Raw genomic sequence first — 255,350 nt, forward strand, 5'->3', positions numbered from 1 at the left:
TCCAGTTTGCAGAGCGAGGTGTTTAGTCCCAGGGTCATTAGGTGCATATTTTAAGGACTTCCATTTGTAAGGCCCAGTGCAGTCAAAAATGTGGTTTTGCCCTTTGCTAAGTACCATTTTTTTTTAAAAACAATCACAGAAAGTAGATAAAAATTGCTGCATTGGACTAGTAGCCCTGTACACTTGTACCCATATACAGGCTAAAAATAGCATATATGGTCACTGATAAGTGCCTACATTGGAAAGTGGTGGCTGTAAAGTAATACGCTGTAAATGACGTCAGAGCTCAGGCTCTGCGCTTCACAGCGCTGTATGGGTTTTGACTGACAGCCAACATAGAGATCATAAATGTGGACACTGTATATGACTGAGTTTTAAGATATGGAAATGTGAAGAGCAAGGGCAGTATTTATTGTAATTGTCAACGTCTCATCTTTCAAAATACATCATGTTCTTAACTTCCAGCATTTCCCTTTAACTCAGACAACACCGTGCGCGACAAGTTGTTGCCCACATCCCGCCCGCTAATTAGGCAACTTTTGCGTATTTGTTGTTGTTTGAGTTATAGGGAAATGCTGTAAATTAAGAAGACCTGATGTATTTTGAAAGATGAGACGTATACAGTATCTACATTTGTGATCGCTATGTTTGATGTACAGTTACAAGATGACATGGCGTCATATCCTGGATTGTTCTGAGCAGAATGAGCCTGTTTGTCTATTGTGAAGGCAGTTTTCCTCGGGAACACGCACCTGAATGCAGACATGATTCATTTTCTATGCTCACCAAAACGGATTTTCTGAATTGCCCTGTGAAAGCCTTACACTGTAATATTGTATTATATAACTTAGATAGTCATGTTGACAATATAACAACCTTTCAAATGATGAACACCTGACCCATATTGCGATGTATACCTTTTTGGGGGATTGCGTAAACAACAACAGTAATGGTGTGATGGCGGTGATGCAGTACTGTGTTCTGTAGCTACAGTAGGAGAGCAAAAAAAAAATCACCTTATAGTTGACGACTCTTCTTTGAGTCATAAAAGTGCATTGCAATTGCTTAGGAACTGTGCACACTTTGGAGAGGGGTGTGGCCACATGGAGACTCCAGTTAGTCCTCTCGCTCAAACCCTTTACATTTTTTCCCCCTCTTATGTCGCACCTAACCCACATTTTCCAGGAATATTCTTATCACCTTACTGAATGTATCCAGAGTATTTGGTCTAATAATTGTCCCATAATATCCAAACTGTTCCCTTTCAATTGCTACCATGGTTATGCATGTGCTTTTCATACTTCTTCTGTAAAAAGCATTTCAATTTAGCCCTATCCATGTAGGCCAATTCCCACAAGTGTAAAGGGTTAAAGTACTTGGGAAAAAATGCTTGAAAACCTTTGCGTTTAAATTTATCAGTCTCCTCATTAGTATATGGTACCAAACCACAGAACGTGGAATACACAAGGTTTGGCCTCCAGCTACAGTACATTCCTATGGAACTTCAAACCTATAGCTTTATCAGACTGCCTGGAGCTAAGAGCAGGACATCTTTCCCTTACATCTCCCTGACAGTCTCTAAATCAAAACTCCCAGCTCCTGGGCCCATTAAATAACCTCGCTGGAGTCGCTGACTAATTGATAACGTTACAATCTGAAACATTTTCAGAGGAGGGCCTTAATTGAAAACATTGGGGAGGAAGACAGGATTATGTCTGAGGAGACTGACGTGAGAGAGAGAGGGAAAGGAGGAGGGCGGAGGAGGTGGGGGGGAGGTAGCCTTCGTCTTTGGAGTCTTTGATCTCTGTACTTGTCTGCCATGCTGTTTTCCTTCAAGGCTTCCTGGTTTGTTTCAGTAGACACCGGGCCCAGGCCCCACTCTGGGGGAATCGGATCGCTAATGGATCACTTTAGGGAGGCCTATTCTTTACGGCCAGCCTAAGTGTTATCATCTGGGGTTAAAGACACTGACTGCAGAGCAGAGGAGAAAGCTGCTGGCTGGGCTGGAGTTTTTCTGACGGAGTGGAAAGCGGAGAGAGGAGATAACCTTCTCTTGGGGATTACAGTAGAAGGGCCTTTGGGGTGTGTTGTGTGTGAAGGGGTGTGTGTGTGTGTGCGCGCTGTGTTTGAAAATGGTCTTGATCTTTCTGCGTGGCGTCCTACATGGGGAAAAACACTCTGGAGTCTGACGTTCCCAACCAGAATCTGCCATTCCATTGGAAACCATTTATCAGTCAGTAGCACAAGAGAGAGTCAGGGAGTCAGGCGGCAATAGATTCCAGAGGTTAAGGGTGACCTTGGCCCTTTGCCTTAAAGAGTTAAAGGGGTTTATCTATCCACAGGACCTGTCATTGCCTGACTGGCTGAAATGAGTAGCAGTCCATCAGATAAGCTGCCGAGGAAGAAAGAAACATGTCTCTTAAAACGATCATTATCTGACTGTGTTTTTCTGTTTAACGAGTGCACAGAAGGCGTGATTGACAAGCAGGAGGCTCTTTAATTGGATGTGACATATTCCATCATTAAGTTAATTGCCAGCTGGTTTTGATTATTTAGAAGAGTCAATCTCACCTGAAAATCTAATTCAATCATTTCATTTGACAAATGTCTTCTTTTTCTCACATATGAGTGGCAGTTAAAATCATAACTGTTAAGAGGGCAATGAATGTATACACACTCCCACCACTTAGCCTATAACCAAAGAGACTCTACTACTGTTTCTATAGTTAAGCAATATGACATATTTAGATATTTGTTTCCTTGCCTTTAAACAAGTCCAACGTGTGGATACATCACTCAAACTGCTTTCAAGGTAAGCAAACAAATATATAAAAACATAATTTTACTGAAGTGTTTCTAACAAGTAATCAATCAGAAAGTGAGTCATTTGGTCAGAGACGACTCCAATGCCTGTGGTACATACAGGAATATATCACTTAAAGGGGGGAACCTGTCGTAAAATAGCCAATAACATGTGTTTCAAATTGCCCGTTGGTAAAAGATTGGTTTACTAGAGGTGGCTAGTTATCGGCCCGGTGGCATTTCACACACACACACACACACACACACACACACACACACACACACACACACACACACACACACACACACACACACACACACACACACACACACACACACACACACACACACAGCGATCCCCCCAACACACACACACACACACTTCCCTGTGTTGATAAAACACCAGGGAATTCTAAGTCAATTAGTTTGCCACACCAAAATTCCTGCAGACAGGCTGGCCAATTAAATCTCTGAATTCCCAGTCATGGTTTACGGCTCTTCCTGTTGACTTCCTGGTTAGGGTTAGCTGTAGTTATTTCCAGATCACAGCACCTCTACACTGTGTGATGGTAAAAGGATATTTTATATTTTGAGACTGGCATGATGATGATTGGTTGGATTGGATTAGAACAAATCTACACTGTTCATTGAGACGAATGTAGAAAATATGCAATGGGCAGGGAAACATTCATAAAATATATATATTGCAATAAATGTTTGTGTAAGCATAACATTTGATTTCAGGTTGGTATCATTTTTTTCATCACTGTTCAGTATGCTTAAGCCACTGACCTATTTATCATCCTGTTTGTTGGTTTCAACTCTATAACTACGACCACGAATTCCGCTTTGCCGAAACAAAGTTGCTTGGTTTCTTTATATTCATTTTCTTTGCTCTTGAGTGAAAATCCCTCTGGGGGAAGAAATGTGTTCATTGTTTTAAATCGCCAGCTTTTATTATGAGCTCTTTTGTTCTCGGTCGGAGTTGCAAATTGTTGTTTTGCTGTGAAGTTACGCAAACGGAGCATAACAATAACCACCACTCCACAATGGAGATTCAACTTGAGAGGGAGTGAGCTGAGAGCTCTGCAGATCAGTTGTTCAGAACAACACACCTAATGTGTGCGCGTGAATGTAATGTGTGTGTGTGTGTGTGTGTATCTTACAATTTGATGACTACACTCTTAGAAAAAAAAAGGTGCTATCTTCTTCGGTTGTCCCCATAGTAAAACCCTGTGAGAACCCGTTTTGGTTTTTGGTTCCATGGAACCCAAAAGAGTTCTACCTGGAACCAAAACGGTTTTACCTGGAACCAAAAAGGGTTCTCCTATGGGGACAGTCGAAAATCCCTTTTGGAACTCTTTTGTCTAAGAGTGTACAGGAATCTCTAAATCTGCAATCTTTTAGACATTCAGAAACAAATTCAGATTTAAAAGTGGATGATTATGATGATCAAAGACCATAAGATCTGTGTTTCTTCTTTTATATGCCTTTTTAGAATATTCAATATTCCACATTTCAAAGGTACAGTAGTACTATAGAAGGAAACTTTGTCCCATGACTAAACTGTTGCACGCAATACTTTTTAATGATATCTGACCTTCACCGAAATATGGTCTTGATCTAACATCACAAAGACGTTAAAAGGACATTACAGTATGTGGTTTATTTTGATGTTTAACCTCTTATCGTTATATATCCTCTTTTAAGTTTGTGTGATCCAGACATTGCTTGTGGTGCTTGTTAAACCGTTGTGGATAACAAACAAAACGTCCCCGCGATGATGAACACAGAGGGACTGGGGAGCACTACCACTCAGCCTACCACAGCACTCTCTTTGTCTCCTCGGGGGCGGGTTACTTTACAAAGCTGAATTTCCCCATGACTGAAGTTTAAGTTAACTAAACATTTTTTTGATCCCGCTGAATTTGTGGCTGTGTGCAATCCCTTTAACGAGCTCCATCTTTGACCTTGGTTGTATGTTACCCGAGATGTCATGTCTTGTAACTCACCGAAATACTTTAATGTCCAGATGATTTAACATTAAAGGGGAAGGATCGAGAAGAGGGCTCACTGCCAGGGAGCTAATAATACTGCCTCAAAAATGAATTGTAAACGCTAAATACATCCTACAGATCAGTAGAGAACATCCAGTGCAACTTCATTACATTACAGCAACTTAGACTGTCCATGGTTTTAGACCTAAAAAATTTGAGTCATACACCTGTCATTGGATGTGAAAAGAAATGTCATCATCAATAACTGGTCATTCTTTAAACATTTTGACACATACTCACATCCATACAAAACCCCTTTGACTTACAAAGGCCCATATTTCTAAGATGGTCTTTATAGTCTACCCATCAAGCATAACGGACAGGAGTTCCCTGTAAAAGCTGGAGTTACACTGTCTCTTGCTTTTCCTTGGTCTTTAGTAAAAAGGGATTCGATAAAACACATTGTTTACATTGGCCCAAACCACAGTTGTGTTAAGAGGGGGTTTCCTACTTTTAACTTTCCCTTTTCCCTCTGTCTTTCTGACTGTAAATTTGTACAGTATGTTTCCAGTAAAAACAACATGAATTATGCTCTTCTCCTTCACTTTAGATCTGAGAGGAAGAGAACAGAGCAGAGAGCAGGAGTTGGCCCGAGACATACAGTTCCGAGACAGGCTTGCCACGCCATTGTTTGTGGCTCTCACAGACCTGTAATCAGTTTTCTGGAGGTTTTGGAAAGCCATCGCCAGGATCATTCTTTAAAGACTTCACTTCACCAGCTCGTCCTCTAAGGCACAATGATGTCCAGCAAAACAATATCGAGACTCTTTCTCAAACTCATATCCTGCTGTGTGAGCTATATTCATATATTTTTTAAAGGAAATACATTCCATACAAATATTTGTATGCACTGTTAGAATTGTTTCCAATATTATTTTGAATACAGTTCTGTCCTTTGCTAAATCACTTTGTTTTCGTCAAATTGCTCGAGGCTGGTTGAAGGTTTTGTCCGGGTTTTAGAGTTGGGGCTCGGAAACCCTGTTTGAATTAGTGTGATGGAACACATGTGTCCAGGTCCTTATCGGAACCGACATCTTCTACTGATGGCCTTTGAAATAACTGGCTCCACTGGGTAATTGGACTTGAAAGAGCTGATTCTCCCATGGTGCCGTTTTGCATACTGTCGGGCCATCCGGAGCCAGGCCGCGTGGCTCTGCTGCTGACACCCGGCCGTGTCTGGAGACTTGTTATAAGAGAAAAACACACGCACGCATTCACAAACTCACACACAGACATATATAACACACACACACACACACACAGATAGTTGACACTCATCAGTGTCCAGAGACTTGTTCTAAGTGGTCAGGTATAGCCCGGCAACACCCCTAGGGAAGATTTGGATCTCTGGAGTGGGACCCTCTGTCTCATTCATTAGTGGCTACAGACCATACACACAAAGTCAACGACATAACACACCACAGAATGCCATGGATGTTCTCTACCACTCCGGACAAAACCCGTGTTAGACCCGCAAGTGAAAAACAAGTGTCCATGTCCTAATATGTCTACCACATCTACAACAGATGTCCCGAAGGACTTATTGTTGTATCATCACACCTTAAGAGTTAGTTAACAGGCCATTCTCAGCCAGACATAGCCCCAGTCTCATTACGTCTCATTACATACAGTTTGTTTCTCAATTAAACTTATTTAAAAAAAAAACAAGCCCACGTAATGATCTCTTTAGACGAGCAAATTACCATGGCAATATAACGTTCTTTAATTAGACTTTATTAGACACCTCTGGTCGGGTTAGAGTTGTTTTATTTTCAGTGTCTTTTTCCATAGACGTAGGACAGAACAGACAAGCCCACGTAGCACGGAGAGGACTAAATGTAGACTCTTAAGTGTCTCATAACTAGTCAATAAATCCATTTGCTTCATTTGAGAGAGTTGGTTTGCTCTGATGAAGGGTTAAATTGCTCCCAACATCATGATGCAATTTGGGTTGTTTTTTATCACCGTTTTAGCAGTTACAGTGCGGCTGTCCGATTTCCTGCAACAAAAGTGTGTAGTGCCATTAGTGCGAGTAATTTCACACAGCAGGCCTCCATTTGGGCATACATGTGATCTGGGAGAAATGCACTCGGACACACAATGCACAAATAGACACACACACCCAAGTGGAAAACCTTAGTTAATGTCCTCCTTGGTCATCTTACCTTGTCGGGGTTGTGTTTTACTCCACTAACATTCTTTGACCATTGTGGGAGAGAAACGCAACAGAAATACAACAGATGGCATACACTAGACTAGAGGGTGTGTGTGTGTGTGTGTGTGTGTGTGTGTGTGTGTGTGTGTGTGTGTGTGTGTGTGTGTGTGTGTACATCGTATACATACATGTGTCTGTGCATATCAACCATAATGTCATCTGACACAAACATTACACACCATACCCTTAGACATTTATATATGAAACATATTAACCGTGTCCCCTAAGGTTTCCTAAATGGGCAAACCTTTAGACGTGGACAGTTCCATTCTAGTTCAAGGTCACCAATGAGTCGGCAGAACTTCCGGTCAGACCACTAGGGAGGTACTGTGGCGTCACTGGGGTAAGTCTGCTACTGTGTCTTCTCTACACACACACACACACACGCTTAAGTGGTTCCACCATGATTCTCCCCATTCTCTCATGCAGCACAGACACGCATATGCTGAATCCCAAATGGCTCCCTATTCCCTATACAGGCCATGGTCAAAAGTAGTGCACTATGTAGGGAATGGGGTGCCATTTGGGACAGAACCTCTGTCTTTCTCTGTGGACAGAACCTCTGTCTTTCTCTGTGGACTACCACATACTTATAGTAATACGTATTTTTAAGTACCCCAAACCATATGTAGATACAATGTGGGAGCTAAACTCCACAGCTCAACCATCTTGGCTGCTTAGGCTTATTCGACTGAGTCCCAATATAGAAGTCAAACAAGTAACGTGAGCAAGCACCATGCCGACCGTCGATATTGAAAATAAAATAGTGCTCTCCTAAGACAACCTTATATAAACTGTGCAGGACCGGATTGAGTGATATCTGATCAACTAGATCAATATTATTGGCTTTTATAGCCCACTGAAAACATAGCCCAAAGGTATGTCGTTTGGCAGAGAGTAGCTCGTAATATGTCTAAGAATTGTTACCAGCTGGTGTGACTGCGGGGAACGCTTCTCTCTTAAAAACCTCAGTCAAAATGATACAAGTTCAAATGCAGCATTCATAACCAGGTTGGCTTTAACTGCCGGCCGTCCACATTGATTTGCCTCCCCTTCGCAGTGGCAACCTTAAAGGGGAACTACACTTTTTTAAAGTTGTATTTTCTCTACTTTTCCTCTGAAAGGAACTGCGCAATTTTCAATTTGGATTATTATTTTATTATGAACTTTTCAGCAGTCTTCATTGAATATATGGCATGTAGGCTAGTCGTTGTAGGCTATTCTGTTTGTATAAGAAAATGTCTGCTCCTGTCTCTGCCTGTTACTTTTAACCCTTTTTAGGGATTTTGTGAACTCCTCCCTGATAATAGTTTGCAGTACACAGTTTTACTCAGGTTATTACCTTATTATGAGATTACAACGTCTATGTAGTTAGTGCAGACAATTACTGTGAGAATGTTGTCGTTTTAAATGGCCTCTTTGTGTAGTTTCCCAGTTCTATATTATTTCGCCTACATCCTGTCTACACTATAGACAAAAAAAGGGCATTTTACCTCAAATCAAATGCATTATCCCCGCTCTGTCAATACACATTGGGAATCCCATAGGGCGGCGCACAATTGGCACAGCGTGGTCCGGGTTAGGGTTTGGCCCGGGTAGGCCGACAGTGTAAATAATCATTTGTTCCTAACTGGCTTACCTAGTTAAATAAAAGTTAAATAAAAAATTGTTACCGGTAGATAGAAACCACTAGTGGAAAAATTGCTGCTGCCTGATAATCGACCAATCCGGTCCAAGGAATCCCTTTCTCTCACTGTGTGCCCTGAGGTCTAGTTGGCCTGTCATAAGAAACATGAGCCCCCTCTGTAGCAGTGTGAACCGGGGGGGGGGGGCGATTGTGCTGTTTTCTCAATGCCTCCTTGACCTGTTGCTATTGATGGGGGGGGGGGGGGGGGGGGGGTGACTCTGCGCCGCACCACATACAAACATCTTCAGGGACACCTCCGGCCGACATCCTCTCACCCCTCCCTCTCCTCCTCCTCCCGGCGGCGCCGCAGTGTGAGAGAGGAGAGGAGAAAAGCTGTTGTTAATAAAAAAGTGTTTCAAAAGAATAAAAAGAGGATGAAAAGGAGAGGTGAAATTGAGCGGGCCCTGGCTGTGTTATTCCTTCACCGTATGGGAGCTGGCCTCTCGCGGTGTGTGTGTATGTGTGTGTGTGCCTGCGTGTGTATCTGACGCTCTCGGGCCGGCGGGGGCCCAATGGGGAGGCTGAGGGAGGGGTCCAAGGATCACTGACCATTTCTGGCCCCGGGGCACAGCAAATGATTTGCCTCTCTGAGGCTTCAAAGGGGGGCAATTACACTTAAGTAACTAAATGAATAGATAGCCCAGCTTGGAGGCAGTTTGGGGAAACAGTGAAGCCCATTGAGGGGACGAAGAAGAGAGGCACCACACCTCTGGAGTAATGTGCAACAGCTCCCAGCTTGCATCACAGGGAGAAAGGAGAAGAAGGAGAAGTACGGGAGGAAAGAAAATAAAGTAATGCCACTGACTGAGCGAAGAAAAGAAGAGAAGACACTGAAGAAGGGAAGACGGAACAGAGGAGGATGGTGCCAGAGTTTGGCGCCTGTCAAAAGGCAAAACAAAACAAATTCAGGCAAGGCACAACTCCACCTCCATGAGTTACATGTTTCTAGAGCGGCGGCACCGCCTTTATGAACTGAAGGCATTCCAAATGTCCCAATATACCATAGCAGCAAATACGAAGTCAACTCAGCCCCCCCCCCCCCCCAATGAAAAGTCCCATTGAGCCCCATTGAGCGGACTGGAGAGGCTGTGAGGCTGCTTCTTTGGCACGGTTAGCTCACCTGCAGAGAGGCCTCTATAGTTGTATAAAGAGGCTTAGCAGCTGCCAGGGCTGTAAGTCTATGGCACCTAGTGGGAGAGGAGAATAGGGAAATGTAGGCCCCCCCTTTCAATGGCCCTCGCCACTTAGTAACAGAAGGCATGTGCCAAACTTGCAGAATGAGAATGAGGAAAATGAAAACGTTCCCTTTGGGGTTCACTAAATATCGGCAGTGGCGGCGACTCTCTTTCTTTGTTGTCAAAGTGAAGTCACCCCCCTCTCTCTCTCTCACACACACACACTCTCTCTCTCTGTCTTTCTCTCTCTCATAATTTCTCTATGAATAAAAGGACAATGAATGAAGTCAATTCAGCCAAAGACCCCCAACCAAAACAGCAGAGATATAGCAACAACAGGATAGAGGGAGAGAGCGAGAGAGAGACAAAGAGAGAGAGGGGAGAGAGAAAGAGAGAAAGAGAGACTGAGGTCCTGGGTCCCGAAGTGTGGAAGCCATCAATTACATAGGTAAAGCTACCAACCCAGCAGGACAGGGGCATTAGAATGCAGATATAGGCATGCAGGGCCATAGGGGTCCCATAGGCAGCAGATGCCTAGCGTAGCAGTCAAAAGAGCACCCAGGGGCATATAGTATAATGGTATAGAGGAGGCATATGCACTGTGAGGAATTTTCTTTCTATAGAACTGAGGAAGAATAGGAAATTCAATGGAATGATGAGTGAAATAGTGAGTCAATAAAAGCTATAGGTTATATAAAAGGTTATAATAAGTTATCGGTTTGCTCTGCATTTGGGGGTTGATCCATTCCATTCTGATATGACGTATTATCGCAAAAACCGAATATAACACTTTTCCTGACATATTACCACATACAGTAACTAATGTCACTTTTCCTGACATATTAACACATACAGTATCTAATGTCGCTTTTCCTGACATATTACCACATACAGTAACTGTCACTTTTCCTGACATATTACCACACACAGTAACTAATGTCACTTTTCCTGACATATTACCACATACAGTAACTAATGTCACTTTTCCTGACATATTAACACATACAGTATCTAATGTCGCTTTTCCTGACATATTACCACATACAGTAACTGTCACTTTTCCTGACATATTACCACATACAGTAGCTAACGTCACTTTTCCTGACATATTACCACATACAGTAACTAATGTCACTTTTCCTGACATATTACCACAAACAGTAACTAATGTCACTTTTCCTGACATATTAACACATACAGTATCTAATGTCGCTTTTCCTGACATATTACCACATACAGTAACTAATGTCACTTTTCCTGACATATTATCACACACAGTAGCTAACGTCACTTTTCCTGACATATTACCACATACAGTAACTAATGTCACTTTTCCTGACATATTACCACACACAGTAACTAATGTCACTTTTCCTGACATATTACCACACACAGTAACTAATGTCACTTTTCCTGACATATTACCACACACAGTATCTAATGTCACTTTTCCTGACATATTACCACACACAGTATCTAATGTCGCTTTTCCTGACATATTACCACATACAGTAACTAATGTCACTTTTCCTGACATATTACCACACACAGTATCTAATGTCGCTTTTCCTGACATATTACCACATACAGTAGCTAACGTCACTTTTCCTGACATATTACCACATACAGTAACTAATGTCACTTTTCCTGACATATTACCACATACAGTAACTAATGTCACTTTTCCTGACATATTACCACATACAGTAGCTAACGTCACTTTTCCTGACATATTACCACATACAGTAACTAATGTCACTTTTTCTGACATATTACCACACACATTATCTAATGTCGCTTTTCCTGACATATTACCACATACAGTAACTGTCACTTTTCCTGACATATTATCACACACAGTAGCTAACGTCACTTTTCCTGACATATTACCACATACAGTAACTAATGTCACTTTTCCTGACATATTACCACACACAGTAACTAATGTCACTTTTCCTGACATATTACCACATACAGTAACTAATGTCACTTTTCCTGACATATTACCACACACAGTAACTAATGTCACTTTTCCTGACATATTACCACATACAGTAGCTAACGTCACTTTTCCTGACATATTACCACATACAGTAACTAATGTCACTTTTCCTGACATATTACCACACACAGTAACTAATGTCACTTTTCCTGACATATTACCACATACAGTAGCTAACGTCACTTTTCCTGACATATTACCACATACAGTAACTAATGTCACTTTTCCTGACATATTACCACATACAGTAGCTAACGTCACTTGTCCTGACATATTACCACATACAGTAGCTAATGTCACTTTTCCTGACATATTATTGAAGTGTAGTGCAGGTAGCACAAGCATTTCGCTACATCCGCAATAACATCTGCCAACCACGTTCAATAAGAAAATGACAATAAAATGGGATTTGGTTTGAGGTATTGCTATAACTGTACGAGTCTCCAAGAGCGCTTGACGCTGCAACAAGTCTGCTGTTCTATCAAGCTGATCCAGTAATCCAAAATATGCAACAGCGATTCCTCCACCCTCCAAAGCCCCCCCCCCCTCGGCATCTCCCTATTCGGGGCGCTCAGCAAGCCTCTATCCCCTCCAGGCACCTGGGCTCCAGGCTTCCTCCTCCTTCTTACCACAGCTAATTTAGAAGGGCCTCCAGGCGATCTTCTTCACAGTCAGAAAAGTGCAATTGTATTTTCCAGCTCATTAAGCAATAGTACAAAAAGAAGACCCCCCTCATCCTACTTTCCTGTCCACCCTCTGTTCAGAGAGAGGGAGAGAAGGATGGAGGGAGGGAGGGCTAAATAAGTGCTAAGTTTGAGGAGAAAATGAAGAAAGAGAAAGATGGAGAAAGAGAGAAAGGGGGGAGGGAGAATTACGACTAAGTGACCTTCTAAATTAAAAATGTGCACCTGTATCAGATTGTTTGTATTAGCTAGACACTCGGGAGGCATCTTCTTAAATTCTCGACTCCACTGTCACAACCCACAATTCCCCCCTCCCTCTCTTCATCGCTCCATCTTTTCAAAGCCAATCCCACTGCTCACTTGGTTCCAGTGAGTCCCATTGAAAAGCAACCCGTGATTGTTTACTAAAAGAGCCTTTTAACTCTGCCAGCCCATTCCATTGTTGTGGCTTTTCATGGGGAGGACTTTGAAATTGTAATCTCAAGTCGGCTCAAGAGCACACTATTTGTCCTGACCTTTACTGCTTGTAATAACATTATTAGTACTATAGTATCAAACAAGTGCACTACGGCAGGATCAAGGGCGATAGTGAAGAACCAATGGGGATCTCTTTAAAGTGGAGATAGAGTATGGTTTTTGTAAAGTCACAATGACACTGTGAAATATACACACGACCCTAAGTGAAATATACTCAGGACCCTATGTGAAATATACACATGACCCTATGTGAAATATACACACGACCCTAAGTGAAATATACTCAGGACCCTATGTGAAATATACTCAGGACCCTATGTGAAATATACACACGACCCTAAGTGAAATATACACAGGACCCTATGTGAAATATACACAGGACCCTATGTGAAATATACACACGACCCTATGTGAAATATACACAGGACCCTATGTGAAATATACACACAACCCTATGTGAAATATACACACGACCCTATGTGAAATATACACACGACCCTATGCGAAATATACACACGACCCTATGTGAAATATACACATGACCCTATGTGAAATATACACACGACCCTATGTGAAATATACACACGACCCTATGTGAAATATACACACGACCCTATGTGAAATATACACACCACCCTATGTGAAATATACACACCACCCTAGGGTAAAAACCAACATTGATCTGATCAAAATATCTCTACTATAGATATTCATTTCACAGTTAATGAAATGGATGAAAACAACCGACTATTATTGCAAAAGGTGATAAAAGGGATGGGTTTAGTAATATTGGTGACCTATCTGGCATGAAGTTTATCACGTATTGGTATAAAGTCTCATTCCCTTTGACTCTGGGTGAGCTTATCGCTATTTTCCTCTAAACATTACAAAAGGGGCATTTGTTTCAAGACACTGTAGCGTCATATTATAAATAGCATCATCGTCAGGATATGACCTATGGGAACATTACTCAACAGTGTCTACTATCTTTCTCGTGACAAGGGTTATCGCAAAACTCATTTGGTGTCAGGCCATGAGACGTTCAATAAGAAAATGACAATAAAATGCCCTTTTTGAACGTTTCTGATACAAATCACGCTATTTTTAAATTGTAATTATTCATTGATTTGATAAGAAGTTTGAATGGTGTGTGTATTTTTTTATTCATATAACACAAAAACGATTTAGAGAATATGTTGGTTTTCATTGATACAAATAATCTCCATGAGGCTGTAAACAGCCATGAATATCCATCTGATATTCAGTGGAACCAGATGGGCTGGATGTGCTGTCACAAGTTCTTTGGCCTGACAAAGTGTGACGGCACACACATAACAAGGCTTCAGGATCAGGATAAAACAAACGCTGCTTTGATAACCTACTTATATCACCCAAACACACACACACACACATTTGACCATAAACACACACTCGCGCAAACACACACCCAACACACACACCTTTTTTAATATATTTTGCCTACAAAACCCCCAGAAGGACGGTTGCAACACATCTTTTTTATTCTACCCTTTTCTCACTCACAGCCCACATTTCAGCCAATCTGTTTTTATTATGTGAAAAGAGCGTTTTTATATAATATACTGTATACTAAATTGCTGTAATTCATGCAATAGTTTCTGGTTTGGCCCCGGCTTGAAATGTCGGCCAAGAGTGAAGAGAAAATTGAGGCTGCTGCCTAGGGTTTTCTCAAATATAATGCATCACAACTTTGGCTGAGAAGATAGTAGGAGTTTGTGGTGACATTCTTTGGTTGCCTTTGTAACCTCAAAGTAGTCACGCTAAGTTCTTTGTCCCCTGTATTCCCAAACCTCGCTCGCCCACTTGCATTGTCTCCAGACTTTCCTCAAGAATGCTGATTTCTATGGCCGACGAACGCCGGAGGTCAAATGAAAATGGTTAATTGCATTGTCACCTCCTGCGGTGTACCACTACCTTAAACGCTTTCTGTTGGCAACTGTGTGTAATTCCCTCCCTCTCTCTCAAGGCCCGCTACCGAATCTGTTTTGTTTTGTGTAAAAGGCAGTTGGGATGGGAATGACAAATGATAACAAGAAAGTAATTCCTCACAATAAGACTTATCTTCATCATCATCGGCATTCATATTCATATGGGGGCAGCAGGTAGCCATAACTATGAGAAAACCGAAAGGTTGCAAGGTCGAATCCCTGAGCTGACAAGGTAAACATCTGAACAAGGCAGTTAGCCCACTGTTCCTAGGCCGTCATTGAAAATAAGAATAAGAACTTGTTATTAAATGACTTGTCTAGTTAAATAAAGGTAAAATAAAAAATAGATATTTCAGTTATTATAGTGTTGTTATTCATTATAGTTCATTTGTAGTTGGAGTGGCAGTAGTACTGTTATCCTTGTTATTGTACACTGCTAGATCAAATGGTGCTCTATAGAGCCTAAAAGGATTCAATGGCTCATTTTATTTATGGTGCTCAAAAATGTCATAGAAATAATGGTAGAAAAGTAGCCGGGGATTCATTTCCCTTTTGTGCATTCTGTGACAACATTTCTCTTATTATCCAGCATGCATTCAGCAACCAGTACCAGTTCTCACTGACTGATGCCACAAGGAGGGAAGTGGCTTTGGCATAAAAATGTTAACCAGCATTTAACTGCAAGCTTGAAGCCGGTCTGATGTGGATAGATTCGACTTGTTAAGTCAAATGAAAGGTCAATAGATTTTCCAAGGATATCCTGCAACCCAAGGCAATGCTATTTAAACCACTTTAATTTAAATGGGAGAGAGCTCTTGCCTGGTTTCCTGATGTTAGAGTTAAATGAAGATGGATGGAAATGAAGCAAGGCAAGGAACTTTTAAGATTAAACAAACTCAAAATATTTTCTCATAGATTTCATGTGAAATGTATGAGGATGCCTCTCAATTTTGCTCACGTACCGTTTAAGCCATGCAGTTCTCGGTCCCTATCTCTGACACGTAATAAGAATTGATAAAACTGAAGACTAAGTAACTGGCTTTGGCAGATTCACCCCCAAAAATCCCTCTCTAGTGTGTATTTAATTTTCATGATCAGAATCCACACCATTCTGGACGGCTGATTCTCCACTTCTCTCCTCATACAGACTCATGTGAGAGCAGAGCGGTGAGAGAGTGCCGTGATTGGATGGCGATGGCCAACGAATGTGTCCCCTCGCCCCATCCTCCTGTGTGGTGTCAGCAAGTGTGTCCGTCTCACTCTGTTTCATTACCCATCAGCCGTTGTGTTTCTGTCTGTCAAGCCCATCTCACATGTATTGGGTTCCAGTTGTCCCTCACTTTTAAAATGATTGGTTTGTTTGTCACTGTGCAGGGCCTCACCACGGCACAGACACCACTACAACAGGGAATTCACAGTTCACTGGGTGGACAGCTCAGCTCGGCACCTTTCACCCCGGGTTCCTTCTGACTGAGAATTCAGCTGTACAGTGCACAACACTTACGGCGAATGCGGTTGTAGTGACCAACTGCTTAGTGATCATATAGTCATCTAAGGATGTAATCACTGTCTGCAGAGTGCACTGTATTCAATTGGAATTCTCCAATTCTCCGTCTGGTTCCAAGCTATTCAGCTACAGTACCTTCCTTGTCTCACACACAAATCCAACTGCATATGAAATCGAATTTGATTTTGATTGTGTTTAAGTACTTTTACGGGTGTCCTTAGTCCTTATATAGGGTCAGGGGTCATTCCAACTGTCTAGCTAGGAGTTAGATTAGGGGTCATCTACTATATAGGTTTCCATACTACTCATTTTGAACCTTATAAAGATGATCTAACTTAGTTTTTCTCACATTGTCTAAATTTGCTGCCCAAACTTGGCCCCTGCTTTTACGAACTGGCTGAGTGGTTCCATCGAAGCATGAGAATATTGGAAATGGCCCCATATGAGAGTCCTAAATGGCACTCTATTCCCTATGTGGAAGTAGCGCACTGCATAGGGAATAGGGTGCCATTTGTGACACAAACAAAGTTTTCATTTCGGGTGCCGAAGGAAAGTGTTTCCCATCGAACGGGTCGACCTTGGGGGACAGATCTGCTTTCAAACTCGGTAATGACATCTGACACAGTTCACTCGCCTGCATGCTGTTACAGAAATGCATTTTGGGGATCTAGGAGAGAAGGTCTCTGAAAGTCTGAAACTGAAGACCCCGGCCGAACATCAGGGGGGAACGTTTTACTGTAACTTGGTGTAAATTCACGTGTAGATTTATTTATGGGTAGTACCTGTATCGGGTGAATCTCTGCATGAATTTGTGTTGCTCCATGATCCGCCTCTCATCCTCATCTAACACGACAGTTGGAAGATTAGATTGACTGAAGGGTACATGGTTGCTGGGATCTCAAACCTAAAACAGCTACGCTAGGAGATTGTGGAGAGTGCCTGCTGAGTCAGAGAGAGAGAGGAGACAGAGAGGCAGATTATTAGATATGAAAATGCATGGGTATACTCCCAAATTAGGGCTTGACATTTTTTTTTATGAGAAACTGTCACAGTGGTTCAGATATTGATAATGACAGACTCATTTGGGAGGAGTGTAAATGATTGTATCTATTCATTCAGGTATTTGGAAATGTAATTGAAATGACTCAAAAACTCTTAGGGTCGTTTTCCCGAACTCAGATTAAGCCCAGTCCTGGACTAAATAACATTCTCAAAGGAGAATTTCCATTGAAAGTGAATTATAGTCCAGGACTAGGCTTAATTTGAGTCTGGAAAAAGTGGTTCTATCTAGAACCCTCTATGTAGGGTTCTTCAAAGAACCCCCTGTATACGGTTCTACCTACAACCCTCTATGAAGGGTTCTATCGAGAACCCGTTTATCGTTGGACGGTTCTTTCTAGAACCCTCTATGAACGGTTCCACCGGCCGTAAAATGTTATTATTTATGACAATACATTACATATATCATAAGGCCTTTCTTTGAGGGCCTAGTTACACCCAAGCACATTGGTGTTAGGAATCTCCTGGTTTACAGGCCACATCAGGCCTTCAAGTCACATTATGCTGGCTTGCAAAGTGATGTGTAATTCCTATTGGAATCCAGCCAGAGTTATGATATCAAACAAGTGGAATTGTTAATCACCTGCAACCTGCATTCAGAATGACTGATAGGGTAGGGAAGATTCAATACTGAGACGACCTCAATCATCTAAACTGGAACAACCATCTCAGTAACGGGTGCAAATTGGATGTTTAGAAAACGATGTTATTTATTTTTGTGTAGCATAAAATTAATCAACCAATCAATGTACTTGCAAAAACACAGATATTACAGTAAAACAAACAATTCTGAAAATCTCCCTGCAATAGAGCATGCTGGGAAAATTATATATGGTTCTATGTAGAACCCTTCTTGCCTTCCAAAAAATCCTTCTTGCCTTCCAAAGAATCATCAAAGAATCCTTTCTTCCTTAGAATGTTAAAGGTTCTAGGTAGAACACTTATCCTTACAAAGAACCTTTGTGTGAAAGCGAAGTTGTGCATCTCGCTCATCGCAATATCTGCAGTGCTGCTCGAGACAACATCCTTTCGCTGAGTTAACCAATCAACTTTTCCTGTCCTTGTGTAGCTTTGAAGAAAAAGCTTGATTGCCCACAGAACTACGTCAGTTTGGTAAGTTGTCCAACCATAACAGTCATGTGGTTTGACATAATTCATATAAAGTCATAAACCAAATATGACTTGTTGTCAAATGACGTGAACCAATTACACTTAATGTGTGACACAAGTTCATTCATAGTGTGACTTAAAGATGCACTCCGGGATCTTAAGCACAATAAATTCAAATCTTATTGCACTAATTGGATTTGTAAACATATCACACAAATTGCAAAAATCGTATGATATATCATAAAAATTGCTACATTCGTAACATATCACACTATTGGATGATGTGACACACAAAAAAATGGGGACCACTTTTGGCTCGTGAGCACCACTTTCAAAACTAGTGGCTGAAATTAAAAAGTTTGAGAGTGCATCTTTAAGGAGTTAAGGACACATAAGGTCATAAACCAAATATGACTGACGGTCAAGTAATGTGAACCAATGACAAGTGCCTTCTCATGAGTGGCCAGATTCAAATAATGAATTAGTCACCCTTTAATCCAACTAAACTGTAAATGGAAGTGTGAAGAGTAACAAAAAGACAATCCAGAGAGGGCTGAGTGGGTCTCCAGTGTATTGGAGTGACCATGCACTCTCTCGGTCTCTCTAAGTGTCTTCCTTGCCAGAATATTAACCTAAGAGTGATTGGGCTAAGGCAATTCAATTAAGACAAACCCCCCACTTGTGGCCTACTAGGTGGCCATTTTGCACTTAACCAAGTCTTAATTGTGTATTTGATCCTGCTGATGACTGTTGGAAGTCAAACAGGCTTTCAGTGGGGTCCTGAGATAGGTGGGGTTGGCCATGCCAGGTAGGCCATCTTGGATTATATGGTGTTATTTACTGTGGTATCATGTTGGGAGTGCAGAAGGGTGATGCTTTGGGATGATACACGTCATGAAAGATAGTTGAAGTCAATGACACTGGGGCGAAGTGATGATTTTAGTGAAGGAGAATGTCTGAGAGAATCATTATGTTACAACGCCCCTGAAGGAAATGAGAGACTAAACTTTAAGAGCTTATTTTGCGTACTGGTGGCACTTCAATCAAAGGCATTAATGTTCAAATAATATGTGGTCACATAAGGCCTATGCTGCCACTTTAAAGTGCTACGAAATAATGTTTTGTGATAAGAAACAACTAGGTCTACAAATATGAAATCAGGCCAGGACTACACAGATATTCGAAACTGTCAAGTAAATGTTTTGTTTTTTCTAATATTTAAAGTATTTTTAAAAAGCTGTTAATTGTCCCTTTAAAATGTATGTTTTTTCTTTTACTTTGTGGAAGGTATTTGATGGCAAATGCCAAATATTCCAACGTTTGTATTTTTGTTTTTAAATCTATTTTAATTTCAATGTTGCTCGATGTGTATCCTTTCTGTGGGAATATGATCATTTTCAAAAACATTTTTGAAATACTGCCCCTCTTATCACCCGATCAAGTATGTTTGTTCTCTTCTTCCAAGAAATGAAACCGTCTTTAATGTCAGTGGTTGTGCCTCCTTCCTGCAGCTATGCACTGGACTATGAAAAATATTTTGAGGACAACTGGTTAAGTGGAGTTAACCGTTCCCTTTTCTCCCCGAGGTAGCTTCCTTTTTGATCCCGCCGAGGCTGGCGCCTTCCACAACACAACTTGTCTGGCTTATTAAATCGTTTGACCTGAAGAAAAAACGCCTGTTGCTTCTCAACCGAGCCTATTGTAAACTTTAAAAAAGTCCATGACAGCCTTTAAATTGGCGTAATGCTGTGTGACAAACAGTCATAGCAAATCGATGTATTTCTCCATTATGTCTGTTCATAAATGTTTATATGACTTTTAATATTTGAATGAGTTTCAATTTATTTGTATATTTGTGTATTTCCTTATTTTTTGTCATTTCTCCTATTTTATTTGAGCCTATTTAATTCTTTAGAAGGATTCCTTTATAACCTTGCATTCTTCTGTATCTTATCACAACGTTCTCGGGTGCGAAATTAATTAATTTAAAGGTTCCAATAAGTGCTCAACTAATGGATGTAAATACTCATGAGGCCTCCCCACTGGTTAATTGCGCTAAAATTGGTCTACTTTGTGTTCCGCGGAGACAAAAAAAAACCTTGAGCTATCAATGCACCAGCTCCGCACGGGGTCTGTATGATTAAAACTTCTTGTTGCTTTCAAAGGCCCTCTTGATGTCTCTTGGAAGGCAGAGGGCCAATGGGGACGGAGGAAAGGAGAGCTGGGAACGTCACGAGGCCGAGTTGAGACGATGATTGGACGGCGCGGAGAGGGGAACACGTACTGCCCTTTTATAGACGACCCCATCTAGTGAGTTGAGCTACTGGGCAATATTCTGACAGCGAGGACAGCACCAGACGCTATACTCTCGCAAGCGATTCGATTTTCCTGAGCTGGCCAGGCGGAGGTGTATGGCCCCGTACCCCTTTGAGATGAATCCCGTTGGCCTACCGGGGTCTCCGTCCCACGAGATTAAACTCCACCAGAAAGAACAGTCGGATACGGAGTGTGAGGAACTTCAACCCAAAGATATGACAACCGACAAAGGATACAAAAGTAAGACGAGCAGTCTTCCATTCAGCGTCGAATCATTGATTTCCAAGAAAACAACCTGCAGGACTTACTATTCTTCTCCCTCTTCGGATTCGGGTCTCGTTCAACCGAAGCCTGTGGCGGCGGCGGTGCAGATCACCGAACAGTTTTCTCCAAGGACTTTTTACGTAGAGAGGAAAGTTTCCCCAGAAAGCTCGCAGAGCGTTTCGGACTGTCAGAATGACGACAATCAAGATTTTTGTGAGAAAGACCAGAGCACTTGGTTCCAGACTTCATCTTTCTCGACTCCCCCCCGTAAGTCCCTGCTAATTAGGCCAACTATTCCCTATTGTTTGTCTATTATACTAATAATATATTGCAGTAGTTTCTCTATTATTAGTCTTATTATTGATGTATTAGATCGTTATTACCTCACATAGTAGATCACATATGTTGTCATCAGTGTGGTCGTGCCTGTCTATCCAAAAATCTCTAGAATTTGCCTCGAAATGTCCCTATATCAGTCTAATAATACAATGTAATTACGAGTAGCCTGATAGGTCTAAACTCTGCACCATTAGACAAAGTTTGTCATAGGCCTATTTTTAGAATTGGGAAATTGGTAGGCCTATCCATTAAAAGCCACGGTGCAGGAATAAACCTTATGGCAATGTCCTTAAAATGTATACGTTGTTTGGTGAGACTAATTGTGAAGAAAAAAATACGTTTTATTGTCACATAGGCGCTGTGAAATGTGTTGTTTTGAAGGGTCAGCAGTCCTTGAGTTTTTCATTTAATAACAATACTTTTTAATTTATTTGTCCCCCCAGGAAGCTTAAGTCCACCTCCATGTCCTTTAAGGAAACATAAAAACAACCGAAAACCTAGAACGCCTTTCACTACCTCCCAGCTGCTCGCTCTGGAAAGGAAGTTCCGACAAAAGCAGTACCTCTCCATTGCAGAGCGAGCCGAATTCTCCAACTCCCTCAATTTGACCGAGACCCAGGTCAAAATCTGGTTCCAAAACAGAAGGGCTAAAGCCAAGAGACTTCAGGAGGCCGAGTTGGAAAAGTACAAACTGGCGTCGAAACCCATGCTACCTGCCTTTGCTCTGCCATTCCCCCTGGGAGCGCACATGGGCTCTCCATCTCTCTATGGACATTCTAACGCCTACCCCAGGCCCACTTTACCTGTTCCGGGACTCTTCGGTGGACCTGTCACCTATGGAATGTATTATTTGTCTTGACCTAGATTGTGTATTTACATTTGAGAGAAAATTACATGTCATTTGTATGTCTTCAAACATGGTTGCAACACTTAACTTTACTCCCTGTCTGAAACATGGATATATATTTTTTCCAGAAAGGCAAAATTTCCCAGAAAGCCCATAGGCCTATATTTGTCTACGCGACAGAGATCATTTTTAGATATATGTTGTATACGCTCATTAAAGTCAAATAGGCCAATACTTGTGGGACAATCTAGGGTTCTCATGCCTAGATATGCTTAGCCAAATGTTGGCCACATTGTTGATTGAAGGATGGTGATTGCAAGATCATTTTATATCAAAGGCCTGTAGGCCTTATTTTGTATATTTCCGATAGCGATTTCTGATAGTTGAGCAATTATCAATGGCCAAGTTGTTGATGCACGTGAGGCCTTAAAACACAACCCGTTTGCCACTTGCAGCGTGTGTAATTGATCACTAGATCTATACATTGTTTTGTATCCATTTCGATTATACACAAAGGGGGGAATTAACATTAAGTTTATGTAATTTAACAGGACTAGACAACGGCAATATCCTCGTGCATAATATATAGCCCTGTGCGCCATGCAACGAAAAAGTACTTAAAACAGCCTTATTGAAAGTGCCTTCAAATACCAACTAGGCCTATTTTGAGCTCTCGAAAAGCTTACTTGAACTGTAAAATGTCTGTCATTTGTTCAACATTGACGATTTTTCACACTCAATTGTACGTGCATACAATTATGAAAAATCATGACCGACAGAATTATGCATGTGTACATTTGCCGCATTTTTTCCAGTTGCAAGCTCTGTAAATCCGGTTGATTTTCATGGTGTGAAATATTACTTTAGAAAACAAATGTGCATAAACGATTTGTACTTTTTCACTATGAGAGGCCTTAAGACCAATTACAAATGGGATATTTGTATGATATAAAATTGATTTTATTTTCAAGAAATATAAATAATATCATTGTAAATAGTGTTCACGTGTCCTGCAACTCTGATGGAAGAAGACGCAGGAATATTGATATTTATTAAATATCTCTGTATCTGTACTGTGTACATACATGCTCTTATTTTAATTATTCACTTATACCTGTAAAAACTGAGCTCAGTAAATAAACATTATAATTTAAACTTCTGTTGAAATGCTTTTGTCTCGGTCAATGAACACTGATTACACGTATTACACCACATGGTGAACATCAAGATTGAAAGGGAAAATTGACTTGACAGGAACCAATGTAGGTCTACATTTTCTCCTCATTTTCTCTTCATTTGAAATGTGAGAACAATTTCTAATTTCAAGGTTCAGTATTTAGCCTCCATCTATTTTGAATAAAATGTGTATAATTCGTTCATCTATGACGACTGAAATTGTAAATTGCTGCAACAAAAACGGCAAAAAGTTTTCTTGATACTTGCAATGTTTAAACGAACAATATCCTTAGGCTATATATATGTTTCTTAACAATTTAATTGTTGTGCGAATTAGGCCTACTTTGACAAGAAAAACGGAAATTATAGGCTACCTTCACAAGACTAGACTTGTGCGGCTGTTGTAATATGCCCATCACTACCACCATAATCATACGCTTTCATAAGATTTTTCCTTGATATATTGTTTTATTTGTGTCTTGTGGCCATTTGATAAGCTAAACGGTAGTTGAAACTACCAATGGCGTTTGGATGCTATGGTTGTTTTATTCATCTGTCATATTAAACACAATAACAGTAGATTTCAACCACTATTATTCAATCTATTTCTTAACCGTTGTATCATCAATGACCAAGCATTTCGTATAGGCCTACTCAACAAGTGATCATTGTGGTCTTCATTTCTCCCATGGTGGTTTAGGCTACACTTTTGAAATGATATGGCATTTTTCACCACCAAGTAGCCTAGGGAACTTTAGCGAAATTGGGAGGATGTTCAGTATTTCTGAAATATGACAATTTCCAAGAAACCCGTCGTGATTCTGGAGTAGTGCGTAAGGGTCCTCATGTTGGAACCACCTCACACTCCAACACGGTAGTAGGCGATATACACTCATTATTTGTTTCCCGACCAATGGATGCACCAAAGAAATATAAGCACTTCCACAGCTGCGCAGTGTGGGTAAACACATGGACGTGTTCGAGGTATTTTGTCAATTCAAGTATTGTAAATAAAACGTTTTTGTAGCCATGTCATTTCTGGAAATATTATACCATGCAACGTGTGCTTGTCCTGCACGGCATATAATTATAACATTTTCCACACGTAGGCGTTCGTCTGAAATCTCATGTGTTTGCATTCCGACCATGGCTGTAATATTGGTACTAACAACTTGCAAGGTTGTCGAACGTTTAGTTTGCAGAGTTAGCATTGAAAATGCAGTTACGTTTTACATTAGTGCTTGCAATGATTAAACAGCGTTTTGCTCACCTGCAGAAGAAATATACAATCGTTGGCATGCTTGTACAATTCAAGACATGTGGCTGTTTCGAGTGTCACCACATTGTTTCTTGACAGCAGTACAGCTTGGCAAACCCAATAGCAATACCCAACTGAATACATCACGTGTCTTGGCATTTCTCCTGGGTAAATCCATTTGAATTCGGTCACTTTGACAGCATCCCTTGATTTAACAAAACTTTCCATACATGTTTGTCCATGGAAGAATTGGTCAGAAAGGGACTTTTTGGACCTGAATGCCAAAACATTTAGGTGATAAAGGTACTCAAAGTTGACTAATTTTGCATACCTTACCACATACCATGAGACATCCATGTCGTCATCACTGGAAACGATAAACGGTTGAGTTTAATATAATTTAAAAGCTTGCAAACGGGGTTGTCAAAATGTTTTTTTTTTATACAAAATTGACATTTTAACCTTTAACGTCAATTATCTAAAAACTCATTAACTCTTGATATTTTTCATATTTCCATATGTTGTAGCTTAAACCCCACTTTACATCATCTGATGTTTTTGTGTTGTGCCGGCCATTGTTTGAGACACAGCATGCTCTTGAGTACACAGGGTGGGTGTCATTTCAATCATAGGTCCATTCTATTTCTATTCCTTTACACCAGGGTTTTCCCAAACTAGGTCAGGCTAGTCATATTTTTGGAGGACGCGTGACTCGGCCTTTTGTCGAGCCGGTTGGGGAGTTGCAGCTATGAGACAAGATAGTAATCACGAAATTGGGGAGAAAAAAAATGGGTAAAAATAAATAAATTGTACTCCCATTTTAGTACATTTCTCAGCCGAAGCATGACACCCACACTGTATTCAAGAGCATGTTTTGTCTCAATCGATGGCGGGCACAACACTAAAACCTCAGATGATGTAATAGGCTCTAAGCTACAACATATTAAAACATGAATGGGTCTAAACTACATCTATTTTTGGACTTATAAATTAATGATATGTACCCATTGATCCTTGAAGAACATAACTTATAAATGCCTCATTAGCTTAATTCAACTGTTGTACCCCTTCAGAACCCAAAATATTAGATAGTTTTACAAAGAAAATGTCAACAAACACTATATAGCCTCAAAACATGGTTAAAAGTATAATTTGGATATCATGGATGTTGCCTGTTCATGCCCTCTGTTCCGGTGTGCGGATGATTCTGCCATTAGAATAAGGAGAATGTTGAAAAGACCCTAAGCAGCCAACTATCTAAAGTCAGTAAGTGGTTATCTGACAACAGACTCTCTGCATTTAGGCAAGAGAGAATGTATCCTGTTTGGTTGCAAACACAAAGTGAGAAAATCTTCCAACTTCTCAGTCAAGTGTAATGATGTAGCGGTGAGGGAAAGATGCTATGTTACATACTTGGGATGTTAACTGGACCAACACATGACAGGTGAACTAATGGTTCTGAAGGTCATAAAAGGTTTACTCCAGGACAAAGTGTTTTGGCAAGAGTAGCCATGTTTCTGGATACGGAGACTATGAGGACCCTGACAACATCTCCGATCCAGTGCCACTATGACTATGCTTGTATCTTATGGTTCAAGCTTCAAACGTCCCAAAACAAACTAATGAAAAGTATCCTCAAGCTCAGCTGTAGGACGCACATTGGTCCTAATCGTTTCAGGAAACTGAACTGGCTTCCGGTTTATCTCTGGGTGGTGCAGATCGAACTGTTGATGGTTTTTAAAGTTATATGTTGGACTAGTAACCCAAAGGTCGCAAGATCGAATCCCCGAGCTGACAAGGTACAAATCTGTCCGTTCTGCCCCTGAACAAGGCAGGTAACTCACTGTTCCAAGGCCGTCATTGAAAATAAGAATTTGTTCTTAACTGACTTGCCTAGTTAAATAAGGGTAAAATAAAAACATTTAAAATACATGACCATGGCCTCGGTTACATGTCTGGTTATTTTAATTTCATTAGATGACCTCTATACCAGGCAGTGTGTTGGAGGAAAAGGAAGGCCCTAAAAATTGACAAATCATCCAGCCACCCTAGTCATAGACTTCTCTCTGCTACCGCACAGCAAGCGGTACCGGAGCGCCAAGTCTAGGTCCAAATAGCTTCTTATATAAGACTCCTGAACAGCTAATCAAATGGCTACCCGGACTATTTTCATTGCCCTCCCCCCTTTACGCTGCTGCTACTCTCTGTTTATTATCTATGCATAGTCACTTTAACTCTACCTACATGTACATATTACCTCAATTACCTCGACTAACATGTGCCCCCAGTACATACCGGTACCCCCTGTATATAGCCTCTCTACTGTTATTTTACAGCTGCTCTTTAATTATTTGTTATTTTGATTTTTACTTAACACATATGTTTCTTAAAACTGCATTGTTGGTTAAGGGGTGATGAGTAAGCATTTCACCTGTTGTATTCGGCGCATGTGACAAATACAATTTCAATTGATTTGACTCTCATAGCCATCACACCAAAGCCAACGTTGGCAATGTCAGACCGCTGCGCTATAGGAGTATGTCTGGAAAAAAAGCAATTTCCTTAACACTGGTGCAGAGGAATGGAATGGTGTACCATATAATATCAATTCCTACGTTAAAAGTCCCCAAGATACACCTTAAGAAATGGTTTATGGGCAAAATGCTTTAAAACTACAGGCTTAAAGAAAGTATAATTGTTTTCAATGAACGTTACATGGTCATCTATTTTATTCCTTTTACGGTTTCGTCCCTATTTATGAGATGTATTTTGTTTCCATGTTCTAATGTTGTGTATACCACAATGGAAATACGTTTAAACTTTTTGTGTCAATCCTCAGTGACTTTAATGGCATGGTACTGTATCTACACGTGTGGTTGTATTGTGTTTTAAAATGGTAAAATACATCAATGGGAAAATGTGTGTGGAAGGTCTCGTTCAAATCAAAAGGTGTGCGGGCAAAAAGTCATGGATTTACCCTCCTTTGCTGCTACTCTCTGTTATTATCTATGCATAGCCACTTTAATAACTCTACCTACATGTATATAATTACCTCAACACCGGTGCCCCCGCACATTGACACACTGACTCTGTACGGGTACCCCCTGTATATAGCCCCGCTATTGTTATTTACTGCGGCGCTTTAATTATTTGTTATTCTTATCTCTTACTTTTTGTTTGTATTTTCTTAAAACTGCATTGTTGGGTAAGGGCTTGTAAGTGAGCATTTCACTGTTGTATTCGGAGCATGACAAATAATATTTGATTTGATTTGAAGATGCGTAGCGATGCCATCTCTGCCAAGTCAGTGGCACTCATTTACCAAATACTTTCAAATACAATATTAGACAAAGAATATCAACTCCCGCAATTGTACACTTTATACATGATCTAATAGCAATATTTTATTTAATAGCAATATTGGACCAATGGGGCAATGGACTCGTGTATCTGTTCCATTATGGCTGTGAGCGCACAGTCAACGCCATTGAGGCCATCTCCATGATCTTCTACTACCACTATGAGTTGGTAAACAAACTGAATGGTTGCACACTGCCACCTGGATGTGTTGTTTGAACAGATATAAAGCCAAGGGGTTGGCGATGTATACTCATGTTTGCTAATGAGTATAATTCATTCATGGGCTGATTCCTCTTGATGACCCAGATGGAATTATATGAGCCTTCCTTAACCCATAGGATGTTCCACCCAGTTAACCACTTCAAAATGTTGAAAGTCCTCAATGGTGCTGCCCAGGCTAAAACAGGATTTTGAGCACTAAAGTCCTCTGTCTCGATGGGCAGTGCATGGTCAGGAAAAACGCATAGCCCTAAATGTTAGGCGTATTTGACTTTATTTCACTCTGTTCATCTCTGAAATGTGTGTCTGTCTGGGCATTTTGCTCTGAGGTAATGTTATCTTCCTATCCCTCAGAATACAAATTCAGTTGCCTACTTGGAGGCATCCAAGGCCCACATCTTCCATTATTCAACACAGGTGACCATCCAATACATGCATAGAGTAGAAGACTCACTCTCACTCTCTCTGACACACACACGCTGCAAACTGGAGTGAGAGTACATACTGTCCTCACTGTTCTCCCTCTCCCTGTCTTCTCAGCTGGAGAAGTGGGGGGGGGGGGGGGGGCAGGACCGAGTTTTAGAAACCCTCTCCTAACCTGCCACGTTAATTATCCTAACCTGCTGTGTAATACTACCTAACCTGTTACGAAATGTCACTTCTGCTTGTCAAAACCGGCAGCCTGCTTTCAGAACAGTGTGAGTTTCCACTAATGCGATACACATGTAAAAGATATGTTCCAGGTAGAATGTCCCAGATAATAAACGCTATTGTGTACTGACAAGTTTTTACCACTGGGTGGCAGTATATGTATGTATTTGGCTGCAGGTTGAATGTGGCACCTAGACTCACATACCTAAACTCAGCAAAAAAATAAATGTCCCTTTTTCAGGACACTGTCTTTCAAATATAGTTTGTAAAAAAATCAAAATAACTTCACAGATCTTCATTGTAAAGGGTTTTAAACACGGTTTCCCATGATTGTTCAATGAACCATAAATTTAACCATAAATTAATGAACATGCACTTGTGGAACGGTCGTTCAGACACTAACAGCTTACAGACGGTAGGCAATTAAGGTCACAGTTCTGAAAACTTAGGACACTAAAGAGACCTTTCTACTGACTCTGAAAAACACCAAAAGAAAGATGCCCAGGGTCCATGCTCATCTGCGTGAACATGCCTTAGGCATGCTGCAAGGAGGCATGTGGACTACAGATGTGACCAGGGCAATAAATTGCAATGTCCGTACTGTGAGAAGCCCAAGAAAGGGAGACAGGACGAACAGCTGATTGCCCTAGCAGTGGCAGACCACGTGTAACAACACCTGCACAGGATTGGTACATCCAAACATCACACTTGCGGGACAGGTACAAGATGGCAACAACTGCCTGAGATACACCAGGAACGCACAATCCCTCCATCAGTGCTCAGACTGTCCGTAATAGGCTGAGAGAGGCTGGACTGAGAGCTTGTAGGCCTGTTGTAAGGCACCAGACATCACCGGCAACAACGTCGCGTATGGACACAAACCCACTGTCGCTGGACCAGACAGGACTGGCAAAAAGTGCTCTCCTCTGACAAGTCGTGGTTTTGTCTCATGGTCGGATTCACGTTTATCATCGAAGGAATGAGCGTTACACCAAGGCCTGTACTCTGGAGCGGGATCGTTTTGGAGGTGCAGGGTCTGTCATGGTCTGCGGTGGTGTGTCACAGCATCATCGGACTGAGCTTGTTGTCATTGCAGGCAATCTCAACGCTGTGCGTTACAGGGAAGACATCCTCCTCCCTCATGTGGTACCCTTCCTGCAGGCTCATCCTGACATGACCCTCCAGCATGACAATGACACCAGCCATTCTGCTCGTTCTGTGCGGGATTTCCTGCAAGACAGGAATGTCAGTGTTCTACCATGGCCAGCCAAGAGCCCGGATCTCAATCCCATTGAGCACGTCTGGGACCTGTTGGATCGGAGGGTGAGGGCTAGGGCCATTCCCCTCAGAAATGTCCGGGAACTTGCAGGTGCCTTGGTGGAAGAGTGGGGTAACATCTCACAGCAAGAACTTTCAAATCTGGTGTAGTCCATGAGGAGGAGATGCACTGCAGTACTTAATGCAGCTGGTGGCCACACAAGATGCTGACTGTTACTTTTGACCCCCCCCCCCCCTTTGTTCAGGGACACATTATTCAATTTCTGTGGAACTTGTTCAGTTTATGTCTCAATTGTTTAATCTTGTTATGTTCACACAAATATTTACACATGTTAAGTTTTCTGAACATGAATGCAGTTGACAGCGAGAGGACATTTCTTTTTTTGCTGAGTTTAGTTACCTCGGCTCACGGCACACTTTTCATATTTGCACTAATGTATGAAATGAGTATTGTGAATGATTTAAGTGTTGTTTGTCGTTAGCTGAATTACTGTATGGATTACATTTTAGTCCTTTAGCAGACCCTCTTATCCAGAGTGACTTACAATTAGTGCATTAATTTTAAGATAGCTAGGTGAGACAACACATCAATTGTATAATGTTCATTTACCCTCAACAAAGTATTATTAGTATTTATATAGTATTTTGGGAGGGGGGGGGGGGGGTTTGTTTCAGACAGTTTCAAAAGATGGGCAGGGACTTTGCTGTCCTGACTTTAGAGGGAAGCTTGTTCCACCATTGGGGTGCCAGGACAGAAGAGCTTTGAATGGGCTGAGCGGGAGCTGCCCTCCTGTAGAGGTGGCAGGTTCAAGAGACCAGAGGTGGCAGAACGGAGTGCTCGGTTTAGGATGTAGGGTTTGAGCATAGCCTGAAGGAAAGGAGGTGCAGTTCCCCTTGCTGCTCCGTCGGCAAGCGTCAGGACCTTGAAGATTATATGAGCTTTGACTGGAAGCCAGTGGAGTATGTGGAGGAGCGGGGCGACATGGCAGAACTTAGGTTGAACACCAGACGGACTGCGCCATTCTGAATACGTTTCAGGGGTTTGATGGCACAAGCGGGGAGCTCAGCCAAGCAGAGTTGCAGCAGTCTAGATGGGAGATGACAAGTGCCTGGATTGGGACCTGCGCCGCTTCCTGTGTGAGGAAAGGTCGTACTCTATGGATGTTGTAGAGCATGAAACTACAGGAACGAGTCACTGCTTTGATGTTTGCAGAGAACAACAGGATGTTGTCCAGGGTCACGCCAAGGTTCTTTGCACTCCTGGAGGGGAACACTGTGGATTTGTCAACCGTGATGGAGACGTCTTGAAGCGGGCAAGCCTTTCCCGGGAGGAAGAGCAGCTCTGTTTTGACGAGGTTGAGCTTGAGGTGGTGGGCCGACATCCAAGCTGAGATGTCGGCCAGGCACACAGAGATGCATGTCGCCACCTGGGTATCAGAAGGGGGAAGGAGAAGAGTAGTTGAGTGTCATCCGCATAGCAATGATAGGAGAGACCATGTGAGGACCGAGTGACTTGGTTTACAGAGAAAAGAGGAGATGGCCTAGCATTTTGGATGTGGCATTACCCTAGTTATAGGGCCTTTAAACCATAACAATAGTGATTGAATCAATCATCCCCCATTCAATACTAAATACTGAGGAATATCATTATATTTGATAAATTGTTGCCTTATCTTTTCGATCTAATATACATCTTGGTAGATGTCTGAAAATTCTGATTTTTAAAAATGACACAAAACATTAATTTAATATTATAATGATGGCACCTGTAGAAGGTGGGCAATGTCATGGGCTACATACCCAGTTGATTGAGATGTATTGTCATTAGTTTGTAGTCAGGTTCAAGGATCCATCATAAATATTTTATTAGCAGCTAACGTGAGTGTTCAGTTATCAATATTAATTTACTAAAATCATGCATGATAATAAACATTGTACAGTACATTTTTGATTTGTTGTCTCTTGTTACTGGTTAGTGTAATCGTCAGTCATATACACCTCGCCAATCACAGGTCTATTTATAGCGTCCCCTTCTCAACCTTGCAGCTCGATTGGCTACTTCTCTCATCTAAAGGTAGGCGGGCTATGTTGCGACATTTCATCCCTGAATGCAGATTGGATTAGATATCCACAATATCAGATTGTTGATTGGCCTGCGGCTCGTGTAGAATAAAAATAGGAGGAGTTATGATACAGATAATTTCCGCTATTGGTGTTATTTGACAGTACTGTAAAGATTGACGAGAAACACGCAGTTCAGGTAAGGGCGGTTATTGTTTTCACTTAACAGGTCAATAAATATAATGTAATTGCTAGTGGGAGGTATGTCTAGCTGCATAAATTGACATATGTATGAGTCTTTGTGTTAGAGATTGTGTCACCAATGTCCAGATAGTGCGCGGGCTGTGCCGAGCATGTCAATCAATAAGCACTGTCCCTGCGGAGGTCAAAAGACAGCATCTTTGCATTAACCAGATTCTGGTGGCTTTTCTACACGGGCCGACTTGGTGGAATTCGAAAGCGACTGTATTTGTACATTAAATTAGATTTTTTTCTACGGCTGGTTGGTCTCATCGTAAACAACGATCTAACGTTAGCTGTTGTGTTGGCGTTATCCGTCATCATATGCCACTGCTAACTAGAGGGGACCATAGTTAACGGCTAGCTAGCGAGGTGTATGATGCTTGCCTGCTGTTTCAAAGCGTGTCAACTTAGCTAGCTATACTGTAACCAGGCTACTGAATTGTGGTGTAGAGGCACACATTGTAACTGTTAGCTATGTACCTAGCTAACTAGCTACAAAATAATGAGATTACTTAATTGAGTTCAAGTTTCTAATGGGCTTTCCAGAACATGTTTGGCCCTGTAGTACTGCTAAGGTAGATCAGTGCCTAGACACGAAATTAGCATAACTTCACCAGTTTCATTACCGTACTCTGCGCAAAAACACACCCACGGTTTGCGCAGGTCCGAACGAGAATGCGGCTACATTAGATTCAAATGAACGAGTTGAGGCACGATCGATTTGATGTGGAGAAAGACAACCCTCTCTGTCACCATCAATTCATCGGACAGGCCCTGTCCCGACTTCTCTGTTTACAAATGGCTCTTTATAGCTACTAAAAGGGCCGACCAGGTGATTAATGAGGACTAGTAATGCAACACCACACGCCAGGGTTGCGAATTATGCAACAACTATTTTGACAGACATCCGAGCTGACCTACTATTGCCACACTGTCCTGCTACGGTTCACGCGACTCATGAGCTACTAATTCATGTCACACGAGCTATAAAGTAGTTTTAACCTACACATTTGAAAACGGTAATATGGTTCATGCTAATTTATAGACTTTTTAGAGAGCAACGGTCAAGTCGGGCCCTATGCGTGTGCAGGTTTCTGTTCTCTATGACCCTAGTTATTGCTCATCACAGAAAGTTGGCTAAGTCACAGTTCATGTAGTTTCTGTCGTTGCTGCATTGCCCAACTGCCATGCCACAGTAACGATGCCATCCTTATCTGCAATAAAACATGTTCAAGCCAAATCAGTAAGCCGTGTATTGTTGTATAGTTATCTGAAACGAAGCACGCAAAAAGGGCAAGACCAATTCATTTGAGCAATCTAGTAGGCCTAGCCTATGTTCCAGTCCATTGTCCCCACAGTCGTTTTGTCTGTTCTCTAGGGTCTGACAGGCTGACCCAGTAGAAACAACATGCTATAGGCTGTTGTTGGTGGTGTTAATCCCTGTCCCAGAATGTGCAGTGTACGTAAATAAAACGGGCTTGGTTGTGCTATTCTTGCTCCTGGTGTGAGTGGAGGAGGAATGATGAGAGAGGGAAAGGGAGTTAGTCCATGCCTGGCCTTGGGACATCAACACTGGCAGCATTGTTTTTATGAGGACAATGGGAATAGCCACCCAGCTATATGGAGGAGTTACCGGAGAGTGTGAGAGAGACAGTTCTAGTGTCTGCTTCTGCTAGAGGAGATTTGTAACATTTACTCTTTTCACTGACAGTGATCTTATTACTCTGTAATAATTCTGCTAGCCTTGTAGTAGTAGAGCGCAATGAATGCAATAGAGTTAGCATGGGCCTACGTGTTACACAATAGTGTATATACACTGACAACCCTTAATGTTCACTGAGGTGGCGTGAAGGGACACGGACACTCGCTCTTGGGATCATTGGACACGCAGTACTTTATGTTTGCCTGATTGATTGTATTTCATCCTTCGAGAGCACGTTCTGTCCACGACCAAAGCCTAGCACTGGCAGCTGTGTGTGAGGGGCAGGGAAAATGTCATGATGAGCCAATGGAAACGTGTATGTTTTCCATTCTATATGATTAACCCTGGGCCTCCTTGTTGTCTATACAGCACAGACCAGCAGAGCATGTGATGTTTCCAGAGCCAGACAGTACCGCTTGGCTGGGTGGAATCACGGCTAGGCCTAGTTTACCATGGTATTTCATTAAAATGGGCATTCATAAACATAGGGATATTCAGTAGTTTGGGTACTTACAGTTTTGCTTCAGCAGTTGGTTAAGTGAGTCAAACACAAATGAATGGTGTAGGATGAGAGAGAATAGACCTTGATGCTACTCGTCCTGTTTCAGGTCTGTTTGTGACAGGCTATGCAATATGACAGTCTACTGTCAGCCACTCTCTCGGATTTGATTTCATCCAATGCAGCTCTCGGGGGCGGCAGATAGCCTAGTGGTTAGAGCATTTGACTAGTAACCGGAAGGTTGCTAGATCGAATCCCCGAGCTGACAAGGTAAAAATCTGTTGTTCTGCCCCTGAACAAGGCAGTTAACCCAGTGTTCCTAGGCCGTCATTGAAAATAAGAATTTGTTCTTAACTGCTTTGCCTAGTTAAATAAATAAAGGTAAAATAAATAAAAAAATTGGCCTCTGGTTCCTAGACCATGATGTCATAGATGATCCCTTTAGCTGGAGTTCAAAACGTATATACAGTGCATTCGGAAAGTATTCAGATCCCTTCACTTTTTCCACATTTTGTTGTGGAATTTTTTTTTATCCATCTACACACAATACCCCATAATGACAAAGCAAAACAGGTTTTTAAAAATGAGTATTCAGACCCTTTACTCTGTAATTTGTGGAAGCCGCTTTGGCACTGATTACAACCATGAGTCTTCTTGGGTATGAAGCTACAAGCTTGGCACACCTGTATTTGGGGAGTTTTTCCCATTTTTCTCTGCAGATCCTCTGAAGCCCTGTCAGGTTGGTTGGGGAGCGTTTCTGCACAGTTATTTCCAAGTCTCTCCAGAGATGTTACATCGGGTTCAAGTCTGGGTTCTGGCTGAGTAACTCACTGGGACATTGAGACTTGTCCCAAAGCCACCCCCGCATTGTCTTTGCTGTGTGCTTAAGGTTGTTGTCCTGTTTGAAGGTGAACCTTTACCCCAGTCTGAGGTCCTGAGCAGGTTTTCATCAAGGATCTCTCTGTACTTTGCTCTTTTCATCTTTTCCTCAATCCTGACTAGTCTCCCAGTCCCTGCAGTTGAAAAACATCCCAAAGCATGATGATGCTGCCACCACCATGCTTCACCATAGAAATGGTGCCAGGTTTCCTCCAGATGTGACGCTTGGCATTTAGGCCAAGAAGTTCAATCTTGGTTTCATCAGACCAGAGAATCTTGTTTCTCATGGTCTGAGAGTTCTTTAGTTACCTTTTGGTAAACTCCAAGCAGGCTTTCATGTGCCATTTACTGAGGAGTGACTTTCGTCTGGATACTTTACCATAAAAGCCTGATTGGTGGAGCTGCAGAGATCGTTGTCCTTCTGGAAGGTTCTCCCATCTCCATAGAGGAACTCTGGAGCTCTGTCAGTGACCATCAAGTTCTTGGTCACCTCCCTGACTAAGGCCCTTCTCCCCTGATTGCTCAGTTTGGCCTCATGGCTTGGTTTTTGCTCTGGCATGCACTGTCATCTGTGGGACCTTTTATATAGACAGGTCTGTGACTTTCCAAATCATGTCCAATCAATTGAATTTACCACAGGTGGATTCCAATCAAGTTGTGGAAACATCTCAAGGATGATCACTGGAAACAAGATGCACCTGAGCTCAATTTCATTGCAAAGGGTCTGAATAATTATGTAAATAAGGTATTTCTGTTTTTAATTTTTAATGTTTCTCTAAACAAATTGTGTGTAGATTGAGGATTTCTTAAAATTTGATCTATTTTAGAATAAAACTGTAACGTAACAAAATGTGTGGAAGGGAATGCACTGAACTTTCCCAATGCACTGTAGTAGGCCTTAACCAAATCACATTAGATTGTATGGCTAAATATCTTTCTGTTTGCCTAGCTAGGGTATGTTTGCTCAGTTTCAGTGGGAGTCAATGGAGGTTTGAATGCAAAGCTCGCTGCTTGTTTGTCTGTGCTCAGTGTGTAGCCTGTAAAGACTTTGTTTGGATTGTATACTTGCATTTGTTTGGGTCAACAAATGGGTTAAGAGAGCGAGAGGGAGGGATGGAGATAGGGGGAGAGGGTGGAGGGTCTGGAACGTCTGCTGTGATAACTGGATGGAGTGGGAGGAAGAAAAGTAAAGAGGCGAGATGAAGGGGGGTGGGGGTGGAGTTTCATTGGTCAGGGCTAGGCCTAAATCCCAGGAGTATTAACCCAAATAGGTCTGGGGGGGTAAACCCTCTTAGAGGACCAGCCCTCAGGGAGATGGTCGGGGGGGGGGGGATAGTCCAATGTCAACTGGGCACGGCAGGATTGTCTGTCTCTCTGGATCATGTGTCCCAAATGCCACCCTATTACCTATATGGTGCACTACTTTTGATTAGTGCTCAGTTCAAAAGTAGTTCACTGTGTAGGGAACAGGATGCCCTTTGGGATGTTGCCTGTGTGTCATTGGAGCACTGTTATTATCTCTAACTCCGTTTGGGACTGGGAGAGGATCATGTTGCCAGTTTCAGTGGGGGAGGGGAACGGATGGGGATTGGCTGAGAGGCTCTGCTGTTTATGCATAAACACATATACAGTACGTATCTATAAACATTGCAACCTCTGAGAAAGTTCCCAGGTTTTCCAGGAGTATTCTGGAATTCCTGCTTGTTGCCTCCTGATTCAGGGACTTTTCCAACCTGGGATTTCTGGAAAACCTGGACATTTTTAGGAAAGTAACCAGAATTTTGCAACCCTAAACCTGGACAACCTTTACAAAGAGCAATGAGTCATAATTGCATACTAGAAAGTATTTAGAATAATTTTGTTAGTCATTGCTCCAGGTTTCTCTTCCAAGCTACTAAAAAGCTATTTGCTTTACTGCTTGTGTGTGAGACGTAAACTGTAGCCTGCATGTCTAATGCCAACTTCCTGTTTTGTCTCCTTAAAGGCCATTGATGGACCAGCCTGGTGAAGAGGCGGGGTTAGAATGGGACAGAGCACCTCGGAACAAGAGGGCCAGGAACATGCAGATGCCCCTCTGGAAGTAAGAACACACACACACACACACACACAATCCTGTCCTCTACCACTTACTCGGGCCCCATTGACCTCACCAACTACTACAGTACCGCTTCCATAGAGAGAGAGAGTGTGTGAGGGGATACCTAGTCAGTTGCACAGCTGTATTAATTCAACCGAAATGTCTTCTGCAGTATGTACAGTATCCACCATCTCTCAGACCATATCCAACCTCTCATCAATAATTGCAGCTGAGTCCTTTTCTCTTTCGTCTCTTCTCCTGATCAATAAGCACTGACCGCCCTTCTCCTCCAGCTCAGTCACTGATTGGCTGAGAGCCAGAGTACTAAAAGCCCATTGGCCTTGCCCCATAGTTATACACGATCTGATTGGCCATGTGACCAGTGGTCAACTCAGCCATCCCCTTCTCTCTCTCTCACACACACACACTTTCTATTGCAGCAACACTGTATATAAGCTTATCTCCGAGCTAGGATCTCCACTCCTTCAATGAGTCATATATATAGGGCCTAGTCTTAATCAGTGAAGGAAATAGAACAGGGAAGGTCCGTTTGGCAGGACATCACTCAAGTTCTATGATATCCTTCTGGAAAAAAAGAGTCCTATTGATTTGATGTTAAAGTGACCTCAAAAGACAAGAGACTCTCACTGTAATTTCTCTGCTATGGTCCCCAACTGTGTGGTTGTGTGTGGCATAGGAGTTAGACATCTCTCTTGGCTCTCTCTCACTCGTTCCTTCGGTCTCTTGTATGCTCTCTCAAGTTTCCTCATTCCCTTTTTATCTTTCTAATTTGCTCTGTTTCTTGTTCGCATGCAGGCTACAGCCAGCTGATCACAGCCAAATTAGATTGCATCATGTCTCAATTTAGATCTGTGTTATTGTCTGGTGCAGCAGAGTGAAGAAGTAGCAGTCACTTTTCCTATTATTGGTCTCAGAGCCAGGCTGACATGGGCGCAAGGCAACTAAACCAATATTGACAGAAGGCAATTAGGCTTACTGTATAATAATAATGATCATCATCAAAGGTATTGTTTGGGAGTTATGTTGTCCCATATATTTATATGGAGCTATTTGAGTTAAGCTGGGTAAAGAAGGGAAGGAGGAATGAAGAAGTGGGTTCGGGTGCTGACAAAAGAGGATGTTGAGGATAAATAGTTAGGCCAAACTAAACACATTGGGTGACTGGATGTGTTTAAAAGCCCCTCTGGGAATCGTCAGACCTGATTCAACCCAGATGAAACATTTTTACTTCATCATTCCTCCTTCTCCTCTGCCATTCCTTTGCCTGGGCATGGCAAATCCCAAAGCCTGGATTCCTTTACATGTCAGTAATTTAACTCCGTAACAGAACTTTCCCAGCTCTGGAAAAAGTTCCCTGTCTACATAGTATATAGGCTATTTTACACGGTTGTTCACTTCTTTTTTTTGTCTACCAACAGGAAGGGTTTAATAACATCAAGGCGTTTGTGGAGGAAGAGCTACAGACGAGCATGGTTCGTTCGTATGTTGTGGTCTGGTGTGCAGTGTTTCATTCCATTAAGTCGTTCTAATTATGCTTTAATCAGCGGCTGCACACCTCTCTCTCTGTCCGCCTCTCTCTACATCTCTCTCCCTCTGTCCGCCTCTCTCTACATCTCTCTCCCTCTGTCCGTCTCTCTCTACATCTCTCTCCCTCTGTCCGTCTCTCTCTACATCTCTCTCCCTCTGTCCGTCTCTCTCTACATCTCTCTCCCTCTGTCCGTGTCTCTCTACATCTCTCTCCCTCTGTCCGTGTCTCTCTCTCTCTCCCTCTGTCCATGTCTCTCTCTGTCGATGTGCGTCTCTCTCTCTAGATGATGGGGATGGTGATTGGTGCGGGCATCGCCATAATCCTCATCGCCATCCTCATCTTCTTCATGCTGCGGAGGATCCAGCTCAGAAGTACGTGTCACATTCTCTCTCCAATGTGTTTTCTCCGTTAATTATTAAATTAAATAAATGCTAGCTTCAGGTACTCTAGCGATTGCCCTTCACTTACACCTAAGAACTTTGGGGTGCTGTCCCCGACCCCCGAAGAATTTGGTTGACCGAAAGTCGTCGATTGTGTCTTTGTCCATAAACACTATATGGCCAAAAGTATGTGGACACCCCATCAAATTAGTATATTCAGCTATTTCAGCCACACCCATTGCTGACAGGTGTATAAAATCGAGCACACAGCCATGTACTGTCCATAGACAAACATTGGTAGTAGATTGTCCTGTACGGAAGAGCTCCGTTACTTTCAATGTGGCACTATCATAGGATTCCACCTTTCCAACAAGTTAGTTCATCAAATTTGTACCCTGCTAGAGCTGCCGCGGTCAACTGTAAGTGCAGTTATTGTAAAGCGGAAACGTCTAGGAGCAACAACAGCTCAGCGGCAAAGTGGTAGGCTTCACAAGCTCATAGAACGGGACTGCCAAGTGTTGAGGAGCATAGCGCATAAAAATTGTCTGTCCTCGGTTGCAACACTCACTACTGAGTTCCAAACTGCCTCTGGAAGCAACGTCAGCACAAGAACTGTTCGTCGGGAGCTTCATGAAATGTGTTTCCATGGTCGAGAAACTGCAGAAAAGCCTAAGATCACCATGCACAATGCCAAGCCTCGGCCGGAGTTGTGTAAAGCTCACCTCCATTGGACTCTGGAGCAGTGGAAACGCCTTCTCTGGAGTGATGAATCACGCTTCACCATCTGGCAGTCTGACGGACTAATCTGTTTGGCGGATGCCAGGTGTGGAAGAACTTGAATGGGCTGCACAGAACCCTGACGTCAACCCCATCAAACACCTTTGGGATGAATTGGAACACCGACTGCGAGCCATGCCTAATCGCCCAACATCAGTGCCCGACCTCACTAATTCTCTTCTGGCTGAATGGAAGCAAGACCCGGCAGCAATGTTCCAACATCTAGTGGAAAACCTTCCCAGAAGAGTGGAGGCTGTTATAGCAGCAACGGGGGGACCAACTCCATATTAATGCCCATGATTTTGGAATGAGATGTTTGATGAGCAGGTGTCCACACATACACACCCTTCATGACTAAAAGTATCTATACACTAGGTTTGAATAAAATCAACTATATGTACTGAGCTTGTCTGATGCTTTAAGCACACTGTTTGGTTTAAATAATTAAGACACATGACCCTTGAGGAAGCCAGGGATCAAGATAGCCTAAATCATTTCCTGACCCTCCTGCTCACCTTCGCAGATTCTGCCGTTAAGCTCCCGAAGTTGCCGTTAATAAAGCAACACCAGGGGTCGGCAACCTTTAACATTTGGAGTACCAATCTTAACATTTCTACCGATCTGTGTGGCAGTTATGATTTTCGTATGCACATTTTCGTGAAACAGTTTAATTTAATTTATAATAATCTTTGTATCTCAAAGTCATTGTCATGTGGTTAATCTAAATTATATCGAAATCTAAATGAACATGATACAAATCTAAAAGCAACTATTGACATTTATGTACAAATTGCCTACATAAAGCCAGCAAATAAAAACATTGCAGCCTGCAGGTAGAAAATATCCTGATTTTAAATATAAGTATCCTATCAATTACTTTGGCAATGCATGGCCTGTCTGCAATGAACTTGAAACAATTTATCAACTGTGTCCTGCAGAAGCTCCTGCTAGCAAACTTGTAACATTGTATAAAATACTCTGGGCCCTCAGTTTCCTGCTCTAGTGATCTCGAGACAGACACAGCTGTAGGCTATTTGTGCAAGGGATAAGAATTAATCCAGGTATTTTATGACGTTTCCACTGGATCAGAGCATTAGATGTTTCCCTTTCATGCTGAGTGGTTATTGAAAGGGAGAGAGCTGGAAATATATTTCAAATGCATTGACAAACTATTGTCATTCTCACACTTTTGTTAACGTTCTCTTTGAGGTGAAGAAAGCATTTCTTTGAGAAGCAAAATGGCTTATGGTGAGTGAGTTAAGACCATCAGAAATACTATCAGACATCCCCAAATGGGCACATTTTATAGGCCACCATTAGCGCGCAGGCCAGGGAGCCTAGGCCTACTTCTATATGTGTAATCAGGTGCACGTCCTTACTCAACATTGACAGGTGTGTTCCAAACAAAAGACAATTAATAAATTGACAATTTGTAAATGGAATGAAATGAACCAACTTTTTTCTCACAAGTGTAGCATAGGCTGTGATTACTGCAAACAACGTGTCCACTCCCACAATGAGAACGGTAAACGACTGTAGACATAATAATATTTTAACAGAAATTACCATAAACAAACAGACATTGTAGATTGGGAATTAACGGTAAATGTTGGTTACTACTGGTGATGTCTGTAATGTGGAATTGATAGACACTTAAAATCAAAGGGCAAAGAATTCACACAATTAATTTATGAAACGATGAATGTATACGAAATGGTGGGAAAGAGCCCATTCTGGGGAGAGACATGTATTTTAGCAACACCCCCTTTCATCTTGGACCGTGGCATCCCCTCTGCCTCCTCATTGGATAAGTCCACTGAGACAGGCGCCAATCAGACCGGTTTCTCGTGTGCCATGGAATTTTTAAAAATCCATTTGCAACTGCTCGACTAAAAAAATCTTGGTCGACCAACAGCCTGTTGACCAAACAATTGTCCAGTCAACTAAATGGGGTCAGCCCAATAACTTTATAAAAATATTTTTTTGTGTTAATTTCAGTTTTGCTAGTGAATATATGGTTTTAGCTTACATTATAGCATTGTATAGCGTCTTAAAATGTTCATACGGGTACTTTATCTTACTCACATTGACTTACTGTTTGTGTCCGTGCTCTAGTATCTATATGTATGTTTTAACTTCTCACAGACCTGCAAGCCCAGGAGGCCCCCAAGTATCGATTCCGCAAGAGGGACAAGGTCATGTTCTATGGGCGAAAGATCATGCGCAAGGTTAGTGGCAGTGGTGGGATGCGTTTTGGGGGTTCTAGCAAAGTAAAATGGTACCCCTTTGTTCGACAATGCGTCTTTTTGCCATAGTTGCCCTTTGACCTCTTGCTCTCACAGGTGTCCCAGTCCACCTCTTCCCTGGTGGGCACAGCCTCCTCCTCGCGCCCACGACTCAAAAAGAAGCAGAAAATGCTCAACATTGCCAAAAAGTGTGTGAACACGGTTTACCCTGTCTACTCTACTGATATCCATGACGCTAACTTACTTGGTGACTACAGAGTAGAGAACAATAGTCTGTTATACATTTATCCTCCCGCTTTCTCATCCTTCTCTCCATCCATCCCCCTCTCCTTCCTCCAGGATTCTGCGTTTTAAGAAGGAGGTGCCCACCCTGGTAGCTAAGGAGCCTCCTCCCTCAGTGCTGGAGGCGGACCTTACAGAGTTTGACGTGGCCAACTCCCACCTGCCCTCCGAGGTGCTCTACATGCTCAAGAACGTCCGGTACGTAGGGACTTCTCCGAGTTTCTGCGTGTGTAGAGTGTACCCTGTGTGTGTTAAGATGTTGTGGAGTCCTTATCTATATGGAGGAGACGTGTGTTTGAAAGTATCTAAACTGCCATGTATCATGGGTAGATTGTGACTGACTGATCTACAAATAATATTGAGTAGTTATTTATGATGCAAGGTGATGTGTGTCTGTAGTAATCTCTCCATCTCTACCCCCCCTGCAGTGTGCTGGGCCACTTTGAGAAGCCTCTGTTCCTGGAGCTGTGTAAACACATGGTGTTCCTGCAGTTTCAACAGGGAGAGTACGTCTTCAGACCGGGCCAGCCTGACAGCAGCATCTACGTGGTGCAGGACGGAAAACTAGAACTGTGCCTTACTGGAATGGTGAGAGAGAGCGTCTCTCTCTCTCTCTCTCTCTCTCTGTGTGTGTGTGTGTGTGTGTGTGTGTGTGTGTGTGTGTGTGTGTGTGTGTGTGCAGACATTTACATTTTCTTGTTTGTTTTTTGCCTTCTGTGCAAATGAGCCTCCACCCATGCTAACAATTAAATAGGGACTTTATAAGGGGCTTACAGTTCTCTAACTATTAACTCTCTAGTAGGACATAAACTAATAGGTGCTAATCATTATTTATTGACTCAGATTATCCCAATGTGGAGGAAAAGGCTCAAATGGGATGTTCTCGGAATTTAGAAAGTTATGACCACGATAAACTTGCATTTGGGCAAAGATTGGAATGACTTAACACGAACATAATGTTTTCAAGATAACTGTCAATTGTACTGTTTGCCTGTGTTTTTCTGTGCTTTTTATTTTTTAACACAAAAATGTACGTGTCTTTTGTCTATGTTAATTTGTTATGACATACTCTGTTTTACCCCTGTGTGTTTTCAGGACGGCAAGGACGGTGTGGTGAAGGAGGTGTACCCCGGAGACAGTGTCCACAGCCTCCTCAGCATCCTGGACGTCATCACCGTAAGACACGCCCACTTCCTGTCCCGCATTCCACACTCCCTAAATCACCATACGTGTGTCGTTTCTTGTTCGAGTCACCCCTTTGTCTTTCCCTTTCACGTTTCAGTCAGACATTTGAACTTAGTCAAGGAACAAGTCAGGGCAATCTAGTGTTGAATCATAGCCTCAGCTCTGGAGGCTAAGTTGAATCCTATCAAAATCATGATGATTTCGCAATTTAATGTTGTATCATGAAGCACTATGTGTGGCTTAAGTCAGCTTTGACTTTTGGTGGGATTTTTTAAACTTCCAATAAGTATACAATGAGCTATTAAACACATGACCCTTTACAGTCAAGAGGAGTTGGTAGCTAGAATGTAACCCCTATATTTAGTCCTGGGAAAACTCACTGACACAAACATCCATGAGCCCTTGCTTTACGGCTGGGAAAAGGAAATGGAAAATGTCTCTAAAGCAATGGTTTCTGCTGGTGTGTTCTGCTAGTTCCCTCTTCTTGGTTTGAGACTATAAACATTTTGTTAAGTAGTTCAGTTCTTTGTTAGTGCGTGGGTCACAGGGACATTTTAAAAAGGCTTCACCCAAGTCACTGCAGCAAAACGGCTGCTTTCATTTTTCATTGACCGCTATATGGCCTCCCGAGTGGCACAGCGGTCTAAGAAATTGCATCGCAGTGCTCGAGGTGTTACTACAGCCCCGGGTTCGATTCCGGGTTGTATCACAACCGGCCGTGATCGGGAGTCCCATAGGGCAGTGCACAATTTGGCCCAGTGTCGTCCGGGTTAGGGGTGAGTTTGGCCCAAGTAGGCCGTCATTGTAAAATAAAAATGTGTTCTTAACTGACTTGCCTAGTTAAATAAATAAGAGAGTGATGAAAGAGCCTTGTCATTGTGTTTGTTTCAGGTACACCTAGCTAGCATGTGAAAACCACTCCCAACACAAACTTCCCCTCCCTTTACTGCTGAAAACAGGAACTTGTCAAATGTCTCAAGTCTCCAAAATGTCTGTAAAGTCACTAATATTGAGTTAGTACAGTATATTCTAAGAGTGTGTGTGTTTCAGGGACACCAGAAGCCGTACAGGACGGTGTCGGCGCGGGCGGCTGAGGTGTCCACCGTACTGCGTCTACCTGTCGAGGCCTTCCTCTCCATCTTCGAGAAGTACCCTGAGACCCTGGTGCGGGTTGTCCAGGTAAGCTGTAGTGTGTGTGTGTGTGTGTGTGTTTGTCACTAGGTGTGGATGTGCGTTTTCTCTTGGTGTTCACGTGACCTTTTCCTCCCTCGGTCTTCTCATGCAGATCATCATGGTTCGTCTCCAAAGAGTAACCGTTCTGGCGCTGCACAACTACCTAGGGCTCACCAACGAGCTCTTTAGCCACGTGAGTCAAGCTCCCTTTACACACACACACACACAGCGCCACGGTTCATCATACCACCCAGATCCTCAAACACACACCCACACATGGACATTCTGTTTGTTACTTCATCTACCAGGAATGCTACTTCGTTAGCTGAAGCTACATCAGACATGCTGTTTTCAATACGATTGAGTCATTCAACGCTGATGCTACCGCTAGTCACTTTTCAGTGCTGACCTGGTAATTATAATGATGCTAATTCAACGCTAGCCTGCCTTCATTGACCCTAACCTCTCTCTCTCGCTCTCTCCCCCCCCCCCCCCCATGCCCCTGTCCTCCCCTCCCTATAGGAGATGCAGCTCCTGCGCCTGCTGCCCCTGTCCCCCCACCCCGTGCCCCGCACCAGCCCCCAGCGCCACGGCAAGCGTTTCGGGAGCCTGACCGTGCCCGCGGAGGACCGCGAGGCCGCTGTGAAGGACGCATCAGATTCTGGGAAGGATGGAGCCACAGTCCCACCAACCCTCAGCAGGACCATCTCCATGCCTGTAGACATCGCCGGTGACTAACTCTGTCCTCTTCCGTTCTTTTCTCTCTGTCCTCTTCCGTTCTTTTCTCTCTGTCTGTATGGTAACATCGACATTCTTAGTATGTAACTTTAGCTCTGTGGCTTCAGTCCAGTTTTTACTGCATGTTAGGGACCTAACTTGACGTTAGTGCACTTTATGTTCCTAGTATGTAACTTAGCTCTGCTGCTTCTCAAGACTGTTGACTGTGGCATTTACACGTGTTTGTGTCAACATGATTTCTGTTGTGTGTGTGTGTGTGTGTGTGTGGTGTCTACACACAGGCATGCAGAAGAATCTGCGGTCGGATTTCGACATGGCCTACGAGAGAGGACGGATCTCAGTTTCCGCTGAGGACGGCAACACGCCACCCACCTATACACGGGTTAGCATACACGAATGCATGCGCTCACACACACACACACACACACACACACACAAAGTTGGATATTAGTCACATGTGTATAGAACATGTATTTACCTTTGAAATCAAATCGAAAATGCACATTTGCACTTCAACGTAGACCACTAACTCTTATCTTTGTACGACACAGATCTGCACTTCCAAGTAGGCCAGGCACAGGGTACAGTAATTGACATTCATGTCCCTCCATGTTTTCTGTTTCTTTCCCAGGACCAGCGGGAGAGGAGGGTGACCGTAGACGAGGTGCCATCGGGGGTGTACCTGTACCCCGAGGAGGAGGGGGGTCCGGACAACCAGTTCTCACCAGGACCAGGACCCGTCCCTGGTCGCCCCAGCCCTGCCCTGTTCGAGGAGGCCCTGAAGGAGCTCCTCAAACTCATGAGGATAGAGGTTAGTACTAACTACTACTTAGTAACCTTAGCACATGGTCAGTCGATGGTTGCTATCTATGCAACCATGACTCTAGTATCAATGTAATCATGTGGTATTTATCTGATTATTGCGTTAAACTGTCACCAAGTTACTTTGTCCTTTGGGATAATGTACCATGTCTAGACGAGGCATTTTGAAACGCAAAACCCAAAAGTGTTCTTATTGGACAAGTTCAAGTAGTACCTCCCCATTTGAAAACATGTCTCCTTACTGGACATCACCCAGCACTTTCTCCCTCTGACTCTTTATCTAAGCTTCTTACAGTTCCATTTCACAATCTACTGTTATGGTTGGCACCGAGCATCTGAAATGTACAATATTGAAAGTTCTGTCTCCTTCCGTATATTTGCCAACCCTCTTGATTTGCAGCCCAGGAGAGAAAAAAGGGAATCCAGATGTTGTTTCACCACCAAGAGTGTTTCCTCATTCCCTCCCTCAAATGCTGTGTCACTCTTTCTTTCTCTCGTTCTGTTCTTTTTCCTTCTTCTGCCAGGACCCCGCTCTGCTGAATGGGAGAGTGACTCTGCACCATGCCAAGGCAGGAACCGTGCTGGCTAGACAAGGAGACCAGGTATTTTACTTGCTTGGAGAGAGGGAAGATGTCTTCCCTCTCTCCTCTACTCTGTTTTAATGCAGGTTGACGTTTATTGTCATGAATCTTGCCATGGAGGCAGAACTGAGCTATTTCCGCTAGATGGGCCAGCTGCAAAGTCAAAATTGTTTATATCTCCACGACAATACATACCAACCTGACTGTTTAATCACCAATTCTGCAATATCAAAAACCTATCATCCCTTACTGTTTTCCTTGACATCTTTCCCCGTCCAAGTCCCTCTTTCTCATGCACTTTATTCTCTCCTCCCCAGCTCCTTCCCCCCTCTATTCTCCTCCCCTCTCTTCAACCCCTCTAAACACACCAAAACATGAGATGTGAAATCTGAACTCCCTCTTCTCCTCTCAGGATGTGAGTCTCCACTTTATCCTGTCCGGCTGTCTCCACGTGTACCAGCGGATGATCGACAAGCAGGATGCGGTGTGCCTGTTTGTCACCCAGCCGGGTGAGATGGTGGGCCAGCTGGCCGTGTTGACTGGAGAGCCCCTCATCTTCACCATCAAGGCCAACAGAGACTGCACCTTCCTCAAGATCTCCAAGTCTGACTTCTACGAGTGGGTGTCTAGTAGAGACCAGACTAGAAAGAGACTAAGGGGGGGGGCGCCGCGCCGCAGGCACTTCCTGTTTTTGATTTAACCGACCTGGAAGACCAGCTGTGTTGAATGTAGGCGATGAACTGCTCAATTAGCTCAGTTGGTCAGGTGTGGTGCCTAGTTGGAACAACATCCTGCTGTACCCGTGGCCCTCCAGGAACAGGGTTTCCTACCCCTGGGCTAAACCCTTCTGTGTGAAAGGGGTATTGTTCACAGTCTGGGCATTAAGCTGGACCATTTTAGTTTAAGCCTAACTTGGGTTTAGAATTAGAGGTATGCAGTTTGTTGAATGATTACATGAAATATACCAGCTGTCACTGACTGTTGAATATTAAACCATCTGTTATAAGTAGGTTGGCTTCAGTTCCAAACATGCATTTCTCGTTCTATGTCACAACTGTCTTACTGCTGATAAGATGCTGGTTATTACTATCTATCTGGTCGTGGTAGAAAGGAGGGAATTGGCTAACACTTCCCCTAACCCTAGCTTTATTTATCAGTTGCTGTGGTATTTAAGCGTAGTGACTGCCTCCCCTAAGATACTGCATGTGTGTTTTTCCTGATCTGGTGTGCTCTGTGCTGCCCCCTGTCTTTAGGATCATGAGGGAACAGCCCAGTGTGGTTCTGAGTGCAGCCCACACCGTAGCCATCCGCATGTCCCCCTTCGTCAGACAGATGGACTTCGCCATAGACTGGATGGCTGTGGAGGCCGGCAGAGCCCTCTATAGGTATTTTGAATTTTGACCAGAAAATCTGTATTAGTGAGTTTGTTCGTATTTACAAGCAGGCAAACTTTTTCTGACGGACAATATATTTTTCTTTGACACGTTCAAATGAACACTGTCCTGAAACCAAACTACTCTTTTTTTTGGGGGGGGGGGGGGGAGAATCTGATGAAAACTGAACTGACTGTCCTCCACCTCCTCTCGTCCTATCACCAGGCAGGAAGACCAGTCGGACTGCACCTACATAGTTCTGAATGGACGTCTGCGTTCTGTTATACGTAAAGCTAACGGGAAGAAGGAGCTGGTAGGAGAGTACGGTCGAGGAGACCTCATAGGAGTGGTGAGACTTTGGCCCATTTCTACAGCTCTCATCGTTCTGGTCTTTCATTTAAAGGCTATATATTGTTGCTATATTAGCTTATAAAGCTAATATTCAGAATAAAGTAAACCTAATTTATTTATATTAGACTTATGTGCTTATAGTGTATATTTGGGTTGTATTAGATCATTGGCGATTCTATACCTTTTTAAATCCCATGGTTTTGGAGCTCTTACGATCTCCTCCTGTTTTCCCCAGGTTGAGGCTCTGACCCGACAGCCCAGAGCCACCACGGTCCATGCGGTCAGAGACACAGAGCTGGTCAAGCTACCAGAGGGAACGCTCAACAACATCAAGAGGAGGTACCCACAGGTGGTCACCAGGTTGATCCACCTGCTGGGACAGAAGATCCTGGGGAACCTGCAACAGGCCCGAGGACCATTCTCAGGTGTGTGTGTACACAGGCATGTACTGTATGCATACACACACTTTCCCTCTTTGTCCTCTAGATAAAGCCATGTACTTCTCTCTCCGTTTCTACCCCCCCCCCCCCCCAGGTTCTGCCCTAGGCCGGTCCAGTGTAGCGTCCAGCCCTGACGTCACCAACCCGGCCAGTAACCTGTCCACTGTGGCCGTACTGCCCATCTGTGACGAGGTGCCAATCAACGCCTTCAACCTGGAGCTCAGCCACGCCCTCAGCGCCATAGGTACACACCTCTAGAGACTAGCATAGCAACTGTCGATCAAACCTGACTATGACTTGAACGTCTTGTAATCACTATTGGCTAATATGAAACATCTGCCTAATGTGACTAGATTCTGTGGATAATAAAGTTGTTCTGTCAACTAAATTGCCACATTGAGCGACCCATGATATCCAATTTTATATCCATCAATTGTTCTCTCTGAAATATTAAACCTATTTCTATTTGTCCTTGATGTGTGTAGGACCTGCCCTGCTGCTGACCAGTGACATCATCAGAGAGCGACTGGGGGCCTCCGCTCTGGATAGGTCCGTTTTTATCCTCTCTTCCTCTCTCCCTCTGCAGTATCCATACCAGGTGGTTGTTCTAAACTCTCGTTCTCCCCTCACAACAGTATCCACGAGTACCGTCTGTCTGGCTGGCTGGCCCAGCAGGAGGACATCAACAGGATAGTCCTGTACCAGACAGACAGCAGTATGACTCCCTGGACCCAGCGCTGCATCAGACAGGCTGACTGCATCCTCATCGTGGGCCTGGGAGAACAGGAACCTGCGCTGGGACAGGTAGGAGGGACGGGGTGAAGAGCTGGAGGTTGATTTGGGTGGGGCTCAATTGGAGGATGGGTTGCTAGTGTTTGGAGGATTGGTTGACTTTTGAAGCTACTCTACTTACAAGCTGCCTAGTTACATTTGTTTGTTCAATTTAAAACTTTAGTTGTGAAATTATACATTAACCTCATATTTAAGCTTATTTGTAGAGATTCTTTTTTAAAAAGCAGTCTAGTTTTGACTGCATCTCATCCTCCGTACTGTATCTAACCATGCCTCTCTCTCTCTCTCTCCTCTAGTTAGAGCAGATGTTGGAGAACACCGCGGTGAGGGCCCTGAAACAGCTGGTGCTGCTCCATAAAGAGGACGGCTCGGGGCCCTCCAGGACCGTAGAGTGGCTCAACATGAGGAGCTGGTGCTCCGGACACCTCCACCTCCGCTGCCCCCGCCGGGTCTTCTCACGACGCAGCCCCTCGAAACTGGTGCGACTCCCCGGGGAGATGCCATGATTTCTTTAGTTTCTTTTTTAAAAAACTTTCTCTCTTCCTAACTTTAGTTTGTTTTGTCTTTTCTTTCAATTCGTTTATTCATTCGTTACACACCGACCTTTGACCACATCTGATTGTTTATCCATTAAATGGAGGATGAGGACAGTTGTAAAGAGAGCTCTGACGATGTGGTAAGAGAGGAGGCTAGTCTGTTTGCAAGAAAATGTTTTATATATATATATACTTGAATAGCCTGTTGAGCATGTCCTCTTAATCCATTCTATATATATGTTTTTGTTTTATCCTGCACGGCGTGATCGCTCAAAAGGAAGCCCTTTGCTGTTCTACGAGTAACATGAGTTTTGGTTTTCAAGAGAAATAACATAGTGCTTTAGCTACAAAGGCTTTGGGAATCCCAGCCCATGTCTTTTTGGGGACATGATCCATTGACAAGCTTACCAACCAATTACAGCGCTTCGGTGGATAACAACTGTCGCTAACCAGGCCCAAGTCTGAATAGTTGAACAAGCTCTCGTTTCAAGTGCATGGAAGCCTATAAATTGCTCTGATTGTCATCTGAATTCGACTTTGTGTGTGTTTTGTGCAGAGGGAGGTGTATGAGAAGGTGTTTGAGAAGACAGCGGACAGACACAGTGATTTCTCTCGGCTGGCCCGGGTACTGACTGGGAACAGCATCGCTGTGGTGCTAGGAGGAGGAGGAGCCAGGTCAGTGGACTTGGTTTTTATAGGAACACCTCTCTTTTTGTAAATGATCAAGTTGTACATTCTTTACTCCACACGATCTACATCATCAAATGCATGTTTTCAATGACAGTCATGGGACCACAGCTCTTTGCGTGAGAAGTCCTGTCTTCTGTTGATTATTATCAAGATTTCTTGTAACCTTAATGTCCTTCGGTGTATCTGTAGTATCGAATTAGTCTTGTTCTGTCAGATCTTTTCAAATTAATGAAAGGAGTGGAAGAAATGCAAGCAAAGTTGGTCTCTTTAGTCCTCAAACAGACAGTGAATTTCCTCCTCTCTGATTGGTTGTTGTCTCTGTCACTCTCGCAGAGGCTGCTCCCACGTGGGAGTGATCAAGGCCATGGAGGAGGCAGGGATTCCCATCGACATCGTGGGCGGGACGTCCATCGGGTCGTTCATCGGGGCGCTGTACGCCGAGGAGAGGAGTGCGGTGCGCACCAAGCAAAGAGCCCGCGAGTGGTCCAAGGTCTGATCCTCCCACCACTATACCATCATGCACTTCTCTTGTTCCTGTATCTGATCGTTTGACACGTTCCTTTGTCAGGTGACATGTAGCGTATTAGAGGGGATCAGTTTGAGCATGGCGAGACACAGGATCACTCGTCTTGACCACATAATGAGTGGTCATGTGGGACACGGGGTGATTTGTGGATCAGTGATTCTGTGCGGTCCGACTGATCTCAGACACGCTCAATATTAACCTTTTTGTCTCTCCCTCCTTCCCTCCCTCCCTACAGGCGATGAACTCCGTATTCAAAACCATCCTTGACCTGACCTATCCCATCACCTCAATGTTCACCGGCGCCGCCTTCAACACCAGCATCTCCAAAGTGTTCCAGGACAAGCAGGCTGAGGTGAGAGGTCACACTGTCTGTCAGTGCTACTAGAGATGTCTGTCTGTGAAGGAAACTGGGCCCACGTTCAGTAGGCAAACCTTGTGAACAGTTGCAGATAGAAATGTCTTGAATAGAGCAGCCGTTGATACCTGCTCCACATTTTGGAGAGGCATATTTGTTCTACGTAATATATATCCGTCTGAACGTTCCTTATCCCAATTCATATGGAATGTGTGGTCTATGTAACCATCAGGACCTGTGGTTGCCCTACTTCAACGTGACTACTGACATCACGGCGTCCGCCATGCGTGTGCACCAAGACGGTGAGTGACAGGCAGCTAACCGCTGGCCCCTCCCCCCTCTGCTCTATCGCTGTTTATAAATGGACGACTAGATTTTTTTAAGTTGTCTTGACCACACTACAGAAGTAATTGTCCTAGTTCTGCGGGATTTTGAGTAGAAATTGGATATAGCTGTTAGGATAACTCTCATGCAGTCAGATAAACACACACAAGTTAGATATGTAGTTTATTTATATATATATATATACTCCATATGTAACGCTATTTAACTCAATCCACTCACGCTGGTACGCTCGAACTACCGTGGGATTGACATGATCATGCATTCCTAATGTCATTCGGCGTTTGCCGATAACAGCTGGCTAATTTGGAGTATGCGTTATGAGATTAAAATCCTACATTTGGGTCATTTAGCTCTCATCCAGAGCGATTTACAGTTAGTGCCTTCACCTTAAGATCGCTCGGTGTTGTTATAATTAGGAGTTTGAGATAAATTGGTTAGATTCTGCATGCCTTTCAGCTGTATAATATTAATAGGGGGGGTCATACAATTGGTACACTGAAAGTCCTCTTTTCCCTGCTTGTTTGTTATGTTCATCCGTTGACTCACACTTAATATATGGATTGTTTATGTATGGGATGACTGACTGAGTGAGAAATGCACTACCACTAACTGTAGCTAGAATAGTCTTAGAGGCTGGGAGTATGACCCCTGCTGACCTCTTGGAGTCAAAGGCCACAACCTTTGGCTTATGGAAGGAAGCCTACCCCCAAATCCAGTGTTGGTACATGTTGCGTGCCTTTTGTTATCACCGGTAATGTCCACTAGTTTGTAAGAGCAAAGGGATTTATAAAAAGTCATGTCTATTAGTTGACGTTATTTATGTACTGATTTCTGGCCACATGGGCAAATGAATCCTCCTGGATTTGGGGTGTCAAGGTTGTGGGGTCCTCCAGTTATATCTTCAATGCTTGTCTGCACTTGGCATGTTTACTAACGGCGAGAGCAAAGCTTTACGATGCTCTCTCTGTTTACCTATCTCCTGCCTCCTCCCTAGTGTGATGTCACTTCCTGTTGACACAGCCTAGTACACTCCCACTGCTCATCTCTATTGCTCTCTTTCTCAGGTTATTCCTCCTACCTTTCTGACATCTGTTTTTATGTTTAAAACATGTCTTTAAAACAACACCAAACAAACCATGCCACAGTGACTTCCCTAATGACTTCCCTCTGCTTATATGGGGACACTTTCACCATCTGCTGTTTTGGCTTACTATTAGCCTGGTCCCAGATCTGTTTTGCCATCTTGCCAACTCGTATGGTCATTGTTGGGTAGATGGCACAAACAGATCTGGGACCAGGCTAGTGTACTATAGGCATAGTGTAGTGTGCTAGTCGCTGATCCTTCCACCCCTGTCCATGTCAACAAGTAGGATCCAGAACACTCTTCCCTTGCTTTACCCCTCCGCACCCTAACGCCTCTCCCTCCATCCCTCCCTCGCTTCCCGTAGTTTCTCCCAATGTGCTTTTCTGCAGCTCTGAGAAAGTGGGCAGTTTTAACACCAACCTCAGGGTTTTTCAACAGGAAGTTGCACCGTTGGCGCATTTGTAACGCAAGGACTTTACGAGTTGGTGGTGACACTTTGGTTTATGCAACACCCCATGTTCCCATAAGCCAACCAATGAACGTTAGTCTCTTTGACGTTGTGTAAATTTGGCATCATTTAGTCTTATTTTTTTTATGTTACGCTTGACCTGTAGCTTAATTTCAAGATGGCGGCTTTTAGAGTACGGTCATAGCCATGAAGTTTCTAGATCCTGCGTCGTGTGCGCTAGCTAACTCTCCCCGGCTTGGAGATGGATCTTTCTCCATCTTACTTTTTGATCTTTTTCTAACTCATACTTCTCTCTTTCACTGGCCTCCTCCCTCTATCACTCTCTCTGAGAATGTTGGTGCATTTTGTAGTAATCTTGTTTGTTGCCGGCTGCTATCTGACCAAGCTAATAATAATTCTAACACTCTAAACTAAACGCCAAACAGGACGACCGTGGCTGTTGATAGCCTGGCAAAGAGTGGAAATACACTGTGTACAAAACATTAGGAATACCTCCTTAATGTTGCGTTATACCCCTTTTTTGCCTTTAGAACAGCCTCAATCCGTCGGGGCGTGGACTCTACAAGGTGTTAGAACCGTTTCACAGGGATGCTGGCCCATGTTGACTCCCAATGCTTCCCACAGTTGTGTCAAGTTGGCTGAATGTCCTTTTTGAGTGGCGGACAATTCTTGATTTCACACGGGAAACTGTTGAGGGTGAAACCCAGAAGTGTTGCAGTTCTTGACACGAACCGGTGCGCCTGGCACCTACTACCAGACCCCGTTCAAAGGCACTTACATTTTTGTTGTCTTGCCCGTTCACACTCTGAGTGGCACACGTATACGATCTGTGTCTCAAGGCTTGAAATTCCTTCTTTAACCTGTCTCCTCCCCTTCATCTACACTGATTTTGAAGTGGATTTAACAAGTGACATCAATAAGGGATCATGGCTGTCACCTGGTCAGTCTATGTCATGGAAAGAGCAGGTTTTCTTAATGTCTTGTGCACTCAGTGTATGCAGGTCTCCATTTTCCAATGAGGTTTCGGAACTAATACATGGTTCCTTTGAGGGGTTTAGGACAACGCCGTGTAGCTATTATTTTGAAATTCACTGTAATATTAATGCTGTGACGCTATTTGGTTATTTTCTATCTGTATTTTAAAAACGAACTACAGTCCTGTCTGTGCCATCTGTTTTAGTTCTAGAACTGGCCTCTGTTTTTTTTGTTAGTTCTAGAAATGTTGCGTTATGTTACCTGACCATGTTCACTGAGGGTTTTCTATTGTATATGTCAGATACAATTTCAGGTCGTTTACGTTTTTAGATTGTATACGTTGAGAGCTCTGGACATGTTCTGCCCCTTTTTTATCTCCTGCTCTTTTCTGTCCCTCTCTCTCTCTCTCGATATATACATCTGTCTGTCTCTAGCTCGGTCTTGCTCCTAGGTTTACAAAATTTACAGAGACTTTCCAAAGTTCCCAGGTTTTTCAAAAATCCCAGTTGGAGGATTCCCAGAATCAACAAATATGGGAACTTTGGGAACGTTTCTGACAATTTGGAACCCTAATCTCTCTCCTCTCTCTCTCTCTCTCTCTGGCTCTGCCTCTCTCTAGCTCTGCCTCTCTCTCTCTCTGGCTCTGCCTCTCTCCCTGTCCATGTTTGATGTCCCCTCTCCATCTTCCATTCTGACAGGCTCGCTGTGGCGCTATGTTAGAGCGAGTGCCTCCTACACCCCCTATTTACCTCCCCTCTGCGACCCCAAGGATGGCCACCTGCTTGTGGATGGTTGCTATGTTAACAATGTCCCAGGTCAGAGTTCATAGTTCAAACCCCGACCCCCGTCTCACCCCTTAACCCCAAAAGGAGTTGTAGAAGTTGCTCCTGACCACTGATACAGGGTCATATTATTTTCACCCACCTGATGGTTAATGTTAGGATTGGGGTTATGTCATCTGATCCCAGATCTGGGGTTAGGGGCAACTTCTACCTTAAGCTCTTTTGAAACGACCGACAATCGACCACTCCCTCCCCCTCCCTCTTTCCCACGTTCCGTCTCACCTTAACCCCACCTGACCAGTCGGACATTGGGAACCCATGGTTTGGAAGGAAAGTTAGGCTAATAATACAGTGTCTATTTCGGTGTGTGAGTGGAGGGGATGCAATGTTTCGCTCCCCTACACCCAGAACCACCCATTCTTAACACCAATACTTCTCTATTCAATTTGGCTTCAATAGTTCACACTCCTACACAAGTCAGTTCCGAATTGGCTTTGTCCCGCCCCCCATTGTCAGTAAGCCCCTCTCCATGCCTCCAGATTGGCAGTGAGGCTTTGCTCATGCAGGTACATATCCATGGGTCAGACAGAGAGGTGCATGATGATCCTGCTTTTGGTGCCCCGCCCCCTCCCTGTTTTTGGTTCTCCATGCTCCTCCACTTCATCTCCCAAGTTCTCCTGCACTTGGCTGGTATACTACACACCAAGTGTACACTTACTCGCCTGCTTTTTCCTGAGCATGTCACACAGGCTTTTCCCTGAGGCCTTTCCACACAGCTTGCTGCTTGTCGTTTCCCACGTTCTAAAGCTTGGGCCTCAGTCACTCGTTTGTCAGTGTAGGTCCATAGCTTGTAGCTTTTTTCCGTATTGACCTAGCTATAGGAGCACAACATGTAGCGTTCTCTTCAGGGTTTGAAGCTGATCCTATGGTGTGGGGAAATAAAGGTTTTGTGTTGAGGTCAGAGAAGGTCACCATATAGGCTATTTCATGTTTTGCTTTTTAATTGTGGGTCTGTAGTCGGGTTTTTTCTCTGTCCATTTGTCTGCCCGTTCGTCCATCGCTTGATCCCATGTCGTCATACCGAGCAGTGCTTATAAATGGCTTATGTCAACCATTTGTACCCCCCCCCCCCCTCCCCCAGCAGCTACACCTTCCCCTCCCCCTGTCCATGTATGTGCATGTGTCTGTGTACTGTACGCATTTATATATATTTACTCTTTACATATATATTGATGACAGTGTTGCTGATGCTACCCGTTTCCCTTTAGCTTTTTCTAGCGAGATGCCAAAAGTGTTCTGGATCCTACCAATGCCCATAGACGAGCATACAGTTCTATCACTCTTGTCAATGAAATGCTTGATTGAAGCCTCAAATTAAAAGTGGGCTGAAAATGGTGACTGTGCGTTTTGTTAGTACTTCTAAGTCCAGAACAGTTCAGTTCAATGATTCCACACTGAAATTCTTCAGTCTCCTATGTCCCCTTCAAACTCCACCCACACACACAGCAGCATCCTTCTCTTCCTCTGGTGCTCCTTCTCCTTCCAATCCATGCAGCGCCCAGCCTCCCCTGCCCTCTCCTGGTCCGGAGTGGTATTACAGGACCACATCTCTGGGCAGGGCTGGCTGGTTGCCCCTAACATGTTCACTAGTGTCTGAGAGATCTCCAAATGCTGTGACCAGACTACCAACCCCCTGTGCTCCTTGTGTCTAGTTGAGGAGTCAGGGAACTGAAGGCGAAGTTTAAAAGGTTCCTCATACCTCTATTTTTGGTGATTTTTTTGTTTTTGTATGTTTTCACCAAGTGCTGTAAAACAGATACTATTTTTTTGTAAATGGTTATAAAATAAAAAGCTTAACTTTGGCTCGATAACCTTTCACAGGGGTTAACTCACAGGGGTTAACTCACAGGGGTTAACTCACAGGGAGCATACGGTTGTGGTTGGGGACAGAGTCTGGAGATTGAACCAACCCTTGATACTCTGTGGCTGCACCCTTACCCCCTGTACCCTGTGCGTAGACCTGACACACACAGGTCTCTGTGCATGGTAAGGTGGTTCAGGGGATGCAGAAGCGATTTGAGAGGTTGGGCAGCACCACATTCACATCCCGTGGCTAACCCTTTGGCGGTTACCCACCTCTGGGTTAACCAATTGGGATGGCACCCTTTGGTTTGGGGCCGTGGTCTGCTGCCAAAACGCATGACCAACCTGAAGTTACGCCAACATTATTGAGATGTTATCCCCCCCCCCTCCCCCTCCCCCCCTGGGTGTGGCTCACAGGGTCACTGTGGCGCTATGTGAGGGCGAGCATGACCCTCTCAGGGTACCTGCCGCCCCTCTGCGACCCCAAAGATGGCAACTTGCTTATGGACGGGGGCTACATCAACAACCTGCCAGGCAAGTAGATGATGATGATGAGGAGGAGAATAGGAAAGAGGGAGGGGGTAGTAGGACATTTTCAGAGTTATTTTAGTTGGGGGGGGGGGGGGGGGGGGCGTCCATGGGTAAGTAGGGGCTGTCATTAACGATGGTGGAGAAGACAGTTTGACAGAATTCAGTTACATTTTCTACCATCTGAGCAGTGGGAATGAGCGTTCAAATAATTTCAATTGTCGAAATGTTCAATTTAATTTGCCAACAATTTGCTCAAAATATAGCCATAGAGGCAATTGACTGAGAGGGAAAACAAATATGTAAATGAACCCCGTAGTGTATTTGAAATTGGTGTGTAACATGCTTTCAGCGCAGGATCAATCTTTACCTATCAGATGGGAGAAAATACAACACAGAGCGTCAAGTGTGTTAGTGGTGGTGGACACTGGCGGTACAAAGTATCCTATTGTCCAGTATCCACAAGCTTTTTAAATCCGCACTAAATCAACAGAGTTTCAGAATGCTATGTGTCTGTCAGTCAGGCTTCCTGGGGTCTTACTGGCTGAGAACATCTAAAGGTATGGGACATACCGTGTTACTCAGATTATTTGGGTGTTGATAGAGTTGTGAGCTTTAAAACGATATACAGTTAGCTTTCTCAATTCCATAAAACTAATCAGTGACTTACTAGACACCAGTCGGCTCTGACAGTACATTCCCTTCCAGTATGAAGACGACACGCAGTATCAGGCCACTCAACAAACTGGTATTCATTAGGCTGTTACCAACCTGGGAGTAATTCCAAATGGATGTATGGATTGCCTGTTGCATTCCTACTGGAAAAAAAGACAACTTGAAACATTATTTTTTCTGCATATTACTCAAATGTCTATCTCTTCTACTATGCTACTCTTATCTCCTCTGGAAGTTGTCATTGTAGCGTGCAGGAAAAAAATGTGACTCACAAAACCATGTTTCACAAACCTGATGAAGTTAAACATCATCCTTCTCTATTTTGGGTGATTTAGGTTCATTTAGATGTGGAATCTCCTTGCGGTTTGTGCAACATGGTCGGGTGGCTTCGAGGTTTACGATACGTGTGATTATTTGATGTTTTGGGTGGACACACCCACAGAGTTGGACCCCAGTGTCTGTCGAGGTAAAGCAATGACTAGTCTCACATTCTAATAGGCAGAGGAGGCGCAATGCCATAGCCACCATATAGTGTTCACAGTGGGTTTAGATAGCTAGTACCCATAGAACTAACGCTAATGATATACATTTAGGCTTGGTTCATTTTTACATTTGTCATTTAATAATTAACAGACGCAACTTACAGGAGAAATTAGGTGCCTTGCTCAAGGGCACATCGACTGATTTTTTAAATTTTTTTTCCCCCCGGCTTCGGGGATTCGAACCAGCGACCTTTGTGTTACTGGACCAACACTCTAAACCGCTAGGCTAAACACATTGGGTCAACACTGTGGAGTGGACTGGTGAGACCTGCACCCTTCACAGGGTTACTTGGTCTCAAACCCTGTCTGGGACTCGCACCATAAACACACACCAAGGCTGCATTATCAACCATGCAGGAGCGAACAAAACGTGGAGATAAGAATTCACCCGAACATTGGGACCATCAAAACATGAGTAGATGCACTGTATACAACTGGAAATGAAATGAAGTTTTCATGTGATTATCCAGCCAATTGGGATGTCTGTTTCTGGTGGAGTGAGTTTGAATATGGTAATAAAGTATATGAAGGACAAGATTCCTATTAGGAATTAACCCCAGACTGGGTTTTCCTTATCGTCCCTGCTGCCGGCTCGTGTACGTCCGTGTTTGTGTGTGTGTGTGTGTGTGTGTGTGTGTGTCACAACGTGACGTCCCACAGCGGACATCGCGAGGAACATGGGCGCCAAGACTGTCATCGCCATCGACGTAGGTAGCCAGGACGAGACGGACCTCTGTAACTATGGCGACAGCCTGTCGGGCTGGTGGTTGCTGTGGAAACGAATCAACCCCTGGGCAGAGAAAGTGAAGGTATGATGATCAATGCAGATGGCCCCACACACCGACATGCGCGCACACACTCCTACACACTATTGTCTATACCCACCCAGGTTCCAGACATGGCAGAGATCCAGTCCAGGCTGGCCTATGTGTCGTGTGTACGTCAGCTGGAAGTGGTGAAGAAGAGTGCCTACTGTGAGTACATCAGACCACCCATCGACCGCTTCAAGACAATGGACTTTGGCAAGTTTGACGAGATCTACGTGAGTTCCACAATTCCTTCTCAACACCTCTCTCTCTCGGTCTCGTCTCCTTATGCAGGCTCTGGGATATGTTCAAAGTGTATTTACATTCATGATCACGTCTTTGTTACAGTTGAAGTCGGATGTTTATGTACACTTATGTTGGAGTCGTTAACTTGTTTTTCAACCACTCCACAAACTTCTTGTTAACAAACTATAGTTTTGGCAAGTCGGTTAGGACATCTACTTTCTGCATGACACAAGTCATTTTTCCAACAATTGTTTACAGACAGATTATTTCACTTATAATTCACTGTATCACAATTCCAGTGCACAGAAGTTTACATAAAGTTGACTGTGCCTTTTAAACAGCTTGGAAAATTCCAGAAAATGATGTCATGGCTTTAGAAGCTTCTGATAGGCTAATTGACATCATTTGAGTCTATTGGAGGTGTACCTGTGGATGAATTTCAAGGCCTTCCTTCAAACTCTGCCTCTTTGCTTGACATCGTGGGAAAATCAAAAGAAATCAGCCAAGACCTCAGAAAACAAATTGTAGACCTCCATAAGTCTGATTCATCCTTGGGATCAATTTCCAAATGCCTGAAGTTACCACTTTCACCTGTACAAACAATCACACGCAAGTATAAAAACCATGGGACCACACTGCCGTCAAACCACTCAGAAGGAGAAGCATTCTGTCTCCTAGAGATGAACGTACTTTGGTGCGAAAAGTGCAAATCAATCCCAGAACAACAGCAAAGGACCTTCTGAAGATTCTTTAGGAAACCGGTACAAAAGTATCTATATCCACAGTAAAACGAGTCCTTTATCGACATAACCTGAAAGGCCACTCAGCAAGGAAAAAGCCACTGCTCCAAAACCACCATTAAAAAAAGCCAGACTACGGTTTGCAGCTGCACATGGGGACAAAGATCTTACTTTTTGGAGAAATGTCCTCTGGTTTGATGAAACATAAATATATCTGTTTGGCCATAATGACCATCGTTATGTTTGGAGGGAAAAAGGGGAGGCTTACAAGCCAAAGAACACCATCCCAACCGTGGAGCACGGGGGTGGCAGCATCATGTTGTGGGGGTGCAGGGGGACTGGTGCACTTCACAAAATAGATGTTATCATGAGGGAGAAAAATTATGTGGATATATTGAAGCAACAGCTCAAGACATCAGTCAGGAAGTTAAAGCTTGGTCACAAATGTGTCTTCCAAATGGACAATGACCCCAAGCATACTTCCAAAGTTGTGGCAAAATGGCTTAAGGACAACAAAGTCAAGGTATTGGAGTGGCCATGACAAAGCTCTGACCTCAATCCTATAGAAAATGAATTTTGAATTTTGAAATTTGAAATTTGAATTTGAAATGTGTTGGCAGAACTGAAAAGGCATGTGTGGGCAAGGAGGCCAACAAACCTGACTCGAATACACCAGCTCTGTCAGGAGAAATGGGCCAAAATTCACCCAACTTATTGTGGGAAGCTTGTGGAAGGCTACCCGGGAACGTTTGACCCAAATAAACCATTTAAAGGCAATGCTACCAACTACTAATTGACTGTATGTAAACTTCTGACCCACTGGGAATGTGATTAAAGAAATAAATAATTATCTCTACTATTATTCTAACATTTCACATTCTTAAAATAAAGTGGTGACCCTAACTGACTTAAGACAGAATTTTTACTAGGATTAAATGTCAGGAAATGTGAGAAGTTTAGTTGAAATGTATTTGGCTAAGGTAAGCTTCCGCCTTCAACTGTATGTAATTTTAGATAACAACTGACATTAAGTTTTGGTCAAATACAGTCTCCTGTTCATAGCTAACAAATCACACGGTAAAAGACCATCTTCGAAGCTTGGCCTCCACCAGACTCTGTTGCTGCGGTAGCTTGTTTCTGTAAAACATGGTCTGTTACCCCAGGCTAACCTGTCCTCTCTGTCAGGATGTGGGCTACCAGCACGGCAAGCTGCTCTTCACCGGCTGGGCCCGTGGTGACATCATCGACAACATGCTCAAGGACCACCGCTCGGCAGACTACAACGACAGCAAGACCAAGACAGACGTGAGTCACACACACACACACACACACACACGCATCACAAATCTTACATTCACCATCTCACAGCTGCTCCACTTTACATTAGCACAGTTACATTTCTATAACGTTATTATAACCGTCTTTACATTATGACCTTCTCCTAACATAACATTTACCTAACGTTATTATAACATTCCCATGACATTCTCTTGTTTTTAAGCTGTGTTCGTTATTAAATTTTTACACAAATTCTAACATTCTCGTACCATAATGACATTGTCTTGTTTGTATTCCAGTCCTATACGTGTCCAGGGTCAGACTTCACTGACCTGGCTGAGATAGTGTCCAGGATTGAGCCGGTCCAGACCTACGTCGATCCTGATGCTGCTGAGGGTAAGAGGCTATTATAAAGTGGAACATGTACCGAAGTCTGGCAGCAGTAACCCTGCTGCCATGGCGATAAGGGTTTGAGCCTTTCCCCTTCCTCTCCGTTTCCCTCTGTTACCGTCTCCGTTTCCCTCTGTTACCGTCTCCGTTTCCCTCTGTTACCGTCTCCGTTTCCCTCTCCGTTTCCCTCTGTTACCGTCTCCGTTTCCCTCTGTTACCGTCTCCGTTTCCCTCTGTTACCGTCTCCGTTTCCCTCTGTTACCGTCTCCGTTTCCCTCTCCGTTTCCCTCTTTACCCTCTCCGTTTCCCTCTTCCAAGTGTCCTGCAATAAAATAATAATCAGAGCTCCAGAGCCAGTGTCCATGAAGCCTCTCAGAGCAGGATTGCTGATCTAGAATCAGGTTTGCCTTTTAGAATAAGATTTCTATGGAAAGATCCTAGGTCAGCACTCCTACTCTGAGACTGAATACGGGCTCTGGTCACCTTTAAAAAATATTGAATGTATCTTTACTTAAATTGTAGCTCCTTTACGATAGGAATATACCTGGAGAGAGAGACTATACATACCTAGGTGTGGACACCTCTTCAAATGAGAGGATTCGGCTATTTCAAACAGTCTAACATTGGCAGTAGAATGTCCTTACTGAAGAGCTCAGTGACTTTCAATGTGGCACCGTCATAGGATGCCACCTTTCCAACAAGTCACAACATCATATTAATACCCGTGATTTTTGAATGAGATGTTTGACAAACATACTTTCGGTCATGTAGTGCATCACATGGCAATCTTCAGTCTTGTTGCTAGAGCGACGGTATGGCTGGTCTCTTTCATATAGCGCATTACTGTGTCTGTGTGTCCCCCAGCGGGGGACGAGTCAGACTGCCTGACGGAATATGAGGAGGACGGGATGGACACGGTGAGAGAAGAGGAGGAGGAGGAAGAAGAGGAGGAGGAAGAGGGGGAACAGGAACTCGATGACCTCTCCCCGGGAGAGTGGGGTCAGAACGGAGTCTTCCAGGCGGTACGTGTAACACAGACCCCATATCAACATCATAGACTCACACACCCTGCTGTTAGTAGTGTAACTAACATATCAACATCATAGACTCACACACCCTGCTGTTAGTAGTGTAACACACAGACCCCATATCAACATCATAGACTCACACACCCTGCTGTTAGTAGTGTAACACACAGACCCCATATCAACATCATAGACTCACACACCCTGCTGTTAGTAGTGACTGTTTGTGTGTTGTTCCTCTAGGATGAGGAGAAGTCAGTCCGCCAGCGGAGGAAAACAGAAGGTGAAGCCAACACCTACTCCGAGCTCTCCGACTGCTGACAGGAGGAGAGGAAAAATGAGAAAGAGACCGACTTTGGGTCCAAGAACTATGAGGAAGGAAGGAAGGAAGGAGGGAAAGGCAGGGAGGAAAATAGATATGAGTCAGGCTGTGTGTCCAAAAACTAAGGAGGTGGAAGATGAAAGTTGGACGTCGGGCAATTTCTGCAGCTACTGTAGTTCAACAAATGCTTATTTATCCCAACTCTAATCTACCACACCTGATTCTAATAATTAGCTGGTTTATCAAATAAATCAGGTTAGTTACATCAAGGGTTGAAAACCTACATGAGCGCTCTCCAGGAACAGTGTTGGAGAGCCCCGCTCTAACCCCTGACCCTTAACCCGTAAGCCATTGGACCACTGGTGTCCAGTGTGACTTGGACCATGAATGGACTCTCCAATCTGAAGATGGACTCAACTGGGACCCCTCCACTCTCTCCCTCCTGCCAAAGCTGAAATACTTTTATTGGGGTGACTAAAGTGTGTCCCTCATACCACAGGGAACACATTAGTACTTGGTTGAAGTTAAAAACCTAGTTTCTTTAAAGCTTTCAGCTCCAATGCTTTGGCCCTATTCAGACTATCTGTCTGCATGTCCTGTCTGTCCATAATCAGGAGAGGTTCTTATTGATGGTTATCTGTTCTCTGTTAAGACACAGATGGGTATTACGTGGATGGAAGTTGGAAAGGTGTGTGTGTGTGTGTGTGTGTCATTGTGATTTATTTTCTAGTAGTAGTATTGATGTTGAATGGAGAGGGAGAGAGATATATAAAAGGCTGATAATGAAAGAGGTGCAAAACCGCTGACGCGCACGAACAGTAGAAAGACGGATGTATACTGAACAAAAATATAAACACAACATACAACAATTTAAAAAGTTTTACTGAGTTCATATAAGCAAATTTGTCAATTGCAATTCATTAGGCCCTAGTCTATGGATTTCACATGACTGGGCAGGGGAGCAGCCATAGGTCCACCCACTTGGGGGCCAGGACTAGCCAATCAGAATGTGTTTTTCCCCACAAAAGGGCTTCATTACTGACAGAAATACTCCTCAGTTTCACCAGCTGTCAGGGTGTCTGGTCTCAGACAGTCCTGCAGGTGAAGAAGCTGGATGTGCAGGTCCTTGACTGGTGTGGTCTGCGGTTGTGAGGCCGTTTGGACGTACTGCCAAATTCTCAAAAACAACGTTGGAGGTGGCTTATTGTAGAGAAATTAACATTTTTAAATTCTCTGGCAACAGCTCTGGAGGACATTCTTGCAGTCAGCATGCCAATTGCACACCCTCAAAACGTGAGACATTTGTGGCATTGTGTTATGTAATAAAACTACACATTTTAGTGGCCTTTTATTGTCCCCCGCACAAGGTGCACCTGTGTAATGATCATACTTTTTCATCAGCTTCTTGATATGTCACACCTGTCAGGTGGATGGATTATCTTGGCAAAAGGAAAAATACTCACTAACAGAGATTTAAACCAATTTTTGCACAAAATTTGAGAGAAGCTTTTTGTGTGCATATTAAACATTTCTGGGATCTTTTATTTCAGCTCATGAAACACTTTACATGTTGCATTTTATATTTTTGTTCAGTGTATATTATTGTAAGTTGAAGTAGGGATATGAAAATGTGTAGAGGAGAGGTGTGTGTGTCATTGGTTTCCACCATGCTTGCTATTACTGTATTCTGCTTGTTCCAAGCAGAGGATAACAATGCCTTTTTAACCTGAATTTAACCGTTTAAAAACGATGGAGGGGAGACTTTGCCAATGGACCTTTTAGTATAGAAACCCCCTCTCCCTACTTGCCTAATGCTTGCATGGGGTCCTGTGTACTCCCTAACCAACAAGTGTCAAACTCATTCCACGGAGGGCCAAGTGTCTGGGTGGTTTTCGCTCCTTCTTTTTACTTGATGAATTAAGGTCGCTTAAATAGTAAAGAACTCCCTTCACCTGGTTGTCTAGGTCATAATTGAAAGGAAAAAACAAAAACCCACTTTAACTAGGCCCTCCATGGGATGAGTTTGACACCCCTGCCCTAACCTCTCAAATGGTCACAGAGTAAACTTAGTCTATTCTTAGTAATAACTATATATACACACTATACCTACTTTACACCTGTTAATACTCATTTGTATATAATAAATACTTTCTATGTCAATGTTTTTCTGCTGCGAAACTAGGACTCTTTTCACCTGAGAGATGTCCTTCCCAAATCCATTCAAACGTGCACAGAATTTTGTGTTGTTGCCAATTTTAGTTTTTATTTATTTTGTTTTACCACTGGCTTTTTTTTTTTTTTTAAATAGCCTTCTTCTTTTTAACACTGAACAAAAAGGAAAAAAATCCTAATGGAGAATTCTAATTACAGACGTGAATAATGAACTATACTGTCCTTTCTTATTAGATTGTGTTTCACTATTTTGCACTGATGAATAAAAATAATATTCCTTGGTTGGAAAGGAGGTTGTTTTATTTGCATCTTCCTTAAGATGCCCTATGGAGACAGGATGGTATGGGATGTCATTTCAATTTAAAGAAATGTTCAAATGCATACTGAATAATACATCTAAATTGTAATGCAAACATTGTTTTTATTTTCTAACAGGTAGAGGAGAGGATTTCTCTCCGGTAACTTTGCTTTTACTGTACCTGTAGTTTCTGAAGTTGTCCACAAGAGGGAGCCCTGTTCATTCAACGTGATGAGAACCCCCCCCAACACTGCTCTACTGAATCATCATAGTTTGCCAGCATCACACCTCCCTCTCTCTACACAGCAGAGGTGGATGTGCAGAAACACGTCCAGAAGCGGCTCATCCTTGCACCCTCTCGCTCCACCGCAGCCTCAGCTCCACATCTCTGGGTGCTGCGTCTGCAGTTCCCCCTCAGTGAAATTACTCAACCACATTACATGACTGGACATGACCATTCCCTCCAATAACAGTCTTTGGATGCTTGTGAAAGGGATATAACGTAATCTCTCACTCTGGAGGTTTTCATTGTATTGCTCTTTGTAGTCCTACTGCACTAATGGTATGTTGAAGCCATTAACAGTCCCATGACACTTTTTAACCTGTTTTGTCCTATGTTGTCCAGAAGCCGATGACAGGATGTTACATCATGACCTATGTTGTGTTACATCAAACCATGCACTGTGGTGGTACAAAATTGACTAACAGGATATTAAGAGTGAAGTGACACACACACCAAATACTAAGAAGGGAACTACTGTTTGACAGACAAATTCCTCCTTACATTTAAACTGTAAATCAGGTTGGTTTTATCAAGATGGCTGGTGTAATCTCAGGTAATCTAACTGCATAATATCTCTCCCCTGCAGTTGAACAAAATGAGTTCTACCCTGGACTGCAGATACCATATGTAATAAGTATATGTTCATGCGACAGTGGTGGCTGGTGGCTCGCTTTCACTTTAGTGTCAGCTGTTGCGACACGTCTACCCGCCTCCTCGGAAGCCTATCTATTCATCTTTGATGCCAGGCTGATTGAAGGAGAGGAGAGGGGGATGGGGTAATAGCAGGGTTGTAAAAGTAACTTGACACCACAGAACAAGCACAAAGAACCACACCTCCCTACCACTCTCTCTCTCACTCACTCGTTCTCTGGCCCTCTTTGACCATATTAGGTAGAGAAGTCACAAATGCCTACATTGGGGAACTGAGAAAGTGGAAGTGGAAGACAGTATCTCCTTATGAATGGTAGAAACAGATTGGTACATGTTTGTTTGGGGATTAGTGAGTCATGCCTGGGGCTAGTTTTCATACTCTTACCTGCGGAATCTTTTTTGTGTGCTTTTTAACCAGATCGGTTTGTGAGGCATGTCATATCACCTTACCTGGCTGTCTGTAATTGGCTGTGTTTACACAGGCAACCCAATTCTGATCTTCTTTTTTTCCCGCTAATTGGTCTTTTGACCAATCAGTTCTGAAAAATATCTGATGTAAAACGATCTGATGTGATTGGTCAAAATACCAATTTAGTGGAAAAAAAATATCAGAATTAGGCTGCCTGTATAAACACAGCCTTTGGAGGTTCATTCTTCTCTCATGACGTGACAAGGATGACGTGACAAAAAGTTGTATAAATATGTCACAGGTGTGATGAATGCCCTATTATTACTGTGCATGTACTAGCCCTGGTGCTCCGAATTGAGTCTTTGTTAACTGATTCATTGAAACATGTGATTGGCTGTTTTCCCCTGTCTCTTCATAACCCTTGTTCAGTTTGTTTGAGGTGTGGCTGCTTAGGGGAAGCGGTGTTGTGGTAGAGTGCCTTTTAAGCCTTGGTTTTGCAAAGAGAACTATGATTTGAGGAATGATGATCTGAGTTGATGTTTAAATGCATTCCCTGCACAGAAACCTGTTTTTAGTTTGAGTCCAAAAAGTAGGAAGGCGGGTGGTCTGCTTATTGTGGACCAAGTTTGACGGGGGTGTAAACCCTCTCTCGTTGTCCCTTCCTCTCTGGGTAGAGTTAACTTGGTTTAGGGAAGCTGAAATTGGGAGTGAGAAATAAACTGTGACCTGTCTCAGACTTTCATTCCATGTACTTCCACTCAAGCCCATTCTAAAATAACTAGTGTGGTCTGTGCTATGAGTTATTCAGTGGCCCCTATGCGCTTGGTGTAAACCTAGGGTGTGTAGATTTGTCACATGCGCCGAATACAACAGGTGTAGACCTTACTGGGAAATGCTTACTTACAAGCCCAACAATGCAGTTCAAGAAATAGAGTTGAGAAAATATTTACTAAATTAACAAAAGTAAAAAATACCCCAATAAAATAATGAGGCCATGTACCGGGAATACTGAGTCAATGTGCGGGGTACAGGTTAGTCGAGGTAATTTGTACATGTAGGTAGGGGTAAAGTGACTTGACCTGAACTGAGTTGTCACAGCACCTCTCGGCCAGGGTCTGTCAAATGCATGCGAATGTTTACCTAGTTTTTAATACATGCTAAAAATAAGCCAAAGTGTACAGTGCATGGTGAGGTTTTCAATCACATTGATGAAGAAATTCTCCTACAGCATCATTAGTGCATCTTTATTGACACCAGCCCACCTTCAGAGTGGCTGCAGATCAGACCTTTCTACACCCCTCTTCCCAACAACTAAAGGTCTCAAAGCTTCTACTGTCTCCCCCACGTGTCCCTCCCCCCCTCCAGCCCCCAAGCCTTCTGTGACCTGGCTCAGAAAATTACAGGAAGGGCAGGTACAGGCAAGACTCCTGCATTTCTCCACACATACTCTACTCTCTCAGACCAGATGCTCACCTTCTGTCACAACACCCCTTCCTCTCTCCTTCCCAAGCCTTACCATCCAGTATGGTTAAATAACAAACAGATCTGTTAATAGCAATATTTATTGGCCTGGGTGAGGTCTGCCTCTGGAGATAAGTGTTAGATATTTGACTATGGTGCTAAAGTATTGGTAGTTTATTCTTTGGCAATTGACAATAGAAAGTGATAATTCACCAAATCAAACACATCAATATGCATGATCATCCCTCCAAATCCCACCCTATTTCTCCTACCACATTATGATGTTGTTGGTTGATACATGGGGGGTGAGGCACAAATACCTATCTGCAATATGGTGAACCGCCCCGGGTTGAAACGCCCAGAGAAACCCTGTCACCTCTTCTTTTGGCACCTGGCTACTTCCTTGTTCTAGCAGGATAGGATAATTATCAAAGCAGGTTAGGAGAACTAAAGTAGCAGGTTAAGATAAGTAATGTAGCAGGTTAAGATAAGTAATGTAGCAGGTTAGGACAACTAAAGTAGCAGGTTAGGACAACTAAAGTAGTAGGCTAGGAGAACTAAAGTAGCAGTTTGGATAATTAACGTGGCAAGATAGAACTAATGTAGGTAGCAGGTTATGATAACTAACTTGGCAGGTTAGGAGAACTAATGTAGCAGGTTAGAATAATTAACGTGGCAGGTTAAGATAAATAACTTGGCAGGTTAGGAGAACTAATGTAGCAGATTAGGATAATTAATGAAGCAGGTTAAGATAATTTACGTGCCAGGTTAGGAGAACTAATGTAGCAGGTTAGGAGAACTAATGTGGCAGGTTAGAATAATTAACGTGGCAGGTTCAGATAAATAACGTGGCAGATTAGGATAATTAATGTGGCAAGTTAGGAGAACTAATGTAGCAGGTTATAATAATTAACTAGCAGGTTAGGATAATTCATGTGGCAAGTTAGGAGAACTAATGTAGCAGGTTATAATAATTAACTAGCAGGTTAGGATAATTTATGTGGCAAGTTAGGAGAACTAATGTAGCAAGTTAGAATAATTAACTAGCAGGTTAGGATAATTCATGTAGCGGGATAGGAGAATAAGGTTATGGTCAGGAAAAGGGTTAGGCTTAGCTAAAGTGCTACAGGGACAGCAGGTAACCTAGCAGTTAAGAGTGTTGGGCCAGTAACCGTAAGGTTGATGGTTCGAATCCCTGACCAGACTACGTGAAAAATCAATCGATGTGTACTTGAGCAAGGCACTTAACCCTAATTGCTCTGGATAAGAGCTTCTGCTACATTACTCAAATGTAAGTAGCCAAGAGCCAGTACAATAGGGGCGGGCTTTCTATGGCGTGGGCGTTTCTTACCTCGTCTTGGCGAGGACACGGGTCGCAGTCAGACCTTTCTCACCTGTGAATGATAGAGTGGGTGGATCATAGTTTAGATATGTCCACCCCATTTCAGTCACGCCCAGCGCAGAGACAACAGAAAGGGAGATAATTGAGAAGGAAATAATCTGCAGTAGGGTTTCTTGAGTTTGCTGTCGCGCGGAAGAAGTTGCCTTTGAAAACACGGAAACCGGTAGAGCAAACGAATTCACCCCGTAGTGCCTACAACCCGAGTAGAAGGTAAGTTGTTTTTAATCAAGGTTACCTATCAGTCGGTCCCTCCGTAATCCTCGTGGGATGAGATCTGTTTATAATATGTTAGTACTCTCTTCGAGGTCTGTTGCGGGGAACTCTACGAACGACGACAGACAAGTAGGTTATTTTTTATTAGTTCTGTGTCATGTGCGCTTTTGCGTTTTTATCGCGAATGTAGATCGAAAGGTGACGCGTCCAGCAGCATCCGCACTACTCGACGTCAAGGTAGCCTTGTCACTGCTTCAGGTGAGAACGTAGTCGGTGGTAGTAACGAAGGGACACTTGGAAAGATTGCAAACTAACGTTACATTGCTAGTTGATGGGATTTAATATTTATACTCTCTTTCTAGTCATTTCACATTAGTCCCGTCAAACTTGCATTGTTGCAGTTTGATTTTAGCCATTGAGTAACGCTAACCTGGATAGCAGCATCTGCAAGGGTAAGCCAATTGTAGGCTACCTATACAAACAATGATTATTTCACCTTGTCATGGTAAGTAATTAACAATGACAACACCCAGCCAATGTCCAATCCTATGCTCTGTTTCCCGAACTTGGTGGCTATTCCAAACCACAGCCATCAACCCTGTAGTAGTGCACTTTACGTTGACCAATTTACTGTTTTCGGGAAGCTACGCTGAAAATATAGTTCACTAAGCTACCAATCATTTCACACTGAAAGAAGGTGAGCTACCCTACACTAAAGCTACCCTAAAAAAACACATGGTTTACTCAACTGAAGGCTAAAATACACTTTGATTAAATATGACCCCAAAGTGATTTGTTCTTTAAATTTGTAGTCTGACATTTCAGAAAATGTAAAAGGTATATTTTAGCCTATTAAACAAACCATGTTTCAAGTGAGAATTAGGCAGGTCTGATGTGGAAAAATATACATTTGCCTACTAAATATTTAAATTACTAGTTGGACTAAATGGAGTACACTGCTCAACACTGCCAATGTATCTGATGTTTGCTTGTCTTGGTTTGAAGTTGTAATTTGAGACCATGGCTTGGAGGGTTGGTTGGAGCACAAAATGCACGCACGCCCTGATATGGATCTGCCCTAAGGATACACAATTTGCACACACTCGCATTCAAATGGTTTTGGCACCTGAAATACTGGGTCTCGTGTTTGTTGTTTCGTATGGTAAAGGTGTGGCATTCAACTATCCACTGTTGAGCCAAACCTGTGTTCAGTTCAGTGAATGTCCTACTCAGGACACTGTGCTGTCTCCAAGCTATTTTAGCAGAATGCAATGTTCCTGGTAGGAATCAAGTCCTTCCTTGGGGACTAGACCATACACACCTTAAAATAGAATTATATGATTAGTACATGCATAGCTATTCTGCAATCATATCTACCATCTTGCTTAGTTACTTCCCCCACCCATTTTATTATAGATACTAACACTGTTAATGCCGGCCTCTCCTAGTACCTGCATTAACTAGATGATAAGAGACAGCCTGGTCTCAGACTACACGTAACATAGTAAATCCGGGGGGGACGCAAATTAGTATGATATGTTACATTTGGTATAGTAGGGCACCAGGTAGCCTAGTGGTTAGAGCGTTGGACTAGTAACTGAAAGGTTGCAAGATCGAATCCCCGAGCTGACAAGGTAAAAAATCTGTTCCTCCCCTAGGCCGTCATTGAAAATAAGAATTTTTTTCTTAACTGACTTGCGTAGTTAAAGTTAAAATAGTTACGTATCACAAGGTTATTTAAGACAAAAAAAATAAGTAGGGTGGTTGAGCGGGCAGAAGTATAAAGCGCATTTCTTGTAACCCAAAGGTTGTGTGTTCTCATCACGGGCAGTTTTAGCAACTTTCCGACTACTTTTTAGCTACTCTGAAACTACTTGGCATGTTGGCTAACCTTAACCCCCTAAACCCAGCTAACGTTAGTTACCTAGCTAACAACAAATTTAAATTTGTAACAGCACATGAAATGGATGATGGACATCCACAAATTAATACATACCATACGAAATGTAACATCATACTAATTGGAGTGTCCCAAATTTACATTTTACATTTTCCCAAGAGTCAAGATTTTAAATAGGGGGGCATTAAGCCTACCTGGAGTGCCAGATGGGTGATGTTTGCACTGTTGGGACTATGCCATTGGTTCCATTGTGCCACGAAATTAAGCCCAGCTAGTATTTGACCGATTTTTCAAAATGCTGTTTGTTTAAAACCAGGTGTGTTGAGGTCACCACTGGCTAATGTCTAGCTCTGACAGACTTGCCCTGCTGTCCTCAGCAACACGTTTCAACACCTCTCTACACACTTGTGTTCTTGGCCTCCATTCAATCCAGTCTTTAGCTTGGCTTCCCCCTGCCCTTTTAACAGCCAATCACATGCCACCGCCATCTGCAACAGCTTGAGCTGTACGACTTTATTATGCTGTCTGACAACAGTTTTGAGATACAATGACTGCATAACATAGGTAAATGACACTGGTTGGTAGCAGAGTTGGATGAGTTGCCATACAGGATTTATAACAGGGTTTCCTAACCGGCTACCAGGCCGCCAAATACATTTCTTATTTTTCCCGCTGGTTTAGGACTCATTTTCTTACCTTTGTTTTTCAAGTACTTTAATCTAATTGGGCAACTGCAAGACGAACCATGCCGAGGTCCCTCGAGTGAATGGATAAGGAGTTGTGTTAAAGGGCAATTCTGCCACTTTTCAACCTCAATCATTATCTCCAGTGACTTTTAAACTTTATGTGCATTTTTCAAATATGTAGATGGACACTGGTGTTGTGCTGGAGATGATGGAAATTAGGTTGAAAGTGGTGTAATTGCCCTTTTTAATTGACACACTAGTCATTTGAGTTGGCAAGCCAGTCATACGAGTTGAAAGGTGACTAGGAAATCCTTGACAGCCACAGCCCACTGCATGGGCTTACACTCTGATCCCCTTAACACTGTATGACAATGGGTACCATCAATTGTGGATGTCAGTTGTGTCCTTTTCTAGACTGAAGTTGGGCAATAAGACCCTCAGGAAATGCATGTGTCAACACTGCAACACCATATCACGCAACTTCCTGTGGAAGTTGGCCCACAGTTTGCACTTTGTTGCTGAAAACCCACGTTCATGTGAAAGTCTCTCATTCTCATCTTGTCTGCATTTCCTCATGTCTCCCACGAGAACCCATTCCTCCTATGTGTTTCAGATGGGGCTTATGTACATGAGATCAGCCTGATTCCCAGATCTGTTTGTGCCAACTTCTTGTCAGTCAGTGTCATTTTTCGGTCTGAGTGACAAGGAGTTGGGATCAGGCTAGCATGCCTGGGTCATCATGAGTGGGAACAGTCCTGATTTTTCAGCTGTCTACTCACTGGTTTTCTCTGGTTTAGTAGTCCACTCCTGCTTGCACATGTAGTGGGCAGCCAACAGCATGGACACAGATCTTAAGGTGATCATCCCCCTCTGTCTTTAATCAGAGCATCAGTCTGAGCCCATAATGAACTTAGACACCTGGATGTTATCCAGCTGGATGTTATCGCTCTGTCCCTCTCTATCCCCCTTTCTCTCTGTCCCTATTATTTCACACTTTCTCCCTTATAGGGGGGACATGGGTTAGAAACACAACACTGTTTAGTGTCACCACCTCTGGCACTATGGGTACATGATCAACACGCGGTGATGTTTTGCTTGGAAGCAGGAGAAAACCTTAAAATATATGCTGATAGATCTGGACACAGCTTCATTAGCCTTCAACCAGTATAAGGCAGCGTTTACACAGACATCCAATTCTGATCTTTCTTCCACTTATTGGTCTTTTGAACTATCACTTAAGATCTTTTCAAATAAGATCCAATTAGTCAAAAGACAAAATGGGAGTTCTGAATTGTGCTGTCTGTGTAAATGCAGCCTAAGAGGCATAGAATTATAATGGTGGACAAGGCAACCCTGTACAAGTTATGTAATCCTAAAGATAATGATCTCACCTGGAATGTAATTACAATGTTATCATGGAGGTAAAAACTGGTTACGACTGGGTGTTAGTCTGTACTTGTAGCCTGAGGCCATGAGTATGTACACACACACACCCTTGAAAGGGTCATAGCTAGAGACGCAAGCAGATAGAAATAGAAATTGACCTAGAATACCTGGGCCTGTATTCATAAAGCGCCTCAGTCTAGGAGTTCTGATCCAGGATCAGCCTTTTGGATCATATTGAATAAGCTTATGGACAGGTGGGCCCTTATCCTAGATCAGCACTAGAGCTACTCGGAGACGCTTTATGAATACAGGCCCAAGGATAGAAGGGGGAAGTAGTAGGTTAAGATGTGGATCTGTCTGTGTATTCACCAATTTAACCTGAAGAGTGAAGGTATTCTTAAAGAGCCATGGTGTCTGTTCTTAAGGGAGTGGTGGCTGAGTATAATGAAATGTTTGTCTAAACTTGCTCCAGACATTCCTCACTGGCTGTCCTGTTTTCTGTTCCCCTTCAAAGGAAGTTAGGGAGCCCTCATTTGTCTTCCTCTGACTGGTCCACCGCTCTTTACTTGTCTGTAAGACAATGTTATGTAATACATGACAGCTGGAGTGCATTCGTTATGGCACACCGTAGCAACATTTTTTTTTGCAACAACACACAAACCAAGCGATTCTTATTAGACTAAGTTCAGGTAGTACTACCCTTCGATGTTGTCAACTTCATCGAGCATAGGCATCAAGCTATAACGGGAGTGTTCTGTTTTTGGTTATTAAGGGACAGGAAGACAAGGGGAAGGTTAAGGTGCATCTATGGAACAGTTGTGGGAGAGAAGTGCCCATCTCTATGTAGGGAGCAGCAGGAGTGAGAAAGACCAGCTTGTAAGTGCCAAAGGTCACGATGGAAAGGTGTCACTGGTTTTGTGTGTGTGACTCCAATGACGTGTGCATGCACAATTCCTGATTGTCACAACCCATTTAGTCTGATCCAGTTTATGCTTGGCCAAAGTCAGTCCATAACGCCTCTTATGTCTCATGGGGACAATCTACCAAGCTTACAGAGGATCATCCTCATAATACATCCTCATAGTACAACCTCTAGCGTGCGCGAGCGTGTGCCTGCAGGGGTGTGTGAGCGTCCTCTCATACATGGCAAATATTCCTGAGAAGCCCATTTCATGTAACACATGTTTATGTCACGCATAACAATGCATTTTCAGCAAATGGGAATCTCATGTTTAACATTGTAGAACAAGCTCATGTTCAGCGTTCTCAACAATGATCACCTGTTCTGAAATGGTTACAGTCATTTGATATAGGTCCATGCTGCGCATATGACCTGAACTTAGACAGGTTGAGTGAATTATACACTTAAACATTTCACTCTAACGTCGTCTCTAAGGTGCTAAATCCAAGGAATGGGACGCCGTATGACCAAAATAATTACATCAGTTGAGTTGTACCTTTTACTCATTTGGTCTGAACTGCACCTGCATGCTGTTTGTGGTTGCCCCTCACTTTAAAGTATGGCATTTCGACCAAAATAGTAACAATCTTAGGTTAGCTCAGCATGTCTGCATTTTTTTTTCCTCCTCTGGACACTTGTCCTATTTTCCCTATCCGTTCTACAGCCATGTCAGAAACAAATCAGTTATTGTACAGGGAGAAGCCGAACTCGATAAATCCGGTCATGTGTTCAGTACAAACTCATGGGCCAAACCATGATCATCAATTTATTTTTCACTGGGTGTTTCCATGTCTTGTGTTTTTCCTCTCTGCTCTACAGCCACTATGTTCTGGCTCACGTTCCTTTCTCCAGCCTACCTCCTGGGTGGTCTTACTGTTTGTTATTGTCTTCGTCCTACAGTCACCATGTCGGAAGCGGACAAGTTCCTCTACAGAGATAGTGGGAAGGTCGCCAACCCCCTAGACCAGGCCGACTGGGCCACCAAGAAGCTCGTATGGATCCCTTCGGAGACGCTGGGGTTCGTGGCCGGCTCCGTCAAGGAAGAGAAGGGAGAGGAGTGTCTGGTGGAGCTAGCCGAGACAGGCAAGAAGGTGACTGTGAACAAGGACGATATCCAGAAGATGAACCCTCCCAAGTTCAGTAAGGTGGAGGACATGGCCGAGCTCACGTGTTTGAACGAGGCTTCAGTGCTGCACAACCTCAAGGACCGCTACTACTCTGGCCTAATCTACGTGAGGGTTTTGCATGCTTCATATGCACATATTGACATAAAGACAGAATCCACATAAATACGTGTAAAATAACACAGGTATACAGAAAACCCTTATCCAGAACAATTTACATTTCTGATAAATACACAGCACTCTGGACAACTGATTTTTGTAACGGTTTTGTAACTTGGTATAGATGGTTAGTGTTGCCTGTGTGCTCAGTCCCTTCTCTTGTAACTTTCAGACCTACTCTGGCCTCTTCTGTGTGGTGATCAACCCCTACAAGTACCTTCCCATCTACTCCGAGAACATCATTGAGATGTACAAGGGCAAGAAGAGACACGAGATGCCCCCTCACATCTACGCCATCACAGACAACGCTTACAGGAGTATGATGCAGGGTGAGAGAATGTGATGCCACACACCTGTGCCACATACACACCTGTGACGCGCGCACACACTCACATGTATTTTCTGTCTTCTATTTCAGATCGTGAAGATCAGTCCATCCTCTGCACGTAAGCTATGTCTCTGCTCAATCTTCCCTGTTTTATTTATGCTTGTTGTCTAGCTCCGATGAGATGTCTTTTGCCGTCTGTTTCCTTCAATCAGCAACTCCTGTTCTCTCCCTCCTGCTCTCATTTCTATCTAATTTCTCTCCTCCCTTTTTCTCTCTCCTTTCCTGCAGAGGAGAATCGGGAGCTGGAAAGACTGAGAACACCAAGAAAGTGATCCAGTATCTGGCACACGTTGCCTCTTCCTTTAAGTCAAAGAAAGACCAGGTCAGTACCAGCCCTCCTTTTCACCTCACTCCCCCTCTTCCTACACCTCCATTCTCTGTCCTCTGTAGTTTTCCTGTTCTGCTGCTCATTTTCTCATCCCCCTGTACTTATTCCGGGTAGTTGTCCCTAACATTCCTGTTTCAGGCCAGGACCTGCCTGCCTCACTTCCCTGTAGTCACCAGTGCCAGTATTCATAAACCGTCTCAGAGGGAGTGCTGATCTAGGATCAGCTTTAGCATTTTAGCTCTCAATATGAGCGAAATTACATGGACGGAGCGACCTGATCCCTGAGCAGCACTGTTTCCTACTGAGACGCTTTATGAATAGGGGCCCATTTCCTGAATTCAGGTTGTTGAATACAGCCCATTGACATTGGATGGGACTGTAATGACTGTTGCATGACACTGTATTAGTTTGTTTTACCACTGTAGGCTAGTACTTGTGATAAACTCTTTCTCTTATCCATCGTTCCCATCTCTAGGGTGCAGCGTTAGCACATGTGAGTTAATCGCTCGCCATCTCTCCCGCTTGCCAGCGTCCCCCCCCCCCCCGATGTACATGTATGTTCTACTAACTGCAGTCTGTCTGCAAGCTGTGTGGTGGTGTAATGTACAGGTGAAAGGATGTATTTGAGGTGTGGTGAAGTGTTAGGCTAAAAAGAGTACTGCGGGATATTTCAAATGACTGCATAGTAAAGCAGATCAAGTAACAATGCTTTGGACTGTTGACACAGGCCGCCCAATTCTGATCTTTTTTATTTTCTTCACTAACTGGTCAAAAGACCAATCCGATCAGCTCTGAAAAAGATCTGATATGGAGTGGGGGGAGATCAGAATTGGGACGCTGTGTAAAAACAGCCCTAGAATCAAATTTAAGTTTTGTGTTTAGCCATCAGCAAAGTGCTCATGAGTTAGGCCACATTAGTAGTGAAGGGGTAACCCAATCATGTTTGTCTGACCTGTCCCACTCCCTGGCCTTTGTCCACCTCATCTGGTTGGTGTTAGAACAAGTGGACAACAACAAAAGCTGATTTATCTGTTTTGGGTGTTCCATGCCTGTGTGCTGTCTTGGGATCTTGACGACTGTCTCGAATGTACTTTAAGTGCTTATCTTTTATGCTTGTAAGGCTGGGCTTGTGGTTGGGACGGGAGAGTGTGTCGGAATGTGGAATATTTAACATGAATGAGTGTGGGGGTTTATTTGGAAATTATAGCTTCCCTGGGGTCATACTTTCTTGGTTTGTTTCATAATGGTAGCATATCCTGCTGTTTACTGCTTAAAGCTATGCACACCTGCTAATTTATGTCTATGATAACTGATCTAAGGCAATATACACTCGGGACAGTTTCAGGTACACCATCACATTCACGAAAAATGGTTTGCTCCTACAGACAGTGAGTCAACTAGCTGTGGCTTGCTATAAAAAGCAGGCAGATGAGCATTGAAGCATTCAGTTACTGTTTTATTGAATGTTAGAATGGGCAAAACGAGTGACCTATGACTGAGTGTGGTATGATCGTTGCTGCCAAGCACCCCGGTTCCAGTCTCTCGGAAACGGTCGGCCTCCTGGGCTTTTCACTCACGACAGTGTCTAGGGTTTACGGAGAATGGTGCGACAAACAAAAAACATCCAGTAAGCGGCCGTCCTGTGGGTGAAAACAGCTTGTTAATGAGAGGTCGAAGGAGAATGGCAAGAATTGTGCAAGTTAACAGGAGGGCCACAAACAGGCAAAAAACGGAGGAATGCATAACTCCTCCATCCTTGTCACGGATGGGCTATTTCATCAGACGATGACACGGAGTTCCACTCCGATCAGTGGCACGCAATCGCCAACGCTGGACACTTAAGGAGTGGCGAAACATTCCTTGGTCCGACAAATCCTGGTTCCTGTTGAGTCCTGCTGATGGTCAAGATTTGGCATAGCACCATGAGTCCATGGCCTCATCCTGCCTGGCGTCAACGGTAGACTGGTGGTGTCATCGTTTGGGGAAGGGTTTTCCTGGGGCACATTAGGTCCCTTGATACCAATTGAGCAACATTTGAACACCACGCCTTGTAGAATTGATGCCCCGGGTCCAACCCGATACTAGATGGTCATACCTAATAAACTGGCCGCTGAGTGTACGTGTGAATAACATGGCTATAGTTCCACGACAAATGCATGGAGTCAAGTGGGTGCTCCCAATGCTTCTCGCCAAGATGAAATGCAATGCTTGCAGCGATGAATTAAGGAGTTGCAGCATCTTACTGCATGAATGCCCATGTTGAGTCATCCTGCCATCCTACTGCCATAATGATAACATTTGGTATACCTGTGAGTATATTTGTGAATATACTGCATCTATATGTTTTTTCACCAGGGGGAGCTAGAGAAACAACTTCTGCAGGCTAACCCCATCCTAGAGGCCTTCGGAAACGGCAAGACGGTCAAGAATGACAACTCCTCCAGATTCGTAAGAACCTTCTTTTTTTTCGTCTTTGCGCAATTATGTGGTGGCGATAATGACGAGACCATTATTGACTGTAACTGGATCCACTGCCACCTGGTCATACAAGTGACAAATCTCGCCTTCTCTCTCTTTCTAGGGGAAGTTTATCCGGATCAACTTTGACGTCAATGGATATATTGTGGGAGCCAACATTGAAACTTGTATCCTTTTGATCAATACGTCTTCATAGTTCTTGAAGGACATGTACAGCCTTCAAGCTAGAATCGTTAGTTGAAAAAGCTGAGGGATGGGCTTGGATAAATAAACACACACAAATTCATGGCTAGAGCTATGGGTGTGAGGACTGACCATCCATGATGGCAACATTTTAGTGTCAGCCATGTCTTGAAGCTATACAGTGTTTAACGTTTACATTTGTTTACAAACATTTGGAGTCAAACAAGCTTATATTTTGGGTTCTGGGGGTGCACGGCAGTATAGCTAAGCTAATGAGGCAGTTTAAGTTATTCTTCAAGAATCAATGGGTATATATCACTAAGTCCAGAAATAGGTGCAGCAACAATGGATTGTAGCTTTAACATCAAATATTCCACAACTTATTGGTTGTCTGTGGTGGGTTGTTTTTTTCTTGACGAACCATGTTGCCAGATCTGCTGGAGAAGTCCAGAGCCATCCGGCAGGCTAAGGATGAACGAGCCTTCCACATCTTCTATTACATGCTCACAGGAGCTGGGGACAAAATGCGCTGTGAGTGACCAACAAACTCATTTTTACAATTAATTAATTATTACATTTTGTCATTATAGCAAAAACTCTTATCCAAAGTGACTTGGAGGAACAAATAGGATGAGTTCCTTGCTCAAGGGTACATTGAACCAACAACCGTTCGGTTACTGGCCCAACGCTCTTAACATGCCGGCCGTTATTATTAATATAATGTAAAATAAGTTTTGATTTTAAATCAAATTATATCCAGTAACACTTTACTTGAAGCCAGCCTTATAACTTGAAATAATTAAAGCATTTCTCCCCTATTTCGTGGTATCCAATTGTTAGTAGCTATCTTGTCTCATCGCTACAACTCTCGTACGGGCTCGGGAGAGAGGAACAGCGCGCATCCAACCCGGAAGCCAGCCGCACCAATGTGTCGGAGGGACCTGGCAACCTTGGTTAGCGTGCGCTACGCCCGGCCCGCCACAGGAGTCGCTGGTGAGCGATGAGACAAGGATATCCCTACCGGCCATACCCTCCCTAGCCCGGACGACGCTATGCCAATTGTGCGTCGCCCCACGGACCTCCCGGTCGCGGCCGGTTACGACAGAGCCTGGGCGCGAACCCAGAGGCTCTGGTGGCACAGCTGGCGCTGCAGTACAGCGCCCTTAACCACTGCGCCACCCGGGAGACCATATCTTCCTTTTATAATGGCTTATGTGTTTTCTCTTTAACCAGCTGAGCTGTGTCTGGAGGACTACAAGAACTACCGGTTCCTGACCCACGGGAACGTGACCATCCCTGGTCAGCAGGACCGTGACCTCTTTGTGGAGACCATGGACGCCTTCAACGTCATGAGCATCCCAGAGGAGGAGCGGATAGGTACAAACTCCCCTCTGTCACACCTGATTCTTAGCCTGTAATAGTACAGTATTCAAATAGCTTTTTCAAGATCAATGCAATTTCTGTAAATAACTGATAAATTGTGATTGATGGTCTTGTACTCCATCAGGTCTTCTGAAAACTGTGTCCGCCGTTCTCCAGCTGGGTAACATGAGCTTCAAGAAGGAGCGCAACTCTGACCAGGCCTCCATGCCTGATGACACAGGTACTTTACATCTGTTTTTCACTAATCATTTCTGGGGTTCCCCCAGGATCGGTACTGGGTTCATTTTTTGTTTTAGTTCGTCAGTAACTCAACTGTTTCTACTAATGAAGAGCTCTGTGATTTCATTGAATCAAGTGTGTTCTGGGTTGGAACAAAAGTGTGCACCCTCTACTCCACAACTTGGGTCCTTAATGACACTTTGTCTCCTGCAACCCTCCTTCATGGCTTCGACAATCCCTTACGTTCTCCATTCATCCAACACCAACCACTCACCCACCCCTTTCTCTCTCCCTCAGCGGCCCAGAAAGTGTGCCACCTGCTGGGCATGAACGTGACCGACTTCACCCGGGCCATCCTGTCCCCCAGGATCAAGGTGGGCAGGGACTACGTTCAGAAGGCCCAGACCCAGGAGCAGGCTGAGTTTGCGGTGGAGGCCCTGGCCAAGGCCTCCTATGAGAGGATGTTCCGCTGGCTGGTGATGAGGATCAACAAGGCCCTGGACAAGACCAAGAGACAGGGAGCCTCCTTCATCGGCATCTTGGACATAGCTGGCTTTGAGATCTTTGAGGTGAGATGAAGATCGTGGGAAAGGGGTTTGTTTGTTGGTCATTGAATACAAAACAATGTATTGGTGTGAGTGGTCATTGATTGTCAATTTGTTTTCAAAATGCATCTTTATCTCTATTTAGATGGTGCGTGGACATCATTACTGCTTCTCGCATTAAGATAAACGTTGCATTTCTGAGTTCCCACCAACAAGGTCTGTCTAATTCATGTGTACCTTCTGTCTTTTCCCCGCTTTCTCCTGTAGCTGAACTCGTTTGAGCAGCTGTGCATCAACTACACCAACGAGAAGCTGCAGCAGCTGTTCAACCACACCATGTTCGTCCTGGAGCAGGAGGAGTACCAGAGGGAGGGCATCGAGTGGAGCTTCATCGACTTCGGCCTGGACCTGCAGCCCTGCATCGACCTCATCGAGAAGCATGTAAGTATATTGCCGCTACCACCTCTTCACTAATGGACCTGAGGCTTATGTGATTTGTTCTGTTCCAAATTACACGTTGTCTTTGAACAAGCATAAACAGCAATCCAGCCGATGGTTGTTTACCTGGCTGCTGTCACCAAATACAAACTTAGGCATTTTTTTCTTCACAACCAATGCAAGTCAATATCCCCTAAAGTTAGCATGTCCTGCACAAACCAACATGCACTGAATTTATGTCTCCACCTTTCTCTCTGCTGTTCCTAGGGCAGTCCTCCTGGTGTGCTGGCTCTGCTGGATGAGGAGTGCTGGTTCCCCAAGGCCACGGACAAGAGCTTTGTGGAGAAGGTGGTTCAGGAGCAGGGAAACAACCCCAAGTTCCAGAAGCCCAAGAAACTCAAGGACTCTGCCGACTTCTGCATCATCCACTATGCTGGAAAGGTCAGTTTACCACTCGTGGGGAATCTAATTGGGTGGTAAAATGTGGGACTTTTTTGGGAAGTTTTCAGAGATCCTACAACTGGGTTTTCTGAAGAAACTTAGTTTTGCAACCCTTATTTATCTTGAACCTGAGACTTGGTAATACCACAACTTCTTGACAGGTCAGCTATGTGATCACAAAATGGTTCCTCCCCAGGTGGACTACAAGGCAGATGAGTGGCTGATGAAGAACATGGACCCTTTGAATGACAACGTGGCCACGCTGCTCAACCAGTCCACTGACAAGTTTGTGTCGGAGCTTTGGAGAGACGGTAAGTCTCGTGAGATACTGAGATGTGACTAGACCTGTGGCGTCTGAGGGGAGGAGGGCTCATAATGATGGTTATCAAATTCATGAAAACCATTCATTATGAGCATCCTCCCCTCAGACACCTCCACTAGACTAGAAAGTAACTGGGTTGGGCTGTAGACTCAATAGTGTCACCTACTGTTGGTACATGGAAATGCATGATTGGTGTTGGCCAATAGAACTACAGCAACCTTTCTGTGTTTGAACTGAAAGTATATGGTGAAAGAACTGCAGGAAAGATGAGTTGATAAGTGTTATCTATGATCCTGTTGCTCCTTTTCATTCTCTCTCAGTGGATCGTATTGTGGGCCTGGACAAAGTTGCTGGGATGTCTGATGGGGGGATGCACGGGGCCACGAAGATCCGAAAGGGCATGTTCCGCACCGTGGGCCAGCTCTACAAGGAGCAGCTGTCCAACCTCATGACCACTCTCAGGAACACCAACCCCAACTTTGTCCGCTGCATCATCCCCAACCACGAGAAGAAGGTATGGTGTCTACAGACATCAACTCTTCCATTGATCAAAGTGTTTTTGACTATAAACTTAAATAATAAATGTATGATAAATACGAGGCACAGGCAGTTGGTCTTTGCTTTAGCACATATACTATAAAATGTATATTTAAAATCCTGCCTCTTCACTTCGTCACTCAGGCTGGTAAGCTGGAGCCCCACCTGGTTCTTGAACAGCTGAGGTGTAATGGAGTTCTGGAGGGGATCCGTATCTGCAGACAAGGCTTCCCCAACCGCATCGTCTTCCAGGAGTTCAGACAGAGGTAACTACGGGAACTTATCTTTGTGTGCTCATCTCCTACCTGTTTATCAGCTTCACTGTGAGCAGACTAGCCTGTTACTGTTTTTCAGTGTCTTACCTTAAACGTCTCCTGTTTTCCCAGATATGAGATCCTCACTCCCAACGCCATTCCCAAGGGATTCATGGACGGCAAACAAGCCTGTGTGTTAATGGTAAGAGGCGTCAGAACAAACCATCATTCAGCAGTCTTCCAATGTCATTCCCAAATATATCATCCTCTCTCTCCTTCCTCTTCCCAGATCAAGGCCCTGGAGCTGGATTCCAACCTGTTCCGGATTGGCCAGAGTAAGGTGTTTTTCCGGGCCGGCGTCTTGGCCCACCTGGAGGAGGAGAGGGATATTAAGATCACTGACATAATCATCAGCTTCCAGTCCTGGTGTCGTGGATACGTGGCCCGCAAGTAAGGAATCTGTCATTTAGAGCAGTAACTTGCATAGGTTTGGCTTGTGATATTTCTACTGTATATTAGTTGGTGTGTGAGCATTCTATGCACACATATTCCAATAACATAATTTATATTGGTGAACTGTTTTTATTTTCTGTCTTCAGAGCCTTTACAAAGAGACAGCAGCAGCTGACTGCTATGAAGGTGATCCAGAGGAACTGTGCTGCTTACCTCAAACTCAGGAACTGGCAGTGGTGGAGGCTCTTCACCAAGGTACACACACTGTTGCAAATCCATATGGGAGCATCCTAATATCAGTGTTGCAGACCTCATCCCCTACTCCTCAGCTACTTGCATTGTCTTGAGTCCCCGTCCTCTTCCCCTACTCCCCCAGGTGAAGCCTCTGCTGCAGGTGACCAGGCAGGAGGAGGAGATGCAGGCTAGGGAGGATGAGCTGGAGAAGACCAAGGAGAGGCAGCAGCAAGCTGAGGAGCAGCTGCAGGAGTTTGAAGCCAAGCAGCAACAGGTATGGAGGGTCCTTCTAGTAATTCTATTTCTATGAATTGGACTAAGCCCCAAATGTAAGGTAATGACTGGTACACTCAGAATGATTATGAATTGGTGCCTTTTCAATATGTCTTATTGGTGTAGTTTCCCAGATTGACTCGTCCTGGACTAAAAAGTATTTATCTGAGTCACCATTGAGTTTGCTATTTAGTCCAAGGCTTAATCTGTCCAGGAAATCACCCCTAGTGTCTTATACATTGTTGATGGATGGAGTGAATTACTTCCGTCATAAACCAAACAGCATTTCAGCCTTGCTGTGTATCATTGCCCTGTTTCTAACACATGCCCTTCCCTCCCCAGCTGAATGCAGAGAAGCTAGCCCTGCAGGAGCAGCTGCAGGCGGAGACGGAGCTGTGTGCCGAGGCAGAGGAGATGCGCTCCAAGCTGGCCACCAGGAAGCAGGAGCTGGAGGAGATCCTCCACGACCTGGAGTCCAGAGTGGAGGAGGAAGAGGAGAGGGTCACCCAGCTACAGACCGAGCGGAAGAAGATGCAGACCAACATCACGGTAGTTTTTTTGTTTGTTTTATATATTATTTATGGTGGACTGTAACTTTCCTTTAATTGAGCCTTGTGGTCAACTTGTCAGACAAATGTAAAGATATGAACTTGATTTCTACTATTAAATTGCCTTTGGTTTTCATTTTCCCTTCCATTTCACCCTCCAAGGGGTGTGGTGCTTTTAATGAACTTGGAGAGGAAGGGAGTGATGGAAGGATTTGAGGTGAAAACATCTGAATGAAAACGTTCCATCTCTCTCCCTCTGTCCGTCTGTAGGACCTGGAGCAGCAGCTGGATGAGGAGGAGGCAGCCAGGCAGAAGCTGCAGCTGGAGAAGATGACCACAGATGCCAAGCTGAAGAAGATAGAGGAGAATGTCATGGTGCTGGATGACCAGAACAACAAACTCAATAAGGTTTGTAGTACAAGTTGATGCATTAGCATGTTTTTTTCAGACGGATGGAAGAATAAAATAATCAATTAGGCAGTTATTCATTCATCCCAGCAATAAAGCAAGTAATCATGGACCAATTTTTATTCAGAGTAAATTAGGGGGGTTTGTGGGGTTATTTGTTTACTTGCAGGAGAAGAAGCTGTTGGAGGAACGTATCTCAGAGTTCACCACCAACCTGACTGAGGAGGAGGAGAAGTCCAAGAGCCTGCAGAAACTCAAGAACAAGCACGAGGCCATGATCACTGACCTGGAGGGTAGGTGGACCGTAGACATACAATGACATAGATTCTAAGTTTGAGGTGAACCACTTTTCCTTGTCTCTTATCCTTCGTCTGTACTGATTTGAAAAGCGCCGGTGAGAGCAGTAGTATTGAGACAACCCTGGTTTCCTCTCCCTCATCAGACCGGCTGAGGAAGGAGGAGAAGAGTCGTCAGGAGCTGGAAAAGAACCGCAGGAAGCTGGAGGGGGACTCCACGGAGCTGAATGACCAGATGGCTGACCTGCACGCCCAGATAGCTGAGCTCCGAGCCCAGCTGGCCAAGAAGGAGGAGGAACTAATGGCTGCGCTGGCCAGGTGAGGGGGAAGAGCAATGCTTGATTGGAGAAAGGGGCCTAAATTCATTTTCTGATGTGTGTATTTTTTACATTTTATAAATGACAGCGCATGAATGAAGAAAAAAAACGCAAGGCCACATTTAATTAGCTTGCGGCCCGCATTTGGTTGGCCTGAACGAGATGTTTTACTTTCCATTGATAGAGTTTGATCTGCTGTTTATTAGGATTTCATTTAAGCCCATACAGTAAAATCAAATAATCTTGTATGACTTTTAATTTCAATGCTTTACACTCTAACCCCCATCCTCCTTTACTCCCCACCACCCTCCAGGATAGAGGAGGAGGCCGCGGCCAAGAACACAGCCCAGAAGAAGATCCGGGAGCTGGAGGCCCAGCTTTCTGAGCTGCAGGAGGACCTGGAGCTGGAGAGGGCTGCGAGGGCCAAGGCTGAAAAACACCGCAGGGACCTGGGAGAGGAGCTGGAGGCTCTGAAGACTGAGCTGGAGGACACACTGGACTCCACTGCAACACAACAAGAGCTCAGGTACTGGGAGCGTGCATACACACACACACACAGTTGGAGGTGAAGGACAGTGGTTTACTATGCGTAAATGTCAAGTTTTAGTTATAGACCATTACCTGTTGAGAAGACACATGGGGCCAGTCCTCAATTCCCCTCTTCCTCCACCACTTTTAATCGCTCCGTCGTGTTGTTCAGAACCAAGCGTGAGACTGAGGTGACCCAGCTAAAGAAGGTTTTGGAGGACGAGGCCAAAGTGCACGAGCAGCAGGTGGCCGACATGAGGCACAAACACAACCAGGCTTTTGATGAGCTCAACGAACAACTGGAGCAGGCCAAGAGGGTGAGGGCTCTTTTTACTGCATTATACTGTTCATATGTAGGCATCATGGGGTGGCAGGGTAGCCTAGTGGTTAGAGCGTTGGACGAGTAACCGAAAGGTTGCAAGTTCAAATCCCCGAGCAAATCTGTCGTTCTGCCCATGAACAGACTGTTCCTAGGCCGTCATTGAAAAATAAGATGTTCTTAACTGACTTGCCTGGTTAAATAAAGGTGAAAATAATAATAATGGGAATTTCTCTCTGTTGGGGGGGGGGATATGGTTCTTTAACATGAATGGTGGAATTTTATATTGCCTCTTGATTTGACCAGTCAGCCTGTATGTAACATTCAAGGTTTTACTGTAATAGTTTGTATTTCATATTGAAGTTTTCATCAGCATGAATTTATATAACCAACAGTACAATATGAACATGAACTCTTTCTCTAAAGTAAAACAAGCTGTACGTTATAGTAATTCGGTAGAGAACCGCCTATGTAACCTCCTGCCCATGTGTCTGCTCGTTCAGAACAAGGCGTCAGTGGAGAAAGCCAAGCAGGCTATGGAAAGCGAACATAATGAGCTGGCCATCGAGCTGAAGACCCTGACCCAGGGGAAGAGCGAGTCAGAGCAGCGCAGGAAGAAGGCTGAGACCCAGGTCCAGGAACTGCAGATCAAACACTCTGAGAGCGAGAGGCAAAGGAAGGAGCTGGCCGAGAAGGTGGCCAAGATGCAGGTAGGTGTGGACTGGATGTTGGATACTGTGGCTTGGCTGTTGCTGATGGAGAAAGGGATGACATGAGGCAAGAGGGTGAATGAATGGGGTATCCAGAACACTTTGGGGGATTTCAAAGTATTATGTTGGTGGATGGATAGATTAACATTATACAATAGTATTTGTCACATGCACCGAATACAACAGGTGTAGTAGACCTTAAAGTGAAGTGCTTACTTACGAGCCCTTAACCAACAATGCAGTTCAAGAAATGGAGTTAAGAACATGTTTACTAAATAAACTAAAGTACAAAATAAAGTTATATACAGGGGGGGGGGGGGGGGGGTCGGTAATTTGTACATGTAGGTAGGGGTGAAGTGACTGCATAGATAATAAACAGCGAGTAGCAGCAGTGTAAAAACAAAAGGGGGGGGGGGGGTTAATGGATGGTAATGAATATATGCATGTATATTAGGGATCATGGATTGACGTGGTTCTGGAGGATGTGGTTAAATAGCTGTTAATTCCTCCTTTCTGTGTCTTGTCTAGTCTGAGCTGGACAACGTCAACAGCGTGTTGAGTGTGGTTGAGAGCAAGTCCATCAAGGCAACTAAAGACTGTTCCACTGTGGAGTCTCAACTGCAGGATGTACAGGTACGGTCACACAGGCTCGCCAACAGGCGCGCACACACCCATGTTGTGCTGTTTTAGAAAAGGCCTTAAAAGCACACTAATCATATTTTCCCTCATTTTTGTTGTCTTTCTAGGCGCTCCTCCAGGAGGAAACTCGTCAGAAGCTCTCCTTCTCCACTCGTCTGCGTCAGATGGAGGATGACCAGAACAACCTGAGGGAGACGCTGGAGGAAGAGGAGCAGGGCAAGAAGAACACGGAGAAGCAGCTCTACACCCTCCAAGCTCAGGTTAGTACCAGCTCGTTCCTCTGTCCCTCTTATTTCCATAATACTATCCAGTTTTGTCCCCTTTCGTGCATGTATTACACCACCTTACTGAATGCTTACAGAAGTCTTCCTATTTTCTCAAAATTCAGATTTGAACTATGCCATCTTGTACACTAGGACATACAGACCATGAAGTCTGAGGCATTTAATGTATTTTACGTATTGACACGACTTGATGCTTTAGCTTGACCAATCGGCACTACCGGTACATTTCATGTGCATCTCTTCCTCTCCCTTTTTTTACCTTTTTCTACCGAACTTCTCATACTCTTCCCTTATCCTCAGCTGACGGAGATGAAGAAGAAGATGGAGCTGGAGACCCAGTCCCTGGAGGGGGCGGAGGAGAACAAGAAACGTATGCAGCGGGAGCTGGAGGGCGTGGTCCAACAGCTGGAGGAGAAGGCATCGGCCTACGACAAGCTGGACAAGACCAAGACCCGTCTGCAGCAGGAGCTGGATGACATGATGGTGGACCAGGACAACCTCAAGCAGACTGTGTCCAACCTGGAGAAGAAGCAGAAGAAGTTTGACCAGGTGAATTGTTTGATGGGTGATGATGGCATAGAGGTTCTATAGCATCATATGATGATGAATAGATCAATCGTTTTCGGTTCATATTTGCTTCGAGCACTATCAAAACAAAAAAATTGGATTTGACTCTGTCTTACTAAAATACCTTCTCGCCTGTCCCTGTAACAGATGCTGACTGAGGAGAAGAGCATCTCCAGCCGGAATGCTGAGGAGAGGGACCGGGCTGAGGCAGAGGCCAGGGAGAAGGAAACGCGGGCCCTGACTCTGACCCGCGAGCTGGAGACCATTAAGGACCTGAAGGATGAACTGGACCGAGCCAACAAGGTCCTCAAGGCAGAGATGGATGACCTGGTCTCATCGAAGGACGACGTTGGTAAAAGTGTAAGTCCGATCGCGAATGTTGTTGTGGAACTATTGCTAGTGGGTGAATCAAGTTCTCAATTCATTGCGTCCTGCCTTATAGACTCCTAAAAATGCAAATCCAGTCTGACCTTCTCCTCCAATGTGTTTTGCAAATCGTGAGGATAGTTTGGAACATTTTCCAAATGCCGCAAAACGTGAATGCACCATTCCTCCCTCATTGTTGAATGAAGATGTTTTTATTTTATTCCTCTTTGCATCTTGTGCAGGTCCACGAGCTGGAGAAAGCGAAGCGTGCCATGGATCAACAGCTGGAGGAGATGCGCGTGCAGCTGGAGGAGCTGGAGGACGAGCTGCAGGCCACGGAGGACGCCAAGCTGCGTCTGGAGGTCAACATGCAGGCCATGAAAGCCCAGTCCGACAGGGACCTGCAGGCCAGAGACGAGCAGGGTGAAGAGAGGAGGAAGCAGCTGGTCAAACAGGTACTGGGTTGTGTTCATTACATGCCAATTAGAAGAAAGCAGTCTGAAACCCGGAACAGACAACTTATACAATAAGAAATGCTAATAAAATAAATAAAATTTTAAAAAAACTCTAACCTAATAAACACAACCTTGGATCTGTGTGATGTTCCCCAGGTGCGTGAGATGGAGACCGAGCTGGAGGATGAGCGCCGGCAGAAAGCCCTGGCCACGGCTGCTAAGAAGAAGCTGGAGGCAGACCTGGGAGAGCTGGAGGCAGGCATCAGCATGGCCAACAAGGGCCGTGACGAGGCCCTCAAACAGCTGAAGAAACTGCAGGTAATACAGAGGCACGCACACAGGAGGGCAGTGTGAGTTTTGGGCTACCTTTTGAGGCACTCTGCTTTTACTGGTATTTCTAGGATTGTTCGTGTTGCTACATGTAGGAAATGTTTTGTAATTGACACAAGCTGTTTCCAGTCAATTAAAAGCTGTTGGCTTACCAGTCGCTAGACCCGGGTTCGAGTCTCGGTCTAGTGGTTAGAGCGTTGGACTAGTAACCGGAAGGTTGCAAGTTCAAACCCCCGAGCCGACAAGGTACAAATCTGTCGTTCTGCCCCTGAACAGGCAGTTAACCCACTGTTCCTAGGCCGTCATTGAAAATAAGAATTTGTTCTTAACTGACTTGCCTAGTTAAATAAAGGTAAAATAAAATAAATAAAATAAATAAATTCGCGACATTATACTTCCATGGTTGGTTTCATTGACTCTCCCCTTTTTTAACTGACCCTAATTGACCAATTTATTTTTCCTACGACTTCCAAGTCCGTTGGCGAGGATCAGCTTGTGCAAATTGAGGTATAGAATCAATGATCTACAAAAAGTATTCCCTGCCAAATAATAGGTTTTGTGCATCGCGTTATGTTATGGGGGTGAAGGTTAGTTTTAGGACAAACACACTACCATGGTACACTACCACACTCCATCCCCAGGTGGCAGCAGCAACTGGGTCAAGATGCTGAGCTAAGCCTTTATTTGCACATAGGTGCTGCCAGTGAAGATGCTATGCCAGCTGGGACACTGACTGTCTTGAGGCTGCTGGTTGTGTTTGTTGGCCACGAGGCCTTTTGTTTTTAGTTTGGGTATACCTTCTGTAGGCATTTGTTTTGTCACCACCTGAACAAATAATAACCTGCTTGGACTGGCCGACCAAGTTGTCATGAAGGTGCTGGACCTAAGGTAAGGTGGCTTGTTCCTGGGGTGTGTTCAGTTATATTGAACATTTGCTATGTTGTGTAACGGTCTGTCCTGAAAGACGTGTTTCCCCAAAATGTTCTTGAAGCTATGTTTGTTCCATGTGGTGGGGTGTTGGCTCGACGCATGAAGTTACTTATTTAAAAGGATAATGCAAGATCTTCTACAAACCCAGAATCTGATGACCTTGTGGAAACCATTTGTTTGTCTCTGCTTGCTGTCTGAATTAAGTTGGCAGTTTCGTGAGCGAATGCTAACTAGCATTAGCGCAATGAAGTCTACGGGTAGCAATGCAGATGTTTGTACCTAAAGTAAGCTAGGAGATCTTTGGCGCAGTGCTAGTGAGTTTCAGCTGATGGGTTTTGGTCAACAAATGTTTGTGGTGGCGGCCATGAGGTTAGAACATTGTTTGCAGTTGGTATTTATCTACTCTAGGGCATTTAAATATAAAAAAAAAAATCTGTTTTGCAGGATTAGATTTCCCAGTTGGGAGTCTGAGTATCTGTTAGCGCTAGGCTAGTGGCTAACTGTTGCTATGGTTGGTAGCATTGTGAATGGCTTGCTTTTTATTTATTTTTTTCCCCCCTCGCAGTGGTTCTCTTAGGCTTGGAGCATGTGCATGTGTTTGGTTAGCGGTGAGCTAATGGCTAACTTGTCAGTTGATTTATTGGTTTTCTTTGGCATACTGATTTTACCTATGGGGGCATTTGAGCCAGCAGTGTATTGTGTAGGGGTAGAGGATGTTGGTTTCCTCAAGCTAATGAGGGATCAGTTACTGCAGGTGGCAGAAATGCTGGAGGTTGAAAATGGCAGAGAAGTTGAACACGGTAGAGGTTACTTTGAATGGCCAGTGCTTTTTGTGCTCCTTGGTACATCTCAAACCTTAACCCCTACTTTAAGTATCTTTTTCAACTTCAAATGGGGGACGTCCCAAGGATCCCAGATGACGAGGATTGTTTAACAGACAGGTGCGTTTTTCTCCACTTGGTGGGTATGGCGTGATGAATGACGTATTTAAAGGACAGTGGTCATGCTAACAGGGTTCCCTAACTCCCTTTGTCAACTGGTCATTCAGAACAGCACTTGATTAAATGACTTTCCACTTTTTTGTACTGAATGCAGCCCGAGCGTAGTTTCTCAAGGGGCGTTTTGAGTTAAGCCCAGTTTGTAAAGTTAATCATCTTTAGAGTGCTGATGGAAAAAAAACACAAAAAAACGATGGCGGTGGATTTGTGGGGGGCCCTGAAATTGTTTTTGCTAAACTAGATGGTGGCTCCCAGGAAATTCTTGTCTCTAGCTGAGACCTTCTGGGCAGAGATGTGTGCCTTCTGCAGGTTGAGAGATTCGTGTGTCTGTTTACAGACATGTTTCTTGTCAAAGTAGCTAAGGTTGTGGTTCCTCAGCAGGCTGACCGTGAGCTTGTTTGGGTGTCAGATTTATCTGACAATTTTCTCACTAAACTGTGTGAGGGAGATTCTTCCCAGTCGTGATGCTAGTGTGAATCTGCTGGGAGACCTGATCTGGTTTTTGCAGGGTTTCACTGCTGTTTTTGTGAGGAGAATCAAGAGCTTGAAAAATAGTTTGGAAAAGCCAGATCCACTGGTTTTGACATTTCCTGTTGAGGCGCGGTTGACAGTTCCTGTAGCATGTAGGCTTAGTGAGTCTCCTGTTAAGGTGGAAGAAAGTGAGGATATGGCTAGCGGTTTCCTTCCAGTGAGTACTCTGGGCTGAGGAAAGAGGATTTGGGGAACAGGCTTGTTCCTAGTGACTTTTCTGAAGTTGGTTAATGTTCACTTGTCCCTGGCGGTGGTTGCTCTCATCGGTGCATGCATATCAGATGGCACTTGGTGCTTGTCACCATGGGCCTAGTTAATGGATTTGGTCTGAGTTTAGAACCAGAGGGGTCACAGCTGGTCCCTTGAACAAACCAAGTCAGACTTTTAGCAGGAAGTAATTACCTGAGTGCAGAGCTGTAAATTTGATGGGTTTTTGTTTTAACTGGCTTCTGGTTTTGAGAATGGTTTGATCTCTCACATACACAGTAACCTTCTCTATGCACCAAAAATGAGTTGAAGGCATGTTTAACAGCTGTTAGGTTTACACCGACAAAAACGTAGTTTACTGCTCACTACAAATTAGGCAGTGTGCGGTCTTTTTCAGTAGAAGGATACCAAGCCCTACAGTCTGGTGTGGTACTTGACTCAGTCCTTTGGTTCTCTCCTATACAGGCCCTGTTGAAAGATCAGATGAGGGAGCTGGAGGATCTGCGTCTGTCCAGGGACGAGGCCCTCAACATGGCCAAGGAGAACGAAAAGAAGGTCAAGGCAATGGAGGCTGACACCATCCATCTCCGGGAGGTATGTCTGTCTGCAGGGCTCTGGCTCACTGTCTCCACCCCCACTGTCTATGTTCTTATACTCCTCTCCATCTTCCATAGGAGTTGGCGTCTGCTGAGCGAGTCAAGAAACAGGCCCAGACAGAGCGGGATGAACTGCAGGATGAGCTCAACAGCCACAACGCTAAGAAGTACGGCTCATAGAAACACTATGAAATTGCATTGATTTGCATGGAATTTGCAAGTTCTGTCATGGTTTTCTTCCTCCCAACCAAAATGTCCTCCCCACCCTCAGTTCCCTGACGGTGGATGAGAAGAGGAGGCTGGAGGTTCGTATCGCTAAGCTAGAGGAGGAATTGGAGGAGGAGCAGTTGAACACAGAGATGGTCAACGACCGCTTGAGGAGAACCACGCTGCAGGTAATGAACTGATTGCAAAGCAGAAGAGCTGTAGCGAGGAAAGTGTTTCATTTATCTGGGTTAGTCACAAGGACATGAAGGGAAAAGAGGGATTCTGGTTGTAGAATAATTGAGTTTGTGGTGTTTCAACCTGAGTCATTAGAGCTCTATTTGTAGGAAAAGTACTCCACTGAGACAAATACACCATGTCTAACGTTATGGGCTGGCCACTACATTGTCCAATTCATCTCAATGCATAGTCTTGTTCATACCTCCACACACTCCGCTCTAGACTGACCAGCTGACCATTGAGCTGACGGCGGAGCACAGCACCGCCCAGCGCCTGGAGGGGACCCGGGCCCAGCTGGACCGGCAGAACAAGGAGCTGAAGCTCAAGCTGCAGGAGCTGGAGGAGACTGTGAAGTCCAGATACAAGGCCTCTATCGCCGCCCTGGAGGCCAAGATACTGCAGCTGGAGGAACAACTGGACTTGGAGTCCAAGTAAGTAAAAACCATTGGCACGGTCTCCCTTGGTCTTTCCTCAATTCCTCACGTCCTCTCTCCTGGTTTCCTTTTCAATGTATTGTAGGAGAGGATCCAAGGTCCCTCCCCTTTGACTAACCAATGAATTTTGAGAAGCAGGTTAGGAGTAAACACCCCTTCATGAGTTATGTCTTGACTTTTTTTTCTGTTCTTAGGGAGCGTCAGCATTCGTCCAGGCTGGTCAGGCGCACGGAGAAGAAGCTGAAGGAGGTGCTGCTGCAGGTGGAGGACGAGAGACGCAACACGGAGCAGTACAAAGCAGAGGTGGGTCTACTCTGTGTAGAACTCAATCAGTTACCTACTCCAACATCAGTTGCCTACCCCTATATCAGTAGCAACATGGGTGTAACGTATATCAGTGAAGGCTGCTGAATTTCTAGAATGGAGCGAATGGCATCAAACCCATATGTTTGTATTTGATATCATTCTACTCCAGCCATTACTAGGAGCCAGTTCTCCCCAATTTAGGTGCTACCAACCTCCTGTGGTATGTATAGTCCCAGGTGCAATGTAACCAGACAAGCGAGACGACGGCTGCAAATTCTATTGTAAAGATCTGGGGAGTTAATTATTCAGATTGTTTTGCAACGGAAACGTTTACTCTAGGAACCAAACGGAAGTCAATGGAGAGGGACCTACCTGAATTTGTCCAATAAACTCTATTTTGTTGCACAATGTTTTCCGTTTGGAGTAAACGATTTCTGTTACAGAAACATTTTGCAAATAAATATATCCCAGATAATCTGTGCAGACCTGTCCTATATCTGGGAAAACAACAAACCCGCATGCTGTATAGCTGCAGCCCACTGAACCACCTTGCACAGTCACTGTATAGCCTCCATAGATGAAGGATACATATATTTGCAGCCACTGATCGAAGGTCCTCTGCCTGTACTCCACAGGCAGACAAGGCGAACAACCGCACACGTCAGCTAAAGCGTCAGCTGGAGGAGGCAGAGGAGGAAGTGACACGGGCCAACGCCAACCGCAGGAAGCTGCAGAGGGAGCTTGACGATGCCACTGAGTCGCAAGACGCCGTGACCCGAGAGGTCAGCACCCTGAAGAGCAAGCTCAGGTATGGTCTATCCCTCCCTCTACCCTATATTCATTAGAGTGAAATGTTGCACAAGGTTTTGTTAGAAATGGATCGTGTAGAGCAGGGTTTCCCAAATGTGGTTGTGGGGCCCCCCTGGGTGCACGTTCTGTTTTTTTCCATAGGTGTAGAATGTATGTCGGGTAGAATAAGGGATCATGTCAGAAATGTGCTTTTGGAAACATTCTGAATTCACTGAATCCAACAGCCTTTTTATAGTTATGGTGTTTTTGGCACACCTTTTTACAGAAATACAATGTGTTGGATCTTTCGACTTTGAACAAGCATAAAAGGATCTCAAAATGTATTTAAATAATTGCACAGTCATAAAAGCTGTTACCAAATATCTCTGAAGTCGTTGATTTACTCTTTGCAGGCGCGGGGACTTGCCTTTAAACATGCGCCGGGTCATGAATCGCACAGGCATGGGGGACAGTGATGAGGAGATGGATCTGACCAGCGACGCGTCCAAGCCTATACCTGAGTGAGATGAACGTGACAGGAGGGAGCAGCCAACTTTTACAGGGACCATACTGGAAATGCAACATTTATCATGGATTTAAATAGTGCATTCTATAGCTGCCTGCTCCATCAGCTATCCTTGCTATCATACAAATAATTGTATACCAAGATTTATACTATTCTCTTCCATGTCCATTTTTGACAATATGTTTTGTTCAGGTCGGACATCTGAGATCGTTCTCATAGATTTACTCATTCACATTCGAAATCTGTACAAGGCATTTTGTGCGTGTGTGCAAAACAAATCTGTGGCCAAATTATATTTTGTCATGAATGTGACTTTTTTTTTTTTTTTGAGGCTAGCGTTCCAAATATGTGACTTTCCAGATCCATTTTTCTACTCAGCCATTTTCAATATTATAAAAAGTATATTATTCAGACATGGTTTAGTGTGGCTAGAATACACCACTATCTGCTGCAACCTCTTTTTCCCTTGGAACTTGTATGATACTGTTTCTGCCATCTTTCACTGTGCACATGTGTTTTCTTTATGAATGCAGTGATTTAATATGGGTTATTAGTGTTGTATCATGTACTTCTGGTGTTTTGTTTTTTTTCCACTGGTATTTTCTGCACACAGTAGTACTTCACTTTTAATCCACATATTGTAGTACTTGCATCACATTAGGACATTTGTACACCGTTATTACATCTACAGTTAAAGCCTGCACTTTATACCTAACGGTCACATAGGAATGGAGTTGGTACATACACTGAGCATAACTGCAGCCTAAACACTTGCAAATCGTATTATGCTGAAACGTGCGTGGTCTTCTCCGATTTAGTTATTGGTCTCTTGAAATTATTGACTGCTTTGGGTTGATCCATGTGCTCTGCTAAATAGGGAGAATGGTGGTGGGTTAGATGGCACTCTTCTTTGCACATGAGTGGCAGTGAATACTACATGGTGTGAATTCTACTTCATATCGAAGAATAGATACTCTTTTAATCTAGCTCTGTCACTTTTTTGCTGTTATCGCACTTTCACATTTCAATTATTGAGTTTCTAGAGATTCTGCAAGATCTAGTGGGGATGTGCAATTTTCACTGTTTTAATGAATTGTAACTGAGGGGTATATTGACAATTTGTTGCCATGTGTCAATACAATTATATTAAAAGGATATGACTGCAATATTTAACCCTGAAATTAATTAATATTGATGCAGTGAAACCATTTTCTCACACTAACAGGAGCGATACCACAAATTAGCTGCAGTATTTACACACATGCAGTCCTCAAGTACACCACCAGAGGGTTCAGAGTATAACTAGAAATATTGCCTATGCTCCCCTCCCACTATATTTTGCAGTGGAAAGCGAGATGAAACCGGTTGGCCCCGACTGGTACAGGGTAGAGAGGAGGTGCTTGGTGCGACGTGGGGGGGAAATTGATGATCTCTCACTACGCAGGTTTGACTTTTCCCGACACCGACCAACATTGTCATTGACAGTAAAAATATGTGGATGGCAGCAACTGCATAGCTGTCTACGTTTTAAATCTAGTGAATTATATTTTACTAGCTAGTAGATGAATACACGTCGGTTGCTGTGAGCAGTCAAACGTTTTAGTACAAAGCCAGCCAACTACTTTTGCAAAGTCAGTACAGCTAACGTTGGCTAGCTTGCGTCATTTTGGTGAGACAGTTTGCTAGCTACCTAACGAGTAAAATTAGTATTTTCGCTAAACACAATTCTAGTATTACTCAAAGGTCCGCGCTTACTAAGTCGCTAGTTTTTGGTTCAGCTAACAGTTCGCTAGTTGGTGTAGTGACCGACTTACCGGCAAAATGTCTTTGAAATTAATAATCGATCCCTAGCGAACTTCAAAGCCAGGTAAGGTATGTTTGCGTGCCGTGTCCATCTCATTTGACCACTTTTTCAATAGCTAAAGAGGTAGCTAACTAGTGTGCTCAGTTTGAACTAATATATTCAGTTTGACCTGATGTCATTTTATAGTTCAGTAGCTGTAGCGAGTCTGGAAAACATTGCATCATTATGTTGACGTGCGTATGTAATTGGTATAGCTATTCACCCCCTCACTGTAGTTGGGGCTGTAAACAAACAGCGACAAGACGGCAAGAGAAGGGAAGGAGGCGCTCGAATCGCTCCTTCAGGATTCATCCACTGCATCATCAAAAATGGAGTTGGCACTGGTAAGTTAGTAACGTTAGCTACAAATGTATACATGAACACTGTAGTTCACAGGCGTCTGGCATCTTCGTCTTTGTTACTATACAAGCGAGCTAACCTGACAGAGTGATACTCAGTCTCAGAAGATTCAGTTTAATTAAAACTGCAGAAAACGCTCCACCATTTCCTGGTTGCTAAAAATCTAATAGTTCGCCTAATTTAAGTTTATATGACAAAAGTGTTGGGTATCGTTTTTTTTAAACCATATAAACCGCTGTGAAATATATTTTCCATTACCAAAAATATATCTTCAGATGTTTGTAGTTGGTGTACAAAAGTAAGACGCAAACAACAAAATTAAGAACAGGAAGCATAGAAATATGCACATAGAGCAGGTCTAATTAGTCTTTCAATGAGAATGACAGATCTATAACTCAATTTCTGTGAATTTGGTCTTCACCCAAAAGTTACATATTGCAGCTTTAAAATGTATGTCAAATAAAAACCAATGACTGCAGAGTTAAACCATACAACTCTCTGCACAAGGACTACTTCTACCAAATTCCACAAATGTTACTAAAACACATTTACTTGAACATTGCAGGTGCAATGTTTGGTAACAGAATGATGGCACAAACAGTTAGCTAAATTCGTTTTCTGCAAAGATTTGGTTTGAATACCTGCGGTCAAAAGCAGGATTTGACTATATTCAAATCAAATCAAATTTATTTATATAGCCCTTCGTACATCAGCTGATATCTCAAAGTGCTGTACAGAAACCCAGCCTAAAACCCCAAAGAGCAAGCAATGCAGGTGTAGAAGTAAGGAGTTGAAATCTTCCGAAGTGCATGGAGGTGAGGCCCAACACCGTTTAATGTTCTATAGGCAGCCCTTTATTGGTCATAGTTGTTTGTTGCCATGGCATTCTTTAGAAAAATAGGACTTTTTTTGTAATGATGAGAATAATGTGCTGTGGGCCTGAGCCTGTGACGTCGGGATAAAGGAGGCTGCCATAGACGGAGAAAGTTGTATTTTCTGTGCAAACATTGTACTATTCTACTACACTAATTTTACATTGGTTATGTCATCCTGGCCTGGGGAAGACCGTATAGTGCACACAGGCTGAAAGTCACACATTAATTTGCATAACCAGTCTCCCACCACCATCCAATTCTCAGTGACCCATATTTAGTGACACACACACAGAGACAGACTCTCTCTCTCTCTCTCTCTCTCTCTCTCTCTCTTTCTCTCTCTCCCACACACACACACAGTTTAAATCACAGACACTCTCTCACACACACAGTCTAAATCACACACAGAGACACAGCCACTGCATGACTCACATTTCATAGAGACAAAATTGGTCAGAAAGCGATTTAGAGGGGAGGGGAGAGAGCAGCGCAGTTCTGTTGTATATGTGTGTGTGTGCGAATCAACAAGCAATTGAGAGATAAACCAATTTAGAAGCCTGTGGGTGGGGGCGAGAAGAGGGGTAGCAGCAGCAAACCATTGTGTGTTAGATCGAGAAGCAAACCATTGTGTTTTAGATCGAGAGAGAGGGAAGTGAGAGATGGAGATGTCTTATTTTGTAATATGCTGTTCGTAGCAGCAGCACAGAGAGGGAGAGAGGTGAAAGAGGGAGACATGCAACAGAAACAGGATTCTCAAGGAGGCAAGCCCTCAAGCATCCTGGGAAAGGTAGGGAGGATAGCCAGTGTCGTGTGTGTGTTACTGTCAAGTGCCAATGTGGATGCGTTTTCATGCTATGCTGTTGTGCAGTTGCGTCTACATGCTTTTAAAAGTAATTGTTAATCACCATGATTACAGTATTTGAGACCCGGCATCATCCGCCTGTCAGCATCTATATGTCTTTGTTTGTATGTATGTTTGTGTGTCCATGTGTTTCAGATTGAGTGTTTAAAATTCACATGTACAGGGTTGCAGGTGTAGTTGGATGGTACAGTGAACATCTGCTGCAGGACTACGTGAAATAAAACAATAAATTGTTATAAAAAACAATAGAAATAGCACTATAAACATAACTGAAGCAGTGATGAATAAATACATGTCCATTGAGGCAGAATAAAGACTGTTGAGGAGGTGTGGGGACCAAGTGAAATAAAACAATATAAATAATAAGAAGAATATACATATTTACATCTGCAACAGTGATGAATGTCATTGGGGTGGGGAGGAAATGTCCATGGTGGAGTAGCCGGGGGGAGGGGGTAGTAGGATGCTGACGTGGTAGCTATTCAGCAGCCTGATGGTCTGGGTGTAGAAACTATTGGCCAGTCTTCCAGTTTTAGCCATGATGCTCCTGTACTGCCTGCATCTGAGTGATGGAAGCTGCGAGAACAGGCCGTGGCTACGGTGGCTGAGGTCAATGATGATCTTCTTGGCCTTCCTGCAACACCTGGTGTTGTAGATGTCCTGGAGGGCAGACAGTGTGCACCCAGTGGTGCGTTTGGCTGCGCGTATCACCCTCTGAAGTGCCTTACGGTCAGAGGCAGTGGAGTTGCCGTACCAGGCTGTGATGCAGCCCGACAGTATGCTCTCGATGGTGCTCCTGTAGAACACTGAGGGCCCTCTTAGAGAGGCCCAATTTCTTCAGCCTCCTGAAGTTGTTCTGCCGCCTTCACCACGGTGTCCGTGTGATTTGACCATTTTAGCTTTTCTAAGACATCTACACAGAGGAATTTGAAGTTCTTGACCGTCTCCACGCGGTCCTGTTGATGAGGATGGGGGCTGTCCGACCTGGTTCCTACGGAAGTCCACAATCAGCTCCTTTGTTTTGCTGACGTTGAGGGAGCGGTTGTTTACCAGGCACCATGCCGTCAGAGTGCCTACCTCCTCCCTGTAGGCCATCTCGTCGTTGTTGGTAACCAGGCCTACTACTGTTGTGTTGTCAGCAAACTTGAGGATGGAGTTGGAACTGTGTGAGGCCATACAGAGAATACAGGAGGGGCCTGAGGACGCACCCTTGTGGGTCCCCAGTGTTGAGAATCAGTGTCGAGCACGTAATGTTGCCTACTTTCACCACCTGGGGGTGGCCCGTCAGGAAGTCCAGGACCCAGTTGCATAGGCAGGAGTTCAGACCCAGGGTCGTGAGCTTTGTAATGAGTTTATAGGGCACTATGATATTGAAGGCTGAGCTGTAGTCGATGATCATCATCCTCGCATATACATTCCTTTTGTCCAGATGAGTAAGGGGAGTGTGCAGTGAAATGGTTTATGTATGTATGTACGTGCGCCTGTGTGTTGGTATTTATCAGTGTGTGTCCCATTTATCCCTGCGTCTCGAGCTATATTTAGTGTTTGTCTGTGTACATCTCCCCCTTCCATGTATGTCCATCAGACGTGTGAATAATGAGAACGCTCAGTCTCCATGTGATTCGCCATGACAGCTCCTCTGTTAGTGTGTTGACTGTCTGCACGCATCTCCATCACCACTGGTTGTGTGTCGACTGTCTGCACGCATCTCCATCACCACTGGTTGTGTTGTTATATCTGCGTGTACTTGTGCATACATCATGAACATGTTTCCGTACTGTGCGTAGCCTTTTAGGGCGTCGTTTGTGTTTTCACAAACGGATTGTGCGGTGTAAGCTGTATTGCCTTCCTACATGCCCGTGTACGTAGCATCAGTCACACATAAAACGACATGTGGACGTGTGCTTATCCCTCGTCCTCTTTTTTTCTCACCCTCTTCTCTCCTCCCATCTCGCTCTCGCTCCATGCCCCCCGCAGGCGCATCCAGCTCTCAAGGCCTTCATGTGTGGCTCCCTCAGCGGTACCTGCTCCACGCTGCTCTTCCAGCCTCTGGACCTGGTCAAGACGCGCCTGCAGACCCTGCAGAACACCATGAAGCCTGGGTATGTAGTGGAGCTCGGCAATACGGACAACAATCCACATCGCCATAAATGGACACATTTGTTGCGATTCAATTAGGCTAAATTATTTTGGGGGGAGGTGCACAGTTACTCTCCGTTTGCACCCTATTTACACTGTGTCAAAGAAATGGCCATAATATATTATCCTAAGTTATTTGGTTACCAGGTGATCCAGCGTTTAAAAGATGATGTAACACTGCGACAGGAAGAGACCTGTATTTTAAACCGTCTACAAAGCACCTGCAGCGCAGCTTCAGCTTCGATGTTGTGCAGTGTCAATGACATGTAGGGCTTCGCCGTCCTACTGGATCACATTTCAGTTGTTGCCAAATACTGCTCTGCACCCGTTTCAGCTCCGATGCTATTTTGCCATGACATTGTATTTCTTGTCCAGATTGTGAACCATCTTCTTTTGCGATGTGATACGTTATGTCATCTGTAATTTCATTCCATCGGTTAGTGTGTGTTGCATAGTAAGTTGTGTATGCAAACGATTCCTTGTTGCGTTGTTGTCCCTGGGCACTGCTCTTGTCATGACTAAGGCTGTTATAGTGACCATATTACCGCCACACCGGCAGTTATGAGTCATGGCCGCAGTCAAATTCCACATGACCGTTGAGTCTCGGTAACGAGGCTCCAAAACTGCGCTCTGATGCCGCTGATTGCCTACCAAACTTGCTAACTTCTGCTAATGTCCGGTACTCAGCCCTTCATTCTCCCTTTAAATCACTTTGTTCTTCTGAAATAGGCTACATTTTCTTCCTCATAATGTTTCTTTAGACCTGCCTAAAATATCCAATGGATTTATCGTAATGCTGTAAGCCAGTCGTTCTGCCCCTGAACAAGGCAGTTAACCCACAGTTCCTAGGCCGTCATTGTAAATAAGAATTTGTACTTAACGGACTTGCCTAGTTAAATAAAGGTTAAATAAAATAATATTAAATGGATTTATTTGACTGAAAATGTATATGTTCCAAAGGTCTGCATCAGTGGCTTGTAGGCTATGTGTGGTAGCCAGAAATGCTAAACACGTTTATGTCAGGCAGTTATTTGCATCACAGTCACCCGCTGACAACTTTTCATGACAGCCCTAGTCATGACACTTGTTGACCTCTGCCTAATTCTCCTTCGCCATGCGTTCGTCATGCTGTATTACCTGCCTGTGTTTCAAAGGGTGGAAACAGTTGTTGGTGTTACCTCGAGTGGTTGTTATAGTTGTGCGACAGTTCAAGCACATCGCCTCACTCTGCTCAATGTCACTAGGTTGAAAACCAGAATAGGCCCAAACAACCGACACAGCGTCCTTATTTGGTAGCAATTGTTCTTGGATTTCTGGGACGGCAGTTTGTTTGTCTCTGTTCATTTGACCCCGCTAATGAACAAGGCCACTCGCAACATCACTTGGGAGAACTGCCAACAGCAGGTGTTGGAAGCTTGGGATAGAACACGGCTCTGATTGGCTCAAATAAAACGGCCTAGATGAAAGTGTTGCGCTCCGGCAGCGTGATGCTTTCATATATGCATTCGCAAAATTTCCTCGGTATGATATGGGATGTCAGTGTCGGTAATTTTTGGTTTCTCGTCCCAGCTCTAGTCTTTAGGACACATACACAGAAAGAGCCGGAGACATACAGGCACACACACTCGCGCATGTATACTTGCATAAACACCGATACAAACACGCTGTGAGATACACAGTGCAGGGTAGAATCCCTCTTCAGTAGCTTTCAGACAGTTTGAATCCCCTCATTTGGCCCATACATGCTAATTGAACACACTTCCATGCTAACAACTCCTCACTAGAATTGACCACCGAAGACGTGTTGGGAACATATCTACAGGTGAATCTGTATTTTTAGACTTTCGCTTATTTTCAAGTATCTAGTCTCTAAGCTTAATGGGTGTGTGTGTGTGTGTGTAACCATTTATTTATCTCCTGTCTCAGAGCTCCTAAGGTGGGGATGATGACGGTGCTTATCCAGGTCATTCGGACAGAGAGCTTCCTGGGCCTGTGGAAGGGAGTGTCACCGGTGAGAGTCTAATCGAAGCGGTCTGGCTTCCCTGTTCATCTTGTGGTTTACTTTCCCTGTTTTAACACAGTCTGTGATCAAAGTCTGACTTACTGTATCACTTTGGTTAGTGAATCATTTTCTAAGAACCAGACCTTCTTAGTAGATCACGTCACTCTCCAAAAACGACGGAACTTTAAAAAAAAAAATTTTTACAACTGTTTTCTTTTGTGTGAACAATAGCAGAGATGCATAAAGATGGCGGCCCCGTGTACAGTTGATGTCAGAAGTTTACATACACTTAGGTTGTAGTCATTAGAACTCGTTTTTCAACCACTCCACAAATGTCTTGTTAACAAACTATAGTTTTGGCAAGTTGGTTAGGACAGATGTAATATTTTCAACAATTGTTTACAGACAGATTATTTCACTTATAATTCACTGTATCACAATTCCGGTGGGTCAGAGGTTTACATACACTAAGTTGACTGTGCCATTAAGCAGCTTGGAAAATTCCAGAAAATTATGTAATGGCTTTAGAAGCTTCTGATGGGCTAATTTACATAATTTGAATCAAATGGAGGTGTATATGTGCATGTATTTCAAGGCCTACCTTCAAACTCTGTGCCTCTTTGCTTAACATCATGGGAAAATCAAAAGAAATCAGCCAAGACCTCAGAAAACAAATTGTAGACCTCCACAAGTCTGGTTCGTCCTTGGGAGCAATTTCCAAATGCCTGAAGGTACCCCGTTCATCTGTACAAACAATAGTACGCAAGTATAAACACCATGGGACCACGCAGCTGTCATACTGCTCAGGAAGGAGACCCGTTCTGTCTCCTAGAGATGAGCATACTTTGGTGCGAAAAGTGCTAATCAATCCCAGAACAACAGCAAAGGACCTTGTGAAGATGCTGGAGGAAACAGGTACAAAAGTATCAATATCCACAGTAAAACAAGTCCTTTATCGACATAACCTGAAAGGCCGCTCAGCAAGGAAGAAGCCACTGCTCCAAAACCACCATAAAAAAGCCAGACTACGGTTTGCAACTGCACATGGGGACAAAGATCGTACTTTTTGGAGAAATGTCCTCTGGTCTGATGAAACAAAAATAGAACTGTTTGGCCATGACCATTGTTATGTTTGGAGGAAAAAAGGGGGAGGCTTGCAAGCCGAAGAACACCATCAAAACCGTGAAGCACGGGGGTGGCAGAATCATATTGTGGGGGTGCTTTGCTGCAGGAGGGACTGGTGCACTTCACAAAATAGATGGCATCATGAGGGAGGAAAATGAAGTGGATATATTGAAGCAACATCTCAAGTTAAAGCTTGGTCGCAAATGGGTCTTCCCATTTTATTGTGGGAAGCTTGTGGAAGGCTACCCGAAACCTTTGACCCAGGTTAAACAATTTCAAGGCAATGCTACCAAATACTAATTGAGTGTATGTAAACTTCTGACCCACTGGGAATGTGATGAAAGAAATAAAAGCTTAAATAAATCATTCTCTCTCCTATTATTCTAACATTTCACATTCTTAAAATCAAGTGGTGATCCTAACTGACCTAAGACGGAATTATTACTGCGATTAAATGTCAGGAATTGTGAGTTTTGGCTAAAGTGTATGTAAACTTCCGACTTCAACTGTACTTATCACAAATGCCTCGTTTGCGCATTTCCCCGAATTGTACATGGCTCTCCTTGACTCTTTTATCGTGTTCTCATTAGCACAATATACATGATAACAATTCTAGCTCCAAGACGGCAGCAATTTGAAAACCCCAAAAAGTTGATTGTGCTGATTTATTGTTGTTGAAACATGTCGCGCTCCGTCGTTTAAAAACTCAGTGGATGTCATGTCTGAGTTCCACCGTCTTTATCCACTTCACCATAGTTTCTACCTTAAAGAAGAATTCAGCTACAATCTAAATCTTGAACTTTCTATCTCGCCCTCCTCTCTCTCTCTCCCTCTCTCACCTCTCTCTCTGTCCTCGCACTCTCTCTCTCTGTCCTCGCACTCTCTCTCTGTCCTCGCACTCTCTCTCTCCTCTATCTCTGTCCTCATACTCTATCTCTCTCCAGTCTTTTGTGCGCTGTATCCCAGGCGTAGGGATCTACTTCTCTACCTTCTACTCACTGAAGCAGCACTACTTCCAGGAGGGCCGGGCCCCTAACGCTGGGGAGGCTGTGCTGCTGGGGGCCGGGGCCAGGGCCGTGGCTGGGGTCTGCATGCTGCCTGTCACCGTCATCAAGACACGCTTCGAGGTGAGAGCTTCTTCTCGGTGTTGTGAATGGGGATGGACTAAAATAAAAGATGGAAAGGGAAAGGAGCTGGGATTAAGGCATGGTTGAGTGGGCGAGAGGTTGTTGCAACTATATCAGGATGGAAAAATACTTTGAGGCAATGGTGTAGGATGGAGAGAAGGAGGTGGAGGGAGAGGAGCAAGGATGAGGTAAGGGTTGCTACAGCCATGTATGTTTAGGATTGATTAGGAGGAAGATAAGCATGAATGGATAGAAGAAGGGTTGGAAGGATATATGAATTAAGATGAGGAATGGTTCAGAATCAGAATGTGTGTGAGGAAAGGGAGAATGAAGTCAGGAAGTAAACAAAGGAGGAAGGGGAGGAGTTGGTGGTTCAGTAATAACATAGAACAAGCACTAGCAGATAGGCTGGGATATTTATGGTGTCTGGGCTGGAGCTGGAAGGTAGAATTAGAGAGAAGATTATGGTAGAATTAGCAGCCTGCCACCGCAGAGAGAGAAGGAGAAGATGAAGGGAAAAGAGAGGCGAGAGAGCGTGGAGAGAGAGAAGGTTATCTGATGAGAGCTGATTGCCTTGGGAATTAAACGCTTCTATCTGCATTTGAATAAATTCTGTTGTGTTGGTTTTATAAGGACTGGGCATCTAGCTGTGCGTAGAGGATATGTCACGACTACAAATGTTTAATGTAACTATGTCACCTGCTAGTTTCTTCATCTGTATGACTACGTGTCATCTGTTTATTAATGGGGCTCCGTTGGTTTCCAGAGGTGGTGGATATCTATCTGGTTTAGTGTTTAAATGTTGCTAGTAGTTGTGTGTAATGTTGTGTATTGAGTTAGTTTTCAATCAGTGGAGGCTGCTGAGGGGAGGACGGCTCATAATAATGGCCGGAATGGAGTGAATGGGAAGGTATCAAACAGATGAAAACCATGTGTTTGATACCATTCCATTGTCTCCATTCCGGTCATTACTATGAGCTGTCCTTCGCTGTATTCAGAGTTGGGGTCAATTCCATTTCAATTCAGTCAATTGAAATGGAACCGACCCCAACCCTCTTGGTAATCTGTAGGTATTCCAGAGTGGACGGTATAACTACGTGATCTACTGTGGTTGTAGTGTATAATGTGTTGTATTACTGTGTGTGTTGCGCAGAGCGGACGGTACAACTACGTGAGCGTCCTGGGAGCTCTGAAGAGCGTGTGTGAGACGGAGGGACCCAGGGCTCTGTTCTCCGGGCTGACGGCCACACTGCTCCGAGACGCCCCCTTCTCTGGCATCTATGTCATGTTCTACAGCCAGGCCAAGAGGTCCCTGCCACCGGGTAAGAGAAACACACTCTCTATGTGAGAGGAGGGGAAGAGGGCGAGTGAGAGACTACAAAATGTCACACCGACACACTGAATAGTCAAGTGTGTTACTTCAGCAGGATTTCTTTACATTGGCGTCTGTTAGTGTAAACAGCTATTAAACGCCATGTGGGGTATTGCTTGCATGTGAATTCCAAGTAATCCAGAATAATGACATGTTTATTTTACCTTTTTTAAATAGGCAAGTCAGTTAAGAACAAATTCTTATTTACAATGACGGCCAAGGAACAGTGGGTTAACTGCCTTGTTCAGGAGCAGAACGACCTTGACCTTTACCTTGTCAACTCGGGGATTCGATGTTGCAACCTTTCGGTTACTAGTCCAACACTCTAACCACTAGGTTACCTGACGCTGTATTTTCTGTTAGTGCCCGTGTAGGTCTGACCATTCTCTGTGCGGTCTCTTCTCTCAGAGGTGAGCTCGTCACCCTATGCCCCATTAGGGAACTTTGGCTGTGGGGTGATGGCCGGAGTCCTAGCCTCTGTGGTCACCCAGCCAGCTGACGTGGTCAAGACTCACATCCAGGTCAGCCCCGCCCACTGGACCACCAAGGACGCCATTTGCTACATCTATACGGTGAGGCCTGAATCTTAATGAAAATATACACTACATGATTCATTTCCTATGTGTAAGGTACCATTCTTGGTCTTCCAATTTTTCCTATTCTGAGGGTATTTTAATACATGAGATATCACTATGGAGCACTTCTTATTGAACGTAAATGTTCCTCCAAAAGCGACTGAACATCTCTTCTTGCGCACACTATTGTTTTTACCAACTGAACAGTGAACTCTTCTCTCTCCTTCAGGAGCATGGTCTGAGGGGTTTCTTCCGTGGGGCTGTGCCACGCTCTCTGAGGAGGACTCTGATGGCAGCCATGGCCTGGACCGTCTACGAACAGCTGATGGCCCGCATGGGACTCAAGTCCTGAGGAGAGGAGACAGGGAGGAACTGATAAAGGAGGAATATGGGGACTTGTTTTTATACAAAGCAGCAGTATGAAGTAGAAGAAAGAGAGGAGGATGAGAAGGGGTGAAGGAGGAGGGAGAGAGGAGGTGTAGGGACTGTTTATCACTGCAACTAGCTTGGGAAAGAAAGAAGTGGGTGTCTGTGGCATGGAAGAGTGTGTGTGTGTGTTTTACATGTTGTTTATGAGAATTGTGAATGTTTGATGTATGTCCTTACATTGTCAACCCTGACCTTAAATGACATCCCCTTTTTCTGAGAACTGAACTGATCCCTCTCTGACTGGGGAGACCATAGAGAACTATCTATTTCTATGGGGGAGACCATAGGGAGGTATTTAATATATTTCTATGGGGGAGACCCTCTCCGACTGGGGAGACCATAGAGAATGATCTATTTCTATGGGGGAGAACCTCAGACTGGGGAGACTATAGAGAATGATCTATTTCTATGGGGGAGAACCTCAGACTGGGGAGACTATAGAGAATGATCTATTTATATTGGGGAGACCCTCTCAGACTGGGGAGACCATAGAGAATGATCTATTTCTATGGGGGAGAACCTCAGCCTGGGGAGACTATAGAGAATGATCTAATTATATTTCTATGGGGGAGACCCTCTCAGATTGGGGAGACCATAGATAATGATATATTTCTATGGGGGAGAATCTCAGACTGGGGAGACCATAGATAATGATCTATTTATATTGGGGAGACCCTCTCAGACTGGGGAGACCATAGAGAATGATATAATTATATTGCTATGGGGGAGACTCTCTCAGACTGGGGAGACCATAGAGAATGATCTAATTATATTTCTATGAGGGAGACTCTCAGACTGGGGAGGCCATAGAGAATGATCTAATTATATTTCTATGGGACAGACCCTCAGACTATGACCACTGTGGTTTAGCTCTGAATACCACTCCAGTGACAGAGACTGTCGCCGACTGTCACCCACTACCACTGTCTATGACTATGAATGACTGGGACTAACACAGTTAGTGTCTCTAACACTCCCAAGACGAAACAGCAGCTTTGATTGAATTAGCTCAGCAAGAGGTTATCCGCTGGCTAAAAGTGTAGTGGACTGGACAAAGCTACCCAGTGCCATAACCACGCAACATATTTACAAATGACTGGCAGAATACATTATAACAGCACAGTGATTATTGTGACCTGTCGACTGACTGAAGGAAATACGATATTTATTGACTGACAAAAATATTTCTTACTAGCTTGGACAATCAAGACAATATTGCTGTGCATTGTAGCAAAAGACTAGGCTGATATTTTCTATACTGCAACTGCATAATTAGCTACTAGCAACTTGGCATTGGCATACTTCGCCATATTAAAATAGTGTACAGCAGGTGTTCTCTATACCCAATTCAACTGGGATCTCATTTCTAGTGCATTCCATTCTGGTTGCAGTGTTGTAGACCGGATGTGCTTTATCTAACCAGTAATGATAGTCAATCCCAGAGTCATAGATGGATAATTGGCTCTAGTCAATGCCATTGGAACCCAGACAATGCAACTCTGGCCCCCATTGTGCTGTAGCATTGTGAGACAATAGTCAACATCACGATCATGAACATGCAGCTTCAGCATCACTGTATTACATGGGCCAGATTCAGTAGTCACAAAAAGAAAGCAAACCGGAGGGACTAGCTTATCTTGTCCTAAATGACATGTAAAATGTTTTTGTTTTTCAATGCAAAACATTTTGCTACGGTGTGCACTAATGTACACTACCCAGCTAAATATAGGAATCCATATCAGTGATGCACAGCCATGGTCCTGGATGGTCTCTTATTAGTTTTGTAAATGAATAGGCCTATGTATTCAGCATTTTCAGTAGTTCATTTTTGGAAGCCCATACACGTGTATATTTTTTAACCCACAGTGTCCAGTGTGCCATGTCATGGGTATTATTTTTTGAACATGTCAGTTTTAAAGAGATGTGTTATATTTAAAAGTATTGTTACAGATTCAAAATATACACTAAGTGAGCGCTACTCAGTATTAGGAGGGTGTTCTTAATGTTTGGAATACTCAGTCTATAGAGCCTGAAGCTTTGAGGACCAGAGATGGCTGAGAGAAACTGATTTAAATCCAGTACCATCACTACAATCACTGTTTGCCAACTGTTTTTGTGTTTTACACACACAAATGAAAAGGACAAAACAGTTTATTAGGTACATCCATCTAGTACCGGGTCGAATCCCCTTTGCTTCCAGAACAACCTGAATTCTTTGGGGCGTGGAAACATTGCTCAATTGCTATCAAGGGACCTAAACGTGCGCCAGGAAAACTTTACCCACATCGTGACACCACCGCCACCAGCCTGGATGGGGCAATGGACTCCTGTTGTTTATGCCAAATCCTGACTCTGCCATCAGTATGAAGCAACAGGAACCTGGATTCGTCTGACCAGACAATGTTTTTCCACTCCTCAGTTGTCCAGTGTTGGAGATCACGTGTCCACTGGAAGCGCTTGTTTATAACTTATAGGACCGGACGCCGGTGTGGTTGTCTGTTGCAATAGGCCATCCTAGACTAGGATAGATGAGTTGCGCATCTCGAAATGCCGTTCCCCGCCATTATTTGCCTGTTTGTGGCCCTCCTGTTAGCTTGCACAATTCTTGCCATTCTCCTTCGACCTCTCATTAACAAGCTGTTTTCACCCACAGGACGGCCGCTTACTGGATGTTTTTTGTTTGTCGCACCATTCTCCGTAAACCCTAGACACTGTCGTGAGTGAAAAACCCAGGAGGCCGACCGTTTCCGAGATACTGGAACCGGCGCGCCTGGCAGCAACGATCATACCACACTCAAAGTTGCGTAGGTTACTCATTTTTCTCATTCTAACGTTCAATCGACTGGTAACTAAATGCGTTGATGCCTGTCTGCCTGCTTTTTATAGCAAGCCACGGCCACGTGACTCACTGTCTGTAGGAGCGAAACCATTTTTGTGAACGGACCTAATAAACTGGCCGCTGAGTAGTTTGAGTCATTGAGAGGGGAAACACTGAGTTAACCCTAGCTCAATGCCAGTCAGTGACTGCACTTTAGAATTCAACGCATATTTATTCATTCATTCAAGCCCCTTAGCAGCGGCTGGTAAAAGGACTGGGGTGATTGACATTTCTTGAGAATTGGTAGCTCTTCAGCCCTTGTCTGTGTGTTTGTGTTGTCGTTACACCAAGTTGTTTTTTGCCATAACATTCTTACCTTGGCGATTATCATCGCTATCACTATTGTCCTTGATATTGTGACTTTACACTGTATATTGTCTGTTATTATTGTCAATATTTTGTCTGTGTGTGTGAGTTTGCTCAGACCGATGCTGTGCCTGTTTTGTTTTTAAGTGAATAAAATTCCCCCCATTTTTGTATAATTCCTGGTGTTTATTTGATTCAATCTTTGCCTAGATTAACTTCAACATTGGTTCATCATGTTATCATCCTTTGTGAGTCTCTTTACCTTGAGCTGCTGTATTTTCAGGCTCAAACCTCAGTACCAGGGGTTACTACAACGCTGATCAAGGAGTTAACCAGATAAGGACTTTAAGAAGAAGTTAAGTTTTAATTTTTTATTAAAACAAGCATGAGATGGGCATGATCTAATTGATTAAACAAATGAACACACATCTAAGTTAAGCTTTTATAATGAACCAGAAGATCAATAGTTATTTCTGGTTGCTTATCAAAGTTAGCTGGCTAACTCATTGATCCTAATTTGTTGTATAGCCCGCTGGTCTCTCCAAAGCAACACCACATTGACATAACAGACAGTGACGGACTACAGCTCATGTCCTCAGAACACCGGGGCCCATGTGTCCTGAGGAAGAGACGGTCACTGCACAAGACAGCCCCACAGCTGACTTTCCCTGATGTGGAGAGGGGGGAAATAATCAGTGTGATCGACACATGCTGATATGCACAAGGACACAGTCACTAAGACTGAGGTCAGGATAACGTATTCTTAAATGACCTCTTTAGCAAGTATTCTCTAACAGCACAGATTCCTTGCATAGTAGGACAGATCTTCCTTGAAACACCAATCCACTGTATTTACTCTCACACTTACCATTGACCCTGTTAAAATAACCTGCATAACCATGAGAAATACATACACTCGTGAGTACTGTACCAATCCATAATGCAAACAGACTTGGCCGATATAAGCAGAGTAAGGTGGTTAACCAGTGACAGAGAGGGAAACTAAAAGACAGTGATGAGATATCAAACGAGTGAGGAGTTCACAGAGAAGTCTGGTCTTTCAATGGATTATCAGCCATTAGATATAGATAGATATGGTCTTGTATGACTCATTGCTTCCTGCATTTACACTTATCCAGAGTGACTGGTAGTTAGTGCATTCATCTTAAGAATGCTAGGTGGGACAACCACATATCACAGGCAGAGTAAGTATACTTTTTCTTGAGGTGAGGAAGGGGATTATTTTATATTCTTTGAAAGGGTAGGGCTTCAGGTGTTTTTGGAAGATGGGCAGGGACTCAGCTGTCCTAGCTTCAGGGGGAAGCTGGTTCCATCATTAGGGTGCCAGGACAGAGAAGAGCTTAGACTGGGCTGAGCGGGAGCTGCCCTCCTATAAGGGTGGGAGGGCCAAGAGACCAGAGGTGGCAGAACGGAGTACTTGGATTGGGATGTAGGGTTTGAGCATAGCCTGAATGTAGGGAGGGGCAGTTCCTCTTGATGCTCCGTAGGCAAGCACCATGGTCTTGCTCCGCCGCAAAATCCACTGGCTTCCAGTCGAAGCTCGCATCCACTGGAAGCCAGTCGAAGCTCGCATCCACTGGAAGCCAGTGGATTTTGCGGCGGAGCGGGAGAACTTGGGAAGGTTGAAAACCAGGCGGGCTGCAGTGTTCCTCTTCTCTCTCCTGACTATGTATTTCATCCCAGACAGGAACCGGCTGTAACTAATCACTTTCTTATGATGTGGCCTGAATTAATTTAATTTCAAAGCAGTGGATTTTATATTCCGTTTGAACAGTACCGAATTAGATAATGTTTTAATTGAAATGGCATCAAAATATTCAAAGATATAAGTACCTCAAAATGGCAACCTATAATTTTACTGACATAAACAGACTATAAAGCCGTTCAATCAATCATTACTATATGTGGTAAAGGCATGATCTCTTGGCAATAACTTTACTGTATTTAATTATACATTTAACAGAATTTGAAGTAACAACTGCTTCCATCACAATTTATGCCCGTTCTCATAGCACTTTAGTCTCAAATGATTTGACTACCATCTATCGACCTTTTTATGAATTGGTTCTACTACAATCATGGAGACGGAAATGGAAGATGATTGGTGGAATTTACAGTATATAAATACGTCACTTCCGTTTCTCTTTCTCTTTTACCGTGAGGTACAGAACTCCATACGGCGTTGTCTCGTGGTGAGATAACAATTTTATATTTTCTTGAGGTAAAAGTTGCGGAGATCAATATTAAAGCCTTGTTACGAACAACTAGGAAATTGTGTCTAAATGTTTCCCATATCCGTATAAATCCAACAGCTGTAAATAGCGAATTACATGTTAGACAGCTAGGCCAGAAGCCATGTAGCTACTACTAACCTTAGCACTAGTAGCTAGTTAGCCATGCGTGCTCGTGAAATCCATTGAAGATGTTGGATACTAATAACTGAGGTAGCCAACATCCATAAATTCAATTAGACTAGTTTCACGCATGTAAGGCTCTTTTGCAACATTGTATTTATTGATATTAATTGGTCAGTAATATTGCACTGAATTGGGGTTAGTGGACTAAACTTGCTGCTTACAACACTTTTTATTTAACCATTATTTAACAAGGCAAGCCGGTGAAGAACCAATTCTTATTTACAATGACGGCCTATCAGGGAACAGTGGGTTAACTGCCTTGTTCAGGTGCCGAACAACAGATTTGTACCTTGTTGGCTCAGGGATGAGATCCAGCAACCTTTCTGTTACTGGCCCAACCCTCTAACCACTGTTACCTGCCGCCCCTCTTCCCCACATGCTCATGTCGATCATCACTCAAGAGATCAGATGTCATTCATAAGGAACTGCAACAATATTTTTTATTTAATAATTGTACATTTTGTATTTAGAAACGGATGCTGTTGCAAGTGCCTGTAAAAGTACACTAAATAATTATAAGCATTGCAGCATTGACAGTTGTCCAGCACACAATTAAAGCCTGACACGGTCTGATGTCTGTGTTCAGGTGTCGGAAGTGTGCCAGAATGATCCGGCCGGGTTTTCGCTAACATCAGTAGGGCTACTGCCCCATGACTGGAGTTTGATAGTGACCTGAGCCACAATGACCCCTCAGTTCCAACTGCAACCATTCTCTGCTTCCCTACCTTTATGTAACATCTCACCTGTCTCTTTTTTTTCCTGCAGCTTTTCCACATAACTCGTAACTTAGGAAAAGTGGTCACGATGTCCGGAGGTCTGGATGTGCTGCAGATGAAGGAGGAGGATGTGCTCAAGTTCCTGGCAGCCGGGACCCACCTGGGAGGTACCAACATGGACTTCCAGATGGAGCACTACACATACAAGAGAAAGAGTGATGGTGAGTGGAGGAATATGAGAACCCTGGTTATTTGTCACTTTATGATCTGAAGACTTCCTGAACTCGCACATATTTTGACTGGAGGATGTGAATGCTTTTCTTCCAGCCCTGCATTATCATAGGTAATTCAACTATTTGTGGTCTTGACGTGATACACTGAAACAGGTGCAGGAACAATAGTCTGCACACAAGTTTATAGGATCAGAGTTGTTGATACCTCTTAAATACACATTCCCCTTCTAAAAGCACTTGCGTTGTCCGATCAGTGACTGGGTGAGTTGTCGTTGGAAGGGAATAGTAAAACCATCACTGTGGGTGAGATGGCAGTCTGAAACCGTAACTGACCCATCTCAATCAGTGATGGAACATCTCTTCCTAATATTGAATGTTTTTCTCTAGCTCAGACATTTATTCAGTAGATAATGAGCTTAATGTGGGTGAAACACCAGTCCTCAGTCAGTTTTAATGGGTACAGTCTTTTTCTTCATGGATTGTCCTGAGAAAGGCTAGGATGTGTATAGACATTATGGCTGTATGCGTGTCAGGTATCAACATGTAAATAATGTAACTGGTTGTCCCCTCAGGTGTGTACATCATCAACCTGAAGAAGACATGGGAGAAGCTGCTGCTGGCTGCCCGTGCCATCGTGGCCATTGAGAACCCAGCTGATGTCTGCGTCATCTCCTCCAGGAACACTGGACAGGTGAGACCCCCACTGCTAGCTCACCTGACATATTCGAGGGCCCGGAGTTTCTCCTGGGTTATGTTCAGGGGGTGCAAAATGGAAGTGAACGGTCTAAAGAGGAGAGGTACTATCTAAACTTGTCCAATAAGAAACTTGTTTTTATTTCCTGGTGTCCCCTAATGAACATTACTTTGGTCAGCTCAGTTGGCCTGATGTAATTGTGGGTGACTAGCTAAACGGCACACAATTAAAGCCTGGCACGGTCCGATGTCTGTGTTCAGGTGTCGGAAGTGTGCCAGAGTGATCCGGCCGGGTTTTCGCTAACATCAGTAGGGCTGCTGCCCAATGACTGGAGTTTGATAGTAACCTGAGCCACAACCAAAACATACTAAATTACTGCTAAGTTATATTCTTGGCTGGGTCACCTGCTTGTTAGCCAATCCACTAACTCCACTCTCCGTTCTCCTCCAACCAGAGGGCTGTGCTGAAGTTTGCATCCGCCACCGGCGCCACCACCTTCCACGGTCGTTTTACCCCCGGAACCTTCACCAATCAGATCCAGGCTGCTTTCCGTGAGCCCCGCCTCCTGATTGTGACAGACCCCCGTGCCGACCACCAGCCCCTGACTGAGGCCTCCTACGTCAACATCCCCACTATCGCCATGTGCAACACCGACTCTCCCCTCAGATACGTGGACATCGCCATCCCCTGCAACAACAAGGTACAGACAGGCCATAGACTACAGATGTATATTCTAGTGGTCTCACATTTATATATATATATATATATATATATATATATGAATGACTTTAACAGCCTATCATATCAGTTTTGTCCCCAATGGTGTTTCCTCAAAGTGAAAGAGTAGATGGGGACTTCCGCAGATATCCTGGTAGACTGATGAAAATATGCAGCACACAATTAAAGCCTGACACGGTCGCATGTCTGTGTTCAGGTGTCGGAAGTGTGCCAGAGTGATCTGGCCGGGTTTTCGCTAACATCAGTAGGGCTGCTGCCCCATGACTGGAGTTTGATAGTGACCTGAGCCACAACCATGAACCCTACTCGGTCTCTTCCTACCTAGGGAGTTTCCTTTGTACTTCCTCGTCAGTATTTGAAGATGCCCTCCCATGTAGTCATGTTTTTACTTGGTATCAGTTAATCCACTAACCAATTCTACTAGTTTAGACTGATCAATTCTGTTGACGGCCTTCGTGTCTCTGTATGACTGACTGTTGCCAGTGCACATAATCGTCATTGACTTACTATACAACCCTATGTCTAACTGACTGTTGTCTGATGTGTTCCAGGGCCACCACTCCGTTGGTCTGATGTGGTGGATGCTGTCCAGGGAGGTGCTGCGGATGAGGGGCACCATCTCCAGGGAACACCCCTGGGAGGTCATGCCTGATCTCTACTTCTACAGAGATCCAGAGGAGGTAACTGATATACTGGGACACTATGGTTCACACACTGTTTATACCAGGGGTTTTCAAATCTGATTGTGGAGAGCTGTGCGTTTGGGGTTTTTGTTCTAGCCCTGCACTAATTGTTTGATACAACTTAACTAATCATGGGCCTCTGTCTGGACCACGATTAATTGCATCAGATGTGTTGGTGCTGGACTAGAACAAAAGCCTGCTCACCATGTAGCTATTCAGGAATGGAGTTTGGAGACCTCGAATGCACATTCTCCTTCTAAAAGCACTTGCTTTGTCCGGTCAGTGACTGGGTGAGTTGTCGTTGGAAGGGAATAGTAAAACCATCACTGTGGGTGAGATGGCAGTCTGAAACAGTAACTGACCTATCTCAATCAGTGATGGAACAACTTGAAGCAAAATATGCTTCTGATGTGGTGTTGGAGTGTTGTATGCTTGCGCTAAGAATCTATATACCTGTGGTGCCTGCTTACCTGAGCCCTCACGCAAATTGTGACTGTCACATCCCTAACTTCTAACCTCTTCGGTCCCGATCCAGATTGAGAAGGAGGAGCAGGCCGCGGCCGAGAAGGCTGTTGGCAAGGAGGAGTTCCAGGGTGAGTGGACCGCCCCCACGGCCGACTTTGCCCAGCCCGAGGTGGCCGACTGGTCCGAGGGAGTGGCAGTGCCCTCTGTGCCCATCCAGCAGTTCCCTGCTGGCATTGAGGGTAAGAGCTTCACTGAGGGTAAGCAATGAATACACAGGAGTGGAGGCCACAAATGCAAAGGTGGATGGAGTAGCACATTTTGACAATCACAAAACAAAATGTCTACCGGAATACATTTGACTCAAACTTTGTTTAATTCTCCTTTTCAGCCGCTGCACCTTCCAAGGCCCCAGCTGCAGCTGAAGGCTTTGCTGGTAAGATCTACTGAAAGTAAATTAGTATTGCCCCTTTTTTGCCCATCTAGGACCTAAAATGTCCTATATGACTAACACAGGGGGGTAGAGTAGTTCTCTCATAAACCTGTAGTGAAGCCTCAAATCCTCACTGTGGATCCTGTCGGGAGAAACACAATTTCTCTTTCTCTTGACTGTGGAAATGTCTTGTACAATAAATGGTTTGATTTGGATTTTCTCACACATGATTGTATTCCTACAGAGGATTGGAGTGCCCAGCCCGCCACAGAGGATTGGTCCGCTGCCCCCACCGCCCAGGCTACCGAGTGGGGTGGTGCCTCCGCTGATTGGTCCTAAGTGGTGTCAATCAAGAGTAAAAAGCTGTGCTTTAAACAGTGACTGTCAATAAACTTGGCTTATTGTTTTTAAACTTGTCTATTTTTCTTGGGATGAGGGCGATTACAAATACATGGGTTTATTATATTGTGTTTTTCACATTGACATAGAATTGAATCTGTCATCTACTCATGTGGTGTCTTCAGTTTGGCCTTCAACACTCAACCACAGAGTCACAATGGATACACAGAAATCCATACAAATATTATAGTGACTGTTCAGTTTACAATTGATATTTAAAGATGGAATCCTTAGTTGCTGCATCCATTTTTGGACTTGAATAGTAAAGACACATTTTGTTTCTTGAAAAATATAATTTATAAATGCCTAATGAGCTTAGTTCAACTATTACAAAACTTGTTTCAATTAAGGATTCTAGCTTTAAAGGGACAGACGGTTGACTCCTGTGATGTGAATTTGTGCATAACAGGTTAAGAAAGTTCTTGACAGATTTGACCTATTTGGCATCGTGTCCATTAAACAAAAGCTACGGGTGGGGGGGAGTGTAAACACCAATCAGACCCAGAGTTGCATTTAAATGACATGAACAGCATCTATGTCCACTTTGCAGGCAAGAGCGCCTTTATCAAGACTGATTTCACGTTATTATGCCTAGAAAGTTTCAGTTTCTGGGTGAAAATAGTATCACCCCAGATGGGACTCGAACCCACAATCCCTGGCTTAGGAGGCCAGTGCCTTATCCATTAGGCCACTGGGGCTGTTCCGAATACATGTGATGAACCCACTGTTTCAATGCCATGTGGTTGGCAATTTTTTTTGACGAATATGCACGTGAATGGGGCTAAATCCAGAATTAAGTTTGCATTTCGATATCTGATCGTGAAAAGGATGAACAACGTTGCTAGGCAACACAAGCGTAATCCCCACACGGCAAGGAAATCACAGTCAGACGTTTCATTAGCTAGTGGCTAACGTTAGCTAGCTTGATGCTCTTCGTTCACCTTACTTATTCATGCTATTCTTTGATAACAATTTTAGACAGCGAAAAGAAAAGGTGTCTTTTCGTATCTGTTGGTTCACTGTTAGCTAGCCAGCCAGCTATGCAAATTCTAGCTAGAAAAAACTCTAATAGTGCTAACGTGTAGCTAATTTACCACTAACGTTACCAAGTGTTGTTATCTAGCTATAATCAATTTCTCCAAACTGAACAGTGACATTATGCAAGGGTAACTGCTGTGCCGTCATGGTAAGTCATACAAGTTAGCCTACTAGTTGAGTAACATACTAGTTTGTTAGCTAAAAGTCTTGCTGTGTAGTTAACGTTAGCTAGTTAGCTTTTTAGATTAATCATTGTCGCTTGCCAGCTACCAGTCTATTTCACCTATCTGTGATATGTGACGAGGTTAATTTGAAAGTAATGGCAGGTAGCTAGTTTGACAGGATAGGCGCTACACTACATCTATTAAAACATGACCGTCTATCTTACCAAATGTGCAAATAGTGTTTGATTCCCGCTTTAGTAAACAAATTGCCAGCTGTCATGTCCACAATAAGGATTCTCTTCCTTGTCACATCCATCCAGATTCTGTCTCGGGTGAAGCCAGCAGTAGGTGGAGATTCTGCAGCTAGCGTCAGTGAGAAGAAGAAGAAAAACAAAGCCAAGAAGAGCCCTCGCCTGGAGGAATACCTCAACCAGAGAGACTACCTTGGGGCACAAACTCTGTTAGAGGTAGCCAGATAGGAACTCATGTAGCTAGCTGTCATGTGCAATCAGCAAATGAATGATGAGCAACTCTGTAATAAATGTGACAAGATATCATGCGATCTGTGAAAGTCCTGTGTCCTCTTAAGGTCTTTCTGTTTCCTTATTACAGTTGCATAGGTGTGTGCGTGTGACAGCGAGAGCACTGAGTCCTACTGTTGATGTGTTGCTTTGTCTTCCAGTTTCAGCGAGATGTTGGAGAAAAAGAGGAGCATGCAGACCTTTGGATTGGCTACTGTGCCTTTCACTTGGGTGATTACAAGAGAGCAATGGAGGTGTGTGTGTGTGTGTGTGCGTGCGTGTTTGTTCAGTCAAATTAATTATTGTCTGAAAAAAAGCCATTTTTACAATACTCTATTTGACACATATGTCTATTTATATCCATGAAAGGAGTACAGGGCCTTGACACTCCGGTTAGAAGAACCAGGGGAGGTGTGGGTGTATATGGCCTGCACTCAGTTTTTCCTGGGACTCTACAGAGAGGCAGAGGAGGCTGCAAACAAGGGTGAGTATTTAGCGAACATGTTTTGTAAATGTTCTGTTTTTCATCCTCCTGTTGCTATTTCTTGCCCTAGTCGATAAGGTGTTCCCCCTTTTTTCCTGTAGCTCCAAAGTGTGCACTTCAGAATCGCCTGCTCTTCCACCTGGCTCATAAGGTCAGAACTGTTACTTTTCTGAATTCTTTAATATGTTAACCATAATTGATTCACATTACTTTAATAAAATATTTCAGTTGTTGTGTATATTACATTTGTTTTAGACCTATTTGATGACTGTATTATTTCCTTCCAAGTCATCGTCTCATCACCATAGAGCTGATACCTATGCTGTCTGACAAAAACTATTTTACTAGTTCTTCAAAGTAATTAAGGCATACTTTTATGACTGCTGAATACCAATTATCAATCATAGATCATGTATTTTCAGGTAGAGATACATCACGAAGCAACTGCTCTCTATCCCTCTCGATCACACGTTCTTTTCTCCTTCTCAGACCAGACAAGTAGGCACGCAATGGATTGTGGTCATTGTAGTTAATTACCATGTTTTCTTTGCTAAACTATGTTGAATATTGGCCTTTTGGAAACTACAACCCCTTACTACATCGTACAGTTTGTGCTTGATTTGATTTATCTGTAGAGAAACTGTGCATTGAGCACAAAATGTAATTAAAATAATTGAACCATCGGTCAGTTAGTTGTTTAAAGACGGAAAAATAACCAACATTTCAGTTAATCGCTCAGCTCTAACAGTTGCATAAAGTCATGTTTTACACAATTCCCAAGTCTCAATACTTATACTGAACAAAAATATAAACGCAACATGGTAGGGGCGTGGATCCGAAAACCAGTCAGTATCTGGTGTGACCGCCATTTGCCTCGTGCTGCGTGACACATCTCATTCTCATAGAGTTGATCAGGCTGTTGATTGTGTCCTGTGGAATGTTGTCTCACTCCTCATCAATGGCTGTGCGAAGTTGCTGGATATGGGCGAGAACTGGAACACGCTGTCGTACATGTCGATCCAGAGCATCACAGACATGCTCATTGGGTGACATATCTGGTGAGTATGCGGGCCATGGAAGAACTGGGACATTTTCAGCTTCCAGAAATTTTGTTTAGATCCTTGCGACATGGGTCAATGCATTATCGTGATGAAACATGAGGTGATGGCGGCGGATGAATAGCACAACAATGGGCCTCAGGATCTCGTCACGTTATCTCTGTGCATTAAAATTGCCATTGATAAAATGCAATTGTGTTCGTTGTCCGTAGCTTATGCCTGCCCATGCCATAACCTCACCGCCACCATGGGGCACTCTGTTCACAACATTGACATCAGCAAACCCCTCGCCCACACAACGGTTGTGAGGCCATTTGGACATATGGTCAAATTCTCTAAAATTATGTTGGAGGCGGCTTATGGTAGAGAAATTAACATTACATTTTCTGGCAACAGCTTGCCAATTACACGCTCCCTCAAACATTTTAGACATCTGTGGCATTGTGTTGTGACAAAACTGCACATTTCAGAGTGGACTTTTATTGTCCCCAGCACAAGGTGTACCTATGTAATGATCATGCTGTTTAATCAGCTTCCTGATATGCCACACCTGTCAGGTGGGTGGATTGTGTTGGCAAAGGAGAAATGCTCACTAACCGGGATGTAAACAAATTTGCACAAAATTTGAGCAAAATAAGCTATTTGTGCGTATAGAAAATTTGGGGGATCTTTTATTTCAGCTCATGAAACATGTTTATATTTTTGTTCAGTGTACTTTTCCTTTTCTTTGTAATGCAACTGTATGATACCTAGGTGCACACCTACTTGTGTAATAACAAAGCAATAGACAAACCAACCATGCCTTTCCTTTCTGTTCCCAGTTCAACGATGAGAAGAAGCTGATGGGTTTCCACCAGAACCTGGAGGATGTGACTGAGGACCAGCTGAGCCTGGCCTCCATCCACTACATGAGATCACACTATCAGGAGGCCATCGACATCTACAAACGCATCCTGCTACAGAATAGGTACTTATACTGGGCCATTCTCCCATGTCCCTTCATCAAAATCACTGATAGACAAGAGCATAGTCCCACAAGTCCCTCATATGCCAGATTACAGTGGTCCCACTAGTACCAATAGGTATTGTGGATTGTCTGAATGAGTCAGTGTCAATTTTACTGTAAATTATTATATCTATATACAGTAAACATACTATAAGCCATACATTTAGGATTAAGTATTAGAAAATAGGAAGGACACATTTCCTTTCCATTTCCGAGACAAGAAGATGGAGGGAGGCTATAGTTATTTTGCAGTGGAGGAAGATGCATTGGAGAAAGTGGAGAAAAGTGCATTATATTGGACGGTGCAGTCAAAAAGCAAGAGAGAAAGATGCACAGGGACTTATATTCAAGTGTGTGTGAGCAGTGTGAGCTATAGGACTAGCTATTGTGTGTTTTACCATATTTACCATATTTACATATTTATTTTAACCAGAGATTTCCTGGCTCTTAACGTGTACGTAGCGCTGTGCTACTACAAGTTGGACTACTATGATGTTTCCCAAGAGGTGTTGGCTGTGTATCTGCAGAGCATTCCTGAATCCACCATCGCTCTCAACCTCAAGGCCTGCAACCACTTCAGGCTGTACAATGGCAAGGCAGCTGAGGTAAAGCAACTCTGTATGCGTCTACGGTCAAAACAGACTGCCGTGCATCTACACGCGTAACAACCACAGTCGATGTTCATGCCTACACTTGTCATTGTACAGCAATAAATAATGTGGTTCAATTTGTTATTTTCTCTCTCAGGCCGAGTTAAAGAACCTCATAGATATCTCCTCCTGCTCCTTTGAGTTTGCTAAGGAGCTTATCCGGCATAACCTGGTAACCCATTCCACCACCTCTGTTGTGTGACTGTGTTTGCAAGACAGTGACCCCATGCTCTATAACCTTTGACCTCTATCACCCCAGGTGGTGTTTCGTGGTGGGGAGGGGGCGTTGCAGGTGCTGCCCCCGTTGATTGATGTCATCTCTGAGGCTCGGTTGAACCTGGTCATCTACTACCTCAGACAAGGTGGGCCTTAGCCACTGGTGGTTGTCTTTGAATCCTAATCCTAACATTGAAACGTTGAATGGCTCTTTTATCATCAATAATGTGCATCTTTATGTTTCAGATGATGTTCAAGAGGCTTACACCCTCATAAAAGACTTGGAGCCAACCACACCACAGGTAGTAATAGTTTCACATTATCAGGTGTCATAAGAGGAAGTCTCGCTGTTTAAAGACTAAAGCCTTAATAGCGTACATGCAGTGTCTTAACAAAATCTATTTCTTTAAGGAGTACATTTTGAAAGGAGTGGTGAATGCCGCTTTGGGTCAAGAAATTGGATCGGTGAGTAAGTGTTTGACAAACTACCCGAAAACCTCCTAGGACCACACAGTAGAAATGTCTGAGTAGATTAGGAATGTCTTATAAACCTGGTTAAGTAGATCGTCACTGAAATCTGACTGACTGACTGTCTCTATTGCCTCCTCCTCGTCCCTGCCTGTATCTCTGCTGCAGAGGGATCACCTGAAGATTGCTCAACAGTTCTTCCAGCTGGTCGGAGGCTCAGCCAGCGAATGCGGTAATGTGAATGAATGAATCTAAAGCGATTCAACCAAGAAGCTAGGAGTTAGCTTGTGTGTGTGTGTGTGTGTGTGTGTGTATATCTGCGTTGGAGTGAGCATGTGCGTCTTTGTCTCACTGTCTGTATCTCACTCTCCTCAGACACGATACCTGGAAGACAGTGTATGGCTTCCTGTTTCTTCCTTCTGAGGCAGTTTGAAGACGTTCTCATCTACCTCAACTCAGTCAAGGTTTGCATGGCCCAAAACATGTAGCATACAGACCAATAGGACAGTACACCACATAGGCATGTTTGCACACACATAATCACTTTCTTTTTCTTTTTGCATTTGAGTGCTTGACATATTTATGGATTGGTGTGGAATTAACATGTATACTTGGGGAAAGGAGGCAAGCATAATTTCTGTTTGTTTATTTTTGGTTTGTCATTAACAGAGTTACTTCTATACCGAGGATACGTTCAATTTCAACTACGCCCAGGCCAAAGCTGCCTTGGGCAACTACAAAGAAGCAGAGGAGGTACATACTGTCAACATAGAAAAATGCATTACTGCTTGCAGGAGTAGTGTATTGAATCAGTTCAAAGTTCATGTTATAACATTCTTTTATATTGGACTCAGATATTTCTGCTGATCCAGGGTGAGAAGATGAAGACTGACTATGTATACCTGAGCTGGCTGACTCGCTGCTGTATGTATCCAGTCTGAAATACATTACCCATTTGTTGTCAATACATTTTCAATACCTACAGTGCCTTGCGAAAGTATTCGGCCCCCTTGAACTTTGCGACCTTTTGCCACATTTCAGGCTTCAAACATAAAGATATAAAACTGTATTTTTTTCTGAAGAATCAACAACAAGTGGGACACAATCATGAAGTGGAACGACATTTATTGGATATTTAAAACTTTTTTAACAAATTAAAAACTGAAAAATTGGGCGTGCAAAATTATTCAGCCCCTTTACTTTCAGTGCAGCAAACTCTCTCCAGAAGTTCAGTGAGGATCTCTGAATGATCCAATGTTGACCTAAATGACTTATGATGATAAATACAATCCACCTGTGTGTAATCAAGTCTCCGTATAAATGCACCTGCACTGTGATAGTCTCAGAGGTCCGTTAAAAGCGCAGAGAGCATCATGAAGAACAAGGAACACACCAGGCAGGTCCAAGATACTGTTGTGAAGAAGTTTAAAGCCGGATTTGGATACAAAAAGATTTCCCAAGCTTTAAACATCCCAAGGAGCACTGTACAAGCGATAATATTGAAATGGAAGGAGTATCAGACCACTGCAAATCTACCAAGACCTGGCCGTCCCTCTAAACTTTCAGCTCATACAAGGAGAAGACTGATCAGAGATGCAGCCAAGAGGCCCATGATCACTCTGGATGAACTGCAGAGATCTACAGCTGAGGTGGGAGACTCTGTCCATAGGACAACAATCAGTCGTATATTGCACAAATCTGGCCTTTATGGAAGAGTGGCAAGAAGAAAGCCATTTCTTAAAGATATCCATAAAAAGTGTTGTTTAAAGTTTGCCACAAGCCACCTGGGAGACACACCAAACATGTGGAAGAAGGTGCTCTGGTCAGATGAAACCAAAATTGAACTTTTTGGCAACAATGCAAAATGTTATGTTTGGCATAAAAGCAACACAGCTCATCACCCTGAACACACCATACCCACTGTCAAACATGGTGGTGGCAGCATCATGGTTTGGGCCTGCTTTTCTTCAGCAGGGACAGGGAAGATGGTTAAAATTGATGGGAAGATGGATGGAGCCAAATACAGGACCATTCTGGAAGAAAACCTGATGGAGTCTGCAAAAGACCTGAGACTGGGACGGAGATTTGTCTTCCAACAAGACAATGATCCAAAACATAAAGCAACATCTACAATGGAATGGTTCAAAAATAAACATATCCAGGTGTTAGAATGGCCAAGTCAAAGTCCAGACCTGAATCCAATCGAGAATCTGTGGAAAGAACTGAACTGCTGTTCACAAATGCTCTCCATCTAACCTCACTGAGCTCGAGCTGTTTTGCAAGGAGGAATGGGAAAAAAATTCAGTCTCTCGATGTGCAAAACTGATAGAGACATACCCCAAGCGACTTACAGCTGTAATCGCAGCAAAAGGTGGCGCTACAAAGTATTAACTTAAGGGGGCTGAATAATTTTGCACGCCCAATTTTTCAGTTTTTGATTTGTTAAAAAAGTTTTAAATATCCAATAAATGTCGTTCCACTTCATGATTGTGTCCCACTTGTTGTTGATTCTTCACAAAAAAATACAGTTTTATATCTTTATGTTTGAAGCCTGAAATGTGGCAAAAGGTCGCAAAGTTCAAGGGGGCTGAATACTTTCGCAAGGCACTGTATACCTTTACATCAATGCGATATCTACATACATGATCTAAGAAACAAAATATATTACTAACTTATTTAAATACATATATTATCTAAATAGTGTTGTCTCTCCTCTCGCTCAGACATCATGAACCAGAAAGGCCGGCTAGCCTGGGAGCTGTATCTGAAGATGGGGGCTTCGCCAGACTCCTTCAGCCTCCTACAACTCATTGCCAATGACTGCTATCAGGTGAGGCTCACTACTATTCTCTCTACTAACTTAGTTTCCAGGCTAACCACAAGTCAGCAATGGCTTAATCTCCCACACCAGACTTCCTCCACAATAGACTGGGGACGAGATTAGCAAAGGCCAAGCTTTCTCAATATTCAATGCAATTAAATGTTGCTCTGTCTGTCTGCTTTCAGATGGGTCAGTTCTACTGGGCAGCCAAAGCGTTCGATTCTCTGGAGAAACTGGATCCCGACTCCAACTACTGGGAGGGCAAGAGAGGGGCTTGTGTCGGAATCTTCCAGCTCATACTGGCAGGCAGAGAGTCGAAGTAAGTATTGGCTAAGTTTCTTAGTCTTTAGTCCAATTTGGACTTATACTTATAGTCACCAACACATCAAATATGAAAATCTTGTCCTCCACAGAGATGTTTTGGTACATCATTTTTGTGCCTTGTGTAATTTACATTGCACGGTAAAGTGTGACTTTTGTGATTCAAGCTCTTTCTTTTTAACTTTATTGACAACCGTTATGGTAATGTTATGAAAAAATTGCCATTGTACAATATGACCTGTTCCTAACTTCCCATCACTAATAACCATTATCTGTGGTTCCACAGGGAAACCTTGAAGGAGGTGCTGCCCCTGTTGAGGAGCACACAGAACCCCCAGGTGGAGTACATTATCAGAGCTCTGAGGAAATGGGCCAAAGACAACAGGGTTCCTCTGACATAGCAATGTCATAAAGTGCTTAACTCACATAATACACTTACTACATGTTGTTATTACATTATATATGTGGTTTACATGTGCATTTTTTATCAGACTCTTTTACTAGTGAAAAATATACAAAATAACATGTTCTCATGAGTCATGCACAATGTGTATTGATGCGCTTTATTGTACGAGTCACAGTATTTATATCATGAAATACATGTTTTATTTGCAATGTATATAATTCTGTACAATCTTGCCAATCGATTGTATTGAAATGTGTATTTTGTATTACTCAAATGATGCTGATACAAGTATTAAACTGTATTCTCTTTATAAAGGGTTGTTGACCTTTTTCTCTATTGTTTGTTCTCTCTGCATTCACTAGTTCTGTCATGATGTCGTTTTTTTGTGACCATACTGACACAAATACAAATACTGTAGGCATACATTTGAATGAAATAGTACATGTACTGTCTTTTGAAGTCCAAAATGCCCTATTGCTAATCAGCTTCTTCCTCATCTAAATTAAAGGAAGTAGTGTCTCTACAAAATAACTGAACAAAAAACCCATCAATTTCAACAGGTGTCCACCAATGTTTGCTTGTGTTGCGTCATAGGTAACTCACAGAACCACCCAACTGGCTTGTTTGGTTCCTTTTGGGATTTACTGTGAGTGTAGCTAGGTCATTGTGGAAAAACGCACAATTCAGCATTTCAGGACTGAATGGATGACATAAGAATGGCATCAAAACAGATGCCATCCATTTTCTATATTAGTGAGCAAAATGCATAAATTATTCTGGAGACATGATCTGATAAAATGTCCTTTCACAAAAGACATCTCCGTTAAGGTCATAATACTAGTGCCATCTTCAGATGTTCTTATTATCGCCTGTTGTGATAGGGGTGGGATTAAAATGGGGGCGAATGCGGTGATTGGCCATGATAACCGCCCTCGCTCACGCTCCTTCCGTTTTGTCTGTGCGCGCAGGCCCAGTGACCTCTCTCTGATATTTTATTTACTCCTGAAATCCAAGATGGCCACCTTGAATATCTCGATCCCATAGCAATTGAGGATGCAAGTAGCTACCGAAAAAACAACTTTTCCCCGACCATCTCATCCCCTGAAATTCAATTCGAATTGTGTGGATGACCCCCTTACATCTTATTAGCCACTAAATAGCCATTGCATTTTCGCGCAAACCCCTTCAATTTGCCAATTTGAAGTAGTTTCGCGAAGTAGCTCGCGCTGTCGCTGTCTGTCCGAAGCGAGGTTCAGACAGGCAGCACATCCAAATGGCCGAACCGAGAAAAGTACAATTTGTCACCCTCTCGGCCTTCGCTGCTGGATCAGCCACGGAGACTAGGAAACGCCGGTTGGAGGATGACGAGGCCGACATCGACTTGGATGCGGAATGTGAGGGCGACACGAAAGCGTCCGGGGCAGATGGTAGCGGTGGGCTTTTCGGCAAAACTAGTAGTGACAAGGACAACGCTGAAGGAAAACGGATTACCGTGCGATTGAATCTATCTCTGTCCGAGCCCAGCGATCAATCGTCGGCCGAGTTTAACTACAGCGAACTCATCCAAAACATCCAGGTATGACTCCTGTTTGGCCAAGAAAGACATGGATCAACACCAGTTGATTTTATTAACTTGGTTAGTGGGGACTTGTTATAAGATAGGATATGAAAGTGGGTGTATCTTGTCTTTCCACGGAATAGCGTGGTCGGTGGGAGGAAATTACTAGTCACGGACTTCACACAAAAGACCCTAACTCAGCCATTCATGAAGCCATTCACTCAAATCACTTGGTACTCAACTCGAACGGCACGTCAAGATTACAGTTGTAGGCACGCCTAATGCACATGCAGTGATAAAGGTTGTCTGGCGTTACCTGTTTCCTGTTCTTGTTAACTTGCCAACTCTCTTGTTAGTTTACACCAGTCATACAGTCATACAGCCATTAATATGGCACGTAGAATAAGTGCCCCAGTACAGTTGAGTTTAGCCTCCTATGGGTGACATATTGAAGATCAGTCAGGGCTGAATATATGGAGTAGGTTTGAAAGTACAAGGATGTAGCCTAAATAAAGGGAGTTGTGCAAATATCGGTATTATGTTACCAAGACACTCGGTGGTGTGTACAGACATCATTGCATGGTACAGTAGTTTACGCTTTTTTTGTTACATATTTGCATAGCGATTATGCTGAATATATAATACATTGTTCTCCAACTTGTACAAGTGATACTACTTTATAAACCAGCTGTAAATATAAATATAAATGCTTCCTCGCCAATGCTATTTGGGCAATATGATTGCATGACAATATGCTTTACATCCGGTACAATAACAACACAATATTATTTGTGACTTTGTTCGTTGTTTGTTTATTGTGGGTAAGTCCATTTCTTTTACAGTACACTTTTCTTCACCCATTCCCCCCCTTTCTAGGCAAAAAAGATCACTCCTTCTCCAGCCCCGACTCAGACTCCAACTCCTTTTATCCTGCCTCCTGCCCTTGACCCTAGCCACCATTTCAACAATGACGAGAGAGAACGACTGCAGGTGGAGGCCCTGGCCAAGAAGTTTGAGAACAAATATGTATGTTCTTTTTTTGGAGCCATGGTAAAACCTTGTGCTCTAATAACACCACTTATAAGATACAAGTTTTAAGATTAGTTTTACTTTTTGTTATCTGGTTAATAGTTAGTTGTATCAAGTTTTAAGCCTGTTATATCTGGTTATAAGCCATGTTTTTCTCGTTTCTGACTACTGGTTATACAGTATGTAGATGTGAAAGTATGTATCGCCTGTGACACAGGGCAATGCGAATGCAGCAGGAAAGAGGAAGAGGAAGGATAGAATGCAGGATCTGATTGACATCGGCTTCGGCTACGACGAGACCGACCCTTTCATTGACAACTCAGAGGCTGTAAGTATCCCTTTATTTTTTACCTTCTACACCCCTTCATGTGGAGAAGGCATGTTAGGCTGTATTATAGGTGGAGAAAATATGAATCTGCTCGATTCTGGCGAACTCCTCTCTGGAGTTTCGCTTCCTGTTTGGAGCATGCTTAAGACTGTCAATCCGCTGTACTGCAGCGCCAGCTGTGCCATCAGAGACTCTGGGTTCGCACCCAGGCTCTGTCGTAACCGGCCGCGACCGGGAGGTCCGTGGGGCGACGCACAATTGGCCTAGCGTCGTCCGGGTTAGGGAGGGTTTGGCCGGTAGGGATGTCCTTGTCTCATCGCGCACAAGCGACTCCTGTGGCGGGCCGGGCGCAGTGCGCGCTAACCAAGGTTGCCAGGTGCACGGTGTTTCCTCCGACACATTGGTGCGGCTGGCTTCCGGGTTGGATGCGCGCTGTGCTAAGAAGCAGTGCGGCTAGGTTGGGTTGTGTATCGGAGGACGCATGACTTTCAACCTTCGTCTCTCCCGAGCCCGTACGGGAGTTGTAGCGATGAGACAAGATAGTAGCTACTAAAACAATTGGATACCACGAAATTGGGGAGAAAAAGGGGTAAAAAAAAAAAGACTGTCAATCAACCACAGCACCACAGTGACATGTTGTTGTTTTTTGTTGTTGTCAGAGACTCATTGAAGTTACTCTGTGTTCTGCGTCTATGCTCTCTCCTGTGTGCTATGAATGTAACAGCTGCCATTTTGTTTTCTGTGACAGTATGACGAGCTGGTCCCGGCCTCCCTGACTACCAAGCTGGGAGGGTTCTACATCAACACGGGCACGTTGCAGTTCAGAGCTGCTTCCGAGTCCGAGGGAGAGGATGGGGGCAAGGATGTCAAACCCAGAGTAAGGATGGGATACTGGCATGACGTATTGTATACAGTGAAATTACACTATATTAGTCAGCTGGGGTCAATTCCATTTCAGTGATATCAATTCAGGAAGTAAACATAAATTCTCATTCATTCAAAATCAATGAGAAAATCCATGAATTTTTGTTTACTTACTGAACTGATGAGAATGATTGACCCCATCCCTGATAGGAGTATGACAAACCTGCTTCATTTGTGTTTATCCAACTGGTTTTGGTTTTTCATGAGTTGTGTCTGTGCCTTCCGGTGGTAGCAGGAGCTGAAGGATGGCGAGGAGCAAGTGATCAAGAGACGAAGGAGGAAAGAAGGAAACAATTTGGAGGAGAAGAAACCCCGGAAGAACAGAGTGCCCAAACCAGGGTGAGATGATAGGATAATGGGATGGATAAATCGCTGCTTCTTGTGCCTGTCAGGCATGTCTGTACCTTCACAGATTACAATTTCAGATAGAATGGTTGTTGAATAATTCGGATTATTTTGTTCTTGCTGTAAGAGCAAATCATCTAAGGGGACATTGCGGTTCTATGCATATTTCTCAAATAGAACTGAGCACATTGCAAGAACCATTCCTCAAAATGTCTTGTAATGGTTTTTGATTCAGTTTTTATACCTCCCCGCGTCAAACCCTATCAAATGTGTACTGAAATTGAAATGTGTGCACTTCAGCATAGAATACAATAGACAAATTCATCATATTTTTGTTCATTCCTACCCATGTACAGATATGTCTGACTATGACATGACACACTGTGATGCTCTCTCTGAATGGCTCGTGGGCTTGTGTGACAGGCCATGTGTCCTTAACAAAGGCTCCATTAGCTACGCTCTGATAGGCTGATCACTCCGCTGCCATAAATACTCCTATTCCCAGAAATAGACCAGCAGATATTACGAGACTGTTTTTTCCCTTGTATCATATTGAAAATACATTGCCTTGCTTATAGGTTTCTTGTCTTTGAGATTACACATCAGAATGTCCCTCAATATTTTCTCTCTCCTTTCTCTTTCTTCCTTTTCTCTTCGCACTCTTTCCCCTCTTCACCCCTCTCTCTTGTCTTTCTGACCCAGAGTGTCATCTCTGATGAACATCCACCGGCCAGAGAAGAAGAAGAGGAAGAAGCTGATGAAGGACTCCTTGTGCTTGGCAGCCATGTTGCGCCGCTTCACCCGGGAGAAGCAGGAGATGAGGAAGATGAACCCCACCGCGCCGCACCCCGGCATGGGTAGCTCCGTGGCCAACGCCCCGCGAGCCAACCACCTGCTGGCTAACTCCCACCTGCACGCTAACGCGGCTAACAACGACGTCTCATTAGCCGAGCTCACCGCGGACCCCGCCATGATGTCACTGCTGGGCTCGGCAAATGAGAAGGAGCTTCAAGATCTTCTGGGTGACCTGGACTTCAGCCTTCTGGACAGTTCGGCTAATCCGCACGTGGCCACGCCCGGGAGAGAGAATGGCCTGATGGGAATTGGAGTTTCAGCGCCGAAGCCGAGTGGGGGCGGGTTGGGTAGGGGGCTGGGGGTTTCAGGGGGTCTCCTACACCCACCTCCGCTCCCTGACGGCCTGCCTGCTCCCCTCATCAAGCGCATCGAGGACTTACGGGCGGTAGGTCTCACTGATGAGTCTCACTGATGAGTCTCACTGATGAGTCTCACTGATGAGTCTCACTGATGAGTCTCACTGATGAGTCTCACTGATGAGGCTCACTGATGAGGCTCACTGATGAGTCTCACTGATGAGGCTTTTCCAGTTTATCATAGGTTTATTTATTTGGTTATTTAATGTTTATGTGAACATCCCTTGATTTAATTGTTGAGTAACTTCCTGGAATTCTGTACAGTTGAAATGTGTGGCAGCCATTTTCTTAAACCATGACGATATCACTTAAAATAGTGTTTCAGTTCTTGGACGATTTGTAATGCTTTTCTTGACAGGCTGATAAAAATGCAAAGAGAGGTTAGAGAGGAGCAGAGCAGAAAGGAAGAGCGGATGAGAGCAAAACACATGAAAGAAAGGTAGACTAGCAACAGACAACTGGTGGCCAAAAGGGAGAGATAAGAAAGAGAGAGTGACAAATCAAGGATGAGCAAAAACTGGCAAGATGCGGATGCAGCCATTTTGATAACTGAAGGCTTATTTTTGCTTTTGTGCATCTTTCCATGGAAGACAGTATGCTCACCAACCTCCTTTCTTCACAGGCCTCTCGTCAGTTTGATCAAGAGGGAAGGAAGAAATTCTTCACCCTGGATATGAATAACATCCTACTGGAGTGAGTTTGTCTTTCTTTTGACACATTGTACATCTCTCTCCGTCTCCACCCTGAATGTGTCATACTGCTGATATTGGAGTCGATTCTTCATCTCTTTCCCTGTCTTTTTCACCCCCACTCTGTTCCACATTCCTCCCAACATCCTTCTCTCTCGCTCAAATTGTTTTATTCTTTGTCGTCTCTCCTTTATCCCTTTTCCTTGCTTACCATCTTTCTCTCTCCATCCCCCCTTTCTCTCACTCCTGTTACTTCCCTCTGTCGCTCCTCTCCCTTCCCTCCACTCTCTCCTCCCCCAGTATTGAGCTGCAGGTGCAGGAGCAGCCGATGGGGCTCCGCGGGGAGGTGTATTCTCACCTGGAGGCCTTTGTGCCCTGCAATAAGGAGGCCCTGCTCAAACGCCTCAAGAAGCTTAGCCTCAACATCCAGGACGACCGTCTGCGTACGCCCCTGTTGAAGCTGAAGCTGGCTGTGTGCAGTGTGATGCCCGAGCAGATCCAACGATACAACTTGGACTGCATGGTCAAGGCTGCCAAGTAAGAAGACTACAATACTCCATAGTGTACTGCAGCCAAACTCAACAGGCGGACTGCGGTCCGGATGCGGACCCAGAAGGGGGTCAATACGGACCACGGCTCCCAACTTTACATTTGGTATTGCATTGGGCAGTTTGTCATCCCCTGACAGAGAGCCATTTTGATTTAGTACCTGTCAGAAATGTCCAGTTGATCAAATAGCCCATGTTAGGTATATGGGTACGCCCAGGGGCCTCGACCCCCAGCGGGCCCCCCATTTGATTTTGTTGAGTCATTCACTCAGGTATCATATGGTAAAATGTGTAGAAGTGCAGGAAATTAGATTTAAAACGGCAAAACATTTCTCCACCAACAACAAGGATGTGAACAATTTGAACAGTTTGTAGTTGTTGGAAGGGGGTTTGTTACTACGCCAATAAATGACTAAATTCATCCTGACTTTTGCCACCTAGGTAATTTGTATGACCGGACCTTCTTAAATAGTAGTTGAGTACCCCTGGTATACTGTAATGCCATATCGCTAATCCATAATGGTTGTTAGGTTATTTGTAGTGCTCTACTCTGCCTGTGTTCATCACTGCTTTCATTTATATGCGTCTCTGCCTCTGCGGGAATATATTGAGGTTGGTAGAATATGTTGGTACTGAGGTGTGTGTGTTGGACCCTAGCAGGCAGCAGCCCGGCGAGGGAGAGAAGAACGGATCAGAGGAGGAGGACGAGGGGAAGCCGGGGAAGAGGATGATGGGCCCACGGAAGAAGTTTGTCTGGGACGACAAGCTCAGGTAATGGCCCATCCACTGCCCTCAATCAGATCTAATTTATTTGTCAGTTGTCACAAAGTGCTTTTATAGTAATCCGGCCTAGACACTAAAGTGAAATTCTCGAGCAAAGTCATAGAGAAAATGGCTGATTTGAAAATATAAAAAATTAGTAAGCTTTCTTCATTTGTGTGTGTGTGTGTGTGTCTGTGTGTGTGTCTGTGTGTGTGTGTGTGTGTAGGTCGCTGCTGTGTAACCTGGTGCGTGTGAAGTTGAGCTGCTATGAACTGGAGTCGTCTCAGTGCTCTCTCTCCGTGGAGGATTACCTCAAGGCCTTCATGGAGAACGAGGTCAAACCACTGTGGCCCAAGGGCTGGATGCAGGCCAGGATGCTGTTCAAGGAGAGCCGTGTTGTACACAGTCACCTCACTGTCAACATGTAAGTTATCTCAACTGTAGTTGGACCTTATAAATAAGTTGGCTTTATAATGGAAATGATACCTTTTTATTGTATATATGCCTGATTGACAGATCAAATACAATATTATTGGTCGCATACACATATTTCACAGATGTTATTGCGGGCGGAGCGAAATGCTTGTGTTCCCAGCTCCAACAGTGCAGTAATATCTAACAGCGCACAACAATACACACAAATCTAAAAAGTAAAAGAATGGGATTTAGAAATATTAGGACGAGTAATGTCGGGGTCCGTAGTATAAATATACAGTGCCTTCGGAAAGTATTCAGACCCCTTGACTTTTGTTGCGTGACAGCCTTATTCTAAAATTGATGAAATACATGTTTTTCCTCATCAATCTACACACCCCATAATGACAAAGCCTAAACAGGTTTTTAGAAATTTTAGCAAATTTATTAAAAATAGAAAAACAGAAATACCTTATTTACATAAGTATTCAGACCCTTTGCTATGAGACTTAAAATTGAGTTCAGGTGGATCCTGTTTCCATTGATCATCTTTGATCTTTCTACAACTTGGTTGGAGTCCACCTGTGGTAAATTCTATTGATTGGACATGATTTGGAAAGGCAAAGTTGACACTACATGTCAGAGCAAAAACCAAGCGTTGAGGTCTAAGGAATTGTCCGTAGAGCTCCGAGACAGGATTTTGTCGAGGCACAGATCTGAAGAAGGGTACCAAAAAATGTCTGAAGCATTGAAGATCCACAAGAACACAGTGGCCTCCATCATTCTTAAATGGAAGAAGTTTGGAACCACCAAGTTTCTTCCTAGGGCTGTCCGCCAGACCAAACTGAGCAGTCAGGGGAAAATGACCTTGGTCAGGGAGGTGTTCCTCTATGGAGATGGGAGAATCTTCTAGAAGGACAACCATCTCTGCAGCACTCCACCAATCAGGCCTTTATGTTAGAGTGGCCAGACGGAAGCCACGCCTCAGTAAAAGTCACATGACCACCCGCTTGGAGCTTGCCAAAAGGCACCTAAAGACTCTCAGACCATGAGAAACACGATTCTCTGGTCTGATGAAAGAAAGATTGAATTCTTTGGCCTTAATGCCAAGTATCACATCTGGAGGAAACCTGGCACATTCCCTACGGTGAAGCCTGGTGGTGGCAGCATCATGCTGTGGGGATGTTTTTAAGCGGCAGGAACTGGGAGACTACTCAGGATCAAGGGAAAGATGAACGGAGCAAAGAGATCCTTGATGAAAACCTGCTCCAGAGCGCTGAGGACCTCAGACTGGGGCGAAGGTTCACCTTTCAACAGGATACGCAGGGAAGAATGGGAGCTCCCCAAATACAGGTGTGCCAAGCTTCTAGTGTTATACCCAAGAAGACTCGAGGTTGTAATCGCTGCCAAAGGTGCTTCAACAAAGTACTGAGTAAAGGGTCTGATTACTTATGTAAAGGTTATTTCCGTTTCCCTGTTGTTGCTTTGTGATAATGGGGTAGATTGTAGATTGATAAGAGGGAAAAACAATATAGAAACACACACACACACACACACACACACACACACACACACAGTATGTGATGGGATGTATAGACTATATGGATAGAAGATGTACAGAATATCTGAAGAAACAGATGATTGATTGACAGATGGATTAGCATTCCTGTGCGGATGTTAACTTAACACACCATTGGTTTCTCTGTCCAGGGCCAAGAAAAGGATGGTCCCCACCCCCAGGGCTAAAGCAAAGGTCAGTGAAATCTCTTCACTCTCAACTGACGTTTGTAACCTTTTCTACAAAATGGTTATTTGGTATTACTTGCGGTGCCATGTGTTCTGATGCGAGTCCAATGCGAACCTTTGTCCTTTCCCTGTATTCCAGGAGGGCCAATGGATCCAGCAGAGGCCCAATTTCCCCACCGCCACCACCCCTTCTCTCCCCCACGTCCGCTCCACCCCCTCCGTCATCCAGGCCCGAGGGACCTCCTCATCCCCCTTGGAGCCCATCTGCCTGTCCGACTCGCTGGACGAGGACCTCCGCGCCCCCTCCCTGGATTCCGTCTCCCACGCCCTCGCCTTCCTCAGCCAAGCCGCCAAGGGCCTGGGTCCCCACGGCAGCGTCACTGACCTCACCCTCACCTCCCCCCTCTCTCCTCCGCCTCTCCAGATCCCCAACTCCTCCCCCCCCTCCATCACCCCTCACTACTCCCCCTCGTCTTCCCTACTCACCTCACATTCTCTTTCCAAGATAAACGCCAACTCGTCGACAACGGTGACGATGCCATCGATGGCCAACATTAAGACCACACTATCTACCTCTCCCTCCACTTCCACGGCGTCGTCGGCTCGCATGCAGCTCACGGGGGCCACGTTGGTGTCTCGTGGCGCCGACGGAGTGTACGGCGTGATGAAAGGGGCAGGCTCTATGGGACAGACTCAGAGACACAATGTTAGCATGGCGACCTCCACTCACAGGCAAGGGGGCATGACTGGAGGGAGTAAGCTCCACCCACCGTCGTCCCCCTCCCCGCCCACCAAGCAGCGTCCCCCTCCCACAGCCTCTCCGCTCCTGCCCCCCCATCAGAAGGTCGCCCTGGGCATGGGGGTGGCAATACCAGGACTGGGGAAGAGCAGTGTCAAAGCCAACAGCAGTAGTAATGGCAGTGCCATGATGAGCAACATGCCCTCCTCCTCCCCTCAGTCCCGTGCCACCAACTCCCACTCACACCCCCAACAGCTCAACTCCAAGAGCCCCCAGCAGCTCAACTCTAAGAGCCCCCAGCAACCCTCCTACCTCACCTCCACGGTGGGCTCCTCACCCTCCCAGTCCCCCTCCTACCACCAGGGAAAATCCAAGCCCCACCACCAGTCCAACTTCATCACCCCCATGCAGGCAACCCTCACCAAGTCCTCCCACAGCAACAACTCCTCCCCCATCATCAAGCTCACCCCTCGCCCCCCTGCCCCCACCCCTCCTCCCATCTCCTCCCCTTCCTCCTCCTCTTCCAACCTCCTCTCTCACTCTCAAATGATCTCCAGCCCTCTCCAGTACCAGTCCCCCAAGACTGCCGGTTTCCGCCCCCCATTTAGTGTCCAAGCTGGGGGTCAGGTGAAGTCGGGCCAGGGCAGTTATAGCTTCGCGGGGAGCCAGAAGGCTCCGTCTGTCATTAGCAGTAGTAGCGTTAGCAGCGCTACCTCCAACAGCAGCCCCATGCGCATGTCGCCCGTCACCAGTCGCCCGGACAACAGCCCCTCCCCCTCCGGCACGATCTCGACCAATCACGGACAGAGACAGAGGGCCGTGGGCGGATCCAAGGCTGTAGGCAGTCGGGTGCCCACGTCAACCATGGCCACACCCTCCGTCACCTCACACCTGACGCAGGTTAGTCAGCCAATCACAGGCGACCAGAAAAAGTGTCAAGAAGAGTGAAAAACAGGATCAAGAGAAGCACCTTTTAGATACTGACTGCATTTGTCTCGCTAGAGTTTTGAGCATGTTCTGCAAAGCCAAGTTGTCAGAACAGAAGAGAAGGGAAGAGATTGTGTCAGGCACTTCACATGTCACCTGATCCCTTCTCTCTCTCTCTCTCTTCCCCCCCAGGTGTCAGCTGGCAGTCCCCTCCTGGGCGGGCCACTTGGCTTTGGGATGTTGGGGGGGCTGGTGCCCGTCTCGCTGCCCTTCCAGTTCCCCTCGCTGCTCAACTTCACTCCTCCTGGAGCCCCGGGGGTCAGCGGCCTGGGCACGGGCGCCAACTCAGGATACAGCCTCTCACAGAGCGACTTAATGGGTGAGTAATTGGCAACTGGTGCCCACCTGGCAGTGGCTCCACAAGACTGATCTTTCAAAGCACCGGGCATGCAAATGTATAGGATCAAAAATAAAGCATTAGTTCTCTACGGTTCAGTAGAACTTTTAGGGCTCTTAATACCACAGAAAAAGTCTGTACTGTACAACATGATGTGATAAACGTCTTAAAATAATTTACTACTTCATTAGTATGACATTTTATTGGATGAATTTGATGAAATGACAAAGAAAATCAGTGTTTATTAAGATGGCAAAATATATGGAGCCGCAATTAGATTTGTTTGTGGTCCCTTGAGATTCATCTAGTCTTAGTTTGTGTTACTCATGGTCAGTGTTGTGGTGTGCAGTGTGTGTGTGCAGTGTGTGTGTGTGTGTGTGCGTGCTGTGGATCCATACTGAAGTATAACCAGCTCTAATGTGCCTCTGCTCCAGGTTTCTTACTGTAACTCTTGCCCTGCCTGTCTCGTTTTCTCATCCAATCCCTCACTCCTTCTCCCCCTCTGTCCATCATTCATCCATCCATCCATCATCCATCCATCCTCTCCTTCCTTCACTCCTGTGTTCTTTAATCCCCATTTTATCTGCCTTCACTTTCTGATTTGATGCTTTCCTTCAATTCTACTTTTATCTTTTAATGTTCCGTTTCTCACCTTTATTCTCCTCAACCCCTTCCCCCTCTCCATTCTTCTTCTCGTCTGTCCACCCCTCCCTCCATCTCTCCTCAGATCTGTATAAGAGTCTCCAGTCAGGGTCACAGGCTGCTCTACCTCCTCACTTGCAGCTTGCTTTCTCAGGTAAACTTCACACCTCCTTCTCCAGTACTTCTCCCCCTCCTCCCTTACCTCCCTCCTCCTCTACCTCCCTCCCTCCTCTTCCCTTCCTCCACTTGTGTTGTCATTCCCCGCGTCATGTTGATATCGCTCACTCGCTGTTTGGCTGTAAAGTCTTCTTTCCCAACCTGTCTGCCTGCTCCAGTGTTAGTGGTGATCTGCATGCCTAGGTTAACACTAGAGGCACGTGTCTTGTCTGTCGATGAAGAATACCCTCCCTGTGTGTTGGGTATGTTTCTGCATCTTCATGTATTATTATTTTACCCCCCCCCCCTCCTTCCTCAGATGCGAACCAAAGCCAGGGTGGCGACATGAAGAGGAAGTCCCACTGACCAATAGAGACGGACAGAGACATCCACTAGGATCACTTTGATTGGACAGATGGACACAATGATGTAATAATACAGGGGGGTGGAGCCTTCTTCCCTCAATATGGACCTGAAGAATCAATTCCCCCTCACCATGACGATTTCTGAATTTAATTTAACTGTATTTTTATTATTACTGGGTATAAAATGGACCTCGGGTGAATGATAAATGAAACTTTTTTTCCTTACATTTTTTTTTTGTGTCAACATGTTTACATGACCGACCTTTATCACTGTGGAATGAGGACAGGGTCGTATTCATTAGGCTCCAAACGTAGAAAAATAAATACAGAAACAAGGACGGACTGCCTGAACACTCGTTTTCGAAAAAGCGTTTTGCTATGTTGTGTAGATTGTCGATCCGGTCGTTCGGCGCGGCCTGTTTTACGGAACACCCCGCCAGTGACGGTCTGATCGATGACATTTTCGCTCGATTCTACATGTAGAATCAGTTTGCAAATTACGGCTGGCACTCTGTTCAGAGGTGCTAAGTACTCTCGGCCTGCAAACGCTACCAGTGTGTCCGTTCCTTAATGAAAACCACCCAGGAGAGGGAATACGCTGTTAGCGAAGTCATTTAATTTGAATTTAAGTCTGTTTATATTTTTTCTCGTCTAAAGCAGATTTGAGTATATATTATTTTTTGGTCGTTGTCTTGACTGTCTGAGAAAGGTAGTTGTTAACTTGTCTCCGATGTGAGATGGTGTGTCCATTGAGTTGTATTGTTTTAAAGTCTCCTCTGCTCCCCACAACTGACTGTTAAGGGTTAAGGTAGTATAGCTAATATAGATATTGATAAATTATTTGTAATTTACACAGGGATAAAAAAAATTATATTTAGAGGTATGTGTGTGCCGGTGAGATTGAATGTGTGTGTGTGTGTGTGTGTACACAACCTACATATATTATTATATATTGTATTTTCTTTCCAGGTCAGTCTGTGCTGTGTGTGTGCAAATTGCATACCCTCTTTTCTCTGTTGTGTGTGTGTTTGAGAGAGTGAATATTCCCCTCTCTTGCTCAGCGTGTCTTTGGTGCTGTATAATCACACTGGACCTTTTCTGGAGATAAACTTGAACTGTAAAAGCTAGACTCCTCTTGGAGGGTGAGAGAGGGGACAAAGATGCCAGATTGTAGCCTACTTGAACTTTTTTTTTAATTGTAATTAATTTACTTTGTAAAAAAAAAAAACGCTTATCAACTCAAACACACTCAATATGACAAAACGCCTTAGTTTGTAAGTTTCATTAAAGAACTATGCAGGACTATAAATGCTTCAATGCAAAAGTGCAAGTCGTCGCTTGGCTTTCAACCTCTTACTCAGCTGTCAATGCATTTCTGGGAGTTGTGAATGTTTGTGTGTACGTATGTCTGAGTCCTTTTCCCATCTAAAGAACTCTCCCTTCTCACCTACTGAATACCTCTCTAGAAACTGTTCTTCCTTACTCTCTTCCTATATCTGGGAAGATCTCAATAGCATACTCCTCACTTCCTCTCTCCTAGTCGTCTTCTCAAAACCCATTGGGGGAGAAGGTCAGAGGGGAGGGACCTCTGGCTTTCTTGCCTCTGTCCATCTCTTATCATCCTTCCTTCCAATGTCAGTATGAATGTCGACCAACTGCACCAAGAATGGCGCCAAAGATGAGTTTCCTAGCATATAAATGGGGTGCCTTGGTCAGTGTGTGTGTTTTCCTATCATTCTCTTTGAAATGTACCCATGAGTGTTTGTCTGTCTGTGGTCTGTCAGGATGTCATGGTGAAAAGTTGTTTTTTCTGTGACTGGAGCAGGTGACATTTTAAAGCTTTTGGGGCGGGGGGTAAAGATTACATTTCATGGTAACTGGTTACTTAATTCGGTCTCTTTTGTAGATGATTTTTGTGTGTTGATTTATGGAATAAAATACAGTTGGTTTTCAATAGGTCCTGATTCATTTCTTTGTCCCTGTCTTCCGTCCTCCATTGTGACCGATGTCTTTCAAAAGAACACTTCTAGTTCTGAAGGTAGGGCACAACTACACTCTCGAGACACCTGTTAGAGGAAGCTCTATTCAATCTGTATTGTAGGGCACAACTACTCTCGAGACACCTGTTAGAGGAAGCTCTATTCAATCTGTATTGTAGGGCACAACTACTCTCGAGACACCTGTTAGAGGAAGCTCTATTCAATCCGTATTGTAGGGCACAACTACACTCTCGAGACACCTGTTAGAGAAAGCTCTATTCAATCCGTATTGTAGGGCACAACTACACTCTCGAGACACCTGTTAGAGGAAGTTCTATTCAATCCGTATTGTAAGGCACAACTACACCCTCGAGACACCTGTTAGAGGAAGCTCTATTCAATCCGTATTGTAGGGCACAACTACACTCTCGAGACACCTGTTAGAGGAAGCTCTATTCAATCCGTGTTGTAGGGCACAACTACACTCGAGACACCTGTTAAAGGAAGGGCTCTATTCAATCCGTATTGTAGGGCACAACTACACTCTCGAGACACCTGTTAGAGGAAGCTCTATTCAATCTGTATTGTAGGGCACAACTACACTCTCGAGACACCTGTTAGAGGAAGCTCTATTCAATCTGTATTGTAGGGCACAACTACACTCTCGAGACACCTGTTAGAGGAAGCTCTATTCAATCTGTATTGTAGGGCACAACTACACTCTCGAGACACCTGTTAGAGGAAGCTCTATTCAATCCGTAATGTAGGGCACAACTACACTCTCGAGACACCTGTTAAAGGAAGCTCTATTCAATCCGTATTGTAGGGCACAACTACACTCTCGAGACACCTGTTAAAGGAAGCTCTATTCAATCCGTATTGTAGGGCACAACTACACTCCCGAGACACCTGTTAGAGGAAGTTCTATTCAATCCGTATTGTAGGGCACAACTACACTCTCGAGACACCTGTTAAAGGAAGCTCTATTCAATCCGTAATGTAGGGCACAACTACACTCCGAGACACCTGTTAAAGGAAGCTCTATTAAATCCGTAATGTAGGGCACAACTACACTCCGAGACACCTGTTAAAGGAAGCTCTATTAAATCCGTAATGTAGGGCACAACTACACTCCGAGACACCTGTTAAAGGAAGCTCTATTAAATCCGTAATGTAGGGCACAACTACACTCTCGAGACACCTGTTAAAGGAAGCTCTATTAAATCCGTAATGTAGGGCACAACTACACTCCGAGACACCTGTTAAAGGAAGCTCTATTAAATCCGTAATGTAGGGCACAACTACACTCCGAGACACCTGTTAAAGGAAGCTCTATTCAATCCGTATTGTAGGGCACAACTACACTCTCGAGACACCTGTTAAAGGAAGCTCTATTAAATCCGTAATGTAGGGCACAACTACACTCCGAGACACCTGTTAGAGGAAGCTCTATTCAATCTGTATTGTGGAAGTTCATTTAAAGGTAATTTCCAATTGCCAGCTCAATCAGAATTTACCTTAACATTTCTAGTGTGCGAACTGTAACGCTTCAGATTAAATACAGCTTTTTTTATTTATTTAACCAGGCAAGTCAGTTAAGAACAAATTCTTATTTACAATGACAGCCTACCCCAGCCAACACTGGTCCAATTGTGCACCACCCTATGGGACTCCCAATCACAGCCAGATGTGATACAGCCTGGATTTGAACCAGGGACTATAGTGAAGCCTTGCACTGAGATGCAGTGCCTTAGACCACAGCGCCACTTGGGTGCCCCAAGTGAAGAGACGTTGCACTCGGGAGCCTTAAGACATTGCAATACGTTTTTTTTCATACATTTGTCATAAGTCCATGACAGTCCCTCAATTATATCAACATTCGTGTTCACTTTCTGTACCCAGGAAAGGTCAGGGCTCGATTCAATCCATAAGGCTGAAGATCTGTGCTACAATGCAGTTTAAATGTAAAGGTAAATTCCTATTAAGTGGACATCAGCAGCGTTTACTGTGAATGCAGTCTCCTACAACTGCGGAGACATTGCCTTTAAACCGCTGTATCACGGATCTTCTAACGGATCGAATCGGGCCGTCACCGTTAAAATACATCATTACACTTGTTCCTCTTTGACCTTTCTCACCCATGCCGGTGGTTTCCAGGTAACAACAGGCCCTAGCCTTGTGGAAGGCTCTGGAGTTTTCCCAATTCTTGGCCCGGTTTGGATTCTTTAAAAAGTGCATCCTTTGTTCCTCCCTTGAAGTAACTGATTAGAAATGACTGGACAGGTGAAAGCCATGCGGTAGAGCCCTTCCACTCACCTGCCCAGGACAAAAACAAATCTGCTCTTTACTTGTAAAATGTTCCAAAAAGGACATTGTCTTTTTACCTAAATATGCAAACAGTCAGAGAATTCATAGCAAGCAGTGCACTGGGTTAGTCAGATTTGATTAAATATAACAGAACAGATCACCTGGATTTACATTCACTCTCACTGGGTGGGTTGCAAAAAATGAACTGAAAGCCACACCCCCAATAAACCATGATTATGAATGACTGCATTGAGCCATTTGCCACTGTGCTTCTATGGCTATAATCACCATGCTACTGCCTATTTCATTTGTTCATTTAGCAAACAAGACAACTCATAATCCAGTACGTTTATCAGTCAACACACCTATATTTTAGCTGCAATTAGTCTTAAAAATGCTACATTTTCAAAATGTGTAGAATAACACGAGATGAGCTATAAAACTGCACATTTTCCTTTACCCAATGGCAAAATTGCAGGAAGTTAGCTGCCCAAATTGATGCAGGCCCACGTGACAAGTTTCTGGCTACGCCAATGATGTTGCCCCCCGGCTGGTGGAGACTATAACATCTGGGTTGTCATCTGAAGCAGGTCCCTGGTTCAAATCACAGAGTAGTTTTTGTTTTCTAACTTCTCCCGACTCCTTACTGAATTTAGACCACTTCCCTAAAACAACCCATCATATCTGTCCCTTCAGGCGTAGTTACCCTCTGTGCTCTCCAATCTGGGGAGAGAAACATGCATGACTGAATTGAAAGTCTGTAGAGGCTCCTCCGCAAGGGACAAAGTGGAATCACATTATTTCTACAATGAATATGCTTTATTGTCTTTTACAAAAAAAATGACTGTAGTCTAGAAATACAGGAGGCAAAGAAGAAATAAAATGGGGGGGGGGGGGGGGGGGGGGGTTGCTGTTGTAATGAAATCCTGGTCGTCAACAGCCAGTCTGAGAATAATAATAATAATAAAAGTAGTAAAACTACATAGATGTTAAAGCTTTTAACCAAATGAAATCACATTCTGCTCTTGAAGGGGGAGCAGAAGGCTCCACATCTCACATAGTTAATAGTAACACTGATTTCTGACCCACACTCACACCACCTATGGAGAGAGACATTGTTACAGGTATATGAGCGGGAGGGGAGGTATCGCACTGGGTATGATATGACACACAGCAGAAATACACAAGACGAAGGGTTAGAAGAAGAAAAGAGTAGTGTTTGTTTTCCGTTCACCAGGTTTGCCTCGTTAGCTTTTTATGTAGCACACACAGCTCACCTAAACGTCCTTCTGTTTAATACAGGTGCTCACCGTGCATTACCCACTAGTGTTCTTATCTAGTGTCTAAGGCACTTTAAAGAAACATGTCATCACAGCTGAGCTAACATTGGAGTAAAAGTGGCAGTTTCCATTCATTACCATAATACTGAACAGAGATGCCAAAGGAAGAATAGAGCGCTGATGAATATGGACATTCTGGTACGTTAAGAGTGGCTTAATAGTTTTAGAGGTTTGAGATGCTATCCCCAGTGGAAGGCTTTTATATCTAGGAATACTAAGTGCTTGGTAGTTGGTGTGTCAGCGTATACTAAAAGAGAGTTAGGGGTCCTACTTTACAACCAAACCATGGCACAAACACAGTGAGATGGCGGGGCCCCCCTTGCTCTGAGCGGTAAGCTTTAGCTAGTCAAACTACACGTTCAATCGAAGCTCTCAACATTAGTGTTGGACTAAGGGGCTGTATTGTACATCATGTGACCACTCAGAGAGAAGCTTAGGGTTTCCTGGCTCCAGTTACAGGGGCATATGAACACTCATTGTGCAGTTACGTGCAGTTTCCAGCAATTCTCAGTGATACGTACGCCAGCGACCATCTATCTAAGCACACCACACCTCACTGCCTTCAACGCTTCTTCCTGAACAACAGGACAAATAGTGTTCCAACTGGTCAAAATACAGCAACCAACAACGTCCATCATGACCTATGTGATTCCTATAAGAAGTCAGTCACCAATTGTTTTTAAAGTGTTGTGACGAGATGCTGTGGCAAGTGGAGAAAAGCTTTTCACAGTTAATACGTCCTTTCCATTCCATGTTTTTCTCCCAGAACAGGTCAAGACTGTGTGAATCCACCATCTTGTTTCATTGTAGTGTTTGGAAGTGGAACAACAGTCTGTACGTCAGTCTGTACGTCAGACTCGTGCAATGAGGGAAGCGGAGGCCTCTCCATTGACCTCTGACCTACTGTTGAATAGGACTATGTCCTCTCTGATGAGAGTTTTGTTAGGCCTGCTTTAAGCCAGGGAAGAGATGGTGGCTTTACATTTGGTGACACAAGACAATGTTTTGTTTCATGTGGGAGGAGGATGACAAAGGGGAACGTTTCCTAGTTTAGCTCCTTTCCTTGCAGTTTGGCGTTCAGGGGCACATACCTTACATACTCACATGTGCACACACGCATAGTTCATAAGTAAAAAGCACTTGTACATTAAGTTTACATACTCATTTAAGCGGAGCACATAATTCCACGCCTAGGGAGGACTATATTAAGATCGTTGGGACACTCGCCGGGCCGAGCAGCTAGCCAGAGTAGAGTAGGAATATTGTTAGAGTAAGGCAGATTAAAGCCGCTCAAGTGGGGGTAATTGTTTTGTCATCCCCAGGAATGGAGCATTTCTGGGGGGTGGGGTGGTCTGGGTTGTATCCATTAGAACACACCGTAGAAAAACTTTTGAAAGCATCTTTCAACGGAAAATGAAAACAAGTGGTTCCTTATGGACAAATCCAGGTAGTCACTCCCTGTTTCTTCTGTTTTGGTGCCTAATGAACAGGACCCTGGTTCTCCCTGCTGTTGACTCGTGGACAGGGACAGATGGAGAGGCTGAGGTGTTGTAGTCACCATTCTGCCAGGCTGGCTAATTGATAGGGTTGGTAGGATTAGCAGGGAGCGTCTATTCGGTCTGGTTGGAGGCTTGCGTGTCGTTGTGGTCGCTGGCGCGGCTGTCGGCGTCGTCGTCAGAATTGTCCACGGAGGTTCCATCGATCTGGAGCTGCCGGCTGCGGCCTGAACGGCTAGACGAGAAGCTGATGGGGCCTCCACGCCTGAGGACGACAGGCAAATACAGTTGAAGTTGCAAGTTTACATACACCTTAGCCAAATACATTTAAACTCAAGTTTTTCACAATTCCTGACATTTAATTGCAGTACAAATTCCCTGTCTTAGGTCAGTTAGGATCACCACTTTATTTTAAGAATGTGAAATGTCAGAATAATAGTAGAGAGAAGGATTTATTTAAGCTTTTATTTCTTTCATCACATTCCCAGTGGGTCAGAAGTTTACATACACTCAATTAGTATTTAATAGCATTGCCTTTAAATTGTTTAACTTGGGTCAAATGTTTTGGGTAGCCTTCCACAAGCTTCCCACAATAAGTTGGGTGAATTTTGGCCCATTCCTCCTGACAGTTCTGGTGTAACTGAGTCAGGTTTGTAGGCCTCCTTGCTCACACACGCTTTTTCAGTTCTGCCCACACAATTTCTATAGGATTGAGAACAGGGCTTTCTGATGGCCACTCCAATACCTTGACTTTGTTGTCCTTAAGCCATTTTGCAACAACTTTGGAAGTATGCTTGGGGTGATTGTCCATTTGGAAGACCCATTTGCAACCAAGCTTTAACTTCCTGACTGATGTCTTGAGATGTTGCTTCAATATATCCACATCATTTTCCTCCCTCATGATGCCATCTATTTTGTGAAGTGCACCAGTCCCTCCTGCAGGAAAGCACCCCCACAACATGAGATGCTGCCACCCCCGTGCTTCATGGTTGGGATGGTGTTCTTCGGCTTGCAAGCCTCCCCCTTTTTCCTTCAAACATAACAATGGTCATTATGGCCAAACAGTTCTATTTTTCTTTCATCAGACCAGAGGACATTTCTCCAAAACCTTTGTCCCCATGTACAGTTGCAAACCGTAGTCTGACTATTTTATGGCGGTTTTGGAGCAGTGGCTTCTTCCTTGCTGAGCAGTCTTTGAGGTTATGTCGATATAGGACTCGTTTTACTGTGGATATAGATACTTTTGTACCTGTTTCTAGCATCTTCAAAAGGTCCTTTGCTGTTGTTCTGGGATTGATTTGCACTTTTCGCACCAAAGTAAGTTCAACTCCAGGAGACAGAACTCCTTCCTGAGCGGTATGACAGCTGCGTGGTCGTATGGTGTTTATACTTGCGTACTATTGTTTGTACAGATGAACGTGGTACATTCAGACGTTTGGAAATTGCTCCCAAGGATGAACCAGACTTGTGGAGGTCTACAATATCTTTTCTGACGCTGATTTCTTTTGATTTTCCCATGGTGTCAAGCAGAGGCACTGAGTTTGAAGGTAGTCCGTGAAATACATCCACAGGTATCTCCAATTGGCTCAAATGATGTCAATTAGCCTATCCGAAGCTTCTAAAGCCATGACATCATTTTCTGGAATTTTCCAAGCTGTCTAAATGCAGTCACCTTAGTGTATGTAAACTTCTGACTCACTGGAATTGTGATACAGTGAATTATAAGTGAAATAATTTGTCTGTAAACAATTGTTGGAAAAATGTCCTAACCGACTTGCCAAAACTATAGTTTGTTAACAAGACATTTGTGGAGTGGTTGAAAAAGTTTTAATGACGCCAACCTAAGTGTATCTAAACTTCTGACTTCAACTGTACATACATGGTCATTTATCACACCCACAGATCTATGACAGGTGTGTGTCCTGTTGCATCTATAGGTGTGTTGATGAACATGTATGGGAAGTGAATGAATGTCTTCTTCTTTGTTTTAAAGAAACTGGCAGAGGGATTGCTGATAGGCATAAAGAACTATGTGAAGTGTATATACAGAGTGTTATGAGGGGCTGCACCTGAGGCGGTTCTTGAGTGTGTTGACCTCACGGGTCAGGCCCTCGCTGGCCTCGGTAGCGTCGTCCAGCTCCCTCTGTAGTTTCCTACGTGAGGCGTTGGCCCTGGTAGCCTCCTCCTCAGCCTCCTCTAGCTGACGCTTCAGCTGCTTCATTCGAGAGTTGGCCTTCTCCATCTGACCGGGGGAGGATTTGAATTTTATTGGCACAATTCAACGTATTTACATTGCAAATTCATGGGCCAATTCAAGATTAAAACACTGCAAGTGCACGGGCAGAGACAGGAGAGAGAGAGGAGAGAGGAGAGAGGAGAGAGGAGAGAGGAGAGAGAGAGAGAGAGAGAAAATTTGGAAAAACAAGGATGGAGACAAAGGTTTGGAGACAAAGGTTTGGAGACAAAAGTTTGGGACAGACAGAGGAATTCAGAGAGGGAACCAAAGCTACAGAAGAGCGTGGGTGGGAATAGAGAGAGAGAGAGAGAGCCAAAGCTACAGAAGAGTGTGGGTGGGAATAGGAGAGAGACAGAGACACTCTGATTATAGTGAATTAGTAGCTAACATGGCATCCATGGCCTTTTACTCACCCTTTCTAAATGTCGGAACAGATTGTTTCAAGCTCAATGTGGACCCGAGACGACCACTCACCTGCTCCTTGTACTGGTCGGCATGGCGACGCTCGTCCTCCACCTGAATCACCACCTCTTTCAGCTTCTTCTCTGTGCGTCGGACAATCTTATTGGCTGCTGCCCTCTCCCTGGGAGAAAAAATAGTGATAACGGGAAAGTGGGTAAATAGTGTAACTGACTCATATCTGATGGGGACATACATTTGCATCAGGATGTAGTAAAAGCCTCCACTTTAGGCAACCTCGTACAATACCGTTCAAAAGTTTGGGGTCATGTAGAAATGTCCTTGTTTTTTAAAGAAAAGCTTTTTTTTTTGTCCATTAAAATAACATTGAATTGATAAATGACTATTGTAGATGGAAATGGCTGATTTTGAATAGAATATCTACATAGGCGTACAGAGGCCCATTATCAGCAACCATCACTCCTGTGTTCCAATGGCACGTTGTGTTAGCTAATGGCTGACAACTGTTGTTCTGATTAAAGAAGCAAAAAAAACGGCCTTCTTTAGACTAGTTGAGTATCTAGAGCATCAGAATTGTGGATTCGATTACAGGCTCAAAATGTCCAGAAACAAATAACTTTCTTCTGAAACTCATCCATCTTTTCTTGATCTGAGAAACGAAGGCTATTCCATGCGAGAAATTGCCAAGAAACTGAAGATCTCGTACAACGCTGTGTACTACTCCCTTCACAGAACAGAGCAAACTGGCTCTAACCAGAATAGAAAGAGGAATGGGAGGCCCTGGTGCACAACTTAGCAAGAGGACAAGTACATTAGAGTGTTTAGTTTGAGAAACAGACGCCTCACAAGTCCTCAACTGGCAGCTTCATGAAATAGTACCCACAAAACACCAGTCTCAACGTCAACAATGAAGAGGCGACTCCGGGATGCTGGCCTTCTAGGCAGAGTAGCAAAGAATAAGCCATATCTCAGGCTGGCCAAAAAAAAACACAAAAAAAAGATTAAGATGGGCAAAAGAACACAGACACTGGACAGAGGAAGATGTTAAAAACGTGTTATGGACAGACGAATCTAAGTTTGAGGTGTTCGGATCACAAAGGAAAACATTTGTGAGCCGCAGAAAAAATGAAAAGATGCTGGACGAGTGCTTGACGCCATCTGTCAAGCATGGTGGAGGCAATATGATGATCTGGGGGTGCTTTGTTGGTGGTAAAGTGGGATATTTGTACAGGGTAAAACGGATCTTGAAGAAGGAAGGCTATCAATTCATTTTGCAACGCCATGCCATACCCTCTGGACGGCGCTTAATTGGAGCCAATTTCCTCCTGAAATCTCTTCAGATTACCTCAACAAGTTGACAACTAGAATGCCAAAGGTCTGCAAGGCTATAATAGCTGAAAATGGAGGATTCTTTGACGAAAGCAATTATTGTTTCAATTAAAACCTTGTCAACAACTTGACTATATTTCCTATTCATTTTGCAACTCATTTCATGTATGTTTTCATGGAAAACAAGGACATTTCTAAGTGACCCAAAACTTTTGAATGGTAGTGGATGTTTTCAGCCCCCAAATGTTAAAGGTCCAATGCAGTCATATATATCTCAATATCAAATCATTTCTGGGTAACAATGAAGTGCCTTACGGTGATTGTTTTCAATTAAAATGGTCAAAAAGAAATCTTTGCTTCTTGGCAAAGAGCAATTTCTCAAGTAAGAATTTAACGAGGACTGTCAGGGAGTGGGGAGGGGAAAACAAAAAAAAAATGCTGTTATTGGCAGAAAAGTATGGAACTCTTTCTTATTGGTCTATTAACTAATTTACCATATTGTGATGACACCAGGCATGCAAAAACTCCATCCCACCAAAACGGGCTGAAACTTTCAGGCTGTCTTTATACTAAAAGGACATCCATCATAATTTTCACAATTTCACAGTATTATTTCAACCTCCAGGTGTGGAAATGTATATACACAGCACAGAAAAATCACATTTTGGACTGCACTGGGCCTGTAAAGGTCCAGATTATGAGTAGTTTGTAATGTGATTATAGATCTGTGGTTAGGGGAAACTGCTACCTCTAGCGGTCTATTGAGTATGGGTAAATCATTACATTGAGTGTATGAGCTAGAGTCCACCTATTCAAGCCCTCATTTAATTCTAGGAAACCTCCCATCTTTAAACTCTGACCCCCATTCTGACGTCTATTTAGTACAGTATATAGAAGGCTTCTTACTTGGCCTCCTGCTCCAGTTGCTCCTCCAGCTGCAGTATCTTGGCCTCCAGGGCGGTGATGGCAGCCTTGAACTTGGACTTGACTGCCCCCTCCAGCTCTCCCAGCTTGGCCTTCAGCTCCTTGTTCTGCCTCTCCATTCCTTGACGGGCGTTCTCACTCTTCTGGGCCGCACTGCGCTCCCCAGCCAGCTCCGTGTTCAGGATGTCCACCTTGGGATAGAAATGGGGATAAAGGGAAAGAGGGTCACTCTTTGTCCATCTCTATATAAAGCCGTTAGTTGTGGGTCCCAGGAAGTAGTCTGGTGTGCTACTTGTTAGTGCAGTTCATTATAGACTACTCTCCAGGCCATAGAATGGTCCAGGAATCATCTCTGTGTATGAGTGAATCTCAAAATGACTTTCCTCTTGTCCGATCTCCTCCTCAAAACGTCTAGAGACAATGCCGGTTTAAGGAGAGTTTTACCTGTTCTGTACCTTCATGAGCTGTGTACGTGTTTGACAATGTGAGAGTTGTACTGTACCTGCATGGTGGTCTTGCGGAAGCGGTCGTTGAGCAGCTCCATGTTGCTCTGTTCCTCCTCTAGTTCCTCCTCCAGCTGCGAGATGCGGGCCTCCAGCCTCCTCTTCTCATCTAGCAGGGCCGACCTGACACAAACAAGTGATTGATTCGGTGATGTGGTTGGTACAGAACGCAGTAGAGAAATCAGGGGGGGAGGCTGCTGGTCCACTTAAAGCTGGTATGTAACTTTTTGGGTGACCTGACCAAATTCAGATAGAAATGTGAGTTATAGATCTGTCATTCTCATTGAAAGCAAGTCTAAGAAGCGGTAGATCTGTTCTACACGCGCTATTCATATGCTTGCCGTTCTTAAGTTTCGTTTGTGCGTCTTTTACTTTCAGTTTTGTACACCAGCTTCAAACTGCTGAAAATACAACATTTTGGGTTATTGAAAATATATTTCATAGCGGTTTAGATGGTACAATGATTCTCTACACACGATACATTGTTTGTTTTGTCACAGAACCTGAAATTAGCAACCAGTGATTTCTGCATGTTGCACCATTAAATCTGTAAAATATCATGTTTGAATTTGATCATTAATCAGCTATGTAGCGACTCACTTTCCAGAGGCGCTATTTGAGATCTCGTCGGCCAGCTCGTCTCTCTCCTGCTCAGCGTGTCTACGGGCCCTCTCTGAAGCCGCCAGGTCCTCCTGCAGCTGTAGGATCTCAGCTTCCAGGCCCTTTAGTTTCTTCTCGTTCTCTTTAGACTGTGCAAAGATCTCATCACGGGATGCTCTGGCCTCCTCCAGCTCCCTCTGGTAGTCCTTCATCTGGGCCTGCAGGGGGCAGCAGCGAGGCAAAGAGTGAGACCAACGTTCTGGGGCAACTCTACAGGGTTAGTTAGGGGTCAACTCCATTTCAAATTAGATTTTATTCAATACTCCTCTATGGCAGCATTTACACAGGCAGCCCAATTCTGATATTGTTTGCCACTAATTGGTCTTTTAACCAATCAGATTAATCTGTTGCCCATAATTGGGCTGCCTGTATAAAATGCAGCCTACGAGAAAATGTTACAAATTCAGTTTTTCTTCCCGAATTGAAATAGAACCGACCCCAACCCCGTAGCTGTACTGAATATAATAGTGTAAGGCCAGCGGGGAAGCTACAAATGAGACCAACTTGGACAACTAGAGTTTACAGCATCAGGGATGTCATCTAAATACAGACGTTGGTAGTCCTGGACATATTCTAATCTAAGATACATTAAAGCTGACTACACAGTGGACAGACAGGCACAGATACCATACCTGCAGGGGCTACCAGTCCATTTTAATGATAAAAGGATACAGGTGTAAGAAATAATATTGCTGATTATCAGAGATCAAACAACTAGGAGTTCTTAATTAATCAGGCAAAATATATCGACATTGTAGGATTGCAAAATTCTGCTAACTTTCCCAATATTCCCAGAATTCCTGGTTGGAAGATTCAATATTTATAAATCTACATAATAGATCAACACAACTTGAGAATGAACAAGCAAACACAAATCCTGTATGAAGTCTCACCTGTAGTTTTCTGAGCTGTTTGATGGCTTCATCTCTGGCCTTGTTGGATGCTTCTATTTGCCCCTCCAGGTCCTTGAGGTCCATCTCCAGCTTCTTTTTAGCTGCCACGGCCAGGGCTCTCTGCTTCCTCTCATCCTCCAGCTCTGCCTCCATCTCACGAACCTGTGGAAGGGGTCAGGGGTCAGACAACAAGATATTACAGAGAGGGATGAAAACACCAAGTAAGTGATGAAACCTAGTTTGGGTTCTAGCTTGCTCGGATGCAATAACGGTTAGGGTGAAGATGGATGGGAAGTACACAACGAGTCCATACGTTTTTGACCATATAATGATATGGTGATTATTTTCTTCCGAACTGTTGGCCAGGCTAAATCACCCGAGTTTCTATTAGAAATCTGACTGTTACTCCCTAAACAGGGTCCTCTCTGCTCATCTCTGTACCTGTTTGACCAGCGTCCTCTTCTTCTCCTCGTTCTGTTCGTCTCTGGCCTGCAGGTCCCTGTCGAACTGGGCCTTCATGGCCTGCATGTTGACCTCCAGACGTAGCTTGCCGTCCTCCGTGGCCTGCAGCTCGTCCTCCAGCTCCTCCAGCTGGGTCCTCATCTCCTCCACCTGCTGCTCCAGGGTGCGCTTCGACTTCTCCAGCTCATGGACCTACACACAGGGGGACGTGGAGAGACTGTTAGCAGCAACATCTCTTTTCTGGGTCGAAAACTGTCATAAGAAAGCCATCCCATAGGATTAGTCAAACAAACTTTCACTCAAAGCAACATTCTATGGTGGGTAGACAGCGTTCTTTCAAAATGAAGTAATTTACAGAAGGCTTCATGTGTGTAAGGTCTCCAACAACGTTTAGGAACCACCACCAGCTCCTGTAACACAGGGATTCTCAGTCATTCTGTGGTGTGTGGATTGGTGGCCATATTGGAAGAAACATACCAAAACCTGTACATTTTGGTTCTATCAATCCTCATTGGATGAGCCTAGCCAAGTCAAGGCTTAGGACTGGGTTGTATAAGGTATTTATGAACCTTCAGCTCCTGTACGGGGGGTTTAAACTACGTACGCTCTTGCCCACGTCGTCCTTTGAGCTCATCAGGTCCTCCATCTCAGTCCTCAGCTGCTTGTTGAGCCTCTCAAACTCCTCCTTGGCCTCCAGGGCCTCGTCCAGAGCCCGGGCCATAGACAGAGCCTTAGTCTCCTTCTCCCTGGCCTCAGCCTCGGCCTTGTCACGCTCCTCAGCATAGCGGGCAGAGATGGTCTTCTCTTCAGCCAGGAGCTAATATAGAGGGAGAAGATAGTGATGAAGAAGGATGGCAAGCAATGTCTTACTGGTAAGTTAATGTTAACGAAGGCAATCATTGGAATCAAGAAATCACAAAAACAGCCATTCCTTAATTAATGGCAGGTCTACTTTTATTTTGCGGAGGGGGAAAGGAGATAAGTAAAGGTGAGAGGAGGGAGAAAAGGAAGCAAGATAGAGGAAAGGATAGAGACAAATGGAGATGATAAGATACCTGGTCAAACTTCTTCTGCTTCTTCTCCAGGTTGGAGACGATGGTCCTCTGGTGGTCCAGGTCCACCATGAGGTCGTCCAGCTCCTGCTGCAGGCGGGTCTTGGTCTTCTCCATCTTGTCGAAGGCGGAGGCTTTCTCCTCCAGCCGCTGGCTGGTCAGCTCCATGTCCTTCTGCAGCTTCCTCTTCACCTCCTCCAGAGACTCCAGGGTCCCCAAGTCCTCATCCAGCTTCTTCCTCGACTCAAACAGCTAGATAGAGAAGACAAGGGTTTTCAGGTTGTTGTTGTTTTTCTGTGGTTCTTACATGAGGAAATAATGTTCACAGCTTTGTGAGTGAGCATTTGATATACAGAAAATGACAGTGGTCTTTTTTTGAAAAACCACATTACATCATCTTAGTGTTGGGGAAGCTACTATGTATTTTACCAAGATAGCAATTACTTCACAGTGAAATAAGTTAAACTACACTAAAGCTACTCTTAGGAAAAATATCAGTTTACTTAACTAAAGTGACTTTAAAAAAGTAGTTCAATGTGTGAAGGAACATTTTATGTTTGTGCTTTTCTAATAAACAATTCGACTGGGTTCATGCAAGTGACTGATCGTGCCCGGGAGGAACCCTCACGACCAGTATCTGCAATTTGGCAGTACGCCCAGAACATTATTTTGAGAACGGAAAGAGATATCTCAGTTTCAAGGTCTCAGCTTGGAGAGAAGAAGCCTCATGAGGTACTGGTCTGTCACATGCATGAATTAAACGTTAATGATGAATTCATTATGAATAATGAATAAGCTAAATCATGCAAATATAACTTGTCTGTGTAAGCTGTATATAAGAGATCTAACGGGACTGCCCCGCCAGAGCTCACTTCAGACCGGTACTTTAGTTTGACTGTGACCTATCCAGTCAACCTATCCATTTAATAAAGAATGATTCATTTAAAATTGACTTCAGGTGTCCCTGGTGGTAACTTCCATGACAACTACTTCCAAACTACTTCATGAAAAATGATATGTAAATCCGATATGTCGTACACTACAAATAGCAAGAATAGATCACTTTAGGGTCATATGTTAACAGAATGTGTTATTTAGCCTATTAAACAAAAACGATGTTCCAAGAGAGAATTAGGCAGGTCTGATGCTGAAAAATAAAAACATGTATTGCCTAACTACTGACAACACTACCTAGATTTGAATTTAGTTCAACTACCACCAAGCTACTGCAAAATGTAGTTAGATTACTAGTAGAACTACATGTAGTTTACTTCTCCCCAACACTGTATTCAACTTATACCCAATACCTATTTCGTGAGTAAGGAATTTAGCTACCACAACCTGTAGTAAATGGTGGGTGTTCACAGCTGGAAAACCCTGTCCTATTGGCAGTGAAACATTAAGAATAACAGTGGGGTCCAAACCTGAGCCTGTAGCGTGGCCAGTTGTTTCTCCAGGTTCCTGCGGGCCTCCTCGTCCTCCTCCTGCTGCTCCTGCAGGGTGCTCTTGTCCTCCTCCAGCTGACGGATACGAGAGCTCAGGTTCAGCTTCTGACGAGTCTCCTCCTGGAGCAGCTCCTACACGCACGCACACACACACACACAAAAGACGCAAAGACCCAACGGTAGTGAAACATCACTTACAATGAGACTCGTTGGATGGAGACAGTGATATGCTGTTTATACAGCCGATTGGCATTAGCTACAAGTGTCTCCAATAATGAAGCGTCATCAAAGGACATAGCACATTACAATACCTCCAACTTCGATTTCAACTATTAGAGCATGTAATGACGTATAAGGAGTCTCTGCTCACCTGTGTGTCCTGTAACGCACTCTCCAGGCCGGCTGAATCCTTGGCCAGCTTGATTCCCTTCTTCTCAGCGTCCTCCAGCAGGGCGGAGACAGTGTCCAGCTCCGTCTACAGACAAAGGTCTATAAATATCTCTTCATAGTCACATGAAAGCATATTCACTCCCATTTTGAGAAACCAATTGACTTCCAACACATAGTGACAACGACAGACAGCGCGGTCCGTTGACTTGGCCTCTAACCTGCAGTTTGTGTGTGCGGTCGGCCAGTTCCACTTTGGCCCTCTCTCCCTCGGTGGCTCGGGCCAGGAACTCCTGCAGCTGAGCATCCATCTTCTTCCTCTTGTGTTCTGACTCTGTCTTGGCCTGCTGAAGCCCCTTCACCTCGCTCACCAGCTCCTTGTTGTCACTCTCCAGGGTACACTTGTTCTTCTCCAGGTTGGACTTGAACTGCAGCGGAAAGAGGAGAGAGAGGGGTTGTGGTATACATTGGGGAGATGAGAGAATTTTACACAGGGTATGTTGGGTAGGCCCGTCCTCTTGGCCAGCTTAGCAAAGAAGGGATAGTGTAGTGTTACTACTGATATAGATGACGTTATGTTGACAAGTCTATTTTCTCAGGTAGCGACCAATGATTTATATATACATTAGATGACTGATAGGGGGTGCTGTGTTGAAGCCACCGTGCCTATATCTTGGGAGTGTAAAAAAAATAGTTTGGAAGCTAAAGAAATGCATTTATTAAATGTCTACATTCGTTTTTGCCACGTGTATTATAAACACCTTAATGCATACGTTTACATTTTATTGTGAGATAAATATATTTTTTAATGAAAATCAAATATAAAAACACTATACTTTTTAGAGATTACTAATGCTACTGTCCCCATGACAACTTACTTAAATACATGTCATTATGTCCTTGAAACATTTCATTTAAATACTGTAGAATTCCATTCATTCCTATGGAGGACTTCTCCTACTGGGGAGTGTCAATATGGCCGACCGGTGGCTTCAAAGCCTCTCAATGGCCAATACATATCATCAGCAATCCAGGCTTTATATACATCGTTGGAGGAGATCCACCCTCTTGACCTGCTAAACATGTGGTGTTACTATTGTATAACGACGTTATGGTTGGCAGGTGTCATGTCTGATGGTGGACCTAGCCTCTAGGCCTGCTAAGCATGTAATGAATGATATGTTACTAGATGATTGACAGGTGCATTGTCTCTGATTATAGACCCACCCTCTTGGCCTGCTCCAAATTCTCAGACAGCTCCTCCAGGGCGGTGGAGTGTCTCTGTCTCATCTCCAGGACCTGAGACTCGTGGTTTTTGGTCTCCTCGTCGATGGCCTTCTTCAGCTCAGCCACCTCCTGCTCTCGCTTGGTCCTGAGAGGAGAGAAAGGAGAGGAGAGAGGGGTTAGGAAGGAAGGTAGACCCTTAAACCTTTACACCTCCCTGAGGTGCTGTGTCTCTCCATAGCCCTCATGCAGATACACACGCAGGTACTTTGCCAAACTATGACAGTGCCACTTTTTCAGTGCGACCCTACATCGGCTCTTTATCCTTTTCTAAAAGCACCGAATAAACACATTGGGACTACAGTAAACATATAAGCGTATCAGCGCAGCAGAGAGCAGTACATCTGACAAGCAGTGTCCCAGTACCTGAGCTCCTGCTGGGCAGCGGTGGTATCCAGAGTGTCCTCCAGCTCAGTCTTCAGAGCCTCCAGCTCCTCACTGAGGTCCCTCTTGACTTTCTCCGCCTTGTTCCTGGACACCTTCTCTGACTCCAGGTCCTCCTGCAGCTCTGACAGCTGGGCCTGCAGCTCCCGCACAGCTTTCAGAGCGTTGTTCTTCTGGGCCACCTCTTCATCACCCCTGGTACACACACACACACACAACCAATCAATTCCAAAATCAATTCCAAACAACAACATAGAAATCGTTAGATTAGCTAGCTATTGTCAGGATACATTCCATTTCAATGAAGAGGTGAGAAATCATGTTGTGGGGCGTTCATCTGAGCAGTGCTTCTATAGTACCAGAGATGGGTAAAACCATGGCACACAAAACTGCTACATGAAATCACTGCACATTCTCTAAATCTCCCAAAATGGCTGATCATTTCAAAATCATACAGGCCCTAGCAAGTGAGACTGCAGCGTGGTGACAAAATCCCAGTGAACACAGGGTGGCAGTGTGATCGACCTTACAGCGAGTGAGCTCATGAGTACCCGTGTGTGTTAGTCAGTCTGCCGTGTGTGTGTGTTTGTGTGTGTGTCCGAGCAGTGAGTTTCTTGACCGTGTCTGTCTGTGCCTTTCTCTGTCAGTAGAAATACCATTGCGAGTGAGGCCATAATGAGATTGAATATGTGTTGTTGCTGGCAGTCAGGCAAGATTAAACTACTATTATTATTATTATTATTATGGATTCTGACACATACTCACTCTAATATATCTACCCCTGGATTGCTAATTAGACTCATTCTGTCATTTCTTGATTTGAATTTTCATTATTTGTGTATGTGTATTGTGTTTGAGAGACATTCTGCTACACTGTTGGAGCCAGTAACATAAACATTTCACTGCACCTGCTATAACACCTGCTAATCTGTGTACGCAACCAATAAACTTTCATTTGACTCCTGAGCCTTGCCTGCATTCCTTAGACATTCCTGCGTTAGAGCTTCTGAAGAGGCCTGTGCCTTTGCCAGGACCAAATAATGACTCCATGTCCAATTAGGTATTACACTGATGAAGCCATGAATAATAATATAGCTACTAATGAGACATTATAGTCAAATAGCAACTGTCCAAACTATGGTAATTCAATAGCCCTACAATTATAAACAGTCATACAATTCCAACTGGAATACTGTAGCCTAAGTAACGGTTTAATCAACTAGCCTATGACCAAGTGATGATTTCAGAAGGTCATTTAGGGGAGACTGTCTTCCATTGGCCTACAGTCTACACCTGAATTCACCAGTGTCTACACCTGAATTGGCCACTGTCTACACCTGAATTGGCCACTGTCTACACCTGAATTCGCCACTGTCTACATCTGAATTCGCTACAGTCACCACCTGAATTCGCCACATCTAAATGATTGGACTTCACCTTCATGCCAATGACCTCTGTTGCAGCCAGAGGAGGAGCTCATTAGTATGTGGTCTCAGTTTCCCTAATCAAAAGGGACTTAATTGAACGTGACACCAAATGTGTTGCTCATTAATATTTTCCACTAAATTAGGTCTAAATTGGCTTCGGATTACAAAGAATGTTAAATGAACAATCGAGGTAATACTTGGATGCAAGTTGACACTCTTTCTCCTTCTTCCAAGAGACAGGTCTTTTTCAAGCCAAGCCTGGTCATGTTTTCCTTGAGTCCGGCAGTCCTGTTCAGAAGCTATTCAAAATAAGCGTCTGTGAAGCGCAAACAGATTCCGTGATCAAATCCCTCTGAGGTGCGAGACGATCCGTCATGGCTGCCATGCCCAAGCTGAGATTCCTTTTCCTTTCCGTTGGGAAATGCAGTGAGAGACTTGGATGGGGCATATCATCCATCTCTATCCATCTGCCTCGGAGTGTGCGTGTGTGCTATGTCTCTAGTGAGGGTGATAGCCAGCATAGCAGCACGCACTGCACTAAGGAAGGCATTAGTTAAGTTTAGTGTGAACCGATGCCACTGAACAACTAAGCAGCTGGACTGTGTGGCTGCTTTTACATATTGAGTTCAAAGCCAACATGAGGGTATTTGCCCACATGAAAAAATACTGTGGTATACTGTGGTTAAATAATATTGTATTCACTGTAGTGTTTTTGCGGACTTTACTGTAGTATTTACAATCTACTGCACTGTTGAAACTAGTAACGTAAGCATTTCGCTGCACCTGCTACAACACCTGCTAATCTGTGTATATACTACAGTCATTACTGTAGTGTTTTTGTGGTCTGTAGCATACTGTAGTATTTACTATAGTATACTACAACATTCTATAGTAAGTACTATACATGATTGAGGGATTCTACAGTGTGTAGTATAGTATTCTACAGTATACAACACAATTCTATACTAAGTACTACACACGATTGAGGGATTCTACAGTGTGTAGTATACTATTCTACTGTATACTACAGAATTCTATAGTAAGTACTGTAGTATTCTTTAGTAAACTGTGGTATTATTTAATGCGTGTGTGCCTGCCGGGTCTCAACTGCTTGGGCCCTGTAGAGTGGACTGTTGCTATGGGGACAGGCGATGAAAGTGGGAGTATATGTGTGGGTGCAGATCTAGCCGGTATGGTTTACTGGACCACAGTGGTGGTCGGGCAGGTTGCCATAGGAACAGGCAACATGCGCGGTACCGGCCTGCATGGTGGGCAAAGCTTATTGATCCAGGTAGCTTTCACATAGTGCATCCTCCATTTCATTCGATTTCACCGTTTCAAAACATTTTCTTGTTTCGTTATTGAGAATCCATTTTGGGGCTGGAGACGAGTATCTCACCTGGACAGAGCAGCCTGTAGCTCCTCCTCCTTCTTGGCCAGCTGGATCTTGAGCTCCTCTATCTGGGCCTGCAGCTCAGCTATCTGGTCCTGGAGGTCCGAGGTCTCAGCGTCTAGCTTCCTCTTGGCCTTCTCCAGCTCCTGACGAGTCTTCTCCTCCTTCTTCAGGCGCTCTGATGACACACACACACACACATACACACACATAGACACACGTACGCAGACAGACACACAAGGTGGAAGGGCAGCGGGGTCAGCCAAACGATGAAAATAGATGTAGGCCCAGCAATCAAAAGTATCCACTCCAACATTCCACTTAAGCAGAAGTAACCAGATTCTTCAGCTTGGTAAGCCATTAAGTCATTGTGGTGTCCGAACTGAAATGGAATTCCTATGCATACGCAGAATCACATTACCAGAGAAGTCTTCATCTTATCTAGTCTGTAGTCTCATCTTAATGTTATTATATGCAGTTGAACGTCTGCCATGTTGAGGGAGTTACAGTAAATTCTACAACTTTCCTCGATTCCTTGCATCATCAAAATGCTTTGGAGAAGAATGCCTGATGGGAAGGACCTTGGACCTTCTCCTCCAATGAAGGTAGAGAAAGAGAGCGAGGAAGAAAGAGAGCAAGGAATCGAGGAGACCAATTGAGGAAGAGCCACGTGAAGCCTTTACCTTCCAGGTCGACCATCATCACCTCCTGCTTGTTCTTGACCTTGCCCAGGTTCTTGGCCTTCTCCTCCTCCTCTGTCAGCTGGGAGGTCATCTCGGCGACACGGTCGTCCAGCAGCTTCTTCTCCTGTTGGGTGGAGAGATGTTAAACCTCTCTACAGTTTTCTACAACAGGGGTCTGCAACGTGTGGCTCCAGAGCCTCATGTGGTTCTTTAGCTTTCCTTCATGGCATCTTGTAATAAATAATTTGTATCAGATTAAGATCATTTTAAAAATCTCTACTATTCCCTGTACCCTTTAGGGTTCTATACAGGTCTAATACCTAATTTATGCCTTCTGCTTCAATCAATCATATCGGACACTCGATATTACGTTTTGTTCGAGGGGACCTAGCGGACGGTTTGGAAGCAGAAGGTGTAAATCAGGCTTAAGTGTGCATTCTTGTCTGACCTTGAGGAACTTGGAGTTCTGGTCCTCCAGCAGTAGAATGTCCTCCTCCATCTTCTTGATCTTGGCCTCGGCCGTCACCTTCTCCAGCTGCAGCTTCTGCCTGGCTGCCTCCTCCTCATCTAACTGCTCCTCTAGATCCTATGGATAGACAATGGACATACATATGTTCAACCAACAGAGACACTCAGTATCTTCAGCACAAGAATATGTACTGCAATGCTGAAGTTATCAATAGTTTTAGTTTGAATGAATTCCATCTAAACCAACATTAACTCATGAACTGATGGTGTGTGTGTGTGTGTGTGTGTGTGTGTGTGTGTGTGTGTGTGTGTGAGCGCAGGTGTCCATGCTGCATCCATATGTGCATATATGCGTCTCTCTCCGACCTGGATGTGGGTCTGCATCTTCTTCTTCTCATTCTGCATGCTCTGGTTCCTCTCCTCCTCCTCCTCTACTCTGGACTCCAGGTCGTGGAGGATCTCCTCCAGCTCCTGCTTCTTAGCGGCCAGGCGGGCCCTCATCTCCTCCGCCTCGGCAAACAGCTCCGTCTCCGCCTGCAACTGCTCTGCAAGGATGTTCTTCTCCTCTAGGAGCTGTGGGGGACACAGAGGATAGAGAGCAAAGTTTACCTACGCTTCTTTTCTAGATGTTATTTGATTCGAATGTTGAAAGGTCAAACCTCCTCAAGCCTATAAAAAAGGTGCTATCTCGAACCGAAAAGGGATCTTTGTTTGTCCCCATAGGAGAACCCTTTGAAGAACCCCTTTTGGTTCCAGGTAGAGCCCTTTAGAACCCTATCCACAGAGGGTTCTACATGGAACCCAAAATAGTTCTACTTGGAACGAAAAATGGTTCTCCTATGGGGACAACAGCAGAACCCCTTTGGAAGCCTTTTTTCTAAGAGTATACTACTCAACCTTCAAACCTAGTGGCTGGACATCTACTACACTGCATGAACTATGGAAGCCAACAACATTCACAACGGCTGGAGCAAGTTGTGTTATGTTGTTTTATCTCCAGCAGTGCATATTTCAGAAGAATAGCTAGACTGAGGTATGGAACCATGGCATTGGGTTCAGGTACGGGCTCCAGGTAGTAGCTCACCTGTTGGTGTTTCCTCTCCATATCCACCAGCTCTCCCTCCACCTTGCTCTGCCTCTCCTTCACCTTGACCAGCTCCTCATCTTTGGCCTGCATCTCCTCCTCCTGCCGGGTCACCTGGAGCAGAGGCTTCACCTGGAAGGGAAACAGGAGGAGTGTAGAAAAGGCCCATGGAGTTGGTGGGATAATCCTTTAATTCATTGCCATTTACTCAGCTGGGCCAGGGGCGCTTTAATTAGGTCAGGTGGAAATGTCTGACAGATCTCAACTCCATAAAAGGAGGAAATTGCCATCGCCTGATCTCGCTGCTTTCGCTTCCTTAACTCCATCTGACCCAGAAGTTCTGTGCGTCCATGAATCCACGTAAATCCACCGACTCTTACCTTTCATCTGAATTATCTGTGGCGATCGGGAGAGTGGGCCATTCAGTTACTCTTAATAGTTATTACAGCGGAGCGCGGCTTGGAGCGCACGCTTCAAACATATTGTGTAATGTGAATTGTCAATGATCACGGCCCTACGGATCCTCATAGGCCAATTATGCAATCGATATGGTTCATATGTATTGAAATTAATTATATATGTACACATGAAGACAATTGAAAGAGTGAAATGAGAAACGTCATTGTTTGCTAACTGATTGACTTTGATAATGGGTAGATTGTATAACCATTCACTGTTTGTATTCTTTCATAATTGATGATAAATAGTTACGAGCCTAAATGACTCCCGGATTATTACTATTGACTTCTTAATGAACTGGACTGTTGAATTCCCTAAATTATGTTAATAATGAATGATATGATTTGATCTTTGATTATGAATTTGATTGGATACATGTTATTTGTTTCCTTTGTGATGCAGCACAGACTACTCAGTAAATATACCACTTTATGGTTAAAGGAATTCCTGCCTCAGTCTCATCCATTCCTCTGTCACCTGACACGTGACCACCTGTTCACCTTCACTGTCAGTCATCCTACCTGTCCAGCTACCCACACAGATTCCACTAATCTTTCAAGGAGGGTCCCATCAAGGTCAGGGGAGGGAGGAATGGAAGAAAGGAATAGGATAAGGTGTAGAGAAATGGCCATATGCATCCTGTTAACAGAGGGTGTAGATGTGGTCTCACGGCACGCTCCATCAGTAAAACCCCCACTCACCTTGGTGAAGAGTCTCCACCACTGCCAGTGGCGCAGCTTGAGGTAGGCAGCACAGTTCCTCTGGAGGACCTTCAGAGCACTCAGCTGCTGCTGCTTCTTAGCAAACGCCCTGAGGAGATGCATAATTAAGAGACTGATATCCCATACAGCTTTACTTTCACTACTTAACTTGGCCACAGCTGTATCCCAAACCATAACGCACACAGTGTCATTTTGACTTTATACCGTTTTAGCAACATCATAACTTATCTGTACTTATGCCGTCGTTTTTGTGAGTTGCATTGAAATCAAAGGGCATGAACATGCCTCAGTAATGAGGTGGACATTTAAACCTACTTGACTGAGTGATAGGGGAGAGACAGTGGGGCTGCTGAGTCATGGTACTTACTATGTAAAGTGATTTGAAGTCTGGAAGTCTGGAAGGTCTGGCTATATAAATATGAATTAAGTTCTGAATCCATCATTAACCCTAATGACTCACTTGCGTGCCAGGTAGCCGCGGCAGACAGACTGGAAGTAGATGATGATGTCAGTGATCTTCAGGTCTCTCTCCTCCTCCAGGTGGGCCAGGACTCCGGTCCTGAAGAAGATCTTACTCTGGCCGATACGGAACAGGTTGGGGTCCAGTTCCAACGCTCGGATCTGTTACAATACACAGGAGAATACGAGTAAATGAGAAAAGTCAGCATGCAAATCAGATATTTTTTGTTTGTTAATTGTGTCATTTTAAACAGGGTGGTGCAATGACACAACTCATATTTTCATAAGTTTCAACACTTTTGCTCATTGTGTTAGTTAATAGATAACATTGGAAGTCCTTTACCATCCTTTCGCAGGCCTGTTTCCCGTCCATGAAGCCCTTGGGGATGGCATTAGGGGTCAGGATCTCGTACCTGGGATAAATAGAGAAGTATTAGGAGTTAACACACTGGCATATACCCAGAGATCACTGTAAGTGAGGGCAGTCTAGTCGGCTCACAGTGAAGACAAAGAACACAAGCACAGTAGTTATGTGTCCTGTTTCCGTGGTTACCTCTGTCTGAACTCCTGGAAGACGATGCGGTTGGGGAAGCCTTGTCTGCAGATACGGATTCCCTCCAGAACTCCATTACACCTCAGCTGGTCCAGAACCAGGTGGGGCTCCAGCTTACCAGCCTGACATGGGAGAGAGATGAAGTGTTATAAATAAATAATGCACAAATCTGGTACAGGTATACAAGCAAAGACTATTACCTATTAACCTACAGAAGGTCTAGCAACATATACTCAGAGAAAACCCTGAAATTAAGAGATCAATTCAAGTCTCACCCCTGTTGGCTATAGTATAGAACAGGTGGCCTGGTATAGTTAGACTGACATGTAAAGTATGACAGGATATACTACTCACCTTCTTCTCGTGGTTGGGGATAATACAGCGGACGAAGTTGGGGTTGGTGTTCCTCAAGGTGGCCATGAGCTTGGTGAGGGACTCCTTGTAGAGCTGGCCCACCGTGCGGAACATGCCCTTCTTGGTCTTGTAGGTGGCTCCGAACGTCGTCTCCGCCATGCCCGCCACCTGGTCCAGGCCCACGATGCGGTCCACTGGCGAGAGAGGGAAGGAAAAGGGTTAGAATGGGTGGGGGAACTTGGAGAGAGGTGTTGGGAGCTAAATCACAGACAGACAGACAGACAGACAGACAGACAGACAGACAGACAGACAGACAGACAGACAGACAGACAAGACACAGACACAGGATGCCGGGAGTAGCAGCAGCCAGCAGCAATGTGTGTCAGCTGCGGGTGTGGATAGATGAGGACCACTAGGTATGACTGGCAGCCTCTGTGGATTGGTGGGGACGGGCAAGGACAGGGCTAGAGGATCACCTAAAACTGTAGCCCCGGACAAGCACAACTGATTCAACACGTCAAGTAATCATCAAGACCCCGATGAGTTGAATCAGGAGTTTTTATCCGGGGCTACAACAACGATGTGTGCTGTTGGGGGTACTGGAGGACTGGAGATGGGAACCACTGCTATACAGTATACATGCTTGGTTCCAGGGTCTGTATTCGTAAACGTTCTTCAGGCTCGGTACAGCTGATGAGGGGAGGGATGGTTGCTAGTCTTCTTGAGCACTATGTTCTCACACTACTCCTTTCAGCAGTCATTCAGAGTGACACCCTTTTAGAATAACCACAAATGAAAGGCCTATTCTTTGGTATGAAACAAAAGGCATTGATTTCACAGCCTGGGACCTTTCGTACACGTTGGCTTTTTGCATCATATTAGCATAATCTGACAGTAAGTCACACAGGGCCACATCATATCCATAACTTCAGATTCACAACATGCCTTGTTTTATTTTGTGTGTGTCATTATTGCTGGGCTGGTGTGTTGACAAGCGTCATATTTCCAACACGTTGCATAAAACAGTTTTGATACGAGGCATGCTGATGAATTAACCATTGTTTATCCAAGTGTCCATACAGGTAATTCATCAAAATCAAACCTCCAACTGTGTTATTTGGCTCCTATGTTTTCAGGCAAACAGAACTCCAGGAATGTCCTACAAAGTTCCAGACGTTTTGCATTCAGTCTGTAGATATTGTACCACTGTTACACCTGCTGTGTATCAACGTCTGTAGTACTGTAGAATCGGGCCAAGAGAAATGCCAAATACCACATGTGGTTCCAATTCTCTGCTACTTTGAAAAAATAAAAGGGGGAAATGAATGCCATTAATCTTTCGTCAGTCAAGCCTCAATTCTTTAATTCCCTTTACGCTTAAATATATGCCTTGGAAAGGGAATACAACCCTTAATAAAAATACAGATTCCAGAAAGGAGAACAGGCTTTGGTTCGAAATACTGAATAACCAGTGCTCTTAACCATTCCAACATACTGTAAGGAAGCGGTCGAAATTTACACTATTGTTACCCGGAGGAAAATGGGGGAGGGTCATGCTTTTTCAATTTCAGTCAGGGGGAGGGTTCAGTATTTTTTTATTTGGTCCAGGGGAGGGTCATGTCATTCGGAAGAGATTAAATGTCATACACTCATAGGAAGAAGTTAATATCTAGAACCTAAAGGGGTTCTTTGGCTGTCCCCATAGGAGAACCCTTTGAAGAAGCCTTTTTGGTTCTAGGCAGAACCCTTTTGAGTTCAATGTAGAACCCTTTATACAGAGGGTTCTACAAGGAACCCAAAATAGTTCTACCTGGAACCAAAAAGGGTTCTACCTGGACCAAAAAGGTTTATTCTACGGGGACAGCCGGAGAACCCTTTTTCTAAAAGTGTATTGCTCAGTGTTTGAGAATTAGTTGCTCATTATATCTGGATGTGTGCCCGATGCTGCCCCGCCTCCCTGATTCTCTGCTTGGTGCGCAATATCAAGTGCCACTACTGTGGTCTCAATAAAATTATCCATAGACTATACTATATGCTATAAGCCTAGGCTATATGAAGAGTATGCTTGGAAAAGCACAGAGCAACATTATATTTCTCATAAAATGTACTTCCTTCTCATGTTTTTGCGCTGCTGGGATGGTGTACAACCAGGCTACACTCTCAACCAATCAATCAAATTGATTTATAAAGCCCTTTTTACATCAGCAGATGTCACAAAGTGCCTATACAGAAACCAAGCCTAAAACTCTAAACAGCAAGCAATGCCGATGTAGAAGCACGGTGGCTAGGAAAATCCCCTAGAAAGGCTCTGAGGAGTAGGCCAGTCCTCTTCTGGCTGTGCCGGGTGGAGATTATAAGAGTACATTGCCATTAAGGCCAGATTGTTCTTCAAGATGTTCAAATGTTCATAGATGACCAGCAGGGTCAGATAATAATCATAGTGGTTATAGAAGGTGCAACAGGTCAGCACCTCAGGTGTAAATGTCAGTTGGCTTTTCATAGCCGAGCATTCAGAGGTCGAGACAGTAGGTGCGGTAGAGAGAGTGAGAGAGAGCGAGGGAGAGTTGTAATTACACACTGCAATTGATAGGCTGGCCTGCCCTGCTCTTGTTGATGTAGGCCTAAAATCTTTTGTTCAGCCTAACCATTTCCGTCCCAAAAATGCTATGTTTGTGTGCGCGGACTAGCCCTACTGATGACCTGTTCAGTTTGAGAGGAAGAGCGTGAAGACGAAAAGGAGGACCGGAGGTAAGCTTGCTACTGCTATAATTGATTTTAATAAAAAACAATGTTTCGTTGCCCATAATGAAGCTATTTATCAGAGTTACTGACCTCACAATAAGCCATATTCAAGTAATTTACATAGCTTACATTACGATGAAGCGGCAGCCGCGGAGATGGACAGCGCATGGGTGCTGGAAGGCTAGTTCAAGTCCTAATTCATTTAAACGATCTTCATTTTAATTTGACTTCAGGCTACTAACAACAAGAGGGCTTTGTGTTGGAGACGATTTCTTCCTATTCAAGAAATAAGAGGTAGGCCTACCTGTTTGACAGATTAAATTGTAGTCTACCTTCCATAGACTTTGTCAGCCAAGTCCTTCAGACACCATTACACTCCTTAAATATCTCAGTGTCAGTGGAGGGCTTGGTGTGTGAACTTAAAATCAGGGTGCAAATTGAGGTGGTATGCAAGGGTAGTGTGGATTTTGTTAAAGAAAATGGCATAGGCCTGCCCCTTGTTAGCTTAATATATACAGTGCCTTGCGGAAGTATTCGGCCCCCTTGAACTTTGCGACCTTTTGCCACATTTCAGGCTTCAAACATAAAGATATAAAACTGTATTTTTTTGTGAAGAATCAACAACAAGTGGGACACAATCATGAAGTGGAACGACATTTATTGGATATTTCAAACTTTTTTAACAAATCAAAAACTGAAAAATTGGGCGTGCAAAATTATTCAGCCCCCTTAAGTTAATACTTTGTAGCGCCACCTTTTGCTGCGATTACAGCTGTAAGTCGCTTGGGGTATGTCTCTATCAGTTTTGCACATCGAGAGACTGAATTGTTTTCCTATTCCTCCTTGCAAAACAGCTCGAGCTCAGTGAGGTTGGATGGAGAGCATTTGTGAACAGCAGTTTTCAGTTCTTTCCACAGATTCTCGATTGGATTCAGGTCTGGACTTTGACTTGGCCATTCTAACACCTGGATATGTTTATTTTTGAACCATTCCATTGTAGATTTTGCTTTATGTTTTGGATCATTGTCTTGTTGGAAGACAAATCTCCGTCCCAGTCTCAGGTCTTTTGCAGACTCCATCAGGTTTTCTTCCAGAATGGTCCTGTATTTGGCTCCATCCATCTTCCCATCAATTTTAACCATCTTCCCTGTCCCTGCTGAAGAAAAGCAGGCCCAAACCATGATGCTGCCACCACCATGTTTGACAGTGGGGATGGTGTGTTCAGGGTGATGAGCTGTGTTGCTTTTACGCCAAACATAACATTTTGCATTGTTGCCAAAAAGTTCAATTTTGGTTTCATCTGACCAGAGCACCTTCTTCCACATGTTTGGTGTGTCTCCCAGGTGGCTTGTGGCAAACTTTAAACAACACTTTTTATGGATATCTTTAAGAAATGGCTTTCTTCTTGCCACTCTTCCAGATCTCTTCCAGATTTCCAGATTCCAGATTTGTGCAATATACGACTGATTGTTGTCCTATGGACAGAGTCTCCCACCTCAGCTGTAGATCTCTGCAGTTCATCCAGAGTGATCATGGGCCTCTTGGCTGCATCTCTGATCAGTCTTCTCCTTGTATGAGCTGAAAGTTTAGAGGTACGGCCAGGTCTTGGTAGTTTTGCAGTGGTCTGATACTCCTTCCATTTCAATATTATCGCTTGCACAGTGCTCCTTGGGATGTTTAAAGCTTGGGAAATCTTTTTGTATCCAAATCCGGCTTTAAACTTCTTCACAACAGTATCTCGGACCTGCCTGGTGTGTTCCTTGTTCTTCATGATGCTCTCTGCGCTTTTAACGGACCTCTGAGACTATCACAGTGCAGGTGCATTGATACGGAGACTTGATTACACACAGGTGGATTGTATTTATCATCATTAGTCATTTAGGTCAACATTGGATCATTCAGAGATCCTCACTGAACTTCTGGAGAGAGTTTGCTGCACTGAAAGTAAAGGGGCTCACTGAGCTTGAGCTGTTTTGCAAGGAGGAATAGGAAAAAAATTCAGTCTCTCGATGTGCAAAACTGATAGAGACATACCTCAAGCGACTTACAGCTGTAATCGCAGCAAAAGGTGGCGCTACAAAGTATTAACTTAAGGGGGCTGAATAATTTTGCACGCCCAATTTTTCAGTTTTTGATTTGTTAAAAAAGTTTGAAATATCCAATAAATGTCGTTCCACTTCATGATTGTGTCCCACTTGTTGTTGATTCTTCACAAAAAAATACAGTTTTATATCTTTATGTTTGAAGCCTGAAATGTGGCAAAAGGTCGCAAAGTTCAAGGGGGCCGAATACTTTCGCAAGGCACTGTATATATATATAATGTATATATTTTTTTTAACTACTGATTATATAAAGTGATCAATAACGAAATGTTTGTGCTAGAAACAAGTTGTAAAATGCAGCGGAAAGATGTGACGCAGATGCATATGGGATATCTTTGGTTTGTCTCTATGCTATAACCTTCTATAGCCGAGGAGACAAAAACAACTGGAAAGTAATGTGTGAATCTGTCACTATTGTTGGATTCTAGCTTGAAATATACTTCTTCATGTTACCAGAACTTCTTGATTACTGTACATGTACAAGGATATATGTTGGGGTCAATGGAGGGTGGATAGGAACTAGGTGTATGGAAAGTTACTGACTGAGGGAGTGCAGAAAGTTGACATTCTGTCAAACATGCTATTGTTAAATCTCATGGCTCCTAAGGAGGGAGGCAAAGGGCAACGGTCTGGTTTCAGTCACTGATAAGGTAGGTCAGTCGTGGGTTAGGGAGGAGCTAGGAATTCAAGCCAGAGGTCAGGTCAGATGAAGTGAGAAGGAACAGTCCTATCCCACACACACATACTTCCACGCCCACAAAGGTTCCAGCATCAGGCAAGGCCATGACGACACCAGTGAGAGGAACCAGTTAAGTTACTGACTAGCAACATAGGTGTATTGGCTGTCTAGATGTGCAAGGAGTTGACTCCTCCTAGTAGGAGGGTATAAATATATGTTCTTGTGTAAACATGTCTTTGTCTTTGCAGCTGTATGACCCAGCGGGTGAATAAACTTGGTTTGAGCTTCTGCTTGTTCAGAACCTAACAGTTGGCGTTGGCGGCAGGATTCACCACGATTTACAGTCAAACTAAAGAGTCCGAATCAGTGAAACAGGAGCCGGCACCAAAAACAAGCTAGGCACAGTTCCTACACCTGTTACCACTCATTCTGACATCTTGGGGAGATGAGAGTCGTAGGCTGAACGAATTATAGGACACAGACCTAGAAAGCCTAAGTTTATTCAGTAGTCCCATCGTGTTACGACCAGTCGTAAAATATTGGGGGAGGGTAGGTTACGTATGGATAGGTCCCAAGTGGGGGTGTTCCTCTGCAAGATCCATAGAAATATAGAGTTACGGGTAGGTTCCGTAAGAATAGGTTCCGAGTGGAGCTAGTTCTCTGCAAGTTCCGTGGGTGACACTACAGTGTAAGGTAAGTTCCGTTTAGGATAGGTCTCTAGTGGGGGTGTTCCCCTGCGAGATCCGTAAGTGGGACGAAAGCCCCAGCCGCAATGGCCGTGAGGCCGTAGAGTGTGTGCGTGTGTGCGTGTGTATGGATAAAGTGGCATGCTTGAGTACTAGTATGGTAGGTTGTAGAGAAGTAGTCCATGGGGAAGGACAAAGGAGGAACGTGGATGAAGATAGAAGGTTGCCTATAAGTTCTGGAGGAGAGCCTCATTCACGGTTAGAAAAACTAAAAGATATTCAAATATTTTCTGAACGTGATTTGTGTGTATAAGCAGCAGCAATAAGGATCATGTTTGGTTTATGCTCTATTGGGGCAGGGAACCATGACAGATTGTGTGGAAATAGGAAGACATCTGTGAATAATTCCGGTTGTGTGTGTTGTCAACAACAAGGATATATGAAGCATGACACGAGTCTGTATAAGACATTAGGTCTCCCGTATTCTCAAGTAGTAAATTGGCAGACACTTCCGTATTGGTTCTAATACAAAATAGGTTCTGTGACCAAATTATTAGGTACCTATACCATAACTACTCTCCGGGAAGTGGACTAAATTGGTCTGAAAAGCATGTATTATTGTTTTGTTGTATTTTCTTCATGGTGTAATCATTAAATAATTTGAATTGAACAAAACAATAATACAGGCTTTTCAGACCAATTCAGTCTAAGTAGGCAGTATCTTATGCTAGCAGGAGAAGAGCATTACTGAAAGGTATTGCCATCCATTAGCCTAATGACTACTATACTAGTACCGAGACATAGGCATCGACCAACAATGACATGCAGCCTAGAAGCGACGGGAGCCTCTGTATGGAGGTAGGCTTCACCATGCTGCACTGCTAAGCCATGGATCTACATCAGCGTGTCATAACATAAAACGCCATCCATCTCTATGGACAACACCATGCTGCGCTGGTAAGCATGGAACCTTCTACAGCTACAGTCATAACATTCACCTGGAGGCTCATCAAGACAAGTGACATTGTTCTGTATCTCTACGATACAGAGAGACAGGGGGATAAAAACACCTGACAGAAGAGAAAATAAAAACAGAAAAAGGTTGAAAACATAAACAGAGGTTAGAAGGCTGAAGTCCGACTGATTACTATCATGTTAGCTAAATAAGCAGCAAACATTGTCCCTAAATCCCTAAAACAAATAGGCCTGAAGTATGATGAATTAAGCAATCTAAGTAATAATAACTGTTAATCATCAAGCCAGTGCTAACACATTCCTTCTCTGTTAACCATGTGGACAGGACAGGGACCGGGGACGTAACTTACCGTCTCTCCAGAGCTCGGCCACAAACTTGTCAGTGGACTGGTTGAGCAGCGTGGCCACGTTGTCATTCAGGGGGTCCATGTTCTTCATCAGCCACTCATCTGCCTTGTAGTCCACCTGGGGAGGGGGGAGAAGGTCAGAACCATCCAGGCCGTGAGAGATATTAGCAATAATTGCCCTTCCGGGATGAATAAAGTTTATTGAATTGAACTGTCGGAGAGTGGTGATGTACAAACAAAATGACTGTTGAGGTTCCAAATTCATTTTACTGGCGATGACATAAGACTCCAAATCATTCCAGGAAAGTGTGTTTAAAGACGACGTCTGCATAATATTGAACAGATGTGGTTACGGTGTACCACAGGACTGCCTTCACTGAAAGGGGCCCGGGTCTCTATTGCGCAACACTGACTGGACGCTAGAGCTACTAGCCAAACCTTCTCCCACATATCTGATACATAAAACCAGGACTATACTCCTGCGGAATTTGAATACCGCAGAGGAGAAGTTGTGCGTCAAGAGTGATACAGCAGCCAGAGGTTGATGGGAACAGGATAGGGGCTAGTGATGGAACAGACAATGCCTCAGGACACATTATAACAGTGGCTTTCCAAAAGGACCTGGTGTGTCTCCAAGACCACTACAGGGGAAAACCTCGGAGAAATCAGAAGATCTGGAAGGTCTAGAAGTAAGTTCTGCAGCTTGAAAGGACCTGGTGTTCCTCCAAGAATACTACAAGCCAAAGGCTCTGGGGTCTACAAGTAGTGCAGATGACGTAATCCAAAGTCATTTGTAAGTGGATACATAAAAATAGCCCCAAAAACTGCCTCAGAGGAAAATAATCTGTCTATAATCCATCCCAGTGTATTGTACATGTTTAATCTTTGACTCAATAGTTTTCTGGATTTTTACACCAATCTTTGGGTTACAAAAAAAATGTCAACTATCCCTTAAACTATCCTCCACCACCTACCTATATGTAATCTCACCGGTCCGTACCTTGCCAGCGTAGTGGATGATGCAGAAGTCAGCCTTGTCCTTTAGCTGTCTGGGCTTCTGGAACTTGGAGTGGGTGCCCTGCTCCTGGACCAGCTTGTCAATGAACGTCTTGTCTGTGGCCTTGGGGAACCAGCACTCCTCATCCAATAGAGCCAGCACACCAGGAGGGTTCGCCTGCAGGATGACAGCACACAACAGGGCCGTGTTCAATAGGACACCGGGGAAAAACGGAAAACAAATTGTTTTCGTTAACTTTGTTCCTTACCGATTCACTCTGTTTCAAAACGTTAGATGCTCATTGAACATGACCCAAGTATCGACAACAGCACAACACCACAGGACACACACACACACTCACTAAACGGATACTGACCGGCCTCTCGATGAGGTCGATGCAGGGCTGCAGGTCCAGGCCGAAGTCAATGAAGCTCCACTCGATGCCCTCCCTCTGGTACTCCTCCTGCTCCAGGACGAACATGGTGTGGTTGAACAGCTGCTGCAGCTTCTCGTTGGTGTAGTTGATGCACAGCTGCTCAAACGAGTTCAGCTACAGGAGAAAGGCATACAAATTGATTTGATCTTTTCAGAACTCAGAAACTCAAGGAACTTTGTCTCAAAAGTGAAGAAAGCAGTAAGATGGATAATTTCTTAATTCATCCCTTTGTAAGGAGTTTCAGATATGTAAAATCAACAAGACTACATTATTTCATTTATGAAACACCAATGAATACCACTTCTCCATAGCCAAGATGGTGAGATTCCTTCAGCTCAAACTGGCACCGGTAACCTCCTGCTTTTTACAGTCTTCGTTCTGAACTATGAGGGTTTTGTCTTTTTAACCAATAAGCCAAAACAATAACTGCAGCTGATTGATTTTTGTTTGCTCTCACTAAATTGATCCCAGGGATCGTGATTTATTTTCCTGTTCTTTTGGCTTAACATTACAACACTGCAGCCAAGAGTTTTAGTGGGGGAATAAACAGCTGCCACAAACCAGAAGGGAAACAGACATGTTGGGATTTCAGCACCAGATTTAGTGATCTTGGGAAATCGAGTGTTCTATCGACGACAAGGTTCATGTCAACAATGTCTGAACCGTCTGAACTCGCCTCTTGTTGAACGAGCCTCGCATGATAAGTATTGTCTATCAAGTGATAGTCCAACTAATGACCTTGGTGTGAATGATATAAAACTAAATGAGGATGACACCCAAGAGGCATTTTTAGAAGTGCTGAGATTCCCATAATTGACCCTGAGGAGGGAATGGGTTCAAAGTGCAATTGGTCCACAGGATAAATGATCAGCTGTTTCCCAAAAATGTCAATCAGATCATTTTTCCACAAAAAAACATCCTTAAACCATTCAGATGACCAGTTCCATAGACAGGATGAACTAAACCAAACCAAGTCCCCTCTCTCTTTTCTAGATGTTTTCTCTGTATATGGAAGAGATGGAGGGACCTTGTGGAGGCCTTATTTGCCATGTATTGAAGTACCTGTAGAGGCCTACGCAATTAAGTACCTGGAAGATCTCAAAGCCAGCGATGTCCAGGATGCCGATGAAGGAGGCCCCCTGGCGTTTGGTACGGTCCAGGGCCTTGTTGATACGGTGGACCAGCCAGCGGAACAGACGCTCGTATGTGGCCTTGGCCAGAGCCTCCACTGCAAAGTCAGCCTAGAGAGAGAAAACGAGACAGAGGGGTGGGGGAGAGGGGGAGAAAGAGAGAGAGAGAAATATGCATTCCTTATTAGATTGTCTTTCTCTGGTATGACTTGGCAAGTGAGTCTGCCAATCTCAGCCTTGGGGTCGCACGGCTAGACCTCTCTATTGTTCTAAATCTAACACAGAGGTGGACGGGAAACACACCCCACAGTACTAACCTTATCCTGATCCAGAGTCAGCAGTACAGTGAGTCCATGAAGGCGTGATGAGTGAAGCAATGAGAGCTTCTGTGGCGTAGCGTTTGTGTTTTACCTGTTCTTTGGTCTGGGCCTTCTGGACATAGTCTCGTCCCACCTTGATCCTTGGAGACAGGATGGCCCGGGTGAACTCCATCACGTTCAGCCCCAACAGGTGACACAACTTCTGGGCCGCTGGTAGAGGAGAGGAGGAGGAGGAGGAGGAGGAAGAGGAGGAGGGAGATAGAGGGGTGAAAAACAGGGAAAACAGTAGTAACATTAAACGTTCGTTCTCAAGATGTGATTACAGGCAACACAAATAACCTTACAATACTCAAATATCCCTTACATAGACTCAAAGCAGTAGCAGGGAAAGAAGAAGCAACATTTGAGGTTAAATGTTATTGGGATATGATTATATATATATATTTGTTTTTTTTATATAGACCCGACAGATAACCCTATTAATCCTCCAATTCCCATAAACACCAGTGAGTTGGAAAACAGTAAAAACCATATAGGACTTTCCACCACCGCTTGAGACCACCAGAAAATTCATACCACTGGCAGCAGGCCACAGCGCCACATGGTCGGTAGCTAAGAATTACATTCTCCCCCTTCTGCCAGAAGGGGCTCACATTTGACCGTTAATGGTAAAGAATAATAAGCAAGAACTGACTGCCTCCCCCTGCCAGTCCAGTAACTCTAAGGTATGCCTGGAGCAGACCTGGATCCAAATACTATTTGAAATATTTCAAGTAGTTTGGGCATTGGCTCTAGTCTGTCTGGAGTGTCAGGTGAATGGGGTTTGCACTTTTGGGACTTTTGTATTGTTTCCATTGCAAAATGCAAGCTCAACCAACCACAGCTTAAGTATTTGAAATAACTTAGAATAGTACTTGAAACCAGGTCTGGACTAGAGCTCAGGGTAGGGGGTAGTTAAACACACAGCTATTTAGAACACCCGTGGGTTAACAACACAGACTTGATTTAAGACGTGTCAAAACGGCTTTAATGATATTTGTCTTTTGGATCTGGGGGAGATGTTTGAATTTTAAATATTTGTCACAGCGGGAGCTTCTGGAGAGGTAAGAACGATACCATCTGCATCATTTCCAGGGGTAGAGTTGCCAGCGCAGAGCCTGCTAAAAACATCTGCTTCTGTCCTAGATCCGTTTTCCACATTTGGTAATAACTGTCTGGGCCACGGCATTGACACGCACTTGCTACCCTCTCCTCTTTAAATACCAGGAATGCAGCAGTAACACGCACGGTTGAGGCAACGTTTTCGTTTGTTCTTTCTTCGCGGTAAAGTAGGGGAGTAAATCTGAATAATGATGTTGTTTGAAGGTGTGTGACAGGGCCAGGGAGAGATGGGAAGGTTAAATAGTTACAGCTCTGACGTGTGACCCAGCCTGGTTAGCACAGGTCTGGGAGGAAGATGAGGAAGAGGACGATAAGGTCTGAACGTGAGAATGTGAGGAGCTTCCTTGACATCAATACATGTGACAACTGCCAACTACCTACCTGTGTTCTCAGGCATAGAGGCCTGGTCTGAGTTCCTCTCCTTCTTGAAGACGATGTTCCCAAACTGAAGCACGGAGGAGACCACCTTCAGCATGGCTGCAAGCACAGAGGACGTTATCATAAACTTACCATGAACGGCACACACTGCTCTGTGTTTGTTGGAATACATGGAACTGTTATGAGCATGGAAAGTTATAATAATTACTAATAATAGTTATAATAATTACTGCAAAGCTGTAAAGTGTTGATGTAACAACGGGCTTTAAAAAGTTGACAGTCAGACAGATGAGAGTGAGGAGGGTGGTACCCAGGATCTCGTCGTGGGAGAAGCTCATGATGTGCATGGCATCCATGGTCTCCTGGAAGTTGTCTTTGTCCTGCTGACCAGGGACGGTAACGTTGCCGTTGGACAGGAAGCGGTAGCTGTTGAAGCCCTCCAGGAGCAGGTCCGCTGCACAGAGGAAAGGGAAATGACGTGGAGATAGCTGCTCCGAGGTCACACAGGACAAAAGGCAAACATGCCTGACAGGTGATGTTATTGTGATACCAGCTAGTGAGCGACACTGAGTCTGAGTGGGCGTCAAGACACCTCAGGCCAACGGCTAGAGAAACAATGTTCTGCATGTCAGAGGGTGACTATTCTTTACAGAGGCCATATGGGTCCGGGTCGTTGAAGTTATGCTGATGGTACATATCAGACTACTTACACCTGAGATGTTCTCCTGCCCCACACAGCAGCTGGTAGAAGATGTGGAAGGTGCGCTCGTCTTTGGCTTGGCGAACAGCTCTCGATTTCTCCAGTAGATCTGTCCCATCGCAGTCAAGGAAGGGCAGCCTTTATACAGTAAAGAAAGATATAAACCCCCTAGAGTAGATTTATGCGGCCCCAGCTGGAATCTAATTAGCATAATACAACAATACCCATCAAAATCTGTCCGTTTATGTAAATGATTAATATCATAGCTTGCATGGAACATTTAAGCTAGCTGTTTGGAAGGATACAAGTTTCGATGTTGGCCCCGACGATGTATCCGGTGACATCAAAGTTGATCCGGATGAACTTTCCCTGCAGGGAGAGAGAAACGGAGGGTGAGAAAAGCAGACAAACCATTTCACCGCATCCACGTCTCCCTCAACCAGGTCTCACACTGTGCTGCAAGGCCTTCCCTTTTCTCCCTCTGAGTCACATCACAATAAGGCTACATTTGATTAGTCTGGTCCCAGAACTGTATGTGCTTTAGTCAACTACTGTAGTCAGATGAGTTGGCTAAAGCACATACACAGATCTGAGACCAGTCCAGGCCATTGTATTTTATCCTCATTTGGCCACATTCCTGTTGGTCTCTACTGTCCTGGGGTCTGGAGTAGACTACATTCCTGTTGGTCTCTACTGTCCTGGGGTCTGGATTAGACTACATTCCTGTTGGTCTCTACTGTCCTGGGGTCTGGATTAGACTACATTCATGTTGGTTTCTACTGTCCTGGAGTCTGGATTAGACTATATTCCTGTTGGCCTCTACTGTCCTGGGGTCTGGATTAGACTACATTCCTGTTGGCCTCTACTGTCCTGGGGTCTGGATTAGACTACATTCCTGTTGGCCTCTACTGTCCTGGGGTCTTGATTAGACTGTATTCCTGTTGTCCTCTACTGTCCTGGGGTCTGGATTAGACTACATTCCTGTTGGCCTCTACTGTCCTGGGGTCTGGATTAGACTACATTCCTGTTGGTCTCTACTGTCCTGGGGTCTGGATTAGACTACATTCCTGTTGGTCTCTACTGTCCTGGGGTCTAGAGTAGACTACATTCCTGTTGGCCTCTACTGTCCTGGGGTCTGGATTAGACTGCATTCCTGTTGGCCTCTACTGTCCTGGGGTCTGGATTAGACTACATTCCTGTTGGCCTCTACTGTCCTGGGGTCTGGATTAGACTACATTCCTGTTGGCCTCTACTGTCCTGGGGTCTGGATTAGACTACATTCCTGTTGGCCTCTACTGTCCTGGGGTCTGGATTAGACTACATTCCTGTTGGCCTCTACTGTCCTGGGGTCTGGATTAGACTACATTCCTGTTGGCCTCTACTGTCCTGGGGTCTGGATTAGACTACATTCCTGTTGGCTTCTACTGTCCTGGGGTCTGGATTAGACTACATTCATGTTGGTTTCTACTGTCCTGGGGTCTGGATTAGACTACATTCCTGTTGGTCTCTACTGTCCTGGGGTCTGGATTAGACTACATTCCTGTTGGTCTCTACTGTCCTGGGGTCTGGAGTAGACTACATTCCTGTTGGTCCCTACTGTCCTGGGGTCTGGATTAGACTACATTCCTGTTGGTCTCTACTGTCCTGGGGTCTGGATTAGACTACATTCATGTTGGTCTCTACTGTCCTGGGGTCTGGATTAGACTACATTCCTGTTGGTCTCTACTGTCCTGGGGTCTGGATTAGACTACATTCCTGTTAGTCTCTACTGTCCTGGGGTCTGGAGCAGACTACATTCCTGTTGGCCTCTACTGTCCTGGGGTCTGGATTAGACTACATTCCTGTTGGCCTCTACTGTCCTGGGGTCTGGAGTAGACTACATTCCTGTTGGCCTCTACTGTCCTGGGGTCTGGAGTAGACTACATTCCTGTTAGCCTCTACTGTCCTGGGGTCTGGATTAGACTACATTCCTGTTGGCCTCTACTGTCCTGGGGTCTGGAGTAGACTACATTCCTGTTGGCCTCTACTGTCCTGGGGTCTGGAGTAGACTACATTCCTGTTGGCCTCTACTGTCCTGGGGTCTGGAGTAGACTACATTCCTGTTGGCCTCTACTGTCCTGGGGTCTGGAGTAGACTACATTCCTGTTGGCCTCTACTGTCCTGGGGTCTGGAGTAGACTACATTCCTGTTGGCCTCTACTGTCTTGGGGTCTGGAGTAGACTACGTTCCTGTTGGCCTCTACTGTCCTGGGGTCTGGATTAGACTACATTCCTGTTGGCCTCTACTGTCCTGGGGTCTGGATTAGACTACTACCCCTGTGCATGAGGCTGTGACCTGACTGTGGACAAACAGAACAAACCTCTCTAATCTAAACTGGATCCAGAATCAAAGCAGTCATTAATGAATAGCAGAAACGTTTCTTGTCCTGCTGCAATGTTCCTGTGTAATAATAGAAAGATTATAAAATACATTTCTCTCTATTGATTTCTCTTCCTTATCATCAAAAGATTCCAGGAAGTTTTGGAAAACTCCCAACAAACACACATGCCAGCTAAATCTGTCTCAAGTGCCAGTTATTTGAGCAAGAGATAGTGAGTGAGATGGCATGAGCGGCTTTTAGTAAGCCACAGAGGAACATACATTATAAACATAGGGAAGACTTCAAATGAAGCTCGATACGGTCTTGAGAATGGCATTCTTTTGGGGAAATATGTATACATGCTTTACTTACGAATCGTGATGAGTTGTCATTCTTCACTGTCTTGGCGTTGCCAAAGGACTCGAGGATGGGGTTGGCCTGTAAGAGTTGACGTTCCAATTCACCCTGAAAAAGAGGAGCGATATTACAGCCAAGCACTGGGTCCAAGCACATATGCCCCCTTCCCCCAACTAAACCTTTTACAAATAACAAGCACATATGTCCCCTTCCCCCAACTAAACCTTTAACAAATAACAAGCACAAAAAAATGTTGGCCCAGGATAATTTTTTCCCCCCAATACACACAATGACCCATTTTATGTTCGTCAATGTCAATCTAACAATCACATAGTGTCACACAGACTATTGATCATGAAACATATGTAGGCGGACGGACACTGTTTCCCCAGTAATGTTGATGACCATAAAAACTAGTAGAAAAGAGAGAATTGACAGGTATTGGACAGGAAACGACAGGTATTGTAACGCTGTAAAAGACAGATCAATGGAACATGTTCAGGAAACCACTTTACAGTCTCTCTGCTCAATATCCTTCAACAGTACGTCCAACTAAAACTAAAGAGATGGAGGGGATAGGGAGAAAGAGATGAGAATCTAATTTCTTTGAATAAATTGGGCCTGTTCTGTGCGTTAACGGCACGCGTTTCCTGTTGTCTGGTCACTCAGTGTAGAACCTCTGGGTTTGGAATGGAATGGATTAGAACCTTGTTGCTCAGTAGTGGAACACAACAGAGCAGAACTGCAATGACTCTCTCCACACCGCATATGGTTCAGTTGAAGCTCAACACATCCACAAGCGAATGTTCAAACCCATCTGGACTCTGGGCTTGCATCTCCTCTTTCTATTGTGAGACCAACTTCAAAGGCATCAAATCAAATCAAATGTTATTGGTCGCATACACATATTTGGCAGATGTAACTGCGGGTGTGGCAAAATGCTTGTCAAATAACAACAAAGAAAGAAAATAAATGCTCCAACGTTGCTTAGGAGCTAGAAGCAGAGCTGCCAATGTCTGTCGGCGCCATCTTGATGATGGAAGCCATTGTCTAACCATCAAGCCTGCAATACAACCTAATCCAATCAATCCCTGTTTACACTGTCGAGGTACACAGTACAATCATGAAAAGTACCAGTATATTTGTGCAACAGACAAACCAATAAATCTATCCACAGATGTCTCATGTATTGAACAGTACACAGCTGTGTCTCAGCGTGGTGGTGTATTACGTGTGGGGAGCTCGCTGCTGTGAGCCAGGCGGATGGGTGGGTGCTGGATGAGTTGGGGCGAATGAGGTGACTCAGAGAGGAAGGCCATATCTCTCCAGTTAGTGATTGAGATAGAAATCCTGAGGAAACGGACTCAATCGTTTAGCACACTGACAGATACTGGGGAAACAGACCAGTTTAACACACTAACACAAGCCAGAGACACACTCAATCCTATAAGGAAGAATCCGTCATCATTAGAGATCCCGTTAAGGGAGGGAGGGATGGAATGGTGCTCTGTTCACTTCTCACACCTATCATAGACCCTATCTGGCTGACTGCCAGGGCGGAATAGAATGTTCAATAGGTATGAAATGGAACGAAACGCTCCAAAATGTAAAGATGGTATCCAAACGTGTCCAATAAGAAACACTGGTTTTCATCTTCTGTTGCTACAGTATTCCCTAATGGACAGGACCCTGTGCAGATGTTTAGACAGGTGGCCCATTACGATCCCATCCAGAACCTCATTCTAGTCTTGGTCATGACTGGGGAATCCAAGATGGCCCACCAAAAAAATAACATGGCCCGTACTTTGAGCTTTTCCTTTCTGCGGCTAGGTGGGAATGGGATTTTCCCATTACGTCAAACTCACCCAGACACATTTTGATCGCTCAAGACGGTGGCGTTTTTCCAGGGATGTCTGTGGGATGAGTTAGGGGTTAGGAAATCAGCCTTGCGTTCAGACGTGAGACGCGTAATGTGATTTTTGGCTGCCAGAGCTGGGCCAGAGAGCCCGACTGCTGTTTTCATTGAGTTTTCGTGCTGCTGAAAATGAAGCAGGAATGAATTGAATAAGCCCGTTCCATCCTCGTCCTGCCAGTGGCAGATTGCACAGACGGTTAATTATAGCATGATCCCAGATCTGTTAGTGTGGTCTTACCATTTCCTATAGTCATTGTCACACGCTGTCTCTATAACGCAGTGCTTTATGGCACAACTTGACAACACCACACGCTTTAGAACAAACTAGAACAGAGGACATAACGGAGACTGTTTAATGTCCACAAGCTGCCAATCTCTGCCAAACGCAGTCTACAGACTAGGACCAGACTGGGGAGAGGGTAGGAACAAAGGGCCGAACACAAAACACCAGCAGGGGTCCACTTTAGGAGCATTACAAGCTGACCCACATTCCAGCGTTCCGGAGTGTGTTACTCTTGTTCTGGCAGATTCCAGTAACCATCATTGTCATGTAAGGGGGCTAATCACTAGCCGTGCCAACAACTGACAGGCCTGGAAGATCTCCGGGACATGTATTGTACCACATAATCCGGTTTATGTGAGCAAGAAGACCATAAAATGACTGTTGATAGAATGCATTACACTTATTCTGATGAACAGTGTCAGGAAACCGTCATAGCCACGTTAAGAGGCTATTCACTACAGTGTCAACTACTGTAGGGGGCCTGGAAGAACTCAGGGACACATAGTTGTTGATAACATAGTTGTTGTTAGTGTGACTGCGGACAATGCTAGCGTTTACCACTTAACATTGACACGACTATGAAATGAATGTAATCTTTTGTGAAATAACTCCTCTCTATTCTCAATCTTTCCTCTGTAGCTTTGTAGCCTGTTCAACCTCACTTGTTATCAGTGTTAGGGCCTCCGGGCAGTGCTTTGGCCCAGTTTGTGGAGACTGGGGGGCCAGAGGAACAGTCAAAACCGTCCTATTAAATCTTCAAGGAAGAGACCAGGTGGGGATGTGGGCTCACATCTGCTCCACAGACCAGAGTCAATGGACAGTCCACAAGCAGAGTCCCTGCTGGACAGACGTTACAAATCTCTCCAAGTCCACAAGCAGAGTCCCTGCTGGACAGACGTTACAAATCTCTCCAAGTCCACAAGCAGAGTCCCTGCTGGACAGACGTTACAAATCTCTCCAAGTCCACAAGCAGTCACTGCTGGACAGACGTTACAAATCTCTCCAAGTAAACAAGCAGAGTCCCTGCTGGACAGACATTACAAATCTCTCCAAGTCCACAAGCAGTCACTGCTGGACAGACGTTACAAATCTCTCCAAGATTAAAATCCCCATTATCGTCCCTGCTGGGCGCTCTGTGGCTGGTTCTGAGTAGATCAAGCAGAGGAGAGGCTGCTGTAGGTCTTGGACCATGTCATGGCCCTCTCTCCCTGGGGGAGTCCGTTCAGCTGAGCTCTGGGCTGTGTTCCCCTTGGTTCTCCCTCCCTAGCTGCTCTCCTACCGAGTCCTACTCCAGCTCCAGTTAGCTGGAAGCCAACTGACTATTTAGTAAAGCCTGCTATGGCTATTTGGCAGCACCAGCACCTCGCGAGTGAAAAGCTCTCCAGCAGGCTCACCGGGAGCCAAATTGGACGCGGGAGAGAAGTTTGTGACGAGGTCCTGACAGGAGTCTTGCTCAATGTCTGCCAGTATAACAGTGGAACATATTACAAATGCACTGTTTATGACTTGTGGTGTATGATTGTTTCAAATGGGATATATGTCAGTTAGGAAGTGGGAAACGTGTTTATTAGTATGTATTAAACCAGGAAGTCATGTTTATTTTCCAGAATCTGAGATATTTGAAAGAAGCAGTGCCAACTATAGGTAAGAACAGAGACACCACACAGTGCATGGAGTGGATTAAAACTAAACTAGTTTAGTCCCAAAGGTGATAGAAACAAAAGCTGCTATTGGGTCCCCATTGACAACCATAAAAGGGACAGACATACAGAATAGTACACAGAGACAATAGCAGCACCTTTACAGGATATTCTGCCCATTGTGTTTTGAGCTAGTCTAGTGAGTGGAGTGCGGTGGGTGAGAGAGAGGTGAGGGACGGACTACATGCTACTCACATAGAACAGGGCTCCACTCTGTAGTCAAGGGGCAGATTGTCAAATGTTACCATGGAAATAAACAGGAAGTGTTAATGGTCATGGATGCTAAACACACATACAGGATATGCATACCGTACATACACACCAAGTAAGACAATTACAGGTAGTACTCAAAGACAATTCTGACTAGGCTAAATAATGCATAAAGGCAAACGGTTTAAGTGAAATCTACAGTAGTACACTAAAACAGGAAGCAGGGGAATGGATATGTTATTCTGAGAGGCTCTATTCCAAAAAGCTATCTCACTGACGGTTGCAAATCCATATGTTTCTCATATTAGCCTTGGGGGCAGTGTGCCATAGTAAGCATCACATCTTTATTCAGAACACCTGCCCTCAGGTGCTCATCTGCCCTCATGTGCCGTTTCCATGATCTTCACAGTATCAACAAGACCTACAGCAGCTGGTGGTATTAATATATAATATTAAGCTACTGAACTAACTACTGTAATGACAACCACAGCCAGACAGTCTGCTTTTCAGTAATGTCCATTAACTGACCTCGTGTGTGTTTCTGGTCTTGTTCTTCTGATCCTCGTGGGGAACTGAAATGTCCAAATGTCCCTCACAAGGACATTTGTCTCCCTTGAGGACAAAGGCTACTTTAAGCTTAGGGGTTAGGTTTAGGGTTACAATTAGAGTTAGGGTTAGGCATTAAGTTTAGGTTTAGGGGTTAAGGAAAATAGGATTTTAAATGGAAATACATTTTAGGTCCCCACGAGGACAAAAGAACGTGTGTGTGTGTGTGTCAGTTCCATCTTCAGACTCAGGAATATATGCCTTCATCTCTATTTCAACGTCTTACTGCTCAACTTCTACTCGGCATTGTTCAAAAATAGCTCACATAGTACGGCATGTCTGCCAAACTTTGACTGGTGGTGACCAAACACAACAAAGCCATGTATATGACTGTTTCATCTATTGTGGAATACCAACATTTGCAAGCACATTTTACAGTACAGTACAGTGCATTGGCCCACAGGTATACATGGAAAAGCTGCATTCACATAAATATTCATGCCAGATTTAAAGTTTACTTACGACATGATTATTTTCCGCCTGATAGAAAGAGAATCTGGGTCAATACCCAAACTTTGTTTGTCTAATTCTTGCGCAGATGTCAACATTACACATACTCTGCATTCTTCACAGTGTGCAAGAAAATAACCAATGGCACCATTTCACAAGACATAAATGTATTAAATTGCCACTAGCTTTACATAACAGTAGGTCCGTTTGGGAGAAGAAAGTTGGTGATGCAACATGCACATGAACGAGGTGTTGAGAAGAAAGTGTAAAGACTTGCCTGTAGTTTTACTGGTTTAGGCGACTCTGGCTGTTTGTTGCAAATAAACAAATGCAAATATGTTAGAGGGTTGTGCACGCCAGCGCAATCTATAGAGCCCACTATAGGTACTACTGTAGGATGCATTCACTTTGGCAACACACATCATGGGACTGGAGCTTGTCTATATGGATTCTTAACACATTTACAGGCATGTTATGCAAAAAAACATCTGTATATATTGGCACATTTTATCAGTTGGTACATTTTTATAAACTGGGTGGTTCGAGCCCTGAATGCTGATTGGCTGAAAGCCATGGTATATCACACTGTATACCGCGGGTATGACGAAACATGTATTTTTACTGTTCTAATTAAGTTGGTAACCAGTTTATAATAGCTCTGCGTTGTGTCGTGCCTAAGAACAGCCCTTAGCTGTGATATATTGGCCATATACCCCACCCACTCGTGCCTTATTGCGTAATGAGCCTATTTTTGACTGCCGTGGTAATGTTCCAGCATCACATAACTACAGAAGGACCTGACCCTTTCGTGACCTCATCGCACAGCCCATGTCCACTGTCAGACACTGTTGTCCTCTAATGATTATGCCCCCATTATCATATGGATCTATCTGATATGGATTAACAAGGGTTGGAGTTAATCCACTGTACTTTAAATACCAGTGGATCAGATGATTGGCCTGTTATTAGGGGGACATTGTGGATCAAACTGGCCTGGTATTAGGGGGACATTGTGGATCAGACTGGCCTGGTTATAGGCGGACATTGTGGATCAGACTGGCCTGGTATTAGGGAGACATTGTGAATCAGACTGGCCTGGTATTAGGGGGACATTGTGGATCAAACTGGCCTGGCCTTTAGGGGGACATTGTAGATTAAACTGGCCTGGTATTAGGGGGACATTGTGGATCAAACTGGCCTGGCCTTTAGGGGGACATTGTAGATTAAACTGGCCTGGTATTAGGGGGACATTGTGGATCAAACTGGCCTGGCATTTAGGGGGACATTGTGGCTCAGACTGGCCTGGTATTAGAGGGACATTGTGAATTAGTCTGGCTTGGTATTAGGGGGACATTGTGACTCCGACTGTGGCTCAGACTGGCCTGGTATTAGAGGGGCATTGTGAATTAGACTGGCTTGGTATTAGGGGGACATTGTGAATTAGACTGGCCTGGTATTAGGGGGACATTGTGGATTAAACTGGCCTGGTATTAGGGGGACATTGTGGATCAAACTGGCCTGGCATTTAGGGGGACATTGTGGCTCAGACTGGCCTGGTATTAGAGGGACATTGTGAATTAGTCTGGCTTGGTATTAGGGGGACATTGTGACTCCGACTGTGGCTCAGACTGGCCTGGTATTAGAGGGGCATTGTGAATTAGACTGGCTTGGTATTAGGGGGACATTGTGAATTAGACTGGCCTGGTATTAGGGGGACATTGTGGATCAGACTGGCCTGGCATTTAGGGGGACATTGTGGATCAAATTGACCTGGTATTAGGGGGACATTGTGGATCAAACTGGCCTGGTATTAGGGGGACATTGTGGCTCAGACTGGCCTGGTATTAGAGGGACATTGTGAATTAGTCTGGCTTGGTATAAGGGGGAAATTGTGACTCAGACTGGCCTGGTATTAGAGGGGCATTGTGAATTAGACTGGCTTGGTATTAGGGGGACATTGTGAATTAGACTGGCCTGGTATTAGGGGGACATTGTGCTTAAAACTATCCTGGTATTAGGGGGACATTGTGGATCAAACTGTCCTGGTATTAGAGGGATATTGTGGATCAAACTGTCCTGGAATTAGGGGGACATTGTGAATTAGACTGGACTGGTATTAGGGGGACATTGTGAATTAGACTGGCCAGGTATTAGGGGGACATTGTGAATTAGACTGGCCAGGTATTAGGGGGACATTGTGGATTAAACTGGCCTGGTATTAGGGGACTTTGTGGATCAGATTGGCCTGGTATTAGGGGGACATTGTGGATCAGACTGGCCTGGTATTAGGGGGACATTGTGGATCAGACTGGCCTGGTATTAGGGGACTTTGTGGATCAGACTGGCCTGGTATTAGGTGGGCATTGTGGATCAGACTGGCCTGGTATTAGGGGACTTTGTGGATCAGACTGGCCTGGTATTAGGGGACTTTGTGGATCAGACTGGCCTGGTATTAGGGGACTTTGTGGATCAGACTGGCCTGGTATTAGGGGACTTTGTGGATCAGACTGGCCTGGTATTAGGGGATTTTGTGGATCAGACTGGCCTGGTATTAGGGGGACATTGTGGGCCGTACAAGTTGTTAACTCTCCTCTTTCATCAGTTACCCCTCAATAGAAAGACATACTGTAACTGTGACATTTAGAACAGGGCAGGGGGAATATAGAGAAAGAAAAGACAGAAACTTACACTTACAGGAATGCTGTGGTCTTTTTTTCCTTTATGGGAGGAAGCCACATGTGCAAGGTACTGGATGACCTTTTTAGTGTTTTCTGTCTTGCCAGCACCAGATTCACCTCTGAGAAGATAGAAAACACACATGACAGATTCCTAGTTTAGTAGATGGGGATGAATGAAGTGTGTGTGTGCGTGCGTGCGTGCGTGCGTGTGTGTGTGTGTGTGCGTGCGTGCGTTCATGCGTGCGTGTCGGAACTGTCTTTCTGACTGGCAGATGTTTTTGCGAGGAGATTATGGCACTTGGGAAACTCCATAAACAGACTTGAGCTGGGGTTGAGAGAGCTAGCCACGCTCTGCTCCCTGCAACTCCGCTAAACAACAAATGAATGAAAATAAACCACAGTTGCAAGGTTTATTGGATGAGGCGGTGTAGCTGGGCTTTTGTGTATCTATATGTGCTGTTTATTTTCTTTGCGCTAGTTTAGTTCAGCGGCTGTGGTTGTGGGTGGTTCTCACGGACCCACGGCGATGACAGCTTTAGAGCAAGGAAGTATGTTTTTGCAAGCTCTTCAAGCCATGCAGAAATAATCCTATCCCCAAGTGACACTTACTGTACAGTAACGTCAACACACAATGCATACCAGTGGTTTTAAAATAGGTACTCATTCTACGTAATCGCGGGTGGTTAACATTGAACCTTCTCCCAGATCTCAAGCTCAATGCTAGGTTATATCTATTTGAGCAAAATGATCTGCAAAATAAAACTAACGACATGATGATCCTCAAAGAAATGACAAGGCCCCTGAATACTCACTGAGTGTAAAACGAATTACCATAACAAAGTCATGTGTTGTTTCTTTCATATTCCCCTTACCTGGCTATGTGGTGAAGTCCTATCGTAGTCTAGTATTATGAATATGTTTTATGGCTGATGAGTTGTGTGTTTAGTGTTGAGCTCAATAACCACCGGGAACAGAGGGTGTTTCTGGCTGCGTCTGAAATGAAGGGGCTCTGGTCAAAAGTAGTGCACTATATAGGCATTAGGGTGCTATTTTGGACACAGACCGTGAGTGAGTGATTGCGTCAATGTCCATGAGGTTGGCATTGAACTTTAAGTGTTAGATTCCTCAGGTTGGTTCGCCTTGCTGCAGAGGAGACGACTCATATTCTCAGGGACTGACTTACAATCACATGGCATCTCTGTGCAGCATTTACAGATGACCACCATCTCCTACAGTGTGTGTGTGTGTGTGTGTGTGTGTGTGTGTGTGTGTGTGTGTGTGTGTGTGTGTGTGTGTGTGTGCGTGTGTGTGTGTGTGTGTCACAGTTGGCATATAAAAGCATCAGAGCAGATGTGAGATTTTATGATAGTGTTCAAGCCACACTTCCGACATCCATCCAAATTCTTCCATGCTTCCCCAGACTTAGTCATGTATGGTGAGAGGTTAGGAAAATATGTGTTGACTGGTGGCTTGTAGCCCTGGCGGCTCCAGGGACATTCTGGGTGGTGGTGGATTGGGTTCAGACCAGCGCAGGGAAAGAACACACACACCTGGAGAAACTTTACCCTGTATACTCTTTCACACATCATCGGTGTAGGCCTGTCACAGGGGCTTACAATAAGATGCCACGCTGACATGTTTCTTGGCAGCATTAATATCATCTGTAGATATTGGGCGCTAGACTGGAATACAGCCAACGGGTAAAGGGTAAAGTGTGTGTGTGTGTGTGTGTGTGTGTGTGTGTGTGCGCCAGAAATACCAAACATTTCCCAGGTTCCCTGCCCCAAGCCTAAGTCTCTTTCCCGTAAGTGTCTGTCTCACTGTTCTGTGTCACTAAGTTGCTCCTTTTGAAATCGCTATAGAGGCCTCTGGCTCTGTTCTAGTTCAATTCAATCGATTCCTCTTTCGGCCTATAATCAGTGCTAAGTACATTCATGTCGGCTTCAATAGGCTACACTTCATTTGTAGTTGAATAGAGCTTCTGCAGGAATGCAATGCAGCAGGTCATTTCCCCATTTCATTTTCGGGACTACTAAGTGATGAAGAGACGCGCATAACAAAGATAATTGAGTCGTGAATGTTATGCAATTAAGCTGGCGCTGCATGGCCTTTCTAAACCATCTGGTCCAAACCAGTGACGTGTGGTATGATACTATGCAGGCTGGATGCAAGGAATCAAACTGAGAAGACACTGTAAATCCAGCAACCCATGCAACACAGTTACACGGAAAGAGAGAAGAAAAGGGCTGGGCAGACAAGGCTCAGAGGTTACTCACGTGCAGAGAATTGATTGGTCCTCTCGGTCTGGGAGGGAGAGAGAAAGAGAGAGAGAGAGAGGGGGAGAGAGAGAGGGGGAGAGAGAGAAATAGAGAAATGGGGAGAGAGAGAAAGAGAGAGAAAGAGAGAGAGAAATTATACACAGTGTCAGCATTTAGCATACTCATCGGGCATGGCCCATTCCCCACAATCCCTCTTTCAAAATAAAATGAGTTCTTGTACCAAATGTATCACTAGCTGACAGACACCAAAGTCATTTTACAGAACATAGCCAACTTTACTGAGCTTGGTGAGTTTGCCATCGAATGAGATACTCCCTTCAAACAGGTTGAAGGTCATTGTCTGCACCAGGAACGAAATGTAATTTCACTAAACATTTCAAAAGCCTCAGGATCCAGACATTTCACAGGTGTTCTGAGGCACACAAAATGGAGGAGGAATCGAGGAGTCTTTGAAAGGAAAGCTTTGTAGTGCCAAACCTCTGCATTACAGAGATAAGGGCTGATAGTGTACCTTGTCGCTATTAGGCTGGGGAATTGAGGGAAGCTGAGCGTAAAACTGCTGAAAGCTACACTCTTAGAAAAAAAGAGTTCCAAAAGGGTTCTTCGGCTGTCCCCATAGAACCCCTTTTGGTTCCAGGTAGAACTCTTTTTGATTCCATGTAGAACCTTCTGTGGAAAGGGTTATACATGGAAACCAAAAGGGTTCTAAATAGCACTTTTTTTTCTAAGGCTGTATGTCGGCTATGTCCATCATGTACATGTAGCCTATGTGAAAACAGTTTACACATGAACTCATTGAACTCAGTCAGACCACGGTAGGCGCAATACTGCAACCAAATGCCATCTTTCCCTGTATGTACAGTCCTGTTATTTTAGAGCCCTGTAATCACTGAACTGGTTGGCTGATGACAGAAACACAGCTCTCTAGGAAGAAGGCAGAGCATCAATGTGATTTACAGTCAGCAGGAAATAGAGGAGAGAGAGAGAGGAGAAAGAAGCAGGAGGGACCCATTTGAAGTGACAGTGAGGTTGAGACAGTTTGTCGACAACAAGCCAATCACGGAGCTCCTTCTCATCTAATTGGCTGAGGTGAACGGGGGCACCACAATGGGTTTTTTATTACATGTTTTTATTTCACCTTTATTTAACCAGGTAGGCTAGTTGAGAACAAGTTCTCATTTACAACTGCGACTGCAACCTGGCCAAGATAAAGCAAAGCAGTGTGACACAAACAACAACACAGAGTTACACATGGAGTAAACAAGCATACAGTCAATAACACAATAGAAAAAAAGTCTATATACAGTGTGTGAAAATTAGGTAAGATAAGCGAGGTAGGCAATAAATAGGCCATAGTGGCAAAACAATTACAATTTAGCAATTAAAAACTGGAATGATAGATGTGCAAAAGATGAATGTGCAAGTAGAGATACTGGAGTACAAAGGAGTAAAAAAGAAAAAAGAAATAACAGTATGGGGATGAGGAAGTTGGATGGGCTATTTACAGATGGGCTATTTACAGATGGGCTATGTACAGGTGCAGTGATCTGTGAGCTGCTCTGACAGCTGGTGCTTAAAGTTAGTGAGGGAGATATGGGTATCCAGCTTCAGTGATTGTTGTAATTAGTTAAAGTCATTAGCAGCAGATAACTGGAAGGAAAGGGGGCCAATGAGGAATTGGCTTTGGGGGTGACCAGTGAAATATACCTGCTGGAGCGCATGCTACGGATGGGTGCTGCTATGATGACCAGTGAGCTGAGATAAGGCTGGGTTTAACCTGGCAAAGACTTATAGATGACCTGTTGCCAGTGGGTTTGGCGACGAATATGAAGCGAGGGCCAGCCAACGAGAGCATAAAGGTCGCAGTGGTGGGTAGTATATGGGGCTTTGGTGACAAAACGGATGGCATTTTGTAAAAGACATCGCCGAAGTCAAGGATCGGCAGGATAGTCAATTTTACAAGGGTATATTTGGCAGCATGAGTGAATGATGCTTTGTTGCGAAATAGGAAACCGATTCTAGATTTAATTTTGGATTGGAGATGCTTAATGTGAGTCTGGAAGGAGAGTTTACAGTCTAACCAGACACCTAGGTATTTGGAGTTGTCCACATATTCCACAAGTCAGAACCGTCCAGAGTAGTGATGCTGGACGGGAGGGCAGGTGCGGGCAGCGATCGGTTGAAGAGCATGCATTTAGTTTTACTTGCATTTAAGAGCAGTTGGAGGCCACGGAAGGAGAGTTATATGGCATTGAAGCTGTTCTGGAGGTTAGTTAACACAGTGTCCAAAGAAGGGCCAGAAGTATACAGAATTGTGTCGTCTGCGTAGAGGTGGATCAGAGAATCACCAGCAGCAAGAGCGACATCATTGATGTATACAGAGAAAAGTGTCGGCCCGAGAATTTAACCCTGTGGCACCCCCATAGAGACTGCCAGAGGTCCGGACAACAGTCCCTCCCGATTTTCCACACTGAACTCTGTCTGAGAAGTAGTTGGTGAACCAGGCGAGGCAGTCATTTGAGAAACCAAGGCTTTTGAGTCTGCCGATAAGAATGTGGTGAATGACAGAGTCGAAAGCCTTGGCCAGGTTGATGAATACAGCTGCACAGTATTGTCTCTTATCGATGGCGGTTATGATATCTATCGTTTAGGACCTTGAGCGTGGCTGAGGTGCACCCATGACCAGCTTTGAAACCAGATTGCATAGCGGAGTAGGTACGGTGGGATTCGAAATGGTCGGTGATCTGTTTGTTAACTTGGCTTTCGAATACCTTAGAAAGGCAGGGTAGGATAGATATAGGTCTGTAGCAGTTTGGGTCTAGAGTGTCTCCCCTTTGAAGAGGGGGATGACCGCGGCAGCTTTCCAATCTTTGGGGATCTCAGACGATACGAAAGAGGTTGAACAGGCTAGTAATACAGGTTGCAACAATTTCGCCTGATCATTTTAGAAGAGAGGGTCCAGATTGTCTAGCCCGGCTGATTTGTAGGGGTCCAGATTTTGCAGCTCTTTCAGAATAAGCTAAATGGGGGAGGCTTGGGCAAGTTGCTGTGGGGGGTGCAGGGGTGTTGACCGGCGTAGGGGTGGCCAGGTGGAAAGCATGGCCAGCTGTAGAACAATGCTTATTGAAATTCTCAATTATTGTGTCCCAGAACGTTTTGGAGTTTGTGCTGCAGGGTGCAAATTTCTGTTTGAAAAAGCTAGCCTTTGCTTTCCTAACTGCCTGTGTATATTGGTTCCTAACTTCCCTGAAAAGTTGCATATCGCGGGGGCTATTTGATGCTAATGCTATACGCCACAGGATGTTTTTGTGCTGGTCAAGGGCAGTCAGGTCTGGAGTGAACCATGGGCTACATCTATTCCTGGTTCTACATTTTTTGAATGGGGCATGCTTATTTAAGATGGTGAGGAAAGCACTTTTAAAGAATAACCAGGCATCTTCTACTGACAGAATAAGGTCAATATTCTTCCCGGATATCCGGGCCAGGTCGTTTAAGAAGGCCTGCTCGCTGAAGTGTTTTCGGGAGCGTTTGACAGTGATGAGGGGTGGTCATTTGACCGCAGACCCATTACGGACGCAAGCAATGAGGCAGTGATCGCTGAGATCCTGGTTGAAGACAGCAGAGGTGTATTTGGAGGGCAGGTTGGTTAGGATGATATCTATGAGGGTGCCTGTGTTTACAGATTTGGGGTTGTACCTGGTAGGTTCATTGATAATTTGTGTGAGATTGAGGGCATCAAGCTTAGATTGTAGGATGGCCGGGGTGTTAAGCATGTCCCAGTTTAGGTCGCCTAACAGCAGGAGTTCTGAAGTTTTATGGGGGGCAATCAATTCACATATGGTGTCCAGGGAACAGCTGGTTTAAGGGCACAGCTGAGTTAACAGACAAGTTGCTTTTTGTCAAACAAGTGTTCAGTGATTTAATTTTCTTAACTCGACTGGATTTCATTAATTGTAACCAGATTTGACATTGGGTTGCATAACTTCTTCAGATTAGAGTAAATTACTGGAGAATCAGAACAGCTCTACACAGTACTGGTGGTTGACGCTAATGTACATGACTTAACATCTGTCCAGTTAATAGGTGATGGAAATATTTTAGATTTTTTGTAACCACAGTTTCATATATTTTGTAAGTCTTTCATTGGGGGGGAGGGTACAGGTACAATATACAAATTAATATAATTTAATATTCAGTTCGTATTTACATGTGGGCTGCCACTCAAAAAAGAAAATAAAAAAACATTTAGAAAAATGTACATAAATACAAAGTATTGATCATTATGATCATATTACAGAGTTATAATACATTTAGTATGTAAAGATTAATGCTAGTAGTCCAAGTAATTGCCACCAGATCATGTTTCTAAGACTTCATTCCTCGCACTCGTATACACCACATAAAGCACTGTCTGCCACCAGACCAAACTGACACAATGGGAGGCATCCGATCAGTCCCCGGAAGCAGTGCGCTCCAAATGAACCCAAGTTTGTGGCTGCCGGCCAGGTTTGCACCAGAGAGTGGCAGTAGAGAGGAGCGTAAGGGGGGTGGTGAGGTGGGGGGTGGTGAGGTGTGAGGTCATGGGAACTAACTGTGGTTCGGCTGCCAGCATCAGCGCCTCCTCAGGCCTCTCAGCTGTGTCACATGCCTGGCAAAGCTGGAGTACCACAGATAAGACAAAGGCCATCAGCTCCCTTCCCTTCTGCAGTGAGTCCCTTCCTCTGGGCTCCGGAGGAGACCACTGACGACAGATAGACCTTTGTGGTCTGTTCTGGCTGTGAGTCTGACGAGGGCTGGGCTCTTGTCACCAAGGCAGAGCAAGGGGCTGATCCACAGTAAGAAGCAGAGCATGGGGCTGACCAACAGTAAGCGGCAGAGCATGGGGCTGACACACAGTAAGGGGCATAGGGGTGACCCACAGTAAGAGGCAGAGCATGGGCTGACCCACAGTAAGGGGCATAGGGGTGGCCCACATCAAGAGGCAGAGCATGGGTAGACCCACAGTAAGGGGCATAGGGGTGACCCACAGAAGCAGAGCATGAGGCTGACCCACAGTAAGAGGCAGAGCATGGGGCTGCCACACAGTAAGAGGCAGAGCATGGGGCTGCCACACAGTAAGAGGCAGAGCATGGGGCTGACCCACAGTAAGAGGCAGAGCATGGGGCTGACCCACAGTAAGAGGCAGAGCATGGGGCTGCCACACAGTAAGAGGCAGAGCATGGGGCAGACCCACAGTAAGAGGCAGAGCATGGGGCTGACACACAGTAAGAGGCAGAGCATGGGGCTGCCACACAGTAAGAGGCAGAGCATGGGGCTGCCACACAGTAAGAGGCAGAGCATGAGGCTGACCCAAAGTAAGGGCCCAGAAGCACAGCAGTGAGCTAGTTTATAGAGGGAAAGGTGGGAACATAACTGACCAGATTTCCCATATGAAGTTTCATAGCCTAAGTGCCATGTGCCGAGTTCTCAGACTGGACTATAATAGACCATGACCAATATAGCATAAGAGAGAGAGCTGCTCACACCAGCAATGACTCATCAGGAGCAGAACAGCATCGTAGCCCTGAAGACAGCCTTCTGTCCAATCTGTAACTCTACCAAGGAGGAGCACTTCTATGTTTGATGGCCTTTAGCCCAGAAGACATCAATAACATGATTGTGTCTGGGAATGCACGCCTTATTAGGTTTAAAGAGTTTCCATCCAATCTGGGAGAGTCATGATGAGCAGTGGAAAGGTGGATGGAAAGGATTGTGACGCATTATTAGATTGTCTCCTGTGAGGTACCGTAGTCAATCATTCAAGACAGGGATGTATCTTCTCCTTCATAGGGGGTGTGTATTTTCCTGTATACACCAAAGGACTAACACTTGTCTCTAGGCTAAGCGTTATCAGCTTTTCAAGGACGTCAATGACCCAAATTATTTAATTTCCAAAGTTTTGAGGCTGAAGGAGGCTGAAGAAATGTGGCTTGTCACCTAAAACCCTGACAAACTTTTACAGACACACAATCGAGAGCATCCTGTCGGGCTGTATCACCGCCTGGTACGGCAACTGCACCACCCTCAACTGCAAGGCTCTCCAGAGGGTGGTGCGGTCTACACAACGCATCACCGGGGGCACACTACCTGCCCTCCAAGACACCTACAGCACAAGATGTCACAGGAAGGCCAAAAAGATCATCAAGGACAACAACCACCTGAGCCACTTCCTGTTCACCCCGCTACCATCCAGAAAGCGAGGCAAGTACAGGTGCATCAAAGCTGGGACCGAGAGACTGAAAAACAGCTATCTCAAGTAGAGATCGACGATTATGATTTTTCAACGCCGATACAGTAACCGATTATTGGAGGACCAAAAAAAGACGATACCAATTAATTAGCCCATTTTTGTATATATATTTGTAATAATGACAATTACAACAATACTAAATGAACATTGAACACTTTTATTTTAACTTAATATAATACATCAATAAAATCAATTTAGTCTCAAATAAATAATGAAACATGTTCAATTTGGTTTAAATAATGCAAAAACAAAGTGTTGGAGAAGAAAGTAAAAATGCAATATGTGCCATGTAAAAAAGCTAACGTTTAAGTTCCTTGCTCAGAACATGAGAACATATGAAAGCTGGTGGCTCCTTTTAACATGAGTCTTCAATATTCCCAGGTAAGAAGTTTTAGGTTATAGTTATTATAGGACTATTTCTCTCTATACCATTTGTATTTCATACACCTTTCACTTTTGGATGTTCAAATAGGTATTTTAGTATTGCCAGCCTAATCTCGGGAGTTGATAGGCTTGAAGTCATAAACAGTGCAATGCTTGAAGCATTGCGAAGAGCTGCTGGCAAACGCAGTAAAGTGCTGTTTGAATGAATGCTTACGGGCCTGCTGCTGCCTACCACCGCTCAGTCAGACTGCTCTATCAAATCATAGGCTTAATTATAATATAATAGCACACAGAAATACGAACCGTAGATCATTAATATGGTCAAATCTGGAAACTATCATTTCGAAAACAAAATGTTTATTCTTTCAGTGAAATACGGAACAGTTCTGTATTTTATCTAACGGGTGGCATCCATAAGTCTAAATATTACTGTTACATTGCACAACCTTCAGTGTTATGTTATAATTGCGTAAAATTATGGGAAATTAGTTCGCAACGAGCCAGGTGGCCCAGACTGTTGACTCTGCGTGCAATGAACACAAGAGAAGTGACACAATTTCCCTAGTTTAATATTGCCTGCTAACATGAATTTCTTTTAACTAAATATGCAGGTTTAAAAATATATACTTCTGTGTATTGATTTTAAGAAAGGCATTGATGTTTATGGTTAGGTACATTCGTGCAACGATTGCGCTTTTATCGCAAATGCGCTTTCATTAAATCATCCCCCGTTTGGCGAAGTTGGCTGTCTTTGTTAGGAAGAAATAGTCTTCACGCAGTTCGCAACAAGCCAGTTGGCCCAAACTGCTGCATATACCCTGACTCTGTTGCACAGAACGCAAGAGAAGTGACACAATTTCCCTAGTTAAAAGAAATTCATGTTAGGAGGCAATATTAACTAAATATGCAGGTTTAAAAATATATACTTGTGTATTGATTTTAAGAAAGCGTTGATGTTTATGGTTAGGTACACATTGGTGCAACGACAGTGCTTTTTTCGCAAATGCGCTTGTTAAATCACCTGTTTGGCGAAGTAGGCTTTGATTCAATGATAAATTAACTGGCACCGCATCGATTATTAGCAACGCAGGACAAGCTAGATAAACTAGTAATATCATCAACCATGTGTAGTTAACTAGTGATTATGTTAAGATTGATTGTTTTTTATAAGATACGTTTAAGGCTAGCTATAGCACCTTACCTTGGCTCCTTGATGCACTCGCATAACAGGTAGTCAGCCTGCCACACAGTCTCCTCGTGGAGTGCAATGTAATCGGCCAAAACAACATTGGTTTTATTAGATTTCCTAATAATCTCAGGAATTTCACCCCGACCTACGAGACGGGATGGGTGCACTACAAAGCAATCCGATGAATTCATGTGAAATTTGGAATTGTCGCTGTGATGTAACAAGTGATGAATTTAACGTGTCGTGTTCAAATCTAGCAGGTCTTCACCATCTCTTAGGAACAGAGAGAGAGGGGCTACTGGTTTCCATCTTTGTCTGACACAGAGTTTGGGTTGCTGCTGGGCATTCAAGTAGGTACTGTAAATCTCCTCTCCATTCATCCTCACTTAGCGGATTAAAAGGGTTGTGGAGAAAAGTCTTGACGTGCAATTAAATTAGTTATACCACCAATGTATTATTGGCTACATGGCATGATGTTGCCATTTGTTGTTGGCAGCCGGTCATATTAATGTTTGCTTTGCGTCGCAAATATGAATTCTTTGACGTAATAATTATGTTTTTGACCACATCTGAAGAACTACATTGGAAACCGTTTGATATTAAACCAGACTCAGAAGCGGGACATGTTTCATTTGCTTCTCCCTTTTCCAAATGGGTTTTCCCCCTCTTCTGTCTGAGCTGAGGCCAACAGTCTTTCACCGTTTCCGCTACAGATTCTACAGATGGCGGCTGGACACTGACATTTCCCATGACCTCTTCCTGAGTCACTGGAAATGACACTCTCTCTCTCTGATATTAAGGTCTTTCACACCCCAGGACACGGTAACGACACAAGCCTGTGCAATAGACTAAGACCCTTTAAAAGGCATCAGAGGAAGGGATGATACCTGAATAGTTGCTCAATGTCCCTGAAGGTGAGGCTTTGTCTGGACCTGGACTCCTGGAGGGAATGTTCGGATGCAATTTCTGTCCTGGATGAGCTCATTTGCGGTCATTCAACCATGAAACTGCACGCACCAACTCTTAAGAAATGCTAATGTCCTTCGCTACAGTAGCCGTAACTATTCTAATTTGGCCCAGTATTGTCACAAAGAGAGAGGCAGTCCTGGCCCGGTCTTCTGATGGAGGGAGACAGCTGGTTTGAAAGAGTGAACTGGAGAGAGGAGAGAGGCCAGAGCTAGATGGGTTGTTGTGTAGGAAGGGATGCCTGAGGAAAACAGGGTGGGGGGGACTCAGGCACAACTGGATGGCTCATCAGGGACAGTGCAGCTTCCTTGATTTGAGCAGGTTCTTCCTGGCTTTGATGACGGGCGGGGGGCCTGGCTTGACACATTCTCACTGATGCACAAGGATTTACAGGCATTTCATGGTATGATGTCATCATCTGCTGCTCTACGCACGGCCGTACTGAGAAGCACGCACACACACCATTGTCTCATCCTTCTTGTGTCTCCCTTTACATTCAAAACCCCTATCTCTTTCAGACGCAAACACAGCCCAGACAGCAAGGCTGATGTGGGAACATCTCTCACTTTATCTGGCCAGCTGCAGATGCGGGAAGGATATAATCGAGTCAAGAGGACGTTCTTGAATTCCATTCATTCATGCCAATGCATTGACCTCAACAACCTCTCCAAGATCGTAAAACTCTGATGACTATTTGAGGGGTGGGCATAGATGGAGAACCAAACAGAGCTGTTATTTCTGAAACAGTGTTTTATAGTCTAGTCATGAGAACCGTTGTGTGGGATTCACATGATTGGTAGTGTTCTTTCCAGCTTCACATGACTTGATTATTTTGGATGGCCTCACGAGGCTGCTCCACGGAATAGGATAGGATTGGTTGTTAAAATATTTGAGGAAAGAATACAAATGATTTAAAAACCTATTCAGTTGTACGGTGTTTGGCCAATTCTTTAGTAACGGACTGTCTCATGGGAGGGAAAAAGGCAGTACCAAAGTTTTGTTATTAATGCTCAAAATAATAGAATAATTACTTAATAATTTATAGCCTAATTAACAAGTTCACCACCAGGCTTGGATGGATGGCTCCACTTGAGCTCCTCCACAGACCATAGACAACAAAAACAAAACACACATCATCTTTCAAACCTGTGACAAAGTGAAAAATGGGAGGACATTTTGGGCACAGTGGCTCTGCGTGTGGCGTTTGTGACGGAGAAGAGACAAGGGAGGATAGGACGAGGGAGAGAAGAGCAGAGGGGGCAGAGGGAGCTGATCTCTGACAGTGACCTCATTGTGACCCTGTGGCCCGCTGGCCCTGGCCAGCGGGCCTTGCTGTTAACAAAGTGGTTTTGAAGGAGGAAGACCTCAGAAACCAGTTTGATATAAATAGAGGCACAACACATCCACTGGGCCGTGGTGGATAATGAAGACAAACTGGTGGTCTGTAGCTTTAATTGAGGATAGTCTAGTTTTCATCAGTTTAAGAAAAAAGAGGAAATGTCTCAAAATGAACTGAGCACTGATAACTTATAGCAGATGCACTCTTCAACAAATAAGGCATCATCCAAGTGTTGTGTGGTGAGCAGTAGTATGTCAGTCAGCAGATATCAGAGTCCAAACCAGAGTAAAATGAAGATCATTGTTGGTTGGCCTGGCTCCTCCAGGGGAAGTTCCAACCAGCCACGAGACAGGGGGGATAGGTCCTATCTCACACTGTAGACTGTGGGCAGGCTGCTTCCCCACTACCCCCCCCCCCCCTGCTGGATTGATGCAGTGACCGGACTCATTCCACACATTCCAGTTCACATCCCTGCCAGCCACGAGCATCAAGCTCAATTCTAACGAAAAGTGTGCTCATGCTGGAAATAGAATGCATATGGGTGAGAGAGAACAGACATTCCGCGAGTGTCAACAGCATCATAGCACGTCAAATTAGCAAGCAATTCTATTTCACGCGTCTACACGGAGCAATTCTGGTAAAATAACCAGATAGATTGCTTGGGGTCGTTTGTAGAAAATAATTAGGGAAGATCATTACAATTCCTCTATGCTAAGTAGACTAAATATGTAGTTTAAAATGTATTGGGCTGTAAGCTAAGGTCGCAGCCTACCTGTGTTGATTTCATAGGCATGTAGCCTTGGCAGGCTACGTCTGGAAAACTTGAGGACCGCTTACGTAGAAGAACAAGAAAGACTTGGTTGTTTATAAACGACTCGGGTTTAGCACAGGTACGTACGGTGGCTCCCGTAGGACATCTAAGGAACTCACAACAATAACTCTCAGGGGCTTCATAGGGAACCTAGATAACTGTTTATTATGGATTTTCATTGGCATACGCTATGCAGTGTATGTGAATTAACGCTCGCTAAGGGCGTCTCTCCATGTGATTTCGGCTTCACTCTAGACTAAGGCAGAAGGCAAGCCCCTCGTTCACATCTGCTGTATGACGACACCTGTACTGACCATATGGACAAATACCTTGCCATGTACAAAGAACACCTGTACTGACCATGTATGGACAAATACCCGGCCATATACGGAAAACACCTGTACTGAACATGTACGGACTGCTCTATCCATTTGACTGACTGAGGAACATTGGGTGTTTACAGCCTTTCCACAATAAAAATGAGATGTGGGTTTTGTTGCCCTGGCCTGTACATTCAGAAGGACCAGGTCCAACATCCTAAAATGTTGTTGACAGTTTGACTGTAATTCAGCAAGCAGGGGAGCGAAGGATTGCTGGTGGACTTGGCCAATTTTGCAGTCTACAATGTGTGGAGAAGCATGGAAAAGCTATCCCATTAAAGCATTAGAGTGGTCAGTTTGTTAGTATAACACCTCAGGAGCAGTTAATAGCCTGTACATCGGGCAGGACTCCAGCAGTGCTCAAGGGTCTAGTCAGATTATACTGTATTTACACTGAGTGTACAAAATATGACACTTTCCATGACATAGACTGACCAGGTGAATCCAGGTGAAAGCTATAATCCCTTATTGATGTCACCTGTTAAATCCATGTTACCGTCTCATTATAAAACAGTTAATTCCAGCAAGGCATTATGATTGGTCGAGAGGCGTTCACAGCCTGCAAAGCTGTTTTTGACGGCTAACAGCTGGCAGGCGGTCAATAGGGGGTTTTGGACTGTTTCTCTGTGCCTGGTCCCTGTTAGCCGTCATCTGTGCTTAAAGCAGTCAATATAACACTCACAAAAACAAACACTGTGGAGTGCCTGCTTGTGAATGGGGTCTAAGAGGCAAAACCCCTGGCCCCTGAAACGGCCATTAAACCGCTGTGGCAGGGCTTCTGATATGGGGCCATTAAACTGCAGTGGCAGGGCTTCTGATATGGGGCCATTAAACTGCAGTGGCAGGGCTTCTGATATTGGGCCATTAAACTGCAGTGGCAGGGCATCTGATAATGGGGCCATTAAACTGCAGTGGCAGGGCTTCTGATATGGGGCCATTCAACAGCAGTGGCAGGGCTTCTGATATGGGGCCATTAAACTGCAGTGGCAGGGCTTCTGATAAGGGGCCATTAAACTGCAGTGGCAGGACTTCTGATATGGGACCATTAAACTGCAGTGGCAGGGCTTCTGATATGGGGTCATTAAACTGCAGTGGCAGGGCTTCTGCTATGAGGCCATTATACAGCAGTGGTAGGGCTTCTGATATGGGGCCATTAAACTGCAGTGGCAGGGCATCTGATATGGGGCCATTAAACTGCAGTGGCAGGGCTTCTGTTATGGGGCCATTCAACAGCAGTGGCAGGGCTTCTGCTATGGGGCCATTCAACAGCAGTGGCAGGGCTTCTGCTATGGGGCCATTCAACAGCAGTGGCAGGGCTTCTGCTATGGGGCCATTAAACTGCAGTGGCAGGGCTTCTGTTATGGGGCCATTCAACAGCAGTGGCAGGGCTTCTGCTATGGGGCCATTAAACAGCAGTGGCAGGGCTTCTGCTATGGGGCCATTAAACTGAGAAATGTGATAGGCTAGGCTAACTAGGCGGATTCATCATTTTGAGAAGTTAGACAGCCCTGGACATCTGGACATTTATTCAGTGTGTGTTGTTTACCTGACCCAGACCAAGGCACCTGGTACAGTACACGTCTAGGAAATCTGTGTTTAATATTTACCTCAGGAGTGAGATAAATTACAAGAGACAGGTTGTGTACTACTGGACTATAGCTGCCACAGCAAGGACAGAAGGAGTGACGGGGAGTGACAGAAAGTAAGGGAAGGGAATCTCAATTAAGCCAGAGCCTGAGGCCTTGTCCTACTTCAATATTTAGAATACTTAGATCACGGGGCATAATGCAATGTAACACACACCTGCCATTCTGGTAAAGTAATAGAGACGTTCAACATCTTTCCCCTACCGTGAGACTGACCTGAGGGAAAAACCCAGCAGTTGAAAGTCTGATGACAAAAAAGTAGCCCATTATTAAGAGCTTACCAAGGCCCTGAGGACTTTCAACAGGGCTCATTTACTGTATGTTAGCTCTGCCAAAAGCCAATCCATGCTGGGTGACAACACAGATAGGAATTCTCCCTGTGAGTACGGCACATAGTGTATTTTTTTCAGATGAGTGGACAGCCAATGTGGCTCAGGCCTGACTGAGGAACACAACCAGCTGTCCCGAGACGGGCGACCAACCGCACCGCGCAGGAATTTGGCGGGTAGTGGTTTGAAGTGATTTTTCATTAGTCACACAAACTGGAGGAACTGATTGTGACCTCATCTACAACTTCCCGGAGAAGCCAGCCACAAGACCACCTGCCGGACCGTCAGAAAGGCCCCCTTAGAGCACGGGAGACCGCATTCCTCTAACGACCAGGGCTCAGTCCAAGCCAAGGCCAAAACGAAGGGGAGAACGTGGACCTGGGTCTCCTGATCTGAAGCCATTGTATTCCTGAGTCAAGATGTTCTAATAAATTAAATTCAAGACGAAACATGAAAGGTGTTTCAAGGGGAGAAGCACATGTAGAATACTGAACACTTTGGACACCATGGAACGTTGAGAGATGACATTTCCCATCCTTTGTATCGTTCAATCCAGGACTGACCGAGGCTGAATTCCACGGGTGAGATCAAACGCATTCATCAAATGTTCTAACGTCATTCCTCTCTCTCTATCCTCGAACTGTCACTACAGAACCAAAATCCTTACACAACAGAAAAGGGATGACTTGGCTATAGCTGCAGTCAGTCTCACCCTAACCCCGGACAGAAAAGGAAACGGTAATCAGCAGGTCTTGCCCTCTCACTGTCCTGTGTGGTTTCATTCCTCCCAGGCCCAGGGTCATAAGGAGTCCTCTTAGCCTCCTCCCGCCTCTGTAGACAATGATTTATTCTTTATTCACCCAGAGGATATACAGCAGCCCAATGGCCACCCCTGCATTCCTTGCCATTGAACTGTAATGGCCAGCAGAGAGGTTTGGTCACTGCAAGAAACACTTAAAAGTTCAAGGGTAATGGATATTCTCTAGCTTCCTCAATGTGGTACAAAGTAGCATTGGTATAGTGATGGTGGAGCGTTGGCATAGTGATGGTGGAGCGTTGGCATAGTGATGGTGGAGCGTTGGCATAGTGATGGTGGAGCGTTGGCATAGTGATGGTGGAGTATTTGGCTCTACTGGCTCAATGCCAGCTGTTTTAAAAACCCTAGAGGGAAAAGGCCATAGAAATGGATCATTGTCAGCATATTCCAGAACTTTATAGGTTTATGACATCAACCACGCTCGCATTATATCTCTAGGGAAAATGGCTATGTGCTGCAGTGTTGCCGGACCTGCCGTGGATCTCAGGGGAGGCTAAAGAAACAGCTAGATCTCTGCTCTGTCTGGAGGGCACGGTCGTTTAGGTGCTCAGACTGCAGAGTGTCTCCAGGGACATCCTTCCCATGTTTGGCAGCTGGAAACATCCGAGGAGTGCTGAATCTGCTGATATTCAGGGTAAAAATTCCCTGCAGGTTGAATGAGTTTAGGGCCAGAAAGACTTGGAAATTGGGGGGGGATGGGACAAATTTAATCTCAATTCCATAACATATGAGAAATGCAACAGAGCAGGCTAACTCAATCAAAGCTGCTCCAACTATTATGCTAATAGAAATCCCATGGTACACACAACCTGTTCCAACTATCAGGCTAATAAAAATCCCATGGTACACACAACCTGTTCCAACTATTAGGCTAATAAAAATCCCATGGTACACACAACCTGTTCCAACTATTAGGCTAATAAAAATCCCATGGTACACACAACCTGTTCCAACTATTAGGCTAATAAAAATCCCATGGTACCATGGTACAATCCCATGGTACACTATCTAGAACCTAAAAGGGTTCCTTGGCTTTCCCCATAGGAGAACCCTTTGAATAACCCTTGTTGGTTCCAGGTAGAACCCTTTTGGTTCCAACTAGAACAGCTTTGGGTTCCATGTAGAACCCTTTCCACAGACGATTCTACATGGAACCATAAATGGTTCTACATGGAACCAAAAAGGTTTCTCCTATGGGGACAGCCGAAGAACCCTTTTGGAAACCTTTTTTCTAAGAGTATAGAGGAAATGAGGGATTGAATTTGATTAAACACATTAATCAGTACTGTAATTCATCAAGTACTTTCAGCATCCATAACTGCATCTGGTCAATGTTCTTCTGAACCAGGTAAAAGCAAGAGAACACTCACCAAAACAACAGATTGTCATTTTCTTGTGTTACTTTTTGATATTTATTTTTTTACTTTAGATTATTTAGTAAATATTTACTCTATTTCTTGAACTGCATTGTTGGTTAAGGGCTTGTAAGTAAGCATGTGACAAATAAAATTTGATTTGATTCAGAAAATTAGATCAAGCTTGTGTTTTCTTGACTCTACTTGGAATTCCTTAAACAATGTAGCAGGTCTCTTTTTCAATAGAATAACAATCATCTCTGTGTGTACTCACGTGTGTTCTAGTACTCACAGGATGGACGAGGCGGGCTAGGCACAAAGCCTTGGATTCTTTTCAAAAGAACTTTGGCCATTACTATTACAGGTCTTATTGGTACCAGATGGGTCAAGGGATGCAGAGCGGGTCTCAAGAGTGTACACACTGGGCCTACATCGTAATAACACACCCACAATCCTTTTTGAGTCTAGACTGTACATTGCACATGAGGTCTCCATCCACGGAAATGTTCCTCCACACCATTTCCTTAACATTTCGTTATCTTTGAGACTATTATCAAAAGACATGAGTTACTGTCCTTTGCACATATTTTATTTGATTGATTCATTTAGTGACGGAGAGGGTTCCTATGAGACAAATGTAGGCTTATTTGCTCAAAGCTTATGAGGCCAATATAGATCTGCCTTGAGTGGACCTAATGGCCTATCCAAATACAAGGGAGAGTCCTTACAGAGGCCATTCTTCTCTTCAATCTCACAAAGCCTTGCTGTTGGACAACTATGTTGCTGAGGGACAGTGTTGCCGTTGATGCGAGTTCAGTCCACTCTTGAAATCCCCATGCTGACATGGGCGTTTCTTCTCTCAACCAACACATGGTTTCATTCAAGAGAACATCAGCGCTTCGCATTTCTTAACGACACGTTCCAGAAATGTTCAAATTAGCCCCTTGTAACTGACTGGACGCCATCAGTCCAGAGCAATGAGGGAGATTATGGAAAGTATCTGGAGAAGTAATTAATGGCAGATGTGTGGGTCTAGTTGTGGTGGGGGGAGGCCTAGTTACACAACCAGGGCGTTGTAACGTTACCCCTCATTTAACCCTCCATCTGGCAATTGGCTGGCATCTCAGAAATGCTGAGATAATGAATGGCCCCTGGAAAGGTTTAGACACCCTTAAGGGACTACAGATGAAAATGATCCAGCTGGCTAAATCTGGCACAGTTGCAGAAATGTTGACCAATGTGCATTGTTCATGTTAAGTATACATAACCTGCTGAATCTGCTGATAAATGACATGAAGCAAATGCCTGTTCCTCGTGGCTAAATTTGAACTTCAATGTCCAAAGGATGTGATACTATCATCACGATCACAGCATTTAGGGATGAAATCATGGCACTGAGATAATGCCGTGATGATATCCATGACACTATGCAGTGATCCAGCAACATTTTCATACAACCAGTACAGGGTACCAGCGCCTAAATCACTGAACTGAATCAGGTTATAGGCCTGCTCAGGGGCAGAGCAGCAGCTGGTATCTGCTAATCTCCAACCTACAAACGTCTTTTTGAGCCAAACCGCTGGTTGGCTGGTTAGCCATGATGACTATACTGGCGATGAATACCACTGTGACAAGCCTGTATAAAAGTTCATAGGAACTGCAGGTCCTGAGAGGTATCCTTTCATTTCTACATTGGTTATTGGTAGAAACCGATGCCTCATTTAAATGGGTGAAATGAAGCGAAAACTAAGAAGTGATTTGGAATGGCACTTATTCCGAGTCCAAGTCTCCAGTCCCTGCCCCCCACCCCTACATCCATGCAGATGCTCAGGGTGTGAGAAAGCTGGAGGGTGTGAAGGGGGTGATGGGAAAAACTCACTCGGTCATGGGACAAATAGGGCTCATAACAAAAGTATGATTGGGGAAGCACTATGTATTTGCATGCACATACAATGTCCAATAGTGGCATTACCACTACATTACCAGTACATCCAACCAGTGTCTTTGGAGAGATTCTTCACAGAGGACGCTACTTGAAGTGTCAATGCACACATTCTCCACACTGAGAGAGAACTTCCTCCTTGTCTAAACTGACACCAGGCAGAGCCTGGATGACGGGACTGCCCAACTCGTCACAACCAACCCCCACTGGACGGACAAGCCCTCGCCACAGAGACAAAAGGTCCCATTGTGCTGCCAAATGCAGGTCATCCCCTCTGCTCTTATTGGTCTGGTCCCAGTCACAGCTCCCAGCCTGCAGTGCCTCCCAGCTATATCAGGCAGAGGGAAAGAGAGACAACTCTCTCAGACATCTCTCTATGATGTCTGTTGTGACAGTAATGGGATGATGCTCCATGATGTGTATCCACACCAATAGCACAGCCCTATGTACATCCAGAGTCTGTACCTAGATAGTATTGCTGGGGAGCTGCCCCTCACTCCAAGATCCAGAAAAAGAGTTAACCTGTTTGGGATAGGGGGCAGCATTTTCACGTTTGGATGAAAAGCATGTCCAGAGTAAACTGCCTGCTACTCAGTCCCAGTTGCTAATATATGCATATTATTAGTAGTATCTGGATAGAAAACACTCTGAAGTTTCTAAAACTGTTTGAATGATGTCTGTGTATAACAGAACTCATATGGCAGGCGAAAACCTGAGAAAAATCCAACCAGGAAGAGAGAAATCTGAGGTTTGTAGTTTTTCAACTCTTGGCCTATTGAATATACAGTGTCTATGGGGTCAAATTGCACTTCCTAAGGCTTCCACTAGATGTCAACAGTCTTTAGAACCTTGTTTGATGCTTCTACTGTAAAGGAGGGGGGAATGAAGGGGATTGAGTCAGTGGTCTGCCACGAGCTGGTCACGCGCGTTCACGTGAGAGTTAGCTTGAGTTCCATTGCATTTCTGAAGACAAAGGAATTCTCCGGTTGGAACATTATTTAAGATTTATGTTAAAAACATCCTAAAGATTGATTCTATACTTCATTTGACATGTTTCTACGAACTGTAATATAACTTTTTTGACTTTTCATCTGAACTAAGCGATCGCGCATTGAGCATTTGGATTACTTGGCTAAACACTCAAACAAAAAGGAGGTATTTGGACATAAAGATGAACTTTATCGAACAAATCAAACATTTATTGTGGAACTGGGATTCCTGGGAGTGCATTCTGATGAAGATCATCAAAGTTAAGTGAATATTTATAATGCTATTTCTGACTTCTGTTGACTCCAACATGGCGGATATCTGTATGGCTTGATTTGCTGTCTGAGCGCCGTACTCAGATTATTGCATGGTTTGCTTTTTCCGTAAAGTTTTTTTCAAATCTGACACAGCGGTTGCATTAAGGAGAAGTGTATCTCTAATTCTGTGCATAACACTTGTATCTTATATTAAAGTTTATGATGACTATTTCTGTAAATTGATGTGGCTCAAAATCACCGGATGTTTTGGAAGCAAAACATTACTGAACGTAACGCGCCAATGTAAACTGAGATTTTTGGATATAAATATGCACTTTATCGAACAAAACATACATGTATTGTGTAACATGAAGTCCTATGAGTGTCATCTGATGAAGATCATCAAAGGTTAGTGATTAATTTGATTTCTATTTCTGCTTTTTGTGACTCCTCTCTTTGGCTGGAAAATGGCTGTGTGTGTTTTTGTGACTAGGCTCTGAGCTAACATAATCATATGTTGTGCTTTCGCTGTAAAGCCTTTTTGAAATCGGACATGATGGGTAGATCAACAAGAAGTTTCTTTCATTTGGTGTATTGCACTTGTTAATGTTTGAAAGTTACATATTTCTAAAAAAAATAATAATAATTTTGCGCGCTGCCTTTTCAGCGGAATGTTGTCGAGGGGTTCCGCTAGCGGAGGTCAAGAGGAGCGAAAGGGGGACTGGGAAGGATTGTTTGCTGCCTGGAATGATATGTTGGTTTAGTCAGGTGTCTGGGACAGGACGGATCAGCAGGTAGCTGCAGGTAGCCTAGTGGTTAGAGAGTTGGACTAGTCACTGAAAGGTTGCCAGATCAAATCCCTGAGCTGACAAGGTAAAAATCTGTCGTTCTGCTCCTGAACAAGGCAGTTAACCCACTGTTCCTAGGCTGTCATTGAAAATAAGAAATTGTTCTTACCTGACTTGCCTAGCTAAATAAAGGTAAAAAAAATAATGGGTGTCTGTGACAGATAATGTGGCTATTTCTACTTGGAGTATAAGATACAAAAGACATGAAATAAACCAAATGTCAACAGGCAAAAAAGGTGATCAATATATTCCAAGAAAGAAACAGAGCTGTTCAGAGAAAGCCAAGAACATTGGCAATTAGGGGGTAAAAAGATGGAGTATGTGGTTTGAAAGAAGCAATAGGTTACTGGCAGCAGAATGATAGAGAAATGGGTGCTTTCTTTAAGCAACTCCTTGTAAATCAATTCTGCCCGTCACTATTTTTCCACTGATGTGAGGAATAGGAGGTTATGCAGGCTTCTCCTGCTGGGCAGAACCTATAGGCTAGTAGACGCTGCAGGGGATAAGTTCTCGCTCATCACGAACCCCTGGAAGATTTACGGTTGAGTAAAAACCAACCCAAATGGGATGAAGTCTATTAGCTGGATTTAACATCACATATAGGATTGTGAATCTACTTGAGTCACATAGATTCACCCTTCTTGAGTTATGGAATCAGATGCAATTCTAATAAAACTTTTGGTGTATGTTTTTCTTCACCCAAGACTTGCGGTGCGTCAACAGACTTTGACCATGCCAGAGACAAAGTCAAAGCCTCTGGCAATCTGAAGAGGTCTGAAGTGGATTCTCTCTGCAGTGACTAAAGGCTTTGGGTTCTCAAGCTGAGATTTAGCCCATAGTGGTGCTGAGAAGTGCATAGTTCTGAGTTATCAGCACTTCATGGGGAAAAAAACAGTCATCCTTCACTTCCCCTTTCCACTGTGCTCCCCACATTCCAGACATTGCTGGCAAAATTCATTTCTCTCTGGAGGTGGAAATATGAACAGAAAAATAAGATCAGCTCCTTTGGACTGTTTCCACCGATCCCTTTTTCCTCAATGTGTGCCATTTGATACCATAATGCTGGAGATGCTTACATGAATTTAGGGCAACTACTACAGTTGGCCAGTGCACTAAATCAAAATAATTGGGGGTGACTTTAGTATGCAACAAACCATGGTTCAGCTGATGGTTTCAATTAAGCCTTCTAATGAAATGAATGGCCCTAAAGCTGTTGAAATTGAGTAGTAATCCCGTAGATCACAGGGCGACTGTAAAACAACTTTTATGAGCGTTGGCGCTGGCGACATGTGGCTTGTTTTGGTTCGGTTACTTGAGAGCGAAAGCCTTGAGTAATGTACCAAAGGCAACAGGGGGAAAAGTAACATTTTGACAATTTACAGAAGCCCCCCCCCCCCCACCCCCAAAAAATATGACAAAACTAAAATGATGACACAATGGCCTGTTCATCCCCTAGCAACAGTTTAAATTGAAATACAACAGCAACATCTGGCCTTGGGGAACTGACAATGTACAATTAACATGACAAATGATCCAATCAGGCTCCAATTAACATCACAGACCTGGGAGATAAGTGCACCTGCCACAGTGGAGACAAGGCTGTCCTAATATCAGTATGTACCGTTCCTACCGGTTGACTGCCTCTCAACAACAGCCTTAATCCCAAAACAAGTTGGCTTTGACTTTCTGGTTCCAGTAGACTGAATCAGATCATTCATACAATTTCCCTGTGTAGCAAACATATGCGCATATTTTGTGCAGTGACATTGATGGTTGCAGTAAAGGGAGGGATAACCATAACCAATTGAGACTTACCTTGGAGCATGCATCTGTACGCGGACTCTGAGATGGCGTAGATGTGAGGGGGCATCTCGTGTCTCTTCTTCCCCCTGTACATCTCTATGATGTTCTCGGAGTAGATGGGGAGGTACTTGTAGGGGTTGATCACCACACAGAAGAGGCCAGAGTACGTCTGCAGGAGAAAGAAGATTAAATCATTCAGTGTGAAAAACAGGGAATCTGAAGACACCATGATTTGATATTACCTTTTTTTGTAACATTTACTAATACACGTTTGCCAGGTAAAGAGAAACCATCTGAAACAATTGTGGACCAGTTGTCATGTAATGAGAAAGAGCTAACAAATCCCTTCAGTGCCCACAGGGAATCACCACTATCACCATTTACTAATGATGATGAAGCAAATCAAATCAAAGTTTATTTGTCACGTGCTCCGAATACAACAGACCTTACAGTGAAATGCTTACTTACAGACTCTAACCAATAGTGCAAAAAAGCTATTGGGTGAACAATAGGTAAGTAAAGAAATAAAACAACAGTAAAACGACAGGCTATATACAGTAGCGAGGCTATAAAAGTAGCGAGGCTACATACAGACACCAGTTAGTCAGATTGATTGAGGTAGTATGTACATGTAGATATGGTTAAAGTGACTATGCATATACAGTGGGGAGAACAAGTATTTGAAACACTGCCGATTTTGCAGGTTTTCCTACTTACAAAGCATGTAGAGGTCTGTAATTTGTATCATAGGTACACTTCAACTGTGAGAGACGGAATCTAAAACAAAAATCCAGAAAATCACATTGTATGATTTTTAAGTAATTCATTTGAATTTGATTGCATGACATAAGTATTTGATACATCAGAAAAGCAGAACTTAATATTTGGTACAGAAACCTTTGTTTGCAATTACAGAGATCATATGTTTCCTGTAGTTCTTGACCAGGTTTGCACACACTGCAGCAGGGATTTTGGCCCACTCCTCCATACAGACCTTCTCCAGATCCTTCAGGTTTCGGGGCTATCGCTGGGCAATACGGACTTTCAGCTCCCTTCAAATATTTTCTATTGGGTTCAGGTCTGGAGACTGGCTAGGCCACTCCAGGACCTTGAGAATCTTCTTACGGAGCCACTCCTTAGTTGCCCTGGCTGTGTGTTTCGGGTCGTTGTTATGCTGGAAGACCCAGCCACGACCCATCTTCAATGCTCTTACTGAGGGAAGGAAGTTGTTGGCCAAGATCTCGAGATACATGGCCCCATCCATCCTCCCCTCAGTACGGTGCAGTCGTCCTGTCCCCTTTGCAGAAAAGCATCCCCAAAGAATGATGTTTCCACCTCCGTTGTTCACGGTTGGGATGGTGTTCTTGGGGTTGTACTCATCCTTCTTCCTCCAAACATGGCGAGTGGAGTTTAGACCAAAAAGCCCTATTTCTGTCTCATCAGACTACACGCCATTCTCCCATTTCTCCTCTGGATCATCCAGATGGTCATTGGCAAACTTCAGACGGGCCAGGACATGCGCTGGCTTGAGCAGGGGGACCTTGCGTGCGCTGCAGGATTTTAATCCATGACGGCGTAGTGTGTTACTAATGGTTTTCTTTGAGACTGTGGTCCCAGCTCTCTCCAGGTCATTGACCAGGTCCTGCCGTGTAGTTCTGGGCTGATCCCTCACCTTCCTCATGATCATTGATGCCCCACGAGGTGAGATCTTGCATGGAGCCCCAGACCGAGGGTGATTGACCGTCATCTTGAACTTCTTCCATTTTCTAATAATTGCACCCACAGTTGTTTCCTTCTCACCAAGCTGCTTGCATATTGTCCTGTAGCTCATCCCAGCCTTGTGCAGGTCTACAATTTTACCCCTGATGTCCTTACATAGCTCTCTGGTCTTGGCCATTGTGGAGTCTGTTTGATTGAGTGTGTGGACAGGTGTCTTTTATACAGGTAACGAGTTCAAACAGGTGCAGTTAATACAGGTAATGAGTGGAGAACAGGAGGCCTTCTTAAAGAAAAACTAACAGGTCTGCGAGAGACGGAATTCTTACTAGTTGGTAGGAGATCAAATACTTATGTCATGCAGTAAAATGCAAAATAATTATTTCAAAATCATACAATGTGATTTTCTGGATTTTTGTCTCTCACAGTTGAAGTGTACCTATGATGAAAATTACAGACCTCTACATGCTCAGTAGTACATAGAACAGTCTATGACTGGGGTGGCTGGGGTCTTTGACAATTTTTAGGCCCTTCCTCTGACACCGCCTGGTGTAGAGGTCCTGGATGGCAGGCAGCTTAGCCCCAGTGATGTACTGGGCCGCACGCACTGCCCTCTGTAGTGCCCAGCGGTCAGAGGCCGAGCAATTGCCATACCAGGCAGTGATGCAACCAGGATTCTCTCGATGTTGCAGCTGTAGAACCTTTTGCGGATCTCAGAAAGCATGCCAAATCTTTTTAGTTTCCTGAGGAGGAATAGGCTTTGTCGTGCCCTCTTCACGACTGTATTGATGTGTTTCGACCATTCTAGTTTGTTGTTGATGTTTACACCAAGGAACTTGAAGCTCTCAACCTGGTCCACTACAGCTCCTTCGATGAGAATGGGGGCGTGCTCGGCCCTCCTTTTCTTGTAGTCCACAATCATCTCCTTAGTCTTGGTTACGTTGAGGGATAGGTTGTTATTCTGGCACCACTCGGCCAGGTCTCTTTTGACCTCCTCCCTATAGGCTGTCTCGTCGTTGTCGGTGATTAGGCCTACCACTGTTGTGTCGTCTGCAAACTTAATGATGGTGTTGTAGTCGTGCCTGGGCATGCAGTCGTGGGTGAACAGGGAGTTCAGGAGGGGACCTAGCAAGCACCCCTGGGGAGCTCCAGTGTTGAGGATCAGCGTGGCAGATGTGTTGCTACCTACCCTCACCACCTGGGGGCGGTCCATTAGGAAGTCCAGGATCCAGTTGCAGAGGGAGGTGTTTAGTCCCAGGATCCTTAGCTTAGTGATGAGCTTTGAGGGTACTATGTTGTTGAAAGCTGAGCCGTAGTCAATGAATAGCAGTCTCACATAAGTGTTCCTTTTATCCAGGAGGGAAAGGGCAGTGTGGAGTGCAATAGAGATTGCATCATCTGTGGATCTGTTTGGGCGGAATGCAAATTGGAGTGGGTCTAGGGATTCTGGGATAATGGTGTTGATGTGAGCCATTACCAACCTTTCAGAGCACTTCATGGCTACGGACGTGAGTGCTACGGGTCTGTAGTCATATAGGCAGGTTGCCTTTGTGTTCTTGGGCACAGGGACTATGGTGGTCTGCTTGAAATATGTTGGTATTACAGACTCAATCAGGGACATGTTGAAAATGTCAGTGAAGACTCCTGCCAGTTGGTCAGCACATGCCCGGAGCACACGTCCTGGTAATCCGTCTGGCGCCGCAGCCTTGTGTATGTTGATCTGTTTAAAGGTCCTACTCACGTCGGCTACGGAGAGCGTGATCACACAGTCGTCCGGAACAGCTGATGCTCTCATGCATGCTTTGGTTTTGCTTGCCTCGAAGCGAGCATAGAAGTGGTTTAGCTAGTCTGGTAAGCTTGTGTCACTGGGTAGCTCGCAGCTGTACTTCCCTTTGTATTCTGTAATAGTTTGCAAGCCCTGCCACATAAGACGAGCGTCGGAGCCGGTGTAGTATGATTCAATCTTAGCCCTGTATTGACGCTTTGCCTGTTTGATGGTTCGTCGCAGGGCATGGCAGGATTTCTTGTAAGCTTCCGGGTTAGAGTCCCGCAGCTTGAAAGCGGCAGCTCTACCCTTTAGCTCAGTGCGAATGTTGCCTGTAATCCATGGCTTCTGTTTGGGGTATGTACGTACAGTCACTGTGGGGACGAAAAGGAGTGTGAACTGCTTAGTGGACAGTGACTAAGCACAAACAGAATAATATCCTGACCTTGGCTTGTATGGTGGTGGAAGGACAATGAAGATGTGAAAGGATACATACAGGTGGCATAGAGGGAATGAGAGAACGAAGATCGTTGCTGGTCCGTATCAAAGTAGCCTAATGATAAGGTTGACCTTCAGTTTGCTGCTACAGGCACTGAGAATAAAGCATTACCATCATAATGATTAGGCATCATAAAAAGACTGGTTGCCTCTGGTTCAGAGCCACCGCGCACACTGGCCGAGATTTATTTTCCCTTATCTCTCACTCTCCCCCTGACCTCCAAAAACTGATCATACAGAAACAGTCTCTGTGATATAGATGCTGCTAGGAGGATGGCTGCCAAAGTGCTGCACCATTTGAGATTCCTCCCACATGGCACTCACAGCTTTCTCCTCCTCCGCCACCAGCTCATTGCATCCGGCTGAGAGGACGGCTCTTTATTCAGTGCAGTCCAACACACTCAAGCCAGGGAATGAGTTACGCTGTGTGTGATGCATTATAATAACCCGAAACAGAGAGCAACAAATCTGATCTCTTTAACACTAATGCAGACCTCTAAATGGGGGTCGTTGCAGTTGCGTACAAAACTGCCATATCATCCCTGCAGTGTCAGACTGGGGGAGGGCAGGCCAGGAGAGGGTTAATCCCTGTCTACAGTCTGCCGGCCAGGATATTCCATTAACCAAGTAAGAGGGGGGACGGGTGATTATGCAGACGGGTCAATTTCCCATTCTGCCGTTCTCTCTGTGTCCATGCACCCTTTCTCTCCATCTCTCAGTCCCTCTCTCTCGGTCAGTCCAAGCTTGGCTGGGCGGCAGAGACACATTCATGTCATGTAACTATGTTGTCTATCGTGTTGGGGCAGGGGAGGCAAAAGACAGGGGGCTGCAGAGGGGCCAAAGGTCGGCTAACCAAGTTGCTGAGCTGGAACAATGGCGGTGTGGCTGCGGCATACTGGTGGGGGGTGGGGGTAGCGGCAGGGTCCTAGTTGAAAGACTCTTGCGGAGCAAAGCTCACCGCCACAGCTGTCGCCTGCCTGCAGCGGGAAATGCGATTGTGAGTCACACACACTCCTTCTCCTCTGGGAGAGAAAACAAAGTTGTCCGCTCACACACCAGCTAGCTGCTACACCTCTTATCTCAGTCTTTGGACCACAGGGGACTTTTACTGTACTCTATTTGATTGCAGCATGACTGGGGTTTGTGGCATTGTGTTATGTGGTATAAAAATAATGCCAATATATTGAAGGTCATGATGAATGGAAATGAGACAATCACCATCACCATTGTAGAATGGACACGTGGTGCAGTAATTTTTGGGGATATCATGGTGTGCATTAGGGGAGGGGTGAGTGGGTCACCAGATGGCCAGTCTTTCATATGTACACAGACAGATCCCTCGGAAGGGCAGAGATATGCTCTAGCCTGGTAATGGTCCAGCCACAGCAACAACAAGCTCGGGAGGAAGCAGAGATTTGTTGTTCAAATCAAAATCAAATCAAAGTTTATTGGTTGCGTACACAATTTAGCAGGCGTTATAGCGGTGCAGCGAAACGCTTATGTTACTAGCTCCTAACAATGCAGTAAAATGTCAAAATTTCACTGTTTCGATTTCGATTATTAAAACGTTAAATGCGCTGTGCATTATGTGGGTTAAATGCTGTAACAACACACAATAAAACAATAAATAAAAGTCCCATGATGGTAGTGACTGTCCGCTTTTTGGGGAGAAAAATTATGGATGCAGGGGTCACTAGCAAGGGGTATGTAGCTACACAGGGGTAACTAACATTCTAGTGCAATTCATCTTGGTGCACTGCTCGATGAGTATGTATGGAGTTATGGAAGAGATTCCTGCGGAATCCACCGATCCCCACATAGTTGCAAGCCTCCCCTTTAGCTGGCAGCAGAGTAGGGCCAGCGGACACACCACACCACGTGTCGCCCCTTCCCCTTGCCCGCCACAGTGGGTGCAGCGCCAGGCAGACGGATCAGCAATCCGGCTGGCGCAGCCCAGACCCAGAGGCAGCAGTGGGGTCGGGGAGAGATTGGACTCGGCTGCCCAGCCTGGATGGCACCCCCTGGGGAGTACTTGGTGGATTTGTGGGGCTCTGGGTCTGCAGGCGGGAGTGAGACGTGTAGGAGGTATATGAAGGGAAGGAGGCCTTGGCGAAGAACCTGTCCCTCTCTCTCAATACAGTAGAGATCGGGGTGAGACGCCGGCCAAGAAAATATATATCTCACAGCACGATGCCTTAGGTGGAGGGAGGCGTGTGCCAAGAACCTGTCTCTCAGTACAACAAAGTAGTGTACCCAGATAGCCAGGCTGCGGTTAACAACGGAGAACTCTGACACAGTTGACTAGGTTCCCAGTTCTCCGGAAATGTCCAAGTGGTCCCCCGTGCCAAGCCCAAGCTGAGCGTAGCTGAGCAACGGCAAGAGTTGAGGGCCTCTCCATGGAGAGAGTGGATGTTTTCATTCTCATTCTCAACATTGTTCCATCTGCGAAGCTTAGCTCAGTGCCACTCCGTTTTAATTGTCATAGCATATTGAAAAGAGGCGATGATTATGGAGAATAGAATTTTCAAAGGGTTTATAGAGAGAATGGTCTAATATTGTTCACTATGAGCAGTGCTTCATTTCCAGTGCTCCAATAGCATTGGGGTCTGAGCGTGGGAGGAGACCAACGGCGCACTAGTGCAGAGCAAGCCGTTTTGCTCCATCTACACAGTGTGTGTGTTTGTGTGCTGTGTTTGCATACTGATCTCTGCCTCATACTCATCCCAGCGGTCCTGTGACCAGGCTGCGAGTCTGAGGCATCAGGCAGGAAAGGAGTGGTTTGGGTCCCGTCTGTCTGCTTATGGGGACTTAAAGAAAATATTCTCTTGATATTGTTTATGGGAAAAACATAACTGACGCACTGGTTTCAATTGAGAACAGAGACCCATGCTCCAGTGAAATCCAGGCTTAGGGGAGACTGAAGAGGGGATGTCTGCAGATGAAGGTAACCAAACATTAACTCAAAGCTCCAGGCCTTGGGCCGTCTTCCCAGTCTGCACTGTTGCAGTACAAAGGATACAGCAGATACTGTTACTTAAAAGGTTACAGAAACACATGCATTTAATAACACATCACACATTCAGCCCAAAAGCTAGCCCTTTCCTGGGGGCATTGAGGTTGGCCGCAGACCACAAGGGGAAACGAGAATGCTATGCAGCTGACCAAAAACGAGTGCTGAGCAATTAGTGCTTTCTGAGGTCGGTTCGGTTTCGGTTCGATTACAAAAAAATATTTCACTGTTTCGATTTCGATTATTAAAACGTTAAATGCGCTGTGCATTATGTGGGTTAAATGCTGTAGCAACACACAATAAAACAATAAATAAAATTCCCATGATGGTAGTGACTGTCCATTACTGCTTATCACCTATTAACCTTCATTCACATTACTTTACTCAAATATCTCACTTGTTGTGTATATTAAATGTGTTTTATTTGATGACTATTATTTCATTCCAAGTCATCATCTCATCTCTATAGAGCTGCTGCCTATACTGTCTTGACAAAATCACTATTTTGTAGATCTTCAAAGTAAATAAGGCATGACTGCTGAATACCAATTATCAATAATTTAGATTATGCACTTTCAGGTAGAGACACCTTGAGGAGCAACACAGACCGGACAAGTAGATGCGCAATGGATTATGGCCATTGTAGTTAATTACCGCATCTTATGCGCTAAACTATGTGGAATATTGGCCCTGTTGGAAACTCCCTACTACATTGCACAGTTCAGGCTGTATCTGATTAATTTCTAGAGAAACTGTGCAACATGCGCATTGAGCTCACAGGGGGGAAAAATGTTTATTGCTCAGTACTACCAAAAACAGACATCTGGAGGCAAGTGTCCTTCCTCTGTTCAATACGCACCTGGAGCACATCAGCGTTGTTGAGGATTGAGTCAGTGGCAGTTTCAAAGTGGAACTGTTCCCTATGAAATGTCCCTGGCCTCTACTGTATTGGATTGCAAGGAGGGGATCTTAACGTGGTCGGCACCAGTCATGCCTATTAACCATCTTTGGCTCTGAGAGTCCTACAGTTCTCAGCCTATAACATTCTATCTCATTAGCATAGGGTAGTCAGGGGTCAAGAACCTGTGGCACCAGGAGAGTTCAGGATCGGCAGAGCTCCCTGTATACCTCGGTGTTGTTCTTTTATGACCGGAGTGCATTTGAAACCTATTTTACAAGAAAGAAACTGCAATGTACAGCCTCGCAAAAACAAACCAATATCTTCAGCACCACCAGAGACCTGTGACCTGTGACCTGAGAGTCATTAAAGTCACAGGATCATACATCAACCAAAACACACAGTACTGTGCAAAAGTTTTAGGTGTGGAAAAAAACTGTAACGTAAGAATGCTTTCAAAAATAGACATGTTAATAGTTTATAATTATCAATTAACAAAATGCAAAGTGAATGAACAGAAGAAAAATCTACATCAAATCAATATTTGGTGTGACCAAGCTTTGCCTTCAAAACAGCATCAAGTCTTCTAGGTACACTTCTAAGTACACAGTTTTTGAAGAAACTCAGCAGGTAGGTTGGCCCAAACATCTTGGAGAACTAACCACAGTTCTGTGGATTTAGGCAGCCTCAGGTACTTCTCTCTCTTCATGTAATCCCAGACAGACTTGATGATGTTGAGATCAGGGCTCTGTGGGGGCCATACCATCACTTCCAGGACTCCTTGTTCTTCTTTACGCTGAAGATACAGCGAAAATCATTAAGAACTATGTTTGGGGTCGTTGTCACGCTGCAGAATACATTTGGGACCAATCAGATGCCTCCCTGATGGTATCTGCCTTTACTTATCAGCATTGAGGAGACCATTCATTCTGACCAAAACCCCAACTCCATTTGCAGAAATGCAGCCCCAAACTTGCAAGGTACCTCCACCATGCTTCACTGTTGCCTGCAGACACTCATTCATGTACTGCTCCCCAGTCCTTCGGCGAACAAACTGCCTTCTGCTAGACAAATATTTCAAATTTTGACTCATCAGTCCAGAGCACCTGCTGCCATTTTTATGCACCCAGTTCCTGTGTTTTCATGCATAGTTGAGTCGCTGTGCCTTGTTTCGGAGGTATGGCTTTTTGGGCGCAAATTGTCCATGAAGGCGACTTCTGACCAGACTTCTCCGGACAGTAGATGGGTGTACCAGGGTCCCACTGTTTTCTGCCAATTCTGAGCTGATGGCACTGCTGGACATCTTCTGTTTGCTAAGGGAAGTAAGCATGATGTTTATTCCATTTGCTGCAGTAAGCTTCCTTGGCCGACCACTGCGTCTACGCCCTCAACGTTGCCCGTTTGTGCTTCTTTGTGCTTCTTCAAAAGAGCTTTGACAGCATATCTGGAAACCCCTGTTTGCCTTGAAATTTCGGTCTGGGAAAGACCTTGCTGAGACACTGGCTTGTAGGCCTCTCCAGGTCTCACACTCATTGTGAAATTTGGTGGAGGATCTGTGATGATCTGGAGGTGCTTCAGCAAGGCTGGAATCGGACAGATTTGTCTTTGTGAAGGATGCATGAATCAAACCACGTACAAGGTTGACCTGGAAGAAAACTTGCTTCCATCTGCTCTGACAATGTTCCCCAACTCTGAGGATTGTTTTTTCCAGCAGGAGAATGCTCCATGACACGCAGCCAGGTCAATCAAGATGTGGATGGAGGACCACCAGATCAAGAGCCTGTCATGGCCAGCCCAATCTCCAGACCTGAACCCCATTGGAATGTGATCAAGAAGAAGATGGATGGTCACAAGCCATCAAAGAAAGCCGAGCTGCTTGAAGTTTTGCGCCAGGAATGGCATAAAGTCCACCCAACATCAATTTGAAAGACTGGTGGAGAGCATGCCAAGACGCATGAAAGCTGTGATTGAAAATCAGGGTAATTCCACCAAATACTGATTTCTGAACTATTCCAAAGTTAAAACATTAATATTGTGTTGTTTAAAAATGAAAATGAACTTATTTTCTTTATTCGAGGTCTGACAACACTGCAACGTTTTTGTTATTTTGACCAGTTGTCATTTTCTGCAAATAAATTACCTAAATGACAATATTTGTATTTTGGGAGAAATGTTGTCAGTAGTTTATATAATAAAACAAAAATGTTCATTTTACCCAAACACATACCCATACATAGTTAAACCAGATAATTTTGCAGTGGTCTCTTCATTTTATCCAGAACTGTATATATAATGTTCTCTACAAAATATCCTCTATATACAGTGCCTTGCGAAAGTATTCGGCCCCCTTGAACTTTGCGACCTTTTGCCACATTTCAGGCTTCAAACATAAAGATATAAAACTGTATTTTTTTGTGAAGAATCAACAACAAGTGGGACACAATCATAAAGTGGAACGACATTTATTGGATATTTCAAACTTTTTTAACAAATCAAAAACTGAAAAATTGGGCGTGCAAAATTATTCAGCCCCTTTACTTTCAGTGCAGCAAACTCTCTCCAGAAGTTCACTGAGGATCTCTGAATGATCCAATGTTGACCTAAATGACTAATGATGATAAATACAATCCACCTGTGTGTAATCAAGTCTCCGTATAAATGCACCTGCACTGTGATAGTCTCAGAGGTCCATTAAAAGCGCAGAGAGCATCATGAAGAACCAGGAACACACCAGGCAGGTCCGAGATACTGTTGTGAAGAAGTTTAAAGCCGGATTTGGATACAAAAAGATTTCCCAAGCTTTAAACATCCCAAGGAGCACTGTGCAAGCGATAATATTGAAATGGAAGGAGTATCAGACCACTGCAAATCTACCAAGACCTGGTCATCCCTCTAAACTTTCAGCTCATACAAGGAGAAGACTGATCAGAGATGCAGCCAAGAGGCCCATGATCACTCTGGATGAACTGCAGAGATCTACAGCTGAGGTGGGAGACTGTCCATAGGACAACAATCAGTCGTATATTGCACAAATCTGGCCTTTATGGAAGAGTGGCAAGAAGAAAGCCATTTCTTAAAGATATCCATAAAAAGTGTTGTTTAAAGTTTGCCACAAGCCACCTGGGAGACACACCAAACATGTGGAAGAAGGTGCTCTGGTCAGATGAAACCAAAATTGAACTTTTTGGCAACAATGCAAAACGTTATGTTTGGCGTAAAAGCAACACAGCTGAACACACCATCCCCACCGTCAAATATGGTGGTGGCAGCATCATGGTTTGGGCCTGCTTTTCTTCAGCAGGGACAGGGAAGATGGTTAAAATTGATGGGAAGATGGATGGAGCCAAATACAGGACCATTCTGGAAGAAAACCTGATGGAGTCTGCAAAAGACCTGAGACTGGGACGGAGATTTGTCTTCCAACAAGACAATGATCCAAAACATAAAGCAAAATCTACAATGGAATGGTTCAAAAATAAACATATCCAGGTGTTAGAATGGCCAAGTCAAAGTCCAGACCTGAATCCAATCGAGAATCTGTGGAAAGAACTGAAAACTGCTGTTCACAAATGCTCTCCATCCAACCTCACTGAGCTCAAGCTGTTTTGCAAGGAGGAATGGGAAAAAACGTCAGTCTCTCGATGTGCAAAACTGATAGAGACATACCCCAAGCGACTTACAGCTGTAATCGCAGCAAAAGGTGGCGCTACAAAGTATTAACTTAAGGGGGCTGAATAATTTTGCACGCCCAATTTTTCAGTTTTTGATTTGTTAAAAAAGTTTGAAATATCCAATAAATGTCGTTCCACTTCATGATTGTGTCCCACTTGTTGTTGATTCTTCACAAAAAAATACAGTTTTATATCTTTATGTTTGAAGCCTGAAATGTGGCAAAAGGTCGCAAAGTTCAAGGGGGCCGAATACTTTCGCAAGGCACTGTAATATCTATATATACAGTGCATTCAGAAATTATTCAGACCCCTTATTATAAAATGCATTAAATATTTTCCCCCTCAATCTACACACAATACCCCAAAATGAACAAGATAAAACAGGTTTTTGAATTATCTGCACATTTATAAAAAAATAATAATAAACAGAAATACCTTATTTACATAGGTATTCAGACCCTTTGCTATGAGATTCAAAATTGAGCTCAGGTACTTCCTGTTTCCATTGATCATCCTTGAGATGTTTCTTCAACTTGATTAGAGTCCACCTGTGGTAAATTCAATTGATTGGACATGGTTTGGAAAGGCAGACACCTGTCAATATAAGGTCCCACAGTTGACAGTGCATGTCAGAGCAAAAACCAAGCCATGAGGTTGAAGGAATTGTCCGTAGAGCTCCGAAACAGGATTGTGTCAAGGCACAGATCTGGGGAACGGTAACAAAAAATGTCTGCAGCGTTGAAGGTCCCCAAGAACACAGTGGCCTACATCATTCTTAAATGGAGGAGTTTGGAACCACCAATACTTCCTAGAGCTGGCCTCCCAGCCAAACTGAGCAAACAAGGGAGAAGGGCCTTGGTCAGGTAGGTGACCAAGAACCCGATGGTCACTCTGACAGAGCTCTAGATTTCCTGTATGGAGAAGAGAGAACCTTCTAGAAGGACAACGATCTCTACAGCACTCCAGCAATCAGGCCTTTATAGTAGAGTCGCCAGACGGAAGCCACTCCTCAGTAAAAAGCCCATGACAGCCCGCTTGGGAGTTTGCCAAAAGGCACCTAAAGGACTCTCAGTCCATGAGAAACAAGATTCTCTGGTCTGATGAAACCAAGATTGAACTATTTGGCCTGAATACCAAGCGTCACGTCTGGAGAAAACCTGGTACTATCCCTACGGTGAAGCATGGTGGTGGCAGCATCATGCTGTGGGGATGGTTTTCAGCGGCAGGGACTGGGAGATTAGTCAGGATTGAGGGAAAAATGAACGGAGCAAAGTACAGAGAGATCCTTGATGAAAACTTGCTCCAGAGTGCTCATGACCTCAGACTGGGAATTTTCACCTTCCAACAGGACAACGATCGTAAGCACACAGCCAAGACAACGAAGGAGTGGCTTCGGGACATTTCTATGAATGTCCTTGAGTGGCCCAGCCAGAGCCCAGATTTGAACCCGATCCAACATCTCTGGAGACCTGAGAATAGCGGTGCAGCAACGCTCCCCATCCAACTTGACAGAGCTTACGAAGATCTGCTCAGAAGAATGGGAGAAACTCCGCAAATACAGGTGCCAAGCTTGTAGCATCATACCCAAGAAGAATCGAGGCTGTAATCACTGTCAAAGGTGTTCCAACAAAGTACTGCGTAAAGGGTCTGAATACTTATGTAAATATGGCATTTTTATTTTTTATAAATTAGCACAAATTTCTACAAACCTGTTTTTGTTTTGTCATTATGGAGTATTGTGTGTAGATAGATGAGGGGAAAACACTATTTTATACAATTTTGAATCAGGCTGTAACATAACGAAATGTGGAAAAAGTCAACAGGTCTGAATACTTTCCGAATGTACTATATACATAATATAAAGCTCTCAGAATAAAATGAATATCTCCCCCTCCAAACTGTGTCAGGGTGTAATTGTCTAAAATAGAAATACACTTCTCTGCAGGCAGCACATGCTGCTTCTAGGCTGTCATGACATGCTAACTACTAATTACAGCAGTCTACTTCCCCCCTGGTAACTCATGCATTGCTTTACTTGATCTGAGGAAATGTGAAAAAATAACAAACTATGACGCCTAAGGAGGTTAAAATAAATGTTTTAAAAGGGTTGGAGGGAGAGAAAGAGATGGAGGGAGAGACAGAGGGAAGGAGCGAGAGACAGTGAAATGGAAGAGCGACAAAGGCATCCAGATTAGATTTGGGCAGTATACCGTATATACAGTGCCTTGCGAAAGTATTCGGCCCCCTTGAACTTTGCGACCTTTTGCCACATTTCAGGCTTCAAACATAAAGATATAAAACTGTATTTTTTTGTGACGAATCAACAACAAGTGGGACACAATCATGAAGTGGAAAGACATTTATTGGATATTTCTAACTTTTTTAACAATTCAAAAACTGAAAAATTGGGCGTGCAAAATTATTCAGCCCCCTTAAGTTAATACTTTGTAGCGCCACCTTTTGCTGCGATTACAGCTGTAAGTCGCTTGGGGTATGTCTCTATCAGTTTTGCACATCGAGAGACTGAATTTTTTTCCCATTCCTCCTTGCAAAACAGCTCGAGCTCAGTGTGGTTGGATGGAGAGCATTTGTGAACAGCAGTTTTCAGTTCTTTCCACAGATTCTCGATTGGATTCAGGTCTGGACTTTGACTTGGCCATTCTAACACCTGGATATGTTTATTTTTGAACCATTCCATTGTAGATTTTGCTTTATGTTTGTTGGAAGACAAATCTCCGTCCCAGTCTCAGGTCTTTTGCAGACTCCATCAGGTTTTCTTCCAGAATGGTCCAGTATTTGGCTCCATCCATCTTCCCATCAATTTTAACCATCTTCCCTGTCCCTGCTGAAGAAAAGCAGGCCCAAACCATGATGCTGCCACCACCATGTTTGACAGTGGGGATGGTTTGTTCACCTGTGTTGCTTTTACGCCAAACATAACGTTTTGCATTGTTGCCAAAAAGTTCAATTTTGGTTTCATCTGACCAGAGCACCTTCTTCCACATGTTTGGTGTGTCTCCCAGGTGGCTTGTGGCAAACTTTAAACAACACTTTTTATGGATATCTTTAAGAAATGGCTTTCTTCTTGCCACTCTTCCATAGAGGCCAGATTTGTGCAATATACGACTGATTGTTGTCCTATGGACAGAGTCTCCCACCTCAGCTGTAGATCTCTGCAGTTCATCCAGAGTGATCATGGGCGTCTTGGCTGCATCTCTGATCAGTCTTCTCCTTGTATGAGCTGAAAGTTTAGAGGGACGGCCAGGTCTTGATAGATTTGCAGTGGTCTGATACTCCTTCCATTTCAATATTATCGCTTGCACAGTGCTCCTTGGGATGTTTAAAGCTTGGGAAATGTTTTTGTATCCAAATCCGGCTTTAAACTTCTTCACAACAGTATCTCGGACCTGCCTGGTGTGTTCCTTGTTCTTCATGATGCTCTCTGCGCTTTTAACGGACCTCTGAGACTATCACAGTGCAGGTGCATTTATACGGAGACTTTATTACACACAGGTGGATTGTATTTATCATCATTAGTCATTTAGGTCAACATTGGCTCATTCAGAGAACCTCACTGAACTTCTGGAGAGAGTTTGCTGCACTGAAAGTAAAGGGGCTGAATAATTTTGCACGCCCAATTTTTCAGTTTTTGATTTGTTAAAAAAGTTTGAAATATCCAATAAATGTCGTTCCACTTCATGATTGTGTCCCACTTGTTGTTGATTCTTCACAACAAAATACAGTTTTATATCTTTATGTTTGAAGCCTGAAATGTGGCAAAAGGTCGCAAAGTTCAAGGGGGCCGAATACTTTCGCAAGGCACTGTACGTATATGGAAATAGTTCACAGTAGAGGTCGACTGATTAATCGGAATGGCCGATAATTAGGGCCGATTTCAAGTTTTCATAACAATCGGAAATCTGTATTTTTGGGGGCCGATTTCCGATTATTTGTATTTTTTTTACCTTTATTTAACTAGGCAAGTCAGTTAAGAACACATTCTTATTTTCAATGACGGCCTAGGAACTGTGGGTTAACTGCCTTGTTCAGGGGCAGAACGACAGATTTTCACCTTGTCAGCTCAGGGGATTCAATCTTGCAACCGTACAGTTAACGAGTCCAACGCTCTAACCATGGCACGCAGCCTGCCTGTTACGCAAATGCAGTAGAAGCCAAGCTAGCTAGCATTAAACTTATCTTATAAAAAACAATCAATCATAATCACTAGTTATAACTACTAATCCAGTTTAGCAGGCAATATTAACCAGATTTGATTTGATATAGCAGTCTGACTGAGCAGCAGCAGGCCCGTAATCATTCATTCAAACAGCACTTTTGTGCGTTTTGCCAGCAGCTCTTCGCAAGCACAGCGCTGTTTATGACTTCAAGCCTATCAGCCTAATGGCTGGTGTAACCAATGTGAAATGGCTAGCTAGTTAGCTGGGTGTGCGCTTATATCGTTTCAAACGTCACTAGCTTTTAGATTTGGAGTAGTTATTAGGCTAGTAGGTTAGTAGGCTTTTGTGGAGCGATGGGTAACGCTGCTTTGAGTGTGGCTGTTGTCGATGTGTTCCTGGTTCGAGCCCAGGCCCACGAGGAGAGGGGCGGAAGCTATACTGTTACACTGGCAATACTATAGTGCCTATAAGAACATCCAATAGTCAAAGGTATATGAAATACAAATGGTATAGAGAGAAATAGTCCTATAAATACTATATTAACTACAACCTAAAACCTCTTACCTTGAAATATTGAAGTCTCGTGTTAAAAGGAACCACCAACTTTCATATGTTCTCATGTTCTGAGCAAGGAACTTAAACGTTAACTTTTTTACATGGCACATATTTTACATGGCACATATTTGACATGGCACACATTTTTACATGGCACACATTTTTACATGGCACATACATGGCACATATTGCATATTGGCACATATTACTTTCTTCTCCAACACTTTGTTTTTGCATTATTTAAACCAAATTGAACATGTTTCATTATTTATTTGAGGCTAAATTGATTTTATTGATGTATTATATTAAGTTAAAATAAGTGTTCATTCAGTATTGTTGTAATTGTCATTATTACAAATATTACTTTTTTTTTTTTAATCAGTTGATTAATCGGTATCGGCTTTTTTTAGTCCTCCAATAATCAGTATCAGTATCGGCGTTGAAAAATCATAATCGGTCGACCTCTAGTTCACAGGATGGTTTTTCAATACCGTCATTGCCATTGAAACTATTTCTTTGAAGTTTAACACATTTGAATATTTGTAGCTACTTTAAGTAAATGCCTGCACTCAACTTGTGCAATCAGTTAGGAGATCAAGACTGCGTTCTTCATTTCACCTGTCACATTTTTCATAATGAAGCTTACCGGTAGTCCCCAGTCACGTGGTGTATGTTTACAAGCACACAACAACGACAGACCGGAGCCTTGTGAGTCACACGCAGTTGTGCAGCACGCGCCAGGTAATGTAGTTACATTCACAACTAAATGTTTGCCAGCTAGATATCTTATAACTAAGTTAACTGTCTAAAGGTTGCTAAATGCTCTGCAGTTCTGCATTTTGTTTGCTAATTTAGTGGTTCGCTTCTTTGTTTGGTAACAACAGAGAATCCTCTCCCGGATCAAGAGCAGGGTTTCCTTTAGGAAAATGTGACCCTGGACATTTGACGGGCACCATTTTAATTTACCAGGACATTTGATAAATTTACCCGACCCATATCCATTGGGTGCGTAACCTGATTAGGGCGTGCTCAGAATGACAGAAACCCCATTTAGATTACGGTCATTTATCTTAACAGAACACGCAAGTTGAGGATGCAACGACGTGCGTCCTTCTTACTGAATTCCACTGCACACTTTGAAGATGTTACATTTACTTTTCCTCAGCCAACAAGATGCGTAACGAACAGCTAAATCAAAAGCCCCTGTCAATCTACTACTCCTCATACTAGAAAAGTTGACCTATTCTATTGGTCAGCTTGTCGAGAAAGAAATAGCACAAAAAGACTGACAGTTGTGGGACGATAGATCCCAAATTCATACAACCAGCAGGAGGCCTAGGCCTAGAAACAATTCTAAAGCAATGAGTCTGATGCAACAGATCAGAACATTTAGCTTAAAATGTCAATAAACAATTATTTCTTCACATTATAACCACAGCAATGTGCCCAGGGCAGTAGGCTACGTGTGAAAATTTGTTTCATAATGCAATTAGTGGTAAAATACAGTTAGAAATGTAGAAATTGGGGAATTCTAATATGCAACAACTAGCATGGGTTGCTAAAATGACTAGGATTGTCCCTTTGGCTACCGGACAATGAAAGAAAGTTGAAAACCAATAGAACATGAGAGAAATAGGCTACTGGTTTCAATGGCATATGGAAGTCTTTATAAAACAATACGCTACTGGTTTCAATGGCATATGGAAGTCTTTATAAAACAATACGCTACTGGTTTCAATGGCATATGGAAGTCTTTATAAAACAATACGCTACTGGTTTCAATGGCATATGGAAGTCTTTATGAAACAATACGCTACTGGTTTCAATGGCATATGGAAGTCTTTATAAAACAATACGCTACTGGTTTCAATGGCATATGGAAGTCTTTATAAAACAATACGCTACTGGTTTCAATGGCATATGGAAGTCTTTATGAAACAATACACTACTGGTTTCAATGGCATATGGAAGTCTTTATAAAACAATACGCTACTGGTTTCAATGGCATATGGAAGTCTTTATAAAACAATACGCTACTGGTTTCAATGGCATATGGAAGTCTTTATAAAACAATACGCTACTGGTTTCAATGGCATATGGAAGTCTTTATAAAACAATACGCTACTGGTTTCAATGGCATATGGAAGTCTTTATGAAACAATACGCTACTGGTTTCAATGGCATATGGAAGTCTTTATGAAACAATACGCTACTGGTTTCAATGGCATATGGAAGTCTTTATAAAACAATACGCTACTGGTTTCAATGGCATATGGAAGTCTTTATAAAACAATACGCTACTGGTTTCAATGGCATATGGAAGTCTTTATGAAACAATACGCTACTGGTTTCAATGGCATATGGAAGTCTTTATAAAACAATACGCTACTGGTTTCAATGGCATATGGAAGTCTTTATAAAACAATACGCTACTGGTTTCAATGGCATATGGAAGTCTTTATGAAACAATACGCTACTGGTTTCAATGGCATATGGAAGTCTTTATAAAACAATACGCTACTGGTTTCAATGGCATATGGAAGTCTTTATAAAACAATACGCTACTGGTTTCAATGGCATATGGAAGTCTTTATAAAACAATACGCTACTGGTTTCAATGGCATATGGAAGTCTTTATAAAACAATACGCTACTGGTTTCAATGGCATATGGAAGTCTTTATAAAACAATACGCTACTGGTTTCAATGGCATATGGAAGTCTTTATAAAACAATACGCTACTGGTTTCAATGGCATATGGAAGTCTTTATAAAACAATACGCTACTGGTTTCAATGGCATATGGAAGTCTTTATGAAACAATACGCTACTGGTTTCAATGGCATATGGAAGTCTTTATAAAACAATACGCTACTGGTTTCAATGGCATATGGAAGTCTTTATAAAACAATACGCTACTGGTTTCAATGGCATATGGAAGTCTTTATGAAACAATACGCTACTGGTTTCAATGGCATATGGAAGTCTTTATAAAACAATACGCTACTGGTTTCAATGGCATATGGAAGTCTTTATAAAACAATACGCTACTGGTTTCAATGGCATATGGAAGTCTTTATAAAACAATACGCTACTGGTTTCAATGGCATATGGAAGTCTTTATGAAACAATACGCTACTGGTTTCAATGGCATATGGAAGTCTTTATAAAACAATACGCTACTGGTTTCAATGGCATATGGAAGTCTTTATAAAACAATACGCTACTGGTTTCAATGGCATATGGAAGTCTTTATGAAACAATACGCTACTGGTTTCAATGGCATATGGAAGTCTTTATAAAACAATACGCTACTGGTTTCAATGGCATATGGAAGTCTTTATAAAACAATACGCTACTGGTTTCAATGGCATATGGAAGTCTTTATGAAACAATACACTACTGGTTTCAATGGCATATGGAAGTCTTTATAAAACAATACGCTACTGGTTTCAATGGCATATGGAAGTCTTTATAAAACAATACGCTACTGGTTTCAATGGCATATGGAAGTCTTTATAAAACAATACGCTACTGGTTTCAATGGCATATGGAAGTCTTTATAAAACAATACGCTACTGGTTTCAATGGCATATGGAAGTCTTTATGAAACAATACGCTACTGGTTTCAATGGCATATGGAAGTCTTTATGAAACAATACGCTACTGGTTTCAATGGCATATGGAAGTCTTTATAAAACAATACGCTACTGGTTTCAATGGCATATGGAAGTCTTTATGAAACAATACGCTACTGGTTTCAATGGCATATGGAAGTCTTTATAAAACAATACGCTACTGGTTTCAATGGCATATGGAAGTCTTTATAAAACAATACGCTACTGGTTTCAATGGCATATGGAAGTCTTTATGAAACAATACGCTACTGGTTTCAATGGCATATGGAAGTCTTTATAAAACAATACGCTACTGGTTTCAATGGCATATGGAAGTCTTTATAAAACAATACGCTACTGGTTTCAATGGCATATGGAAGTCTTTATAAAACAATACGCTACTGGTTTCAATGGCATATGGAAGTCTTTATGAAACAATACGCTACTGGTTTCAATGGCATATGGAAGTCTTTATAAAACAATACGCTACTGGTTTCAATGGCATATGGAAGTCTTTATAAAACAATACGCTACTGGTTTCAATGGCATATGGAAGTCTTTATGAAACAATACGCTACTGGTTTCAATGGCATATGGAAGTCTTTATAAAACAATACGCTACTGGTTTCAATGGCATATGGAAGTCTTTATAAAACAATACGCTACTGGTTTCAATGGCATATGGAAGTCTTTATAAAACAATACGCTACTGGTTTCAATGGCATATGGAAGTCTTTATGAAACAATACGCTACTGGTTTCAATGGCATATGGAAGTCTTTATAAAACAATACGCTACTGGTTTCAATGGCATATGGAAGTCTTTATGAAACAATACACTACTGGTTTCAATGGCATATGGAAGTCTTTATAAAACAATACGCTACTGGTTTCAATGGCATATGGAAGTCTTTATAAAACAATACGCTACTGGTTTCAATGGCATATGGAAGTCTTTATAAAACAATACGCTACTGGTTTCAATGGCATATGGAAGTCTTTATAAAACAATACGCTACTGGTTTCAATGGCATATGGAAGTCTTTATGAAACAATACGCTACTGGTTTCAATGGCATATGGAAGTCTTTATGAAACAATACGCTACTGGTTTCAATGGCATATGGAAGTCTTTATAAAACAATACGCTACTGGTTTCAATGGCATATGGAAGTCTTTATAAAACAATACGCTACTGGTTTCAACGGCATATGGAAGTCTTTATGAAACAATACGCTACTGGTTTCAATGGCATATGGAAGTCTTTATAAAACAATACGCTACTGGTTTCAATGGCATATGGAAGTCTTTATGAAACAATACGCTACTTGTTTCAATGGCATATGGAAGTCTTTATGAAACAATACGCTACTGGTTTCAATGGCATATGGAAGTCTTTATGAAAGTAATTGCCTCCACAGATATGGTCAGATTTGCCTAGGTGACTTTGAAGCAAACTATTTTCAACACGCAATTTAAAATTAATGTGCAATGATTGGGCTTATAAAAGCGCTGTTTGACAGATTTACCGTTCAAAAGCTCTGTATCAGTATGCTATGCATGTGTGCTAAATAAGATACATAACAAATATACACAAGCGCCAATTTCATCAAACTAAATTATGCAAATGAACCTATAGACCAAAAAGCATGACCAGTCAAATGTATTTACATCCACTAGTATTTCCATCAATGAATAGGCTAAAAAGCATTATTTCGCTATGGGATTTAAAAAAGATCCTTGCCAAAGAAAGGCTGGTTCCGATTTTATTTCTCTGCTTTTCAAATTGTTTTATGGGCCAAAAGGCAGCTATTACCTGCTAACGGAGATCCTGATCAAGAGCTTTGCTGTCTAATATTTGTTTTGTTCATGCAGCAAACTGTGAGTAGCATTTTTTTTGTTACTTGTAGAACTTAATTAGCAGGGATGGCTGTCCTGCCAATAGTTTAGGATAAAATGTATAAAATGTTCGCAATGCTCTCGTTAGCATTTAGTTAGCATTCCCTATGGGATTTTACATGTACCTGTTAGCATTGCTAATCTGCGGATTAAAGATGCTCAGTTGAGTAGCCTAGTGGTAGCCTAGTGGTTAAGAGCATTGGGCCTGTAATCGAACGGTTGCTGGTTCGAATGCACGAGTCGGCAAGGTGAAAAAATCTGCTGTTTTTCCCTTGAGCAAGTCAGGTAACTCCCAAAAAAACAACTGTTCCCGGCATACATTAAAGCATAAATAAACTGAAAGTAGGCAAACTATACACATTTCAGAAACCAAGAAATTGTGATTTCTGCATAGTGCATCTTTAAATGTGCAATACACATTTCGGTTGAATGCATTCAGTTGTGCAACTAAGTATCCCCCCTTTCCCTTTTTGAAAATAGCGCCCTTAGTGTTCAGTGCCGGTAATACCGAATATCCCAGGATGGCACATAGCCGGTATGACAATCTGGATACCGCCCAAACCAAATACAGATCCAGCAAACTTGACAGTAGGGCTGTCTCTGACAAAAAAAAATCTTGGTCGACTGAGAGTCATCTGTAGAACGTGTATTTTTCCATATATAGACACACCCTATGTCTTTGAATAAAATCCAACTATATACACTGAGCTTGTCTGATGCTTTAAGCATACTCTTTGATTAAATAATTAAGACACAAATAGCTCAAGAGGGAGCCCGATGGCCACGCTGTGTTAAAAACAAATGACAGCAAGACCCTCTGTGAACAGGCACCGCAGCACAACAGTGTACCAAACAGCTGCTTTTAGATCACAGTATTATCATTGTTTAGGAGCGAGAGCTAAATAAGAACAAGAAAATCAAGAAAAAGGAGGCTATAGGAGCGAGAGCTGCGTGCACATTATGTGTGACAAACAGGAGCAGTTAGATTACCATATCATTTTTCTGCCCGTTTGGAAAAGTGTAAACAACAGTAAATATATTAAATGTAATACCAGAGTCTGTTCTAACAAAAAAAAAACGTTGTAAAGATTTTATTACAGCAGAGCAAAGATTAAAAACAGCTGAATTTGTGACATTTCTTTATTCTACATTTTAAGGTTGCATGAGGCTTGGTGGTCACGAAATCAGTAGGCTATTAAACAAATACTCATTCTGACAACAGAAGCAGGATTTGTCTTATTGGTTATATAATGTAGATATATATGGATGATTTATAAAGCCAGGCACGTTTAACAGTTAGGCTATTGATTATAGACTTAATAAAGTTGGGGTTTCCTCTCTCCTCAATTTTCTTAGACAATTAAGGCAAGGGCTGCTTCCTTATGTCCTCACTCCACTGCTGCCTCCGCCACACTGTTCTCAACACCAACATGCTGGTTAACTACGCCATTATGCACTAAGCAACATATAGAGAAAGGCGCCAATTCAACAGCGCCCTGAAGATTACGTTTCAGAACCACGGACAGCGACCGCTATCCCTCACGGGAGAAAGCGCATTTGTTATAAAATAATATATTTATTAGTGTTGCACCATTATTCTTACATTATATAACCATTTACAATATCAGTAGCACGTCTCATAAGAGTGATGGGCTGTGCCATCTCTGTGGACAGGTGAAAAATAGACAGGTGTCTTGTGCACCATGAAAAACTAAATCTATTTACGACCAAACAATCGACCAGTTGACTAAATGTGGTCAGCCCTACTTGACAGGGAGTTATTTTTTAATCAAGTAGTGGATTAGGTACAGTACTACTGAAGGTTGAAAATATGCCAGTTATTCTGTGCCAGCTGTTGCTTATCTGCAGGGAGACAAAGAGCCCTGTGAAGGCGGTACAGTTAGTCTGTGTGAATGACTCAGCACGAGCCTCCCTCCCTGGCTAGCTGATTACTGCAGATCAGGCCCATTGGCAGGGAGCCATTACATTAGCACTACTAGCCACATGAATGGATGGAGCACCGACAGGGCCTCGCTAAAGCCTGGTGCTCACCTAGCAATCCAGCCCCTGCCAGGGAGTGTGTTGGACGGGGCATGGGGTTTGGGTCGAGAGGCCTTCTTGTCATTTCTAGCAGGTCAGTTACTATGACAAATGGCCCACTTTGTTACTAGTAGGGATCATCAACATTTTTTTATTGACCAGATGGTCAGGGGGCTGGTACATAATTACAAATAATTTGAAGCAAGAAGCTCAAACCGATATATTTGACTAAAACATAATAATTTAAAACCATTTCTATATGATTCCATGTTTCTCTCTATTATGTGTGGGAATACTTGAACAGATTTCCAAAATTAAAATCACTTGGAGTTGATTTCCTAGTGTTTTAAAAGTATTTTAGCGATGTCCAACAATAAAACAATAAAACCTCTGCTTCATTAACATCCCAAAATGACCTCATTCCCGAGCTGTCCTTCTGCCTCTTATTGCAGCCACCTGGGGAGAGAACCACAGGAATAGCTGGTACTGTGGAAATGTGGAAGCAATCACAGTTGTCCTCCCTTCTCTCTGGGTCTCAGGCGGCTAACTGACTTTCCATCTATTCCAGGAATGCATGTCATGTCACTAAGTGGGTCGTAATCACAAGGGAAACGCTGGTTATCTGGGACATTGCTAATGCCATTGCCAACTTATTAGAACCCTGGGATATGGTGGTGTATCTAAGGACAAATGGTTTTGGGGGTCTCTGTGGGTTTGGTATTGGACAATGCTGATTGATGTGATGGGCAGTTGGGTACAATATACCAAAAAGTGAGGGGAAAGGCTACTGGTTCACTTCAATAAGAAACCAATGTAAGGTAAATAAGCCTACACCTGGTTTTCTCAAGTCAGAAGTCAAAAGCAGGACTTCTATCCTACTTACATAGATGAGGCCAGAGTAGTAGCGGTCCTTGAGGTTGTGCAGCACTGAAGCCTCGTTCAAACACGTGAGCTCAGCCATGTCCTCCACCTTACTGAACTTGGGAGGGTTCATCTTCTGGATATCGTCCTTGTTCACTATGGCCTTCTTGCTGTTCTCAGCTAGCTCCACCACCACCTCGTCGCCGCGCTCCTCGCGGATGCTGGCCGCCTCGAAGCCGTGGCGCTCCGAGGGGATCCATACGAGCTTCTTGGCCGTCCAGTCGGCCTGCGTGGCCGGGTTGCAGACCACGGCGCGGTCCACGAACAGGTACCGCTCCGGGTCCTCCTGCCCGCTCCGCTGTGCCATCTCTGGGGTACAACCAGAACACACTAGGACACCTGGACGGGAGACACAAACAGTTAACACATTGGTTGAGTTATACCCATTATTTAAAAACTCAGGTCGACCCCTAGCCCCTACCGGAGATCTCCTGTAGATCTAATGATGAATGTGATGCCCAGGGGTAGTTTGGGATACAGAGTACCAGTAATCCTCAAAATCTGGAGCTTAAATACCAAAACAACAGACAGCTGAGCTGAGTTCTGAGGTCTCCTTGTAAATCAGACTCTCTCCTACAGTAACACATTCCCAGTCCAAGTACAGTACCCTCAGTGTGTTCCTCTCACCAACTCCCTCAAAAAGAGACTTTCCTCAGACAGCACACATGACAATTATCACCCTGATGTCTGAGCCAAGCTATGTGTGGGTAGACTAGAGGCTCTCCCGCTACAGAGATAGATCCACGGTCTGTCTGTCATACACTGCATATGTATGACTTCCAGGTCAGCTAGGCTAGGGATTGGAAGGGAGAGCCAAGAGGGAAAGCTGACCCTAGACCAGTGTTTGGAGAACACTTCAGCCTCCTTCGCACCATGACTGCAGAAAAACAACATAATATATCCTCGCCTGAAGCATCCACGGAGGAGTGGAGGAATTGCAGTCTTCCATGAAGCCCAGCCCTGCTGAAATGCTTCACAGACCACCGCCACCAGCTTCTGTATCAGTATCTAGTGTTTACAGAGCCTGATTAAGCTGACTAGACCAGAATAAATAGGAAGAAGCAACCAAGCACACTTCCTGATCCAGGTAGTAGCCAAGCGTGCCATGTAATTTCTTACTGTGATAAGAATGATTGGGATATGATGTCATCAACTCCGATAACACTATCTTATTGTAATAGTCTATTACTGCTGACATGAGCTATTCAGCATTTCTAGACTGATAGTGGGAACATTTTCTGAAAACTATATGAACTTTTGATAAAGCCTATGGCTCGAGTAGATTAGGCTGTACTTGAGAATATTGACAGAAAATCAAGAGATGTATTGACGCCGCTCACACAACTGGGCATGCCAGCTTCAGCTGATGACGGCAAGCAGGGTGTTTACACGGTGTTGCTTCAACCCGAAACTGGGCCAGATCCCTGGATAGAGGGATCAGGGTGCAGCTAAGCGTACTGTAGTGCCACTGCATCCCCTCTCTACGTCTCAGAAAACCGCTATGATATCTGACCGCACGCCAAACAAGTAATCCAGCCAAGGCATTGCCAGCCTTTGTTGAAATTACCAAGCCCTTCGCTGATAAACTTGCCGAGTAAACCTGGTTAGAATAAAATGCATTGCCCACATCACACTGATTCTTGCTGTAATGTTAGCTAGGTAACGTTAGCTAACATTGTCGGGCAAGCTCTGTATTTAGCTGCATTGGTGAGCATAGTTTATACAATATTGAATTTCTAAATAAAAGTTCAAATTCTATTATCATAACCGAGCAGTACATGAATGTGTTAAAATACCATATGTTAAGCACGAGCTAAAGCAATTAACATCAAAAGGAGTTCTGATGCAGTTTAGGGTCCTCGTGCTGCATGCACCATCACTGAAATGTATAGCTGGAAAGACATTTTAGAATGTTCCTATAATGAGCATATCAATTAGTTTGCTATTATTAAAACGATCACTTAATTCAATTGATGATTTTTTTTTATCTAGAAAATGTCATTGAAACAATTGAGCATGTTAGCTAGCTAGCTAGTTTGGTGTCAACTAGCCAGCAAGGTTGAGGTCCTCCATCGTTGAAAAGTCATGGCAAAATAATCCGTTAGCCAGCTAGCCACCTCGGCATCCCTATGAAAACGACTCTAATAAACTCACCTGGTGCAGATGATAATGAAAGTCAGACACTTTTATGAATATACTGATGGTAAGCAGAACAAAGTAATATTCCTCAGAATTCTTTGAAATTTCTGCAAATATTCCCTTTTCTCGGCCGCTTCTCATCAATGGTACACCCCCACCATCCAACTTCTCAACCAAACTCGCCATGCAGCACTTTTCTATTCCCGCCTCTAGGACCAGACGTGCGGCACACCCACTATTCAAAGATAAAATATGATTGGATTCCACCGCCTGAAGTCTACAAGCGATTGGTTGAAATTCCGCCCGTTTGAAAACCTTGATATTCTTGATTATCCGCCCGAGTCATAACGTTTCACCTGCAGACGGGTGGATGCTGCCATGAGATACTTGCAGTGAATAAATTGGATAATAATTGCATAATATCAAACGAAAAAGGCCCATTCACTGGTCTTTGACATGTCCATCACATACCACATCCTCTGAATATGAATTCTCCATCCCATCAATTTTGTTTGCACCAAATTAAACTCAAGTTATTGTGATGAAGTGGTAAAGCATCTCCCACAACAAATTGCCTTTCGATTGATTATTACACCCAAATTACGATATTTTTCCGTGAACAGCAAGGTCCATTTATTTGTAGGATTTGTAGCCTATCAACTAATGTGATATGGACACATAACTGCCCCCATTTATTATGCATACTTTATAACCCACTATATTAGATTTATCTGGTCTGGATTAGCTAATAATGTAGCTAATACATTTGTATAAAAAGATGAGAAAACAACATCCCATCATCACAAATCAGAAGTCTTTTGTCCACTCCTTGACTACTATACTGAACAAAAATATAAACGCAACATGCAACAAATGTTACAATTTTACGGTTACAGTTCATATGAGGAAATCAGCAAATTTGGGGAGTAAGATATTACATGTAAAGGATTACAAAAAACGGTAACAGTAAACCGTTACATTACCAGCAGCAATAGTGTAATCAGATTACAGATTGTTTTTAAATAACTTGATGATTACTTCGATGATTACTTTTAAATTCAGAAAGGATGTTTGCGGAAAAAAATATTTGACACTTCTCTGTTTTCTCAAGACATTCAAATCAGCTTTGAAAAAAGGCGCAAATTTAAATTTGTTCCACCTGAGCGAGTCAAATCAGAGACCACTATGATGACACACCAAATGTGTTTGATGGGATCGCGGGAAACGAGCAGGAATAAATAGGATTTTGTAGGCTACAGTCCAAGCTATGTCTTTCAATTGTGCGACTGCTGTTGGCATCCAAAGATTATCCAATTTGTGGTTGTTGTGGATGGCTGTTCACAAATCTTTTTGAAACCAGTGGACAGCCAGTGAAAAATGCGCTCTTGCAACAGCTGCATAGTGCGGATCCAAGCCTATGAAATCAAAGTGGGGCTTTTATTGCTCAATCTAATTCATGCTGGAAAAAAAAAATCCGTAGTCCTAATGGGCACATGCTCAAATTTGGCCAATCTGTAGTTGCTACATCCATTTTTGGATTTATAGATTTATAATATATATATATATATATATATATATATATATATATATATATATATATATATATATATATATAAGATAAAGTAAAACGTTTGGACATACCTACTACTCATTCATGGGTTTTGCTTTATTTTTTTATATTTTCTACATTTTAGAATAACAGTGAAGACATCAAAAATAGGAAATAACACATGGAATCATGTAGTAACCAAAAAAGTGTTAAACAAATAAAAATATATATATATTTGAGATTCTTCAAAGTAGCCACCCTTTGCCTTGATCACAGCTTTGCACACTTTTGGCATTCTCTCAACCAGCTTCATGATTTAGACACCTGGAATGCATTTCAATTAACAAGTGAACCTTGTTAATGCGCTTTAGCCAATCAGTTGTGTTGTGACAAGGTAGGGGCCATATACAGAAGATAGTCCTTATTGGTAAAAGAACAAGTTCTGATTCACGTAGTCATTTCTCTTTGCTTATTTGAGCTGTTTTTGCCATAATATGTTATGGCAAAAACAGCTCAAATAAGCAAAGAGAAATGACAGTCCATCATTACTTTAAGACATGAAGGTCAATCAATACAGAACATTTAAAGAACTTTGAAAGTTTCTTCAAGTGCAGTCGCAAAAACCATCAAGCGCTATGATGAAACTGGTTCTCATGATGACCGCCACAGGAAAGGAAGACCCAGAGTTACCTCTGCTGATGAGGATAAGTTCATTAGAGTTACCAGCCCAAAATTGTATCCCAAATAAATGCTTCACAGAGTTCAAGTAACAAACACATCTCAACATCAACTGTTCAGAGGAGACTACGTGAATCAGGCCTTCATGGTCAAATTGGTGAAAATAAACCACTACTAAAGGACACCAAGAAGAAGAAACACAAGCAATTGGTGATTTGGACTGATGAGTCCAAATTTGAGATTTTTGGTTCCAACCGCCGTGTCTTTGTGAGGGTAGGTGACTGGTAGGTGAACGGATAAGGTGAACGGATGTATGTGAACGGATGATTTTCGCATGTGTGGTTCCCACCGTGAATTATGGAGGAGGAGGTGTGAAGGTGTGGGAGTGCTTTGCTGGTGACACTGTCTGTGATTTATTTAGAATTCAAGTCACACTTAACCAGCATGGCTACCACTGCATTCTGCAGCGATACTCCATCCCATCTGATTTGCACTTAGTGGGACTATCATTTGTTTTCAACAGGACAATTACCCAACACAACTCCAGGCTGTGTAAGGGCTATTTGACCAAGAAGGAGAGTGATGGAGTGCTGCATTAGATGACCGGCATTCCACAATCACCCGACCTCAACCAAATTGAGGTGGTTTGAGATGAGTTGGACCGCAGAGTGAAGGAAAAGCAGCCAACAAGTGCTCAGCATACGTGGGTACTCCTTTAAGACTGTTGGAAACGCATTCCTCATGAAGCTGGTTGAGAGAATGTCAGAGTGTGCAAAGCTGTCATCAAGGTAAAGGGTGGCTACTTTGAAGAATCTCAAATATAACATATATTCTTATTTGTTTAACACTTTTTTGGTTACTACATGATTCCATATGTGTTATTTCATAGTTCTGATGTCTTCACTATTATTCTACACTGTATAAAATACAAAAAATAAAGCAAAACCCTTGAAGGAGTACAGTAGCAAGAGAAAGTATGTGAACCCTTTGGAGTTACCTGGATTTCTGTATAAATTGGTCATCACATTTGAGTCACAACAATAGACAAACATAGTGTGCTTTAACTAATAATACACAGGACCCTGTCTTTCAAAGATAATTCGTAAAAATCCAAATAACTTCACAGATCTTCATTGTAAAGGGCTTAAACACTGTTTCCCATGCTTGTTCAATGAACCATAAACAATTAATTAATGAACATGCACCTGTGGAACGATCGTTAAGACACTAACAGCTTACAGACGGTAGGCAATTAAGGTCAGTTACAAAAACTTAGGACACTACAGAGGCTTTTCTACTGACTCTGAAAAACACCAAAAGAAAGATGCCCAGGGTGCCTGCTCATCTGCGTGAACGTGCCTTATGTAAGACAATGTTGCACCACAGATTGTCCAGGAGTTGGTGGATGCTTTAGTCCAGGTCTGGGAGGAGATCCCTCAGGAGACCATCCGCCACCTCATCAGGAGCATGCCCAGGCGTTGTAGGGAGGTCATACAGGCACGTGGAGGCCACACACACTACTGAGCCTCATTTTGACTTGTTTTAAGTACATTACATCAAAGTTGGATCAGCCTGTAGTGTGATTTTCCACTTTAATTGAGTGTGACTCCAAATCCAGACCTCCATGGGTTGATAAATTTGATTTCCATTGATCATTTTTGTGTGATTTTGTTGTCAGCACATTCAACTATGTAAAGACAAAAGTATTTAATAAAAATATTTCATTAATTCAGATCTAGGATGTGTTATTTTAGTGTTCCCTTTATTTTTTTGAGCAGTGTATATATAAACTCAGCAAAAAAAGAAACATCCTCTCACTGTCAACTGCGTTTATTTTCAGCAAAGTTAACATGTGTAAATATTTGTATGAACATAACTGAGACAAACTGAACAAGTTCCACAGACATGTGACTAACAGGAATGGAATAATGTGTCCCTGATCAAAGCGGGGAGGTCAAAATCAAAAGTAACAGTCAGTATCTGGTGTGGCCACCAGCTGCATTAAGTACTGCAGTGCATCTCCTCCTCGTGGACTGCACCAGATTTGCCAGTTCTTGCTGTGAAATGTTATCCCACTCTTCCACCAAGGCACCTGCAAGTTCCCAGACATTTCTGGGGTGAATGGCCCTAGCCCTCACCCTCCGATCCATCAGGTCCCAGACGTGCTCAATGGGATTGAGATCCGGGCTCTTCGCTGGCCATGGTAGAACACTGACATTCCTGTCTTGCAGGAAATCACGCACAGAACGAGCAGTATGGCTGGGGGCATTGTCATGGTGGAGGGTCATGTCAGGATGAGCCTGCAGGGAGGGTACCACATGAGGGAGGAGGTCTTCCCTATAACGCAAAGCGTTGAGATTGCCTGCAATGACAACAAGCTCAGTCCGATGATGCTGTGACCCTCCAAATCGATCCCGCTCCAGAGTACAGGCCTCAGTGTAACGTTCTTTCTTTTGACGATAAATGTGAATCCGACCATCATCCCTGGTGAGACAAAACCGCGACTGATCAGTGAAGACCACTTTTTGCCAGTCCTGTCTGGTCCAGCAACGGTTTGTGCCCATAGGCAACGTTGTTGCCGGTGACGTCTAGTGAGGACCTAACTTGCATTAGGAGGAACCCAGGGCCAACCGCACCAGCATATGGTCTCACAAGGGGTCTGAGGATCTCATCTCGGTACCTAATGGCAGACAGGCTACCTCTGGAGAGCCCCCCAAAGAAATGCCACCCCACACCATGACTGACCCACCGCCAAACCGGTCATACTGGAGGATGTTGCAGGCATCAGAACGTTCTCCACAGCGTCTCCAGACTGTCACGTCTGTCACATTTGCTCAGTGTGAACCTGCTTTCATCTGTGAAGAGCACAGGGCGCCAGTGACGAATTTGCCAATCTTGGTGTTCTCTGGCAAATGCCAAACGTCCTGCACGGTGTTGGGCTGTAAGCACAACCCTCACCTGTGGACGTCGGGCCCTCATGCCACCCTCATGGAGTCTGTTTCTGACCGTTTGAGCAGACACATGCACATTTGTGGCCTGCTGGAGGTCATTTTGCAGGGCTCTGGCAGTGCTCCTCCTTGCACAAAGGCAGAGGTAGCGGTCCTGCTGCTGGGTTGTTGCCCTCCTACGGCCTCCTCCACGTCTCCTGATGTACTGGCCTGTCTCCTGGTAGCGCCTCCATGCTCTGGACACTACGCTGACAGACACAGCAAACCTTATTGCCACAGCTCGCATTGATGTGCCATCCTGGATGAGCTGCACTACCTGAGCCACTTGTGTGGGTTGTAGACTCCGTCTCATGCTACCACTAGAGTGAAAGCACCGCCAGCATTCAAACGTGACCAAAACATCAGCCAGGAAGCATGGGAACTGAGAAGTGGTCTGTGGTCACCACCTGCAGAACCACTCCTTTATTGGGGGTGTCTTGCTAATTGCCTATAATTTCCACCTGTTGTCTATTTCATTTGCACAACAGCATGTGAAATTTATTGTCAATCAGTGTTGCTTCCTAAGTGGACAGTTTGATTTCACAGAAGTGTGATTGACTTGGAGTTACATTGTGTTGTTTAAGTATATATATATATATATATACATATATATATATATATATAATTCGATTTTTGAAGAATATAACTTATAAATGCCTCATGATCTTAGTTCAACGGTCACCCCAAAATATAAGCTTGTATTACTCCAATGTTTTTAAACATTGTAAATGTAACAAACACGGTATAGCCTCATAGCATGGTTAAAACAATTTTTATATCACGGATTTTCAGTCCTTGCATCCATAGCTCTGTCTATTTATCTGAGAGTGGTTACATTTCTCCAGGCCCATCCCTCAGCTAATTCCCAAAACAGAGGCCGGGCGACCGTTTTGTTATCGTTTCATCTGTGTATTTGCCCTTTAAAAAGCTGCACATTATCAAGATATCAAAGTGTCACCAACAAAAAGGTAAACAATAGACCTATAGCAAATGCAGCATATGGCATTCATTTTGTACATGTAAAAAGCACTTTTCAGTAGTGCTCAAAGCATGCCATTTGATGAGCGCAGCATTTATTTTTCAACTTGAATCAACGAGCCCAATCAGTCCTCCATGACATCAAAATCATAAACAACGGAGTAGGGCTGGCGAATAAGGGGTCATGCTCGGGTAAAACAATTTGGTTAATCTATACTTCCATATTTCCAAGTCCTATTCTTGAAGATCAAGGAGCATAACATTAATTGGAATCACTGGAATTCTGATTGACTTTGGTTTTTAATGTAAAGATACAATTTAACCACATTATTATATGTAGTAGAAAGCGATGAGTTAGAAGAAGCCTACATAACCAACCTATAAAGTAAAATTTACCATCCATTTATGGTCAGCTATGTAAACCTTAACGTTGATTTATCCTGCAATAGACGTTGTTCAAATGGTATCATACATTTGTGTCTTCTTCTAATGCCTCTTAAGGGGAACGTAATCTAAAAGTAGCGGAATGTAATCAGATTACGTTACTGAGTTTGGGTAATCCAAAAGTTACATTACTGATTACAATTTTGAACAGGTAACTAGCAACTGTAACGGATTACATTTCGAAAATAACCTATCCAACCCTGAAAATCAGTCAATTTAAATAAATAAATGAGGCCCTAATCTATGGATTTCACATGACTGGTCAGGGGTTTAGCCATAGGCGGGCCTGGGAGGGCATAGGCCCACCCACTTGGGCGCCAGGCCCAGCCAATATGAATCAATTGTTCCCCACAAAAGAGCTTTATTACAGACAGAAATTCTCCTCAAACGATATCGCAGGTGAAGAAGCCAGATGTGAAAGTCCTTGACTGGCATGGTTACTCGTAATCTGCAGTTGTGAGGCCGGTTGGACGTACTGCCAAATTCTCTAAAACGACGTTGGAGGCAGTTTATGGTAGAACATTCAAATTTAAATTCCCTGGAATCAGCTCTGGTGGACATTCCTGCAGTCAGCATGCCAATTGAACACTTCCTCAAAACATGAGACGTCTGTGGCATTGTGTTGTGTGACAAAACTGCATATTCTAGAGTGGCCTTTTAATGTCCCCAACACAAGTTGCACCTGTGTGATGATCATGCTGTATAATCAGCTTATTGATATGCCACACCTGTCAGGTGGATGGATTATCTTGGCAAAGGAGAAATACTCACTAGCACTCACTAATAAACAGATTTATCCACGGAATTTGAGTTAAAAAGACTTTTGTAAGGAAGGAACATTTCTGGGATGTTTATTTCAGCCCATAAAACATGAGGCCAACACCTTACATGTTGTGTTAATATTTTTATTGAGTATATATATTACCAGCCTGAGGCATGCGGTGAATGAATGAATGTTTGCCACCCTCTAGTGGAAAAAAGCTAAAACATACAACAACCTGTAAATGTTGGAAATGAACTGAAAACTGACATGACTTTACACTTTACTGTCGGTAGAGGTCAGAGTAACTTTAGAAATGGAGAGAGAAACAGCTTGAGACAGCCAATCTGATACACAGAGATGAAGTTCTGGGAGGATGTTTGCATGTAAGGTATGGGATGATTGCTAGACTAGGTAGGCTTATATTATGATACACAGAGATTAAGTTCTGGGATGATATTTGCATGTAAAGTATGGGATGATTGCTAGACTAGGTAGGCTTCTATTATGATACACAGAGATTAAGTTCTGGGATGATGTTTGCATGTAAGGTATGGGATGGTTGCTAGGCCATTATTACTTCCTATACTAAGTGACACATAGGTCTACAGTGTCATTACTGTTTTGCAACATATTCAGATCTACCGGAGTTTGGCCGAAACCTGAATGAAACCTGAATCTGTTGCACCTGCAGGTGTCACAGTTGCTCAGTTACTTACACACCTCCGTAAGCATTGGTGTCTGTATATTGTCCATCTACAACTGTTTAATGAATACTAATTGGCAGGTGTTCAGGACAGACCATGTTGTACTAGTTCACAGGAGCAGGAAAACAACACATGTATTAAACGCAGGCGTCCCTTTGTCCATAGGTCATTTCATACATTGAGGCTATCAACTGTGTACTTACCTGCCTACTGTTGTTTAAGTCTCTGTCTCTCTCTCTCTGTCTCTCTCTCTCTGTCTCTCTCTCTCTTTCGCTCTCTTTCGCTCTCTCTTTCTCTCTCTCTCTCTCTCTCTCTCTCTCTCTCTCTCTCTTTCTCTCTCTCCCCCTCTCTGTCTCCCCCCTCTCTTTCTCTGTCTCTTTCTCTGTCTCTTTCTCTTTCTCTTTCTCTTTCTCTCTCTCTCGCTCTCTCTCTCTCGCTCTCTCTCTCTCTCTCTCTCTCTCTTTCTCTCTCTCTCTCTCTCTCTCTCTCTCTCTCTCTCTCTCTCTCTCTCTCTCTTCCATTCAGATGACGCAGATGGGTGGATGACTCACCATGGTCTCCCAGGACCAGATATTTTCTCGCAGTTTGTTCTTCCGTCCTCCTCCCTGCGTCACTGGCCTCACATGATGTGCAGTCATTACGCTCAAGCCCCAGCACTCATTGGCAAATGCCATCCGTTAAGGCCACCAAATCCCTGTCCTCCTCTCTCACTCTCTCTCTCTCGCCTTCGATCCTATCACTCAATAACCCAAGGAACCATTACCATTCCTTTGCCATTAGTGTTCCGTTCTCCAAGTCTGAAACCTGGTCCAACTGAAAAGTACTGAACTAAAGACTGAAGTACCAACTGAAGTACTGCCTCCCTACTGTTCTAAGAACAATTTAAATGAGTGTTTTGTGTTTTTCTCTTTCAGGTTTTTTGTTTTTTGTGTGTTTTTCTCTTTCAGGTTTGCTGTGTTTTGTGTGTTTTTCTCTTTCTGGTTTCTGTGTTTTGCTGTGTGTTTTGACCATCGATGAGGTAAGGACAGGGTAACAGAAGATTTCTGTGTAAGATTCTTTGTTGTCCGATTCCATCCAATGGTTGAACCACAGAGACTAGACAGTTCACTCCTCTTCTTTCTTTAACCACATGGATATTGTTTTCCCAGTAAGCACAAATTTTACCAGGTCCTCCTCTCTGTGACAGGTTTCTTATCAGGACATGGTCTCCAGGTTCCAGTACTGAACTCCATGTACTTTGATTGTATCGAAGTCTTCCTTTTCTCTGCACATCCTGCTCGAGTCCGTGTTCTTCCTTCTTCTTCTCTCAGGAATAGCAGGTCGATTGGCAGTATTGGTTCTAGTCCAAAGACGAAAAAAAAAGGGTTGACTCATGTACAGTTGAGTTATAGGTATGAACAACTTTGTGAGGTAATCCGTCCAGTTCGGTTTCTGTATTTCTTCCAGTTTACTCGGCATACCTAACAAAGTTCTGTTGAAGCATTTCTGCTGGATTTGATTGTGGAAGGTATTGTGTCTTTATTGAGGGTTGTATCCCACTGTAGCTTTGCAACTTTCCGAACAGTTCATTCTCAAACTTTTTCCCCTGATGGGTAGCCGAATCACACAATTATGTAATTGAAGATCTTGCCGTGCTGCAGTCTTGCTGGACTTGTTCGGTGTAGCGTAAGTCTGGGCAAACTTTGTGAAGTGGTCTACCAAAACCAGAATGTATTCAATACCACAACTGCTTCTCTCCAGATGTTTTTATTTTTTATTGAATCCTTTATTTAACTAGGCAAGTCAGTGAAGAACAAATTCTTATTTAAGTTGAAGGTAGTTGATTGAGATGATCTCAAATGGAGCAAAGGTTTCGATGCTTTGCAATGGTGTTCTTGTCGTTCTGTTTGGTTTCTTTTGCTTCAGACAGCGGAGGACACTTGTCACACAGTGTCCCATTTCTTCTCTCATCTTCGGCCAAAAGAAGCGTTCAGAGAACCAAACAAGTGGTGTGCCAGAACTAGTGTTCAAGGGATTTCCTAATTGCACGCCATTTTGCAAGAACTCTGATGCGCGTTCCTGTTCAGTCAAGAACTCCTCTGACTTGACTCCACCAGACCCCACTTGAAGATAGTTTGTCCCTGGCTGGGCTGCTATAGACTCAAAACCATATAGGCCTTGTTAATGAACGTTCTGATTAAGTGTATACATTCAGATTTTTTTTACTGTGTCTCTCTCCACATGTCTTCCTCCACATTCCGTGTAAAACAAAGCATGTGACAACGACATTGGTGAGATGTGAGATAAACATGAAGAAGCCAGTCGGTGTGAATGTCAAAGTCCCTGCATTACCTGCGTCATCACACTCACTGTGATGGGAGAGAAAATGGGATGTTCTTTATTCGTGTTTTTGAATTGTGAGCTGTAACTGCCAGCTCGTAAATATGGCTTCTACCCTTTACTTTCGTGCTATCCCTGTGAGATGGAATTATACTACTAGAACGCTGCTGTTTTGATGCGTACTGTAGTACTGTACTAAGAACGCAGGGAGCCTATAAAGAGTTCAAGTTTGCGAGAAGCTAAATGTATTACAATTTTTTTATATGCCTGGTTTATCAAGTACATACAGTGGGGAGAACAAGTATTTAGTCAGCCACCAATTGTGCAAGTTCTCCCACTTAAAAAGATGAGAGAGGCCTGTAATTTTCATCATAGGTGCACTTCAACTATGACAGATAAAATGAAGAAAAAAAATCCAGAAAATCACATTGTAGGATTTTTAATGAATTTATTTGCAAATTATGGTGGAAAATAAGTATTTGGTCACCTACAAACAAGCAAGATTTCTGGCTCTCACAGACCTGTAACGTCTTCTTTAAGAGGCTCCTCTGTCCTCCACTCGTTACCTGTATTAATGGCACCTGTTTGAACTTGTTATCAGTATAAAAGACACCTGTCCACAACCTCAAACAGTCACACTCCAAACTCCACTATGGCCAAGACCAAAGAGCTGTCAAAGGACACCAGAAACAAAATTGTAGACCTGCACCAGGCTGGGAAGACTGAATCTGCAATAGGTAAGCAGCTTGGTTTGAAGAAATCAACTGTGGGAGCAATTATTAGGAAATGGAAGACATACAAGACCACTGATAATCTCCCTCGATTTGGGGCTCCACGCAAGATCTCACCCCGTGGGGTCAAAATGATCACAAGAACGGTGAGCAAAAATCCCAGAACCACACGGGGGGGCCTAGTGAATGACCTGCAGAGAGCTGGGACCAAAGTAACAAAGCATACCATCAGTAACACACTACGCCGCATGGGACTCAAATCCTGCAGTGCCAGACGTGTCCCCCTGCTTAAGCCAGTACATGTCCAGGCCCGTCTGAAGTTTGCTAGAGAGCATTTGAATGATCCAGAAGAAGATTGGGAGAATGTCATATGGTCAGATGAAACCAAAATATAACTTTTTGGTAAAAACTCAAATCGTCGTGTTTGGAGGACAAAGAATGCTGAGTTGCATCCAAAGAACACCATGCCTACTGTGAAGCATGGAGGTGGAAACATCATGTTTTTCTGCAAAGGGACCAGGACGACTGATCCGTGTAAAGGAAAGAATGAATGGGGCCATGTATCGTGAGATTTTGAGTGAAAACCTCCTTCCATCAGCAAGGGCATTGAAGATGAAACGTGGCTGGGTCTTTCAGCATGACAATGATCCCAAACACACCGCCCGGGCAATGAAGGAGTGGCTTCGTAAGAAGCATTTCAAGGTCCTGGAGTGGCCTAGCCAGTCTCCAGATCTCAACCCCGTAGAACATCTTTGGAGGGAGTTGAAAGTCTGTGTTGCCCAGTAACAGCCCCAAAACATCACTGCTCTAGAGGAGATCTGCATGGAGAAATGGGCCAAAATACCAGCAACAGTGTGTGAAAACCTTGTGAAGACTTACAGAAAATGTTTGACCTCTGTCATTGCCAACAAAGGGTTTATAACAAAGTATTGAGATAAACTTTTGTTGTTGACCAAATACTTATTTTCCACCACAATTTGCAAATAAATTCATAAAAAATCCTACAATGTGATTGTCTGGATTTTTTTCTCATTTTGTCTGTCATAGTTGAAGTGTACCTATGATGAAAATGACAGGCCTCTCTCATCTTTTTAAGTGGGAGAACTTGCACATTTGGTGGCTGAATAAATACTTTTTGCCCCACTGTATATCATTCATAAATGTTGATCTCCGAAATTTTTAACGGTAGACCAAGGCAGAGAAAATTCAGAAAATCACATTCAACAGTCTGACCCTATCCTGAAAGAACAAC

The 255,350-nt window shown here is 43.9% G+C and overlaps 8 protein-coding genes, 3 non-coding genes and 1 pseudogene across 30 annotated transcripts; 9 read left to right on the forward strand and 3 right to left on the reverse strand.

The window, feature by feature from the left end:
* Positions 1 to 21,127: 21,127 nt before the first annotated feature.
* LOC139370333 (homeobox protein MSH-C-like) lies at positions 21,128 to 23,281 on the forward strand. Of its 2 annotated transcripts, none has more exons than XM_071109754.1 (2): positions 21,128 to 21,588; positions 22,104 to 23,281. In XM_071109754.1, exons 1-2 carry the CDS (start codon positions 21,153 to 21,155, stop codon positions 22,517 to 22,519), a joined length of 852 nt encoding a protein of 283 aa, XP_070965855.1. In that variant the 5' UTR covers positions 21,128 to 21,152; the 3' UTR covers positions 22,520 to 23,281. The 2 variants fall into 2 exon arrangements, with proteins under 2 accessions (XP_070965855.1, XP_070965856.1); XM_071109755.1 differs by having other exon boundaries at positions 21,128 to 21,592; positions 22,108 to 22,519.
* A 7,849-nt stretch (positions 23,282 to 31,130) lies between these two features.
* LOC139369350 (uncharacterized) lies at positions 31,131 to 31,858 on the reverse strand (annotated as a pseudogene).
* A 752-nt stretch (positions 31,859 to 32,610) lies between these two features.
* On the forward strand, positions 32,611 to 67,237 carry LOC139370327 (patatin-like phospholipase domain-containing protein 6). 7 transcript variants are annotated; one of them, XR_011627126.1, is made up of 37 exons: positions 32,611 to 32,709; positions 37,816 to 37,913; positions 39,350 to 39,403; positions 39,743 to 39,830; positions 42,762 to 42,844; positions 42,959 to 43,050; positions 43,202 to 43,342; positions 43,573 to 43,732; positions 44,240 to 44,320; positions 45,380 to 45,508; positions 45,615 to 45,695; positions 46,025 to 46,232; positions 46,522 to 46,622; positions 46,872 to 47,051; positions 47,587 to 47,664; positions 48,056 to 48,261; positions 48,897 to 49,028; positions 49,242 to 49,365; positions 49,603 to 49,792; positions 49,902 to 50,051; positions 50,293 to 50,356; positions 50,443 to 50,611; positions 50,896 to 51,078; positions 51,240 to 51,275; positions 51,692 to 51,810; positions 52,159 to 52,315; positions 52,587 to 52,703; positions 52,939 to 53,008; positions 56,278 to 56,394; positions 58,642 to 58,758; positions 60,630 to 60,778; positions 60,859 to 61,011; positions 62,947 to 63,066; positions 63,339 to 63,435; positions 64,294 to 64,451; positions 64,698 to 64,854; positions 64,885 to 65,110. XR_011627126.1 is itself a non-coding variant. In XM_071109733.1 (36 exons), exons 2-36 carry the CDS (start codon positions 37,857 to 37,859, stop codon positions 64,773 to 64,775), a joined length of 4,239 nt encoding a protein of 1,412 aa, XP_070965834.1. In that variant the 5' UTR covers positions 32,611 to 32,709; positions 37,816 to 37,856; the 3' UTR covers positions 64,776 to 67,237. The 7 variants fall into 7 exon arrangements, 6 of the variants coding, with proteins under 6 accessions (XP_070965834.1, XP_070965838.1, XP_070965837.1 ...); XM_071109733.1 differs by having other exon boundaries at positions 64,698 to 67,237; XM_071109734.1 differs by lacking the exon at positions 32,611 to 32,709 and adding an exon at positions 36,473 to 36,578 and having other exon boundaries at positions 64,698 to 67,237.
* Positions 67,238 to 71,392: 4,155 nt separating this feature from the next.
* On the forward strand, positions 71,393 to 99,051 carry LOC139370326 (myosin-9-like). The gene is made up of 41 exons (XM_071109732.1): positions 71,393 to 71,662; positions 77,499 to 77,830; positions 78,054 to 78,210; positions 78,300 to 78,327; positions 78,498 to 78,591; positions 79,073 to 79,090; positions 80,953 to 81,045; positions 81,179 to 81,242; positions 81,691 to 81,789; positions 82,492 to 82,635; positions 82,766 to 82,861; positions 83,158 to 83,429; positions 83,673 to 83,846; positions 84,111 to 84,284; positions 84,481 to 84,595; positions 84,927 to 85,120; positions 85,288 to 85,409; positions 85,530 to 85,599; positions 85,687 to 85,847; positions 85,997 to 86,105; positions 86,227 to 86,358; positions 86,700 to 86,906; positions 87,176 to 87,313; positions 87,483 to 87,606; positions 87,756 to 87,927; positions 88,240 to 88,452; positions 88,627 to 88,771; positions 89,277 to 89,483; positions 90,012 to 90,116; positions 90,230 to 90,382; positions 90,707 to 90,955; positions 91,121 to 91,333; positions 91,582 to 91,794; positions 91,951 to 92,112; positions 95,256 to 95,384; positions 95,465 to 95,553; positions 95,658 to 95,781; positions 96,053 to 96,261; positions 96,459 to 96,567; positions 97,206 to 97,378; positions 97,773 to 99,051. The coding sequence occupies exons 2-41, from the start codon at positions 77,504 to 77,506 to the stop codon at positions 97,882 to 97,884; spliced, it is 5,889 nt and encodes a 1,962-aa protein (XP_070965833.1). The 5' UTR covers positions 71,393 to 71,662; positions 77,499 to 77,503; the 3' UTR covers positions 97,885 to 99,051.
* A 214-nt stretch (positions 99,052 to 99,265) lies between these two features.
* On the forward strand, positions 99,266 to 113,951 carry LOC139370332 (mitochondrial glycine transporter B-like). Of its 4 annotated transcripts, none has more exons than XM_071109750.1 (8): positions 99,266 to 99,752; positions 99,965 to 100,072; positions 103,803 to 103,927; positions 105,891 to 105,975; positions 108,036 to 108,218; positions 109,372 to 109,540; positions 109,999 to 110,162; positions 110,395 to 113,951. In XM_071109750.1, exons 2-8 carry the CDS (start codon positions 100,058 to 100,060, stop codon positions 110,515 to 110,517), a joined length of 864 nt encoding a protein of 287 aa, XP_070965851.1. In that variant the 5' UTR covers positions 99,266 to 99,752; positions 99,965 to 100,057; the 3' UTR covers positions 110,518 to 113,951. The 4 variants fall into 4 exon arrangements, with proteins under 4 accessions (XP_070965851.1, XP_070965853.1, XP_070965854.1 ...); XM_071109752.1 differs by having other exon boundaries at positions 99,299 to 99,757; XM_071109753.1 differs by having other exon boundaries at positions 99,363 to 99,752; positions 99,944 to 100,072.
* Positions 113,952 to 115,877: 1,926 nt separating this feature from the next.
* Positions 115,878 to 120,587, forward strand: LOC139370331 (small ribosomal subunit protein uS2). 3 transcript variants are annotated; one of them, XM_071109746.1, is made up of 8 exons: positions 115,878 to 115,991; positions 116,982 to 117,153; positions 117,738 to 117,856; positions 118,314 to 118,559; positions 119,149 to 119,277; positions 119,816 to 120,002; positions 120,134 to 120,178; positions 120,420 to 120,587. In XM_071109746.1, the coding sequence occupies exons 1-8, from the start codon at positions 115,878 to 115,880 to the stop codon at positions 120,512 to 120,514; spliced, it is 1,107 nt and encodes a 368-aa protein (XP_070965847.1). In that variant the 3' UTR covers positions 120,515 to 120,587. The 3 variants fall into 3 exon arrangements, with proteins under 3 accessions (XP_070965847.1, XP_070965848.1, XP_070965849.1); XM_071109747.1 differs by having other exon boundaries at positions 115,947 to 116,020; XM_071109748.1 differs by having other exon boundaries at positions 115,948 to 115,991; positions 119,816 to 119,984.
* LOC139371727 (small nucleolar RNA SNORA62/SNORA6 family) lies at positions 118,075 to 118,218 on the forward strand. Its single transcript, XR_011627406.1, has one exon. It is a non-coding gene; the product is annotated as a small nucleolar RNA SNORA62/SNORA6 family (small nucleolar RNA).
* LOC139371746 (small nucleolar RNA SNORA26) lies at positions 120,217 to 120,335 on the forward strand. The gene has a single exon (XR_011627424.1). It is a non-coding gene; the product is annotated as a small nucleolar RNA SNORA26 (small nucleolar RNA).
* A 612-nt stretch (positions 120,588 to 121,199) lies between the features above and the next one.
* Positions 121,200 to 121,272, reverse strand: trnar-ccu (transfer RNA arginine (anticodon CCU)). Its single transcript has one exon. It is a non-coding gene; the product is annotated as a tRNA-Arg (tRNA).
* LOC139370330 (intraflagellar transport protein 56) lies at positions 121,245 to 130,041 on the forward strand. 2 transcript variants are annotated; one of them, XM_071109744.1, is made up of 18 exons: positions 121,245 to 121,760; positions 122,097 to 122,243; positions 122,459 to 122,551; positions 122,667 to 122,781; positions 122,883 to 122,932; positions 124,661 to 124,806; positions 125,279 to 125,450; positions 125,593 to 125,667; positions 125,755 to 125,857; positions 125,958 to 126,013; positions 126,123 to 126,176; positions 126,348 to 126,411; positions 126,555 to 126,643; positions 126,849 to 126,932; positions 127,034 to 127,103; positions 128,903 to 129,009; positions 129,186 to 129,319; positions 129,608 to 130,041. In XM_071109744.1, the coding sequence occupies exons 1-18, from the start codon at positions 121,758 to 121,760 to the stop codon at positions 129,720 to 129,722; spliced, it is 1,677 nt and encodes a 558-aa protein (XP_070965845.1). In that variant the 5' UTR covers positions 121,245 to 121,757; the 3' UTR covers positions 129,723 to 130,041. The 2 variants fall into 2 exon arrangements, with proteins under 2 accessions (XP_070965845.1, XP_070965846.1); XM_071109745.1 differs by lacking the exon at positions 121,245 to 121,760 and having other exon boundaries at positions 122,104 to 122,243; positions 122,459 to 122,528.
* A 684-nt stretch (positions 130,042 to 130,725) lies between these two features.
* On the forward strand, positions 130,726 to 144,461 carry LOC139370329 (ubinuclein-2-like). 4 transcript variants are annotated; one of them, XM_071109739.1, is made up of 15 exons: positions 130,726 to 131,303; positions 132,162 to 132,311; positions 132,532 to 132,642; positions 133,391 to 133,519; positions 133,799 to 133,905; positions 134,614 to 135,151; positions 135,745 to 135,815; positions 136,112 to 136,348; positions 137,017 to 137,130; positions 137,348 to 137,545; positions 139,246 to 139,288; positions 139,421 to 140,920; positions 141,140 to 141,326; positions 142,072 to 142,140; positions 142,462 to 144,461. In XM_071109739.1, the coding sequence occupies exons 1-15, from the start codon at positions 131,001 to 131,003 to the stop codon at positions 142,506 to 142,508; spliced, it is 3,804 nt and encodes a 1,267-aa protein (XP_070965840.1). In that variant the 5' UTR covers positions 130,726 to 131,000; the 3' UTR covers positions 142,509 to 144,461. The 4 variants fall into 4 exon arrangements, with proteins under 4 accessions (XP_070965840.1, XP_070965841.1, XP_070965844.1 ...); XM_071109740.1 differs by having other exon boundaries at positions 133,802 to 133,905; XM_071109743.1 differs by lacking the exon at positions 142,072 to 142,140 and having other exon boundaries at positions 133,802 to 133,905.
* Positions 144,462 to 147,593: 3,132 nt separating this feature from the next.
* Positions 147,594 to 243,173, reverse strand: LOC139370324 (myosin-10-like). 4 transcript variants are annotated; one of them, XM_071109727.1, is made up of 42 exons: positions 242,961 to 243,173; positions 240,769 to 241,145; positions 216,055 to 216,211; positions 194,698 to 194,725; positions 192,432 to 192,540; positions 190,021 to 190,050; positions 188,673 to 188,690; positions 184,595 to 184,687; positions 182,169 to 182,232; positions 181,874 to 181,972; positions 181,474 to 181,617; positions 181,167 to 181,262; positions 179,716 to 179,834; positions 179,263 to 179,415; positions 178,115 to 178,288; positions 177,742 to 177,915; positions 176,745 to 176,859; positions 169,211 to 169,404; positions 168,857 to 168,978; positions 168,647 to 168,716; positions 168,305 to 168,465; positions 167,824 to 167,932; positions 166,664 to 166,795; positions 165,946 to 166,152; positions 165,560 to 165,697; positions 165,112 to 165,235; positions 164,435 to 164,606; positions 161,591 to 161,803; positions 161,168 to 161,312; positions 160,162 to 160,368; positions 159,924 to 160,028; positions 159,533 to 159,685; positions 158,112 to 158,360; positions 157,661 to 157,873; positions 157,036 to 157,248; positions 156,595 to 156,756; positions 155,642 to 155,859; positions 155,041 to 155,164; positions 154,521 to 154,729; positions 152,340 to 152,448; positions 151,699 to 151,871; positions 147,594 to 149,894 (listed from the first exon to the last, which is right to left on the reverse strand). In XM_071109727.1, exons 2-42 carry the CDS (start codon positions 241,111 to 241,113, stop codon positions 149,744 to 149,746), a joined length of 5,991 nt encoding a protein of 1,996 aa, XP_070965828.1. In that variant the 5' UTR covers positions 241,114 to 241,145; positions 242,961 to 243,173; the 3' UTR covers positions 147,594 to 149,743. The 4 variants fall into 4 exon arrangements, with proteins under 4 accessions (XP_070965828.1, XP_070965830.1, XP_070965831.1 ...); XM_071109729.1 differs by having other exon boundaries at positions 192,438 to 192,540; positions 242,961 to 243,109; XM_071109730.1 differs by lacking the exon at positions 188,673 to 188,690 and having other exon boundaries at positions 189,984 to 190,050; positions 192,438 to 192,540; positions 242,961 to 243,131.
* Positions 243,174 to 255,350: the final 12,177 nt, after the last annotated feature.

This window comes from Oncorhynchus clarkii, chromosome 17, assembly GCF_045791955.1.
Source record: "Oncorhynchus clarkii lewisi isolate Uvic-CL-2024 chromosome 17, UVic_Ocla_1.0, whole genome shotgun sequence".
Classification (NCBI taxonomy): Eukaryota; Metazoa; Chordata; class Actinopteri; order Salmoniformes; family Salmonidae; genus Oncorhynchus; species Oncorhynchus clarkii.

Bases quoted from the DNA above. Each gene is read 5' to 3' on its own strand.
- LOC139370333 (XM_071109754.1), top strand. From the start codon at position 21,153: ATGGCCCCGTACCCCTTTGAGATGAATCCCGTTGGCCTACCGGGGTCT. The intron at 21,589-22,103 runs GTAAGTCCCTGC...TTGTCCCCCCAG, and splicing joins ATCTTTCTCGACTCCCCCCC to GAAGCTTAAGTCCACCTCCA.
- LOC139370327 (XM_071109733.1), top strand. From the start codon at position 37,857: ATGGGACAGAGCACCTCGGAACAAGAGGGCCAGGAACATGCAGATGCC. The intron at 47,052-47,586 runs GTTAGTACTAAC...TTCTTCTGCCAG, and splicing joins TCAAACTCATGAGGATAGAG to GACCCCGCTCTGCTGAATGG. The intron at 50,612-50,895 runs GTAGGAGGGACG...TCTCTCCTCTAG, and splicing joins AGGAACCTGCGCTGGGACAG to TTAGAGCAGATGTTGGAGAA.
- LOC139370326 (XM_071109732.1), top strand. From the start codon at position 77,504: ATGTCGGAAGCGGACAAGTTCCTCTACAGAGATAGTGGGAAGGTCGCC. The intron at 86,106-86,226 runs GTACACACACTG...CTACTCCCCCAG, and splicing joins GGTGGAGGCTCTTCACCAAG to GTGAAGCCTCTGCTGCAGGT. The intron at 87,314-87,482 runs GTTTGTAGTACA...GTTTACTTGCAG, and splicing joins AGAACAACAAACTCAATAAG to GAGAAGAAGCTGTTGGAGGA.
- LOC139370332 (XM_071109749.1), top strand. From the start codon at position 101,646: ATGCTGTTCGTAGCAGCAGCACAGAGAGGGAGAGAGGTGAAAGAGGGA. The intron at 101,751-103,802 runs GTAGGGAGGATA...TGCCCCCCGCAG, and splicing joins CCTCAAGCATCCTGGGAAAG to GCGCATCCAGCTCTCAAGGC. The intron at 109,541-109,998 runs GTAAGAGAAACA...CTCTTCTCTCAG, and splicing joins CAAGAGGTCCCTGCCACCGG to AGGTGAGCTCGTCACCCTAT.
- LOC139370331 (XM_071109746.1), top strand. From the start codon at position 115,878: ATGGAGACGGAAATGGAAGATGATTGGTGGAATTTACAGTATATAAAT. The intron at 120,003-120,133 runs GTAAGCAATGAA...TCTCCTTTTCAG, and splicing joins GGGTAAGAGCTTCACTGAGG to CCGCTGCACCTTCCAAGGCC. The intron at 120,179-120,419 runs GTAAGATCTACT...GTATTCCTACAG, and splicing joins TGCAGCTGAAGGCTTTGCTG to AGGATTGGAGTGCCCAGCCC.
- LOC139370330 (XM_071109744.1), top strand. The intron at 124,807-125,278 runs GTACTTATACTG...TATTTTAACCAG, and splicing joins CGCATCCTGCTACAGAATAG to AGATTTCCTGGCTCTTAACG. The intron at 126,412-126,554 runs GTAATGTGAATG...CACTCTCCTCAG, and splicing joins AGGCTCAGCCAGCGAATGCG to ACACGATACCTGGAAGACAG.
- LOC139370329 (XM_071109739.1), top strand. From the start codon at position 131,001: ATGGCCGAACCGAGAAAAGTACAATTTGTCACCCTCTCGGCCTTCGCT. The intron at 132,312-132,531 runs GTATGTTCTTTT...CCTGTGACACAG, and splicing joins AGAAGTTTGAGAACAAATAT to GGCAATGCGAATGCAGCAGG. The intron at 133,520-133,798 runs GTAAGGATGGGA...TTCCGGTGGTAG, and splicing joins GCAAGGATGTCAAACCCAGA to CAGGAGCTGAAGGATGGCGA.
- LOC139370324 (XM_071109727.1), bottom strand. From the start codon at position 241,113: ATGGCACAGCGGAGCGGGCAGGAGGACCCGGAGCGGTACCTGTTCGTG. The intron at 179,416-179,715 runs GTAAAACACAAA...TTCTCTCTCTAG, and splicing joins AGGCCCAGACCAAAGAACAG to GCTGACTTTGCAGTGGAGGC. The intron at 152,449-154,520 runs GTAAGAAGCCTT...TTTTTCTCCCAG, and splicing joins CAACTGGAGCAGGAGGCCAA to GGAGAGGGCAGCAGCCAATA.